Source organism: Mustela erminea, chromosome 9, assembly GCF_009829155.1.
Source record: "Mustela erminea isolate mMusErm1 chromosome 9, mMusErm1.Pri, whole genome shotgun sequence".
Classification (NCBI taxonomy): domain Eukaryota; kingdom Metazoa; phylum Chordata; class Mammalia; order Carnivora; family Mustelidae; genus Mustela; species Mustela erminea.
In genome coordinates, this window is record NC_045622.1 from 4685301 (window position 1) to 4935463 (window position 250163).

Genomic DNA, 250163 nt, shown 5'->3' on the forward strand with positions numbered 1-250163 from the left:
ACTCTGGAAAAGGTCCCCATCCATTCACTGGAGCTGTGACCCCCTTGGCAAATAACAGATCCTTCAGCTCGTTCATGGAAGCAGTCATCTGCCTCCAGAAAGACTCTTCCCCGTGCATCTGCACTTGCTGGTTTCTATGCTTTAAAAATCTGGAACAACCTCTAATTGAATTGCCTTTTGAAATCACCAAGGATTCTCATTCAGAGGCAGACAATGCAGGGTCAGGATGTGTGTCCTCCTGCATCAGATTGTTCCAACAGAATTAAATAGGAGACATTGCTTGCATTCTCCTGGTGTATCAGTTAGCCAAAAAAAAAAAAAAAAGATTACTTCATCTGCCTGCCTGAAAATTAATGCAGTGAGCCCCAGGCTATAATGTCGCCTTTGGACACCTATGAATTATTCTGAATTGCATAAAAGGGATACTGTTCCCTGGACTGGTCTACAGGAAACACTCCAGAAAAAAACTCTCTTTAGGCCTCCAGGGATGTGAAATTGCCAAATGCCTGCCCTCCATGATTAGGAAGGAGGCTCTCTCTTCCCTCCTGTGGAAGTCGGCACTCCCCATGGCTCAGGGAGATGAGGAGACTGGGTAAATGTTGGAAAAGTTATGAAGACAGAGCTGGACAAACAGCTCTGGTTCTCTGCTCTAGGGACACCACTGCCCTAGAAGGCCAACCATATGTTGCTTGATCAGCCTAGTGGGATTGTTAGTAATATTTATCTTTTCCAATAGTTTTTAGAATTTTTAAGTAAGCAATTATTACTTTTCTGGACAAAAAAAAGTCACTTTTAAAAATACTGAGGCTAAGAGGACATGGACCTCTGCAGGCTGCACTAGGGACAGCGTCTATCTTATCTCCGCCTTCCTTTGACAGCAATAATAAGCTTCATTAAGATTCTGTGAAACAGCTATTATTGTTTTACAGATGATGAAACTCAGAGGAGACAAAGACCTTGCCTGAGGTCCAATGTCAGCAGTCAAGTACAGAGTCAAACCCATGCGCTCCTGATGAGTCTGGCTTCGTAAGGGGAAGCTACCCAACCTGACGCAGTGCTGCTGGGTGTGAGGATCAGAACTGAGTCAGCACGTCTGAGGGCCCACTCTGGGCTGTTCTCTAGATGCTTCCAGCTCGAAATCACTCAAACTAGCTCAAACCATGCCATCGTGGTCGTCAGCGCCTCCTGCTCGTGAAGAGCCATCATGGCAGCTGGGGCCTGTCCACCCTCCACGTGGGATATTCCCTGCCCATAACCAAAGAATTCCCATTTCCACACTCTCTCTTATCCAGCTTTCTAGCACTCCCTGCTTCTAGCCATGCTCATCTTGCTGCCCCTTTGGGGAATAATTTCTCTCCCAAACAAGCAGGGCCCTGCTTTCCCCCCGGCAGCCCCCAGGTGAGGTCCGGTGGCTAAGCCGAGAGGTGGGTGCAGACCCCAAGGATGGTCCGCAGTTCCTGGCTGTGGCTCAGCTCTGGTCACAGGGAATGGGGCGAAGCTGCCATCTTCAGTGGAAGGTGGGAGACCACTTCTGCTGGCCTGGAAGTTTCCCAGAACCTGGGGGTTTCTGGTTCTCAGAAGACCCCAATTCCAGTCCCAGGGGCTCCTTCTGACAAGAGCCTTGACTTTGGTGCGAACAATTTGCTAGGGCACATTCAGCCTTCTGTGAAGTTCTGCCCATTTTACGATTAGGTCTCAGGCCTGGACTTAAGCTGTCTTGGCCTCAGTTGCAGGGAAATAGCGAAAAGCTATCCCAGAGGTCTCTGGCTTTCATATGGGGCCTTAAACTGGCAATTGATTGAGCTGGGTTTATTGTTTTTTTCTCTTCAATGTATCATGGCTCTTAGCAACAACCAACCAGTTCCACAAATAACAAGTAAAATGGAACTTGTATATAAATAAATAAAATAGAAACTTGTATATAAAATGTAATATATGATAAACGAAGAATTTCAAATAATGTGGAGAATGCAGAATTATGCAATTAACAGTGTTGGAACATCTAGGATGCAATGCAATAAAATGCAGTAAAAAACCTACCACACACATCACTAAATAAATTCTAGATGGAATTAAATTTTTAAAAAAGCGAACTTCAACTGAACTAAGAACAAACTAAAGGTGAATATTTAAATAATTTTGATTATTGAAAGCTTTCTAAGCATTTCAGAAAAGGAAAAAACAACATAAGGAAAATGTTATAATTTTGTCAATTATAGCTTAAGAAAGACGAAAAAAGAAAGGTTGATAGTTTTACCTAATTTTTAAATTTTTCAATAGCTCTTTTTTAATCTCCCAAAGGAAAATTAAAAAACAAAGTATAGCTCTATTCTCAGATGTCTCAGGCCGGACCTGTGGAAGGATCTGGGCCAAGAAGCAGGTGCCTTTTACTAGATCTGTATTCTGCGGACACCCAGCATAATACAGGTTGAGCCTAATTCACCAGAAAAAAAAAAAAAAATGTACCTGAGGTCAACAGGAATCCAGAAGCACATGAGCCTTTCTCGGATGAATTATCAGGTCAACAGTCACCTAACACCATGTCACGATGCCTGTACCATTCATGTCACTTTACCTCATCACACAGGCACTTAGCCATCTCATGTCCTCACAAAAAGAACGGAGATCGAAGAGAAGAAGAGCAGCAACTCTAGGAACAGAAAAGCGACCACTCTCTGGAAGGGAGCACGTGGGGAGACGTGATTCTGAGGCGACAGATGGGAAGAGAGACCATGGGGGGAGGGGCCAGCTCCCGGCAAGCGGCGGAGCATCGGAGCAGGAAATGGGAACTTCTACAAGTCCGCTCATCAGAGGGACAGCGCTCTAGAGGCTAAGCAGGGGTGGAGCTCTCACGGGGACAGTGTGATCTCAGGACCCGCGGGGTCACAGAAAGACTGGGGGTGTCTGAGTGTGGCAGAGCTTCCCGGGATCAGAGTGGGGAAGCCGCTGCAGAGACGGGACCAGGGGGGGCTCTCGGCTCCGGGTTCCCTTAAACCACATCCGAGGCACATTCAGGCCACTGCTCTTCAAGCAGGGACCTCACAAGTGGCAGATCCGGTGACTCACCTTAAGGAGCGCGTGGCAGGTATCTGCTGGGTTTGGAGACTCCAAACGGGGCCGTGCGCCAGAGACAGAAATGCTCGGTCACAGGCCGGGTGAGCTCAGAGCGGGCTGGAGACCAGGGAGAGGGGAGGGACTGATGGCTTTTCTCTGAGGGCGCACTGAGGAGTGGGGCCTGAGCTCTCTGCTCCTCTGACAGGACACTGGGTGCCGCCATCTTCATTCCCATCCTCCAAAGTGGTACCGAAAGCGATCAGGGAACAAAAGCTCCCGAGACCAAAACGGCGCAGCTGAGGTCTGGCAAGGGCGGAGCAATTCCGACCGAGGCAAAGACACTTGAGAATCACAGCACCAGACTCCCTCCCACAGAAGATCAGCAAGGACATCCAGCCAAGACCACGTTTACCAATAGAGTTGCTGAACTCCAGAGATAGGGGACAGCAACATATAGAATTCATGGCTTTTTCCCCCTTGACTCTCCAGTCTTGCAAAGTAAAATTTTTTCAATTTTCATTTTTTAAAAAATTTTTCCTCTTTTTTTTTCAACCTGTTTTAACTATTTTATCTTATAAATACCTTTTTAAAAATCTTTAAAAATGGGATGCCTGGGTGGATCAGTGGGTTAAAATAAAAATCTTTAAAAATTTTCATTGTTATACTTATATTCTATCCCTTCATTGTATTTAACCTTATTTTTTTGTATACATATCAGTTTTTCTTTCTTTAAAATTGTGGTACAAAGTTTCTTCTAACAGGCTAAAATATACCCTAAATCTAGCATATGGCTTTGTTCTAGTCTCCAGCCTGATCACATTCTCTCCTTTTTTTTTCTTTTTTCCACCAACTTCTTATCAATTTCTTTTTTAAAAATCTTTTTTTTTTAATTTTCATCTTTACAGTTATATTTCATCCCTTCATCGTGTTTACTCTTATTTTTGTATATATATGTTTTTCTTTCTTTAAAATTTTTGGAGGCAGTTTCTTCTAACAGACCAAACTATACCCAAACTCAAGTGTGTGCTCTGTTCTAGTCACCAGCCTGATCATACTTTTTTTCCCTTTCTTCTCTCCCGGTTTCAGGTCTCTTCTGATTTTGTTAGTGTATATTTTTCTGGGGTTGTTGCTACTCTTTTAGAATTTTTTTCTGTCATTCATCTATTCTTCTCTGGATAAAATGACAAGGTGGAAAAACTCACCTCAAAAAAAAAAAAAAAAAAAGAGGCACTACTGACTGCTAGGGACCTAATCAATACTGACATTAGTAAGACGTCAGAACTAGAGTTTAGAATGATGATTAAAGGTGCTAGCTGGCTCAAAAAAAAAGCATGGAAGATACTAGAGAATCCCTTTCTGGAGAAATAAAATCTCTTCCTGGAGAAATAAAAGAACTAAAATCTAACCAAGTTGAAAATTTAAAAAGCCATTAATGTAGTGCAATAAAAAATGGAGGCTCTTACAGCTAGGATAAATGAGGCAGAAGAGAGAATTAGTGATACAGAAGACCAGATGATGGAGAATAAAGAAGCTGAGAAAAAGAGAGATAAACATCTACTGGAACACGAGGTGAGAATTCAAGAGATAAGTGAAACCATAAGACAAAACAATATTAGAATAATTGGGGTCCCAGAAGAAGAAGAAAGAGAGAGAGGGGCAGAAGGTATATTGGAGCAAATTATAGCAAAGAATTTCCCTAATTTGGCAAAGGGAACAAACATCAAAATCCAGGAGGCACAGAGAACCTCCTCAAAAATCAATAAAAATAGGTCAACACCTGTCATCTAATAGTAAAACTTACAAGTCTCAGTGACAAAGAGAAAATCCTGAAAGCAGCTTGGGACAAGAGGTCTATAGCATAAAATGGTAGAAATATTAGATTGGCAGCAGATCTATCCACAGAGACCTGGCAGGTCAGAAGGGGCTGGTATGATATATCCAGAGTACTAAATGAGAAAAATATGCATATATCCAGCTAGGCTGTCAATGAAAATAGAAGGAGAGATAAAAAAGATTACAAGACAGACAAAAACTAAAAGAATTTGCAGACACCAAACCAGCCCTACAGGAAATATTGAAAGGGATCCTCTAAGCAAAGAGAGAGCCAGAAGGAACAGAACAGAACAGAAAGAGACAATATACAGTAACAGTCACCTTACAGGCAATAAAATGGCACTAACCTCATATCTTTCAATAGTTACCTTAAATGTAAGTAGGCTAAATGCCCCAATCAAAAGACAACATGTATCAGAATGGATTAAAAAAACAAAACAAAACAAAAAAAACAAGACAAACAAGGCTCATCTATATGCTATGTGAAAGAAACTCATTTAGACCTCCAGACTTAAAGTGAGGGGATGGGAAACAATTTATCATGCTAATGGGCATCAAAAGAAAGCTGTAATGGCAATCCTTACATCAGAAAAATTAGATTTTAAGCCAAAGACTATAATAAGATGAGGAAAGACACTAAATCATAGTTAAAGGGTCTGTCCAACAAGATCTAATAATTTTAAATATCTATGCCCATAACATGGGAGCAGCCATTATATAAAACATTTTATATATATATATATATATATATATATATATACACACACACACACATTATAGGTATAATGTGTATATATATATAAAATATATATATTATAAAATATAAAATATTTATATATATATAAAATGTTTTATAAAACATTATATATAAAACATTATATATATATATATATGGGAGCAGCCATTATATAAAACATTATATATATATATTATAAAATATAAAATATATATATATAAAAAACGTTTTATATAATGTCTGCTCCCATGTTATGGGCATAGATATTTAAAATTATTAGATCTTGTTGGACAGACCCTTTAACTATGATTTAGTGTCTTTCCTCATCTTATTATAGTCTTTGGCTTAAAATCTAATTTGTAATATATATAAAATATATATATATTTTTTATATACATATAATATAACATTATATAAAACCATGTTACTGGTTTTATATAAACCAGTTAAAAACAAAATCAAAGAAACACATTGACAATAATACAGTCATAGTAGGGAACTTAAACACCCCCCTCACTGAAATGGACAGATCATCTAAGCAAAAGATCAACAAATAAAGGCTTTAAATGATACACTGGACCAGATGGACATCACAGATACATTCAGAACATTTCATCCCAAAGCAACAGAACACACATTCTTCTCTAGTGCACATGGAACATTCTCCAGAATAGATCACATCATGGGTCATAAATCAGGTTTCAACCAGTACCAAAAGGTTGGGATCATTCCCTGCATATTTTGATACCACAATGCCTTGAAAGTAGAGCTCAATCATAAGAGGAAAGTTGGAAAGAACTCAAATACCTGGAGGCTAAAGAGCATCCTACTAAAGAATGAATGGGTCAACCAGGAAATTAAAGAAGAATTGAAAAAATTCATGGAAATAAATGAAAATGAAAACACAACTGATCAAAATCTGTGGGACACAGCAAAGGTGGTTCTAAGAGGAATATATAGCAATATAAGCCTTTCTCAAGAAACAAGGAAGGAAAAAAAAAAAAAGAAAGAAAGAAAGAAACAAGAAAGGTCTCAAAAACACAACCAAACCTTCCACACCTAAAGGAGCTGGAGAAAGAACAGCAAAGAAACCCTAAACCCAGCAGGAGAAGAGATATAATAAATATCAGAGCAGAAATCAATGAAATAGAAACCAAAAGAACAGTAGAACGGATCGACAAAACTAAAAGCTGGTTCTTTGAAAGAATGAATAAGATTGATAAACCCCTGGCCAGGCTTATCAAAATGAAAAGACAATAGAGCCAAACAAAGAAAAACATTAATGAAAGAGGAGAGATCACTACCAACACCAAAGAAATACAATTATAAGGACATATTATGAGCAACTATACACCAGCAAATTTGACAATCGGGAAGAAATAGATGCATTCCTGGAGACATATAAACTACCAAAACTGAACCAGGAAGAAATAGAAAACCTGAACAGACCCATAACCAGTAAGGAGATTGAAGCAGTCATCAAAAATCTCCCAACAAAAGAGAGCCCTGGGTCAGATGGCTTCCCAGAGGAATTCTACCATACATTTTAAAAAGAATTAATACTACTCTCCCTTCCAAAAAATAGAAATGGAAGGAAAACTTCCAATCTCATTTTATGAGAGCAGCATTACCTTGATCCCAAAACCAGACAAAGACCCTATCAAAAAGGAGAATTACAGACCAATATCCCTAATGAACACAGAACACCAAAATGCTAGCCAATAGAATCCAACAGTATATTAAAAGGATTATTTGCCACAACTAAGTGGGATTTATTCCTGGGCTGCAAGGTTGGTTCAACATCCACAAATCAATCAATGTATAATAATACATTAATAAAGGAAAAAACAAGAACCATATGATACTCTCAACAGATGCTGAAAAGCATTTGACAAAGAACAGCATCCATTCTTGATCATAACTCTTCAAGGGATAGAAGATACATACCTCAATATCATCAAAGCCATCTATGAAAAACCCACAGTGAATATCATTCTCAATGGGGAAATACTGAGAGCTTTTCCTCTAAAGTCAGGAACACGGCAGGGCTGTCCACTATCCCCACTGTTATTCAACATAGTACTAGAAGTCCTAACCTCAGCAATCGGACAACAAAAAGAAATAAAAGGCATCTGAATTGGCAAAGAAGTCGTCAAATTCTCACTCTTTGTAGACGATATGATACTTTATGTGGAAAACCCAAAAGACTCCACTCCAAAACTGCTAGAACTCATGCAGGAATTCAGTAAAGTGTCAGGATATAAAATCAATGCACAGAAATCAGTTGCATTTCTATGCACCAACAGCAGGACAAAAGAAAGAGAAATTAAGAAGTCAATTCCATATCCAACTGCACCCAAAACCATAAGATACGTAGGAATAAACCTAACCAAAGAGGCAAAGAACCTGTACTCAGAAAACTATAAAGTACTCATGAAAGACATTGAAGAAGACACAAAGAAATGGAAAAATGTTCCATGCTCATGGATTGGAAGAACAAATATTGTGAAAATGTCTATGCTACCTAGAGCAATCTACACGTTTAGTGCAATCCCTACCAGCTTTTTTCCACAGAAATGGAACAAATAATCTTAAAATCTATATGGAACCAGAAAAGACCCCAAATAGCTAGAGGAATGTTGAGAAAGAAAAGCAAAGTTGGTGGCATCACAACTCCAGACTTAAGCTCTATTACAAATCTGTAATGATCAAAATGGTATGATACTGCCACAAAACAGACACATAGGTCAATGGAATAGAATAGAGAGCCCAGAAAGGGACCTTTAACTCTATGGTCAACTAATCTTCAACAAACCAGGAAAGAATGTCCAATAGAAAAAAGACAGTCTCTTCAACAAATGGTGTTGTGGAAATTGGATAGCCACATGCTAAAGAATGATACCGGACCATTTCCTTACACCACACACAAAAATAGACTCCAAATGGATGAAAGACCTCAATGTGAGACAGGAATCCATCAAAATCCTTGAGGACAACACAGCAGCAACCTCTTCGACCTCAGCCGCACCAACTTCTTCCTAGAAACATCGCCAAAGGCAAGGGAAACAAAAGTGAAAATGAACTATTGGGAGTTTATCAAGATCAAAAGTTTCTGCACAGCAAAGGAAACAGTCAAAAAAACCAAAAGAGAACCAAGAGAATGGGAGAAGCTATTTCCAAATGACTTATCAGATAAAGGGCTAGTATCCAAAATCTAGAAAGAACTTATCAAACTCAACACCCAAAGAAAAATAATCCAATCAAGAAATGGGCAGAAGACATGATCAGATACTTCTCCAAAGAAGACATCTAAATGGCCAATAGACACATGAAAAAAATGCTCAACATCTCTCAGCCACAGGGAAATACAAATCAAAACCACAGTGAGATACCACCTCACACCAGTCAGGATGGCTAAAATTCGTCAGGAAACAACAGGTGTTGGCGAGGATGCAGAGAAAGGGGAACCCTCCTACACTGTTGGTGGGAATGCAAGCTGGTGCAACCACTCTGGAAAACAGCATGGATGTTCCTCAAAAAGCTGAAAATAGAGCTACCCTATGACTCAGCAATTGCACTACTGGGTATTTACTCTAAAGATACAAATGTAGTGATCCAAAGGGGCACCTGCACCCTGATGTGTACAGCAGCAATGTCCACAATAGTGGAACTATGGAAAGAGCCCAGATGTCCACAAACAGATGAATGGATGAAGAAGATGTGGTATATATATATACAATGTGATATTATGCAGCTATCAAATAACCCGAAATCTTGCCATTTTCAACAAGGCAGATGGAACTAGAGGGTATTATGCTAAGTGAAACAAATCAATTATCATATGATCTCACTGATATGAGGAATTTGAGAAACAAGATAGATCATAGGAGAAGCGAGGGAAAAATGAAAGAAGATGAAACCAGAGAGGGAGACAAACCAAAAGAGACTCTAAATTTCTTTTGGTTTGGGATAGGGTGGATGAGTGACGGACATTGGGGAGGGCATATGCTATGGAGAGTATTGTGAATTGTGTAAGACTGATGAATCCCAGACCTTAAACAAATAATACAATATATATAAATAAATTATACAATATATATTAATAAATAAATAAATAATAGAATATAAATTGCAACATTTATAATAGTTATGATATGCAGGTATAATATATGTGTGTTTGTGTGTAAAATACATATATCTTTATCAGAGTATAAATCTCTAGAAACCAATTCAAAAAAATGAACACATCAATATAAATATAGTAAATGGGGAAATCACAAAAGAAACATTTAAGTGGCTACAAAAACATGACAATCTGTACAATCTCATGGTTTAAAATAAATTCAAATTTTAAAAATGTTACTATCCTGATCCAACTGGAAAAAGGTTTTAAATAATGATTTCCATTACTTACATGGAAGTTTAAAACAACCTAACTGCTTAATTATAGAAGGTTTCCAAGGTACACAGTTATGCATTGCTAAAAATGGAATACTCTCGCATACATTATAATTTTTTATGATTCCAAGTAATGGGAAATGTGTTCATGCTGTATCATGTGAACAGCAGGTTTCAAAACCATATGGATCGGATCTGCCTATGTTTTAAAAAGAAATCATATGACTGTGCAGAGCGGGGACCTAACGGATATGCAGACGGCATTTCTGATGGGTGGTAGAGTCACCAGATGACTTTAATTTCTTTTCTTTTTGGTTATCTCTATCAAATAAATGTCCTACAATGAGTAGGTAGTACTTTTGAGATAAGATTTACAGTTACCATTTATTAGCTTCCAGGGGTATATCTGTCCAGACTCCCCTAATAAAATGTTCTTTGGGGTATCCAGCCCATTGGTGATCAAGTCTGGGGGAGGCGCAGGGGAAAGGGCAGACTGGATAAGTGAGTGCATAACAGTTTGCAGGCACCTCCAGGTGTGGGGTGGCCTTGACTTCCATCCCTCCCCGTCCTTCACTGCGCTGTAGGCCAGGCCTCCCCTTAGACAGTGGCCTCTGTGCTCGCCGGAGCTGACACTGGAATGACCCCAGCCCCTTGCCTCTTCTGTAGAATATCAGTCCTATGTGTATTACAAGTGTTCCAACGTCAGGCTGTGCCCTCTGGGGCAAAGTGCGTCCCTCTTGGTGACAGGTTTATTGCATTTGAGGGTGAAGGTTCTATAAACTTCTATTAGGACCAGAGAGAATTCCACCAAAAAGCTTAATAACAGTTAGGCAAGGGTATGAGTCATTCCAACTCAATATTACAGGAAGTTTCACTTGGGATTTCTTTCTTTTCTGATGGCCAAGTACAACAAAGGCCCGTAAAATGAATGGCAGTAATCTGCACAGCTTTATTTCTGTTCATGAATAGAACTGGTCAGATGGTTCCCCGCGGGGCGTCAGTGTGATACATGTCATCACACTGCCTTTATGGGGTTGATGATGTTCACAGCTGCCTCCAGCGTGATGACGTGACTACAGTCAGGACACTTTCCAGTCAAGCATCACATGCGGCCAGTGAAAGGAGACTGCTTTTTGCAGAGGCAAAGGAAAGCCTCTTTCTGGGCCACAGCCTTGCCATCCTGGAGGCACAGAGGTCCCCAGAGGAAGAAAGCCACAGAGAATACAGTCCACCACGGCAGAGCCCTAGCCTACTTCCTGAGCAACTGGTCACCAGGAATTCACATGGACCATTCCTAATGATGATAACGATGTTGTTGATGATGATGGTGATGATGGGTGTGTGTGTGTGTGAGTGTGTGTGCGCACGCGTGGTGGGCTTTCTGCCAACAGACAAGCTTGAGAAATGGGTGGTCTGGCTCCATCTAGTCTGGCTTCTTGGTTTATAACCTAATGACCAAGAATGGAATAATTGGATCATGAGAGAATTTGGTATAAGATTATTATAGTGTTAAGAATGGAATTCTTGGGGTGCCTGGGTGGCTCAGTGGGTTGAGCCTCTGCCTTTGGCCCAGGTCATGATCTCAGGGTCCTGGGATCGAGCCTCCCATCAGGCTCTCTGCTCAGCGGGGAGCCCGCTTTCGCCTCTCTCTCTGCCTGCCTCTCTGCCTGCTTGTGATCTCTCTCTCTCTCAAATAAATAAATAAAATTTTAAAAAAAGAATGGAATTCTTTATTATTATTATTATTATTTCCCCCATACTTATCTCACCATTAGCCACACATTCACTTAGATGCTGAAGAGCAGGAGCGAGGAAAACACTGTGAGGAGCCAGTCGGAATAAGAACTTGGTTTATCAACGTGTTCGCGAGCCAACAGCTCCAGGACCTTCAAGAGGCAATGGTCAAACTTCACAATAGCCTTATATTTCTATTTACATATACTATCTCATAGGTTCCAAGCTTTAAAAACAAAAATAAGAAACCTTGAGAGCTTAAATGACTTGCCTGGTCAGCAAAGGGGCACGTCCGGAGGTCACGTGGGGTTTTCTAGTTCACATTCGTAAGCAGGGAGGCGCCATGATGCACATGGTCTTAGAAAGGCATCTACAGAAGAGAGCACCATGGAAGGCTTCAGACTCAAGGTTTATCACTTGTAAAGAGTGCTGGCTGTATGTAAGGCACTATGCTAAGTGCTCTAAGGATTGCAGACACAGAGAGGATATGTCCCCTCTCAAGGAGGGAATTAAGACAGGAGAGAGACAGGTATAAATAACCCTAACACAAAGTAGATGGTAGCATCACAGCAAAAGGGCCAACAGAGCCTAAAAGTCATATCTGAGGCAGCTCTGAGCAGTGAGTAAGATCTGGACAGACGCAGCAAGAGGGGAAGTGTCCAGTGGAACAAAACGGGGCAGAGAGGCGGGAGTGGGAACATTCAGGACATGATGGGAACAGTGTCCAGTCTGATGGGAGGCCAGAGTGTTCTTAGCCTCTTTGACCTAGAGCACGGACCCACCTAGCTTCCCTACAGGGGACCCCGGAGGGAGGAGGGAAGAGCCCTGGCCTTGCTTCTAACCCTGGCCAGGCCACCTCCTAGACCAAGTCCAGCTGACACCGGGCCAGCAGCCTTACCGTTCTGTGCTGTTCTCACTGATATATGGGAACAACACTGACCTCGGGAGGTGTTCAGAGTATCAGGCAATCCATACACACACTTTGCATGTCCACCAGCCAGCAGCATCCTGTGCACTACAGGGAAGGCTGTGAACCACCTAAGGGTGGGTCTTGCTGTCACAGAGCACGGCTGAGCAGGAGAAACAGGTATGGAACGAATGGGAGGTGCTCGCCGTTCATTTATCAGCTTAGAAGGACCTTTTCTGAAAGCTCCTTCCTGCCCCTCTCCAACCTAAATTAGGTCCCCTCCCTGCTTGTTTTCCCTCCATCCTCTTTTCCTTCAAACACTGCCCTTGTTTTCAATTGTAACTTTATGTCACTGATAGCTAGAGGCAAGAGTGGGTAAACAAAGTTCCAATCAGACCGTGACCCAGGGGCCTGGGTGATGCCCTTGAGGTGGGAAAGATTTCAGACCTTGGGAGGAACTGAAGTCAGTGTGGATAGAGCGCAAAGGGAGGGACAAGGGCCAAGACACGACCCGGGAAACCGGCATGGGTCAGATCACACAAGGACAAGAGGAAGAACTTTCAACTTGTTGTCATTGCCCCGGACTCCACTGATGGTGTTAGGCCAGTAAGAGCCTGCAACGAACGGGAGCGGAGCGAAGAGAGAAGTTACCGCAATTCCCAGGGAGCGAAGGCGGGACTGGCCCAGCCCCAGTCACAGGGACTGGTCCAGGACCCAAGTTGTCAAATCCACGTGAGCACCAGGGACTCATTTCAGCCACTGGAGGAAAGGGAAATCCCCTCCAGCAGAAGCACGTGCCCCCCAGGAACTCCGGGGAGCCACGCTGCCATCAGCGCGAGGATAAAGGCAGCCCCAGAGGAGGCCCAGGGAAGGCATGACCGGGGAGACGGAGGAAGAGAGTCCTGCGCTCTTTGGAAACTTCCATGGAACCCGTTCTGCCCATGAACGCCCTGGGTACCAAGGCTGGTAAATCCCACTCTTGGTTACAAATGAACAAATACGAAGAACATCAGAGCCCAAGGGACAACCTTGAATGCAGAGCTCTTCAACAAGAATGGACCTGGACAGGTGGGACCAGGAGAAGTGATGAGACCTCAGGCAGAGGACTTGTTGGCCTCTACATACGGAAGACGGTCTAGGATGAAGGATGCGGTTCCCCCGGCCCCTCCTGAATCTTCAGGCTAATGCTTTGCCCCTAACATAATTCAGCTCTTCTTCACCTGTGGCTTTTTCCACCTTCCAACTGGCTTTCTTGTCTTCCACTCTGTATATTTCCTATGCTAGATGCCTTGCCCGGCCTCTTCCTCGATGAGCAGAGCTCAGCACACCAGACCCCCTCACAGGTCTGTGGGGTGACAGCCCGTGGGTGAGATGTCCTCAGAGATGGGGACCCTTGGCTGCCCCACCTGTCTTCCCAAGAGACATGGGACCAACCTATCTATACACCCCAGGGCTGCTGGGAGGGGAAAGACAAGTGACTTGGAATCCCAATCTAAAAGGTTTGGTTTTACTACTGTAAGCAAAAGTTTTTCACTTTTAATGGATGAGAATGCTACTGGTCTCTGGCGTCCTTGAAAAGACGTTCTTGGAACTAAGAAATAATCATTTACTTCCCTGGGAAACAAAATGAACCATGCAAATGGAAATTGTGAGTTACTCATTTGGAGACTAATTGGGGGAAAAAACAAAGTCTGCAGTCGAACATGCATCTGCTTCCAGGCCGAGGGGCTGGGATGGAGCCCAGCGCGTCTTCCTTCCTTCTCCTCACGTTCCTCCCAGGCTTTTTAAGTGGATGAAATGTAACTGTAAACCTAGGAGCGTTTCCTTATTGCTGCTAGGGCCCAGCAGAGCTAAGGCATCTAGCTTAGGAAAATTCAAGCCGTCCTGGCAATCAGGCCGTCTGCTATGCTTATCTGTGAGTCTGGCCTCCAGGTCACCATCTCGTTCTGGTCTGGATTTTTCTGCGGAGGACATGTGTGCTTGTAGGAAGGAATGTTCTGTCATTCAAGCAACATCAGAAACCTTAGCTCCGTACATCCTTCTATTTACAACACTGCGTCCATGTTCCTGAGGCGTTTCTCTTTCCTTCCGCCACACCTGATGCCTGCTTTCCTCAGCAGCAGGGTCTGTCATCCAGCTAGACCCTTCTGGAGGGCTGCTGCTTCCCCCAACCCTGCCCTGCTCCCCCCTCCCCCGCCTCCTGAACCACAAACCTTAGGGGCTGACAGGAGGGAGGTGGGATGCCCAGAGCTGGGCCTCCTCCCAGAGGGACAATTGAGAGATGAGGATCTGGTCCCCGGGGCGGCCAGTTCTGCTCACTGTGCTCTCCTGAGGTCAGTCACACGCCGGCACAAGACCTCACCATGAAAGCCAGTTCCGTTTGGATGGAAAGTGGACCTCCCTGGTGACTGGCGCACTCACGCCCACTGCTCAGGGCACAGCTCTTCCTCCGCCCCTGACCCTCACCTCACCTCCAGCTGTCACGTTACTGGGATACCAACTTGTCGCCAGAAGGGTGTGACTCCAAACAAAGAAACCTGCCCGAGTTCTGGACACTGCCCCGAGCCCGCCGGGTAGGGTGGCTTGAATGTGTGTGGAAAACGCACGTCCACCACACACAGTGTCCCTGTGTTTCTGACAGTGACAGATTAGCAATCACAGATTCTTCCCAAACACTTGCTTTTTCCATGTTCGTTAGCAGCTGCCGAAGACTTCTGTCGCTACAACATACCCTCCAGATAGGCATGTCACTCTTTCCAAGATAACTGCCTATCTTTCGTGAGTCACATCCTAAATTAATGGCTTCTTTTGGGGGGCCTGGGGGAGCCCCTGAGGTCCCTGGCTGGGAGCTAAGAGCTCCCTAGTCTTATCAGAAACACTCATCCAAACCATCTCCTTCCGAAAAGATTCCTACAGATGAGCAATCTCATTCACTTGTGACACTTATTAATTTTAGATTCCAATTGTCATTTCCATTGCTTTGTCCTCCAATAGTTGCAATGGACAGGATAGTGAATCTGCAGCTGAGTTCAAGTGTTTCAAGTCCATGTATTAGATGCTGGAGGTGGGGGTGGGATGCAAAACCAACAAAGACAAAGTCCTTGTCCCCATCAAAGTCTACTCCAGAGGCACAGAACTACTCCAAATCCGAAGACAGCAATTCTAATGACACTTGGCATGTTAAGGGAGTGACACAGAGATGGGCCACCCTGCGAGTACAGGGAAGAGGGCAGAGAACCCCGTGGACTTGGCCTTATAGTGAGTTGATTGGTTTCCCCCAAAATGATGTGTCCATGGGGCATCTGGGTGGCTCAGTGGGTTAAGCCTCTGCCTTTGGCTCCCGTCATGATCTCAGGGTCCTGGGATCGAGCCCCACATCGGGCTCTCTGCTTAGCAGGGAGCCTGCTTCCCCCACCTCTCTCTGCCTGCCTCTCTGCTCTGGTTATCTCTGTCAAATAAATAAGTTAAATTTAAAAAAAAAAAAAAAAAGGATGTGTCCATGGCCTAACTTCTGGAACCTATGAATGTGACCTTATTTGGAAAAAGGGCCTTTGCAGATAGAATTAAGAATCATGAGAGGAGATCGTCCTGGATGATCTGCGTGAGCCCTAAATCCAATGATCAGCATCCTTCTGAGACAGACAAGTAAGAAAAGGAGAGGATGGTGAGAGACAGAGGCAGAGACTGAGTGACGGAACCGCAGGCTGAGGAAGGCCTGGAGCCACCAGAAGATGGAAAAGAAAAAGGAAGGATTCTCCCCCTCGAATCTGTGGAGGGAAGAGGACAGCCCTGCCAATACCACTCAGCTTCCAGATGATGAAAGAAAGGCTACTGTTTTAAGCTTCCAAGCTGGGTATTTGTTAGAGAAATCAACAAAACTGATACAGTCCATCTGGCTGGGACACTCTATGGTGTCCCCCCCAAGCCAGATCTGAGCCATCACAGAATTTCCCCAGAGAAGCATTTTCTGATGCCCCAACCCCCAAATTAGGTCCCCTTATTACTCTCCTCCAGCCCTAGCTGCCTCCAGACCCCCCATAATTTCCTTCCTAGTGTTCATTAGAACGTATTCTTACCTATCGCCCGTCCCTGCGCAACTGATTGAGACGAACCTGACACCAGCTCACGGTAAGGGTTTCTGTCGTGGTTTTGTTTTACTCTGCTCCTTTCCTCTCTCTTCTTTCCTGCTCCAGATACGGCAGCTCGGACACAAGTTAGCAAATCCAGGGCGCAGGCGGCGCGGGGAGGAGGGATGCGGAACAGAACTAAAGCACCCCCGTGATCTCTCTCCTGCCGGCGTCCCAGTCTGGCCAGAGACACAAAGTTCCGTGTTAGACGGTCTGCTCTTTTTATACCTGAGAAATGGAATTACTCGTGAATACCTGAAAATGACTTGACAGGGCTAGCGGATTTACCTAAGACTTCATCCAGGAGGAGAGAGGAAAGCTGCAGTAGGTCTTAGGGAAGGAGGAAGCTGCTTTCTCCCCGTGCCTTTCTCAGTTCGGCCCAAACAAAAGCTGGTACGGTATGAGGTCATTTTTATGTTACTTTCTTCACGACAGGAAAGAGCAGGGATCTACATGGTCTGGCGGAGGAGAGAGGCGAGGGAGAAGGGAAGGCTTCAGAGCACTCTTTGCCCATGAGCCCTGCCCCCAGCTCCATCTGCCTGACAGAAGCTCTCAAAAACTCACCGTTTTGGAAACTGTCCTGTCAACCCAGTGGCAGCCACGTTCCCCATGCCTTTGCTGAGCGTGCTGGGAGCGCCATGCGTGGCTCTAACTGACGTCTCTAGAATGTGTGAGAAGAACAGGCGTGTGTTGCATCATTACAACCTCCAGAGTTTCCTGAAATAAAAAGAGCTCTAAATGGGGGTGCCTGGGTGGCTCAGGTCACGATCTCACGATCGTGAGATTGAGCCCTGCATCGGGCTCTGTGCTGGGAATGGAGCCTGCTTGGGATTCTCTCTCTCCCTCTGCCCATCCCCCTCTAAACAAAGTTACACTAAAAAAAAATTCACATTAAAAACAAAAAGACATTCACATTAGATATCAATGGCTAATGAGCACCTTTTTAATACAGTCCCCTGAAAAGCAGAGCTTGTCACCCACTAACAACTGTTGCTAAGATCAGCTCGGGAAAAGAGTGGCTCCCTCCAAAAATCAGGGCGGCTTCCCAGGAGATGGGACATCAGATGGTGTAGCCAGTTTACTGGTGAGGGGTCTCAATGCCTGGGATTAAAAAGAGAAACCGTTTTTCCTTACAGTTGCCTCCCAGTGATACTGGGTCAGACCCGTCTTTCCTCCTGACTAGGTTCTGCAACACTTTAGTCACTTTGCCTTCCAAAACTGTCTCAGGGGAGACATTTCAAAAATGTCTAGGAATCGGCCCTATTAATGTTTGAACTTCAATTTCCCACTGGATTCAAAGCTCTTCCTGGACGAGGTCCCCTCCCCAGTCCTACTTCCAATTCACCTTGTGGAGGATGGATCACGCCTGCCTCTCACCTCCTTCCCTACACGCCCGCTTCAGTCAGGGTAGCGAAGAGGAAGAGAGAGGAACTGTCATGTCATCTTCCTTGGCGGAGAAAGTTCTCAGCTCTCTCAACAGGCATCAGGGCCACTTTTCTAGGACCCAGAATGTGGGCTGTGGGCGGGTGGTCTGTCCCACCTGCCCTGCTCAGTGAGGGAGGGGCCCCTCCCCCGCGGCGGCTCCAGGCCTCATCTGGGGATGCGGACACACCTGGGGCACCGTAAGTCCACGTGGGACTCAGCCTGCACGTGTCCAGGCAGAGCAGCAGCTTTGGCCGCATCTTTGTCCGGCAGTCCCCTCGCCAGGGGGATGCCCTCTCCTCCTTTCTCTTTCCCCCATGCTGTGGTAACACAGAGACAAACTAGCCGGCCCCCCCGACAGGAGAGTAGGCAAAGCCCCAACTAGGGGATATCATCCATCTCCCTTTCTTCCCGTCACCTCCCTCATCTTCACAAGCATTTCTACCAGGACCTTACTCCCTTCACCACAGGGACAGACGCCACCACCCAGTGTCTCTACACAGAAGGTCTTGGGGGTAAAAATACCGGTTCCTTGTCACACTTCCCAAAGGCAGCCTTCCCCCTCACATATCTCTCCTCAGATCAAGAATGAGGACTCAGAGAGGGGAAAAGGCAGTTGAAGGAACAGAGAGGCAATGTTAGTCCAGGTGTCTGAATTTTTTCAGTAAGCTGTATGGGTAAATCACGGCTGCCCCCTTTGGCAGTTTTCTGGATTTAGATTATCACTACCTGGAGACTGATTTGTTCCTGACTTTGAAATCCTGAGACAGCAGACATGACATGACATACTGAGGTAATAAGTTTCCATGAAATAAATATATTTATCTTCAACAAGTCCAGAAAGACTACAAAATGTTAAGAATATTAGGCTCTAACACCTTTCTTTTTCTTGGCCAGGCAATCTAGTGACAGAGGGGGAAATGGTTGGTGAGGCTATAGCGTGTTGAAAAGAAAGCCCCATAAACATGGAAGTTACATACATACACACATTTTCATATGCACATTTGAATTTACATGCTGAATACATCATATATGTGTACTGGGAACAGTGCAAAATACACATATATATAATTATACATATTAGTTATGGACATATTATAACATATATCCACTTATAAGGAGACACAACCATCTCTTCTGGATTACAGAAATCCAAGTGATTCAACAGGGTTCTCATGGTGTGTAATATCCGTTTTTCCCTAGAAACCTCTTTTCTCTAACAGCATGCTCTTGTTTTATGTTGGTGGTGTTCTCACTTTCTGTTACTTAGTTTCCTTTTTCCTCTCATTATACTTAGTCTGAACTTATCAAATACCAAAATGTCTCTGGAATCAAAAACAAAACCATGTCCTCCTTCAAGAAACTCCCATTTCAGTGGGGAAAGCAGACCCACAAACAGACCACTAAAACATACCAGGGCAAGAATGGAGACTCGCACAAGGCACACAGTTGGTGCTCAATAAGCACTGGTTAAAAGAATAATGAGAAGGAAACTGGCATTCACCCTGAGGAGACACAGTGGGGTAAGAGGTAATCACAAGGAAGGAACAGTCCAAGAAATAACACTTATGCCAAGTCATAAAGGATTATAATCAAACTGCCTCTTCCTTATAACAAAATATCATGAACATTAATCCATGTCAATAGACACAGCTCTAAATCATCATTTTTAACAGCAGTTTAGCACTCCATAAGAGAAATATACCATAATTTAACCACAATTTATACATCAATATATACAGATCCCAGGTCTGCATGATTTAAAACGGTTAGTATTAAAAATTCTTTTCTGGGGCATCTGGGTGGCTCAGTCAGTTAAGCATCTGCCTTCAGCTCAGGTCACAATCCCAAGGTCCTGGAATCGAGCCCCATACTGGGCTCCCTGCTCACTGGGGTGTCTGCTTCTCCCTCTGCCCCTCCCCCTGCTTGGTTCACCCTCTCTCTCTCAAATAAATAAATAAATAGTCTTAAAAAAATAAATTTGAAAGATGAAAAATAAATAAAAATTCTTTTCTACCTTTGCTCCATGTATTGAATTTACTTATGAACTAATTATACAGACTGGGGAATAAGTAGAATGAATACTTCCATCTTTTAATACTTTTTGACTAGGTAGAGCCCCCCTCAAAATAAATTTGTATAAAGAGTCACAAAAGTCATGAGGATGACACTCAAGTGCATTCATGTCTTCCCAGGTTAAAAATCCGGCAGGGGGGTGGTGGGAGGGGGTGGGGGGGTAGGAGGGAGTGATGGCAGAGTGAGCAAGATATTCACTCTTTATTCAACGGATGGGTATTTTTTGAGCACTTAGTATATGTCAGGTACAGTGCTAGGCTCCGTGCCCTACTGGCCAAACTAAGGTTTGAATATCATCGTTTGGATTTGTTCATTAAAATAGCAGTACCCTTCACTTTTACAGATGGCAAAAGCTGCCACTGATTCAAAGCTACAGCTTTCCTGCATTTCCTTAGCAATGAATGGAAATCAGGATTCAAGCCACGCCACCCAGTGAGATCTGTGAGTATACTTGGTCAATCAGTATTCCTTGTCTGGATGTGCAGCTTACGGAGTTTTCAGCAGAGCTGTAACCCAGTTAGGAACTTAGGAAGGACACTGAGGGGCTTTCACTCTGAGAGCAGCCAATGGGCTCTTCTCCAGAGGGGGCTCCTGTCCCACATCCACTTGAACTTTAGGTCTGTTTGCTCCGCCAAAGCCTCAGTTGGGCCAGCAGGCTGGGCTGTGACCCTGTCAAGCCCAGGGCATACTTCACACAGAACAGAGGATGCAGAAAGGGCTCCTGGCTCAAGAAAAAACCTATGCTCTCATTAAAAAAAATCACCAACTCTCAATGGGCTCCACTTAGGGCTTTTTGGGGTTTTTTAAAGATTTTATTTATTTAGTTAGTTGAGAATGTGTGTGTATGAGTGGGGGTAGGGGCGGAGAGAGAGAGTCATAAGCAGATACCACACTCAGTGTGGAGCTGGACTCGGGGCTCAATCTCACAACCCAAGATCAGGACCTGATGGGAAATCATGAGTCTGAGGCTTAACTGACTGAGCCCCCCAGGTGCCCCGCCCCCCCTTAGGGCCTTTTAATCTCAGGTGCACTTCCCCCTAACTTGCAGGGATGCAAAGGGATGGGAGAAGACAGGCTAGGCGTGAACTTCAGAGTACAGAAGAGAGGAGAAGACATTGCCATCGCTAAGGTCTTATTTTTATAAAGCCATTTAATAATGGAGTCAAACAAAGTCCACAAATATCTACTTTATATAAACCTATTCCTCCCATGGTGATCGATGTCACTAGATAGTAGGTCCAACTAACAGGCAAAAAAAAAAAAAAAAAGAAGGAAAATGTCGAAGGGAAACTGCCATCTTTTTGTTGGTTCTTCCCAGATGTATCAAACTCAGAATAGCTCTGCAGTCAACAAACCCCGCGGGCAGCTTTCTCTGGAGTCATTAGTATTCCAGAGAGGACATTAATTCAACTTAAAATCTGCAGTTAATTTGCTAAGGTATTTAGAATGGGATGAAATCAATCGGCAGTCATTCACTGGGCATGGTTATATGCTGAATAGTACGTATCAGCTCATAACACTTATTAATCTATGGGATGTAACAATTATTACACATACTGATTTTACTTTAATTCTTATGAAATAAGTATGAGACAGGATTCCCACTCTTTTTTTTTTTTTTTTGAAGATTTTATTTATTTATTTGACAGAGAGGGAGAGATCACAAGCAGGCAGAAAGGCAGGCAGAGAAAGGGGAAACAGGGTTCTTGCTGAGCAGAGAGCCCAATGCGGGGCTCAATCTCAGGACCTTGAGATCATGACCTGAGCTGAAGGCAGCGGCCCAACCCACTGAGCCGCCCAGGCACCTGAGGATTCCCACTATTAAGAAGCTTCCCATCTATTTCATGAAATACCATTCTTTAACTTGCTGCTTCTTAGAGGAGGACGCAAATCTACTTAGGAACAGATATTTGGGTTTGAATTACTAGGACAAAAAGTCCATTCATAGGCCAGGCTCATTGACAAGGCAAGTGAGTACACTCTACTGACTTAATCCGTTCTAAGATCAATACCACCCTCCAGGTGAGCTTGGACTCCAAGCATTGCAAAGCGCTGCTTCTGATTCTGTTTCTAGGACTCTATGTCCTTGGTGAGGAGGGCCAAGGGTTGCTGACTCAAGTTCAGAGTGTTTGAGTTCAGAATAGAACCTGGTTTCCTCAATCTTGCATGGGAGGGAGGCTTATTTTTACACGAAGACAAGGAATATTACATAATCCGTGCCACTGCAGATGGCTGTTCATATTCCAACAGCCTGTGGATCACTGCAAGGACAGTTGCCTTAATCTCCACAAAGAAAACCCTCAATTATATGCATAGCTTCGATCAAGGAAGAAAGAATCTATCTGATGCATGTTGACCAAATGACAAAGGATTTCAGGCAGTTAAGTAATTGACCTGCAATATGGGTGCACTTGGGAATGCAATTTATTTTTTATCATCCTTGGTCGGGTAACGAATTAAAATCACAGTAGGCGCACCAGGCTGTCAGGGCCATAGCTAAGGAGGAAAACAGGAGTTGGCTGTCGGAACATTCACAGCCAGCCGAGGAAACAGGCCAAATGAGGCTTAAAATGAAGTTTTCCTGCGCACATTTCACAAGTTCGGGCAAACAGGGAAAATAATTCTTCCCTTTCCCTACCCCTTCTCCAACATAACACTTAGCTTTTGGAGGAGATACGCCATGGTCTCGTTTACACTGACTGATGATGGTCATGTTCACCACACGGGATGATCTTATAATCACTCGGGTGGGCGAGAAGAAGGAAGTCTGAATTCAGAATCCAAAGACCGGGGATTTCATTTTGTTTCTGTTCCTGACCCGTGGCCGACCCTGGGCAAATCACTACCTCGAAGAGCTTTCACTGACGATGCGTCATATCAAGATAATCCATGACTTGCCTATCTCATCTAGTTATTATAAATCTTTTTTTTTCTTTCCCTTCAAAGTCAAGCTTCTAGAAAAATGGAATAGTCACGGTCTCAATTTCTTCACCCCTCATTCACCCCCAACCCAAAACTGACCCTCCACAGCGAGGCTCAACGATCACTGCTGTCAAACCTACAAGGCTCGGCACCCTTCACTTACTCCCGAGTACGTTCGGCAGTACTGAACGCCACTGGTCTAAATTTCCACAGCAATCTGCTTTTAAAACAATATCTCCTAATGTCCCCTTGAATTAGTGCTCTCCATGGCTTTGTCCTTGGGCTTTGCTTTTTTATTTTTTCCAGTTTCATTGAGATGTAATTGGTATATAACATTGTGTAGCTTTAAGTATACAATGTAATGATTTGATATAGGTAGTACGAATTATAAAATGATTACCCCTAGTTAATACCTATCACCTCTCGTAGATACAAGCTTTTCCCCCCTAGTGATGAGAGCTTAGCAGCTCTCAAATATACAATACAGTCTTAACCACAGTCATTGTGCTCTACATTACAAGTCCAGATTTATTCCACTTCAGTCTGGGTAAGCTGATCCAGGCCACAGTTTCAGCTACCATCCATGAGTGTGTAACGCTCCACGTGTTGTGTAAATCCAGGTGATTTACCTAATTTAAATTTAGCTCATATATTTGCATCTCATGCATATTCATATATCGTGCAAATTAATCTCATGTTCTATCATGTAAATTGAACTCATGTGAATCTAGGTGAGCCATCTACAGGATTACTACTCTCCTGGAGTCTATTCTGTTTTTGGAACTCTCTTCCTGAATGTTCTAGAGCTCTCAGAATTCAGAAAATCTAAAATCAAAGTCATTTGGTTTATCTCCCCTGTCCCCTTTTCTCTCTCTTCCTGTGTTCCTTCCACCACTCTGAAATCTGGTACCCATCTCTAATCTGTTTTCAAAATTCTATTTCTGAAGTTCTTCTCAAATATATCTTTTACCTACTGCTGCCCCTTCCTTGGGTCAGGTCCTTTTCATCTCTTGAACAGACTACATTGCAAAGGCCTATAAATTAACCCCCTTCTCTTATGTCAGGTCCTTCTGAGGTATCCTCCACACAGGTGCCAGAGCGGTTTTTCTAAACAAATCTGATCCTCTCTCTACCCTGCCTTAAAATCTGAATTGTGAGTCTGGAATAACTTATGAATACAGAATGGAGGTCCCATTACATCCTGGCTCCTTACCTCACCAGTATCATTTCTCCTTCTCACCTTGGGTTACCGCCATTTTGAAATCCTGGCCACTTCCATTTGCTGTAGGACAACTTGGTGAATTTGCATTAGGTTGTCTCTTTCTGGAATGTTCTCACTTGTTTTCTGCTTATTTAAATCTCATTCATGTTTAAAGCTCAGTTCCCACATCTTCTTCCCTGTTGTATAGTCCCTGTCTTCCTTTTCCCATCAACCTCAAGTAGTTTAATTTCCTTCACAGTACCTTGTGCATACCTCTGTTCTTACATATGCCACCCCAAATTGCAGTTGACTAGTTATCTGAGCTTATCTGAGGACAGGAATCACATCTTGACTATCTCCCTAATTAATATAACCCTATATTAATTTTTTTTGAAACTAAGAATAGGCAATAACCCTGAATCTGGCCCCCCGCCCACTTGCTTCATTCAAATTCTCTAGCAATTACCTTGTTTCCCTGGTCTTGCTGGTTTTCCCACTATTGTCTCCCACACTGAGTCTCCGACTCAGCTTAGCCTTCTTAGATCAACAGTCCAATTAACTGTCTGCCCAGGTTCGACAGAGGTTGGCCCAAGGCGTTGGCCTGTGAACTCCTCTATCCAGCGCCCTGCTCCAAGACAGGCCAGCATCACCTGTCCCAGTTTCCTTGGCGGGCAGTCCAAACCCAGACCCCTGAGCACCCACCTGCAGGTGTGGGAGACAAGAAAGAGGGAGAGGGTGGGCTAATCGGAATGCCATTTTCTCCTTTTCTAAGAGCAATGTTGTAGACAATGACTGTGTGTTAAGATCGCAGGTAGTCTGCTGACGAGCATCAGTACACGGCTGAAGGGACAGAAAACCACTGTGTGGGTGGGAGTTGCTGTAGGGAAGAGGAGCAAGTAATGGCTTAGGAAAAAAGGAACGAAATCTTTCTCGTTCTGCGTGCTGGCGGTGTCTGTTGCGACGCAGTCAGAGATGGGGATGTCTGAAGTCTGAGCAGACCACTGTCTATTCTTCAGTGCTGCTAGATGGTTGCTGAAAGGCACATGGAGGCAAGTGTCTAATTAAAATGCCAGGCTATTTATTGCCTATTCTTAGTTTCAAAAGACAATGAATGCTGTTGGAGCAGTGTGTAGACATTTTGCTTAACATGAAAGGCAAAAAACTTCAAAATTCAGATAGCTAACTGGGAAATGTGAGCAGAAGAGTTATAAGAAGACACTTGCCGCATGCCTCCAGTCAACTCAAGGTGCAAGGGTCTTTTTTTTTTTTTTTTTTTTAGTTTTTTGTTTTGTTTTAAAGATTTTGTTTATTTTTCTGGGAGGAAGAGAGGGTGCACACCTGTGAGTCAGAGCACAACCTGGGAAAGCGGGGGAAGGAACAGAGGGAGAAGGAGAAGTTGACTCCCCGCTGAGCAGGGAGCCTGATGTGGGACTTATCCCAGGACCCTGGGATCACAACCTAAGCCAAAGGCAGACATTTAACAGACCGAGCCACCCAGGCGCCCCTCAAGGTTCAAGAGTCTTACACCAAGAACTCTGCTGAAGTGAAATGTGTAAATTAAAAATCCTAGCATTTGTCATTGTGAGGAAAACAAACATGAGAGATGTTCTAGACTTTGTCCGTTAACAACAGAGAACCGAACTTATATTAGGTTTGTCCCAAAAACCCGCAGAGAATTTATTACAGGAACTCATTATAGCATTTACACCCAAAGTATAGTCTTTCTTCTGAGTGACAGCTTCGGAGGCTGCTAGAAAATGGTGAAACACTAACCAGCACCCTGCCTATTAGGAAAAGGGTAGATGGGATCATTTTCACTTCCAAATCAGAACATCCCAAGATAATACAAACTCCCTTCAGATTCTAGGTGGAAACATGTTACCACAACTCACTTTTCTGTCCTCTAGGATTAAGAATTATGCTGTTCTTCTCCGGGGTGGGAGGAACAGCCCACAACTCCAATAATACACAGCAACATACAATAATATTCAAGAACATACAGAGAGAACACACGGTCTCCCAGTGCAGAGTGGCACGAACTTGAATGTGACCCTATGAAGGGGTCCCAGGATCAAGCCCCACATCGGGCTCCCTGCTCAGCGGGGAGTCTGCTTCTCCCCCTCCTTCCTGTTCATGCTCTCTCTCACTATCGCTGTCTCTTTCAAATAAATAAATAAATTATTAAAAAAAGAAATACTGCGTGAAAATGCTTGGCATGGGCCATAACACGCAGGAAGCACTCACTAAGTGTTAATGTTGATGATGACGGTCGTGCCTCTTAACTGAGCAGGGTCAGTGGGTTTCAGACCTCCCTTTCTGAGCCAAAACACCACTGTGAGCTCTTGAACTCCCACCTTAGTATTTATGCACATAGAGTGCAGATGTTTAAACCAGTGGTGCTGGCATAGTCCTTTGTCATACAGTCATGTTAAGAACCGTTACAGCAATGAGGGTTGGAAAGGAGAGGAGAATGGAAGTCTTTCCAGAGATACAGACTTTGAAAGCCTGAAGTTAGATCGGTTTAAGCCATACTTTCATAGCGTTTTTACTTCTGACTATTTCTTTTGCAAAACATGTACGATTTCCTCTGCTGCTTTGGTATGGATCTGGAGGGAACTCATTTAAAAATGCTGCAAAATTAAAAGATTTGGTTGCCTTTTCTAACAAAGAAAGGTGGAAGAAAGTTCACAGCGTGAGACAAAGTGGACAAGCGACACAGCTCACTCTGCTGACATCTCACGACAAGACTGAAAGCTTTTCCTCTTAACCTCAGCCACTCGGGGAAATAGATCTGTCAGGTTCGACCACTCTCTCCCCCAAAAAGCAGAATCATTAAATGAAAATGCAAACTTGTACCCAGAGTCCTATAGCAAGTGGACAATTCTTTTAAAAACTTCACATTTTATGACTCTTTACAACTACAAAATGCCACTTTTCAGAACGGAACCTCCCGCTTACTGCAACAATACTGCTGAGCACTGCGCACTGTGAGGCATCTGCTCCTTGTTCCCTGCTTTATCCTTGGCCCTGACACCCCATTTTGCTTCTGCTGTGACCACAGCATAACAGAAAGACCTTCATTGAAGTACTCCCTGTTTCCAGATGTGAACCGGACACGCCCCACACTCTTTCACCAGAAATGCCAGAATGCCGGAAATGCCAGAAATACCAGAAATGACAGAAGAGTACACATGTGGGTGTTCACATGTCTTACGTCTGCACACACGCGTGTGTTCTGTCCATGCATAACAAGGACACACACGGCCACAGGGAGAGATGTGAAGTTGAGTTGTACCTCATAGAAACTGAAGAATACCTCACTAGACTAAACACAGAAACTAGATTTAGGAAAAATTCACGTCCAGAATACATTCTGGACGCCCAGGGATTCATGTCCTGGACGCCCTGGACGTCCAGGATACACGTCCAGGGATTCCTGTGAGATTCCACCTGTGAGTTGGCCAAAATTTGAGGGAGCCCAAAGTCCAAGCCAGAGACGTGGGTGCTGGGAGGGAAGGGCCAACGTGTGCCACCAGGGAGCGCCATGAAGCTCCAGTCCGCCATCTCTCTCTTTTCTCTACGTGGACACTTCTTGACCGAATACAGTCCTCTGTCTTCAGTTTCCGACTCCTCCCCACATCCTGGCATTCATAACTCAGTGGACGACACCTGCCTCTAAGGTCCCGTTCCAGGCCCAGCTTGTCCAAGTTTACGTTGTCGTATCTCCAACACACCACAATCCCCATTCATCCACACCGATCCCTCACACTCACACTCACACTCATGCCATCCCCCAATCTTGTTTGTTTTTTTTTTTTTTTTTAAGATTTTATTTATTTATTTGAATAGAGAGAGAGAGATCACAAGTAGGCAGAGAGGCAGGCAGAGAGAGAGGAAGAAGCAGGCTCCTCACTGAGCAGAGAGCCGGACACGGGGCTCGATCCCAGGATCTTGAGATCATGACCTGAGCTGAAGGCAGAGGCTTTAACCCACTGAGCCACCCAGGTGCCCCCCAATCTTGTTTTTTCAGAAGAAATGTAATATTTGCTATTTTTGAGCTCTCCTTTAGTGTATGGTCAATGTCGTCACTGCTATTATGTCCACAAATATGCAATACAACAGGAGCACCATTAGAATACCATTCCCTCAGCACTTTATTGTGTGAGATGCGTTATACATATATGTGTGTCTATAAATGCCTGTGTATGTGTGTATTAACCACCACGTGTGAGATGGGCATTGTTATCTCCAGCTCACAGAGGAAGAAACTAAGGCTCAGAGAGACTTGTCGCAGATACTTACAGCTAACCAAAGCTTGTGTGTGTAGGTACTACACAGAACTGGGGGCTGTACTCATTTTTTAGAAATTTCAGGATTTCATTTTGAAATTCTATTTTTAGGATTTCACAGTGCAATTTCTGTTGATATATATTAAATAGGAGGAAGCATTAATGCAAATTAGAATGGACACCACATAACATTTTAAACATGACTCTTCACAAAAAAACATTCCTCGTTTTCCACACTCTTCCATGCAGAGGTCATCACCTACTGCCAACATGTAGAGTTGACCAGACCCTGCAGAGGTGAGGGAGCGAGAACATCCTATTGCTTAACTCCACATAGAGTCTTCTTATGTGGGTTCTGCCTTCCTGGCCTTTATTTATTATGAATCTTGGATTCATTCTCTGGTTTCTTCTCATGATGATCCCAGCAGGTGTTAATTTTCACTGACAATCAACTGAACCCACACCAAAGTTTACCCTGGGAATATTCTGATGGAGCTAGTAGGAGAGTCTCCACTACTAATTTTATCTCATAATTATCTTAATGTTTAGAAAGTCTTTGAGGATGCCTGGCTGGCCCAGTTGGTTAAGCATCTGCCTTCAACTCAGGTCATGATCCCAGGGTCCTGAGATCAAGCCCCACTTTGGGCTCCCTGCTCAGTGGGGAGTCTGTTCCTACCTCTGCCTGCTGCTGTTGTCCCTGCTTGTACTCTCTCTCTCTCTCTCTCTCTGGCAAATGAATAAATAAAATCTTTAAAAAAAAAAAAAGAAAGATAAAGAAAAGAAAATCTTTGAACATACATTTCTCTATCCATATCCCAAATGAAGGAGTATCTGTAACCCTACTGCAGCGAAGGTCCAGTATGGCCCCAACTTTGGACCACACTGAGTTTAACAAACACCACTCAATGGTCATCGTCTCTGAAGCTGACTCGCACATAAGGCCAGCTCTTGATAACCATAAGAAATCTCACAGTGGAGACACCCTTCTCATGCTGATCCTGTTCATCCTTGAACTTTTTCTAACCATAACGCTAAGTCCATCTCTTCAGGCTTTGGCATATCAATCTCTATTTCTGGCAAATAACCTACCTCTGTTTCTAAAACCAGCCTATATGGCCATCACTGTGTCCCTATGGGCCTAGTTTTGGCATAAGGATCTGGTCAGCTAAGGCTGGCGTTATTCACATCTGGCTCTGGCTTTCTCTGAGGACCTGCAGAGGTCTACTTGCTTCAGAAACTGGATAGCTGTGGACATTGGGATAAAACATAGTTTTCATTGCAGTTTCTTAAAGGATTCCTTTAGACTTTCTAAATTCAGTGAACTCACAGAGCACTATTTAAGTTTAGTTCTGGAGCTGGCACATCCATTCCCAAGTAAACGATCATTGACAACTCAGATTTCAGCATGTCCATGAGAATGTGTCTAGAGCTATCTAAATTTCTGTCACAACTCCCCACCTTTCTACCATTATCATAAAGTCTGTTAGCCATGGTAATAATGTGCTCTTGAGCTGGGTATAAAAATGTGCTCTCAACTCAGGTAACAAAGCAATGATGTCACTCTAAGGTTCAGCTGAGTACTGACTCTCAGTGCATGATGTTAGACAAAAGTTCCAAGAGCAGCCCTATGGAAATGATGACCTTTGTGGTTCATGCTCTGGGCAGTAAGACAAAGCACAGTTCTTTAGAATGGTAACTATGTTCTCAGTTCAACACTCTCGAAAAGGGGATTGCATTTTCTGCTTTCATCTGTTGAAGGATGTGAAGAGGTTCTGATGCATAACCCTCATGAACACATCTTTTTTTTTTTTTTTTAAGATTTTACTTATTTATTTGACAGACAGAGATCACAAGTAGGCAGAGAGGCAGACAGAGAGAGGGGGGAAGCCGGCCCCTGCTGAGCAGAGAGCCCGATGCCGGGCTCCATCCCAGGACCCTGAGATAATGACTTGAGCCAAAGGCAGAGGCTTTAATTCACTGAGCCACCCAGGTGCCCCCTCCCCTTTTTAAAGATTTTATTTATCTATTTGAGAGAGACAGAGTGAGAGAGAGCATGAGAGGGGAGAAGGTCAGAAGGAGAAGCATCCTAAGAAACTTCTGATGTTTCCCACACTTCTCCATCCTATTTCAGGTTCACTGGACCCGTTCTTCACTGCCTGCCCCCTCACTGTGTGTCATCGAAATACAGGAGATAATTTGGCAGTTAAAGGGCAAGTAGAAATCTGGAAAGGAAAATAATTTCCTGTGTGGGCTGGGGGAGAACAGAAAGTCTGTGAACACCACATTAATAATTTTATTTCATTATTTATCTATTTATTGGTGCCAGATTATCATTTTAAGTTGATTTATTTCCTCCCTTTTCTCATTCCCCTACTCTGTAATTTTTACTTCAAACAGCTCAGATTTTAATCAAGTAAATAATAGTTTATATTATACAGCATTCTGTATTTTCTAGTAGAAAAATATTGAATTAATGTCATAAGTTTCAAAAACAAAATTCAAAAAGTTACTTAGACATAACCTCTAACTTTCACAATTTCATTGCCTTATAATATTTTGCATTAAGCCTTTCACTAATTATTATTTAAAGTAATCTCTACACCCAACATGGGGTTTGAACCCCAGATTCCAAGATCAAGAGTCACACATTCTACCAACTGAGCCAGTCAGGCACCCCCCATTGTCTATTTTTTGTGTGTGCATTTCTTGCTCAACCTGAAAAAATTTTTGAGGTAATATTTGTTATTAAAGTATGGGAATGAATTACTTAAAAGCCTCTTGTGTATGAAAATGGTTTTTGAAGCCTCTGAAATTACTGAATCATCAATGATTTCTCCTAAAAAATCTAGCTGTTAGGACACCTGTTTGGCTCAGTGGGTTAAGCCTCTGCCTTCAGTTCAGGTCATGATCTCGGGGTCTCAGCAGGGAGCCTGCTTCCCCCCTCTCACTCTGCCTGCCTCTCTGCCTACCTGTGATCTCTCTATCTGTCAAATAAAGAAAATCTTTCCCAAAAAACCACCAATTTATCACTTTTTCAGTCATGTGCTGGGATAGTCCAGTTTACCACCTCGACTACTCCAGACCCCACTGATATCTGCCACCCATGAAGCCATGGAAGGTGCTACAGTTCTGAATACTCCCATAAGAATGCTAATAAACATTTCAAGGAAATATCTTCTGATGTTCTCAAATCTGCCAACTCTGAAGCTATCAGAGCAGCTCTTTGCTCTACACATGGAAAGGACACCAATCATAAGTACATGGGTTATTGAGCACTCACTGTGCCCCGGCTTAAATGATTTATGCAGAGTATGTCATTCTCTTCCTACAACAATCCCATTAGCACACATTACCTTTATTTTACTAACAGGTTAAGTAACTTGCCCAAGATCACAAAACAAGTGGTGGAATCAGAAGTCAAATTTAAACTTGACTCTCCCACATCTAGCCTGCTTGTCCCACTGCACTGTTACCTGGGGACCCAAGAAGAATGGAATGTTCAACTGGGAGTTTCAGCAAAGGTTCCATCAAAAAACAGATATAAAATTCCAAAGCGGGTATGTCACAAGGTACCAACTAGTAGAAAGAGATTTGTGAAAATATTTAGAGAGAGCAACAGAGTATTGTGAGAACTACCCATTCCCCAAAGGGGAGAGGCAAAGTGCAACTCTAAATCTTCACCTCTAGCCTGAGAGGACTTACAGTGGGATCATTCAGGAAACTTGACAGGTATTTTCTGAAGTTGACACCTACCTGAAAAAACTTAATGGGGCCTCATTCACTTCAATGTGACCAGCTGGGCACTCCAATGGTGGGAACAACATAAAAGCAGTTGTTTGGGATTACCCTGTCCTCCCACTTTTATGAGTCAACGAATTCATAAATGTTTTCCACGGACCAAATGTGGGCCCCAGTGGGAGAGAGCGCCAGCCTGAAGCCTACCAGAAAACTAGGGCTCACAGGCAAGGGACAATGAAGGAACAGAGTTCATTACACAACTTAACAGTTAGTACAGTCCAGCAAGGGACCCTTCAAAATGCCATCAATGCAGTCTTAGGAGAGTCAACTTTCTACATCCGCAAGACTCAAAAAGCCTAAAGTCACCTTGAGACCTATTCACTGAAACTACCTACCCTCTGTTCCTCTTTCCCAGGGCAAATTCCAACTCTATCAGGAGGAATCAGTAGGAAAAGCAGCTAGTGAAGGAGGGGTGGAAGGTCAAGGAGAAGTTGACCATTCCCCTCTCAGAGAGGGTAGGGGCCCACCCATTGTCGGCCCTAACTGTGAACAGGAAGTCTGTGCCTTACAATGAAGAGTTTTCTACTATATTGGGTTGAGCATTTCAAACTATGGAATCAGGGCAATTAAGAGTTACTTGCTGCTAAATATTAGTTACCTAATACTAATCAGGAGAGCTATAAGCCAGTCCAAGTTTCACCCAGGCTTATAGGAGAAAGTTCCTCCATTGCATAAATTTTAAGGAACTAAGGGAAACAAAATGCATTCGGCTGTGTGGTCAACATATGGAAACACAAATACATGCTCACGTTGACAGCTTCCTAAGGAACTGTACAAAACAAACAAACAAACAAAAAAACCCAGCTTCTTTAGCTTTTACCTAGAAATTTATTCCTCCATGGAGCTTAAACAAAATCTACAGGAACCAAGTGAGACAACAGATACCCTTATAGGACTTTCCATACTGCACCTCTATCTCAGGCACCCAAGAATTCTCCTCCTTATCTTCAGGCAAATAAATGTAATACAGATTGATGCTTCCTGGGCCTTCATCCCACTCAGCAAATAGACACAGTCATATTTTAGTCACAGTGATGTCTCAGGATAATCTCCCTGCCACAGTAGCAAACAGTGAATGCACGTGTTCACATCAGGGGCAGTACCACCCCCTATGGGAAATTCTGGAAATCTAGGGGGACAAAGGTTCTCTTTTATGTTACAGAAGGTCATTCTATCGATTTCTGAAATTTTATATTAGGTGGGTTATATTATCTACGGATTTCATCTGGATAGTAAAGATGGTATTAAAAAATACTGATTATGAAAATAAGAATTGCATCTGATACGATTGGTAACAACTGGACTCGCTCTATCTCATTTATCCCATCTAACTTTCTCTCTGATTGTACACCTGTTTTACATATAGACATACAAATTTTTATTTTGAAAATTTTCACACATTTAAAAGAGTTACAAGAATACTACATTAAATACCTGTTTGCTATTCCCTTAGATTCACCAGTTGTAACATTTTGCCTCATTTAGTTTATCTCTCTGTATACATTATTTTCCCCCTCAACCGCTTGAGAGCTGCTGACAGACTCTGACGCTTCATCCTAAATACTTCAGCAGCATCTCCAAAGAACACAGCATTCACCTACATAATGCAATGCAATGATTACACTCAGGAAATGTAACATTAGTGAAGAACTAGCATTTAAGATACAATCCCTATTCAAACTTTGCCAATTGCTCCAATCAAATTGTGCCAATTGTTCCTTTGGAGTTTTCTTATTTCCTTTTTCTTCTCCAGGTTTCAACCAGGAAGCACACATTTTTGGGTGTCTCAAAATTTGGACTGTTTCCTTACAAGGAGATTCAAGTCAAACTTTTTTTTTTTTTTGGCTGACTATGACAGGGATGATGTTGTAAGCTTTTCCATGTACTCACTGGAGGAAAGGAAGCCATTTTATCCCATCATGGTGGAAATGCTTAGTTTGATCATTTGGTTAAGGAAATATCAACCAGATTTTTCCAGTGAAATAGGTGAGTTTTAAAAATTGTGGCTCCTGGAGAAACTCTTCTGGAGAGGGAAACCAAATGCTCAGCACAAAAAAGCAAGCAATCCCCACTCCTCACTACTTTTACCTTCTTGTTACGAAGATTCCAGAAGTTCAGCCCTTAAGATGTTGCCAGTAAATGACTTTAACAATATTCCATACAACTCTGTTCAATTACCATGCATTTAAAAAGTAAAATGTTTGTTCAAAAACCATATCTATATGGTAGATAAAGTTTAGAGAAGCACTTCCAATTATTTCATGTTTTTTTGGCTCCGACTAAATGAACTCTATTTACCAGAAACCATTTTTGAACACTTTGTATTGTTTTGTTTTTTCAGAGAGACAGAGAGAGCGTACAGGTAAGAGAGGGTGGGGGAAGGGAAGCGGGAGAGAGGGAACATTAAGCAGGCTCCCTGCTCAGCGTGGAGCCCAACACTGGGCTCGATCTCACAACACTGGGATCATGACCTGAGCCAAAATCAAGAGCCAGACACTGAAACGGATAAGCCACCCAACTGCCCCAAATAGTTTGCATTTCTGTGTGTGTAGCTCCTTTTGGGCCCAGGCACACTTCAAATCCAACTGCCGGGTAAGTCAGTAGCCGGATGAGCCAAGAGTCATCATTGCCATGTAAAATCTATTCAGAGGATATGCCTTACTAGAGACAGGCATTCAAAGAATAATTCATAAGATTAAATTATAGTAAACCCTTTGGAAAAAATAGCTTTTGTCTTTTAATAGAATGCCATATGCTACTGTGGGCCTCAAATTCCTCGATCACTGATTTGCTGATTTGGCCCATTTGATTCTCATTTAGAGTATTTAAAGATGAATCTTAGCAGACCATAATAGCTTGAAATACTTAAGTAAGGTCTAAAAATGAGCAGTTTACTTCCTACTTACTAGAAAAGCGGGATCCTTTGAGTATTATGAATACCTTGTGTCGTTGTACAGAAATTCTAAAAAATTATGCCAGCTAATAATACATCTCAACAATGCCTTGTTCCTCATTCCCTTGAGTTATATTTAAAAAGAGAGAGAGATGATTAATTTGTTAAATTCAAGTAAGCATGGGAAATTTTATTAGAACTTGAGAAACTGCTATTCTGCAGTGAAAGCCCAGTTGTATGTTGAGGAGGGTACATACAGAGAATAGTGTGAACTCCCACCTTGACCCAAATAAGACTCTGGGAAGGGAGTTGGGGGAAATTGGAAGGGGAGGTGAACCAAGAGACTATGGACTCTGAAAAACAATCTGAGGGTTTTGAAGGGGCGGGGGGGTGGGAGGTCAGGGTACCAGGTGGTGGGTATTAGAGAAGGCACGGATTGCATGGAGCACTGGGTGTGGTGCAAAAATAATGAATACTGTTATGCTGAAAATAAAAAATGAATTAAAAAAAAAAAGACTCTGTGTTTAGCCAAACTCCAGTCACCAAGGCGATTTGATATTCTACCAGATTATCACTGCACAGTATCAGGTCTGCCGCAGAAAAGCCAACAGGGACATGTGGAAAGGGAGGACCAGTATTCACAACCCGGTCTTTGTTACCAGGTACTTGCCCGCACACAGGACACACGTAAACTGGTCTAAAATCCACGACTTTCTGATACTCTTGCTTCACCTCCACTTTCATGAAACTCGAATCACCTTAAAGTTTCCATCTTCTTGCACCATGCCTGTCTCCTAGTAAGTACAACAATGTGCACAAGGCCACACAATTATTAACACATGTTCACACTACTCCAGAGTCCATGCTCTTAATAATGCTTCCAGATAGAACTTCCCATAGTAGTGGAAAAACCTAAATAAATTGAAATGGGCTGCATTTTCCCTGCTGTCATTGCTTTCATTTAAAAACCAAAAATACATATAACTATATGCAATTATTGACTTGTGTAATGCATCCAGGGGCCAGTCTAACACTGAGGTAAACCACGGGGTAGTAAGTATAATGAAATATGATTATTGTGTAAGTGATGATCAACTCCCTAACATTCAGTACATAGAAAATAACTAATAGGAAGGCTAGCATGTCTTACTGTTTATCATTAAAATGTTTCTTAATGGAGACTGCCAATTTGAAAGGGAAGACTTTTGAAGAGCATTAACGATGCAATAAATTCTGTGACTGTGTATTTCACAGAGACCTATCCTAGATAATCATTCTGGAGCCCAGAGATACCAATAAATCATCAAGAAATAAAGGCCCTTTTTACTAGTAGAGACTGTGATAGTTGAAAATTACTGCAGAGAGATTCCAAATTTTCATCAGTTTTTATAAAGATTTTTTTTTAATTTTATTCATTTATTTGACAGAGAGATCACAAGTAGGCAGAGAGGCAGGCAGAGAGAGAGGGGGAAGCAGGCTCCCCGCTGAGCAGAGAGCCCGATGTGGGGCTCGATCCCAAGACCCTGAGACCATGACCCGAGCCGAAGGCAGAGGCTTAACCCACTGAGCCACCCAGGCGCCCCAGTTTTTATAAAGATTTTTAAGGGACCAAGAGTTTCTGTTTAACTCAGGGAAGGAGTGACCTTTTCTGTCCAAAGGTCGACTCTACCATGGTGATGAAGGCACTAGGTCATGGATCTTCTCTCAACTACTGTAAATTCACCCATTTTAATGATGCAAAAATACAAATGGTAAAAGGAAGGAAGAGTATTAGTGATTCCACTTCATTAAACTACTACTCCTTATGAATACTATGGGACGACAGAAGCCAGCTCTGATTCATTTCTGTCTGGCAGAGAAAATGCTGCATGTATCAAAGGCACACAGATTAGTGTCTGTGAAAGAGTCTGAGAACTCCTCCTTTGTGGCACGTCAGTAGCATTGTTCATTCCTTCATCTTGACACTGATATGCCTGTGAAATGTTTGACCAAAGCTGCAACTGATTCCAGCCCCTATGCTGCTGGTAACAAGGATGACTGGGAGCCCTTCTAAATGACCTCCCTACATTTTATATCAGATTAATTTCCTCAAACAATACTTCAAGTAGGTTACCATCTTTCTTAAAATATGTACTAATGCCACGGTACTGATAGGAGGAAACTGTAATTACTCAGACTTACGAGATTTCCAAAATGTGTCCCAAATCTTTCAGGGGCTTCTCATCTCCTGAGAGTTCCCCAAATGACTTTTGCAGACACAGCTGGTTCACTTGCTAACCTCCAAACATGTCTTGTATATTTTCCATTTGCACTTTGCTCATCCTATTCTATCCAACAAGAAAATTACATCCTAGAGACTCTCACTAAATATTTTCCATGGACTCAGTAAAATCCACACTCTTCTAAAATTGTCCTGTCCTGAACTACCTTTCATTCCATTGAGATCCTTTTGACATGACATGCAAGTTCTTTAGTTGTTCTAAAGTATAATTTAAAATTTTAACATGACTGAGCTTTTCATAATTTAACACTTTAAAACTTTAATCTCCTTGAAGACAAAAAGCCCATTTAACTCTTTTTCACAGTTCCACTCCACCCAAGTATGTTGTTTAAAGTACTCAGTAAATATTTTATGATTTGACTCTACTCTTACTTAATCAACCGTGAGAAAAGGAAGGAGACCAGATTGCCAAGCACGAACCTTTCTTAGCCCCACATTTCACAGAAAATTGGTCAAATTTGGTGGTGATAGTCTTTTTAAATACAGATGGACAATCTTTCTTGTTGGTGTATCTGGATTTAAATGTGCCACTTTACCATAGTTTTTTTTTAAATGATTATCATAATTTTATTTAATGAAAAATTCAAAAATTGGTGTTCTTTTAAAATTTCTTTTCAGCGTAACAGAATTCATTGTTTATGCACTACACCCAGTGCTCCATGCAATCAATCCATGCCCTCCCCAAAACCCACCACCTGGTTCCCCCAACCTCCCACCCCCCACCCCTTCAAAACCCTCAGGTTGTTTTTCAGAGTCCATAGTCTCTCATGGTTCATCTCCCCTTCCAATTTTAATTGAGTCATGTGTTCTATGTTTGCTTTCTCTTTTTTTGGTTTTCCTTTGTGCTTCCATATCCCTGTCCATGAGCCATGTAGTGCTACACCCTTCTTAACCTGTTCTTCCAGTGCTTCCCTTAGCAGCCGCGCCACTGAAGTCCACTGTTAACAGGTGCTATTGTCCTTCTCAATGCAAAGACCCTGAACACTTAAACTCTACTTACCTCCTATACCAGGTTGTTATTTTCCAGAAACGAATTCGCAGTCTTTCCATTCTGCATGCTCTTCTAGTAGCTTGCCACTCCACCCGCAAAAGCTGAAGTCTACTTCTCCCCACTTGCACTCAGGCAGATCTGGGATGGCCTCAACAAATAAAATGCTGCAGGTGTCCTGGGGTTTGGCCTCTCGAATCCCCAATTAACCCCAAAGGCAAACAAACGTTGGACTTCTCCAGATGCTCCCCTCTCCTGGACTATACGACCTGGTGAGCCCTTTCATACCTATAAGCAGGTGGATTCACATTTTTCCAGAGATTTTAGTTTTCCTATATGAAAGCTGGCTCGAATTTTCTAGTCTGCCACTACCATCCACAGAAAGCATTGGTCAGGGGCACCTGAGTGGCTCAGTCGGTTAAGCCTCCAACCTTTGCCTTCAGCTCAGGTCATGATCTCAGGGTCATGAGATGGAGCCCCACATCAGGCTCCCTGCTCAGCACAGAGTCTGCCTGATATTTTCTCTGTCTCTCTTAAATAAATACATAAGCAAATAAAAAATAAAATCTTTTAAAAAAAGGCAAGCAAGCTTTGGTCAAATGATTGACATTGAAGCCTATCTTTATAGAGGGTGCATGTATACCACACAGAGATGATTTTGTTGGGTATTAGCTTTCACCCTTGCCCCTATCAATATTATCTGTGTTTGTATTTGCACTCACAACAAATAGCATTTTAGGCTTTTTTGCATGTTTCTTGGTTATTTCTACATTAAATTTATGCATCTTACAGTGTTTGCTGACAGATTACTGACTTATTTGAATATACTCTACAGTATTACTAGCAAGGCCACTGTTTTTTGTTTTGTTTGCAGATTAGAAGAAACACCAAGTTTCTCAACCTGTACCTATGATGGATATTAATTATCTGGAACTAATATCAGGCCAAAATTCTTCAAATAATATTCTGGAAATCATGGGGTTGCAGTCAACATCATTACAACTCCCTGCATGTGATGAGGCTAAGAAGCCTATTGAAACCAAATGTCTCTCAGAGTCCACAGTCTCTCATGCTTATGTCTGGTGGTGGGTAGTGTGGAGGGCACGTATTGCATGGAGCACTGGGTGTGGTATGTAAACAATGAATCCTGGAACACTGGAAAAATAAAATAAAACAAAAAAAAATACAGACACAGAAACAAACAAACAAACAAAAAAACAGAAGTCAATGTGAATAAAGCAAAAAGTGAATGAAGCCCCTCAAGGTCCATTCATGCTGTAGCAAATGCTAAGAATTCATTCTTTTTTATGATAATTAGTATTGCATTGCATATATCTCTATATACACCACATTTTTTTTTACCCATCCATCCATCCACTAATGGACACTTAGGTTGTTTCCGTATTTTAGCTATGGTAAATAATGCTGCAACGAATGCAGGGTACATAGGGCTTTTTGACTCTGTATTTTCATTTTCTTGGGTAGATACCCAGAAGTGCAATTGCTGGGTTGCATGGTAGCTCTATTTTCAGTTTTTTAAGGAACCTCTATACTGTTTTTCATAGTGGCTGCACCAATTTATACTCCCACCAACAATGCGTAAGGGTTCCCTTTTCTCCACATCTTCATCAACACTCTTTATATATATATATATATATAAAATAGCCAGTCTGACAGGTGTAAGGAGATAGCTCATTGTCATCTGCTTGCACTTCCCTGATGATTAGTGATGTTGAGTATCTTTTCATATGTCTGTTGGCCATCTGTATGTCTTCTTTAGAAAAATGTCTATTCAGCTCCTCTTCCCATTTTAATCAGATTACTTGGTTTTTGTTTGTACTGAGTTGTAGGAGTTCTTTATATTTTTTGTATAATAATCCCCTATCAGAGATATAATTTGAAAATACTGCCTCCCATTCAACAGGTTGCCTTTTCATTTTATTGATGGTTTCTCAATGTGCAGAAACTTTTTGGTTTGATGTTGTACCATTTGTTTACTTTCACTTTTGTTTCCCTTGCTTTTAGGGTCAGATCAAAAAAAAATTGCTAAAACTAATGTCAAGGAGCTTACCACCTATGTTTTCTTCTAGGAATTTTATGGTTTCAGGTCTTAAATTCAAGTCTTTAACCCATTTTGAGTTGGTTTCAGTGTATGTTCTAAGATAGTGGTCCAGTTTAATTTTGGGGCTTATAAATATCTAGTTTTCTCAGAACCACTTATTAAAGAGACAGTCTCTTCCCCCCTTATATATTCTTGCCTCCCATCTCATAAATTAATTCACCATATATGCACAGGTTTATTTCTAGGCTCTCTATTCTACACCATGCATCTATGTCTGTTTATATACCAATACAAAATTATTTTGATTACTATAGCTTTGTAGGATAGCTTTGGATTCAGGGAGCATGATACCTCTAGCTTTTTCTTTATCGAGAATGGTTTTGGCTATTTGAGGTCTTTTGTGGTTCCATACAAATTTTAAAATTATTTGTTCTAGTTCTGTAAAAAAATGCCACTGGAATTTTGACAGGAATTACGCTGAATCTGTAGATTGCCTTGGATTGTTTGGACATTTTAACAGTATTCCTTCTTCCAGTCCATGAACATGAAAGATCTTTCTATTTGTGTCTTTCTTCAGTTTCTTTCATCAGGGTTTTATAGTTTTCCATGTGCAGATTTTTTACCTTCTTAGTTAAAGTTATCCTTAGGTATTTTACTGTTTTCAATGCAATTGTAAATGGGGTTGTTTTCTTGATTTCTTTCTGATTTGTTACTACTGTACAGAAACCACAGATTTCTGTACATTAATGTTGAATCCTGCTACTTTACTGAATTAATGTATTACTTCTAACAATTTTTGGTGGAGTCTCTAGGGATTTTTATATATGGTATCATGTCATCTGCAAATAGGGACAGTTTCCTTCTCTTTTAAATTTGTATGCCTTTTTCTTGCCTAACTGCATGCCTAGGACTTCCAATACTATGTTGATCAAAAGTGGAAATAGTGGGCATCCTTGTCTTGTTTCTGATCTTAGGAAAAGCTTCCAGCTGTGTGTTTATCATATATGGTATTAATTACTTTGAAGTAGGTTTCCCATTCACCCACTTTATGGAGAGGTTTTTTTTTTTATCATAAATAGATGTTGAATTTTGACAAATGCTTCTTTGGCATCTACTGAGATAATTACATGATTTTTATCTTTCAGTATGTTGATACAGTGTTTCACATTGATTGGATATTGAACCATCCTAGATTCCTGCAATAAATCCTATGTGATCATGAAGTAATATTTTTAGCATATTTTAACACATTGTTAATTCAGCTGCTAATATTTTGTTAAGGATTTTTGATTCTATCTTCATCAGAGATACTGACTTGTAATTAATTCTCTTCTTTCTCTCTCTACCCCCTTCTGTTTTGCTTTGCTTTATTTCCCACAGTCTTTATCTGGTTTTGCTAACAGGGTCATACAAGCCTGATAAAATGAGTTTGGATGCAATCCCTCCTCTTCAGTTTTTGGGAATAGTTTGGGAAGAATGGCATTAAACCTTCCTTGAATGTTTGGTGGAATTCACCAGAGAAGCCATCTAGTCCTGGATGTTTGTTGGGAGTTGTTAAAATAATGATTCAATCTCCTTACTAGTAATTCATCTACTCAGATTTTCTATTTCATCATATTTCAGTCTTGAAAGACTTTACATTTCTAGGAATTTATCTATTTCTTCTAGGCTGTCCAATTTTGTTGCCATATAATTGTTTATAACAGTGTCTTAGGATCCTTTGTATTTCTGTGGTTATCAGTTACTAACTTCTCTTTATTTTTTACTTTATTTGAGTCCTCTTTTTTTTTCTTGGCGAGTCTAGCTGAAGGTTTGATCATTTTATTTACCTTTTTGAAGAACCAGTTCTTTTTTTTTTATTTAATTTTTTCAGTGTTCCAAAATTCATTGTTTATGCACCACACCCAGTGCTCCATGCAATATGTGCCCTCCATAATACCCAACAGGCTCACCCCACCCCTCACCTCCTCCTCAAAAACCCTCAGTTTGTTTCTCAGTCCACAGTCTCTCATGGTTTGTCTCCCCCTCCAATTTCTCTCAACTCACTTCTCCGCTCCATCTCCCAAAGTCTTCTGTGTTATTCCTTATGCTCCACGAGTAAGTGAAACCATATGATAATTGACTCTCTCTGCTTGACTTATTTCACTCAGCATCATCTCCTCCAGACCCATCCATGTTGATACAAAAGTTGGGTATTCATCCTCCAGTCCCATCCTTTCTGATGGAGGCAAAACACTCCATAGTATATGTGGACCATATCTTCTTTATCCGTTCGTCTCTTAAAGGGCATCTTGGTTATTTTCATAGTTTAGCAATTGTGGCCATAGCTGCTATGAACATTGGGGTACAGGTGGCCCTTCTTTTCACTACATCTGTATCTTTGGGGTAAATACCCAGTAGTTCAATTGCAGGGACATAGGGTAACTCTATTTTTAATTTCTTGAAGAATATCCACAGTTTTCCAAAGGGGCTGCACCAACTTGCATTCCTACCAACAGTGTAAAAGGATTCCCCTTTCCAACACTTGTTGTATACTGTCTTGTTCATTCTGGCCATTCTAACTGGTTTAAGGTGGTATCTCAATGTGCTTTTGATTTGAATATCCCTGATGGTTAATGATGATGAACATTTTTTCATATGCCTTTAGCCATTTGTGTGTCTTCTTTGAAGAAGTGCTGTTCATGTCTTCTGCCCATTTTTTGACATGATTATCTGTTTTGTGTGTGTTGAGTTTGAGGAGTTCTTTATAGATCTCGGATATCAGCCCTTTGTCTGTAGTGTCATTTGTGAATATATTCTCCCATTCCTTGGGTTGCCTCTTTGTTTTGTTGACTGTTTCCTTTGCTGTGCAGAAGCTTTTTATCCTGATGAAATCCCAAAGGTCATTTTTGCTTTTGTTTCCTTTGCCTTTGGAGACATGCCTTGAAAGAAGTTGCTGTGGCCAATGTCAAAGAGGTTACTGCCTATGTTTTTCCTCTAGGATTTTGATAGATTCCTGCCTCACACTGAGGTTTTTTATCTATTTTAAGTTTATCTTTGTGTGTGATGTGAGAGAATGCCTGAGTTTCATTCTTCTACACATAGCTATCCAATTGGCCCAGCACCATTTATTGAAGAGACTGTCTTTTTCCCACTGTATATATATATTTTTTTAATTTTTTATTTTTTATAAACATATATTTTTATCCCCAGGGGTACAGGTCTGTGAATCACCAGGTTTACACACTTCACAGCACTCACCAAAGCACATACCCTCCCCAATGTCCAAAACCCCATCCCCTTCTCCCAAACCCCCTCCCCCCAGCAACCCTCAGTTTGTTTTGTGAGATTAAGAGTCACTTATGGTTTGTCTCCCTTCCAAACCCATCTTGTTTCATTTATTCTTCTCCTACCCACTTAAGCCCTCATGTTGCATCACCACTTCCTCACATCAGGGAGATCATATGATAGTTGTCTTTCTCTGCTTGACTTATTTCGCTAAGCATGATACGCTCTAGTTCCATCCATGTTGTCGCAAATGGCAAGATTTCATTTCTTTTGATGGCTGCATAGTATTCCATTGTGTATATATACCACATCTTCTTGATCCATTCATCTGTTGATGGACATCTAGGTTCTTTCCATAGTTTGGCTATTGTGGACATTGCTGCTATAAACATTCGGGTGCATGTGCCCCTTTGGATCACTACGTTTGTATCTTTAGGGTAAATACCCAATAGTGCAATTGCTGAGTCATAGGGCAGTTCTATTTTCAACATTTTGAGGAACCTCCATGCTGTTTTCCAGAGTGGCTGCACCAGCTTGCATTCCCACCAACAGTGTAGGAGGGTTCCCCTTTCTCCGCATCCTCGCCAGCATCTGTCATTTCCTGACTTGTTGATTTTAGCCATTCTAACTGGTGTGAGGTGATATCTCATTGTGGTTTTGATTTGTATTTCCCTGATGCCGAGTGATATGGAGCACTTTTTCATGTGTCTGTTGGCCATCTGGATGTCTTCTTTGCAGAAATGTCTGTTCATATCCTCTGCCCATTTCTTGATTGGATTATTTGTTCTTTGGGTGTTGAGTTTGCTAAGTTCTTTATAGATTCTGGACACTAGTCCTTTATCTGATATGTCGTTTGCAAATATCTTCTCCCATTCTGTCAGTTGTCTTTTGATTTTGTTAACTGTTTCCTTTGCTGTGCAAAAGCTTTTGATCTTGATGAAATCCCAATAGTTCATTTTGGCCCTTGCTTCCCTTGCCCTTGGCGTTGTTTCTAGGAAGATGTTGCTGCGGCTGAGGTCAAAGAGGTTGCTGCCTGTGTTCTCCTCAAGGATTTTGATGGATTCCTTTCGCACATTGAGGTCCTTCATCCATTTTGAGTCTATTTTTGTGTGTGGTGTAAGGAAATGGTCCAATTTCATTTTTCTGCATGTGGCTGTCCAATTTTCCCAGCACCATTTATTGAAGAGGCTGTCTTTTTTCCATTGGACATTCTTTCCTGCTTTGTCGAAGATTAGTTGACTGTAGAGTTGAGGGTCTATTTCTGGGCTCTCTATTCTGTTCCATTGATCTATGTGTCTGTTTTTGTGCCAGTACCATGCTGTCTTGATGATGACAGCTTTGTAATAGAGCTTGAAGTCCGGAATTGTGATGCCACCAACGTTGGCTTTCTTTTTCAATATCCCTTTGGCTATTCGAGGTCTTTTCTGGTTCAATATAAATTTTAGAATTATTTGTTCCATTTCTTTGAAAAAGATGGATGGTACTTTGATAGGAATTACATTAAATGTGTAGATTGTTTTAGGTAGCATAGACATTTTCACGATATTTATTCTTCCAATCCAGGAGCATGGAACATTTTTCCATTTCTTTGTGCCTTCCTCAATTTCTTTCATGAGTACTTTATAGTTTTCTGAGTATAGATTCTGTGCCTCTTTGGTTAGGTTTGTTCCTAGGTATCTTATGGTTTTGGGTGCAGTTGTAAATGGGATTGACTCCTTAATTTCTCTTTCTTCTGTCTTGCTGTTGGTGTAGAGAAATGCAACTGATTTCTGTGCATTGGTTTTACATCCTGACACTTTACTGAATTCCTGTATAAGTTCTAGCAGTTTTGGAGTGGAGTCTTTTGGGTTTTCCACATAAAGTATCATATCATCTGCAAAGAGTGATAATTTGACTTCTTCTTTGCCGATTTGGATGTCTTTAATTTCCTTTTGTTGTCTGATTGCTGAGGCTAGGACCTCTAGTACAATGTTGAATAGCAGTGGTGATAATGGACATCCCTGCCGTGTTCCTGACCTTAGCGGAAAAGCTTTCAGTTTTTCTCCATTGAGATGATGTTTGTGGTGGGTTTTTCATAGATGGCTTTGATGATATTGAGGTATGTGCCCTCTATCCCTACAATTTGAAGAGTTTTGATCAGGAAGGGATGCTGTACTTTGTCAAATGCTTTTTCAGCATCTATTGAGAGTATCATATGGGTCTTGTTCTTTCTTTTATTGATGTGTTGTATCACATTGACTGATTTGCGGATGTTCAACCAACCTTGCAGCCCTGGAATAAATCCCACTTGGTCGTGGTGAATAATCCTTTTAATGTACTGTTGAATCCTATTGGCTAGTATTTTGTTGAGTATTTTCGCATCTGTGTTCATCAAGGATATTGGTCTATAGCTCTCTTTTTTGATGGGATCCTTGTCTGGTTTTGGGATCAAGGTGATGCTGGCCTCATAAAATGAGTTTGGAAGTTTTCCTTCCATTTCTATGTTTTGGAACAGTTTCAGGAGAATAGGAATTAGTTCTTCTTTAAATGTTTGGTAGAATTCCCCCGGGAAGCTGTCTGGCCCTGGGCTTTTGTTTGTTTGGAGATTTTTAATGACTGTTTCAATCTCCTTACTGGTTATGGGTCTGTTCAGGCTTTCTATTTCTTCCTGGTTCCGTTGTGGTAGTTTATATGTTTCTAGGAATGCATCCATTTCTTCCAGATTGTCAGATTTATTGGCGTAGAGTTGCTCATAGTATGTTCTTATAATAGTTTGTATTTCTTTGGTGTTAGTTGTGATCTCTCCTCTTTCATTCATGATTTTATTTATTTGGGTCCTTTCTCTTTTCTTTTTGATAAGTCGGGCCAGGGGTTTATCAATTTTATTAATTCTTTCAAAGAACCAGCTCCTAGTTTCGTTGATTTGTTCTATTGTTTTTTTGGTTTCTATTTCATTGATTTCTGCTCTGATCTTTATGATTTCTCTTCTCCTGCTGGGCTTAGGGTTTCTTTCTTGTTCTTTCTCCAGCTCCTTTAGGTGTAGGGTTAGGTTGTGTACCTGAGACCTTTCTTGTTTCTTGAGAAAGGCTTGTACCGCTATATATTTTCCTCTCAGGACTGCCTTTGTTGTGTCCCACAGATTTTGAACTGTTGTATTTTCATTATCATTTGTTTCCATGAATTTTTTCAATTCTTCTTTAATTTCCCGGTTGACCCATTCATTCTTTAGAAGGATGCTGTTTAGTCTCCATGTATTTAGGTTCTTTCCAAACTTCCTTTTGTGGTTGAGTTCTAGCTTTAGAGCATTATGGTCTGGAAATATGCAGGGAATGATCCCAATCTTTTGATACCGGTTGAGTCCTGATTTAGGACCGAGGATGTGATCTATTCTGGAGAATGTTCCATGTGCACTAGAGAAGAATGTGTATTCTGTTGCTTTGGGATGAAATGTTCTGAATATATCTGTGATGTCCATCTGGTCCAGTGTGTTGTTTAAGGCCTTTATTTCCTTGCTGATCTTTTGCTTGGATGATCTGTCCATTTCAGTGAGGGGAGGTGTTAAAGTCCCCTACTATTATTGTATTATTGTTGATGTGTTTCTTTGATTTTGTTATTAATTGGTTTATATAGTTGGCTGCTCCCACGTTGGGGGCATAGATATTTAAAACTGTTAAATCTTCTTGTTGGACAGACCCTTTGAGTATGATATAGTGTCCTTCCTCATCTCTTATTATAGTCTCTGGCTTAAAATCTAATTGTTCTGAAATAAGGATTGCCACTCCTGCTTTCTTCTGATGTCCACTAGCATGGTCAATTCTTTTCCACCCCCTCACTTTAAATCTGGAGGTGTCTTCGGGCTTAAAATGAGTTTCTTGGAGGCAACATATAGATGGGTTTTGTTTTTTTATCCATTCTGATACCCTGTGTCTTTTGACAGGGGCATTTAGCCCATTAACATTCAGGGTAACTATTGAGAGATATGAATTTAGTGCCATTGTATTGCCTGTAAGGTGACTGTTACTGTATATGGTCTCTGTTCCTTTCTGATCTACCACTTGTAGGCTCTCTCTTTGCTTAGAGGACCCCTTTCAATATTTCCTGTAGAGCTGGTTTGGTGTTTGCAAATTCTTTCAGTTTTTGTTTGTCCTGGAAGCTTTTAATCTCTCCTTCTATTTTCAATGATAGCCTAGCTGGATATAGTATTCTTGGCTGCATGTTTTTCTCGTTTAGTGCTCTGAAAATATGCCAGCTCTTTCTGGCCTGCCAGGTCTCTGTGGATAAGTCAGCTGCCAATCTAATATTTTTACCATTGTATGTTACAGACTTCTTTTCCCGGGCTGCTTTCAGGATTTTCTCTTTGTCACTGAGACTTGTAAATTTTACTATTAGGTGACGGGGTGTGGGCCTATTCTTATTGATTTTGAGGGGCGTTTTCTGAACCTCCTGAATTTTGATGCTCGTTCCCTTTGCCATGTTGGGGAAATTCTCCCCAATAATTCTCTCCAGTATACCTTCTGCTCCCCTCTCTCTTTCTTCTTCTTCTGGAATCCCAATTATTCTAATGTTGTTTCGTCTTATGGTGTCACTTATCTCTCGAATTCTCCCCTCGTGGTCCAGTAGCTGTTTGTCCCTCTTTTGCTCAGCTTCTTTATTCTCTGTCATTTGGAATTCTATATCACTAATTCTTTCTTCTGCCTCATTTATCCTAGCAGTGAAAGCCTCCATTTTTGATTGCACCTCATTAATAGCTTTTTTGATTTCAACTTGGTTAGATTTTAGTTCTTTTATTTCTCCAGAAAGGGCTTTTATATCTCTCGAGAGGGTTTCTCTAATATCTTCCATGCCTTTTTTGAGCCCGGCTAGAACCTTGAGAATTGTCATTCTGAATTCTAGATCTGACATATTACCAATGTCTGTATTGATTAGGTCCCTAGCCTTCAGTACTGCCTCTTGTTCTTTTTTTTGTGTTGAATTTTTCCGTCTTGTCATTTTGTCCAGATAAGAGTATATGAAGGAGCAAGTAAAATACTAAAAGGGTGGCAACAACCCCAGGAAAATATGCTTTAACCAAATTAGAAGAGATCCCAAATCGTGAGGGGGGAGAAAGGGGATAAAAAGAGGTTCAAAAAGTAAGAAAGAAAAAAAAAAGAAAAAAGAAAAGAATTTAAAAAAAAGAAAACAAATAAGAAAAATATAAAAAAGAAAAAATATATATATTAGATAAACTAGTTAAAAAACGTTAAAAAAGAAAAAGGTAAAAGTTAAAAATAAAATTAACCAGAAGGCGAGAAAAAAAACAAAAAATGAAAAAGAAAAAAATTAAATCAACTGCAAGACTAAAAAAAATCACAGAGAAAAAGCCATGAGTTCCGTGCTTTGCTTTCTCCTCCTCTGGAATTCTGCTGCTCTCCTTGGTATTGAAACCGCACTCCTTGGTAGGTGAACTTGGTATCGGCTGGATTTCTTGTTGATCTTCTGGGGTAGGGGCCTGTTATAGTGATTCTCAAGTGTCTTTGCCCCCGGCGGAATTGCACCGCCCTTATCAGGGGCCGGGGTGAGTAATCCGCTCGGGTTTGCTTTCAGGAGCTTTTGTTCCGTGAGCACTTTCCGTAGAGTTCCGGAGGACTGGGAATACAAACGGCGGCCTCCTGGTCTCCGGCCCGGAGGAGCCGAGAGCCCAGGGCCCCAACTCCTCAGTGCGCCCTCAGAGAACAGCGCCCAGTTACTCCCGTCTGCCTGACCTCCGGCCGCGCTCCGAGCTCACTGAGCCTGCGACTGGTTCAAGGTAACACCGAGCTGTAAGCTTACTGTCGGCTCGGCCTCTGTAGCCGGCTTTCCCTTTCCAATACCTGGAAGCTCTGCGACACTCAGACACCCCCAATTCTTCTGTGACCCTGCGGGACCTGAGGCCACGCTGACCCCGCGTGGGCTTCACCCCGGTTTAGCCTCTGGAGCGATATCCCTCAGCGGAACAGACTTAAAAGTCCTGATTTTGTGCGCCGTTGCTCCGCCGCTTGCCGGGAGCCGGCCCCTCCCTTCGGGGTCTATCTTCCCGTCGCTTTGGATTCACATCTCCGCCGGTCCTACCTTTCAGAAAGTGGTTGTTTTTCTGTTTCCAGAATTGCTGTTCTTCTTCTCTTCGATCTGCCGATGGATTTTCAGGTGTTTGCAATCTTTAGATAAGCTATCTAGCTGATCTCCGGCTAGCTGAAGTAGTCTCAGCCTGCTACTTCTCCGCCATCTTGACTCCTCCCTCCCCACTGTATATTTTTTCCTGTTTTGCCCCAGATTATTTGATCATAGAGTTGCGGGTCCACATCTGGGCTCTCTACTCTGTTCCACTTGTCTATGTGTCTGTTTTTGTGCTAGTACCATGCTGTCTTGGTGATCACAGCTTTGTTGTAAAGCTTGAAATCAGGCAACGTGATGCCCCAACTTTGTTTTTTTCTTCTACATTTCCTTAGCAATTCAGGGTCTCTTCTGGTTCCATACAAATTTTAGGATTGTTTGTGTGGAATTTTGATCGGAATGGCATTGAAAGTGTAGATTGCTCTAGGCACTATAGACATTTTAACAATTTTATTCTTCTGATCCATGAGCATGGGGTTCTCTTCCATCTTTTTGTGTCTTCTTCAATTTCTTTCATGAGTGTTCTGTAGTTCCTCAAGTACAGATCATTTACCTCTTTGGTTAGGTTTATTCCCAGGTATCTTATAGTTCTTGGTGCTATAGTAAATGGAATCCATTCTCTAATTTCTCTTTCTATTTTTTTATTGTTTGTGTATAAGAAAGCAACTGATTTCTGTACATTGATTTTGTATCCTGCCACATTACTGAATTGCTGTATGAGTTCTAGTAGTTTGGAGGTGGAGTCTTTTGGGTTTTCCATATAAAGTATCATGTCATCTGCAAAGAGAGAGAGTTTGACTTCTTCTTTGCCAATTTGTATACCTTTTATTTCTTTTTGTTGTCTGATTGCTGTTGCTAGGACTTCTGGTAATATGTTGAACACCTGTGTCAAGAGTAGGCATCCTTGCCGTGTTCCTGATCTCAAAGGGAAGGCTGTCAGCTTTTCCCCACTGAGGATGATATTCGCTGTGGGTTCTTCATAGATTTTATTAAGTTGAGAGATGTTCCCTCTGTCCCTATACTTTGAATCATTTTAATCAGGAACAGATGTGTATCTTGTCAAATGCTTTTTCTGCATCAATTGAGAGGACCATGTGGTTCTTCTCTCTTCTCTTATTGAATTGTCCTATCACATCGATTGATTTGTGAATGTTGAACCACCCTTGCATCCCATGGATAAATCCCACCTGGTCATGGTGGATAATCTTTTTAATGTACTGTTGGATCCTATTAGCTAGGATCTTGTTGAGAATCAGGGATATTAGTCTGAAACTTTCCTTTTTGATGGCGTCTTTGCCTGGTTTGGGGACAGGGTAATGCTGGTTTCATAAAAAGACTCTGAAAGTTTTCTTTCTGTTTCTTTTCAAACAGCTTCACGAGAATAGGTATTGTTTCTTCTTTGAATGTTTGGTGGAAATCTCCAGGGAATCCATCAGGTCCTGCGTTCTTGTTTTTTGGGAGGTTTGTTTTCTTTTGTTTTGTTTTTACTGCTTCAATCTTGTTACTAGATATTGGTCTATTCAGGTTGTCAATTTCTTCCTGATTCAGTTTTGGAAGTTTATAGGTTTCCAGGAATGCATCCATTCTGTCTAGGTTGCTAAACTGGCATGTAACTGTCGATAATAATTTCTGATTATCGTTTCTATTTCCCTGGTGTTAGTCATGCATGATCTCTCCCTTTTCATTCATAATTTTATTAATTTGGGTCCTCTCTCTTCTTTTGGATTAGTTTGGCCAATGGTTTATTGATCTTATTGTTTGTTTTTTTTTAAATAGCTTCTAGTTTCGTTGATGTATTCTACTGTATCTCTAGTTTCTAACTCATTGATCTCTGCTCTAATCTTGATCACTCCCCTTCCTGTGTGTGGGGTTGGCTTAATTTGTTGTTGATTCTCCAGTTCTTTAAGGTGTAAGGACAGCTGGTGTTCCAGATTTTTCAATTTTTTTCAGGGAGCCTTGGATGGCTATGTATTTCCCCCTTAGGACCGCCTTTGCCGTATCCCACAGGTTTTGGACCAAAGTGTCTTTATTCTCATTGGTTTCCATGAATTGTTTAAGCTCTTCTTTGATTTCCTGGTTAATCCAAACATTCTTTTTTTGCTGTTGTTTTAAGATTTTATTTTTTTTATTTGACAGAGCTAGAGAGAGAGCACAAATAGGTAGAACAGCAGGCAGAGGGAGAGGGGGAAGCAGGCTCCATGCTGAGCAGGGAACCTGACACAGGGCTTGACCCCAGGACCCTGTGATCATGACCCGAGCCGAAGGCAGAGGCCTAACCCACTGAGTCACCCAGGCACCCCTAATGCAAACATTCTTAAGCAGGGTAGTCTTTAGCTTCCAAGTGTTTGAATTCCTTGCAAACTTCTTGTGATTGAGTTCCCGTTTCAAAGCATCATGATCTGAGAATATGCAGGGAATAATTTCAATCTTTTGATATCAGTTGAGCCCTGATGTGGTCTATTCTGGAGAAAGTTCCATGTGCACTTGAGAAAAATGACTATTCTGTTGTTTTAGGGTGGAATGTTCTGTATGTTTCAGATGAAGTCCATCTGGTCCAATACGTCATTCAACACTCTTGTTTCTTTATTGATTTTCTGCTTGGATGATCTGTTACTGAGATAAAAATCCCCTATTAATGTATTCATATCAATATGATTCTTTATCTTGATTGACCGCTGTCTTATGTAGTTGGCTGCTCCTGTACTGGGGGCATAAATATTTACAGTTGTTAGATCTTCTTGGTGGACAGACCCTTTAAGAATAAGGTAGTGTCCTTCTTTATCTCTGACTACAGTCTTTAGTTTAAAACCCAATTTATCTGATATGAGAATCCCTACCCCAGCTTTCTTTTGAGGCCCATTGGCATGAAAGATGCTTCCTCATCCCTTCACTTTCAGTCTGGATGTATCCTTAGCTTCCAGATGAAGAGCCAGCTCTTAATATCACTGATCTTTCCTATTGTCTTTTAGTCTCTATTTCATATATATCCACTCTGATCTTTATTATTTCCTTCCTTCCACTACCTTTTGGATTTGTTGTCTTTTTTCTAGTTCCTCAGGCCTAAAGTTAAACTGAGATTTCTCTTCTTCCTTGAGATAGGCCTTTATTGCTATAAACTTCCCTTTGAGGACGACTTTTGCTATTCTCCCACTGATTTTTCATATTACTTTTTTATTTGTCTCTATGTATCTTTTAAGTTCTCCTTTGATTTTGTCTAGGACTTAGTAGTTTTCAGTAAATAGTTTAATCTCTTCCTATTTGTCGTTTTCCCCATTTTCTTCTTGTAACTGATTTCAGTTTCATAGCACTGTAGTCAGAAAAGATGCTTGATATAATTTGTCTTCTTGAATTTATTGAGACTTGTTTTGTGGTCTAACATGGGATCAGTCCTGGAAAATGCTCTATTAGCATTTGAGAAGAATGTGTATTCAGCTGTTTGGGGATATAGTGTTCTGTATGTATCTATTAAGTCCATCTGGTCTATTCTGCTAAGGCCAATGTTTTCTTATTAATTTTCTGTCTGGATGATCTATCCATTAATGTAAATGGGGGTGTCAAAATTCCCCACTACTATTGTATTGCTGTCAATTTCCCCCTTCAAGCTTTTAACATTTGTTTCATATATTTTGGTGCTTCTCTGTTGGGTGTATATATATTTAGAAATGTTATATCTTCTTGCTGGATTGACCTCTTTATTATTATATAGTTCCTCCTTGTCTATTGTTCTAGTCTTTGTTTTAAAGTCTGTTTTGTCTGACATGATTAGAGCTATCCAGCTTTCTCTCCATTTCCAATTGCATGGAGTATCTTTTCCCATCCCCTCACTTTCTTTTTTTAATTTTATTTTTTTTAGTGTTCCAAGATTCATTCTTTATGCACCACACCCAGTGCTCCACGCAATACGTGCCCTCCTTAATACCCACCACCATGCTCACCCCATCCTCCCACCGCCCTCCCTTCCCAACCCAATTTGTTTCTCAGAGTCCACCTTCACTTTCTTTTTTTTTTTTTAAAGATTTTATTTATTTGACAGAGAGAGATCACAAGTAGGCAGGCAGAGAGAGGAGAAGCAGGTTCCCTGCTGAGCAGAGAGCCCGATGGGGGACTCGATCTCAGGACCCTGAGATCATGACCTGAGCTAAAGGCAGAGGCTTAACCCAGTGAGCCACCCAGGCGTCCCACACCTTCACTTACAATATGTATATGTGTCCTTGGTTTATTCAGGTTGAGTGAGTCTCCTGTAGGCAGTTTACAAATCATTTTTTCTTTTACTTTTTTAATTCACTCAGCCACTCTATATTTATTGGAGAATTTAGTCTATTTACATTTAAAGTAGTTATTACTAGGTATATACTTATTACCATCTTGTTCATTCCCCCCCCCCAGGCTGTTTTTGTACTCTCTGTTCCTGTCTTCTCTTTCTTCCTGTCTTCCCTTGTCGTCTGATCACTTTCTTTAGCATTATGCTTAGATTCTTTACTCGTTTTCTTTTGTGTATTTACTGTAAGTTTTTGTTTTGTGGTTATCATAAGATTCACACATATTATCCTACTTTATAATAGTCTAAGTTGACAGTAACCTAAATTTGAACACATCCCCAAAACTACATTCTTACTTCTACTATTTTACCTTTTTTGATGTCACTTTTTATATTGTAGTTTTAGTTAATTTTACTACTTTTGTCATTTTGCCTTCTTGGTAGCTTTATAAGTCATTAATTCACTACCTTTACTATATATTTACTTTTGACAGTGAGATTTTTACTTTTTTTCTTTTAAAGATTTTATGTACTTATTTGAGAGAGAGAGAAAGACTCTGAGCATGAGCAGTGGGGAGGGGCCAGGGAGAGGGACATTGCAGGCTCAGTCCCAGGACTCCAGGAACATAAACCGAGCTGAAGGCGGATGCTTAAATAACTGAGCTACCCAGGAGCCCCAAGATTTTTACTTTTGCATGCTTTGTTAACTAGTGCCAATTCTTTTCAAAGCTTAAAAAAAAATCCCTTTTATATTTCTTATAAAACTGGTTTAGTAGTGCTGAACTCCTTCAGCTTTTGCTTGTCTAGGAAACTGTTAATCTCTCCTTCAAATCTGAATGATAACCATGGTAGGTCCAGAATCCTTAGTTGGAAGTTTTTTCCTTTCAGAACTTTGAAGATGTCATGCCACTCCCTTCTGTCCTGCCATTTCTGAGAAATCTGCTGAAACCCTTATGGGCTTCCCTTGTGTGTAACAATCTACTTTACTCTTGCTGCTTTTAAGATTTTCTCTTTAAATTTGACCTTTTTAATTATAATGGTCTTGGTGTAGCTGTCTTTGGGTTCTTACTTAGAATTCTTGGCTTCCTGGACCTGAATGTTTGTTTCCTTCCCTAGTTTAGAGAAATTTGCAGTCATTAATTCTTCAAGTAAGTTTTCTGCCTCATTCTCTCTCTTGTCTCCTTCTGCAATCCCTACATGAAAACGTAAGTCTGCTTGATGTTGTTCCAGAGGTCCCTCAAGTTATCTTTATTAATTATTTTTCTGGGGAACCCTGTCAGGACCCGTCACTCTTGAGAGCTTTTTCTTTATCTCCAGTCAATATACTTCTATCACTTTACTGAAATAAAATAAAATAATTTTTCTTTCAGTTGCTGTGAGTGAGTTCCACTCCTGTCCCTCTACTTCACTGATCCATCCTTCTGTTTCACCCAGTCTGCTCTGGAACGCGTCTAGTGTTCTTTCCCACTCGGTTATTGTATACTTCCGCTCTGTGCCTTCTGTTCGGTACTTTATTATGTTTTTAATATCTCCACTGAAGCTCTCGCTATGTTCATTCTTTTTCTCCCAAGGTTGGTGAGCATCTTTATGACCAATACTTTGAATTCTTTATTAGGTGCGTTATTTATCTCTGTATCACTGTGATCTTCTTCTGATGTTTTGTCTTGTTCTTACATTTGAAACCTATTTGTATCCCCATTTTGCTTGACTCTCTTGTGTTTCTGTGCATTCAGTAAGACAGCAACCTCTCTCAGCCTGAATGCTCATCTTGTGAAGGTGATAATCCTTCTCATTCGAACTTCTCCTAGTTCTTGGTTGTCTCTCAAGCCTTTGTAGTGGTCTAAACTGCTTGGTTTATTCTTGATATGCCCCCATTGTTGAGGGTGTGCCAAGATCTGTCATCAGTGATCCAAGGGGAAGAATCTCATTTATCTCATTTACCATCTAATTTACCATCTAGTTATATATATATATATATATATATATATATATATATATATATATATATATATCCTAGTCTCTCTGGCCTCTAAACCAGAGATCTGAAGGTGTCCCCTGAGTGACAACTGCAAAAATTGGGGCTCCAGATGAGTGTATAACCTTCTTTCTGGGAAGTCTTGTTAACGTGTAGTGAGGCCAAAGGGGTACACAAGGACTATGTCTCCCTACTTATCGTTCCTGGGAGCACCTCCTTAGGCTCCAGATGTGTGGAGAACCTGGAGCCTGTCCCTCAGGCTGGAGCTCCACGCTAAGTAAATGGGCATTTTTCTTAGGAAGACTGAGGCTGTGTCAGTCTGCTGTCTGTGCAGTGCCCTGGAGTTGGGAGCTGGCCAAGAACTGGGAGGCAGCTGGACAGTGGAATTGGCAGGGCACACTCGCTGGTCTCAGGAAAGTAGTGTGGAAATGTCTTGACTGCGTATGCCTGTGTGTTTCAGAAACACAGTGGGAGAGTGCCTTGTCAGTGTGCGTGCACAGCTAAGAACGCTGTGGCCATTCCTGTTCAGCAGCTGCAGCCAGAGGTTAGCAGACTGTCCTAACTGTCCACACCCCCAGCCTTTCACCAGGACGTGAGAGCACTCCATGACCACTTGTGCTTGCCCACTCCAGCCATAAAATCGGAGAACACTGCAATCACCTGTACTCTCCGGCCTGAGCAAGGACTTCTCACCCCAATCCATCCCAGCAAAGTGGCGGGAGGATGCTGTGTCCAAGCTCGCCAATCTGCACTAGCAAGCTATGTAGACAGTGCAACTAAGGCATCCACATGCATCTCTGTTTCTGGAGAGAATCTCAACTGCCCCTCCAGCCAATGCCCTCAGACCAGCAAATGGATTGCTCTCACATATAGTCTAGGAAATTTCCAACTGCTGTTTGTTCGCCAGGTCTGGGGGCAAACTGGACTGCATGTAAACACTCCAAGAGGGGAATCTCAGCTTCTTCTAGAACTTTAGGAGCCCTAGACATCAGCCCTGTTGGTTTTCCAAGCCAGACTTTCAAGGGGCTCCTCTTTCCAGTGCAAGTCCCAGAGGTCAGGGTGCCGATGTGGAACACCAACCATCTTGTGAACATGGTGTGAACACCAACTTCAGGAGAAGCACGTGTCTGTGGAGATCCCTTTTTATATCAAGAAGTTGGGCGGGGGTAGGGGGGTTGTAAGACTCTGCCTCTGTCTGTTTCAATGAGGTCCTTTTATCCCTTGTTGTGGAGAAGCAGTTCACCTAATTTTAAGATCTTTTCCAGAGAGAAATAATCTATATGGTGCTTTGAGTTTTGTAAGTCCATGGGAGGAAGAGAGTTCCGGATTTTCCTACACTATCACCTTTGACCCCTTTCACCTTAAGAGGCATTAGGATCATTGAATCTTTAAAGGGGTAATAAAATCCTTCATGAGATTATCTGGGCCTTGTTCTTTTTTTCTGTTCATTTTCTTCTTCAAAGTTTTTTACTGTATTTATGTTGAAGTTCAGCCTATGTGCTATCCGTCGTATTCTCTTCAGACTTTAAAATCTTTTTTTTTTTAAACTTTCCTCTTTATATCGTATCCTTCTATTAAGTTGTAATCTGTTAGTTTGTTTTTTTCCTGAGGTTGTCTTCACTTTCCAAATCCTGAACCCTTTGTAGGTGTTAGCTCTCATTGAAATCTTCCTTTCTACAGTAGGGAGGTCCCTCAAAAAGTTGAAAATGGAGCTACCCTACAACCCAGCAATTGGGTTGTAGGGTATTTACCCCAATCTAGGGATTTACCCCAAAGAAACAAATGCAGTGAGATCTCAAGGGTCACCTGCACCCCAATGTTCATAGCAGCAATGTCCACAATAGCCAAACTATGGAAAGAGACCAAATGTCCACCAACAAATGAATTGATAAAGAAAATGTGGGATGTATACACACACACACACACACACACACACACACACACACACACACACACAGGAAGACCACTCAGCCATCAAAAAAATGGAAATCTTGCCATTTGCAACAATGTGGGTGGAACTAGAGGGTATTATGCTAAGTGAAATAAGTTAATCAGAGAAAGATAATTACTATATGATCTCACTGATATGTAGGATTTAAGAAACAAAACAGGATCACAGGGAAAAAGAGAAAAAAATGAAACAAGACAAAATCAGAGAAGGTGACAAACCATAAAAGGCTCTTAATCATAGGAAACAAACTGAGGGTTCCTGGAGGGAAAAGTGGTAGGGGGATGGGGTAACTGGGTGATGGACATTAAGGATGGCATGTGATGTGATAAGCACTGGGTGTTATATGAAACTGATGAATCACTGAGTTCTACTTCTGAAACTAATAATATACTACATGTTGTTTTTAAATTAAAAAAAAAAACAAAGAAAGGGGGAAAAAAGGAAAAATCCTCCATTCTTCATTCACTTCATTTCTGCTATTTCTTTCTGTCCTAATATATGCTGCTGTTTCTTCCCCAGTCTACCATTTTCTTAAAATTTTAAGCTCATTTTGAACTACTGAGTTAGTTTTCATTGGTTTGGGGACAGGTCTGTCTGTGAACTCTCATTGGCTGTAGGAATATTGTTTGACTCCTACTCTCTCTCATCTTCTAAAAACTTTGCATGGGATTTAACTGAGATAATGTTCTGTCACTTACTGTTTGGGATGAAGAAATTCTGCCTTTACTTTCAAAAGGAGGGAAAAACCAAAGGATCTTATTGTATTTTATTTTTTTTTTAACTTCAGAGCCATCAGATGCCATTACATGCACCCACAACTGGAATTCTGTTCCCAGTTTCTGCTGCTCTTTTCAGACGAAACGGTCATGCTCTGTAGGAAGCACTCTTTGGCAATTTGGGGGTTCTTTTATGCCTGGGGATGTTACTAGCCTGCTTGTTTCCCCTCCACTTCCTTTAGTCCAGATGCTAATATCATGCAGGTACTACTAATGACAGCAGCTTGTCCCTACAAGCTGATTATAATTGGGGGCTAGGGGAATACTCTGTTTTGAAGATGGTTTCTGTGGGTCTTTGGTTTTGCATTCTAATTGTTTTGCTGCTATTTATAGCATTCAGCAAGGTTGAAGAACTCTATCATTGTCCCCACCATCAACCCCAAGCTATTTGTGAACTGTCATTCATCTAACAAGAGTCCTAAGAAAAATGTGAGGGTAAAAAAACAGATAAAATTAATTAGTTGAGTTCAGAGAAGTATACCACTTATATCTGGCTTATTGACTGTGTTATAATATCCAGGAAGGAATCTAAAACTTCTTTTGGAAGAGCAAATGCTTTTATCTAAATAGGAAAGTACTCTAGGAATTATCTGTTTAACCAAATTGAACCACTGGGATGTCATCTTGGTAATGACTAATTTCATAGTCCTCCTTTTGTATTATCTTTATAATTTCAGGAAAATTCCAGGACAGATTTCATGAGACCACAATAAAAACACAAACAGGGATTCTGATATGTTCTGTCTTAAAAGTGAAACAAAAATAAGCAAAGGATCATTAGGAATTCAAAAGAGTTTCATACACAAACACAAAAACTTCAGATTCTAGTGTTTGAAAAAAGAGTAAGGTTCCTTTTTTACTCTCAACTGAAACATGTTCCAGCAACATCCTACATAATCCAGAGCAGAGTCCTACTGATTTAAGTGCTATCCAGCCACGCTGAGGTGATGTTACTCTAATTTTTCATTTCTCCCTTTTACATTATTGTTGAAAGGTTTTTAAAAGGACACCTAATAGTTCCATTTGAGAAAAGTTCTCCCTTTTTTACACCCACTTAAATGACTTTTCACATACTATGTAGTGTTGCCTTTTTAAACCTAACACTACATTAACACATAAAAAATTGTTTTCACAGCTGTCATTATAATAACAGTATTTCTTTTACTGAGTTCCTTTAAAGAGCACTAAGTAGCTGTCACAACAGGCAACCCAGTGGCCAAATCGGAATTAATTATTAAAGCAACACCAAACAAACGAATGAGCCTGTGTCATGTATGATCTCTATGTATCCTATAAGTAATAACATTAATTCATGTTCAAAGCAGAGAATATAAATAAATTCAGAACCAGAGTTCTACCTTCACATTATAAGTGGTATCCAAAGGACCAAGGATTACAAGGACCCTGGGGATTAAAGATACAAGGGTAGGGTGCCTGGGGGTTCAGCAGGTTGAATGTCTCTGCCTTTAGCTGAGGTCATGAACTCAGGGTCCTGGGATCAAGTCCCGAGTCAGACTCTCTACTCAGCAGGGAGTCTGCTTGAGGATTCTCTCTCTTCCTCTGCCCCCTCCACCATCACATGCGTGCTCTAATAAATATTTAAAAATAAATTCAAAAAATTTGTAACTCTATCCTTTTAGACAGTGTTTATTCATTGCTTATAAAGTCCAAAATAGGTGTTACTAATGGGTTGGCAACAGTACCATAAGAGATGCTTCAGAGGCCTATAGTTGCCCCCATTTAATGCTGAAAGGCACAATTCACAATAAATAAACTATACTTCTGAGTATCTATGTACAAATAAGACCATAACCATCATTATGAAACATGGACCCCGAGTATGAGCAAGAGGAAAAGAGGAAAAGAAACACCCTGGCCACTCTGTATACACACTATGGCAAAATGTAAGTGAAAGAATTAAACTATGAATGAATTGGAACAAGGCAAGCAAACTACAAAGAACATACTTAGAAGAAAGTTCACACAAAAGAAAGGACTTTCTCTAAATTGCTTCTTGAGAAACTTGACAAAAATCTGAATGTCTAAAACTCAAAAACAAGATGATTATAAAAAAGAAACAGCTAAGGAGATCACTCACAGCTATAACAACATCAGCAAGCAGGGGGACAAAAAGAACAAACAAAATCACTACAGAATCAATCAATTAATAAGAAACAGCAGGAAACAGATGAGGCAAGCCTGAAGAAAAATCAGACGGACTTTATGCCCATTTACTCAGATGATGCCAAACATCAATTTGGATCAACTCAAAGGAATGCAGAGTACTAAAAACAGCAAATACTGGAATAAATATAAAACCAACTTCTTCTCATTAAAAATACTTTAAAATAGAATTAGGTGTTTAAAGCCAACATAGTAACAAGGTATCCTGTGGATGATAACGGACGCAGGAGTAAAACGTAAGACAACAAAGAATAAGATGAGAGACGTTGAAGAATTAAGTTTTAAGGTTCTTACAATGTGATGTGGCATATTTTTGGTGGACAGACTCTTAGGGTGGCCTCTGTTATGTTCTGATGGTGGTCTTCCTTGAGTGACCCCAGCCCTTGGGTGTGGGCAGGACCCGTGACCCTATGGCAATGGGTGTATATAATTTTGTGTGACGACGTCATTGTGCTGTGTAAGATGTCAGGGGCCAATGTGCCATCATCTCCTTCCTTCCTGCTGTTGTGAAGAAAGCAAGGGGCCATGGTGGGGAACCCCCCCATGGTAAGGGAAAGCTGATGCCCTTTAGTAGCATGGGGTAGCTGGCAAAATGGACACTCTAAGTCCTTGATGCAAGGAAATGAATAATGCAAACGATCACATGGATGGGGAAATGGATCCTTTCCCAGTTCAGGCTCCACACGAGTCAAGCTGTATATCAACTCCTAACCCCAGAAGCTGTGAGATGTGTGGTTTTAAGAGGGTAGGTTTGTGGTACCTGCTACACAGCAATAAAAAGCGAGTATTACTGCTATGATGTTTCAGCTCATCTCTATCATCTTGCTGTTCATTTTCCATTTGTCCCACCTGTACTTTGTTTCCTTCACCTGCCTCCATTTAGGTCAAATACTATTTTATATTCCATTTTATCTTCTTTTTTGGCTTACTGCTACAAATCTCTATCTGCTCAATCTTTTATCTTAGGGTCTGCTTTACAGTTCATAACTACATCTTTATCACGGCCCACGTTCAAGTCCTCCTGTACCACTTCAAGTCTGTACGGCAAGCTTACAAAAGTCTACTTCCATTTCCCCCATCCCACCTCTCTGCTATTATTCTCATTTACTTCGTCTTCACATGTTATAAGCTGCACACTGTTTTTCTTTACACAATAAAGGATCTTTAATTTGAGCTTTGTTCTGCATGCAGGAAACAGCTTGATTCCTCTGCCTCTTGTGTTCAAGATTGGTCTGTCAAGGCTGGGTCAGGACTTCGGCTTGAGATAATTATTCTATGCTCCACACTACCACTATGGGTGCTCGCCCATCCTGGTCAGTCTTGAAACCATCTGTTCCTGCTCGTGGGAAATGTGACTTTGAATCCTCTTGGGTGTGCCCATTTGCCTGGCCTCGGGGAGCCTTCATGCGTGCACGTGATCTCCTCTCATCACCTGCCCTGCTGTCTTGGTCCCCCCAGACTCACAGCTCTACTTCCTCAATGCTCTGCCTGGTTTGTTCCATAAGCTCTGCCTGGAGTCCCACACCTTGTACCGTAAGATGAGATCTCTCTCGGAGCAACAGCACAGGGCCATCACGGGACTCATCTCACTTGTTTCCCGTCACTTTGGGATCATTATACTTTCGTACCTGATAACCAGGTCTTAAAAACCATTATTTCGGGTATATTGTCTGCTTTCTGGTCATTTCAGGCAGGAAGATAATGTGGTTACTTTGTCTTCACTGGAACCATCAGTCTTCAGCTCTTCATGAAAAAGAAAGGCTTGCTCAGCACTGAACCAAGAGTACAGAGGGCAGAGCAAAAAGCCCCATGGAATCCACCCCCCTACCCCTGCCACGCAAGAAGCAGGACCACGGCCCTTATCAAGCAACTGGCAACATACTGCGTGACCTAATTTTAGAACCAGTGAACAGTGACTGCAGTGTGCCTCAAATTCTCCATCATGTGCCTACTAGTTATTGTCTGCTTCTTACTACAGTATTTGGGGTGTGTGTGTGTGTGTGTGTGTGTGTGTGTGTGTGTGTGTGTAAGGGGTGCAGAACACTTGTCTCTTAAATTCATGACTCTTCAGAATGAAGCCCTGAGGAGTCTCATCTCTGTCTGAGCCTTGGGTAGATGGGATCCTGAATCTTGAGCCTAAGCCTAGTGCCCTACTGGGATGAGACTTCCTTGGGAGGAGGATCTGAATATATTTTTAATGTGGGAAGCCAGAGGGTAGAATATGGTGGATTAAAGGTGGCCACACTACTCCCACCAAGAGTAAGAGTTAGGACCCTTCTTGTGGAAGGCAGATGGGCTATGTGACAGCTGTGACAAACCAAATACAGCCAAATGAAGCTGTGCTGATTTCCAGTCCCAGGGCCTAAGACAGTGGCACCTTCTACCTCTTGTGTCTTGGAATCATCCTTTGGGACAGAAATCAGAAGCCTTATAGGAAGCCCAACTACACTAAATTGCCGGATGAGAAGAGGGTGTCAGCAGCCTGTCCCAAGTTCTTCCAGTGATTCTAGTCCAGGCACCAGGCTTGGGAGCGAATGACCACTTCGACTACTCGAGCTCCAGCACACACTGTACGAAGAGCAGAGGCCCTACACATATGGTCCCCAGTCATCTCCAGATGTCTGAGCCACTCCAGCTGAGGTCTCACAAATACCATGAAGCAGAGGCGAACCATCCCGCTAAGCCCTAATCCAATTCCTCACCTCTAAAACCACAAGATACAATAAAGTAGTTGTTATAAGTAACTGGAACAGGAGGAAAATCAGGAGTTGAATTTGCAAATCCTTCTTACAGATAACATACAGTAGAGGTCAACTTGATATTTAGATATAGAATTCTGGAGCTCAATGAAGAGGTCCAAACTGAAGACGTAAATTTGGGAGATATTTTACTTGTCCTGTTCCACCATAGCACTTACCACTTCTGACAGTTTCTGGATAATTTATTTAGCATATCTAATGTTTACTGTCTATCTTCCCTGATACGATGTAAACTCCTCAAAGAAGGAATTTTTGTTTTATTCATCAATGTATTCCTTGTACGCAGAACAGTAACTGGCATACAGAAAACAAATATTTGTTGGATAAATGAACTAATCTAAAAATGATGTCTAAGACCATTTTAATGATGGCATTACCTTGAGAGAGAGACAGTGTATAGAGAAAAGAATTGAGGATGGGCATTTCCACACTTAGCGGCTGAGAAAATGAAGAAGAACCAGTGAAGAAGGCTGGTAGGAGGCCACCAGTCAGGAAGCAGGAGAAATAAGAGACACTGCTCTAGAAACAAGGAGGTGCCTCAAGTGCATCAGCGTTGCCGACAGACCCAGGGGAACACAGAGCAGTCATCACGTGATCTGCCCGTGGGGAAGGTTCAGGGAGGATGTCTTAGTAGAATGGGGAGGAGGAAGTCTAACTGAGAACAGGAGGAGAATGGAAGGAGAAGACACAGATATCATTGAAATGAGTTCTGCTGTTGAGTGGAGAAGAAATATGGCTAGGGGGGATATGATGCCAGAGTTTGTGGTTGTAAAATATTTTTTTATTTTAAAAGGAATAATCTTCCAGAGAGGGAAAAGCCTAATAACACAGGGAGAGTAGGGGCAACTGAGTAGGTGTGGAGAGCCATCCAGCAGATGCAAGGAGTCACGTAGACGAAAATGCCTGAAGAATGAGGAAGTGAGAATGATTGGCTAGGTAGGGTATGGGTGCGCTCGTGGCTGACACATGAACAGCACCAGGAGCCAAGAGAGAAACGCATGATTACTGCTTGAGAACAATAGAGCCCTGCGCGGTTACGTAAGGGTCCACGAGGAGACCGCGTGCACAGGACAGTGATTGGATAGTCGGGCTGGACCGCCTACATGTATATATTGCCAGAACTTGCTTGTAGAAAAAGGAGAACAAAGAAACCCTAATAAGGAAGTTTGCTCCTCATCACGTTTGCGGGTCGTTCTTGCTGGCGAGAGCGACAACTGGTGCCGACAACCCGGGAAACTGTCCGCATCGCAAAACGGAGATTGAGATAGAGCAACGATAAGGTAAGGAGTGCACCTATTTCTGTCTAGTGAGTGACAGGGAAAGTTCCTAGGATTAGGACGATACAAGTAAAAGTTCCCTCGGCAGGGACGATACAAGTAAAAGTTCCCTCGGCAGGGACGATACAAGTAAAAGTTTCCTCGGGATGGGGAACGATCTTAGTAGACGTAGAATGGAAGATCCCCTAAAAGACGTTCTCAAGATGAACGGTACCCCCTTAAAGACAGGGCTCCTAAATGTGCCACAATGGGAACACCTGGGAGAGGACTTAAAACGCTGCCCCTCTACATCCCCGGGGACTCTCGCCGTGTGGTCCCTGGTGAAAGTATGTTTGCATTCCCCCCGAGAGCCCCTGCAGCGAGCAGTACTACAGGGAGGGGAAGTTTTTTTGCAAGTGAAAGAAGAATCCCGTAAGGGCTCCTCCCGAGACCCTGACTCCGAAAGCTCAGAAGGGATGTCAGAAAGCGAGTTGCAGGAGCTAGGAAAGATAGAGGCAAACAACAAGAAGGAGGAATCTCCCGGTCTCCAGACAGACTTGGAAGCCATGAGGCAACGATTTGAGGATAAAGAGGCGGAATTGCAAAAGGTATTAGGAGAGTTAAGGATGCAGAGAGAAGTAATGGCGCAGCTGAGAGCAGGGGCGGAAGCCGCAGTTGTGGCGCAATCGAAATTAAAAACGAAAGTTACGCCGCTTCCGCATTCTAGCTCCACAGCGCCACCCCATGAGTGGCCCCCGCCTTATAAGCCCAGCTGCACCAAGACGTGCTATTGTTCGGGCTGCGCCGCGGAGAATTGGAGAGAGGTCCTTGGCCCGGGAAAAGGTTTTTTTCCAGTGTTAGAAGATCAGAATCATCAGAGGTACCACCAGCCACTAGATTTTAAGTTGGTGAAGCAGCTGAAGGAGGCAGTTAGCGGCTATGGGCCCCAGGCAGCCTTTACGGTCTCCCTTGTGGAGTCGCTGGGAGCACTCTACCTCGCTCCCGAGGATTGGGCCAACTTGACCAGGGCTGTATTAAGTGGAGGACAATATCTAGAATGGAAAATCCAAAATCAGGACAATTGTCTGGACACAGCACGGAGAAATGCAGCCGCGGGTAACCCGCAATAGAATTTGGAAATGCTGACAGGCACAGGGCCATACCTCGGGGCCCAAGTGCAGAGTACATACCCCCCTGCGGTGTATCAACAGATAGCCACGGCGACCCTCAGGGCTTGGAAGACTCTGAGAGGGGCAGGAGACTTGCAAGGCCAATTATCCAAACCCGACCCGGTGCTTAGATGGCACCGAGGTTCCCTTTGTGTTTTCCCACAGGATGCGCCTGCTCCACTCTGGGTGCCGGAGTGGAACCTGTGGAGGGTGCTGGTGATGGTGATGATAGCGACGATGATTGTCCTGCAGCCTGTTCCCATGAAGGCGGAGCCAGTTCAACTGTGGTCGAGACAAGAGACTGCCCAGCTTCAAGCCCTTCTTCAAATGGCTCAGCATAGAGTGCAATCTTTTCACCCTAACTCATGTTTGCTACTGACGCTTATTTTAATGCAACACGTGTTGGCAATCCAGGGCTCTTTATATTGGGCAAACTGTTGCTCAGCTTGCTAAAAGCTTTATGAGCCCTCTTCCTGTCTCACTTCCCTTCCCTGACGCACGCATGGTATGTTGTAGGAACAATTATAGGAGTACTAGTGATGATTGTTCTTTTTATGTGCCTCCTGCCTTGTGCACTTAAAATTATATTCGCAGAAATTTATAAGGTGAAAGCTATTGTACGTAACCACCAGTTAATCACCCGCGGTAGGCTCAGAATGTCACCTTGAACGCCACTCATGTATCTCTTGGCTCCGTCAGCGATTGGGTTAGTATGTTATAACAATCAGTCTCATTCCTCAAGAACTGGGCAGGCATAGGAGCCCTGTTTATGTTGATGATTCGGGCTCAAGTACTCCTTCTAAAATGCATCTGTAGAATTGCGCGACAACAGCGGCTATAGCAACGGGCTTTGGTCTAAGCCATGATGGCTCTGGAGGCCAGTACCTCCCCCCAGATATGGCTTAGTATGCTGGATCGGTAGCCAAAGACGGGTAAGACTGATCCCTCACCATAGCAACCTAAGACAGGGGCTCCTCGATCTGGGGGGAGTACCCGATGACGGGTAAGCATGTGTGCTGAGGATTGGCAACCTAAGACAGGCACGATCCCTGCCATATAAACAAATAAAAAAGGGGGAGCTGTGGAGAGCCATCCAGCAGATGCAAGGAGTCACGTAGACGAAAATGCCTGAAGAATGAGGAAGTGAGAATGATTGGCTAGGTAGGGTATGGGTGCGCTCGTGGCTGACACATGAACAGCACCAGGAGCCAAGAGAGAAACGCATGATTACTGCTTGAGAACAATAGAGCCCTGCGCGGTTACGTAAGGGTCCACGAGGAGACCGCGTGCACAGGACAGTGATTGGATAGTCGGGCTGGACCGCCTACATGTATATATTGCCAGAACTTGCTTGTAGAAAAAGGAGAACAAAGAAACCCTAATAAGGAAGTTTGCTCCTCATCACGTTTGCGGGTCGTTCTTGCTGGCGAGAGCGACAAGTAGGTGTGAAGGGATGAAATCCAGAACATAAAAGAGTGGACCAGACTGAGGTAAGAACAACAAAATAATTTATGTTGCCTGAGGAAAAGTAGAGTACACAGGCACAGATGCAGGTATGTGGAGAGATGTGGTTGGAAATCTCTTTGATGTGGTTCTGTTTTCTCAGTAAAATAGAAAGCAACGTCCCCCACTCAGCCAGGAGATGTGAAATAGTCCCTCAGCACTGCACTCCGCTACATTTAGCATATAACCTGCATTAGGACTTCTCATGCTTTGGGGGAAATACCTGGTTGTGCAATGCTGGGTCATAGGGTAGCTCTGTTTTCAACTTTTTTAAAAAGTTCATTTATTTATTTGACAGAGACAGTGAGAGAGGGAACACAAGCAGTGGAGTGGGAGAAGCAGCAGCAGGCTCCCTGCTGAGCAGGGAGCCTGATGTGGGGCTCGATCCCAGGACCCTGAGACCATGACCTGAGCTAAAGGCAAACGCTTAATGACTGAGCCACCCAGGCGCCCCTATTTTCAACTTCCTGAAGAACCTCCATACTGTTCTCCGGAGTGACTGCACCAGCTTGCATTCCCACCAACAGTGTAAGAGGCTCCCCTTTGTCCATATCCTCACCAGCATCTATTGTTTCCAGACTTGTTAATTTTAGACATTTTGACTGGTGTGAGGTGGTATCTCTCTGTGGTTTTGATTTGTATTTCCCTGATGCCGAGTGATGTGGGCATTTTTTCATGTGTCTGTTGGCTATTTGGATGTCTTCTTTGGAGAAGCGTCTGTTCTTGTCTTCTGCCCATTTCTTGATTGGATTTTTTGTTCTTTGGGTGTTGAGTTTGGTAAGTTCTTTATAGATTTTGGATACTCGCCCTTTATCTGATATATCATTTGCAAATATTTCCTCCCATTCTGTCCGTTGTCTTTTGGTTTTGTCAACAGTTTCCTTTGCTGTGCAGAAGCTCTTTATCTTGATGAAGTCCCAGAAGTTCATTTTCCCTTTTGTTTCCCTTGCCTTTGGAGACTTTTTTTTTTTTTAAAGATTTTATTTATTTATTTGACAGAGATCAGAAGTAGGCAGAGAGGCAGGCAGAGAGAGGAGGAAGCAGGCTCCCTGCTGAGCAGAGAGCCCGATGTGGGGGTCAATCCCAGGACCCTGAGATCATGACCTGAGCCAAAGGCAGAGGCTTAACCCACTGAGCCACCCAGGCACCCCTGGAGACATGTTTTGAAAGAAGTTGCTGCAGCTGAAATCGAAAAGGTTGCTGTCTGTGTTTTCCTCATGGATTTTGATGGATTCCTGTCTCACATTGAGGTCTTTCATTCATTTGGAGTCCATTTTTGTGTGAGGTATAAGCAAATGGTCCAGTTTCATTTTTCTGCATGTGGCTGTCCAATTTTCCCAACTCCACTTTTTGAAGACTGCCTTTCTTCCATTGGATGTTCTTTCTTGCTTTGTCGAAGATTAGTTGGCCATACAAATGTAGTGATCCGAAGAGGCACATGAACCCCAATGTTTATAGCAGCAATGTCCACAGTAGCCAAACTACGGAAAGACCCCAGATGTCCATAGGCAGATGAATGGATAAAGAAGATGTGATACATATACAATGGAATACTATGCAGCCATCAAAAGAAATAAGATCTTGCCATTCTCAACGATGTGGATGGAACTAGAGGGTATTATATACTGAGCGAAATAAGTCAGACAAAGACAATTTTCTTATGATCTCACTGATATGTGGAATTTAAAAACTGAGGGTTTTAGAAGAGAGCGGGTGGAGAGATGGGTGAGCCCGGTGATGGGTATTAAGGAGAGTGCAGATTACATGAAGCACTGGGTGTTTTACACAAACAATGAACCATGGAACACTGTATGAAAAACTGTATGGTGACTAACATAATAAAAAAAATTAAAGAATCATGAAGTTTGTTTCTTTTAAATAAAAAAAAAAAAAGAAACAATAGGATCATAGGGGAAGAGAGGAAAAAATGAAACAAGACAAACCAGAGAGGAAAACAAACTATAAGAGACTCTTAATCTCAGAAAATAAACTGACGATTGCTGGGAGATGGGGGGTAGGAGAGGGTAGTTGGGTTATGGACATTGGGGAGGGTATGTGATATGGTGAGTGCTGTGAACTGTTTAAGACTGGTGAACCACAGACCTATACACTTGGGGCAAATAATACACTATATGTTAATTAACTGAATTTAAATTAAAAAGCGGGGGAGAACTTCTCTTGTACTGACATTATGTACGTTTCTCCTTCTCCACTAGACTATACCATAAAGGAGGGGAAGTACTTTTCATTCCTGCGCTACCAGCACAAAACAAAGTGCCCTGCAAACAACTGTTAACTCACAGATTAAATAAATAATCATTATACATTCCTCTAAGGCCCTGCAGTAAAGCTCAAGAATCTGGAAACAGCAGTCTTTACTTACTTTACAACACTATTAAGTATCTATCTGATAATTATAATTAAATTCAATTTGCAAATATTGAGAAATGGAAACCATTAAACTTCAACTTACATGTGAAATTTTAAAACTACAGTTGGGACATAAACATTTTTTAACACACCCAGGAAAGAGCCTGATGCCAAGGTGGAAAAGACCCGCAGAGAGTTAGCATTTACTCCGCAGTATGCACCACACTGATTCTAGGTCATCAACATTTCATGACCAGATGTCAACGGTCAGCTCCAAAACCCAGGATCTTTGAAAACCAGTCACAACAGAAATATCTTCCATGTTAAAAAAAAATAGGCACACTCTTACAGCATGGTCATATTTTATAAGTACATGGCTTCCTATTGACGCCAAGTATGAGAACAAAGGAAAAATGAAGCAGCTCAGATCAAGTGCAAGGCAACAGATGGGGCTCTGGACATTTAGAATACTCTCATTACTTATGATTTTGTAATAATACAATCCCAAAGTGACGGCTTGGCTTAAATTTTTAACTTTCAAAGCCCAAACAATTGTGTTATTTGGAACAATTACCTTTTAAAATTCCCCAAATTCAAAGACACTATTTAAAAATCCAGAAATAAAAACAAATCATGAACACATTATGCTTCACTGAATTCTTTATTATTCCTGGGACATTCTTTTTCCTTTAATAAAATAGAAAAGCCGTGACGACTGGTAGAAAAGTAAGAGCCTCTCTATAAGATGCTGTGAAAAGAAATTGCAATTACTGCTGAATACGCCAATTTGGTTTAAAACATTCAAGAGAATTCAGACAATAGTCTTCACAACCTTGAAGTAGACCCACTTCCCTCTGAACCAATGATCTGCTACAACTCCCAGATAATTGTTCAGAAAAGTCTTTCCACGTCTTCAACTGCACAGTTCAGAACACAAGACGTAGCAGGTACAGAAAAGGAAAGTGGGCGGGGCCCCCCTGCCCAGTCACTACAGTGCAGTCTGCGGGACAAGGCAGGCAGGAAACACGACCCAGTGATGCGTGGGTGTCTGAGACCCAGCGCGTGACTTTTTCTCCTCTGGCCATAAGGTCAGTAGTGTAGTTAGAGACAATGGAAATAAAACTGAAAGGAATCTGAAGAAGAAATTTAAAAAATGAAAGGTATGACTCAACATTTTTTACTTTTGGTGAAGTCGAATGGTTTCCACCACTGAGCAAACTGCAGGGCTTTCTTCCTCTGATCCTCAAAGCTTTCCCGGATCCCTTTCCTCCAGAGTCTTGGTTCTATATCCAGCATCCCACCAATGATTTCCTTGTAAAGAAGGAGAAAAATACAGACGCAGGTCTGAAAACAGAAGGAAACTATTTCTGTTTATTCTGCTACTAAACAGTAGTTCTCTGTGAGGATGTTCAAATTTTACAAAAATATTAGTTTCAGGTAAAAAAAAAAATCTTATTTTCCAGTATGGAGGTTCCTCAAAAAGCTAAAAATAGAAATACCCTACAAACCAGCAACAGCATTACTAGGTATTTACCCAAAAGATACAAAATTACAGATTCAAAGGGGCACATGTGCCCTGATGTTCACAGCAGCCCAAGCGTCCACCGACTAAGGAATGGGTAAAAAAGATGCGGTCTACACACACACACACACACACACACAAACACACACACAGTGGAATATTACTCAGCCATAAAAAGAATGAAATCTTGCCACTCGCAACAACATGGATAGAACCAGAGAGTATAATGCTTAGGGAAATAAGTCAGTCAGAGAGAGACAAATACCGTACCATTTCACTCAGATGTGGAATTAAAGACACAAATGAACACGGTGGGGAAAACAGAGAAGTAAACCAAGAAACAGACTCTTAACTAGAAAGAACCAGCTGATGGGGAGGTGGCAGGGAGGTGGGGGACACAGGTGATGGGGACGAAGGAGCACACCTGTGGTGCTGAGCAGCGGGTGTCGGGTGTCATATGCAGGTGCTGAGTCACTGAATTTTACAGCTGAAACTAATTTTGCACTGTATGTTAATTAGCTGGAATTTAAATAAAAACTTGGGAGGAAAAAAATCCTCGTTTTCAATTAGTTCTAACGACGCAAACCGTCTAATTCTAGGAGTGCTAGCTGTGTCTCCTGTCACATAATGTGTCCATTTTGTTGCCTGTTAGTACATCCGCCAGAGAGGAGCGCAGGGCAGAAAGAGAGGGTGGAATCTGCTTATTTTGGTCCTTCTGAGCTCTTCTGGGAAAGGTGTGGGAAGAAGGTAACCAACACGCAGCAACTATGAACTGTGCTATTGGACCGCAGACCAAGCTCAGGCTCATGTTCTCTCTGCCACCCTGTATATTTATAAGCAAGCTTCTTCCACTATTTTTTAAAAGATTTTATTTATTTATTTGAGAGGGAGAATGACCATGAGAGGGGAGAAGGTCAGAGGGAGGAGCAGACTCCCCATGGAGCTGGGAGCCCGATGTGGGGCTCGATCCCCTAACTCCGGGATCATGACCTGAGCTGAAGTCAGTTGCTTAACCAACTGAGCCACCCAGGTGCCCTCTTCCACTATTAGCTGGAGATTTTTTATCAGGAAACAAAATCATACTTTAATACTAATCTAAATAAACTAAGAATGAAAAATTATAAATCACCTTCATTTAAAAGTCACATTCCAAGGCCCTGTAAGAAATGGATTTTCATTAGTCTGCTTATTATCCTGCATGATTTCCTCATGATTCTCCTCCTGTGCTGTTAGCTACAGAAATAAACGTGACTTAGGCTTGCGAGTATCCATGCACACAAGGGAGTGGGGGAGACATGTAACGCGTAGAGGGCGACACAGGAAAATGCTGGACTCAGTTAAATTCTGCACGTTCGGTCTCCTACAGGGCTGTGTGGTGAGATCTTGGACAACATCTTTACACTGTTTACCAGGAGGACCTACCGTGTTCAAGCGAGTACCAAGTACCGCAGGGGATACCATGAGAACTGGCATACAGCTAGGTGCCTTCCGAGAACTCAGCCCAGAACGTGGAGCTGAGGAAGAAAAGCCAAACTACGCACAGAACCATCTTAGAAAGCAGATGAGGTAAACACCAAAGCAGACTATATGGAGACTCAAAAACAGAGGAGTCTATTTTTGGGTAATTCAGAAAAAGCTTCATTGAAAAGGAAACCTTCTTCACTGGCAAACAAACAAAGGGACCAGTGGAGACAATAATTTCTGGAAAACATGAGCAGAAAGGCCTGAGCTACACTTGATTAAAAAGGCACTTCTGGAACTATGATTTGCTCAGACTGTATTACTCCTCCAGCGGTCACATGATCTTCATTCCAGTCCCTGATACAAACTTACACACTTCCCAGATACTCAGCAGGCCCTAAACGTACGGGCTGCACCCCGCAGGGCACGGTGCCATGACAACAAGTACTGGCAGTCTAGAGCGACCTTCGCACACCGGCATGGGCACCTGGGAACGGAGCGAGACGACGTGTATATTCTTCTCAGACCACAAGGTGCTTCACTGTGCACGAGGGGTCGACTGCAACCACGAACGAGAGGAGCTTGCACCCCTGGCTCTGTCTGAAGCTCAGCCTCTTCATCCGTGAGGTGACCAGAGCGACAACAGCTCCAGAACGGAGCGCTCCAAACAGGACGCGGCTCACCAGCAGCTCGCTGAGGGCGTGGACGGTCGTCCCCCTTCCCCGCACAAGGCTGGCTGGCTCCACAGGAAAGCAGCCACCAGCTCTCGGACCGTGTCCGTAAATGCTGGATTGCCCAGTGGCAATCATGACTGTTAGGAATATTCTGGGATACTTTTCTTAATAGTTTCTAGCTTCTTCCTCTAAAAACTGGATGGAACAGTACTCCCCATCTTCACTCTATATTGTGCCCAAAGTTTCGAGTTCCCTTTGAAAGAAAAGTGTTACCAAATTGCTAACCTCTGGAATTTTATTCAAGCTGTGAGCATACCTTTCCGAAGTAATGAGGGAATTTGTGCTGATCTTCAATGACATGGGCAAACCCTCCTTGGAGGCCAAAATCCACAGCGAAGTAAGGTAAGCCTCTGGGCACCTAAACAAACAGATAAATCACATATGAGCACAGTCCGGCTCAGGAAGTTCCTGAGTCCCTGCTCCTGCTCTGAGACGTGACAGTAATTAAGCACCCCTCTAAGACAAATGTATATAATAAATTTCCAACTCTAGAAATACTTAGGCAATGACCTAACTCTCAAAGTGAAACATTTCATTTGGTAACCTCTCAGCCAGACAGCTCTTCATAACATCCAGCAATTATAATCAAAACCAACTATTTTCCTGTCTTTGGGGAAAACAGGAAAGAAAAGGTACCAATTTTTTCCTTAGACTACAAAGAGAATAAGAACATGGTTTCTTTTATTTCCCTCACAAAGCAGAACAGGGAGAGGCATACCCATATACATAGAGTTTTGTTTATAATCTGAGACTTTACTACTACTGATTTACCAAAGATAAACTAAACCCAATCACATTTTTTTGATTAACTGAAAAAATGGGTTTAACAATAGTTCATCAACCTCATCTCAAAGTTTATCCAGGATTAAGTATTATCTTTTCTTCTCTCCTTTCTATACACACACACACACACACACACACACTCTACCTTGATTGGAAAAAGTCCATAATTTCTGGCTTTATCAATTAAGTAGATCGGTCTCCTTGCAAGTTTTCCCTCTAAGCCCTAATTCTGTCACTACACATTATGCAAGTGGGTCGTGATCCTAATATACAGCTGGCACTTACGCATTTTTGACACTGAATCACACATCTATTTAACTGTATGTATTTTATATTGTGTCCTTGAGACGGCATGACTTGGAAGGAGATAATACAGTATGGTGGAAAGACAGTGGTCATCATGAAATAATATAAAGCAGTTAAAATTAGGGCTTAGAAAGAGTTGTTCATGTTACAGGAAAAGCATAAGAAAAAAATCAGTTTACAAAATAGTTTATAACATAAAATGCAGAGAAGTGGGTAGCTATTTTGTGCCTTTGTGGGGTTTTTTTTGTATTTTTACATTTTTAATATACGATAAACATGTATGACCCTAGAGAAGAAAAAACAAAGTCAAAAGACAAAGTCAAGGAGTTGACCACAGCTCTGCTTCTTAGACCTCTGTAACCCCTGGCAAGTAATTTAACACTTCTGACTCTCATGACAACTGGAAGGATGAACTAGGAGAAGGCACGTAAAGGGCCTAACCCAATGCATGGCAAAGAGAAGGTTCTTCAAACACTACAGCCTCTTCTGTCTTCCAAACAACAGTGCTTTGTCCAAACATGGTGGTCAAAGGAAAAAGGACAGAAGGCTCCGGGAGAATATTTCTGTCATCTGAAGAAGGCCACCACGTGTGAGTCATGAGTGGGAATGGCTATAATGATACAGAACTACATCAACTAACCGACAGTACTTCCAAGGAAAGGGAGAACTTGAGGAAGCGATCTGTGATGACGCTGCCCATGCCTTCCGCTCGCATCACACTGTATTTGGCAGAATAATGGCCCTAAAATATGTCAGTGTTCTAATCCCCTATTTTCCATGAATAGATCACCTCATATGGCAGAGAGACTTCCTAGGTGCAGTCAACTTATGATACTGAAAGGAGGAGATATCCTGAAATGGGCCCACATGGGCCCAATGCAATCACAAGGATACTTGTAAGGAAGAGTCAGAAGAGTCACTGTCAGAGAAAGCCTGGAAAATCCCACACTGCTGGATTTGAAGATCAAGGTAGGAACCATATGTCATGCAATGTAGGAGGCTTCTAAGACCTAGAGAAGGGAAGAAAACGGATTCTTCCCTGTGGCTTCCAGAAGGAATGCTGGCCTGCTAATGCCTTGATTTCAGGCCAATGAAACCCATTTCCTATTTGGGACCTCCAGAATTATAAGATAATAAATATGCATTCATTTAAAACACTAAGTCTGTGGTAATTTATGACATCACCAGTAGGAAATGAACTTACACACCAAGAGTCTCAACAGCCTGTGATGTGACTGCCGGGCTTTTCCTACTGGTACACAAGGAACAGGAGCTGCCAGGGGCCTCTCTGTTCTCTCCCCGCAGGCCACAGAAGGGAAAACCTGCCGCCCTGCCATAACGGCGGGGAAAGATACTGACAGAATTATGGCAAAACATTGATGGTAAAAAACAAACAAAACAACAAAACCACCAGTAATATTTGAATTTTCCCCTTTTATACTCCAGATCTCACTCCTGACTTCCTGTAACTGTCCTTGAGTTTGAAGGTCTCTGGGTAAACCCAAAGTTTCCTTGACATGGACCTTCCTCAGTTTTAAAAATCCCTAAGCGTGCTTTTCAATTAGTTATTACCAAATTAAACTTAAAATCATACTACTTAAAAGTTCAGGAAGAATTCACAGGAAATCTCAATAAAATAGCCCTGTGAAAAATGAATACCTTTCTTAACTAGTTAGTTAGGAAAACGCAGCTGTTCTGCAACAAACACACAGATTTCCCTTGTTTGTTCCGATGAACTTCACACAAACTTCATGCAGGCAAAGAAATTAAGATCCAGAAAGGAAAAAAAATGGGCATTAAAAAGAAAGGCTAACCTCACCACATAAAAATATAAATCAAAAAAGAATCAGAATGAATTACCAGTATGTAAATCTCTGCTAGAAGCTAAGGATCTACCTGCGGGGGGGGGGGGGGGGGGGGGGGGGGCGGTGTGTGAATCACACCACCCCATGAAGCAGATAAACACTTATGAAACTACCAAGGACACAGAGCTTGAAAAATAAGTATAATGAGGTTCTTCCAGAATAAAAATAACATTAAAGTAAGTCAAGATTTCCACTTTGTGCTCAGAAACACTTTCATCATTTTCAAAAGACAGTGGAAAGCTTGTTAACTTAAAAAGTGACCTCCTTTGGAATTACTCCTAATACACAAGTTCTCTTCACAGTTCCATCCACATAATTGCCAAATCCTAAAGCTAAGAGGTTATCTGGCTCATTGCCTCTCTGCTGTGACTCGCAGATACTAGGTGGTGACTTAGAAAAAGCAGCTGTTGGTATTTTCGCAAAGCTTTAAAGTAGAATGCACAACTACCATTCCTACAAAGACTGGTTTCTCATCTTCCATATTGGTTAAGTTAATATTAAAGCCCTTGAGGTATTTAACCCAAGTCCTGTGCATGTTCTAATATCTAGAATAGGTAGTAGACGGTTTACCCGTAAGAAAACTGCATATACAGAGTAATGAATGGAGAATAAATGGAGAATAATACATTTCTTCTATAATTTCTACTTGGAAATATTTTCAAACACCATTAATATCAGGTTATAAAAGAATATTTAATGGCAATGGAGATGATGTGAGAAGTGAAAAACTCAGGCACAACAAATATGCCTACGTCAGATACCTTTTTCGACAGAGTCACAGAAAACAAACAAAGAGGATGTTTGGGAGGAATCGTTTTTGTTTTGTTCTTAAATGTATTGTCTGGTCCATTTCAACAGCAAGTAGAGAGAAGAAGGCTGGAGACAATGTTTTACCTTTGAATTAAAACTATCTTCAGTAATACAATGAAATTTCAATCTTCTAATTAAGATACAATAAATGTAATAAGAAATCCTCAGTTAATTTATATCAGGAGTTTGGCTTTCCAAGAGGAGAAACAGAAGGAAAATAGGCTAGTGTCATCTACTAGAACATGGGTCAGCATATTTAAAAAAAAACTTATTAAAGTTTTAATTTAGGGGCACTTGGGTGGCTCAGAGGGGTAAGCCTCTGCCTTCAGCTCAGGTCATGATCTCAGGGTCCTGGGATCAAGCCCCGCATCAGGCTCTCTGCTCAGTGGGGAGGCTGCTTCCTCCTCTCTCTCTGCCTGCCTCTCTGCCTACTTGCGATCTCTCTCTCGTCAAATATATAAATAAAATCTTTTAAAAAAAGTTTTAATTTAAATAAAATATTCTGGACTTTGCAGATTATATGGTCTCTGTTGCAACACTCAGCTCTGCCCTCGTGGCATGAAAGCTTCCAAAACAACACAGAACCAAGTGGTGCAGCTGTGCTCAACACAACGTCATTCACACACTCAGCCCCGGGACAACAGTACAGGCTGGAGTGCCCCTCCTCCCACCCGGACCCGAAGCCCCGCAGGGTCCGCAGTCCTCTCTGTTCTGTTCCACTGCTTATAGGAGTGCCTGGTAAGTAGCTGTCACTCAACTAGCAACTGTACAATAAATAACTTCATGAATAGAAGAACAACAAGGAATCCACAGTTCTGTTCTACTGCATTTATATTTCTAGAAAAGAGAGAGGTCATTGCAGGAGTATTCAACTCAAGCATAGAATGTCTGAGAGATAATCTAGCAAATCAAGACTAACTGGGAAACGTGGTTAGGAAACTTCACCAAGAATAATGAAGCCATAATCTAACTCAACCACTGTTTTACAGGAACCTACCAGGGAGTCTCTGTACAAAGGAAAAAAGAAAATGAAGAGAAGCCTGTAGGAGAATATTTCCCTCATTGTAATTCGAGTGACAAGAAGGCCCCTCTCACACATGTCCCACAGGGGCTGCAAAGCCCAGGACGGAAGCTCCTCCGGCTGAGTGTGATGCTGTCATTGCCAGTTACAGGCACTACACTGGCACAGGCCAGGAGGTCAGGAACACATAACACAGAAACATCTGAATAAATAGGCATTTGCTAGACCAAGTAGGATGAAAATAATCTCTTATTCTTAGAACTCCTTTACCTTTGGTCACTCGGCCAAATGGCCTCTTTCTCAAATATCATGTGAAAATTAATGAAGATCCTAAGATCCTAAGTACCAGGATCATTTCTTATACAAGGCGGGGGGCGGGGGGGACACTTACAGACTTTCTGATGTCTTTTGAAGAGAGATCGATCAATTTCTTATTCATAGACCATTCTTCGTCAGACTCCATTATGGCTTTCTAAGAAAAAGACATTTAACAATGAAAAAGTAGTTTATAAGCAAATACAAAGAGATAGTTTAAAAGTAAAGTAATATAGTGAATTAATCAAAGAATATTATAATGATAGTTCATTATTTTGAATGGTTAAGGCTTTCATTTGTTATTTAAAATTGGACCTTCTTGGGGTGCCTGGTGGCTCAGTGGGTTAAAGTCTCTGCCTTCAGCTCAGGTCATGATCTCAGGGGCCTGGGATTGAGCCCCGCATCGGGCTCTCTGCTCAGCGGGGAGCCTACTTCACCCTCTCTCTCTCTCTGCCTGCCTCTCTACCTACTTGTGATCTCGGTCTGTCAAATAAATAAATAAAATCTTAAAAAAATAAAATAAAATAAAATTGGACCATCTTGATTTTTTGAAAGTCCTTTCTTTAGCCAAGATAATTATTTTACTCATTCTTAATTCTTGTACTAACTTCAAGCCCAACTTTACATGACAAACACAATCCTTAATAAGACTAAGCAGTTTAGTATTGAACGTAAGTTTGCAAATATTAAAGTTCACAACTTCCTTAGCTCATTCATAAAAATCTATTCAAATAAACTTGTTTAGTTTGACTGCCCTTTTCCAAATATCAAGAGTGATTTATACGCTCTGTGGCAACCAAGCATTTGAACTATCTCTGGCCCTATAACAAAGCAGTAAAAATGCAGGGAAAGAAAAAAATACACAGAAATGGCATTATAAGACTTTCTAGGCTAAGCAACAGAACTATTATTTATGGCAAAGAAATATTTAGTAGAAAAGCCGGGATAATGAGTACAAAATACTCTCATTTTTGTACAGTTATCATTATTAATGAAGCAAATCTTAAACCTACAATTAACATTCAAATAAGCCCAATTTCAAAATATCAGCTATACTGCTGTTCCATATTTAACAGTCATGGGCTGGTGCTTGTGTTGACACTAGACAGTAGCATATTCAATATAAAACTGAAGCCAGAACAAGTAAATCCATCTTTACTGATCAGGCAGGGGGTTCCGTGTAGAAGTGACCCCGCCTCCTACATCTCTGTCACCCAACAGGAGCTGACAGTGGCTGTTTCACATTCTGCCCTATTACCTCAATGCCGACAGTCACAATCACCTAAGACTCTCCTGAGGAATTATTAAAAAAAAAAAAAATTAATAAAAGTATAATAACCTCTTTCCCACTTGATTCTGTTTAACATAGAACTAGCCTGGGTTTGGGGATTAACCAGCTTATTCTATTTTAACAGTATAATCCTTAAAATCCAAGAGTCATTCATTTTTAAAAATCTCTAGAGAGGGGTACCTGGGTGGCTCAGTCAGTTAAGTGTCCAACTCTTGATCTCAGCTCAGGTCTTGAACTTGAGGTCATGAGTTCAAGCCCCCCACTGGGCTCCACACTAAGTGTGGAGCCGACTTAAAAAAATATCTTGGGGCACCTGGGTGGCTCAGTCACTTAGGCAGCTGACTTGATTTCGGCTCAGGTTATGATCTCGGCGTCCTGGGATCAGGACCTGTGTCAGGCTCTGTGCTCAGCAGGGAGTCTGCTTGATGATTCTTTCTCCCTCTCCTCCTCTCATGCATGCATGCATCCTTTCTCTCTCAAGTAAATCAATAAATCTTGGGAAAAAAATCTCTATAGAGAAAGGAGACTTTCATTGTCTCATTAACCTTAATAGGTTTTATAATCTTTCTTATTGGGATGTACAGTCCATATTAATGAACTTGACCATCCTGTATTGTCTAAATGTTGCATTGGAACGTCTTTCTATAGCACTTCGCAAACATGACCTCCTTTGTTCACTGCACGTGTTACTAATTCACACATGGCTCTACACATAAGCATTTATGCTTGTCTGTAAGACACACTGCATTCATCTCAGTAGCAAACCATGCTATTCAGTAAAAGCTGCCTGAATATTACAATGACATTTGACTGATTAAAAACTCTAGTAACTGCATGTCCAAAAAATGTACGTCAAGGTTGGACACTGGTTTCTTCTGAAAAATAGCACAACCAGGTATTAAATACTAAAAGAGCAGTAACTTATTTCAGCAACTGTAACCTGTACTATTTGTATGTAACTATTTTTAGGTCTTGTGAATTTCAGTAGGTTTTCTAGAATTAGGACGATAATTTTGACTTGAGAGTACTTCAGTGGAAAACCCTGATTTTTCATTTGAGAAATGAGAAATTAAAATAGAAACTATAAATGACCACTTGACAGTTTATTCATACTTATAAATAAGCATGCTTTTTAAAGGTCAAAGTTCTAAATGTCTCTCCACAGAATTCTGTAATACAGCAGAATTTTTTTTGTGTGCTTTACTTCATTTCCTTAGATGGAATCTGATATAAGTACAAAGGAAAAAAAATACAAGAAAAAAGGTAACCACATTCGTAAAACAGCAAGGTAGCAGAAAAGTACGCACGCAAAGTCCATCCCCAAATACCTTAAAATAGATGGGAGCCATCTCGCCCACTTCCTTCGGAAGAGGAATGCACTCATAAACCATATGACCATGCTTCTTCATGCCCATGTATGTTTCCAAAAAGATGCAGTCCAGTCCTTTATCTTCAAACATCTTTACCAATGATTTTCTGAACATCTGAAGGAAGGAACATGGCTACGTAAATAAAGCACTTGAAAAAAATACAAACTATGAAAACAGTAAAAGGTAAACTCAATCCCTTTGAAATAAAAAATAAGTAGCAAAGAACAGTTAAATTCTGTACTGTTACCTTATAGTTACTTTACTTTCTAAATCTACTACATAATTTCACATATTTAAGCAACATTTCTTTAAAAATTGGAACTACTCTGCATAGTTTTATGTATATATTGGAAATGGTTCCAATAAACTAAAATAAGTAAAGGAAGAGAGAAAAACAAATTCAAGTAGTAAAATATGCGGAACTGACAGTAAAATCAGAGGAAAAATATCCACAAGCCAAAAAAGGTCCTCCTAGAAGGTAGGCGTGGAATTTCCTGCCAGTCGTCTGCCTGGGCTCACAGCATCTCTCTCTGCTGGTTCCCATGTATGTCTGCCGACCCTTCACCGGTAACCTTGCGCACTCAAGTGGTCCCCTATTTTCACAGAGAATCGTGTCCTAGCAAATGTATGAAAGTCAAACATGCTAAAGTTGAAAAGTAAGAGTGTTTTCTTTTCCCAAAGAACTCAACATTGTTATAATATCCCTCCTTCTTGCTATCTTCTACTTGCTTATTTCTTTAGTTATTTCACACTCGTAGGCCTGGGGGTCAGTTGTTTGTGGAGCTCAGACGTGCAGTCTGGGATGTCCACATGGATTCACGGGACAGCCTGTGTAGAGCAGAATGAAGCCAGGGGCTTCAGCGGGGGAAGACAGGGGGCCAGGCTGAAGACTAGGAGCCAGAAGCCAACTCCCCACCACCACCAAGGTGTCAAAGAATCCTAAATTGAAACGTGGCCTTGTGGAGTGTCATATGTTTGTAAAGTGCTACTATATTTGCCTAAGGAGGAGGAAGAAGCATTTTTTACTTAGATTTGTGAGTGGATTTATAACTTTCAAATATTTAAAATTTTTAAATTATGATTGTAGATCACATTGAAGAAAATACAGAGAGATCCCATATGCCTTTAACCCAGTTTCCCCCAATGGTTACACATTACAAAACCGCAGTCCAGTATCACAACCAGGATATCAACGTGGATACAGTCAAGAGACAGAGCAACCCCAGCCCCGTGAGGATCCCTCCCACCGCCTGCTCACGGCCACATTCTCTCCCATCACAGCAGCTGCCGCCAGTGGGCTCTCTGCTTCTGTAACCCTAGCATTTCCAGTGTTCTATAAATGCAATCACAACATCTTTTGAGGTTGCTTTTCTTCACTCAGCATGACTCCCCAGAGATTCAACCAGGCTGTCATTCAGACACTGTCCAGGACAGCCACGTGGAGATGGGTGCGCAGACTCCCCACCCGGCCTCCGCTGACACTCAGGACGGTGAGAGGCGACGGTTTATGGCTGCGTAGGGGACCGGAGTTCTGGGATTCTGCCAGGTCTGCCATAATTACTTATTACTGATCATTCATTGCTTTTCTGTTTTATATTCATTTTAAGTAGGAAAAAAATCAAGTAACTGTAACCTGATGTCAACTAGAAAGACATCTAATAAGCAACGAACACAGGATTTGCTTTTTGTTTCTGACCACAGTTCCATCGAAGTCTAACACAGTCTCTTTACTGCAGACACTCCATTTGTTGGTAAACCCCAAAGCCTTGGCTAATAGCCTACGGGGTTGTAGACTTTCCACCTATAATCTCATTATAAGGTGACCATGAGATAAATCATTATAAATGACTAAAGATGATTGTTTCTTCTTTTAAAAATTCTCTGACGTTGGTACTAGATAAAATTAAATTAATGGAGACATTGCACACACAAATGAGGTTAAATTATGAAAAAAATAAAAAATATATAAACTATTGACCTGGATATCTACATGGTAAAATTAATCATTCAAATTTTGCAATTGCCAAAGCTCTAAATTTGATTTCTGCAGATAAAAAAAAAACCCTTCCCCCAAAAGCTGTTTTTATTAAACTATTTCACTTTCCTCTTCCTAAGAGAAAAAAAGATTAATAATTTCCCAGCCTCCGTGGGACTTGGGTGGGGACATATTTAATTCTGGGCAATGGAATGCATTGAAATGGTAGTGCCACTTGCGTGACAAATGGCTTATGTGTCACTTGAAACAGTTAAGGGGTAGTGTGCCTTTGTATTCATTTTCTTTCATCCAAGGAGCTCAAAGAGAAGGACTCCACCACAGAATAGCCTTTTCATGGAAGGAATATGGATATATGACTGAATGTCTACAGGCAATCTGCCTTGGAGAACTGCCCAACCCACACGGGAATAAGACATAAGAAATTAACTTTGGGGGCGCCTGAGTGGCTCAGTCAGTTGGGCGTCTGCCTTCAGTTCAGATGATGATCTCAGGGTCCCAGGATCGAGCGCTGCATTGGGCTCCCTGCTTAGCAGGAAGTCTGCTGGAGGGGGGGAAGCTCTCCCCGCTCTGCCCCGCCCCTCTATATTCGTGTATTCTCTCACTCTCTTTCTCGAATAAAAAATTCTTAAAAAGAAAGAAAGAAAGAAAGAAAGAAAGAAATGCACCCTTGCTTTCTCCAACACTGTGAATTAGGTTTTGTTTGCAACAGCAGTGAAGAACATTAACCACATTCTTCCCTCCACTCAACTGTATGTCCCAACGGTTACCTTCATAGGCCTTGTATCACATGCACAAAAAAATTAAAACACAAAACCTAATGGGAATATACAACTGGTTCTATAACATAGGTTTTTAGATTGTCTCTATTTTGTTAATATGTTTCTGAATTCTTATTATGAATATATTCAATTAATTGTTATTTATTTCATTACTAAAGTTTTGTGGTAAGATAATCTTCCGCGTTAGAAAAAGGAAAATCGGGGCACCTAGGTGGCTCAGGTCATGAACTCAGGGCCCTGGGATCAAGCGTAGCGTTGGCTCCTTGCTCAGTGGGGAGTCTTGCTTCTCCCTCTCCCTCTGCTCCCCACGCCGCTCATGCTCTCTCACTCTCTCTCTAATAAATAAATAAAATCTTTCAAAAAAAAAGACAAAGGAAAATCACCACTAGATTAGAACTACATATTTCAAAACTAAGCTTTTTTGAAGATGGTAGAAAATGGATAAAAAGCAGTAGCAGCAACAATGTTTGCTCACAGCCCTCTCCTGCTTTAACTGTTTGGATGCTCGTTCTGGATACTCTCTGGATAACAGTGAAGAAGACGGACTCCAGAGGTCATCAATTAAAAATGAAAACTCAAAAGACCTAAGTTAGCAGTGAAACAAGAATTGCTCAGTATTATATATAAACATCATGCAAACACTTTTGGGGAGGACACACACACACACTGAAGTACTTCTCTCTGCATATAAAACCTTTAATTTAAAAATATGAGTTTAATGACATAATCTGAGGTTATCCACTCCTCTCAAGCAGGATTTTCCCAAAGCTCAATATAACACATACACTACACATGTTGAAAAAATATTCATTCCTTAAGTTATATGACAACCAAACATTGAAGAAACTTTTAGTTCATTATTATAAGATACCGAAACTATTTTATGCTTCAGAGAGATATAGCTACCCCTTGATATAGGGATGACATAAACTTCCCATATTTCTTGTAGGAAAAAAACTCTATCCATTGGGTAATCACTATTTTCCACATTTCTAAACTGTGACTACTCACCCAAGTGCCATTCTTCATTTAGTTAAACACATCTGGACTAAAATATCTTACAATATATTTTAAGTAAACTATACTACAGAGTGTTGCAATTCTTATTTTGCCGCATTACAAGAATTCAGGTAAATATAAATACAAAATTTTGAAATGAAAATTATTTTACTTAAAAATATCAAAGCTGGGGAGGAGTCAAGATGGCGGAGAAGTAGCAGGCTGAGACTGCTTCAGCTAGCCGGAGATCAGCTAGATAGCTTATCTAAAGATTGCAAACACCTGAAAATCCATCGGCAGATCGAAGAGAAGAGGAACAGCAATTCTGGAAACAGAAAAACAACCACTTTCTGAAAGGTAGGACCGGCGGAGAAGTGAACCGAAAGCGACGGGAAGATAGACCCCGGGGGGAGGGGCCGGCTCCCGGCAAGCGGCGGAGCAACTGCACACAAAATCAGGACTTTTAAAAGTCTGTTCCGCTGAGGGACATCGCTCCAGAGGCTAAACCGGGGCGAAGCCCACGCGGGTTCAGCGTGGCCTCAGGTCCCGCAGGGTCACAGAAGGATCAGGGGTGTCTGAGTGTCGCAGACCTTGCGGGTATTGGAACGGGAAAGCCGGCTACAGAGACAGAGCCGACAGTAAGCTCACAGCTCGGTGTTACCTTGAACTGGTCGCAGGCTCGGAGAGCTCGGAGCGCGGCCGGAGGTCAGGCAGACGGGAGTAACTGGGCGCTGTTTTCTGAGGGCGCACTGAGGAGTGCAGCCCTGGGCTCTCGGCTCCTCCGGGCCGGAGACCAGGAGGCCGCCATTTGTATTCCCGTCCTCCGGAACTCTACGGAAAGCGCTCAGGGAACAAAAGCTCCTGAAAGCAAACCCGAGCAGATTATTCACCCCGGCCCCGGGTAAGGGCGGTGTAATTCCGCCTGGGGCAAAGACACTTGAGAATCACTACAACAGGCCCCTCCCCCAGAAGATCAACAAGAAATCCAGCCGAGACCAAGTTCACCTACCAAGGAGTGCGGTTTCAATACCAAGGAGAGCAGCAGAATTCCAGAGGAGGAGAAAGCCAAGCACGGAACTCATGGCTTTTTCCCTGTGATTTTTTTTTAGTCTTGCAGTTAATTTAATTTTTTTCTTTTTCATTTTTTGTTTTTTTTTTTTTTTCCTCGCCTTCGGGTAAAATTTTTTTTTTTTTTAACTGTTACCTTTTTCTTTTTTAACGATTTTTTACTAGTTTATCTAATATATATATTTTTTCTTTTTTACATTTTTCTTAGGTGTTTTCCTTTTTTTTTTTTATTCTTTTCTTTTCTTTTTTCTTTCTTTTTTTTTTTTTTCTTTTTTTTTTTTTTCTCTCTTCCTTTTTGAACCTCTTTTTATCCCCTTTCTCACCCCTCACGATTTTGGATCTCTTCTAATTTGGTTAAAGCATTTTTTCCTGGGGTTGTTGCCACCCTTTTAGTATTTTACTTGCCCCTTCATATACTCTTATCTGGACAAAATGACAAGACGGAAAAATTCAACACAAAAAAAAGAACAAGAGGCAGTACCGAAGGCTAGGGACCTAATCAATACAGACATTGGTAATATGTCAGATCTAGAGTTCAGAATGACAATTCTCAAGGTTCTAGCCGGGCTCGAAAAAGGCATGGAAGATATTAGAGAAACCCTCTCGAGAGATATAAAAGCCCTTTCTGGAGAAATAAAAGAACTAAAATCTAACCAAGTTGAAATAAAAAAAGCTATTAATGAAGTGCAATCAAAAATGGAGGCTCTCACTGCTAGGATAAATGAGGCAGAAGAAAGAATTAGTGATATAGAAGACCAAATGACAGAGAATAAAGAAGCTGAGCAAAAGAGGGACAAACAGCTACTGGACCACGAGGGGAGAATTCGAGAGATAAGTGACACCATAAGACAAAACAACATTAGAATAATTGGGATTCCAGAAGAAGAAGAAAGAGAGAGGGGAGCAGAAGGTATACTGGAGAGAATTATTGGGGAGAATTTCCCCAATATGGCAAAGGGAACGAGCATCAAAATTCAGGAGGTTCAGAGAACGCCCCTCAAAATCAATAGGAATAGGCCCACACCCCGTCACCTAATAGTAAAATTTACAAGTCTCAGTGACAAAGAGAAAATCCTGAAAGCAGCCCGGGAAAAGAAGTCTGTAACATACAATGGTAAAAATATTAGATTGGCAGCTGACTTATCCACAGAGACCTGGCAGGCCAGAAAGAGCTGGCATGATATTTTCAGAGCACTAAACGAGAAAAACATGCAGCCAAGAATACTATATCCAGCTAGGCTATCATTGAAAATAGAAGGAGAGATTAAAAGCTTCCAGGACAAACAAAAACTGAAAGAATTTGCAAATACCAAACCAGCTCTACAGGAAATCTTGAAAGGGGTCCTCTAAGCAAAGAGAGAGCCTACAAGTGGTAGATCAGAAAGGAACAGAGACCATATACAGTAACAGTCAACTTACAGGCAATACAATGGCACTAAATTCATATCTCTCAATAGTTACCCTGAATGTTAATGGGCTAAATGCCCCTGTCAAAAGACACAAGGTATCAGAATGGATAAAAAAACAAAACCCATCTATATGTTGCCTCCAAGAAACTCATTTTAAGCCCGAAGACACCTCCAGATTTAAAGTGAGGGGGTGGAAAAGAATTTACCATGCTAATGGACATCAGAAGAAAGCAGGAGTGGCAATCCTTATATCAGATCAATTAGATTTTAAGCCAAAGACTATAATAAGAGATGAGGAAGGACACTATATCATACTCAAAGGGTCTGTCCAACAAGAAGATTTAACAATTTTAAATATCTATGCCCCCAACGTGGGAGCAGCCAACTATATAAACCAATTAATAACAAAATCAAAGAAACACATCAACAATAATACAATAATAGTAGGGGACTTTAACACTCCCCTCACTGAAATGGACAGATCATCCAAGCAAAAGATCAGCAAGGAAATAAAGGCCTTAAACGACACACGGGACCAGATGGACATCACAGATATATTCAGAATATTTCATCCCAAAGCAACAGAATACACATTCTTCTCTAGTGCACATGGAACATTCTCCAGAATAGATCACATCCTCGGTCCTAAATCAGGACTCAACCGGTATCAAAAGATTGGGATCATTCCCTGCATATTTTCAGACCACAATGCTCTAAAGCTAGAACTCAACCACAAAAGGAAGTTTGGAAAGAACCCAAATACATGGAGACTAAACAGCATCCTTCTAAAGAATGAATGGGTCAACTGGGAAATTAAAGAAGAATTGAAAAAAATCATGGAAACAAATGATAATGAAAATACAACGGTTCAAAATCTGTGGGACACAACAAAGGCAGTCCTGAGAGGAAAATATATAGCGGTACAAGCCTTTCTCAAGAAACAAGAAAGGTCTCAGGTACACAACCTAACCCTGCACCTAAAGGAGCTGGAGAAAGAACAAGAAAGAAACCCTAAGCCCAGCAGGAGAAGAGAAATCATAAAGATCAGAGCAGAAATCAATGAAATAGAAACCAAAAAAACAATAGAACAAATCAACGAAACTAGGAGCTGGTTCTTTGAACGAATTAATAAAATTGATAAACCCCTGGCCCGACTTATCAAAAAGAAAAGAGAAAGGACCCAAATAAATGAAATCATGAATGAAAGAGGAGAGATCACAACTAACACCAAAGAAATACAAACTATTATAAGAACATACTATGAGCAACTCTACGCCAATAAATTTGACAATCTGGAAGAAATGGATGCATTCCTAGAAACATATAAACTACCACAACTGAACCAGGAAGAAATAGAAAGCCTGAACAGACCCATAACCAGTAAGGAGATTGAAACAGTCATTAAAAATCTCCAAACAAACAAAAGCCCAGGGCCAGACGGCTTCCCGGGGGAATTCTACCAAACATTTAAAGAAGAACTAATTCCTATTCTCCTGAAACTGTTCCAAAAAATAGAAATGGAAGGAAAACTTCCAAACTCATTTTATGAGGCCAGCATCACCTTGATCCTAAAACCAGACAAGGATCCCACCAAAAAAGAGAGCTATAGACCAATATCCTTGATGAACACAGATGCGAAAATACTCAACAAAATACTAGCCAATAGGATTCAACAGTACATTAAAAAGATTATTCACCACGACCAAGTGGGATTTATTCCAGGGCTGCAAGGTTGGTTCAACATCCGCAAATCAGTCAATGTGATACAACACATCAATAAAAGAAAGAACAAGAACCATATGATACTCTCAATAGATGCTGAAAAAGCATTTGACAAAGTACAGCATCCCTTCCTGATCAAAACTCTTCAAAGTGTAGGGATAGAGGGCACATACCTCAATATCATCAAAGCCATCTATGAAAAACCCACCGCAAATATCATTCTCAATGGAGAAAAACTGAAAGCTTTTCCGCTAAGGTCAGGAACACGGCAGGGATGTCCATTATCACCACTGCTATTCAACATAGTACTAGAGGTCCTAGGCTCAGCAATCAGACAACAAAAGGAAATTAAAGGCATCCAAATCGGCAAAGAAGAAGTCAAATTATCACTCTTCGCAGATGATATGATACTATATGTGGAAAACCCAAAAGACTCCACTCCAAAACTGCTAGAACTTATACAGGAATTCAGTAAAGTGTCAGGATATAAAATCAATGCACAGAAATCAGTTGCATTTCTCTACACCAACAGCAAGACAGAAGAAAGAGAAATTAAGGAGTCCATCCCATTTACAATTGCATCCAAAACCATAAGATACCTAGGAATAAACCTAACCAAAGAGACACAGAATCTATACTCAGAAAACTATAAAGTACTCATGAAAGAAATTGAGGAAGACACAAAGAAATGGAAAAATGTTCCATGCTCCTGGATTGGAAGAATAAATATTGTGAAAATGTCTATGCTACCTAAAGCAATCTACACATTTAATGCAATTCCTATCAAAGTACCATCCATCTTTTTCAAAGAAATGGAACAAATAATGCTAAAATTTATATGGAACCAGAAAAGACCTCGAATAGCCAAAGGGATATTGAAAAAGAAAGCCAACGTTGGTGGCATCACAATTCCGGACTTCAAGCTCTATTACAAAGCTGTCGTCATCAAGACAGCATGGTACTGGCACAAAAACAGACACATAGATCAATGGAACAGAATAGAGAGCCCAGAAATAGACCCTCAACTCTATGGTCAACTAATCTTCGACAAAGCAGGAAAGAATGTCCAATGGAAAAAAGACAGCCTCTTCAATAAATGGTGCTGGGAAAATTGGACAGCCACATGCAGAAAAATGAAATTGGACCATTTCCTTACACCACACACAAAAATAGACTCAAAATGGATGAAGGACCTCAATGTGCGAAAGGAATCCATCAAAATCCTTGAGGAGAACACAGGCAGCAACCTCTTTGACCTCAACCGCAGCAACATCTTCCTAGGAACAACGCAAAAGGCAAGGGAAGCAAGGGCAAAAATGAACTATTGGGATTTCATCAAGATCAAAAGCTTTTTCACAGCAAAGGAAACAGTTAACAAAATCAAAAGACAACTGACAGAATGGGAGAAGATATTTGCAAATGACATATCAGATAAAGGACTAGTGTCCAGAATCTATAAAGAACTTAGCAAACTCAACACCCAAAGAACAAATAATCCAATCAAGAAATGGGCAGAGGACATGAACAGACATTTCTGCAAAGAAGACATCCAGATGGCCAACAGACACATGAAAAAGTGCTCCATATCACTCGGCATCAGGGAAATACAAATCAAAACCACAATGAGATATCACCTCACACCAGTCAGAATGGCTAAAATAAACAAGTCAGGAAATGACAGATGCTGGCGAGGATGCGGAGAAAGGGGAACCCTCCTACACTGTTGGTGGGAATGCAAGCTGGTGCAGCCACTCTGGAAAACAGCATGGAGGTTCCTCAAAATGTTGAGAATAGAACTGCCCTATGACCCAGCAATTGCACTATTGGGTATTTACCCTAAGGATACAAACGTAGTGATCCAAAGGGGCACATGCACCCGAATGTTTATAGCAGCAATGTCCACAATAGCCAAACTATGGAAAGAACCTAGATGTCCATCAACAGATGAATGGATCAAGAAGATGTGGTATATATACACAATGGAATACTATGCAGCCATCAAAAGAAATGAAATCTTGCCATTTGCGACAACATGGATGGAACTAGAGCGTATCATGCTTAGCGAAATAAGTCAAGCAGAGAAAGACAACTATCATATGATCTCCTTGATATGAGGAAGTGGTGATGCAACATGGGGGCTTAAGTGGGTAGGAGAAGAATAAATGAAACAAGATGGGATTGGGAGGGAGACAAACCATAAGTGACTTTTAATCTCACAAAACAAACTGAGGGTTGCTGGGGGGAGGGGGTTTGGGAGAAGGGGGTGAGATTATGGACATTGGGGAGGGTATGTGCTTTGGTGAGTGCTGTGAAGTGTGTAAACCTGGTGATTCACAGACCTGTACCCCTGGGGATAGAGTATTATGCCTCCATCAGAAAGGATGAATACCCAACTTTTGTAGCAACATGGACGGGACTGGAAGAGATTATGCTGAGTAAAATAAGTCAAGCAGAGAGAGTCAATTATCATATGGTTTCACTTATTTGTGGAGCATAACAAATAGCATGGAGGACATGGGGACTTAGAGTGGAGAAGGGAGTTGGGGGAAATTGGAAGGGGAGGTGAACCATGAGAGACTATGGACTCTGAAAAACAATCTGAGGGTTTTGAAGGGACGGGGGGTGGGAGGTTGGGGTACCAGGTGGTGGGTATTATAGAGGGCACGGATTGCATGGAGCACGGGGTGTGGTGCAAAAATAATGAATACTGTTATGCTGGAAATAAAAAAATAATAATAAAATAATTTTAAAAAATTGAAAAAAAAAAAATCAAAGCTATTTAGAATTGATCATGTAATATTAATACTATAATTTATTCAAGTTTTCTAAATAGAACATGTCTAAAGATAAAGTTATCCCAAGATAAATATTATGAGGCAGCATACAACATATATATTTAACTCTATAACCTTCACAGAGCAACCACTCAAAATGACATTGAAGTAATTTTTAAAACAGTCCAAACTTACCAGAACAGAAAGAATTAGAGAAGAATCATCAAAACTCAGATGACCCCAAAATATCTGACCTAAACACTGGAAAGCTGGTTCACCCTGGGTGGCGTGTGGTGCGTGGCTGGTTAGCAGGGAGAGGACAGAGAAGGAGGCCACGCTGCACTGCAGAAGCCTCGGAAGGCTCAGGAATTGGCAGCACCACGTAGCTGCAGAAGTAGACTGAAAGTGTAGCAAAAAGCAAATGGCATGGATGAAAGTCTTTGGAAAAAAGCGATTAATACGCCACTATGTTTCTGGACACTGGCAGAACACTACAAGGTTATTCTTTGGAGAAGGTATACGATAAGGTTGCTGGGCTGGGAAAAACCAACACAGCTGGGAGTTTACAGTCTGAAAACAGGGGCATTACAGGAGATGTTACTTAGGGTTCAAATTCTACCACCCCAGCCTTCTTCCCCAACTCAGCTGCCAGAACTCTAGCAGGCTGTTTGGGCTGCCCTTGCTAAGAGCCAGAAAGAGTGATCTCTGGGAAGTCTGATCGCCCCATGAAGACACCTAACGGTCTAGTACTGGAGGTTTCCCAGTGAAATGGCCCCATCACACCTTTACACAGTGAGGCCCACTGTACATAGTGATCTCGCCACCACACCGCTCTTCTGAGGGACTTAAAAAATGGGCCTACGGTGTCTGACTGTAACATAGGCTCAAACATACCTGTCAGATGGGTGAGAATAACTTTAAAGGGGACCTAGGTTTCACTATACATATTTAATGAAACTAAAAAATTGGCTCTTATTCAGTCAGAAACTGTGATTATTCCCACATGCTGTGCTGAAACTTATCTTTGCATTTTTTTTATTAAATAAGATCTAAAGTTAAATTTAAATGCTACTAGAGGATGGGGCTAAAAATCACCTAAAAGGAGTTGTTCCTTCATTTGTAAACCTTATTTTTTCCTAAGTCAAGTAATTTTTGTTATATATTCTCTAGAAGGCTGGAATAACCATAGGATATTTAACAGACTTAATTAATCTTAAAATTTTTTAAAGATATTTAATTTTTAAGTAATCTCTCACTCAGTGTGGGGCTTGAACTCAAAACCCCAAGATTGAGAGTCACAAACTCCATTGACAGAAGCCAGTCAGTTGCCCCAATTTGAATTTTTATAGATATTCTTATACATATTTGAAAATAAGAACAAAGAAACTACATTTCTCTAAATAAGCTCGAATCAGATACTTTATTTGCTCACTATCTTATACTAATAACTGGTAAGAATTTCTTCTTTTATCACAAGAAAAGAACCATAACACTGTTATTTGTATTAAAGAACTTGGCTTTTACTCCCTCATTCAATTTTCCATAAAGCATATGGCTCACAAAATCCACTAAATTATAATGTCACCTGTATAAGAATACACCATACCTTTGGGCAGAATTAATGATTTTATGCATGCATTTCTCATAACACCTGGATTATCTTGTATTTCTGTACTCAATAACTACTGAACTGAATAAAATTATTCTTTACCCACCTCAATGTTTTCCATCAAGTAGCTTAATTTCTTACAGAAATATAAAACACACAGACCAGATTCCTGTATTATTTAAAATCTTTTTGGCACTGTATTTTGCTCTAAGTTAAATCAGTTTAGCATGTATAAATTTTTAAAAGACATTCCAGAAAAGTCTCAAAATAATCCTGAAAACCAAATTTGCATACTTTCTACTTTAAATTATTTACTGCATTGGCATCCATCACTAGAAAAAAAATTTTTTTCACATCAGATATATTTGTCCACATTCTCGCCCACACTTGGCCACAGACGCATTAAAACAGTCTGCCCTTCACCTTTCACAGCATAAACTTAAAAGGAGTAGGAGACTGAATTTCATAATAGGCAGTCAAAATATCTCCTCTTTCAACACTGTCAGCATGACACAAAGACAAAGTATGCAGTCTCTTCTGAAGTCTTACAATTTTCACAGTTTCTAACTAAGGGTCCCTCTAACCCCTGTTCAACTGTTAACTATTAGAAAAACAAGAGTTTTCTTTCTTTTCTTTTTTGGTCATTATGAGGTCTTGAAATAACTCAGGAGCAATTTCACCCATGTTGTGCCTTTCAGTTTCTTACAGAATCAGACACACACACACACACACACACACACACACACACAATCCTTGAATTCAAAAGCTGGGCCAGGTTATAAAGGGAAAAGTGTAGCAATAAAGGCTGATAGCAAAAATCACAGAAGCAGAGGCCAATTCCATTATAGGAAAATATGGCCAATGCTGGATATGAATCTCTGACTTCCAAAATTTATTTTTATTATTTGAAAACATCTTTCCTTATGGCTATAATCTATCAGCTCACTGTGCTAAGAATCATCATCTCATGTTCCACGAAAGCATGGATTAGAAATCTTACCTTGATATTTTTAAGTAAAAATACTAATTCGTCACAGTTTACTTAGTATGCAGAAACTTTCAGTTGTATCCCTGAAACTAATATGTTATACATCAATGATATCTCAAAAAAAAAAAAAAAAACTTTTAGAAAAGCTTTCAAAACACAGAGTACATAAGGGAAATAAAATTAAAAGGTAGTGAGTGGTGAAAGCACCATGGCCCACAGGTATACATAACTAGGGAAATGTGTACTAGTGTGTAAAAGTTCAGAAAGGAAAATCACTGGACAAAGGTCTAGAAAACCCACTGGAATTTACAATAGCAGTCTGTAAAGATTGCTCAGGAGCATTCCTAGGATAAGCGTGATCAGGCTGACCTGAATTTCCTCCCAGATGTCTTCATCCAGTAAGGTAGCTGCTCTGTGATGCTGCAGAGGGACGATGAGGCAGTGGCCCTCGGTGAGAGACCGGAAGCTGGGCAAACACAAATACACCTATGGGGAAAACATGGCGAAGTGAAACGTTACCGTACAGACTTTCTGTTGTGACAAATGAGCCCTGGGAAACACGGCTAACGTTTCATAAGGCCTACTTGTTTACAAGCAATGTATTTTCTTTCAATATTTTTAAAAATAGAGGACATTTTCCTAAAACTTTTAAAGGCCAGGAAGATAGATTTTAACAAATGGAAATTTACAGCACAAGTCTCAATTTTAACTGTTATACGGATATCAGAGTTTACCCAAGGGCAAAATGAATGACACTTTATCCTTGATGTGAGAAAGCTTTTTGCTTTCTTGAAACAACACAGTTTTGGGCAAGAATGAAAAAATACGTGGGGTGGTGATGACAGAGAAGTCTAACTGGCTCCTATTAACCAGGCAATCCTTCTCTCACTGCTGAGCAAAGAGAATGAATTCAACTAAGACAGAAAGGAAATGTGCTCCGAAGGGCTTCACTGCTCTGTTAAGTTCTATCTACTTAAATACATGTATTACCTACAAACTGGTGCTGTTTTTTCACTACACACAAACTGTCTTTAACAAAACAGAAAGGGCAGTTAGTATGTATGCAGTGAGCAGTGCTCATGAGGAACATAAATAATATTCTGCAAAAGGGGTTGGTCTTACTTTCTATCATTTTTTGCTTGGTTTTGGCGAGAAATATTTTATATGGCAGACAATATTATTTAACAAAATAATGCAAAGCTGAGGACAAAGTAGGAGTAGATACAGAAATTTATCTAAATTGATAGTAAAACCATAACCACATTCAAAATTAAAGCCAACATCAGTACTGATTCATTAACTGTAACAAATTTACAACTAGTAAACTGCTTACTGCTGTCCGGTGTTAACAAGAGAGGAAACTGAACATGGTGTATATGGAACTCTACTTTCTTCTTAATTTTTCTGTGAATCTAAAACTGTTTTAAAAAACAAATCCTACTTAAAAAAAATCAGTGTTAAGGTGGATAGATGACTTTTATTTTTAAAAAAGGAGAGAAGGGAGGACAGCTGACGATCAAAAGTTATTTCTAACTCGGTGACTCTAGTGAGAACAAATACCGCTTCACTAACATATTTGTACTGAGACATTAATTTTAAATATTAGACATTCAGGGTGAGGGAGAATCACTGAATTGCTCTGAAATACTATTTATTGTTTCAACTTAATGGCAAAGTAATTCCTTAGAAACTCAAAATCATATATGATTAACTTGGGTAATAACTAAAGAAATAACTTGCTATTGTTTATTCGGATAAATTAAATGAACTGTTAGTCACATATTGTAGGACATAGAAGAAATTCCTTCTAATCGGTATTTCAAATATTTCTAGATTAAAATATTCTAAGACAGGGGTGCCTGGGTGGCTCAGTAGGTTAAAGCCTCTGCTTTCGGCTCAGGTCATGATCTCAGGGTCCTGGGATCGAATCCCACATCAGGCTCTCTGCTCAGCAGGGAGGTTGCTTCCCTTCCTCTCTCTCTGCCTGCCTCTCTGCCTACTTGTGATCTCTGTCTGTCAAATAAATAAATAAAATCTTTAAAAAATAATAAAATAAAATAAAATATTTGAAGACAAAAGGCTAAATGTTGATGGTAATTTCTAGAGCAAAGATAGCACAAATAAAGCACAGGTAGAGAAAGGAGAGGCTCCAGTGGTTTTTTAAATGAAACCAAAGGGCAAAGATGAGCCCACAAGGAGACAAACAGATCAGCCAACTCTTGGGACATTCAGGCAGAGAAGAATTTAATACCATTAGAAAAAAACAGCTTGGAAAGGTGGATTACCTGACCACAGAAGAGGACCACCAAGGAGCACGGGAAAAAGCAGGTCATAAGAAACAGAAAATGTCTGTTCACTGGCCAGTTTCATGGGTGGACTGAGAAATGCCTACTTTCCCTACACAGGAAGCCCAGGACAGGTCCGTACACTTAGCACCTGCGGGGGACCCGCATGCAGCCTGTCCCCAGCACTGGGGACTAACGAACCCCCTGGAAAAACTCCAAACTTCTCCCCAAGCACAGAAGAAAACACTGAAGGGTTACTTTATGTTTGATCTGTTTCTATGCCTATAAAAGGTGGGGATCAGACTGAAGAGGAATGAAATATTCATAATGTTGTAATTACAAAAGTTTTACTGTTTATGTAAAGGTCTGGAAAATAATTCAAACAAATACAAGTAACTGGTTACGGTAGGGTTTTTTTAATTGAATAAATTTTAAATGGGATTTTTACTTTTACCTTTCTGATAAAGTCTGAAAGGAAAGAAAGAATTAGAAGAAGGGTAAGGAAATAAAGAAATGAAAATACAAACTGATAAGTTGACAGTCTTATACAAATATTAAACACTAGCGTTGGAATGGAAAAGCCAACACCAGTTCTTTGGATTCATAAGGTGTATCTCATGTACGTGAGAAACAAATTAATACATAAACACGCGTACGGACAGGGCCCAAGCTCTCAGTTCCTGAACCAGCTCTCATTCACTCAGCTTCCTCTCCCTCTCCATTCCAGCTACACTGGCCTCCCTGCTCCGTGAATGCCAAGCACATTCTGTCCTCAGGGCTCTTCACTCACTGATCCCCCTTCCTAAAACAAGGGTCATTCCCAGCTTCATGGTGCTTGCTCCTTCTGTCTTTCAGAGCTTTACTAAAACACCTCCTCAAATAGGCCTTCTAGACCACTGTCTCAAAAAATCCTATCATTATAAAAAAAATAAAAAAATAAAAAAAATAAAAAAATCCTATCATTTTATCCATTTACCCACTTTATTTGCTCTAGGACAACACGTCCTTTAATGAGGACAAGGATTACTTTATTTTCTGCCCTATTTTACTACAACACGAGCTCCACAAGTACATGGGAGTAGACACTCACCCAGCAACTAATGACCATATCACATACACAGTAATGACTTACTTATAAGAATTAAGTCACCAAATATTTATTGAAATACGTGACTACAAACATATTCTTGACATACAACGGGATATATGTCTGGTGAACAATGGGATACATGCTTAGTGTACATGACTAAGACTTACCTTTGTCCTCATGGAACTTACAGACTATTAGGAGAGGGACTCGATAAGCAAGTAAAATACAGTGAACATTTTACAATTATGAGATATTCTATAAAGAAACAAATAGGTTCTATAAGCAAGTAAGGGAAGGAGCAGAAACCACTTTAGAATGAGTATTTCTGAAGTGATTTTAATACTAAGAATCAAGTGCTGACCGTGACAATAAGGTCACACAGCTGGTAAATGCCGAGCTGGAAGCTGAGTCCAGGCCGGCGGGCTCCCGAGTGCAGAGCCTCAGGCATGACCCAACACTGCCTCTCTCAAGGGCAGAATCACACAGAATGTGAGCTTCCTGTCACCTAAATATTCATACTTGCTCTAAGGAAGATTCTAAGAATCATGGGAAGTTAGAGAAGAAAAGTATACGAAACACAGAAGAAGAGAAGCAGAGAGACTGGAATCCTGTGAGAGTCTCAAGAAAGGCCAATCTGCGCAAGGCACTCCATTGCTTCCTCGGGGCAATAAATGTTCTACTTCTTACCTTAACACCTATGGCCACAATAAGGTGCTTGGGAAACTCAGAGCTGTCAAAACAATACAGACATTTTTCCATTTGTGCAGCAAGATGCTGGTGCTCGGCAATTGCTTTCCTCCTCTGGTTCTCTTCCTCTTCACCAGAATGTTCTCTCTCAGCTGCTTTGGAGACAAACATGTCATCTAGAGTGTAATAGTCTCCATCTGTTTTTCCCATAAACTGAAAAACCAAAATAACAGTAGTGAGGAAAAGGCAGTGGTTAACATTTTATTGTACTGCTGCTGAAGTCCTATCTGTGAGTTCTAGGGTAAAACTTTTAAATTAAAAAGAAGAAGAAGAAAAACATGATTAAAAATTTTAGCTTGATTTTCAAGGTCAAACAATAGTCATCAACAACATCATCATCACAGGTCAAGTTTACCAAGTATCTACCATGTACAATTTGACGCAATGTGATTGCTTTTTTACTCCCGTGAGAATGAGACCATTATTGTTTCCATTTACTAGATGAGGAAACTGAACTACGGAGAGGTTAAGAACGACTTTCATTTTAAAAATCAGCATATGCTCTGTAAAGAACATAAACATTTTCAACTCTATCTCCAGGTGGCTTCTCCACACCTCCACAAACATCAGCTATAGGCAGGGTGATGCTCTTAAAACACAAATTTTATTGACTTATTTTGTTTATATCCTCAGAGAGCTCTCCCTTGTGAATAGGAGCAAGTTCAGACTCGGGTTTGGCTACTGAATTATAGACAGACAAGCATGATGGTTAAAAGCTGGGTCTCTCTAGTCAGAATGAACATAGCAAAGTTCTGGCTCATCTCTGTCTTAGCCCTGGGCAAGTTATTTAATCTTTGTGCTCCCTGCACGCTTTGCTTCCTCATTTCACACCGGTTATAACAATATTATCTACCTAGTAGGTTATCTTGCTGAATCCTCACAACACATGCCTGACACACAGGAAGAACTCCATTATTATTACTAGTATTGGTAACTCTATTAGTAACTAGAGCCACCATTACAATTACAATCTGCTTCATAGTCTGGCACTCATGACCTTTCTGGTCACATATGATCACATCCCTAACTTTATGCTCTGATCATCATCCTATTTTCAGTCCCCTAAAACACTAACACCTTCAGGCTTCATACACACTGCTCTCTGACCAATTCTGCCCCAACTGTGCCATTCTACTCCCACTGCTTTTTCAATCTGAGGCTTCAATTTAGTTGTTGCCCCAAAAAAGAACCTTCCTGGATCTCCCAAGACCACTGGTACGGCACTACCATTAGTTTCACTATGACCACACTATATCATAACTGCTCATGAACTGTGTTTCCTTCTACTAGACTAAGTTCTAAGTACTTAGTACTTAGACCAAAAGAGAACTCTCTTCTCTTTTTTATCATCAAATATGAAGCAAAAGCAAGATGCTTAGATTTTACCAAACATTTAAAAAGATTTGGAAAGCACTAGAATCGCTGTATTTATGTCAGAGAAAGCAGAATTGAATGTAAAGAATATTATGGATATAAAAGGTCATTTCACAATGATAAAAGGGTCATACCATCAAGTGGACGTAACAATACTGAAATTTATTCACCTAATTACTGAGTTTAAAAATATATGAAGCAAAAACTTGATAGAACTGCAGAAGAAATACACAAATCCACAAATGCAGTCAGAGATTTAAATACCCCTCTCTCAATAATTAATAGAACCAGGCAGGAGAAAATCAATAGGCATATTGAAGACCTGAGCAAACTATGAACCAATTTAACCTGACACTGACATTAAGTCCAATATCAGCAGAATACACATTCTTCTCAAGTGCAGAGAGAATATTTACCAAGAGATGAATCTGTGGTCGTAACACAAGTCCTAAGAAATTTAAAAGGAGTCGGATGACATAAAGTATGTACAATGAATACAATGGAATTAAATTAGAAACCCCAGCAGAAATACATTTGGAAAACTGCCAAGTATTTGGAAATTAAATAGCTCAGTTCCAAACAACCCATGTATCCACCAAATAAATAAGTAAGAAAATCAGAAACTATTTTGAAGTACAATAAAATACAGGTGAATTTGTGGGATGTTGCTGAAGTGGTCCTTAGAGGGACAGTTACAGCACCAAACACCTATATCAGAAAACAGGAAAGGCCTCAAATCACTAATATCAACATCCACCTTAAGAAAGTTAAAAAAAAAAAAAAAAGAAGAAGAAGAAGAAGAAGAATAGAAAATAAAATAGAATGTAAACAGAATACTTCTAAAATGTCATTACTGATAGAACCAAGTAAAAATTAGAAACTAGGTTACTAATTATTAGCAGTAAGGGGTCTTTCCAAGCACTTTAGCTTCCTTGTCTTTACTAGAACTTATTTTTTATCTTCTTCTATTTCTCTGTACTGATCCTTGCATGCATCTCTCTATTCTTTCAGGTTGTTTATTTATGTGAACTGCCCTGGTTTACAATTATTTTAACTTCAGGCTTTTCTTTCAATTACAACATAATACATTTTGAAAATTCTCAGAACTAGTTACTAATTATTTTCATAGAGTACCAAATATGTGCTAGGTACTAAAAGAAACCTTAAGTACTCCCCCTCATCCAAACATCCCTACAACATAGGAACTGTCATCCTCACATGTAAGATTTAAAAAATGAGTCTTAAGAGACACTAAAAACTTCATCAAGATCACGCAGCTATTAAGTGATAGAAGCAGGAATCCAACAAGTTATCTGGCTGTAAAAATGAAGAGTGTATGACATACTAGAAGCCTCTCACTTAAGAAATCCATCTTTAAAAGACAGAAAGGGTGTATTTTAAATATGGTGTAGAAGCAGCACAGAGAATGAGAAGAAACCTTAACTTTCACCTAGAATAAAGATCCCCAACTGAGTGAAGGTACTCAGCAGAGACAACACAGGCACCTGGTAGGTCCTTCTCTTGGCTGAAGTGTATTAGCAGGAGCAGAATACATACTTCTACATGCACCCATGCCACATGACGTACTGTTATAAAACAATGTTATTAAAAACCAGCTCACGAGTGATCAGGGTATATATTCAATTCAAATCAAACCCTTTGTATAGGGAAGACAGTGCTTCTTAAATCTATGCTCCATGGATGTTGCCAAACTTCTCTGATGCATATTTTTGAATAGAGAGTACAGTCTCGTCTCTTAAATCTGCAAAATTCTTCAACACAATACAAAATTGATTCTTTTCTACAACTACAATCCCCTCCTCCTATGACCTCTAATTATCTGAATTTTTCCCATTATCTTCTATTTGGGCTTTGATCCAAAATGCTTTTAATTTATTAATCATGTACACATCTTCTGTAAGCCTCACACCACCACCTTCTTGTATCTGACAACAAAAAAATTTTTTAATGGGCAGAATGCTAACAGAAAGTGAAGAACTAAGTATACAAAGTGGAAAAGTAAAACATTTGCTGGCAGAAAGGAGATGAAGAAAGAAAAGAGAAGTATGAAACTAAGACTCTTCTTCATTTAGATGGAGTCCTAGAGAAAGCTGATGGGATGGTACAAGCTCGAGTTCACACATTGCATTTCAAAACTCCAAGAATTTATTTTTTGAACAAATCAGAAAAATGTGGTAATGACATTAAAAAACATCAAAGAAAAAAAGGAAGATATCAAAAGTGATCTCCAGATTCAACAAAAAGCCTTTCAAAATCCCAGTAATGTTTTCTGTAGAAATAGAAAAATCCATCTTAAAATTCCTATGGGATAGACCTCAAGGGTCTACAAACCGACAAAATAATCCTGAAAATGAACAAAGGCAGAGGTCGCACGCTTCCTGATTTTAAAACTTACTGCAAAGCCACAGTAACCAAAACAGTGTAACAGACCAATGGAACAGAAGACAGAGGGGCGCCTGGGTGGCTCAGTCGGTTAAGTGTCTGCATTTGGCTCAGGTCATGATCCCAGGGTCCTGGGATCGGTCCCACATTGGGCCAGGGAGCCCGCTTCTCCCTCTCCCTCTGCTGGCCCACTTCCCCTGCTTGTGCTCTATCTTAAACAAATAAAATCTTAATTTTTTTTTTAAAGGAATAGACGAGAGAGCTTAGAAATAAGCCCTCCCATATATTCTCAACAAGACCACTGACAGGAGAAATGACGTCCCTTAAACAAATGGTGCTGGAAAAACTGGATATTCACATACCCCTCCAAAAAAATGAAAGAAAAAAAAAAAAAAGAAAGTTGGACCCTTAATTTATAGCCTATATAAAAATTAACTCAAAACAGGTCACAGACCTATTTTAAGAACAGTTTTAAGAACTAAAACTCTAAAGCTCTTGGAAGAAATCATAGAGGAAAAGGTTCCTGACATTAAATTTGGTAATGACTTCTTGATTCAGACAACAAAAGCACAGGTAACAAAGAAAGAATAGATAAGCTGGAATTCATCAAACTTATAAAAACTTTGGTGCACCAAGGGACACTGTCAACAGAGTGAAAAGGCAGCCAAGAGAACAGGAGGAAATCCTTGCAAATCACATATTCAAAATATCTAAAGAACTCCTATAACTCAATAATAGCACAAAAAACCGGAAAAACAAAAACCAAGCAACTTTATCCAAAACGAGGCAAAGGTTCTGAGCAGACATTTCCCCAGGGAAGGTACACAAATGGCCAGTCAGCACAGGGAAATGCAAATCAAAACTACAACGATGTTACTGCTTGGGGCTCACAAGATGACTGGAGTTCAAGAGTCAGATACTAACAAGTGTTGACAAGGATGCGGAGAAATCAGAAACTTCATACACTGTTGGTGGGAATGTGAGATGGGACAGTTTCTTTGGAAAACAGTCTGGTGGTTCCTCAGATGAATGTAAACTAATAAATAAACAATTACACATATGGATTACCATGTGACCAGATAATTCCACCTCCAGGTATATACCAAAGAGAAATGAAAACATATGTCTAACAAAAACTTGACATAAATCTCGAGAGCAGCATTATTCATAACAGGCAAAAGAGGGACACAATCCGAATGCCCATCGACTGATGAATGCATCGACAACGTGTAAAATCTGTCCAAGAGAGAGGCAGGAGGCAACGAATCAGAAACGAAAATGCTGACACCTGCTAAAACAGGAACCAGAAAAACATCACGCTACGTGGAAGACACAGTCACAGAAAATCAGGATCCTACACATGAAATACCGAGATCCGGGAAATCTGCAGAGATAGAAAACAGATCTGGGCCTGTTCGGGGTGGGGACGGAAGGGGGCTGCAAGGTTAGCAGGTGATAACTAAAGGTTAGAGGGTTCCTTTGTGAGGTGACAGAAATGCTCTAAGATCGACTGTGGCGATGGTTGCCCACGTCTGTAAATCTGCTAAAAACCACTGGACTGTACGCTGTTAATGGGTGAATTGTATACCACATGAATCCTATCTCAAGAAAGCTGTTAAATAAAAAATTAATGTTACCCAAAGAAGGTCTGGCCCTTGCCTTCTGCCCCTAGATCTTGGAATGTCCTGCCTGGTAAGAGTGGCTTTGTTGACCTGGGGCCCAGGGTCATGCCAGAGAATCTCCGCTAACGATGTGACTTGTGCACGCCTGGGCCATGCAGCATCGGCTCCGCCACAGGAATGACTGGAAACTGAGGCCATCCTCACAGGCCATAACCCATGTCTACAGGACTAAACCCCAACAAAAACCCTGCTGCTGAGGCTCAGGGGAGCGTCGCTCATTGGCAATGCCCTGAGCGTCTTCACAAATCACTGCAGGAAGATGTCAGTGGGGCCGCCACTCACTGGGAAAGGACAAGTGGAAGCTTCACACCTGGTACTTCCTAGACTCAGCACCGTGTGCCTCTTCCCTTGGCTGACTTTGCATCTGTATTCCTTCACTGTAATAAGCCTTAACTGTGGATATGGTGGCTTTTGGTGAATTCTGTTACCCAGGCCACCGAAGGGTTGCCCTGGGGACCCTGGAACGTGTACTACTGTCAAAAGTGCGGGTAGTCTTGGGGAGTCCCACACTGGGGAGACATCATAACAGATGCAACATACAAACCCTGGTCAGATTTTAGATTAAAAAAAAAAAAAACCTAGATAATTTTAAGTATAGATTATATATTAACATTTTTAAAGTAAACAGATGGTTCTGCACAGTACACAGACCCCAGCCAAAAGTGCACAGTTGCGGGACCTGGGCCCCACCCTGGGATGGCCCAGAAGGACGGTGCTGGAAGGAAATCCCCTCAGTAAGAAGAATGCTGAGCAGTGCATCTGGCTGTTCTTTTCACCAGGTCTACTGGCTACAGCAGCTACAGGTGTAAACTGCTTCATGAACGATGGCTAATGGTTTGCCTGGAAGGTTGGGGACCTGGACAGAACACAATCAGAGAACAGCAGCCAGGAGGTCTGGGGAAGAAGTATGTGGACAAGTCTCTCCAAACTGATACAGAGCACAAAGACATGTGTGGCGCTGGCAAAAACATGTCTACCACCAGCCCTTCCACCTCTGTCCAAATGAGGTTATGAACAGGGTGGTCCGGAGGGGACAGAAAGTATGTGGGGGCTCAGCAACACGATCACCTGGCTGTAGCCACTGCTGAAGACCCAACTGCCCACAACAAAGAGCACACTGAGCCCCTGACCGGCCCCACTCCTTATGAGGAGCAGCCGGCTCTGCAGCCAGGCTGGGCACAGAGGCTGCTTCCGTCACGGAAGGGGAAGCACCATGTTCTCACAGAAGTGGACGCCTGCTCTGGACATGGATGGATCACCTTTCTTGCATGCAATACTTCCAGAACTACCATCTCTGGACATAGATCATCAAGGTATCACACGCATTTCTCTGCCCGAGGAAGTAATTTCATAGCAAATACAACGTGGCCCTGGGTCCACGCCCACTGAATGCACAGGTCCAAGCCCACTGCACTCATGAGGCAACAATGAGCACCAGGCAATGGTCTCGCCCCATTTAATTCATCATGTTCCCCGTCATCCCACGGCAGCTAGCTGACCAGAACAGTACACTGCCTTTTTGAAGACTTCATGAGAAATGCAGTCTGGCACCTGCTGGGGCTTGAGCCATGTCTTCCAGAATGAACCGTGTGCTCTAAATCAACAACAAAACTGTAATGCTATCTCTCCCCATTGCCAGGATTCCCAGGTCTAGGAATCTAGGGGAAAACAGGAGTGACCCATCTCATTATTACTGTGATTGATACACTAGCAAAACTTAGGCTTCCCATCCCGTGACTTTAGGCCCTACTGGTGTACAGGTATTAGTTCAAAAGGGAGGAATCCTTCTGCCAAAGGACACAACAATGACTCACCGCCCTTGAAACAGAGACCGCCACCTGGCTGCTCTGGCTCCCCAGTCCACTGCACCAAAGGCAAAGAAGGGCTCCCTGCACTGGCTGTAGTGACCAATTCTGCCTAAGGGCAGGCTGGGTGGGTACTGCAGCACGGAAGCAGGGGCCGTGCACCTGGACCTTTTGGGCCACCTCTCAGGGGTCTCACAGCCTAGCATTACAGTCAAATTAAGGCAGGACCACGAATAAATAACAGTTTGGGTCCACCCTGCCAGGCGAGGAACCATGAGCAGCAAGGGTGCTGCTGTGGGAATAAGGACTATGGAGCAGGTGGCACAGAAAAGCAGCGATGAACGCTAGCTAAAACCACATAACCAGTTTCCTAAGAATTAAAATACCTCTTCAGTACTTTGATACAGATAGTATGTGAAAATACATTAAAGTAGCAACCAGAATTTCTTCTTCTCTTTCCCTCTCTCATCTCTTTACCATCCACCATAAACGTTACAAGTAGGTATATTCTCTGTGGGAAAGGGTTAGCAGGTTTTGGTTGGAACTGGGACAGTTGTACCATGCCAGACAGAAGCATGACTCCTTTGTTATTTTCTTTATTTGGAGATTAAATACAGTTTGACACATGCTAAGGTAAAAAGACACGGGTTGTGGTTACTGTCAACGTGACTACTCTGACAGACATTTGCCAGACTTCCCTTTTCTGCATGTTTCTGTTTAGGGTGGGCGAAGGGAGAGATGGTTACAGGAGACGCGGCAAACAGACCTGAAGTAGCTGCCATTTTAGAACCTACCATGTCCACTACCCTGCTCGGTCACCTTCCACACCGCAGAGCAGTGGGCTCTGCAACTGCTCCCCCACGCCCTCCACCCTCTTTAAGCTTCTCGGAGCTCGGGGTCAGATGTGCGTGTTTATTAGCTCCACACTACAGGGCCACAGGCAACAAGAACGGACACGTGTGACCCATCCATCCTCGGGAGCCCAGCTCAAGCTCGGTTCCACCTGTTCTTGCTCCCCCTCTCTTGACATTCCTTTTCCCTTCCCAAGTGCCTGCCTCAGACTTAAAGACGCAAACACACAGCCTTAAAAAGACGGCTTCCCTAGCTCCCACAATTGCGTAAGTGCAAATCCCTGTAAGAAGCCTGTGTCTGTGTCTTCCATTAGTTCTGTTTCTCTGACTGAAAAGTGACTGATACATATTTAACCTTCTATAAATAGCAATAACAAGCTGCTTTTGTTCAAAGGCTCTGCTTGTACATTTTCTCAAGAATGTTCCAAGAATAATATTACTTTTTGAATATCACTAACCACTGTGCAAAAACAGTATATGAAATTCATATATAATATGATGGTTGAAAGTTAATGTCATAATAAAATAAAACTGCTCCTTTTCTGCTCTAGTCGACTACCTCTAGGGACCAAATCCAATAGTATTATTTTGGTATAGTCCAATCTGAATGTAATCAACCATCTTCCTTCCTTGGTTCTATCCCCTGGCTTCCATGTTATAGAAAAGTCATTAAATTTTGCAACTGGTTCCACTATGAACTCATAGGTTGAAGTGGCTCAACAACACAATTTTTAAAACCAATTTTTAAAACGTGACTATTTCAGAAGATCACCATCAAGCCTTGAACACACCATCAATTTTCCTCTCACTCTCAGCAGATGAACTCAGAAATCAGACAAGGACTTGCTCATCTTCCTATCACCAAACCTACAAACCCTGGAAGCAAATGCCTGGCTCGTAATTCTTCCCTCCTGCTGCACTGGGAGGGCACATGTGCTTCCATGTAAACCAGCCCTGCTGTCTATACACTGGACCCCAACCCCATTTCTTATACTCCAGATACAGTGGGCTCCAAAGTATGCTTAAATATGGCACTTGTGACTTCTTCCTCTTCGCTCTCGTCATTTATCTTTTTCTTTCCCTTGCCAACCACTCTTCCAAATCGGAATAGAAGTGTTTGAGCATGCCAAAGCTTCTTCTATTTTAAACATTCCTTTGGAACACCTATCACCTTCCATCAGTGTCAAAGCTAAACCTCCTGAATGAACTGTCAAGGGAAAAAAAGAAAGAAATCAGGATTTTATTAGAGAGTGATTGATGGTTGATAATAATGTGAGCGATGTCATATTATGACTGATGTTTAGAATACAACGATTAATATAAACTGGTAGAATAAGTTTTTCTGAACAGCTTAATTTCCACTCAGTTAAGGGCTTTCCATTTAAGTATAAAAACATTTCTTATTGCAGTTATTTTGAAAGGAAATTTCCCAAAGAGTATTTTAAACTTTCCTGCCTTTAAAACACAATATATAGAACTTAATTTAATCTCTTCTTGATAATACAGGATAATTATTGGGACAGTTAGTATAATGTATCATAATTCACAAATGACCCTCTAGAGGGCTGCTTGCTTCCAGGCTAGCTACATCAACCACGACGTCCATGCTTTTTTAGTTATTTCTCTCCATTTTTCCACCTCATTCTTTGGTCTCTAGATTAAGCTAGCTGTCAGTTCTCATTGCTATAAGCATTTCTTCTTACGGTAGTCTGTTTCCTCACTTCTAATTCTCTACTTTTATTATAATTCTGGTCTAAAATTGGATAACCAAGTACATTAGAATTATATATAATATAAAAGTGGGACTTCAGAGACACCTTCTCCAGATAATCAATAAATGTTGTTAAATCTAGAGTAAAAATAAAAAAGCTAGCCTACAATCTAGAAACATCTGATTAGCAGCATCAAGAGAAGAGACACAAAATGCCTTTCAAAACCATGACAAAATACAGAAAAAAAGATTCATATGCTTGTCTCATATTCTCTGGTAAATGACATCCAGACTAGAAAAAAGTTTCTGAATCCTGTTTCTTCTACTACCAATTACCATTCATACATTGCATTATTAGGAATCTAAAATAGTCACAATAATTTGTTACAAGAAGGAAATAAGGGTAACAATTCTCTGCATTTTCAACATTAAGGTCATTTAAAACCAAAATACTAACAAGAAATTATTTTTCAAAGTGAAACTAAAGCCAATTGGTAAAGACAAAAAATAACAAATGACACGTTAAGTAAAACAACACAGGGATGCCCAGGTGGCTCAGGCGGTTAAGCATCCGACTTCAGCTCAGGTCATGATCTCAGGGTCCTGGGAATGGGGATCAGAAGGGAGTCGGCTTGGGATTTTTCCCTCTGCCCCTCCCCTCCCCCCTGCTCCTGCTCTCTCTTTCACAAATAAATAAATAAAATATTTTCTTAAAAAAAGACAACTGAATGTGATTTTGGCCTTCACCTCATACATTCACTCATCCTATGTGTAGTGCCACATTACCTACCTCTGTCACAATTAAAACACTTATAGTTCATAAAGAACCAATATTATTATCACCTAGTTCACCTTAAAGAACACTAACCTTCAAGTCTTAACTTCATGAAATGACTAAAAGTATACTCGTGTTTTGGTTATTCATGTAAAGGTCATGTACATACACAACAAAGTCAACACTCTTTTGATGCACTGCCTACTGATAACAGAATCAAGTTTCTGTTTCAGTTGAGAGAAAAATCTCAAATGAATACAGCAACTCAGCCGACAAACTCTATTTCCAAAAACTGCTCTCCTGTTGAAACATGTACCACGGCAACACTAGAAGTCAGCAGCTAAACAGATAGGCAGAATGGATCAGAATTTATCTAACAAAGCCTCTTAAAATAGAAAAAAAGAACAAGACTAGAAAAACCAGTGGAATTCCATTAAAACCACATTAAAATCTTGTGAAGTAAAACAACAAATCATTCACTCCCAGATTATTTAAGCCCTTATCTTGATTTCTTATTTGTTGTTTTTGTTCCTTAATTCTGAAAATTAAAAGCTAACTTATTAGAGATTAAAGCTTTTGTGGGACAAAAATGAGTCAGTCTTTCATAAGTGATTGTGTTCTTGGAGGAAGAAAATAAACATACATGCAAATTATCACGCCCTAAGGAAAGAGAAAAAAATCACTCATGCTGTTAAGAAAACCTCATCTTAAACACTGAAAGTTAAAGGAGCTATTTCTAATGCCATAAGAAGCATTAGAGATTTGACCTATCAATAACCAAAATCCGGACAGTTTTTAATTCCACATTCTCTTACTACCTAATAAAAATAAACTTTAATGTTAGCTTTTTTCATTAAAATATTTCCATGTCTAAAATATCAGGGGATATTTTAATTAATCCTGCCATCCTTCTTTTGCTATATAGATAATTTAAACTACTAAGAAACACAGAAAATTTGCTTTGTTTTATTTTAGTCTGTAAATCACCTTTAAGAAAACTATTTAACAAGGTTTGTTCCTTTTTTTTTTTTTTTTAGCAATATCCACAGTCATAATTTTAAGTTTACTTTTCCAGTGTTTCCACCTAAAAATTCTATTAGGTTATGCATATTATGCCAGGAGGTATAAACATCCTGATCCCTCCCTCAAAGTCTTTGTCAGAAGAGAACAATGGTAGGAAATACAGACAGAACTCAAAATTCTCCTCCAATATGGCATAGGCTTATGTGTAATTCTAGGTATTTGATATTCAAATTAAGGCATGGAATACAGACACATTTATTCTTTTAGAAGATGCCATTAAAACTTTGCTAATTTTATTCAGCCAATTTAATAGTTAATACAGGCTCATCATACTATCTTTTAAGCATTTGAGCTTCCCAAAATATCATCTCTATTTTTGAAATTTAAAAACATATATATTTAATTCTTGATCCTATGCACTACAAATTAGCCACTCGTTTCAGGAAATCAGCCCCAGCATTCGACTATCATTGTGACCACAGCTCTTCTCTGATAAAACCTAAACCACAATTTCTCTGTGGCTTGGTTTTGGGCCCACTATGAAATTTTCTCAAATGTGGTCTCTACCAGAACAGAGTAGAAAAGTTTGATGATAAAAAAGGACAGCAATGATAAGAGACGAAAGACTGTGCTTGTTTTTAAAATAATACTGTTGCAAAATCAAAACAACAGGAATTAATGAGAACAGAAAATAAATGAATTTTCTATGCAATTTAGGATAGTTGCGAAAAAGAGATTTTTGCACTTAATTTCAAGTCTTAAGTATGCAATTCTAGACAGTAAATATTTAGCAGATCCTATCATTGTGTACCAAAAATTGTAACAGTTAAGGCACGAAAGCCAGCAAAAGCAAACACGATCCCAATAACATGGAATAATACGGGAAAGACAGACAATAACTAAAGGAATGTTCACTAGAAGATCAAGTTCAAGTTGTGACGGCAATCTGAGCACCCGAGAGGGGCTGACACAATCACAGCAGTGAAATAGCCTTCCCTGAAAGAGCAGTGAGATAAGTGCGCACGGGAAGAGTCAAGTGGAAGGGGGAAAGAAAGCGACGCGGGGCAACGGCAGTGCGGGCCAAGGGCGGCGGCCGGGGGAAGCTCTGTCCACTGGAGGCCCCGGATGGATGTGAGCATGGGCCGGACCCGCGGAAGCGCAGTGAGAGCACGAGACCCGAGATGCGGCAGGAGAGGCAAAGACTGGACCATTCCAGGTGTGGTGAGACCCCGTGAAGGAATCTAACAGCGACCAAAACCCATCTGAAATGTTCCCACATCAAAGCCAAAAGATCAGACACACACTTTGAGAAAAAAAACCATGATGGCTTCTGTGAGGTGGAATTAAGAAAGAAAAGGCAGAAGACTAGAAGGAACGCCAGGCAGCGATCCAGTTAGGAGGCTTTCTCCACAGACTGAGAAGGAAGCGACTGCAGAGAAGGAGACTCACCAGACGGGTGACATGGAAAGGGAGGGAAGGAGAGGGACCGCTGAGGACTCCTCGCTCTCTGACCTGCACGCGACCGCAGCGCTCGGTACTGACGACAGGGAAAGATGAACCGGGTTCAGGAAAGGGACAGGTGATCGTAAGCAGGCTACGGAGTATCTCTGCAGCACCACGGTCTGTCTGCCGTAGGGAGTTAACAACGACGAAGCCGTCAGACTATCGCAAGCATCACTGAACACCAAGGGTCGAACACAGAGCAGGTCCTCACAAAATAGCGGTTATTGTTATTCCCTCCCAGGCTCTCCCAGAGCAGGGTTCTCAGCTGGGGGTGACTTTCTCACGGGGGGACATTTGGCAATGTCTACAGAGACACTTTTGGTTGTCATAACATGGGGTGCGTGTGGATCTACAGATATCTTACTGGGTAGAGGTCAAGGACGCTGCTCGGCATCCTACAATAGACCAACAGTCTTCCCACAACAGAGCTGGCCAACCCAATATGTCAACAGTGCCAGCACGGCGGAGAAACCCAGGTCCAGAGGGATCATGATGACTTCACTGCAGCAAGAGAAGTCCTTCTGGATTCCGTAACAGTAACCACTGTCCACATGAATTGGGAGTTAAATGGGATTATTACTTAGATTCTGTTTAATCAAGCAAATAGTTTCCAAATTCAAACCTAGAAACTAAAGATGTCAGTGAATTAATGAACTAAATATTAAGTGTATAAAAATGGTAAATGTTTTCTAACCATGAAAACTAATTTGCTTTGCCATTTTGATGTTTTAGAAAAAAAACCCTAAACTATAGAGAATAGCATCTTATAAAAAAATCAGATACTCAAAAATTCCATGAAAACTGAAAACTAAAAGCTTTTTTTAGCATTATGCAAAAACAATGGTTCGCAACAAATCTACTTAATTAGTGTTGCATTAGGACAGAGATTATCAACAAGAAAAATAGACTGCAGTCTAATTCTTGCAAGGCATTTCAAATTTGATGACAAATCTGTAATCAAAATTTTGATCAAAACCATGAAACTACCCTTCAAACTCCAAGCCCTTAGAGTCACTGGAAAAAGATAAATTGATGAAATATAAATTTCATATAATTTTAGACGATTTTTCTTTAGAAAGAAAAATGGATAAAGTACTGACCCAGTTTACCTAAAGACCAACAATTCAAACTTAGTAGGTCAAAATCTGGGAGCACTGCCTGCAGGTCTCATAAAATCTCACCACGGTCAAGAACGAGGACCTGACCTCAAGGAGCTACCACCTCACGCCCACTGGGATGGCTGCTGCTGAAAAACAAATGAACAATGAAAAGACAGAAAATAAGAATTGGTGAGAATGTAGAGAAACTGGGGCCCTTGTGCACGGCTGCTGGGAACGTAAATGGAGCAGCCACCACGGACACCAGTTTGGTGGTTCCCCGGAAAGGCCGACACAGACCTAACATATGGCCCAGCAACTCCGCATCCAGACATATCCACGGGGGAAGGGAACACAGGGACTCAAGAGATACTCGTACCCCCGTTCACAGCAGCGTTACTCCTAAGAGCCAAAAAGTGCAAACAACCCAGATATGCACCAACAGATGAATAGATTTCTTTGGTTATTTCTTCATGTTTTAAAGATTTTATTTATTATTTATTTGAGAGAATGGGAGAGCAGAGGTGGGGGGGGGCGCTAAGAGAAACAGAGGGAGAAGCCGACTCCCCCCTACATGGGAATCAATTCCAGGACCCCAGGTCCATGAGCTGAGCTGAAGGCTGACGCTTAACCAACCGAGCTGCCCAGGTGCGAGGAAAAGATGTTTTTTTAAGTGGTCTATACATATAACGGAATTCTATTCCAGCCTTAACAAGGAATGGAATTCTGATACAAGCTACAACATGGACAAACTTCTAAAACGTCATGCTAAGCGAAGTAAGCCAGACACGAAAGGAAGAAGAGTGTGTGATTCTGGTTATATGAGGTACCTAGAACAGGCACACTGATAGAGGAAAACAACAGAACGGAGGTTACTGAGGGCTGACGGAGATACAGGGGTGGTTAAGGGAGCTAGTTTCATGAGTGCAGGACTTCTGCTTGGGATGGAGAAGTTCTGGAAATGTATGGTGGTGGTGTGTGTGCAACAGTGTGAATGTGTTTTATGTCACTGAACTCTATACTTGAAAATGGTTACAGTGTTGAATTTTATGTTAGGTATATTTTACTATTTAAAAAAAAAGAAATGGGGGGCGCCTGGGTGGCTCAATCTTTAAGTGTCTGTCTTCGGCTCAGGTCATGATCCCAGGGTCCTGGGATTGAGCTCCACATCGGGCTCCCTGCTCAGTGGGGAGCCTGCTTCTGTCCTTGCTTGTGTTTCCTTTCTCTCTATGTTTCTCTCTGTAAAGTAAGACTTAAAAAAAAAAAATTAATGGGACTTGAACTAAAGGAAGCTAAATCAATTACTTTTCTGGTGTTCCCACTCCTAAGTGATGCTCAGAAAACAGCACAGACTCCAGCACGGACTGGGTGCAAGCCTACATTTTTTGGAAAACCACAAAGACCACATACACTGAAATTTATTTGGTTATATACCAAAACAATATATCACTTCTATCATTTCATGATGCCCAAATCCCAAATTTTCTGTAGAAGAGGTCGTAGGACAATACACATCAATTCACACTCATGGATTAGCCTTGTGTGAAGCCACTTTCAGCCCAATCAGTGAAAGTCGAAGAGGATGGGAGCTGCCACCACAAGCGCCAGGAACAGCAGGTCCTCCAATGAGGCAGCAATTCGGACGTTCCTCACCTTCTAAACCTGCTTTAACAAAGCTCTGTCACCCAGCTCTCAAGATTCGGTATTATTATTACAGTTTACTGGACATTTTTTAAAAAGGGTTTTCAGTTCTACTGTATATTATGGAAATATGTACTTTGTATTTTAAAGACCACTCCCATCTAAAAATGTATCAAGCCTGCAGGTTGCAAATTCAGAAAAAAATAAAATTATCAATGGAAACACAGCATCTTTTATTAAACAATAAAATCATTTTATTTTCTTACAATATAAAGTGAAACCCTAACTACTGAGTCTTTCTCTCTATTCTCAGTCTTCTCTTGTACTTTCTATTTCCCACCTCTCCAGTCCATTTTTAATACGCTATCTGAACAAAAAGTATAAAATTACTGCCCACGGCGCTAACAAAATTAATGAGGAAAGATGTACAGAGATTTCTTGAAGATGTGCCTAAGTTTATGTTGCCAAGGAAACACTGACGTCTTAGATTTTAAATGGAAAAGTTTATATTTAAAGAATGTTGGGAGTCAATAGGATGTATTTTAAGAAAGAGCAAAGCACACACCACTTATTCACAAATGCCAATAAGCGACACACGGAAATTGTACAAGACAATTAAATTTAGGCAACAACCAACAACTATCCATTAACCAGAGTCATTTGGAAGGCCATACTGTTTCATGAAAAAAAGCCGGACTGAAGCTGGACACTGAGACTTCTGGTGCTGGTGTCTGCAATCATTCGCTTGTAAAATCAGACAAGTCGCTAAGGCCTGCAACAGGGCAAATTAATTCTCATAGTGTCCTAGGTTCCTCTTCAGGAAAAGATGAGCAAGATAAGGACAGTCCCTCTCCAGAATCACATATCCTTTAGTTCTGTGATTTTGAAGGAAGAAACTTCCAAAAAGGAAGTTAACCGCATACTTACGATCTTCTAATACACAATAATATACACATTACCATCCATACTCTAAGAACTGCACATACAGTATAACAGAAACACATTGCCTTTGTCAGGATTTGTAATTGTTCTTTTTTTTTTTTCATTAATTATGTAGTAAGTACTCAAGAAAAAAAACCCCTAAAAACCATAAACGTCCTATCCAAACACAAGAATATAATCAAGTTTATATCTGGCTCCAGATACCATTCTTAATCTGGTTATAAGAAAAAATACTCCTAAAGATCTAACGGTAAAATACCAAAGAAAGTGAGCGTAATCTGAATTTCAGAAGTACAATAAAAGGATGGATGGACAGTAACTGACCAGAAGAAGTATAAAAACTTCTGTCCAACCTGAAATACTTTGTCTTCCCAATTTAGGTTATGACACCTTGGTATTTCTTTGAAAGACCTTCTACTTGTCCTTCACAGTAATTTACACATCTGTAATTACTGAATTCATTTCTCATAATTATTGAATGCTTCATTTTCCTCACCGGCCTATGAGCTCCCTACAGGCAAGGACCATGTCTTCCTAATGTGCAGTGTCTCCACAGTACAACACCTCACACAGTGAATGCCATCGATTAGTATCTGTAGGTGAATAAACAAATAAACGGGATCTTAACTTACACCAACCATTCCTGAAGGGCTCCTTCTCCCAGGGTCTTTAAAGATCCATTTTCAGGGTAACTACTAAGTATGGAAAGTACCCAAATTCAAAGAGAGTTGCCACGAAAACATGTATCATTGAGAGATCCTAGACCAGTGACTGACAAGCCATGGCCCACAAGCCAAACCAGGCCAGCCACTTGTTCTTGTAAATAAAGTTTTGTTGGAATAGAGCCATATCATTCATTTCTCTATGGCCTACAGTTGCTGGGACAGCAGGGCTGGGAGTTGCAACAGAAAGCTGAAAATATTTACTATCTGGTCCTATACAGAAAAAATTGGCCAATCTCTATCCTGGACTAATGGCTTTCAACTAACAAAAGAAACACAGATGAGCTTTTTGTCTCTTGATGAAAGAAGAGTAGTTCTATTGTTTAATTTTTTGAAGCTCCTCCTCTATTTTTAAATTTTTGAGGCTATTTTTAATTACTGATTTCCACAGTGGCTGTACCAGTTTACATTCCCACCCATAGTGCACCTAGGCTCCTTTTTCTCCAAACCCTCACCAATATTCATTTCTTCCTCCCTTTCCTTTATTTTTTATTTAGATTCCAGTTAGTTAACATACAGGGTAATATTGGTTTCAGGTGCAAGATTTAGTGACTCATCACTTACATGCAACACCCAGCGCTCATCACAACCCGTATCTCTTCTCTTTTCACTGACAGCCATTCCAACAGGTGGAAGATGGTATCTCATTGCGGTTTTGATTGGTATTTCCCTGAGGATGAGTGATGGTGAGCATCTTTTCGTGTGCCTCTCAGATAAAATTTAAGTGTCGTCTTTAGAAAAATTTTATCTGTTCAAGTCCTCTGTCCATTTTAAATTGGATTGTTTGGGTTTTGCCTAGTGAGTTGTATGAGCTCTTTATATTTTGGATATCAACCCCTCATCAGAGAGACTGTTTGTAAATACTATCTCCCATTCCGTAGGCTGCCTTTTCATTTTGTTCTTCCATTTGCTCTGCAGAAGGTTTTTAGCTTTTTAGTTTGATGTAGTTCCACTTGCTGGTTTTTTGTTGTTCTTCATGCTGTTGGTTTGTCACATCTGAAAAAAATCATTGCCAAGACCTATGTCAAGGAGCTTGTTCCCCCCTCTTTTTTTTGTATGGTTTGAGTCTTAACATTTAAGTCCTTAATCCATTTCAAGTTAATTTTTGTGGAAAGTGCAAAAGAGATGTCCAATTTCATTCTTTTGAATGTAGACATACAGTTTTCTTAGCACCATTCGTTGAAGAGACTATGCTTTCCCCACTGAGTATTCTTGGCTCCCTTGTCAAATGCAAGCTGACCACATCACATTGAGAGTTTATTTCTAGGCTCTCAGTTCTGTTCCATTGGTCTGTGACTCTTTTTACATCAGTGCCACACTATGTAAATTACTATTGCTTTCTAATATAGTTTGAAATCAGGGAATGCCTCTAATTTTCTATTTTCTCAAAATTGCTATGGCTCCTTGGGGTCTTCTATGATTTCATACAATCTTAGAATTGTTTTTACAAGTTCTGTGGAAAATGGCAATGGACTTTTGATAGAGAGTACATGAAATCTATAGATGGTTTTGAGCCGTACAGAACTTTTAACATTAACCATTCCAATCCATGTACATGGGATGTCTTTCTATTTATTTCTGTCTTCAATTTCTTCCATCAATGTCATAGTTTTCACCGCACAGACCTTTTACCTCCTTGGTTAAATTTATTCCCAAGTATACTGCTCTTCATGCTACTGTAAACAAAACTGTTTTATTTCTTTTTCAGATAGTTCATTGTTAGTTTATGCAAATGCAACTGATTTTTGTATACTGATGTTGCATCCTGAAATTTTACTGAATTGTTTATTAGTTTTAACAGTTTTTTGGGAGAGTCCTTTGGATTTTTTAAATACATGATCACATCATCAGTGGAGAAAACTCTAATTCTTCCTCTCTTCTTTGGATGCCTTCTATTTCTTTTCCTCACCTAACTGTTCTGGCTTGGATTGCCACTACCATGTCAAACAGGGGTACTGAGAGTGAGCACCCTTGTCTTACTCCTGATCTTAGAAGCAAAACTTCCCACTTTTCACTGTTAAGTATGATGCTGGCTGTAGGTTTCTTATAACATGATCTTTATTATGTGGAAGTAAGTTCCTTCTGTACTCAATTTCTTGAGAGTTTTTATCATGAAAGAATGTTGAAATCTGTAAAATGCTTTTAGTGATAGTTCATTATTTGTGTATAAAAATGCAACTGATTTTATATGTTGATTTTATATTCTAAAACTTTATTGAATTTGTTGATTAGTTCTAACACATTTATGGTAGAATCTTTAGGGTTTTCTCTATATAATATCATGTCATCAGCAATTACAGACAGTTTTACTTCTTACTTTTCTTTCTGGTCCTGGGCTTTCGTTTTTTTGGGAGCTTTTTGATTGCTGAATCAATCTCCTTACTTGTTACTGATCTGCTCAGACTTTTTTGTTTCTTCATGATTCAGACATGGTAAGTTGCTTATTTCTAAGAATTTATCCATATTATCCAGGATGCCCAATTTGCTGGCATATAACTATTTATACCAGTATTTATCATCTTGTACATTTCTGTGGTATCAGCTGAAATGTCTCCTCTTTCATTTATAATTTTATTTATTTGAGTCTTCTTTCTTTTTTCTTGGTAAATCTAGCTATCAGTTTATCAATTTTGTTTATCTTTTCAAAAAACCTCTTTGTTTTCTTGATCTTTTGTGTTTCTATTCTTTATTTCATTTATTTCTGCTCTGATCTTTGCTATTTCCTTCCTCTCTTCTTTTAGTTCCTTGAGGTATAAAAGTCAAGTTATTTATAATCTGATACTTATTTTTTCTAACTACAGATGTTTAGCACTATAAACTCCTTCTTAGCACTTTCTGCTGCATCCCATAAGTTACGGTATGTTCTGTTTAGACTATCACTTGCTTCAATGTACTTTTTTATTTTCCCTTTGATATCTCTTTGACCCACATGTTGTTCAGGAGTGCAACGGTTCATTTTTACATGTTTGTGAATTTCCCAATTTTCTTCTTGTTACTGATTTCCAGTTTCACACCACTGTGGTCTCAAAAGGTATTTGGCATGATTTCCGTATTTTTCAATTTGGTAAGACGAAAATTTATGACTGAACAACATATGCTCCATCCTGGAAAGTGTTCCATGTGTGCTTGAGAAGAACATGTATTCTGTTGCTGTTGGATGAAATGTTCTATATATGTTGAGGTCTATTTAGTCTAAAATGTACTTCAAGTCCAGTAAGTTTCCTTATTGCTTTTTTTCTGTCTGGATGATCTGTTCACTGATTAAAGTGAGGTACTGAATGGAGTCCTCTAGTATTAGTGAACTGCTGTCTATCACTCTCTTCAGACATGCTTGACATATTCAAGGGTTCTGATGTTGGGTACATGTGTATTTTTTTTTTAAGATTTTATTTATTTATTTGACAGAGAGAGATCACAAGTAGGCAGAGAGGCAGACAGAGAGAGGAGGAAGCAGGTTCCCCGCTGAGCAGAGAGCCCAATGCGGGACTCGATCCCAGGACCCTGAGATCACGACCTGAGCCGAAGGTAGCGGCTTAACCCACTGAGCCACCCAGGGCCCAAGGTACATGTGTATTTTTAATTATTATTTCCTCTTGATGAGTTGACTCCTTTATCATTATATAATGATCTTATCTGGCTCTAGTTACAGTTTTTTACTTCAAGTCTATTTTGTCTGATGTAAGTATAGTTACCCCTGCTTCTTACAGTTCCCATTTGCATGGAATATTTTTTCCCATACCTTCACTTTGAACCTATCTGTGTTGGGACGCATGTAGTTGGGTATGGTTCCTTATCCATTTGGCCACTCGATGCCTTCTTAAGGGAGCATTTAACCCATTACATTTAGAGTAACTGTTGACAGGTGTGAGCTTAGAACGATCATCTTGTGAATGGGTTTTGGCTCTTTGGCAGTTCCTTTTTCCTTGTTTCTGCTCTTGCTGTCTTCCTTTGTGAATGGATGATTTTCCACGGTGGCATACTTTGGTTCCCTTCATCTTTTCCAGTATAGGCTTCGGTTCATGGTTACTCTAAGGCTTACTGGAAACATCTTACAGGTTTAAGTCCATTTTAAGTTGGTAACAACTTCTACCTCAAAGAAAAACTCTACTCTTCTATTCCCTCAACCCCTGAATGTTTTCGACGTCACACTTTACTTTTTATATTGTATATCTATTGACAAATTATTGTAGCTGTCGCTATTTTTAAGGCTTTTGTCCTTCAACTTTTACGCTAGAGTTAAGTGGTTAACATACCACTAAATAACAGTAGTAAAGTATTCTGAATCTGACTATATTCTTACCTTTCCTAATGTGTTGGGCATTTTCCTATGTTTTCATGTCACTAATTAGCAGCCTTTCCAATAAGCAGGTCTAGTGAGGACAAATTCCCTCAGGTTTGATTTGTTTAGGGAACTTTTTATCTCACTATTATTTCTGAAAGACAACTTTACTGGGGAAAATACTCTTGATTGGCATACTTTTAACATATCCCACTCTCTCCTGATCTGAAAGATCTCTGCTGAGAAATCCACTGTAATACTTAAAGGGGCTCCCTTGCAGGAGAGAATTTTTTTTTTCTGTTTGCTTTTAAAAATTTTTTTTTTCCCTTCAATTTACATTTTATTATATTGTGTCTTGAAAAAGATCATTGCAGACTGAAATCTTGGGATGACCTATTAGCTTCACAAACTTAGATGTCCAAATCTCTCCCCAGGTTTGGGAAGTTCTCAGTCATTATCTCTTTAAATATTAGCTTTTTATCCCTTACTTTCTCTGTCTTCTCCTTTGGGACTCCAATGAGACACAGATTATTTTTGTTAATGGTGTCCCATAAGACCCAAAGGCTCTCTTCATTACTTTCCACTCTTTTTCTTTTTGCTTCCCTGACTGGATGATTTCAAATGATTTCTCTTTGAGCTCATGGATTGTTTCTTCTCTTTGGTCTAGTCTGCCAGTGAAGCTCTTTATTGAACTTTATAGTTCACTCATTGTAGTCTTTGGCTACCAATTGCTGTTTGGTTTATTTTTATGTTCTGTTTCTTTGTGGACCTTCCTGTTTTGTTCCTGTATTGTTTTCCTGATTTCATTCAATTGCCTATCAGTGTTCTCAGAGTTCTCTGAGCATGTTTAAGGCAATTACTTCCAATTCTTCATCAGGTAATGCCTGTATCCTCTCTTCTTTGGGGCCAGTTACTGGATAGCTATGGCATCTCTTTGTTTGAGTCATGCTGCCCTCATTATTTATGATCCCTGTAACCTTGGGTAGATGCCTGTGCCCTTGAAGAAGTGGTCCCCTCTTCTGACTTTATGGACTTCAGTAAGAGAAAATGTCCACCTGCACATGGGGGCATGCTGGAGCATGCAGTAACCTCAGGTCTAAAGGTGCAGGGTGCCAAGTGTGAGGGCACATGGTGGCAACAGGTCTAAGGGAATGCAGTGGCTCACTGGCCTGAGTCACTGGGGTCCACAGTGTCAACAACTGTATGCTCCTTGGCAGGTTCTGGGGGTCCACAAAGGCTGCAAGGGCTATTGGAGTCCTTGGCAGCAGATCAAGGCCAGGGCTGAGAAAGTAAGTTGCCAGAATGACTTGTGGGGGCCAGCTACAGGTGGCAAGGGTGGGGTACACTACAGGAACACAGTTTTTGGCAGAAACTGTCATGGCTATTGGGTCCTGCCATGGGTGCCTGGCAGTGGATGCCAGTGGTAGGAGTCAAGGAGGATGTGTGCAAAGTGGGACCAGCTGCAGGGGAGCAGAGTGATATAGGGCAAGGACAGAAGGTAGTGCCCGATCCAGGCCCAGAAGCAGCTGCATGGACCCAGGCCACGGTCACACTCTCCTATAGCGACAGAGTCTCCCCTGAGGCACAGGCATGGCAGTGGAGGCTCGTGACGTGATAGATGTCTGGTTGGCCATGTGCAAATACACACGTGACAGGGTTAACCACCAATGTGCATGTGGTGGTAGGGGCCAGTCACCAGGGTCTAAGCTCTATCTTGTATTCACACAGCTGCAGAAGCCTGGGCAAGCTGTTGGTGTAGTTCCCAGGCTTCAAGGGAGGTGACTGGGGACAGGACAGGGAGCAGGATGGGACCAAGACAGCTGAATGTGCCTATCTGTGCAGTTAAAGCTGGTCAAACCTGCAAGCTTTCTGCAGTGGCTATGTGACCATTCACTGCTCTCTTCAGTGGTAAACACTGTTCTGTGTGCCAAGAAGACCACTGGGAACCATGATCACTCCACAATGTGGCTGTTACCAGTGGCCCCTACATTTCTTCCTGGTTCCGAGCTGTCTCTACATGTCAGCTTTGCTGGTCTCTGGGTGCAAAGAAACTGAAGTGGGCCCCCCTTCATGTGGAGCCCCAAAATGTGAGGGAAGCTGTCCAGGCACCCTGCTCTCCTCTTCCCTGCAAGAGGAACTCATGCTAGCTGTGGAGTTCCCTCAAAGAGCTGAGCGATGCCAGCTTGGGGACAGGAGAATCCAGACAAAAATGAAGCTTTCCTCTTCCCCTTTGTATGCAGTCATTCTCAGGGGTTTTTCTGGTTTCACTATGTTGTTAAAGTTTCTTAAGTAGACTCTAGAGCTCTCTTTCGTCATGGCTGGCTACCTGATTGTTGGTTTCTGTGAGGAAATGAAGGCTGAAATCTATTACTCTGCCATTTTGGTGACATCCCACTGGTAAATTTCTATTATCTATTATGATGGTCTACCTTAGTAAATCTGAATTTTAAAAAACTCAAAGATGTTAAATGTTTAGGGATCACAATCACTGGCAAATCAGTTAATACTGAAAACAACACTATATAATACAAAAATTACAAAAAGATCCTATAATACACAAACAGGGCAAAAGAAAAACATAAACAAGCTCTACCACTGGCACCCTTAAAGCAATAAATCATGGCAGTGAAATAAGAAAAATACAAAACGTCATGATTCAGTGAAACTAAATCTCTATCCAAACACGGTAGAAGAAAAATACACTGACATGTGTAGTTTTAAATTTATAACCGTAAACTTCAAATGGACCTTCAGTGCTGCCTGAAAGTCCTACTTTATTTCACACACTGGTTCCCTCAAAAAGCTTTCCACATTTTCTTCTCAAACCTCTAACAGCCCTTCTTCACCATCACTCTGGCTGAGAACCCTAGTCTTCTCAATAAATGAGGAGAAGGAGTTAGAGGAGAACTAGTCCATGTGCCACCACCACACTTGCAAACCTCCCCGCCTCCCGCCATGATGGCGGGCAGCACCCAGCTCCTCTGTAAGGCCAGATCCTCGTGGACTGTCCTCACACTCACTCTTGAACCATGATAATCACGCTTTCCTCCTTACCAGACCAAGGAAACCACACCTAAGAGCGTCGCCAGAAATCTCCACAATGCCGAATCCGATGGTCACTTGTCCACCCTTAAAGATCTTCCTCAGCCTCTCAAAAGCAACTGAGACAGTCACTGACAAGCTCCTTCCTGTCTTCTCTCGTTTCTGAAACTCCACACCCTCGGTCTTCCCTCTGCCTCACTGACTGCTCCTTCTCAATCTAATCTGTTGAACCCTTTTTGTCCCCTTCCAGACAGTGCTCAAGAGCTCACTCTTCAGACCCACATCATTAATAATTTCTTAAGCCCCAGAGCTTTAAACACGTTTTTTAAAGATTTTTTATTTATTCATTTGAGAGAGAGAGAGAGAGAATACAAGCAGGGGGAGGGGCAGAGGCAGATGGAGGAGCAGGCTCCCCACTGAGCATGGAGCCTGATGTGGGGCTCAATCCCAGGACCCTGGGATCATGACCTGAGCCGAAGGCAGATGCTCAACCGACTGAGCCACCCAGGTGCCCCTAAATACATTTAAACTGAACAGCACCCAAATCTATATGAGAGCACCAACATCTACCAGAGCCCCATGGCAGTCACTCCTTACCACCATGTGAGTGGCTAATGGGCATTTCATATTGCACACGCCTGTCACAGTATACTTGATCGCACACGCCTGTCACAGTATACTTGATCTCCTCCCTCCAGTGAAACGTGTCCCCCACAAGGTTTTCTATTTCAATCAATAGCATCATCACTGCCCCAAATCCTACACTGCTCAGCAGTTTATCGCCCTAATCCAAGGCTCAATGTGAATGAGAGCAATGCCCTCCTAAAGTGCTCCCTTACTTCCACTCCTGCCTCTACATTATCTTCTCAAAAGAGCTGCCAGAAAAATACTTTCTAAAATAAACCAGCAGGTTCCAATCTGGCATTCAAAGGGCTGAGAAGCTGCCACTCTGTACAAAGCAGAACAAAATGAAAAAATCAACAACTCTTCTTAAATCTCTCAAGAAACGACCACCCCAGAATCAGGGAGACAGCCCGGTGAGTACAGAGAATCACAGTCGATCTGTGTGGGAAACAGCGCCTGGGCAGGAAAACCTAACCTGTGACTGACCTCCTGCCGGAGGCTCAGTGTGGACAATGCAGACAAGTCCGAAAGTTAAACACTCCGCGGCACCTGGTCCTAGGGAAAGTCCCCGCAATTCTGTGAGTCTGACCTCTAGGCGCTCAACCAGGTCCTCACAGTGAAGACCAGAGACAGAAGACCAGACGCACAGCATTGCGACAGGCAGGACAGCGCTCTGCTCTTTCTAACAAGGTCGGCCCTCAGGAGGGACGGTCCAGCCGGAGCATCACCTGCGGGGGTTTCATCACAGCCTGGCCCACCGAAGCAAGGGACATGGCACTGCAGCCCACCCCAGCCAGCCCCTCCCACGAAGCCAGGCAGGAAACCAGAAGCGCTGGTGAAGCCCACAGGCCCGGAGTGTCGGCTCATCAGTAACAGAGGAACGACGTGAGCAGGGAGATGGGATCTGAGGCACGAAGAACCTGCAGAGACCAAACCCAGCAGAAATGAAGCGTGCTCCTGACGGCCTTATGAGCAGACCAGACACGGCTGAGGAAGGAAGCTCGGAGCCTGAGCATGACAAGAGAAACTTCCACAGCCAGAAAGCAGAGAGAACAAAGACCGAGAAAAACAGAACAGGGTATACGAGAACTGGGGCACAACTACAGAACATAAACCAGATCATGACACTGTCCCAGTCTGAACCTTCCAGATCGCTTACAGCACCCACCGCTTATACAAAGCCACAAGCTCCCACACCGTGGCCTGTGAGACCTCACAAGACGTGAGTCCTGCTACGTCTTCCACCTCTTCTTCTACTCCCCTGTCCCTTCCCGCTGTCCCAGTCTCACGCGTCCCCCTGTTGTCTTCTCATGCTCCTCGAGCTCACCTCCGTTTCAGATCCTCTGCGTTTGCGGTTTCTTCCGCGTGAATGTTCTCCCCGATACTCGCATGGACCGCTCCCTGACTCTGTTCACAGGCTGCAGAACCGCACCTCCAGAGAGGCCTCCCGTCAACACTCCGCTGAAACACCAGCCTACCTCCTTCCATTTTGCTTTACTTTCTACAGCAAGATTTTCTATTTTGTATGATATTTATGTTATATAGTATTTTATATCGTGCATTTGTTCACTTTCTATCTCATCCACTAGAAATATGAGCTCCTTGAGGGGAAGAACTTTGACTTAACTGGCTCCCTGCTCACAGCACCAAGAATTATATCCATCTAGCAAAAATTAGGTGTCCAGTGAACACGTGAAGTAGTACCTGATTACTACAATTTACAACAAGGTTTTTTTAATCTTGTATATCAACCTGAACTGACTACATTCAGATCACTAAAACGAAATAACTCCGAGTTGCACATAAAATGGTGTGTCCTGTTTCTAAAAAGAACCTTCATAAAAATACATCCTTCTGAGGGTGCCTGGTTGGCTCAGTTGTTAAGCGTCTGCCTTCAGCTCAGGTCATGATCCCAGGGTCCTGGGATCCAGCCCTGCATCAGGCTTCCTGCTTCCCCCCTTTCTCTCTGGCTGCCGCTCTGCCTACCTGTGCTCTCTCTCCATCTCTCTGTCAAATAAATAAATAAAATATTAAAAAAAAAAAATCCTTCTTTCTGCATTGAATTTCCAGACCCTAAGAGACATCTAGTCTTTCTCTCAAAATAAAGAGAAGTAAAATGATCCTATGGGTTAAATTTAAGATCCCATACAATTCTTGGTGATGGGAAGAATGATCATGTCTATTTAAATTCAAGTTTGTTTTACTTCTCCTAACATACACATACAAACAGACAGCTTGTTTATCTTTATTCTAGTTTTCATTAAGTTAAAATTTTCACCAGGCAATATATTCACACAGTTTGAAAAAAAGGTCTAAAAATGCATACAGTAAAAAAAAAATCTTGCCCCTATATGTTAGATAGTGAGTTCAAACTCCCATCACCAAAAAGTAACCACTGGTATCCCAAAGCAGGCATAGGCAAATTACTCCAAATATTTCAGCTTTGTGGGCCATATGGTTTCCATCACAACTACTCAACTCAGCCACTGTAGGGTGAAAACACCTTAGACAATAGGTAAACAAATGTGGACAGCTGCATTCTAGAAAAGCTTGGTCTGCAAATCCAGACGGTGAGCTGCAACCCCAGCACAGTCAACCCTTACACAGCTGAGTTCAGATAGGTCCTTTCATAAAAAAGCCAGTGGTACTGTTTGGAAGGGACTGCAACCAAGAACGCTATTCGAAATAGAAACTACTCCTGCTAACCATGATGAGGTACTAACACACATTTTCATATAAATATGAAATATAAATACAAAGTTTTCAAATAAATAGATATGACATCATTCTAAGATGTTTCCTCTGTGATCTATGTTACTTCAAATATGCTCCTTGTGATGTAACTATGAAGAACTGAAAGAACATTAACACAAAACTCTGGCCCGAAGCTTTCCCTTAAATGATAGCTCAAATACACAATTTTGTCATGGTATACATAAAAAGCCAAACCAGAGTCTCTATTTAAAAACAAGATAAATTCCAAATATGTATTTCCCAGTCAATTTCAAAATATATGTTCCTGGTATGTCTTATAAAGGACTTGGTTTAATAAAATAAATCAAAAGCAGAAAGAATCAGCTCTCTGAAAAATAGATCATTGCTAGATGGGTGTAACCAGCTTCTCAAAATTGGAAGGTATTCTATGAATGGTCTTACCTTAGATGCCATCTTCATAAAAAGCTTGTTTTGATTTTCTGCTGTTCCCATCTTTTCATTCTTGACCAAATCATTTAGGCTGAGATTATCATCATCATGAAAGTATCTAACCCTTTCTTTTTCTTCATGAGTTGAAGCCTATGAGAAAATGAACATTATTTCATGAAAACATGGGACTCTGAAGTATTTTTAATTATCTGTAAATCTGATATTAAATGTAAAACCCCCACTACATACCACAATCTTTCCTTCCAGTTTATCCCTATTCTATGTGCTTCCTGTCAGAAGGATTTCCATTAGAGTACCACTCCCTGTTTCTGTCCCATTGCTCTTCTCTTCTCCAGGATGGGAGTATGACACTATCTGATTTCTGGGGTGAGGGAAAAGCCAGAAATGTTTTAACCCTTTTTCTCTCCTGTTTGCTCTTCTTGTAGTAACAATTCCTAGCCCCATGGAGGGAAATCTGTCGTCATCCGGAGATCGAGTAAGCATACTGAAAACAAAGTATTAGCAAATCCATTTCATACAGCTCTACCAGAAACAAAGCTAATATTCTGATTCTCATCTAAATCAGTCCTGGGTTTTCCCAGCAGCTGGTTCCACTGACATGTGGAAAAGAAAGTGCTGTTTATTTCTTCTCAAGTCCAATCTCCCTTACGTTCCCTTATTCTCACATTCCCTCATCGAAATAAAACCTGTTCTTCAACCTCTCTGAGATCTTTGGAACCACATTTTCAGTATTTCTTCCCAACATTACTCTTCCTGAAATCACTAGCCTAAATCTCATATTCCATGACTTCAGTAGCTCCCTGGCTCCAGACCTTGGCTTTCTGGCCCTCTCTCAACCTTTCATATACTCAAAAGATAAAGCACAACCCCGAACGAATGTGGCTTCTGCCCTCTTTACCCCTGCACCTACACTGCTCAGTTGGAGGCAGCTCCGAAGGCCCCCTTGTCATCTGGCATCACATCTGTGACTCCCTAGCCAGTTCTGTCCTTTAGTGGAATCCAACCTTTTACTATTGTCTTGCTACATCTCCATTCCAAACGCCAAATTCCCCCCATTTCATCAGAAGAAGGATCCATCCACTCTATTTGCTGAACGAATTACTATTCCCAGCAGCGTAGGCAATCAACAGGCAAATAATAAACATCTGACAAAAAATTATGAATGAACAAATCTTCTGTGGGCCCAATTGCCCCTTGTATGATATTCCAAATACAAAACAAAAATTCCAACTTGAGAAAACTGAATATATTGGTTTTACCATCTCAAGAGCCTCAAGGTAGTGCTAAAAACTAACTGATAGAGCTGGGAAATGGAAAAGAAAATAAGGTTTATAAAGGATCACAGCAACTACATAATTAAGACATTACTGTGTACTGATACCCCATCACTACAGCTCAAATTAGCTAGCACAAGATCTTCCCTAAGACCTACGTTAAATATGTAAAAAGAAGCTAGAAACAATGGCAAAAAGATGTACACAAAATTAAAACTCCCAGGGCACCTGGGTGGCTCTGTCAGTTAAGCGTATGACTTGATTTCGGCTCAGGTTATGATCTTAGGGTTGTGAGATGGAGCCCCACATCAGGCTCCGGTCTGAACATACCTCCTGCTTCAGATTCTCTCTCTCTCTCTCTCCCTATACCCCTCCCCTCCAAAAAAATTAAAATTGCCTTAAACATTCAATGTTCATTCACAGTTATTGGAAAACCATAACTGAATCAGACTGCATTTTGTAAAATGCAAAGGGATATACCCAGGAATAAAAGTAATAATATAATTTTCTACCTTCTAATGTTTGTGTTATAAACCTACATTTCAGAAAATATTCTGAAGTAGTCTGACACAAAGAAAGCCAATGGGGAGAGAGGAATTCTGAATTAATACACAAAGACCTATGTTAAGCATACCATCTGTCTCTTCCTTCTTCCTGCTTTAGAGTCCAGAGGTTTTCCTGGTGTGTGCACAGGCCACACTCGCCCAGACTGATCTGTTTTGACCAGGATCACTTCTTGGTCTTCCTTCTATGGAAAGATTTAGAGATAACTTTTGAAATTATTGTGGAAAGTACTGAATATTTAAATTTAGTAATCAAAAAAAAGCATAAAAAGGACTCTAGCTTTCACAGGTAATTATAGATTATCTTCAGTCTCCTGGAAACTCATTACCATGTAATGTAAAATGATCATGATCTCTTCAGAGAAAAGGTGGGAAGGGGATCCAAAGTTCATTTTGTTATTTTTTTTTTAAAGCAATCACAGAAGCAAACTTAAAGTAACATTTCCATCTAGACACTATTAAAAGATGACTAAGTACCAATATTTATACAGGCATTGTATGGGAGTGCCCATAATTTATGCAGCATATGTCATGTTTAACCCATGTTTCTTCAATTTAAAGATGCTACTAAACCCTGATTATAAGAAATAAAGCAATGAGGGGTGCTTGGGTAGCTCAGTGGGTTAAGTGCCTGACTCTTGATGTTAGCTCAGGTCATGATCTCAGGGTCATGAGATCAAGTCCAGACTCAGGCTCCATGCTGGGTTTGGAGCCTGATAAAGATTCTCTCTCTTCCTCTGCCCTTCCCCTACTCTCACCTCACCGCTGCTCAAGCACACACATGCTCTTTAAAAAAAGAAGAAGAAGAAGAAGAAAACAAAAAGAAATAAAGCAACAAAATGGAAACAACAAACTTGCTAACTTAGCTGCTATAATGATACTCCACACAACTTCTATTCATTCCATTAATAGCCCTAAAATGCTTTCCACTTCTATGATTTTGCAGAAATTATATCCCACTTGCTTTCAATCCATGATATTTTTCCTACAAACTGTCGGCCAAATACATGCCTGCTACAATATTGAGTAAGATTATACTTTATCCTATGAGGAAAATGAATGTTATTGGAAAGGTTCTAACAAAGAATCACAAAAAATATTATATATCTACTTTATTAAAAAGCAGTTTGAAACAAATCCAAGCAAATTATTCACACTTCAGCTTTCTTCTCATATCAGAATCAATTATTAAAAATCAATTTCAACTCCATTTAATAGAGATTTAGTTCCCCTGTTGAGATGGAATAAAAAAATAGATATCAATTATTGATCTTACAGTCACACACAATACTACTATCACTACTTTCCTTTTTCAATTAGTTAACAGTTAATATGTCATATTTTAAAGGGTATCTCTCATCATTCTCTTACTGGGTAACAGAGATGGGCAACACTTTATTTTTTATCTAAGTTTATCAGATTGCTAAAGCTGATCTCCCTAAGGACTTTCAAATTACTAAATCTAATACATACTTACCAATCATCATCTTCCTTTACTGGAAGTTTTTGATTCCATTTATTATATTTTCAGCCTGAAACTCTTCTTATTCCAGTTTTCTAAATCCTCTACTCATTCCTGGTTCTGCTTTACCTCTCTCTGACCCATTCATCCATTAAATATTCTAAGAAGTACCTAACTTGTGTAGTTACTAAAAGAAGTATAGTCCCTGCCAACAAGAAGTGTACAGCCCATGTACTGAGTGAATTATTCTCTATATGCATTAGTCAGCATAAAGAGAGTCAACTTCACTCTCTCCTCCATCTCAAGCTATACTCCAAGTACTGATGACTCCAGGGTTCCTTGGTTTCTAGCCTGCATAACTGTCTCTCGTACTGACAAAAGATTCATTATGCTAAACACAAATGTAATTATGTCATTCTTCACTGAAAAACTTGCAGGGACCCCATATTACTCAGGAGAGATCAGTACCTTTCAAAGTATAGCCCACAGACCAGTGCCAGTCTGAGAATTACCCGCCTTGATATATTTGTTATCAGTCCATAATGAATTAGGTACAAAAACCAAGTGTTTACAAACTTTTACAGCAATCTTCAACAGTAATTATGTTGGTTCAATCTAACTTAAAATTTTGACCTATATTTTAGAATACTTTTATTTCATTTTTCTATAATTTTCACTGTGTTTTACAAAACTATTAGTTCATGATGGGCTGGAAAATCAAAAAGCAAAAATCAAACAAACAAAAAAAAAAACACTCTTTTCACTACATCTGTATCTTTGGGGTAAATACCCAATAGTGCAATTACAGGGTCATAGGGAAGCTCTATTTTTAATTTCTTGAGGAATCTCCACACTGTTCTCCAAAGTGGCTACACCAACTTGCATTTCCACCAACAGTATAAGAGGTCTCCCCTTTCTCCACAACCTCTCCAACACACATTGTTCCCTGTCTTGCTAATTTTGGCCATTCTAACTGGTGTAAGGTGCTACCTCAATGTGGTTTTAATTTGAATCTCCCTAATGGCTAGTGATGATGAACATTTTTTCATGTGTCTGATAGCCATTTGTATGTCTTCATTGGAAAAGTGTCTGTTCATATCTTCTGCCCATTTTTTGATATGACTATCTGTTTTGTGTGTGCTGAGTTTGAGAAGTTTTTTTTTTTTTTTATTTGACAGAGACAGATCACAAGTAGGCAGAGAGAGGAAGGAAAGCAGGCTCCCTGCTGAGCAGAGAGCCCGATGTGGGGCTCGATCCCAGGACCCTGGGATCATGACCTGAGCTGAAGGCAGAGGCTTTAAACCACTCAGCCACCCAGGCACCCCGAGTTCTTTATAGATCTTGGATATCAGCCTTTTGTCTGTACCGTCATTTGCAAGTATTTTCTCTCATTCAAAAAAAAAAAAGACCCACTCTGACATTAAAAAAAAAAAAAAAAAAACCACTCTGATCGGGGTGCCTGGGTGGCTCAGTGGGTTAAGGCCTCTGCCTTCGGCTCAGGTCTTGATCCCGGGGTCCTGGGATCAAGCCCTGAATCAGGCTCTCTGCTCAGCAGGGAGCCTGCTTCCTCCTCTCTCTCTCTGTGAGCTCCATCTGTCAAATAAATAAAATCTTTAAGAAAACAAACAAACAAACAAAACCACTCTGATCCTCTAGCACAGTCTGAGAAACACTGTACTAGACAGTGAGATAAAGGCCAAGCACCTTAACATACTATGTAAGGCCTTCAAATTCAAATACTATAGCCTTCTTCAAATTCACTTTTTCTCTAGCTGTTCACGGTTTTCGTAAACTTACTGTCCTTTTTTACTTCCTAAATAATTTTAGGCATGTTTGTATTGCTAGACCATAATCTTTTCAGTATTTGTCTATCTACAATTCTCTGTCTTTGCCACTTTTCCAGGCGGAAGACCAAGCTAGGTGCTAGCCAGTATCTACTGTACCCGGCAGCGCGGTGAAAACCAATGGGCCTGATAGACGGGAATAATGAACTGGTGCCTCGGACAGACTAACTCCTCTCCCACCACCAACCCACCAAACTCCCAGCTACGCTCCTCTTCTCCGTGCTTTTCTACATCCTGTTCCTGGGGCATGCCGAGGAACACCCCCTTTTCCCACTTTGGGTCCCTGAGACAGAAATAGGAGCAATTTCCACATATGCTACTCCATTAGCCCAGAACGTGGGGCTTATTTAAGGACCTACAACAGGATCCGCACACGAAAGCCCGCAGGCCAAATCTAGCCTGCTGCCTCTGCTTGTCTGGCCCACAAGCTAAAGAGGGTTTTACACTATTAAATAGCTGAGGGAAAAATCAAAAGAATGCCATATTTCATGAGGAATAAAATTAAATGAAATTCTCATTTCCATGTCCACAACACTGGACCAGAACAGAGCCATGCTCACTTGTCTCTCTGTGGTCTGTGGCTGCTTTTACCCGATGACAGCTTCGAGGCCATGTCTCTGAGTTGCTGTGACACACACTGGAAAGCCCACGAAGCCTATGTTTACTACTGGGTCTGTAGAGACAAAGTCTGTCACCCTTGATCTATGGTATTCTTCAGGTGATAAAACTAATTCAAAATCATTTAATGCTCTATTACCTGAGCACAAGCAGGATAAAAACTTGCAACTGCTGGATAGCATCACCAACAGATCCCGGTGGTAACAGGGAGGGAAGAGAATGGGGACCCAGGGCCCTTTCATTTTGTTGACATAGGCCTGACGTCCATTGCTGGCCACAACAGCCACCATGAAAACCCAAGTATAACCTGGCACGGTAAAAAACCAGACAATACAGAAAAATACATGAAACAACCAAGCCAGAAGAAGGAGCCCAGAATTTAAAGTGGGTGCCTTCAGGACAGAGATGACGGTTTGAGAAGGGCTCAAGACATTGCCTTCCTTTCCCGCTGGCCTTCCAGCATTATTTGGGTATAACACACCGATTAAAAAGAAAAGGAAAGGAAAAAGCCTACATCACTTTGCTTCAAAGCTGGTGTTTAAACATTCTAAACATCTGCCTGAAAGCCATTTGTGGCACCTTTCACATAAAGGAAAAGTCTTCCACTACATCAGATTTTCCCACCAGTTGGCATTCTGTGAGTCTGTCATCACTGAAGGCCACGGAACATGTTTCTATCTTAAAATGTCAACAAATAAGCAGTTATGATAGTTCACAGTATTTTAATGATTTTTAAACAACCCCTACTGTATCTCTAATTATGTCCATGGAGAGCAGGCTATTTGCTACACACAAGTTCCCAGCCGAGGTAGTGAGGGGACTCGACACGGGGCTGCTTTCCATCCACTGACACGTATGTCCTGGCTCAAGGGTATCTGTTCACTTTTAGCTTATACTTCAGTAATTTCATTACCTACTCTTCAACATGTTTTCTCTCTCTTCTGCACCAGGTTTCTGGAGCCCGGCATGCTGGGGTGAGTTCTGGGGCCAGAGTGCCCAGGTGCCTACGCTGCCCCATCACAGAACCATTTCCATATTCATAAAAATAAACAAAATAGCCGAGGTATTTTCAGGATCAAATTAATACATATATGTTATTTAAAACAATGCCTAGGAATAAAGTGAGTGATCAATAAATATGAGCTTAAACTTTTCAATTCTCTTTCATGTCTCTAACCCTTTCTTGATCTGATTGAGTCTTACCTAGGATTTACCCTCCCATCTCTAAAATTCCTGGGATACTATTATTCTTCATATTCATCTACCATTGTTTCACCTTTTCTTTAGAATATTATTCCGTTTTCAGAACCAAAGCTACTAAACATGCTTACAGTCCCTCTGAGACTGCCGGCATTTTCAATTCACTGGCAATGAGTGTTTACATCCCAATTATTTTTTCCTATGTTTTCTGGCACATGAGCGTGCAAGCTTGACCGGGAGGGTCTGTCTCCTCCCTCCTGCCTCTCCACCTCCTCTCAGCCTTCAGTGAATGGTAGCTTTGAGAGTGTCTCCACTCAGTCCATGAGGATTCCTGGTCTCGCCCTGTGAGCCTGGGGCTGTTTCACGTAGTCCAAGTCACGACTGCAAGACCATGTCTGCCTTCTTCCATCTAAAACACCTCCCAGCCTCATAATTGCCTAGGAGCTACAGCCCTAAGTACTCAAGGCCTTTTCCAGACTCTTTTCTCAGGGAGCCCGCAAACTGGGATGAGGCAGGGGGAGGCTACATGAGGGAATTTCATTCCCATCGCCTCAGAGGAACTCAGTTCCCCGCTGCTCTGCCTCTCTTTGGACTTAGATCCCTACAATCCCGGATCCTCACTGGTTCATAATTCCGTTCAGTTCAGGGAAGTGTATCTTTACTTTTGAGCCTGTTACATCTCTTCCACTTCTCTTTTTTATTTGGTCTGTGATTGCTGTTTTCATACAGAGTAAAGGCCTCAAAGCACTAACCTCGGGTCGGAGCACTCGGAAATGCTGCCCCATGATTTTCCAAACAAGTTAGGTTGTGGGGACCCCTGGGAAACTCCACATCAACATTGTGTTTCAGAACAGAAGAGATGGCCCAACACAAACGGAAAATGTACGCCAGGACCACAGCCTTTCAGCTCCTCAAGCCCCCTCCCCCACTGTCAATACTGGGATTCTTCTAGACCATGCTCTAGGATCAGAATAAAAGCACATTATTTAATTAGTATTATAATGACCTGCCTAACCTCTTTGCCATAAAGCTGCTGGTAGGATGGATTCTAAATGTGTACAAGCTTGAGAAAATTAAAGATTACTGTAAAGGATCATTATTTTAAAAACTCTAGGTAAAAACTAATGCTAGACTACAGTTTACATCACAATTTCAAAAATGGATTATTTGGAGACACATTTAACTACGAACGATTTTAATTTTGTTAACAGATATTTTCTAGAACCAGTATAATATCTGGCACTGGCATAATATGAAAGGCAATTCAATTCTTCAGTGTCCTTTCCGCCTTTCACATAGCTTCTCTGTAGTCCTACATATGAAGTTACCCATGAAAAAACACATGACTTGACGTTTTATTTTTAACCAGGCTTCTTTCAGCATTTGCCAAGGTGGGGAGGGATGAGAGGAAGAAAGGGGATTAAGAAATGTTTTAAATGTTAACAGACATTCTGGAATCTCTCCACACTAAAATAATAGAGTTCTTTAAGATATAAAATAAAAGGGGCACCTGGGTGGCTCAGTGGGTTAAGCCTCTGCCTTAGGCTCAGGTCATGATCCCAGGGTCCTGGAATTGAGCCCCGCATCGGGCTCTCTGCTCAGCGGGGACCCTGCTTCCTCCTCCCTCTCTCTGCCTGTCTCTCTGCCTACTGTGATCTTTCTCTGTCTGTCAAATAAATAAATAAAATCTTAAAAAAAAAAAAAGATATAAAATAAAACGTTTGTTATTTTGAGACTTATGAAATACATACATTTAAGGACAACATAGGTTAGTTAATATACCAGCAGCTGCAATGAAATCTAAAAATTGTCTTATATTTTTCCTATTTAAAAGCAAACAGAGACAACTTTTCCAAATAGAAATTAATGTTCGTATAATTTTATAAAGTTCTGAAATAGATCTCATTTAATTTCAAGAACCTTACAACACAGGCATCATTAAGCCCCATTTTACTAGGAAGGATACTAAGGATCACATATAGTAAACGATGAAGCTCCAGCCTCAACTCTCTCAATCTTTGGCTTTAAAATCCCCATGAGAGACTGTGGACTCTGAGAAACAAACTGAGGGTTTTGGAGGGGTGGGGGTGGGGGGATGGGTGAACCCGCTGGTGGGTAGTAAGGCAGGCACGGACTGCATGGAGCACTGGGTGTGGTGCAGAAACAATGAATCTTGGAACACTGAAGGGAAAAAAAGACAAAAAAAAATCCCACATGCTATTTCTATTACTCCATTTCTCTAATAAAATGAGTTAATAAAAATGGTATTTGGTAAACACTGACTTTCTAAAAGAAAAGGTAAGCTGGCAATGCTCCTGTAACTGGTGATATGTTTTTCAATTACAAAAAATTTCTTTCACCAAAATGAAAGTCTGCACACTCCTGAGAAGGGCTGAGTACTTGATTAAGGATTCAACAACCAAGCCCAACTGTAACTGTTGATTTAATATATTTATGATATTTCGGGATGAAACTGTGGGCAATCAGAAAAGATAGCTCCATAATTGGCATAAAATTAAATCAAAGACACTGCAGACTTTTCATTTTTGAAAAATATTGTTTCATTTCATTCCATTTGATCAATGAACTCCTACCACTCAGAACCACTTCTGTCATTATAAAATCCAACAGCATGAATGTGTCTAATACGATGAACAAGATACAGTTCCAGGTGTTAAGGAATTCATAAATTAAATGGCAGGGAGAGGGGGAGAAAGAGGAAACAGGGAGTTCATACAAAAATCTATAGTGGACTATTAAGTAAGATAAATTATAAACCCAGTGGGACCAGGTCACACAGGATGGAGAAAGAGATGTGTTCTTGGGTACAAGTGAACTGGATCTTTGGAAAGAAAGGTAAAATGGTAAAGAAGCAAAGGAAACAACCCCAACAAAGCACGAATACCCAGCACTGATGAAAGATTCCTAAGTAAAGGCATGTTCATGTTCCAGACAAATTTTAAATTTATATAACATTTTAAACTTCTCAAAAATATTTCAAAGGCTCTTGCCTCTAGACAACCACCTTGGCTAAAGGAGCAAATAAGAACAGACATGACCTGAGGTTTTTACTGCCCAAATGCAGGATTCTTCTGACTCTCCCACACTGCACGTAGATGAAACCTGGTGGCCATTTAAAGGACACTGGTGAGCAAAGGGAGGAGAGCACATAGGATGTGACTGTGACACTCTAAGCAAGAGACAACGGGGCGCTAACCTAGAGCAGTGACAGGACGAGGTATGTGCAAGAGGGAAGGCCAGTAAGACAATACTACTCGGTGGAACTGGAGTGCGCTGCTGGGAGAAGGAAGTAAGGACTTCTCCAGGGTTTTTAACTCAGAAAAACAGCGGGATGAGCATGCAAGTAAGAGAAGGAAACTTACAACATGAACAGACATTGCTCCAGTGAAGACATCCAGATGGCCAACAGACACAGGAAAAGTGCTCCACATCACTCGGCATCAGGGAAATACAAATCAAAACCACAGTAAGATATCACCTCAGATCAGTCAGTCAGGAAAGGACAAAATCAACCAGTCAGGAAAGGACAGAGACTGGTGAGGATGCGGAGAAAGGGGAACCCTCCTCCATTGTTGGTGGGAATGCAAGCTGGTGCAACCACTCTGGAAAACAGCATGAAGGTTCCTCAAAAAGTTGAAAATAGAGCTACCCTATGACCCAGCAATTACACTACTGGGTATTTACCCTAAAGATACAAATATAGTGATCCAAAGGGGCACGTGCACCCCAATGTTTACAGCAGCAATGTCCACAATAGCCAAACTATGGCATGAGCAGAAGAATGGATAAAGAAGACATGGTATATATGTATACCATGGAATATTACTCAGCCATCAAAAAATGAAATCTTGCCATTTCCAACAACCTGGATGGAACTAGAAGGTATTATGCTAAGTGAAATAAATCAGTCAGAGAAAGACAAATACCATATGATTTCACTCATATGCGGAATTTAAGAAACAAAACAGATGAACACAGGGAAAGGGAAGGAAAAATAAAATAAGAGAAAAACAGAGAAGGAGACAAACCATAAGAGACTCTTAACCATAAGGAACAAACTAAGGATTGCTGGAGGCGGGGGTGGTGGGGAGGATGGGGTCCTGGGTAATGGGCATGAAGGAGGGCACGTGACATGAGGAGCACTGGGGGTCACATGCAACTGATGAATCACTGATCTCTACCTCTGAAACTAATAATACTGCATATGTTAATTAAACTGAATTTAAATTTTAAAGCTTTTTTAAAAAGAGAAGAAGAAATTACGTATGTAAAGGGGATGGTTTTATACACTCTGAAGTTAAAGGATACCCTTAAAAGTCAGGCAGACAACTGAAAAAACCAGCTCAGCCTAGAGTGCAGAGCTGAAGTTACCAATCATCCAACAAGAGATGTTAAGTGGAACCATTAAACTAAGAAATACAGCCATGATGAGAACAGAGGTTTGATCCTTGCCTACCTATCCGAGCCCTTCCTCCTCCCGCACTCACACCTCACTCTGCAGCCATTCAGAACAAGGCGCCGTCCGCAGATCACACTGTCTCCCCCTCACCTTGGCACCATCACCCCTGCTCCTTCGACCCTGGTTTGCCGGAGGAGGACAGTCAAGTTGCTAAGGAAAAAGAAAGTTGTTTATTTGTTTGTTTTACAGACATAGTAACTTAAGTGTACTTGCAAGTAATGAGAAAGCAGCCAACAGAGAAATTGAAGATTCCATACAAGAGACGGGGAAAACTGGTTCTAGAGACTAGAAAAAGAATGAGATCAGAGTACTGGTTAAGAACATGCCCTTTGGGGCATCCAGGTGGCTCAATGGGTTAAAGCCTCTGCCTTCAGCTCAGGTCATGACCCCAGGGTCCTGGGATGGAGCCCCGCATCGGGCTCTCTGCTCAGCGGGGAGCCTGCTTACCCCTGCCTCTGTCTACTTGTGATCTCTGTCTGTCAAATAAATAGACAAAATCTTAAAAAAAAAAAAAAAAAAACCTTGTCCTTCGAGGAAATGAAAACACTATTCCCACTGCCAGATGACAGCTGCAGAAAAACTAATTTTCTGGAGACAGGGACAACAGACAGACACTGAAAACATTCAACCTTAAAATCTCTATTTTCCCAATCATCAAGTAGGAAGCAAAGTGAATGCTGAGACTAGAAGAGGGAATCTGGGGAGAATGGCAAAAGTTTTAAATAACTGTTAAGAGAAATGTGATTTTTTTTTTTTTTTTTTGGCAGGCAAATTTGCAGGGAGAAATGGGTCATTGTGAATTTCTTCAGTTTCCCTTCCTAAAAATAAATTTTAGAAATTGTATTATTGGGACACAAAATATGCTGATAGGATTACAATTTCATTTAATAATAAATAACTGTGCAGCATGGAAAAATGCTGGGTTTTGTCTTGTTTTTTGTATTTTTTTAACTTTATTTTCTTTTTCCAGTGTTCCAAGATTCATTATTTATGCATCACACCCACTGACAGAATGAGTAGAGAAAAGCAGAATAAAAAATGGCTATAATTATGTAAAATTATGCATGTGCTTTCATAGTTACAATGGACAGAGACTTGAAACATCAAAAATATTTTTTAAATGCTGATTTTTTGGTCTCTTTTGCATTGCTTTGTCATTGTGCAAAAATATTTAACATGTTATTAGGAAGGCAGGAAGGAAGGATAGATGGGAGGGAGGGAGGGAGAGAGGGGGGAGGGAAGGAAGGAAGGAAATCTGGAGGGAAATATTTTAAAATATATTATCAGTGTATAATCCCTGAGTGGTAGGACTTAGGGTGATTTACTTTCTCCATTATGTTTTTTTGCATTTTCCATATTTCTACAAAGGTTACATATTATCATTAAAAGTCACCTAAGAATAAAAAGAAACACATACTTTATTTTCAAAGCCCATATCCTATTGTAAAGGGAATTTTCTATTTAATTGTGTGAGCATTTCCAGGAACCTTAAATTTTTGTGTTTGAGCTTGCATGACTGTCACATGTGAAATCAGTTTCAACACCCAGGTAAGATTTTCTTTTTATATTTCAAAAATCAGTTCATCAATCTACGTCAACGGAATTATTTTAAATAATTTTTATTTACTTAACATAATTGTAAATTGCACACACATACCTGACCTCATTTCTTGCCGCCAAACTAAAACTTAACTGAGACCCTCATTATCCTGCATTCAATTTATTCAAAAAATGAAGATTAATGACTTGATAGAATTTTAATGAGAACTAAATAAATTTCCATAAATAAATCATTAAAACACATCCTGGCATATAGCGTGCCCTCGAAAAATATCACCTATTACTATTAATATCGGCAGCAGTTGTAAAACTATACACATCAATTAATACCACGGTCCTGAAAAATAAAATTATATCTTGAAATTTAATGAAATAACCTTAGAAACAGAACCTAAGTAAAAAATATTAAAGGAATTAGAAGCAAAGTGGTTTCCTTAAGATAATAATTCTTTATTAAACATATCCTTGGGGTGCCTGGGTGGCTCAATGGGTTAAAGCCTCTGCCTTTGGCTCAGATTAACAATCCCAATCCCGGAGTTCTGGGATCGAGCCCCGCATCGGGCTTTCTGCTCAGCAGGGAGCCTGCTTCCTCCCCTCTCTTTGCCTGCCTCTCTGCCTACATGTGATCTCTGTCAAATAAATAAATAAAATCTTTTTTTTTTTTTTAAAGATTTTATTTATTTATTTGACAGACAGAGATCATAAGTAGGCAGAAAGGCAGGCAGAGAGAGAGAGAAGAGGAAGCAGGCTCTCCGCGGAGCGGACAGCCCGATGCGGGGCTCGATCCCAGGACCCTGGGATCATGACCTGAGCCGAAGGCAGAGGCTTTAACCCACTGAGCCACCCAGGCGCCCCAAATAAATAAAATCTTAAAAAATATATATCCTATAATGCTCCAGTGGCACAGATTTCTAAACCAAAGTATATTTTATCACTTAATATTTAGGTTTAATTCGGAGAATTACACATGGATGATATACTGGGTATTTCTGGGTAGACAGGAATGTAACAAATACCATAAACTTCTATGATTCAGTATGATATAATTTCAAGTGTTTTGTTTTGTTTCCTTTTTTGAGTGTGTTTAGTTCCACTCAACTAATTTTACTTTCTCTTCCTCATAAATCTTTATTAGCAACTGTCTACTACAATTATTCTACTCAGACCATGTTCGGTATGTGTGTACTTACTTTGCACTACAGAACTGAAAATTGCATTTTGTTTTCAGCAACTATAAAGCTGGGGAGATCACAGCTGGGCCAAGTACGTCTGATCTCACTGGCCTACAAGCTCTTTAACCTTTCCGTGAAACCCCTCAATAAAATGATCACTCCCAAATGAGAAAACAGCACTTAAAACAAAAAAAATAAAAACAAAAAAACCTTTACTTTTAGCTTTCCTAAAAACACATTAAATGTGACTTCTTGTAACTAACATGTTATGCATACTACAATACAGGCAAGGTAATTTTTAAATACATATAAGGATAAAATTACTTTGGGGTTGATTTGTTTCACTTAAAATTGTACCCTTAAATTGAAAATATCCAGTATCAATCCGTGACCTCATTCTTCCAAGCCCTCCCCCCAGAATTCCAGAAAACAATGTATTAGAATGAATCCCTTCAGGAGAACATGGACGTCTTGGGACTCACCTTTGCCCATATGCAGTAGCATTTCATTTTTCCCTTAAATGTAATTATATAACAGAGAAAGAAATGGAACACTGATGATAGTGGACTGATGAGCATCTGAGGAACAGAGGGGAACTGATGGAAGAAAGAGGTTGCTCCTGGGTCCTTCTTCTTTCTCCAAGGAAACAACTAACTAGTGATAGCTTCAGTAACCACTGGAGGGTCCTGATTCACAACTTGAAAGAGTCCACAAGAGTATTCTTCACACCAAAATTCAACACGATACATATACAATCACAACTATCCAAGATAATTACAAGTTGTCCTAAATTATTATATTTGAGAGAATACTCTTCACAAAACAATAATAAAAAAAAAAAATCCTACCCCAGATGTCATTAACGATTAAATATGGCCAACAAGTCATTCAAGCAGGTGTTTCCTATTCGGTGACTAGAGTGGCGGGTCATCACTCACACCCAGGATAATACTAAGCAGCCATGCTGGATATGACTGCTGTGGCTCTGAAATAAGTCTTATGGAGAGTTGTCATAAAGAGAAAAGCTTTTCCTTTGGCAAATTTACAAACATGGTAATAAGATCCAAAAGCAATGGCTACAGCCTCAAAACAGTCTCTGGATGCCCAGACTGCACGGGGCCCTCTTCGTAGCCCCCAACTTCTCATACCTCTCCTCTGGAGTGCCATCAGGGTGGTAATTACATATTCGTATAACTGACCTTATTCGTAAGTTTTCTTTACACAGAGAATGCTTTCCAAAGGAAAGTGTGATGTCTGAGTTAAGATCTAAAGGATGAACAGGTGGTAACTGAGGGAATAGAGGCAAAGAAGAATATTCTGTACAAAGGAAATGCTTTGTGCAAAGGCAGTGGGCCTGGTGGGAAAGCCACTCGGAGGTCCAGATGACAGTGACAAAGAGCTGACGGGCATACAGAGTTGATGGGACAAATAAGAAAAGCAAACAACAGAGTTAGAAATATTTATTCAGGTAACACCGACACTATTTCATCAAGAATTTGATGCAAGATACAATCAGAGTGAACAGATGTAAGATTCCATGTTACTATAAAATGTGTTTGTATTTATGTATCACCTATAAAATTGTTTGGCTTTAATTTAGCTGAAAATGTTGACTGCTTAGAAATAGTTTATTTGGGCACCTGGGTGGCTCAATGGGTTAAGCAGCTACCTTCGGCTCAGGTCATGATCTCAGGGTCCTGGGATCGAGTCCCGCATCGGGCTCTCTGCTCAGCAGGGAGCCTGCTTCCCTCTCTTTCTCTCTGCCTGCCTCTCTGTCTACCTGTGATCTCAGTCTGTCAAATAAACAAATAAAATCTTTAAAAAAAAAAAAAAAAGAAATAGTTTATTTAAAGAAAGAAACCTTCTAGTAGCACAGGTAATATTTCTAATTGCAGACCACAGAAATGAGATACTTTGGGGATGGTAAGGAAAGAAGTAGAACGGTATACAAATAGGGAGAGCCCGGGACCTGTTTTGCTTGCTAGGGAAGAAACTAGCTAAATGACCAAAGGGAGAGAACATCTCTGTGCTCCTCTTCTTGGCAGGAAGGGCTACACCACCCAGGAAGCACACCTACGGTAACCTAACACGCCAAGCAGTGGCATAAAGCAAGGCTAAAATGTATATTTAGATTTAAAAAATACTCGACTTAGAAAACTGAGAACCTAAGTGACTTCTGCAAAGAAGGAACCGAAAAATGTTTGTTGAATAAAGGCCCAACTCACTGCTTAAAAATGAAAGGCAAACAATCAATACAACAATTATTTCAAAGTTGTAATTTTCTTTCTCTTTTTCTATGCTTATGAGGATCAGTTGCAGAGATAGGGATGCCAAAACACAGTAAAACAGTGTAGGCGCACACATACTCTGGGAATCACAGCAACTGTATTACAGGGTCCTCACAATGCATTCAAGAATCAGAGTGAAAAGACAGTGTTAAGGTCAAGCATGGTGAAACTACTATTGGCAATAGTGGACCTGACTTTATTACAAAATGCTACAAATGAGTCTGTTTCTTTAATTATTCATTAGTTAATGTTTTTCCAAGGCCTTCTAAGGCCTTCCATTAATTCCTCAGTTTCTTATAGGAGAATGTCTATGAAATCCTCCCCCCAGAGGTGCCCAAGGAGTATAAAAACATATTTCTCTTTTTTGCCAGCCATGCAAGCAAAACGTGACAGCCACTGCATCATCACACAATAACTAGTTCACTATCCCTAGTTCATCATGCCACTATTTGTGGTGGGACAAACAGTAAGCTGAATTCGGAGTTGAATTCCCTCAGATTATTGTGGCCTGTTAACAGGTAGAAGTTACAGAAAAGCAGTTTAGGATCTATTACATTAAAGAATTAGGAGTCAGGGATGCCTGGGTGGCTCAGTTGGTTAAGCATCTGCCTTCGGCTCAGGTCATGATCCCAGAGTCCTGGGATGGAGCCCCACGTCGGGGATCCCCTGCTCAGTGGGGAATCTGCTTCTCCCCATGACCCTCCCCCTTCTCCTGCATGTGCTCTCTCTCTCTCAAATAAATGAATAAAACCTTAAAAAAAAAAAAAAAAAAGAATTAGGATTCAATCTGTCCTGACAGAGAGAATGGGTAGTTTTCCAGAATCATCACCCAGGGTCCAATCACAAGTTGGAAACAGGGTCCAATCACAAGTTGGAAACACCATGTAGTGGGATTGTTTCAATAAGGAAGTACACTCGTGGGAAGGCCAGACCAGAGGATGCCAGAGTTCACGGATCATTTTTAAGATTTAGAGTAGAGGGGCGCCTGGATGGCTCAGTAGGTTAAAGCCTCTGCCTTCAGCTTGGGTTATGATCCCAGGGTCCTGGTGACCGAGCCCCACATCGGGCTCTCTGTTCAGCAGGGAGCCTGTTTCTCTTCCTCTCTCTCTCTCTCTCTGCTTGCCTCTCTACCTACTTGTGATCTCTGTCAAATAAATAAATTTTTAAAAAAACATTTTAAAAAGATTTACAGCAGAAAACTCTAAGTGCTAAAATATATTGAAGGCATTCATACAATAAACACTTCAAGTATTTCCTGGTTGTCTACAATGGGTCATGCACTACTCAAGGCACAAGATATGAACTGAGAGAAACACTTCTCCTAAACACTAAGTCGTTCACTCTCTAAAAGGAAAGAGAAATAAGCAAACTAATAATTACAAGTGCTGATGGATTTTTTTCACTAAAGCCAAAACAACATTCATAGATTGCTGAATTGAGAGATTTGCCTTGTTCAGAGACCTAACATTTCTAGCACAAACTCCAAATGAATGCGCTCCTCTCTGTTCAACATGTCTAGGAACGGGATTTTCTCTCAAGGAGGAAAGTTTTTATAAGAAGCATCTCAAGATTTTCCTGTAGTAAGTCAGGAAATTTCTGGAAGGTAGCAAACAACTTTGTATTCTACTCTCATTTCTGAACATAAGTACTCTGAGAGGCAGTTAAGTCAAGATCCTGGCCTTGAGAGAATAAATGACTTTCCTGGCAGCAGAAATTCTCTCAGAATTGTATGTAACGGCTTGTTTTGCATGTGTGTCTGGTAAAAGTTGAACAAAATGTGCAAGTGTACCACCTCTGCAGAGAGGACAGAAATTTTTCTTTGTCAAAAAGGTCAAAGAATCCTAAGAATAAAAATCTTTCTAGATGAACCTTCAAGGCTATTCAGTTCCTAAAGAGTTTACAAACGGAAAGTCCACTTTGTACTACTGGAATACAACTTTCAGTCCTACCCCATTGGGTTATGAGGTCCACTGCTCAAAAGCTAGGATGAGCTAAAAATCATAGACATCAGTAATGTTATAAAGTTACGTGCTCAAGGGATGAGATGTGGTCTGTCAGTTACTGTACGATAGCCTTAAACCTCTAGGAGAAAAAGTTATTTAGAAGATCTGCTTCATTCTCTCATTCGAATTGCTTTCAATTTCAAGAATCCTCTGAAGTCCAGCTACAGCCTTGGAACCCCTTCATACAAAGTGACAAGCGTCGGGAAAGAAACAGGTATAGATTACAGGATGATGACGAGAATACAAATATTACCAGGTGAAAAGATAAAACCCAGAGAGAATATTTTAAAGGTCTTCGAAGTTTCAAAACAAGAATAGGTTACAACTTTCTGAGAGGAGGAGAGAAAAGGCTTCAGAAGGAAGCGAAACAAACTGAAGAGTGGGCCAGCCTCGAGAGGGGGTATGTGGCACAGATCATTAACCGCACATGTAAGCGTCAGAGACACGCACGTTACGTCTGAGAGTCTTGGAGGTGAGGCCGGACGACAGGGCTGGTCTGTGGAAGGCCACACCACAGGAAGAGCTAGTATTTAACAGAATTAGCACAAAGAAACCACACAGAAGTGCTAGATGAGAGAAGTACTATGACCACAAGGAGGCAGGGAAACCTAAGTGTGGCAGAAGTGTGGAAGACAGTACCGTGCCCTCAGGCTCAGCTACCCTCCATGAGTCCCACAATTCTACGCGTAGTGTCTCACTCTTAACATTCTAATCTGTGTAAGAAATTTTAAGTTAAACACTTTTTAAAAACATGAGCTAGCACATCATCAAAACAGCCCATTTCACATACATACTCTCTACTGTGGTCTAAACCATCAGTAATGTCAGCTTGCAGAAAACCCTATGCAACTTGACTTCACACATTCTCATCTCCTCACACGCAGACATTAAACTGTATAAATTAATCTCTGAGAGCAACCCTTTAAAAATCACTTATAAACCTCATTATAATTCTCTCAACACTGTAATACACCCAATTCAGCCCTTCACCTTTTCCTATCTTCCTCCTGTGCCAATTTCATGCAGAACCATGGATTTAAATACTGTTTCTAATGTCAAGAGCTCCCCAATTTCTATCTCCAGCCAGGCTTCCCCCGATTCCCAACATCAACCTGTCTCCCTGACATCTCCACTTGTTTCACATCTAAAAGACATCCAAACTCAATATATCTAAAATAGAATTGCTCCTCTTCACCCCAAAACAGACTCCCCCTCTTTCTATACCTCCAAGAACCACCACTCTAGTCTCCCAGCTACTCGGGCTAAAAACTTTGAAGTCACTTTGCCTCTGTATCTCATACACCCCTCCCATCTAAACCACTATAAAAGTCCTGTCCACTCTTCCTTTCAAAACACATACAGGAAACATTTATGCATATAAGGAAGTAACTACTTCTAACCACCTCTGGGGCTACTATCTTGAACAAAGCCATTACCGTTCTTTGTGAGATTATTGCCGGAGCCTTTCTAGATTCCGGCTTCTGCTCTTATGCTCCCTCGGTCTACGCTCAACAAAGAAGGCAGGACAGTCCTGCCAAAATAGATCTTCTGCTGGAAAGCCTTCAAAGCCCTCTCACTGAGAATAAAACCCACTTCCTTACCCTGACTTTCAGGCTTCACATGATCTGGCCTTCCATGGCCTCTCCAACCTGGATCTTCTATTTCCCCATCTTTCATCTGTTCCACTCCGGAAGCGCTGGGCTCCTTGCTGTTCCTCCTACACATCACGCATGTTCCCATCATCCGGAACCCTCTGTTCCTCATGCCCCGGGGCGCTCTTCACCCAGATACACAGATTCGCTGTCATACTTCCAATCTTTGCATCAATGTCACTTTTTCAACCACAATTAAGACTGTGTCCTCAAAGCCACCAGCACACTGGGCACTCTAGACCCCCACTGGCCTTCCACTGGGTGACTACCTTTCTAAAAAGCTAGAGAATTTATTATGTGTATCCTCTGTTGCTTCTCCCCTCCCAAACGAGACATCGTGTGGGCAGGTGCTTTGATCGGTTCTGTTCACTTAAAGATGGATGAATGAATCCTTGAACAAAATAATTTGTTTTATATGAAACAGATACCAAATTCAAGTCTCTCATTCTCTAGAGGAAGTATTTAAGGACCAGTGTGTTTTCTGTGAAGTCAAAGCATCAGTAAACGGCAGTGTCCAAAACAAAACCAGGTGTCTCTGGCTTAGGCTTTTTTCCACCAGGACACAGCGGTGGAACATGAGACAATACCTATGAAAATCCATTTCAAAACAGGCAAACACACAGATGAACACACTGACACAGATACAGAAACATTTCACATGAAAGTATGACCACTACTAGGTAGCAGCGGTATACACGGTGATGACGCGCCTACAAACAAACCTGCGTTACTTACCTCCACCGCAGATCCTTTTGATGATCTCTCTGTTACAGTTTCTTTGAATTTATTTGCCTTTTCAAGCTGAGCTTTAAGTCGTTCTGCTAATTCCTTTAAAAGGAAAAACAAGAAAAACTGGTGTCACATAGAGCTTAATCCTCAGTGTAAAATACTTCAAATTTATACAACAGAAGGGAAAAGAGCACAGTGAACACCCATGTGGCCATAACCAAAGTTCAGTTACCAACTCACAGCCTCGTACATTGCTTTTTAACAAATTTAATGAATTTATCTCAGTTCCACACTTCCCAAATATCTGTGCCCTTTGTTTGCGCTTTGAAGGTAAATAATTACAAGGACATATATTCTAGGGGAGAGATGGGCATAGAGAAAACACATAACCTGAAGAATGAAAGTTTTATAATTCTTTTAATATTATAAACATCCAACACTCAAAATTTCAGTTACTGTAACAAGAAATCCTTAACAAGATTTAAAATATTACCTTCTTTACTGTTGGGTAATTTGAATAAGAACCCCAAATATATTTCATTTTTACTCTAGGAAGTCTATAGACATTTATATAAAACAACTGACACATGAAGAAATAAATTAAACAAACGTAAGTATGTGACAAGCAAAGAACAGTATTCTCCACTGCAGTGGTTCCATGACCAAAGGAACACTTCTTTTCACATAAATTAACTTCCTAACTTGGTGAGTTCTCTTTCATTATTTCAAATTAATTCTTTTGTGCTTTCAAAACTCAAACTTTATTTTCTGCTATTATTACTGTTGTTGGTTTGTCTCTCTTACCAATCTCTGGGTTGAGCTGAAATTCAGTGTTACCAAAGACCAGATTCAAAGAGAAAGAGCAGCATATGCAAGATACACAAACTCATAAAAATAGAAGTATCTTGTTTGGCCACCTTTTATTTATTGGACGGTGTCATACTGACAGCACAATACTTAAAGCTCACCAGTGTTTGGGTCTGAGAGGAGTACATTCAGATGAGGCAATTAATTCTGCCAAGACACACAAAGCTGCCGACTTCGCTTTTCTGCCATGCGCGTCGTAACACGTACTAGCGTGTCAGAAATGTGACACTCTCACACCAAAATAATCGATAAACAGAGACAGGTGTAGCTCTCACCAAATCATCCCAATCCTCTACTGAATTCTGAGGTAAATCAGTCTTCCATCATAATAACACTATTACAGAAATTAAATGAGCTAACCGATACAAAGCAGCTAACATATCCCATTACAATTTGGAAAAATGAATTAACCATCTTTTTAGAAGCTCATTTGTTAGGTTCTTAAGTAAAGGAATCTAAAAGGGCAATACACACGCTTAATAATGTGACTAAAACAGGGAAAGAAGACAGTGACGCTTTTGTCTCCCTCAGATTTGCTACACTCAAATTGCAGAGTAGAAAGGAAATTTTAAAAACATTTTGTTCCCCAGGATCTTAATTTTCAAAAATCTGACAGGAAAAGTAAGCACTTTATTTAGAATGGGCAGAACTGTTTTTAGAAACGTTCAAGAATTTCTTTAAAGAATCAATAAGCAACAGTTATTTTTCCTACTGTGCTACATTCGCATTGCAAAGAAACTTCCAAAATTATTTGTAAGAAGTTAAAGAGCTAATTGCTATTCTCCTAAGAACAATACAGACGACTTACCATATTTCCCATCATCTCAGCCTTGATAATCCTGGCTCCCAATTTATTCTTCTCATCAACACTCAAGATGTATACAGAATCATCCTCAGAAGCACCTCTGTTTGAACAAGACAGATTAAGAGCATATGAAATATAGGGACACTACAAGTAAGAGCATCAAGACTCAAATATTATTTAAATTGACCTCAACAAAATAATAAGGACTGATAGATCACAATTCTAAAAACTTAAAAACAAAATAAAACAAACAACCAAAAAACAAAGCTTCAGTGAGTCACCAAAAATCAACAGCTTAAGGTTCTCTGTTATAATGCCACAATGGCCAATGGCAGTTATAATAAATGACCAAAGTCCCAGCAACAATGAGATAAATAGTATGTCAACTATTCTTTACTAATATTTACATACTCATTTTAAAAAGGAAACAAACAAAATTAAAACATTAGAATCAGGCCATAATTCTACATGGCTGGGGTAATTCTCATTTGGTGTGATAAATTACCAATAACCTAAGAAACTGCAACTAGGAAATGACATATTTAACTGCATTCAAAGAATAAAAACAATGACCATATGTTCTTTTTGCAAAATAAACCCTGAATAACTCAAGCAACATAAACTAAGATCATATGCCAAACCAATACCCTGAAGACAAGAGAAATTTCCAGCCAAGTTTAGAGTCCTGGCATATAGGAAGTTGTCCCAGCTTACCTCTTTATGAAATATTACTGCAGGGCAGAAAAGGGAAAAGTAGGCCAAGCCTGAGGGACTCCTTAGCAAAAGAGACATGGCTAAGACTCTAGAACTCCAAGGAACCCAAAGAGAGAAGAAAGTGGCACAGTGAGAGAATTGCAGAAGAGTCTGGAGAGTTCCCCTTCAGTATTCAGCAAGAAACTACTTGGAGTCAGAGAAAGCATCCATCCCAAAGGTAAGAGGAATAGTATTCAGCATTCCTGGGAACAGTGCCTGGTCTCACTACCCAGACTAAGAAAATTCATGATTCAGAAAGCACTGAGTTGAGTTTTAAGACTAAATGATGATTTAAGCCCACTGAACCAACGTTAAATCCAAGAGTCTAAAGGAGTCAACAGTTTCTAACTAACTTAACCACATCACCTCAGCACAAAGCTCAAGAATATTTACAAGAATTTAAAAATTCAGCACTCAACAAGGTAAAATTCATGACATCTAGTATCCAATCAAAGATGACCAGACATGCAGACATAGAAAAGTAAGACCCACAATTAGGAGGGAAAGCTCTCAATCAAAATCGACCAGAACTGATTCAGATATAAGAAATAACAGATAAGAACAGTAAATGTTATCATTTTAACTGTATTCCATACGTTTGAAAAGTTACAAACAACTAAGATATATCAGTTGAAAACTATAATGTCTGAGATAAAAATATACTAGATAGGGTTCATGGAAGATTAAACTGCAAAGAAAGAAATTTGTGAACTTGAAACCTTAGAAACCATGCAAAATGAAACAAAAGAGAGAAAAAGAATTTCTAAAAATAAAAAGAGCTTCAGAGCTATAAGACAACCTAAATACCCTTCTGGAAGTTCATGTCACTGGAGACCCTGAAAGGAAGAAATGGGAGACAGAAGACACAAAGGTCAAATGTTCCTAATTTACTAAAAACTAAAAATCTTAACCAAGAATCTCAGGGACTCCCAAGGGTACATGCGCGCACGCGCACACACACACACGCACACACACCCACACACACAAAAACCTACATCAGGGTACATCATAATCAAATTGCTCAAAACTAGTGATAAAGAGAACACTTTTAAAGCAGCCATAGTGGGGAGAAAAGAGAGACACACTGAGGCACACAGGAACAAAGGTATGTATGACAGCAGATTTCTCATCAGAAACAATCCAAGCAGGAAGAGAGCAGCAACAGCTCTAAGGCACTTTAAATTGTCAACTGAGAATTCTACATGAAGTGAAGATATCTTTCAAAAACCAAGTGAAATGAAGGCTCTTTCACACAAAAAGCTGAAAGAATGTCAAAGAAAAGCCTCAGGAAGAAGAAAAATTATACTAGACTGAAATATGGATCAACCCAAAGGAAGGAAGAGCAATAGAAGTGATGACTATGAGAGTAAATATATAATACTTTCTCTTATTACACAGATCTCTTTAAAATAACTATTTAAACAAAATAAAAACAATATATGAGAGGTTCATAACAAGTATAAGTGAAATATATGACAACGCTAACAGAAAGAATGGGGGGGATAAATGTAATAAACTACTGTAAAGTTCTTATACCATACAGCTGTGGCGCTGGACAAGTTTAAGATGTATACTATCAAATCTAAAAAAAACCGGGGCACCTGGGTGGCTCAGTGGGTTAAGTCTGCCTTAGGCTCAGGTCATGATCTTGGGGTCCTGGGATCGAGCCCCGCATCGGGCTCTGTCCTTGGTGGGGAGCCTGCTTCCTCCTCTCTCTCTCTGCCTGCCTCTCTGCCTACTTGTGATCTCTCGCTCTCTCTCTGTCAAATAAACAAATACAAAATCAATCAATCAATCAATCAATCAATAAAAATTAAAAAAATAAAATTAAAAAAAAATCTAAAAAAACCACTAAAATAATACCAAAAAAATTATAAGAAATGAAATAGAATCATAAAAATATGCAATCTAAAATAAGTCAGTAAAAGAGGAAAAGAAAGCAAAGAACAGATAGGACGAGTGGAAAACAAATACCCAGTGCTCCATGCAATTCCTCCTTGATACCGAGGGCACGGAGCACTGGGTGTTATACACAAACAATGAATCAGGGAACACTACATCAAAACCTAATGATGTGCTGTATGGTGACTAACGTAACACACACACACAAAATTAACAACAACAACAAAAAAAATATTAAGATTACAGATTTAAACCTTACTATATCACATTATATATAAATGATCTAACCATCTGAATTAAAAGGTAAGACTGTCAGATAAAAGAGCAGAACTCAACAATAAGAAACATACTAGAAAGACATAAATATGTCATAAAAAGATGGGAAAAGATACACTGTGTTAACAGTAGTAAAAAGGTGAAGTCACTTCTTTAAAATCAAACAAATTATATTACAGAGCAATAAATATTACCAGGGACAAAGAAAGCTTTTTCATTTCAGATGAAAAGGAGGTCAATCCATCAAGAGTAAAGAAGAATCCCTAAATGTTTATGCACATAAGGGAGCTTCAAAATACATAAAGCAAAAACTGATAAAATTACGAACAGAAACAGACTAATTTACAATTACGGTTATAGATCTGAAGACCCTACTCTCAATATCCGATGGAATAAATATATTCTTCAAGGATATGGGAGGCATGAATAACACTAACAACTAACATGACCTAATGAACAATCAGAGAATACTCTACTCAACAACAGAATACACATTCTTTCCTAGCACACAGCAACATTTACCGAGACAGACCATATTCTGAGCCATACACGAGTCTCAATAAACTTAAAGGGATTTAAGTCATACAAACTATGTTCTCTAACCCCCATGATATCATTAACAAAGAACTCTGGATAATCCTCAGCTATTTGGAAAGTAAAAAGCCTATGTGCAAATAATCCATGGTTAAAAACAAAATCAAAGAGAAATTTAAAAGTATTTCAAACTGAATAAAAAATAATATATCAGGATTTATAGGATGCTACTCACGTATGATTTAGGGAGAAATTTATTAACTCTAAATGCTTATATTAGAAAAGAAAAAAATATCTCAATTCCATGATCTCAGCTTACCACTTAAGAAAGTAGAAAAAGAAGAGCAAATTAAACCCAAATTAAACAGAATATAAGCAATAATAAAAATCAGAGTGGAAATAAATAAAAAACAGAAAAATAAAGAAATTCAATGAAACCAAAGCTGATTAGGACAATTAGTGGAACCGGTAACCCTCTAGCTGAACTAATTAGGGAGAACATATTACCAATAAAGAAATGAGAGAAGCAAAATCACTACATATTCTAAAGACTTAACAAAAAGATATTTGGATGGCAAATAAGCACATGAAAAAATGCTTAACATCATTTGTCATTAGGGAAATACAAATTAAAACCATGAGATACTGCTACATATTCACCTGAATAGCAGAAAATTTAAGAGACTGACCATTCCAAGTTCTTGTAAGGATGCAGAGCAACTAAAAGTCTCATACACTGTTAGTGGGGATGTCAAATGATACAACTCAAAAAAACCATTTCACAGTTTCTTAAAATTTAAAGTTATCATTACTATATGATCTATCCACTCCTCTCCTAGGTATTCACCCAAGAGAAAAGGAAGCATACTTATAACAAAGACTTGTACATGAATGTTCAAAGCAGCTTTATGCATGATAGCTAAAAACTGGAAACATTCTAAATGTCCAGCAACAGGTGAATGGAAAAACTGTGTTATACCAAAAAAGAATAAATTATTGTTACACGCAACAACATGGATGAAGCTCAAATACTTATGCAGAGTGAAAGCCAGACCAAATAAAGAGTGCATAACATATGATCCCACTTACACAAAATTCTAGAAAATGCAAACTAGTTCATAATTAAAGAGAGCAGATAAGTGGAAGTCTAGGCGCTTTGGTAAGGGTGTGAGAAGAGGTGGGAAAGAAGAATTATAAACTCTGAGGGGTGATGGTTTCACAAGACTATACAAACTCCAAAATTTACCAAATTATACATTTTTTATATATGCAGTTTAATTACATGTCAATTACACCTCAACAGTTGTTTTCCAAAACTCTTAAAGAGAAATGATAAAAGAAAATTTTTAAGCTGAAAAACCTGTCATAATCTCACATATAAATTATATATAAATGATCTAACCATCTGAATTAAAAGGTAAGACTGTCAGATACAAGAGCAAAAAGGATATAAAGGATGTGGCTATGATACTACTAATTTTCCTGAATTGCTGGATATCATCAAACTCTACTGAAATTAACTTGAGTTTTCAACATACATTCTGAGCAAATAATAGCAAAATATATAAACAGACCTTCAAATCAAAACTTGACCTATCGGGGAGCCTGGGTGGCTCAGTGGATTAAAGCCTCTGCCTTCGGCTCAGGTCATGGTCCCAGGGTCCTGGGATCGAGCCCCACATCGGGCTCTCTGCTTTACAGGAAGCCTGCTTCCCCCTCTCTCTCTGCCTGCCTCTCTGCCTACTTGTGGTCTCTCTCTGTCAAATAAATAAATAAAATCTCTAAAAAAAAAAAAAAAAGAAAAAAAACTTGACCTATCAACCAACTGCCTTTTTTTTTTTAAGATTTTATTTATTTATTTGACAGAGAGAGACCACAAGTAGGCAGAGAGAGAGGGAGAAGCAGGCTTCCCGCAGAGCAGAGAGCCCGATGTGGGGCTCGATCCCAGGACCCTGAGATCATGACTTGAGCCGTAAGCAGAGGCTTAACCCACTGAACCACCCAGGCATGCCCAACCAATTACTTTTAAGTAGCAAATTCTTTGGGGCAAAGAAATATAAATCTGACTGTAGAGAGCATTTGAGGTTTTAAAAAAAAAATGTGAAATATTTCTCTTTTAAAAGGACATTAATATCTGCAGAAATTCTGTACAACCATTTCTTCTCATATCAGAGAAGAACAGAACACTACCCTGGTGCTCAGATTAAGAAACCCAAAATATTGCAGGTGAAGCACCATTAGAAAGAAACATGTTTTTTTCCCCTCAAGTTCTTTCAGTCTTTTTATATTATTATTTTTTTATACATTGATGTTTATTGAGCACTTTCCCATGACAGACACTGTGAAGTAACTTTACTCTCTTACTTGTATTTTTGAAATGTGATACATTTTTTTCTTCCAAATTTTTATTTAAATTCTAGTTAGTTAACATATAGTGTAATATTGGTTCCAGGAATAGAATTCAGTGATTCATCACTTACATATAACACCCGGTGCTCATCATCATAATAAGTGCCCCATCACCCCTCCAGCTCATCGCACCCCACCCACCCACCTACCTCAGTCCACCCTCTATTCTCTATCCTCAAGAGTCTCTGATGGTTTGTCTCCCTCTCCCTCTCTCTCTTTTTCTTCCTTCCCACACATTCATCGGTTTTGTTTCCTAAATTCCACATACGATTGAAATCATAAGGTACTTGTCTTTCTCTGACTCAGTCTATGTTCTAAAAACCAATTCAGAAGAATAATAGGGACACTGCATTCATAAAGCAGGAGAACATTAGCATCCTTTATATGCCTCTATATGTTGAGGCACTGCTTGTATAGTTAGTTGTACTTTTTCGTATGGAAAATGTTTTTCAGTAACTTTCTGAATTAAATTCTAAGGTACGCATCATTTTTATTGCATTGTAAATGTAATTTTTAAAATTTCAGGCAACCCAATCATATTTCAATAAAAAGCTTTACTTCCTTTTCTCAACTTGTGTTCTTTCCTATTCAATTTATTCCCCCAAATTCTCTGCTTTGAAAACTTACTATTTCTGTCCTTTATGTAGGAATTATAAATATTATATTTTTATATGTATGTATAATGCATAACAAACTTAAATAACCACACTTCCTGCCCTTTCTAAAAAGCTATCAGTACAATTATTCCCCCCTGAAGCCAGTTTATCCCAGGGTCCACCTCTTAAACCTCCCAGCTTCCTAAGCATAAAACTTCCTGGCTAGTATTCCCTCCCCCTTTTCTACCCTTCCTGCTGCCAAGTGTTTATTTGACCACATTTTTCTTTCCAACAAAGCTATTTCTAGTTCATCCATTTTTCATCTCCACTCCAGCCAACTGAGAAAATAAAGAAGGTAGGTAAGGTAAACTGAATAAGGAGTTGGTTTCCTTACTATTTCTCCAAACCTTTATTTGTTAACCCAATAGATGTTTACTGTAATCTAGACACATAACTCGTACACACATTTTGAAATGTGATACACTGAGTTGAAACATTCAGAAAACAAGCTATCTTGCAAGCAACCACAGATTTCTGGAATTGGAAGAATAAAGGCCGGGGGTGCCTGGGTGGCATGGTCAGATAAACATGTGACTTTTGGTTTCAGCTCAGGTTCTGATCTCAGGGTGATGAGGTGGAGCCCCACAACAGGCCCCATGCTCAGCATGGAGTCTACTTGAGATTCTCTTTCCCTCTCTCTCTCCCGCTCCTGTGCTCTCTCTCTCTCATAAATAAATAGATCTTAAAGAAAAAGAAGAAAGCCAAAAACCATCTATCAGTCCATTTCCTTAGGGATGTTAATAAACTACCATATCATGTGTCAATATGTCAATAGATACCTATCTACTAATAAGAATAAAAATGAAAGTATAAATACTTAAAAACAGAATACTAATAAAATTCTAAGAGTTCCTAATGCAAACTTTTCATAATGCATTAGAAGGTCTTTCTTTAAAATGCCAATCATAACCTTGCAAGAATGAGAAATCCCTCTTACCATCATGAGAAAAAGAGTGCTGGAAGTAGACTGACAAGAGTTTGAATGCAGACTCTGTCATTTACTAGCTTTATGAGATCAGGCAAGTATCTTAACCTCTCTGAGGTTATAAAACCAAAAAACTGATTAATACCTACCATTACAACTCTTAACTATAGGAAAGAAACAGGGTTTCTGGAGGGGAGGTGAGTGGGAGGAATAGGGTAATTGGGTGATGGGCATTAAGGAGGACACATGATGTGATAAGCACTGGGTGTTACATGCAACTGATGAATTATTGAACACTGCATCTGAAACTAAGTCCATAATACATGTTGGCTAATTGAATTAAAAAAATAACTACCTTCACATTATTAGGATTAAATGTGATAGTGAATAAAATTATAGTAATTGCAGTAAGAGAATAAAATTCCAAACATAACACATAACCTGGTGCTCAATAATGTTTAGTTCCTCTTGCCTCTAAGAGCCAATCACTAGGTCAGAGAAGAACCCACCAGTTAGTACTCAATTCACTATGCACAAAATCCAACGGTGAAATCTTTTCAAGAAAGAAAGAAGGGTGCTCTGCTGGCTCAGGTGGAGGAGTATGCAACTTTGGATCTCAGGGTTATGAGTTCAAGCCCCAAAATGGGTGTAAAGATTACTTACATAAATAAATAAACTTTAAAGAGAGAGAGAGAAGGAAGCAAGATGGTGGAGGAGTAGGAGACTGAAATATCATCGGGTCCCAGGAGTTCAGCCAGATAGTTAACAAACCATTCTGAATACCTACAAGTCACCAGGAGATCAAAGAGAAGAAGAGCAGCAACTCTAGGAACAGAAAATCGACCACTTTCTGGAAGGTAGGACATGCGGAGAAGTGAATCCGAAGCAACAAGAAGATAGACTGTGGGAGGAGGGGCCGGCTCCCAGCAAGCAGTGGAGTAGTGGAACACAAAATCAGAACTTATAGAAGTCTGCTCCACTGAGGCACATCACTCCAGAGGCTAAGCAGGACTGGAGGCCTCGTGGGGACAGTGTGGTCTCAGGACTCACAGGGTCACAGAAAGACCAGGGGTATCTGAGTGTGGCAGAGCTGCCAGATATCAGAGCTGGGAAGCTGCTGTAGACAGAGCTGAGGAGGGAGCTCTCAGCTCAGGGTTACCTTAAACTGTGATCCAAGGCACAATCAGACCACTACTCTTCGAGCAGGAACCACACAAGTGGCAGATCCAGAGAGACACCTCCTCCCTTTCTTCTATGGGGGAGAGGCACGAGAGTGCTCAGCAGGAATCTGCAGGGTTTGGACACTCCAAATGAAGCTATATGCCAGAGACAGAAATGCTCAGTCACAGGCCGAGTGAGCTTAGAGTGCGGCTGGACAGAAGGGAGACCGACGGATTGACTGCTTTTCTCTGAGGTGCACTGAGGAGTGGGGCCTGAGCTCTTGGCTCCTCCAGGCCGGGGACTGGGCAGCCGCCATCTTCATTCCCATCCTCCAGAGCTCTAAGGAAAGTGTTCAGGGAACAAAAGCTATCAAGTGCAAACATCAGCAGATTGCTTAGCCTGGCCCCTGGCAAGGGCAGTGCAGTTCCGCCTCAGGCAAAGACATGTGAAAATCACCGCAACCGGCCCCTCCCTCAGGAGATCAGCAAGAACATCCAGCCAAGACCAAGCTCACCTATAAATGAGAACAGCAGAACTCCAGAGGGGGGAAAGCAACAAATAGAATTCACAGCTTTTTTTCCCAAGATCCTTGAGTCTTGAAAATTAAATTTTTTCAATTTTATTTTTTTCTTATTCTATTTTTTAACTTTTCCTCTTTCCTCTTTTAAAATTTTTTAAACTATTTTATCTTACCAATAGCTTTTTTTAAAAAAATCTTTTTAAATTTTCATTGTTAGAGTCATATTTTATCCCTTCATTGTATTTAACCTTATTTTTTGTATACATATAGGTTTTTTTCTTTAAAACTTCAGGATATGATTTCTTCTAACAGCTCATAATATATTCTAGTCTAGTGCATGGCTTTGTTCTAGTCTCCAGCCTGAATACATTTTCTTTTTTTTCTTTCCTTTTTCCAACCAACTTCTCTTATCAATTCCTATCTTAGAATCTTTCCTAATTTTCATCTTTATAGTCATATTCCATCCCTTCATTGTGTTTACCCTTATTTGTGTATATATATATATGTTTTTGTTCTTTTTAAATTTTGCGAGGTAGTTTCTTCTAAGACACCAGAATACATGCAAAATCAAGTGGGTGGCTCTGTTCTATTCACCACTCTAAGATATATATATGTTTTGTTTTTTTTTAACCTTACTTTTTCCCCATTTCCTTCCCACCCACCCACCCCTGCCCAGTTTCGGGTCTCTTCTGATTTGGTTAGCATATATTTTTCTGGGGTCTTTGCCACACTTTTAGTGTTTTATTCTCTCATTCATATATTCTTTTTTTTTTAAGATTTTTATTCATTTATTTGACAGACAGAGATCACAAGTAAGCAGAGAGGCAGACAGAGAGGGAGGAGGAAACAGGGTCCCCGCTGAGCAGAGAGCCCGATGTGGGGCTTGATCCCAAGACCCTGAGATCATGACCTGAGCCAAAGGCAGCGGCTTAACCCACTGAGCCACCCAGGCGCCCCTCATTCATATATTCTTATCTGGATAAAATGACAAGGTGGAAAAACTCACCCCCAAAAAAAGAACAGAGGCAGTACTGACAGCTAGGGACCTAATCATTATGGACACTGGTATTATGTCAGAACTAGAGTTCAGAATGACAATTATCAAAATGCTAGCTGGGCTCAAAAAAGACATGGAAGATATCAGAGAATCCTTTTCTGGAGAAATAAAAGAACTAAAATCTAACCAAGCTGAAATTTTAAAAAGCTAGTAATGAGGTGCAATCAAAAATGGAGGCTCTTACTGCTAGGATAAATGAGGTAGAAGAGAGAATTAGTGATACAGAAAACCAAATGATGGAGAATAAAGAAGCTGCAAAAGACAGACAAACAACTCTGGACCATTAGAGGAGAATTCTGAGAGATAAGTGATACCATAAAATAAAAAAATATTAGAAAAATTGGGATTCCAGAAGAAGATGAGAGAGAGAGGGGGGCAGAAAGTACACCGGAGCAAATTATAGTAGAACATTTCCCTAATATGGCAAAGGAAACAAGCATCAAAACCCAGAAAGCACAGAGAACCCCCTCAAAATCAGTAAAAATAAGTCCACATCCTGTCATCTAATAGTAAAACTTACAAGTCCTAGTGACAAAGAGAAAATCCTGAAAGCAGCTCAGGACAAGAGGTCTGTAACATACAATTGTAGAAATATTAGATTGGCAGCAGACTTATCCACAGCGACCTGGCAGGCCAGAAAAAGACTGGCATGATATATTCAGAGCACTAACAACAAAAATATGCAGCCAAGAATACTATATCCAACTAGGCTGCCATTGAAAATAGATAGAGAGATAAAAAGATTCTAGGACAAACAAAAATTAAAAGAATTTGCAAACATCAAACCAGCCCCTCAGGAAATACTAAAAGGGGTCCTCTAAGCAAAGAGAGAGCCTAAAAGTAGTAGACCAGAAAGGAACAGAGACAATATACAGTAAAAGTCACCTTACAAGCAACACAATGGCACTAAATTCATATCTTTCAATAGTTACCCTCAATGTAAATTGACTAATTGCCCCATCAAAGACACAGAGTATCAGAATGGACTAAAAAACAAGACCCATCAATATGCTGTCTATAAGAAACTCATTTTAAACCCAAAGACACCTCCAGATTTAAAGTGAGGGGGTGGAAAACAATTTACCATGCTAACGAATATCAAAAGAAAGCTGGGGTGGCAATCATTATATCAGAAAAATTAGATTTTAAGCCAAGACTATAAGAGATAAGGAAGGACATTATATCATACTTAAAGGGTCCAACAAGAAGATCTAACAATTTCAAATATCTATGCCCCCAATATGGGAGCAGTCAATTATATAAAACAATTAAAAACAAAATTAAAAAAAAAAAAATCAACATATATTATCAACAATAATATAATAGTAGGGGACTTTAACACTTTAACACCTCCCCCTCACTGAAATGGACAGATCATCTATGAAAAGATCAATAAGGAAATAAAGGCGTTAAATGACACACTGGCCGAGATGAAAATCACAGATATATTCAGAACATTCCACCCCAAGGCAACAGAATACACATTCTTCTCTAGTGCACATGAAACGTTCTACAGAATAAATTACATCCTGGGTCAGAAATCAGGTCTCAACTGGTACCAAAAGACTGGGATCATTCCCTGCATATTTTCAGACCACAATGCTCTGAAGCTAGAATTAAATCAAAAGAAAAAAGTTGGAAAGAACTCAAATACATGGAGGCTAAAGAGCACTCTACTGAAGAATGAATGCGTCAACCAGGAAATTAAAGAAGAATTGAAAAAATTCATGGAAACAAATGAAAATGAAAACAACTGTTCAAAAATCCATGGGACACAGCAAAGGCAGTCCTGAAAGGAAAGTATATAGCGATACAAGCCTTTCTCAAGAAACAAGAAAGGTCTCAGGTACACAACCTAACCCTACACCTAAAGGAGCTGAAGAAAGAACAGCAAAGAACCCTAAACCAAGCAGGAGAAGAGAAATAATAAAGATCAGAGCAGAAATCAATGAAATAGAAACCAAAAAAACAATAGAACAAATCAATGAAACTAGGAGCTGGTTCTTTGAAAGAATTAATAAAATTGATAAACCCCTGGCCCGACTTATCAAAAAGAAAAGAGAAAGGACCCAAATAAATAAAATCATGAATGAAAGAGGAGAGATCACAACTAACACCAAAGAAATACAAACTATTATAAGACATACTATGAGCAACTCTACGCCAATAAATTTGACAATCTGGAAGAAATGGATGCATTCCTAGAAACATATAAACTACCACAACTGAACCAGGAAGAAATAGAAAGCCTGAACAGACTCATAACCAGTAAGGAGATTGAAACAGTCATTAAAAATCTCCAAACAAACAAAAGCCCAGGGCCAGACGGCTTCCCGGGGGAATTCTACCAAACATTTAAAGAAGAACTAATTCCTATTCTCCTGAAACTGTTCCAAAAAATAGAAATGGAAGGAAAACTTCCAAACTCATTTTATGAGGCCAGCATCACCTTGATCCCAAAACCAGACAAGGATCCCATCAAAAAAGAGAGCTATAGATCAATATCCTTGATGAACACAGATGCGAAAATACTCAACAAAATACTAGCCAATAGGATTCAACAGTACATTAAAAGGATTATTCACCACGACCAAGTGGGATTTATTCCAGGGCTGCAAGGTTGGTTCAACATCCGCAAATCAGTCAATGTGATACAACACATCAATAAAAGAAAGAACAAGAACCATATGATACTCTCAATAGATGCTGAAAAAGCATTTGACAAAGTACAGCATCCCTTCCTGATCAAAACTCTTCAAAGTGTAGGGATAGAGGGCACATACCTCAATATCATCAAAGCCATCTATGAAAAACCCACCGCAAATATCATTCTCAATGGAGAAAAACTGAAAGCTTTTCCGCTAAGGTCAGGAACACGGCAGGGATGTCCATTAACACCACTGCTATTCAACATAGTGCTAGAGGTCCTAGCCTCAGCAATCAGACAACAAAAGGAAATTAAAGGCATCCAAATCGGCAAAGAAGAAGTCAAATTATCACTCTTCGCAGATGATATGATACTCTATGTGGAAAACCCAAGACTCCACTCCAAAACTGCTAGAACTTATACAGGAATTCAGTAAAGTGTCAGGATATAAAATCAATGCACAGAAATCAGTTGCATTTCTCTACACCAACAGCAAGACAGAAGAAAGAGAAATTAAGGAGTCAATCCCATTTACAATTGTACACAAAACCATAAGATACCTAGGAATAAACCTAACCAAAGAGACACAGAATCTATACTCAGAAAACTATAAAGTACTCATGAAAGAAATTGAGGAAGACACAAAGAAATGGAAAAATGTTCCATGCTCCTGGATTGGAAGAATAAATATTGTGAAAATGTCTATGCTACCTAAACCAATCTACACATTTAATGCAATTCCTATCAAAGTACCATCCATCTTTTTCAAAGAAATGGAACAAATAATGCTAAAATTTATATGGAACCAGAAAAGACCTCGAATAGCCAAAGGGATATTGAAAAAGAAAGCCAACGTTGGTGGCATCACAATTCCGGACTTCAAGCTCTATTACAAAGCTGTCGTCATCAAGACAGCATGGTACTGGCACAAAAACAGACACATAGATCAATGGAACAGAATAGAGAGCCCAGAAATAGACCCTCAACTCTATGGTCAACTAATCTTCGACAAAGCAGGAAAGAATGTCCAATGGAAAAAAGACAGCCTCTTCAATAAATGGTGCTGGGAAAATTGGACAGCCACATGCAGAAAAATGAAATTGGACCATTTCCTTACACCACACACAAAAATAGACTCAAAATGGATGAAGGACCTCAATGTGCGAAAGGAATCCATCAAAATCCTTGAGGAGAACACAGGCAGCAACCTCTTCGACCTCAGCCGCAGCAACATCTTCCTAGGAACAACGCCAAAGGCAAGGGAAGCAAGGGCCAAAATGAACTATTGGGATTTCATCAAGATCAAAAGCTTTTGCACAGCAAAGGAAACAGTTAACAAAATCAAAAGACAACTGACAGAATGGGAGAAGATATTTGCAAACGACATATCAGATAAAGGACTAGTGTCCAGAATCTATAAAGAACTTAGCAAACTCAACACCCAAAGAACAAATAATCCAATCAAGAAATGGGCAGAGGACATGAACAGACATTTCTGCAAGGAAGACATCCAAATGGCCAACAGACACATGAAAAAGTGCTCCATATCACTCGGCATCAGGGAAATACAAATCAAAACCACAATGAGATATCACCTCACACCAGTCAGAATGGCTAAAATCAACAAGTCAGGAAATGACAGATGCTGGCGAGGATGCGGAGAAAGGGGAACCCTCCTACACTGTTGGTGGGAATGCAAGCTGGTGCAGCCACTCTGGAAAACAGCATGGAGGTTCCTCAAAATGTTGAAAATAGAACTGCCCTATGACCCAGCAATTGCACTATTGGGTATTTACCCTAAAGATACAAACGTAGTGATCCAAAGGGGCACGTGCACCCGAATGTTTATAGCAGCAATGTCCACAATAGCCAAACTATGGAAAGAACCTAGATGTCCATCAACAGATGAATGGATCAAGAAGATGTGGTATATATACACAATGGAATACTATGCAGCCATCAAAAGAAATGAAATCTTGCCATTTGCGACAACATAGATGGAACTAGAGCGTATCATGCTTAGCGAAATAAGTCAAGCAGAGAAAGACAACTATCATATGATCTCCCTGATATGAGGAAGTGGTGATGCAACATGGGGGCTTAAGTGGGTAGGAGAAGAATAAATGAAACAAGATGGGATTGGGAGGGAGACAAACCATAAGTGACTCTTAATCTCACAAAACAAACTGAGGGTTGCTGGGGGGAGGGGGGTTGGGAGAAGGGGGTGGGATTATGGACATTGGGGAGGGTATGTGCTTTGGTGAGTGCTGTGAAGTGTGTAAACCTGGTGATTCACAGACCTGTACCCCTGGGGATAAAAATATATGTTTATAAAAAATAAAAAATTAAAAAAAAAAAAAAAGAAATGGGCAGAGGACATGAACAGACATTTCTGCCAAGAAGACATCCAGATGGGCAACAGACAAATGTAAAAGGGCTCCACATCACCCGGCATCAGGGAATTCAGGGAAATGGCCAAAAGACACATGAAAAAGTGCCTCACGTCACTGGGCATCAGGGAAATAGAAATCAAAACCACAATGAGATACCACCTCACGCCAGTCAGAATGGCTAAAATTAACAAGTCAGGAAAAGACAGATTTTGGCAAGGATGCAGAGAAAGGGGACTCCTCCCACACTGCTGGTGGGAATGCAACCTGGTGCAGCTGCTCTGGAAAACAACATGGAGGTTCCTCAAAAAGTTGAAAACAGAGCTACCTATGACCCAGCAATCACACTACTGGGTATTTACCCTAAAGATGCAAATGTAGTAATCGGAAAGGATGCATGCACCCGAATGTTGATAGCAGGAATGTCCACAATAGCCAAACTATGGAAAGAACCTAGATGTCATCAACAGATGAATGGGTAAAGATGTGGTGTGTGTATATATATATAGATAGACAGATGTGTGTGTGTGGGTGTATGGGTGTGTGGGTGTGTGTGTGGGTGGTGGAATACTATGCAGCCATCAAAAGAAATGAAATCTTGCCATTTGCAACAATGTGTATGGAACTAGAGGGTATTATGCTGAGCAAAATAAGTCAATCAGAGAAAGACAATTATCATATGATCTCTCTGATATGAGGAAATTTAGAGGCAGGGCAGGGGATTGTGGGGGTTAGGGAAGGAAAAAGTGAAACAAGATGGGATCAGGAGGGAGACAAACCACAAGAGACTCAATCTCAAAAAACAAACTGAGGGTTAGGGCTGCTGGGGGGTGGGCGGCAGGGATAGGGTAGTTGGGTTATGGGCATTGGGGAGGGTGTGTGCCATGGTGAATGCTGTGAAATGTGTAAGCCTGATGATTCACAGACCCGTACCCCTGGGGCAAATAATACATTATATGTTAATAAAAATTTTTTAAAATTTTAAAAACTTAAAAAAAAGAAAGAATGTCTAGGGATTGCGCATAGTAAAGCAACCAAATCCTTTCAAGGGACCACAGAATTAAAAGCTTCATCACTGAGCCATGGAAGCCAACTCATGCTCCTCCTCTCTTCTACCTTCATTCACTCCTTTGGTTCATGACTTCTTGTCATGCCAGACTAAAAAGAACACCAATATTATGGGAATGATATGTTGAGAAACACTGACCTAAGTTGTTAGAAATTTCTGTAATTTTCTCCTGTCACTCACAATCTATAGCCACACCTTCCTCCTCTTTAACACTTCCACCTCAGGCTGATCCTTCTGTTTGTAGGAGGACACTGGATCCTACATTCATCCACTGTAACCTTGGGATCTTGCTTAATTATGCCATCTATCATCTCTCTTCTAGCATCAATACTCTTTTCCATGAACATATAAACATATTCAAGTGTCTGTACCTTAAAAGAAAAAAAAGGAGAGAGAAAGAAGGTCTTTCACTTAACACGTCTCTCTCCTACTTTCCATCTCTACCATCATATGACCATAACTTAGTCTATGAAATCTGGCTAATAAATCCTCTTTTTCAATGATAATATTCTTAATTAAATTGCCAAGACCTCTACTATTTCTATCCAAAGGCACAACTTTGTCATTTTACCTGACTCTTCCCTTTTTTTGAGAACTTTACTCTTCCGATCACTCTCAGTATGCAAGCTTCAAGATTCAATCAAGAGGATAATGACATATGCCAAACTCCAACCAAAGCTCACAAGTTTTAAGAAGATAACTAGAATCCCAGGGCACCTAGGTGGCTCAGTTGGTTAAGCCACTGCCTTCGGCTCAGATCATGATCCCAGATCGAGTCCCACATCAGGCTCCTTGTCCAGCAGGGAGCCTGCTTCTCTCTCTGCCTCTGCCTGTGACTCTGCCTGCTTGTGATCTCTCTCTGACAATAAATAATAAGAAATCTTTAAAAAAAAAAAAATCTTTGAAAAAAAGAAGATAACTGGAATCCCAAGAGACCTTTAAAAGCAGCAACTTTCACCATCATGAAATTTGTACTCCTACATCTTTTGGGGGGGGGTGCATTTTCTAACAGGAATTAAATTGTTTATTAGTAGATAAAAAGTAGATAAGGATGAATTAGATGATATACAAGAATTCCAAACATCTCTTGACACTAATATCTCCAACACACTTCACAGAACAGTAATAGGTATCAAATAAAGACATTCATGAGTCATGGGGCACACAAAGAACTAAGTGAACACAAAGAACGTATTATTTCATCTTGTTAATACCACAGCAGAGACACTAACTAGCAGCAAACAGCCTGTAATAGACTCCTTCTTACTTTCTCTAAGCATTTACAACGATGTACAAATACTCTGAAAGAAACATTGCCATGACATCTGCAATTATCCTATAAAAAGAAAAAAGTACAAGTATTTCTCATTTTCCAGGATTACCGGTAAATTTCAGAAGTCCTCTTCATAATTAATTTCTAAAAAGCAAACCCATTTTCCCATTAAAATATCTTCTCTTTACAGCACACACCCAACTCCAGCTGAAAACTATTGAGGAAGAGGTAATTAAAAAAAGCCTCACTCCAATAACATTTCAGAAACCTGAGAATATTGCAATTATTCTTTGCCTGCTGGCAGTGTTCACAGATCTCCTCCTTTTAGTTATTCATTTCTTACCACATGTTTTCAAATTTTCTCCCCAACCAAGGATCCCATGCCTTATATTCAAAACCTTCAGAACCTGCCATCCTTCTCCTGTCCTTCTGGGCTACCACAGCAAACTCTGCCAAGAATAATATCCAAAGGCTAAAATAGTATATAAGACAGGTTAATTCCTGATATCAACTTTTTAAAATCTAAATTAAGAACAGCACACTATTTTTTGTTCATATTGCAAACCAGAATAGTTTGCAATCTTGAAAATACATAGCTGATATATTTTCCAACAAACAAAATTATACACAAAGACATTTTATTTCTTTTTTTTTTTTAATTTTTTATTTTTTATAAACATATATTTTTATCCCCAGGGGTACAGGTCTGTGAATCACCAGGTTTACACACTTCACAGCACTCACCAAAGCACATACCCTCCCCAATGTCCATAATCCCACCCCCTTCTCTCAAACCCCCTCCCCCCAGCAACCCTCAGTTTGTTTTGTGAGATTAAGAGTCACTTATGGTTTGTCTCCCTCCCAATCCCATCTTGTTTCATTTATTCTTCTCCTACCCACTTAAGCCCCCATGTTGCATCACTACTTCCTCATATCAGGGAGATCATATGCAAACGTAGTGATCCAAAGGGGCACGTGCACCCGAATGTTTAAAGACATTTTATTTCTAAGAATGAAAACGTTTAAAGATCTTGAGCACAAGGACCATTTCTAGAGGAAGTTTTCTGCCTGCTAAAGATAACTGCAGGGCATAAACAGGACAAAGGAAAGGAATGAGGTATCTAATGACAGTAAGAATGAAAGAAAGAAGGATGAAAAAGTGAAACAAGAAGAAAATGCAACTTTAACAGTGATGAAAACACTGTACTTCATGAAAACTATAAAGAGCTCTCATAGAGAACTGAAAAAGTAACCACAAGAAATGACTAGTTAGCAAAAATCAAATAAAAATAAGGTTACAGAAATATGCCAAACTTCACCCACATTTAAGAAATGGAAATCAGGAACAACTCTGTTTCTGAAGTATGTACCCAACAAAGATTAAAAAGTTCAGTAACTTTTGAACTTTTGAGTCTGGGTGGCTCAGTGGGTTAAAGCCGCTGCCTTCGGCTCAGGTCATGATCCCAGGATCCTGGGATCGAGCCCCACATCGGGCTCTCTGCTCAGCAGGGAGCCTGCTTCTTCCTCTTTCTCTGCCTGCCTCTCTGCCTACTTGTGATCTCTGCCTGTCAAATAAATAAATAACATCTTAAAAAAAAAAAAAGTTCAATAATGCTGTTGGCAAGGAAAAGTCATTCTTATATTTGACTGATAAGAGAGTAAACTGATTAATATAACAAAATATATAAATAAAAATTCTACTGCTTGGAAATTATTTTGCAGCTAGATTTAATTAGTGTGCACAGACACACATTATATGACTATTCACTGCAGCATTACTGTAAGCAGGACAGATTAGAAACTACCTAAGTCCATCAACAGGAGACCAAGGAGAAACACTAATTTCGATCTACATTTTTAACAGAATATTAAAGAGCCTTTAAAAAGTACATACACCGGGGGCACCTGGGTGGTTCAGTGGGTTAAAGCCTCTGCCTTCGGCTCAGGTCATGATCCCAGGATCCTGGGATTGAGCCCCACATTGGGCTCTCTGCTCACCGGGGAGCCTATTTCACCCTCTCTTTCTCTCTGCCTCACTCTCTGCCTACTTGTGATCTCTGTCAAATAAATAAATAAATAATCTTTTTAAAAAAAATTAAAAAAAAAAAAAAGTACACACACACGGGCACCTGGGTGGCTCAGTGGGTTAAACCTTCTGCCTTCATCTCAGGTCATGATCCCAGGGTCCTGGGATAGAGCCCCACATCAGGCTCTCTGCTCAGCGGGGAGCCTGTTTCCCTTCCTCTCTCTCTGCCTGCCTCTCTGCCTACTTGTGATCTCTGTCTGCCAAATAAATAAGTAAAAATCTTTAAAAAAAAAAATAAAAAATAAAAATAAAAAGTACATACATAAAAGCTGATGTAAAAAGATCTTTAAGATATACTGATGGAGGACGGGGAAGAAGACTCAGAGTAATATATACATTGTGAAGCTCCATAACTTAAATATCTAATTACATTTTTTATATATAATTATATGCATTATCTCTCGTAAAACGTCACAATCCCAGAAAATGGCTAAGTGTTACATACAATTGCCAGACTAAAAACATGGCACTCAGTCAAATTTGAATTTCAGGTAAACAAAAAAAAATTTTTAGTGTAATTCTGTGCAAACACTGCAAGGGATATGCTTCCCTTTATTTGCTAAATCTGATAAATAAGTACGGTAACACTCCACAAGGTACAATCTCAAGTGCTTCAGTTTCCTCATCTGGAAAATGGAGCATTTACACTACTTTTTTCTAGTTCTAAAAGCAGTTTTATGATTTTTCCCACTACTTCTAAAATTCACTAGTTCAAAGCTCCCTAGAATTCTAGCATTTTATAAAGAATTCAGCATATACCTACAATAATGTTCCCACAAACTAACAGCGTCTCACAATCCTTCACTGACTCTTTCTAGTCCCTGAAAATAGGCGTTCTTACATCCTTCCTTGGTCTCTTACTTCACAACACTCACAGAGGCTGAGGAATTTTTCTGTCTTTCACATATATGTAGACAATTTCTAGACTGTTCTTTCCTCTTCCAGGGAATCATGGAATTCATGGAAAGCTTCCCACCATGAGAAACATCAAAATAACAAACCTAACAAAAATACTGCCTTCTGGGATGTCTGGGTATCTCAGACACTTAAGCATTCAACTCTAGATTTCAGCTCAGGTCATGATATCAGGGTCGTAATATGGAGCCCTACATCAGGCTCTGCACTCAACGGGGAGTTTGTTTGGGATTGTCTCTCTCCCACTGTCCCTCTCTCTGCTTGCGTTCTATCTCTAAAAATAAATAAGTCTTAAAAAAAAAAAAAAAAAAATATATATATATATATATATATATATATATATATAGTAATGGATCCCACTCAACCTCCTGCTCTACTGACCCAGCCTGTAGGTAAGATGAACAGGTTCAAGATAACACCAATCAATATCACCTATTTTCCTAATTACCTAATTACATATATATATATGTAAATATATATATATATCTCTTCTAGTGAGTGCCTATATTATAGTAGCTCTACAGGAAACTTACAACTTAAATACAACCTACAAATATGGAACTAGATGAAATACTGACTGTAAGACTATTTCTCATACAGCTACAGTCACAGAAGTCAAGATGTGCAGAGTGCCCAAATGTTGGGACAACCCTGACGATAAAAGAAATTAAGAGCCTCATCCTACCAACAGGTGGCAACAAGAAATAGTCTACCTTTCAGAATACCTGGAGTAAAGCCTGGGCAATTACATATGTAAACAGTCTTAGACATTCTCTAATCCCTGTCATGTTTATCCAGTCAATACAACTAGATCTCTCCTTTGGTTTCCTGGGAACAAAGCCCTGACTTGAACCAGAGCCCATGTGAGAGGAGCTCCCATCACTCAGTGTAGGTTTTGCCAACTTCCTGCCACTGAAAGCTATACACGGTGCTTTATAATCCACGGCATCAGATGGAATTGTTAACAGAAACAATTTACCAGACTCATGACCCCAAACTATAATGCTGATACCTATTACTGCCACTACTGAATTCTATTATTTCCTAAAACCTCTTCCTTTAGCGTCCCATTCATTTGGTGTTATTTTTAAACATATTTTGATGATCATTCTAGTATAAGTTGATCATTATTCTTTGAACTCTTATTTTCCATTTATGGCTATCTCCAATAAGACCAGCTCCATAGCTAAATCAATTTTTCCTATGTTTGATCCCACTCAACCTCCTGCTCTACTGACCCAGCCCGTAGGTAAGATGAACAGGTTCAAGGTAACACCAATCAATATCACCTATTTTCCTAATTACCACAAATAAAACCACTACCATATCCATATCTTCCTTTTAAAATGCTAACATCTTCAAAACCTGTCAACTGTTAAAAGGGGATTATTTCTTTCTCTGAAAAAGAATCACCATAATTCATGCTTCCCCCTTCCCCGCAGGATCCTTCATATAGCCTATTCACTTTATACATGCACTACGGCAGCATATTTTCCTTCAACCTCCCAGACCTCCACTCGGCATGCAATATTTACAATTAAGATTACACCTAACAATGGAGCGATTTCCTCTGAAAGCAATATGGTAGCAGTAACACAGTCTACCAAAATACTTCCTGTAGCATATCCATTTAAAGGGATTATGAACTCCATTTTTTAGATTGCAAAAAGGCAACAAATTTTGAGCTAACATAGCTACCAAACACTTCTTCCATTTGTTAAATAAAACTGAAATGCAATGCAACCCATAAAACAAAGCTACTGATTTGTTAAATGTGCATATTTTATCTCAACCACAAAACTTAAGAAACAGAACATAACTCATATAAACTTAATAGCTGATACTCTGTAAATACAGCTCATTTCTTCAAATCCTTTGCAATTTACTATTCATTCATCAGTTTAAAAAACAAATGACATTCCCTACTTGTAATCTCTGTCAAATAAATAAATAAAATCTTTAAAAAAAAAAAAAAAACAAATGACAAAATACCTGGCAAATGGAGACCTCGTGTCCCGCAGATGCTCTTTCTTCACAGAGTCATCTCTCAGGCTTTCATCTGGTGATTTTTCTTTCATGTCTTCTGAAATGTGCCCACAGTCCACATCGCCCCTAGTTTCTAATGGTCTTGCATATGAACATTTCCTGTCTCCTGCTCTTCCATCTGACCGGCTCCATGATGAAGAACTTTCTTCACTGTTGTCCGTGGGTTTTTGAAAACCACGACGCACAGAATCCTGAGCAACCAGTGCTGCAGAGGAACTAGAAGGTTCAAAATTTCTGTTCTTGCTATGAAATGAGAGTTCTTCATCATCAGAGGGTCTTAAAAATTTAGGTTTCAAATTTTGCAGAGAAGAAAACTCTTGATTTTGCCTTGGTTTGGATTGTCTTCTACAGGTTTCAAACCTATTATCTTTTTCACCACCACTAGACTTACCTTTATTGGTGTCGTCTGCAATATCTGTTGAACTATATCTATCCCTTAAATTTTTATTATATTTTACCAAGTCTGATTTTCTAGTTTCTTGACTACTTTGTGCTTTATCTGAGTATGTTGGTTTCCTCCACCGTTCTCGTTTACAATCTTCTTTTGTGGATGCAGTTTTTTCAGCTTCTTCTAATTTCGACTGAAATATTTCCATTGACTACAAAGGAGAGAAATTAAACAAGATATATAAAATTTAAAAAGGCTCAATGACTTGTACCCCCATATGCCAATGTACCATGATATACTGTCATGTGGCACAATAAAGAAAAACCCAACAAAGGAGAGAAGAAAAGACCCATACAATCATCATAACTGATAAGGGCTTAACTGTGCCTACTCCCGATTCGTATGTTGAAGTCTTAACCCCTAGTACTCAGAACATGACTGAGTACTAACCCCTCGTACTCAGAGCATTTAGAGTCAGGCACTTGAAAGACGTGATTAAGTTAAAAGTTCAGGTGGGCCCTAATTCAGCCTGATGGATATCCTTAAAAGAAGAAGAAATTTGGAAATACAAAGACATAGAATGGATAAGCACACAAGGAGAAAATCCAAATGAGAGACACATCTAGAAGGCAGCCATTTACAGGCCATAAAGAGAGGCCCCAGAAGAAACCAAACATTGTAATGCTCTGATCTTGGACTTCAACTCTCCTGGACTGTGAGAAAATAGATTTCCGTGGTTTAAGCCACCTAGCCTATGAACTTCGTTATGGCAGTCCTAGCAAACTAAATATACTACCCTAAAACAAATGCTTTAAAATATGTGATTAATCAACAAAAAATTGCCAAATAATGAAAAATATCTGGTAAGTCAAAAGAAAATCCACTATCCCAAAGGCCCAGCACTAAAACAAAATATAATACAGAAAACGGTGAAGACATCATTTCTAAAAAATTAATTCCTACTGTCATTCAAAAGGCTGCTACAACTTATGCTAAAACATAACAGACTCTCATGAAAAACAAGAGTTCAAGAACCAGAAAAACCTATAAATGAAAACTGTGTGTCCAAAACATGCAGATATATTGAATCCAATACTAGTTGATTCAACACTAGCCTGGGAATTCACTCTACTTAGGAAAAGATGGTAAGTAGATATAATAAGAAAAAAAAGACACAAGGACAATTAATTCTATACATTCTAATATGCACATTTGAATATTACCAAAAAGAAAGAGCAAAGAAAGAAGCAAGCATTAATAAAATAATGATAGTAATAATAATAATATAAGAAAATTTGTCTAGCTAATTTTCCAGGTATCATCTGGTAGCCTTAGGAGAGGGGAGAAAATGAAGCATATTAAGACTCATACATAAAAAATCCTAATTCCTAGGGTGCCCAGGTGGCTCATAAGCTCTTGGTTTCAGCTCAGGTCACAATCTCATGGGTTGTGACATCAAGCCCCAAGCAAGTCTCTGTGCTCATGGTAGAGTCTGCTTGAAAACTCTCTCCTTCAGCCCGCACCCCCCCCCAATTCATGTGCATGCACTCTCTCACTCTCTCTCTAAAATAAATAAATCTTTACAAAAAAAAACCTAATTCTTGAGTCTCAAAATCCATACATGCACACAAAAAAATTATTCACAAATATTAAATCAGAGAAGGCGGTAGTAAGCATGAGATGTAAACAGATGGAAGTAGGCAAATAACACATTACCTACGAAGTAAAGGTAAAACTGTTGGGGCACCTGGATGGCTCAGTCACTTGAGCATCTGACTTTTGATTTCAGCTCAGGGCATAATGTGAGATTGAGATCATGAGATTGAGCTCCATGTCAGAGTCCACATTCAGTGCCTACACTTCTCTCTCCCTCTGCCCCACCCCTCCACTTTTGCCCTCTTCCTCTCCCCCACCCAAAAAAGTAAAACTGTTATCAATTCTTTATCTCTATTACTAAACACTATAAGCTATAAGATAATGGAGTAATGATTAAATTATGAAAGAAAAAGACAAGGCAATAATTCTATACAGAATTCAATTCACAGTCAAACTATCCTTCACCTGGCAAGGACAAAAGAAAGTCATGTTCAAAAATATAAGGAATCAGAAAGCATACCATTTACTAAGTAGGTGCAGAGGAAATCACTCAAGATCATTAAGCCAAACCATAAGGGAAGTAGGGCACAGATGGTTGAAAAAAGGAAGGAACACTAAAAACCAAATGGCAAATGTAATAGTTAAGTCTAAATAATTGTTCTTGTAGCTGAGAATTGTCAAGAGTAAGATGCATTTCTTTAAAATGTATTATAAACTGGAATTAAAATTTCAAATTATTTAATTCAAGGAAGCAAGTAAAAATGTAAATACAGTGGTCCAAAACCTTCAGGATACAGCAAAAGCAGTCTTAAGAGGGAAGTATAGAATAGCAATACAGGCCTACCTGAAAATGCAAGAAAAATCTCAAGTAAACAACCTAAAGGAGCTAGAAAAAATACAAAAAAAAAAAAAAAAAAAGCAAAGGGAAGAAAATAATAAAGATTAGAGTATAAATAAATGATGTAGAAACAAACAAATAAAACAAAACAAAAAAACCCAGAAAGATCAATGAAACCAGGGGCTGGTTCTTTGAAAAAATTAATAAAATTGATAAATCTCTAGCCAAACTTAACAAAAAGAAAAGAGAAAGGATCCAAATAAATAAAATCACAAATAAGATAGGAGAAATAACAACTAACATCACAGAAATACAAACAGTCACAGAAATATATCACAGAAATACAAACAATACAAAATACAAACAATTATGAAAAGCTATATGCCAAAAAACTGGACAACCTGGTAGAAATGGATAAATTCCTAGAAACATAAACTACTAAAACTGAAACAGGAAGAGATAAAAAACTTGAACAGATGGGATAACCAGCAAAGAAACTGAATCAGTAATCAAAAAGATGGCTTCATGAACAAATTCTATCAAACATTTAAGGAAAACTTAATACCTATTCTTAAACTATTCCAAAAAAATAGAAATAGAAGAAGAAAAACTTCCAAATTCAGTCTATTAGGCCACATTCCAAATACCCAAACCAGATAAAGACATAACTAAAAAAGAGAATATACAGGCCAATATCCCTGATGAACACAGATGCAAAATTCTCAAAAACAAACAAAACAAAACAAAAACCCAACAAACTGAATCCAACCATACATTTTAAAAAATCATTTCATCAATCAAGTAGAATTTATTCCTGGGTTGCAAGGGTGGTTCAATATTCACAAATCAATCAACAGGATACGATCATTCCATTAAAGGCAGAAAACGCATAACCAAGTACAACATCCATTCATAAGAAAAACCCTCAACAAAGCAGGATTGGAAGGGACAAACCTCAACATAATAAAGAAAGGCAAAAAACGCATAACCAAGTACAACATCCATTCATAAGAAAAACCCTCAACAAAGCAGGATTGGAAGGGACAAACCTCAACATAATAAAGGCCATACATGTAAAACCCACAACTAATATCATCTTACATAGGGAAAATCTGAGAGCTTTTCCTCTATAGCCAGCAGCAAGAAAAAGATGTCCACTCTCACCACTTTTATTCAACATAATACTGGAACTCTTAGCCACAGCAGTCAGACAAGAAAAAGAAATAAAAAGTATCCAAAAATCAGCAAGGAAGAAATAAAAATTTCCCTATTTGCAGAGGACATGATACCATTATCTAGAAAACCAGAAAGACCAAAAGAACAACAAAACTGCTAAAACTGATAAACGAGTTCAGTAAAGTTGCAGGAAACAAAATCATTGCGCAGAAATCTGCTGCATTTCTATACACCATTAATGAAGCAGCTGAAAGAGAAATTAAGGAATCAATCCCTTTCACAATAGCACAAAAAGGAATAAGATACCTATGAATAAACCTAACCAAAGAGATGAAAAGACCTGTACTCTATAAACTACAAAACACTAATGAAAGAAATTGAAGACAACACAAAGGAATGGAAAGACATTCCATGTTCATGGATTGGAAGAACACGTACTATTAAAATGTCTATACTACCCAACACAATTTATACATTAAATGCAATCCCTATCAAAACACCAACAGCATTTTTCACAGAGCTAGAACAAACAATCCTAAAATTTGTATGGAACCACAAAAGATCACAAACAGCCAAAGAAAACTGGAGGCATCATAATTCTGGACTTCAAATTATATTACAAAGCCGCAAGACAGTATGGTGCTGACACAAAGAGAGGCACAATAGATCAATGAAACAGAACAGAAAACCCAGAAATGAACCCACAATTATATGGTCAATTAATTTTCAACAAATTGGGAATGAATATCCAATGGGAAAAGAATTCTTTTCAATAAACAGTGTTGAGAAAATTGGAGAGCCACATGCAGAAGAATGAAACTGGACCATCTTCTTACACCATACACAAAAATAAATTCAAAATGGATTAAAGACCTAACACCATAAAAATCCTAGAAGAGACCATAGGCAGTAACTTTTTTGACACTGGCTGTAGTAACTTCTTTCTAGATATCTCTTCTGAGGAAAGGGAAACAAAAGCAAAAACAAACTATTGGGACTACAATCAAAATAAAAAGCTTTTGCACAACGAAGGAAACATTCAACAAAACTAAAAGGCAACCTACGGAATGGAAGAAGTTATCTGCAAATGACATATGTGATAAAGAGTTAGTATCTAAAATATATAAAGAACTTATTAAACTCAACACCCAAAAAATGGATAGTCCAATAGGACTATAGGCAGAAGACATGAATAGACATTTTTCCAAAAAAGATATATAGATGGCCAAAAGACACATGAAAGATGCTCAATACCACTCACCACCAGGGAAATAAATATGTGTGTGTGTATCTATATACATATACACACATACATGTGTTGTGTGTATATAGATACACACACATATACACGTGTGTGTGTGGGTGGGTGGGTGGTGGAATATTACTCGGCCATCAAAAAGAATGAAATCCTGCCATTTACAATGACATGAATGGAGCTAGAGAGTATTATGAAGTGAAACAGATCAGTCAAAGAAAGACAAATACCATATGATTTCACTCATATGTGGAATTTAAGAAACAAAACAAATGAGCAAAGGAAGGAAAACAGAGATGGAGAGGCAAAGTAAGAAACAGACTCTTAACTACAGAGAATACATCGATGGTGACCAGAGAGGATGTGTGTATGGGGAATGGGGGACACGGGTAATGGGGATGAAGGAGCACACTTCTTGGGATGAGCACCAAGTAATGTATGCAAGTGCTGAATCACTCTATTGTAACTTGAAACATATTACACTGTATGTTAACTAACTGGAAATTAAAGAAAAAATTTAAAAAAAAAATTTTTTTAATTTTTCAAATTATTTCAACACACTGGAAGTTATTATCTTAGCCTAGGCAGAGATAATCCCCACATCGGGCTCTTTGCTCAGCAGGGAGCCTGCTTCCCCTCTCTCTCTGCCTGCCTCTCTGCCTACTTGTGATCTCTGTCTGTCAAATAAATAAATAAAATCTTAAAAAAAAATAAGTAAAAGAAAAAAATCAAATCAACCTCAAAGGATCAAAAAAGTTATTACATTTCTAATGTAAAAATAAAAGCAAAAAACAAGAGAGAACCCCTGACTAAACTCTGAATGGAAGAATACTTGCTAAAGATGATAATCTTCATCTGAAATGCACTGACAGCATTTTAAGTGGAAAAACAAGAAAACTAGCTTCCAGTGCTTTTATCAAGGTTCTAAGATTCTATTTCAAGAGGACAAATAAGATCTAATATTATAATACCGAGGGCAAAAAAGCAAAAGTAATCATTTGTATATAACTATCTTCCCAGGATGACCTAATGAAAAAATTAAATTTAATGACATGAGTTTAGAAAATTGGCATGTTAGCACCAACAGAAAGCCCAAGAACATAAAGGAAAAAAGATTCAATACACAAATGGAAGAAAATTTTTTTAAACCTTAAGGACCACGCATAACAACTACACAGAGAAATTTACTGAAAAGCATAAATTAAACTTGAATAGAGAAATATCCAGTATTTTAGGATGAGATAACTCAACATTATAAAGATATTAATCATACCTGATTTACCAATATATTTAGTTAAATTTAAATCAAAATTCCAAAAAAGATCTGTAACTTATGATGAATTCTGGGAAAATGTTTGTTTCTGCTGAGCCTGGACTAATCAAAATGATTCTAGATTTAACAACAAAGAAATATAAGAATGAAAAGCTAATTTTTTAGTGACTAAAAAAAAAGACTTACCCTGCCACATAGTAGGTGTTCACTACTTACCTACTATCTGCAAGAGTTACTGAAAACTACAATAATTGTAAGAGTACTACACTAATTCCACAAACAACAGAAAAATCAATGGAACAGATTTGAGAGTAGAAGAACAGACTTATTTTATAACAATAATAAATTTATAATAAATGTGTCATTTCAAATCAGTGGGAAAAGATTAATTTAGTCAATATACTATAACAGTCTTTAGGCAAGTTAGAAGCCTATTCACAACATACACAAATATAAATTCCAGGAAGATTAAAGATATGCATAAAAATAAAACTGAGCCAGTACTCAAAGTAAATACAGACATACATTATTATGATTTTGGGGTGAAGGAGGTTTTACAATGAACTACAGGAAGAATATTTAGTTATGAAAGGAAAACCTGATGGACTTTGTTAGGTAACAATATTCAAAACTTACCCATAGCAAATACACAAAGGAAAAATGAAAAATGTGGAAGGGAAAACAAAGGAAAAATGAAAAAAAGATAAAACTATGAAACTAAGAGAAAACTGTGAAGACTAATTAAAAGATCTTAAAGAAACCAATGTCCCAAAAGAAAAATGGGAAATACTGCCAACAATCAGTTCACTTAAAAATATAAATGGCCATGGGGCGCCTGGGCGGCTCAGTGGGTTAAGGCCGCTGCCTTCGGCTCAGGTCATGATCCCAGGGTCTTGGTATCGAGCCCCGCATCAGGCTCTCTACTCAACAGGGAGCCTGCTTCCCCCTCTCTCTCTCTGCCTGCCTCTCTGCCTACTTGTGATCTCTGTCTGTCAGATAAATAAATAAAATCTTAAAATAAATAAATAAATATATATATATATATATATATATATATATATTTAAAAAATGGCCAAAAATATATGAAAAAATACCAATTCACTAGAAAACAAATGTATAAAAAGCAATGAAAAAAATCTGTTTATCAAACACGGTAGCAGACTGTAAGGAAAGATAATCCTACTGTTGAAAACCATGTGACAGAAAAGTCATTGTAATGAAAATATAACTTGTTAATCTTTCTGTAGAGAAATTCAGCAATATATATTTCACTTCAAGTGTCTATATCCTTCAACAATTTTGTTTTTAGTAATTCATCTTAACAAAAACATCTGGGCATCTCTGGGGGAGCTCGTTCTAAAGTGTCATGTAAAATATCATGGTTCCATTGTTTTAAAAGTGTGCATGTATGTGTGGGTGTGTGTATATATATTTAAATATATGTTGTAAAACATATATTTTTATATATTAAATATATATGTTACAAAATATTTATTTAAAAATATATTTTTAATAAACCTGTTATATTGGAAAACTCCGGATATTGGAAAACTCTGGAATATAACATCTCTGGAATAAACCAAAACTCTAAAATATATCAAAATTCCAACATTGGTTATCTCAAGAGGTATGCCACGGAGGATTTCCTGCATTATTTAAATTTTCTCACAATGAGAAAATGTTATTTTTACATTAAACACACACACTTAAATTGTACATACTTAAGTTTTATATTTATCATGTCAATAAAAATATGCTACAAAAGTTTATATGATTAAAAAAAGGTAGAAGATGGCTTCAGCAGATGAAAGAAATTTAACATCCATTTAATTCAAAAGAGCACAAATCACTGACAGAGTTAAAGACACTTACGTCTCATTGAAGTGTAAATATAATACCTATCTCATTGATACCAGTACTCACCCCGTATCTTTCAGCCACAACATCTTCAAAATTTCTATTCTGCTTCTCAGCTTGTTCCTTCATTCTTTGGTAAGACTTCCTGAGCCAGCTTAGTCCACCATCTTCTACTACTGAAACTAAATCCCAATATTAAATGTCAGTCATACTTTTCATGTGGTTATAACAGAATCAATATTTATTGCTTCTATAATAATTTCTAAAATATAAATTAGATATTTTTCCCAGAACATATAAGAATCATAAGGGCATTTAAAACTCAACATATTAAAAAAGTAAAATAAAATAAAATTCAACATGTTATTTATTGTTTTTGTTTTTTTAAAAAGATTTATTTGAGAGAGAGAGAGAGGACAAACAGGAGGGACAGAGAAAGAGGGAGGAGAGAATCTCAAGCAGCCTCCATGCTAAGCGCAGAGCCCAACGCAGGGCTCCATCTCACGATCCTGAGATCACGACCTAAGCCAAAACCAAGAACTGGATGCTTAATTGACTGCACTGCCCAGGTGCAGTGCCCTCAACTTATTATGTATAAACCTATTATGCAAGGTACAGATTTTAAGGACTGAGGAAGGCAAAACTGAAGCTATCCTCAAAAAAACTGCAATCTAGGAGCTGGAGTGTAAGAATATGTAAGTAGTAACAATAAGGATAATATGTAACAAAAAAAAATTTTTTAAGTGTAAGTAATGATAGAAAAAATGAGAGCAATGAATTATTTCTAAATGGGAGGTCAGGGAACAATTTACAGATCAGGCTTAAAACAATGACTGGGACTTCTATAAACAAAGATAAGAATAGGCAGAGCATTCCCAGAAATAAAGAATAAAAGTACACACATAGCAGGGAAAAAGCTACCTCAGATACAGCACGAAGAACAAATAAGGAAGTTACAGATGGTAATACTGAAATGTGTATCAAAACAATCTGAGGGTTTTGAAGGAGCGGGGGGGGGGGGGGGGGGGGGGGGAGGTCGGGGGAACCAGGTGGTGGGTACTAGAGAGGGCATGGATTGCATGGAGCACTGGGTGTGGTGCAAAACCAATGAATACTGTTATGCTGAAAAGAAATAAAAAAAAAAACAAATTATTCTATGCAGTCATGATCCCCAACTATGAAAATCTGAATGCCTTCAACAAACTTTATTAAGCGCTTGTATTTCCATCTACACACATCACATTTTCAATATGCATAAAGAAATCTAATCAATTACTTAAGTCAAAACTTTGTTCCTGATTTTCCCTGTACAAAAATAGGATTGCTTTTTGGGCGCCTGGGTGGCTCAGTGGTTAAAGCCTCTGCCTTCGGCTCAGGTCATGATCTCAGAGTCCAGGGATCGAGTACCGCATGGGGCTCTCTGCTCAGCAGGGAGCCTGCCTCCTCCTCCTGTCTCTCTCTGCCTGCCTCTCTGCCTACTTGTGATCTCTATCAAATAAATTAAAAAAAAAAATCTTAAAAAAAAAAAATAGGATTGCTTTGGATCACTCCAGTTCTAAAATCAACAAAAACACACACAGACCACAAAAGACATGTGTAAGAATCTTCATAGTGGAAAAGTCTGCAGTAACACCAACTTAGAAAAGCTTAGGTGTTCACCATCAGTAAAACGGATATATAGCATGAATTATGATATATTCCTAAAACAGGCTATTATACAGCAATGAAAACCAATGACTGCACCTATACATAACAACGTGGATGCATCTGAAAATGTGACCAGAAGCAGCAGGAACCAAAAAGGGAGCAGAGAGTACTTACTATCTGATTCCAGGAAAAACTGACTCTGGTGCTAGAAACCAGAATAGTGGTCAGCCTTCTGACAAGAGCACAGTTGACTAGAAGGGTCACAGGGAGCTTTTTGGAATGCTAATAATACTGTGTTTCTTAAAAAGTATGCTGATGATACAGATATTCACTTTGGGAAAATGATCAGTCTGTACAGTGAATGATTTCTACACTTTTTTGCATGTGTTAAATTTTAATAAAAAGTTTAAAGAAAAAAAAGATTTTCATTCCTCTAATTCCAGTCTCACTCAAATCTCAAAAATTTGTCTATGCTAAGCATTCAGAATCTTCTAAGATAATGGGTCTTTCTTTAGGTCTAAAATACTTTGTACTTCAAAACCTAGATCTCTAGGGGCGCCTGGGTGGCTCAGTAAAGCCTCTGCCTTCAGCTCAGGTCATGGTCTCAGGGTCCTGGGATCTAGCTCAGCAATGGGCTTTCTGCTCAGCAGGGAGCCCTGGTTCCTCCTCTCTCTCTGCCCACTTGTGATCTCTGTCTGTCAAATAAATAAGTGAAATCTTTAAAAAAAAAAAAAAAAAAAACCTAGATCTCTAGTTAACTCAATGATTCACTTTTCTTTCAAGTTTATTTTGCTCTTGCTATCTTTTTATTTTATCTAGTCTTTGAGTTCAAATTTAACAAGGCAATTAGTGAAGGAAGCTAGTTTAAATCCTCAATTTATACAAAGAGAAGCCCACTGTCACTAATACCTATGTTAATGTCCCAGCTACATAAGTTCGGAGTTATCTAGAAACTGTTAAGATACTGATGGGCAGAGTGAAGATTTCCTGCACAATCACCAATATATTAACACAGTTCAGAGAAAAATCACCAATATATTAACATAGTTCAGAGAAAAAAAAAAATCTCAGAGAAATAGGAAGACTTTTACTCTTATGTTAACATTTATCAAGGAAATCAAACAATAAAAATATTCAGTGAATTCAATTATGAGTAAAATCCACAGTCTTTGGAACATATTTTTAGTTGATTATATGTTCTATTTCAATAGTCTTATTAATCTTATCATTAGAAATACAATAATAAAATATTTTTAACAGGAAAATCATCAGATATTTTAAAAGCTAATAAAATACAATTTACAGCACCATTCACCATGAAATTCACTCTAACAAATATTTAGCAAATACTTACTATGAATATGAAAACATGCTGAATATAAAAGGAAGTAAAAACATGAATAAAACATAGTCCAGTGCACATGGTGCCGCCATGCCAGGCTCCGGGACCAGCTGCATTCGCGGTTTGGGAAGCTCCCTTTCTAGCACTTACAACCACCTTTGATTCTGTACATCCCGTGGGATTCCCACTGGTCTCCACTGGTATTCTACCCGGGCTGCCCTGACTGCCTCCAGAGGTCACTTCTGCCTTTCCGTGGCAAAATGGTGTGCTAACTCTTAAAAACCAAAGCCACAGTAAACACATGTGGGATGGATAGTCATCGTCTCTCAGGAAAGGTTGCAGAGCCAAAGGAAAAGATCAGGTTGATGCTTACTTGCTGAAATTCACAAAGGAAGATTCTGAAGGGTAGAAAACAGATCGAAAAGCAAAGCTTCTGTAGCAGGGTCCAGCCCTACTGCCAGCTGCAACAGCAGCGGCCATGTCCTCGGTCCTCAAGTGAGATCACCTTCAGGAATGGATGGGAGATGGCATTTACTCATTTACTCTACCTCTGAGCTGATTTTCTAAACGACCTGGGAAGCTATTTCCAGACAACGTGAAACTAAGGAGCCTTCTGTCCAGGTTTTAGAGCTATTTGCCTCAAAACCCTGTTGTAGTTTGTCAATTTCATAAGCACTTATTTCTGAAAACATCTTTTACTGTAAATTTAGGTTAAGAGGCAATATCCCGTGAATGCTCTGATATTAAGACGCACGGCTGTTATGAAAATACAAGAGCATTTAATGTTGCCTACTATTATTCCCACATGGAGCAAGTGTTAGGCGAAGACTGAGAAACAATCCTTTTCTTACATAAAATACAGGTGCATACATGTTCTGTAGACAATATTCAGAAACTGAATGGGATCGCATACAATTTATCTTTCTTTTTTCATTTCTAAATTGGGCTTAACCAGGTAATAATGAAAGGATGATAAAACATCAAACATTCATCAAAATGCTGGTTTTTCATATTTTGCTTTACCCCATACTTTCGTTCAGTAGCTTATCATATTATTTACTTAATAAAGGTATTGTACTAGCTGCTGGGGATAAAAGGTAAGCAGCAACAGCCACTCTCTACCTGCCCAGAGCATATCATCTCATTAGAGATGGGTGTTTCAATAACCATGGAAATAAATGTGCAATCACTACTGGAAGCCAAGGGACAGAGCTACCAGCACATGCAGCAGCTCACAACCCTGGTCTGGGGGTCAGAAAAGGCCCCTCCGAGGAAGCTCATTCTGAAAGACAAGTAGGAGTTAGCTAGGTAATGGAGGGGAACCTGTGCAAAGGCCCTGTGAGCCCTGTAAACAAAGGCCTGCAAGAAGAGCACCAGCCGCCAGAGATCAGAGCGGCCAGGGCTGCCTGGCCTCCTGAAGGCTATTTGTTTTTATCCCAAGAACCATGGGATGCCGTTGAAGAATTTTAGAGGAGGAGGCCTCTGACAGCACTGGTCTTACTTTCTGAGAACCTCATTATGGTTGTCTTGTGGAGGATGGGTTAGAGGGGCAGCAAGCAGACTGCAGAGGGGCTGGAAAGGGCAGAATCAAGAGATGACATGGCCCAGGGTGGTACGCAGAAAAGGGGACTTGGTTCAGATGCGGCTACAGACGTTTTTTGTTCTTTTCATTCTTTCCATTTAATGCTGCATAAAAGATATTTCCCATTAAAACTATTTTAAGCAAGAAAATTCTGATTTGCTTTACGCTTTTGAGTTTCAAAATCTGCTTCCATAAGCAAGGGTGAGACCTCTGGCAGCAAAGAGTAACAGAAAAACTCTTATTCTCTATCTCTAAAGAATGAGGCTTAATAAGCTAATACTATATTGAACCATCCTGGGGGCTTTAGTCGGGGTATGTCCTTATGCAGCTATTTTCCTTAACCTCTGGATGTGCCAATTTGGCAGAAAATTAAATGCTTGAACTTGACATCAAATTAAGCTGGCTGGCTTTAAATAGATTTTTTCAAATACAAATTACATGCTCACTCTGGAAAAAAATCTGACATAGATGTATGACAACATAAAGGGTGAAAGTACACTTTGCTTTGCATCTTTGAGAGGCACAGAAGAGTGTGCTGGGAAGGAAGCAGGCTCTGGGGCCAAACTCTTTGGATTCAAATGCTGGTTTGGATACTTGCTAACCATGAACTTGAAGAATTTACTTCAACTCTTCTTGTAAAATAGAAATTAAAAAAAAAAAATAGAGCTAGAACTCAACTCCAGAGAACACACTAATGAAGGCCAGAAGGAGGGTGCGGGGGGGATGGGGATGGAGGAGGGACCTGCCGCGGCGAGCACCCGGCGCTGTGTGGAAGTGTTGAATCACTAACTTGTACACCTTTAACTGAGACTACACTATGTTAACTAACTGGAATGTAAATAAAAATGTTTAAAAAATCAAGTTAACAACTCAGAGAGGTCAAGCAACTTTCCCAAAATCACAAAGCTACTAAGTGGAAATGCCAAAAATACTAAGCCCAAGTAGCCTAAATCCAAATTCTGAGTCCTTAACACTACCACTATGTCACCTCTCCAGAGCTCCTTCATACTCAAGTGGTACCACTGTCAGGGGCCTAACCAGCTCAGCCCTACCACAGGTCCACACAGAATGACTACACTATCCACATATGCAGTCCAGCCTGCAGATCATTTAAAACTTAATGTCAACTCTGGGATCTAAACCTCTGACAGACGGGCCCTGTCATTCTTCCTCCTTCTAAATAAGAGTAATAATGGGAAAGGGAGGTGGTGAAGGGGAAAAGAAAAAAGGCTCTCTAAAAGCTTTTTATTAGATCATTTTTCTTGTCAGATCTGAGATGATGCTGTTTCCCCCAGTTGAAAGATACTACCTATAGTACAACACTGAGTCTTCCACATTCAAGAAGCCAAGAACCTACTGGCTGCAAACACCCAAAGGTTCAGTTGGTCAATTCTAAGTGTTCCCCACAGGTTAATTTACTAACTGTCCTCTGACAACAATGGTAGCAAAACCCTGGATCAAAAAATCAGCTCAACATAGTAATGGTTCAGTGAGCTACCCTACTGCCCTAAACTTATGCTTTCAAATTACCAAAAAAAAGTATCTCAAAGAGATTCTTGTGTGACTACAGTTACTATGTTACAACCCAGCAGAGACATTTCTATCTATGCTGAAAGGCAATAAAGAAAATGCTGCAATTACTAAGAGCACCCAAAACTGCTAAAGAAAAATTATAAACAAACTTACAGGGTGGCTTTAGAAACATCTCCACATCTTTTTGTGTAAAACACAAAAAGAATATCTATGAATGGCCAAAATAAAAATAAAGAATACAACAAAAAGCATGAGAATCTTCTGATAAACCACTGAAAGGAAAAGACAGCCCCATACTGGACACTGCTACTATCTCTGCACCACGTTAGCTATAGTTAAATAAACTCTTCACGGACTCGTCATTGAAACATGTAACTGGCATATAAATATTTTTTAAATTATGGTATCAAGTGTGATTATGTGACACTTAAGTATTTTATCTCCATCTGCTGGAATAACACCATCCTAAAGTAAATAACAAATTCTATGAATGCTGGCAAAGTAGGAGTTTCTGAAGATATGAAATCACATGTTAAATATTTATGCATTATTTTCATTAAATCTCAGACTTATGATTTTTCACATTTTGTTATAGAATTTGTAACAAACCAAAGCATTATTATATTCTCACAGAATCATACTTTGTATTAATCCATCCAAAACAGAAACTCAAATATGGAAGCATTATCAAGCACAAAATATATACAGTTAATCAATTTGTTCCCAAACATATATAGTTAAAATAATCCTCCCAGGTACTAAATTTAAATAAGGCCTCAAAAGACTGCACATATTTTATCTGCGTCATCATTATGTTATCTGAACCTTTAGTAATAATCCACAGACACTCATAACGTGAAACTGTATGGATTCCACATCAGATAATCAATAGACTTACAGTTGTTTGGCAAATACAGAAACAAACACAGAGAATTCTGGACATAATCAAAACTACAGCACCAAGAAGAAATCATTAATATTTGAATAACCAAATCTTGCCAGTCTACTAACTTTGGTCATTTCCTGAGGAATACCAAGTTATAAGACATGCTTATCTGGCTGCAACCAAAATCCGGAGATACCTTTGGTAATTGATGACATCTTACAGTCTTCTGGGGGAAGACCTGTCCCGCCATCTTTCCAGTATGGATTCAATTCTCTCTCCAGCAGTTTGGACTAGAACGAAACATTTTCAGAGATCACAGTTTAAAAGTAAGCTCACCATAAAATCCGTTAATAAATAATACATCTGAGACTCAGTTAACAATTGTAACCTTGGACAAATATTTTAAACACTCCTAAGAGACGCTCTTCCGCAACTTGAAAAAAATAACATCTAAATTAACATTGACGCCTACTATGAGCCAGAAATGCTCTCGATGCAGAAGACCTAATGAACAGTCAATATGCCTAACTCAGCTCTTGCTAGTTTATGAAATAGTGAGGAACAGGGACAACAAACAAGTAACTGACAAGGGCTCAGAGGAGGAAGTGTGGAGTGCTAAAGCCACACACAATTTAACCCCCTCTCACACTGACGGATCAGGGACCTCCTAGAGGAAGTAACACGTGCAGCCTTGGACCTAAAGAGGAGCTGGAGTCAGCCAAATTCTCTTTTGTGAGGGAAGAAGGCACAGAAATGCTCCAGAGAGAATGAATAACAGCATGTTTGGAAAAACCCAGGAGGAAACAGAAAGCTTTCAAGGAATTTAAGATTATCCAGACTGTCCTAAAACCTAGATGTATGAGTGAGTAGTCATAAGAGATGAGGTTGTAGAATCATCAGGGATGAGGGCCAAGTGCTGCTGGGGTTTCATGCTGGGGCAATGGTAAATCATGAAAGTGACTGGCTCTGAACTACACGAAGAATAAGTGGACTCAGAGTGGAGGAAAGAAAGAAGACAAGCAAGATCAGAGGCAGAAATCTGCTCAGACTGAAAGAGCTGATGGCAGCCTTATCACGAGTCGAGTGCCTCCTGTGTCCCAGGCACTGGGCCAGGCACTGCAGCTCGAAGGTGTAAGCCAGGCGGTCTTCCCATCAGAGGAAAGGCGGTCTGCAGCCAGGAGAAAGACAATGGAGCAAGTCCAAAACAGCTGAGTGCTATGGCAAAGCACGCTAGAGAGCCACAGACTGGGGCACCTGCCTTGACCTTAGAAGTCAGAAAATGCTTTTTAAAACTAATACAGCAAATAGATAGAGAAGACTGAAGAGAGTTAAACATTATTTTCTCGTACTATGTATCAACCCTACCACTGGAAACAAAAATGGTGGATAGAAATTTTTTTAAAAAGCTTTTAAAAAATATTCGTGAGCTGACAAAAGAGTACAGAATCTTCAAGGTACAAAATTTAAGTTCAAGGTGAATGTAGAAGATAAGCAAAACCATAAGGATTTGATTTTTAGTTTATACCAAAAACGATTCCATTACCTCCCTTCTTAGACTACCACAAAACCTCCAAGGGTCTATAATCAAGGAATTTCTTCCAGTGGTCTTGTGCAGATACTCAAAGAGATATACTTGACAAGAGTCTAGACAAACTGTGAGATACTATGTGAAAATATACAAAAGTAAAAAAACTGGATGTATAAACAACTACACCAATCAGTAAGAAAAAGACAACCCTAAAAACAAATCAATAAAGCACATAAGCAATTCATACTTTAAGAAATATGGACCAAGCAAGACGGTGGAGAAGTAGCAGGCTGAGACTGCTTCAGCTAGCCGGAGATCAGCTAGATAGCTTATCTAAAGATTGCAAACACCTGAAAATCCATCGGCAGATCGAAGAGAAGAAGAACAGCAATTCTGGATACAGAAAAACAATCACTTTCTGAAAGGTAGGACCGGCGGAGAAGTGAATCCAAAGCGACGGGAAGATAGACCCCGGGGGGAGGGGCCGGCTCCCGGCAAGCAGCGGAGCAACGGCGCACAAAATCAGGACTTTTAAAAGTCTGTTCCGCTGAGGGACATCGCTCCAGAGGCTAAACCGGGGCGAAGCCCACGCGGGTTCAGCGTGGCCTCAGGTCCCGCAGGGTCACAGAAGGATCGGGGGTGTCTGAGTGTCGCAGAGCTTGCGGGTATTGGAACGGGAAAGCCGGCTACAGAGACAGAGCCGACAGTAAGCTCACAGCTCGGTGTTACCTTGAACTGGTCGCAGGCTCGGTGAGCTCGGAGCCCGGCCGGAGGTCAGGCAGACGGGAGTAACTGGGCGCTGTTCTCTGAGGGCGCACTGAGGAGTGCGGCCCTGGGCTCTCGGCTCCTCCGGGCCGGAGACCAGGAGGCCGCCATTTGTATTCCCGTCCTCCGGAACTCTACGGAAAGCGCTCAGGGAACAAAAGCTGCTGAAAGCAAACCCGAGCGGATTACTCACCCCGGCCCCGGGTAAGGGCGGTGTAATTCCGCCTGGGGCAGAGACACTTGAGAATCACTACAACAGGCCCCTCCCCCAGAAGATCAACAAGAAATCCAGCCGAGACCAAGTTCACCTACCAAGGAGTGCGGTTTCAATACCAAGGAGAGCAGCAGAATTCCAGAAAAGGAGAAAGCCAAGCACGGAACTCATGGCTTTTTCCCTGTGATTTTTTTTTTTAGTCTTGCAGTTAATTTAATTTTTTTTTCTTTTTCATTTTTTGTTTTTTTTTTCCTCGCCTTCGGGTAAAATTTTTTTTTTTTTAACTGTTACCTTTTTCTTTTTTAACGATTTTTTACTAGTTTATCTAATATATATATTTTTTCTTTTTTACATTTTTCTTAGGTGTTTTCTTTTTTTTTAAATTCTTTTCTTTTCTTTTTTTTTTTTCTTTTCTTTTTTTTTTTTTTTTCTTTCTTCCTTTTTGAACCTCTTTTTATCCCCTTTCTCCCCGCTCACAATTTTGGATCTCTTCTAATTTGGTTAAAGCATTTTTTCCTGGGGTTGTTGCCACCCTTTTAGTATTTTACTTGCCCCTTCATATACTCTTATCTAGACAAAATGACAAGACGGAAAAATTCAACACAAAAAAAAGAACAAGAGGCAGTACCGAAGGCTAGGGACCTAATCAATACAGACATTGGTAATATGTCAGATCTAGAGTTCAGAATGACAATTCTCAAGGTTCTAGCCGGGCTCAAAAAAGGCATGGAAGATATTAGAGAAACCCTCTCGAGAGATATAAAAGCCCTTTCTGGAGAAATAAAAGAACTAAAATCTAACCAAGTTGAAATCAAAAAAGCTATTAATGAGGTGCAATCAAAAATGGAGGCTCTCACTGCTAGGATAAATGAGGCAGAAGAAAGAATTAGTGATATAGAAGAACAAATGACAGAGAATAAAGAAGCTGAGCAAAAGAGGGACAAACAGCTACTGGACCACGAGGGGAGAATTCGAGAGATAAGTGACACCATTAGACGAAACAACATTAGAATAATTGGGATTCCAGAAGAAGAAGAAAGAGAGAGGGGAGCAGAAGGTATACTGGAGAGAATTATTGGGGAGAATTTCCCCAATATGGCAAAGGGAACGAGCATCAAAATTCAGGAGGTTCAGAGAACGCCCCTCAAAATCAATAAGAATAGACCCACACCCCGTCACCTAATAGTAAAATTTACAAGTCTCAGTGACAGAGAAAATCCTGAAAGCAGCCTGGGAAAAGCAGTCTGTAACATACAATGGTAAAAATATTAGATTGGCAGCTGACTTATCCACAGAGACCTGGCAGGCCAGAAAGAGCTGGCATGATATTTTCAGAGCACTAAACGAGAAAAACATGCAGCCAAGAATACTATATCCAGCTAGGCTATCATTGAAAATAGAAGGAGAGATTAAAAGCTTCCAGGACAAACAAAAACTGAAAGAATTTGCAAATACCAAACCAGCTCTACAGGAAATATTGAAAGGGGTCCTCTAAGCAAAGAGAGAGCCTACAAGTGGTAGATCAGAAAGGAACAGAGACCATATACAGTAACAGTCACCTTACAGGCAATACAATGGCACTAAATTCATATCTTTCAATAGTTACCCTGAATGTTAATGGGCTAAATGCCCCTGTCAAAAGACACAGGGTATCAGAATGGATAAAAAAACAAAACCCATCTATATGTTGCCTCCAAGAAACTCATTTTAAGCCCGAAGACACCTCCAGATTTAAAGTGAGGGGGTGGAAAAGAATTTACCATGCTAATGGACATCAGAAGAAAGCAGGAGTGGCAATCCTTATATCAGATCAATTAGATTTTAAGCCAAAGACTATAATAAGAGATGAGGAAGGACACTATATCATACTCAAAGGGTCTGTCCAACAAGAAGATCTAACAATTTTAAATATCTATGCCCCCAACGTGGGAGCAGCCAACTATATAAACCAATTAATAACAAAATCAAAGAAACACATCAACAATAATACAATAATAGTAGGGGACTTTAACACTCCCCTCACTGAAATGGACAGATCATCCAAGCAAAAGATCAGCAAGGAAATAAAGGCCTTAAACGACACACTGGACCAGATGGACATCACAGATATATTCAGAATATTTGAACCCAAAGCAACAGAATACACATTCTTCTCTAGTGCACATGGAACGTTCTACAGAATAGATCACATCCTCGGTCCTAAATCAGGACTCAACCGGTATCAAAAGATTGGGATCATTCCCTGCATATTTTCAGACCACAATGCTCTAAAGCTAGAACTCAACCACAAAAGGAAGTTTGGAAAGAACCTAAATACATGGAGACTAAACACCATCCTTCTAAAGAATGAATGGGTCAACCGGGAAATTAAAGAAGAATTGAAAAAAATCATGGAAACAAATGATAATGAAAATACAACGGTTCAAAATCTGTGGGACACAACAAAGGCAGTCCTGAGAGGAAAATATATAGCGGTACAAGCCTTTCTCAAGAAACAAGAAAGGTCTCAGGTACACAACCTAACCCTACACCTAAAGGAGCTGCAGAAAGAACAAGAAAGAAACCCTAAGCCCAGCAGGAGAAGAGAAATCATAAAGATCAGAGCAGAAATCAATGAAATAGAAACCAAAAAAACAATAGAACAAATCAACGAAACTAGGAGCTGGTTCTTTGAAAAAATTAATAAAATTGATAAACCCCTGGCCCGACTTATCAAAAAGAAAAGAGAAAGGACCCAAATAAATAAAATCATGAATGAAAGAGGAGAGATCACAACTAACACCAAAGAAATACAAACTATTATAAGAACATACTATGAGCAACTCTACGCCAATAAATTTGACAATCTGGAAGAAATGGATGCATTCCTAGAAACATATAAACTACCACAACAGAACCAGGAAGAAATAGAAAGCCTGAACAGACCCATAACCAGTAAGGAGATTGAAACAGTCATTAAAAATCTCCAAACAGGGGCGACTGGGTGGCTCAGTGGGTTAAAGCCTCTGCCTTCGGCTCAGGTCATGATCCCAGGGTCCTGGGATCGAGCCCCGCATCGGGCTCTCTGCTCTGCAGGGAGCCTGCTTCCTCCTCTCTCTCTCTCTCTCTCTGCCTGCCTCTCTGCCTACTTGTGATCTCTGTCTGTCAAATAAATAAATAAATAAAATCTTTAAAAAAAAAAAAAAAAATCTCCAAACAAACAAAAGCCCAGGGCCAGACGGCTTCCCGGGGGAATTCTACCAAACATTTAAAGAAGAACTAATTCCTATTCTCCTGAAACTGTTCCAAAAAATAGAAATGGAAGGAAAACTTCCAAACTCATTTTATGAGGCCAGCATCACCTTGATCCCAAAACCAGACAAGGATCCCACCAAAAAGGAGAGCTATAGACCGATATCCTTGATGAACACAGATGCTAAAATACTCAACAAAATACTAGCCAATAGGATTCAACAGTACATTAAAAAGATTATTCACCACGACCAAGTGGGATTTATTCCAGGCCTGCAAGGTTGGTTCAACATCCGCAAATCAGTCAATGTGATACAACACATCAATAAAAGAAAGAACAAGAACCATATGATACTCTCAATAGATGCTGAAAAAGCATTTGACAAAGTACAGCATCCCTTCCTGATCAAAACTCTTCAAAGTGTAGGGATAGAGGGCACATACCTCAATATCATCAAAGCCATCTATGAAAAACCCACCGCAGATATCATTCTCAATGGAGAAAAACTGAAAGCTTTTCCGCTAAGGTCAGGAATACGGCAGGGATGTCCATTATCACCACTGCTATTCAACATTGTACTAGAGGTCCTAGCCTCAGCAATCAGACAACAAAAGGAAATTAAAGGCATCCAAATCGGCAAAGAAGAAGTCAAGTTATCACTCTTCGCAGATGATATGATACTCTATGTGGAAAACCCAAAAGACTCCACTCCAAAACTGCTAGAACTTATACAGGAATTCAGTAAAGTGTCAGGATATAAAATCAATGCACAGAAATCAGTTGCATTTCTCTACACCAACAGCAAGACAGAAGAAAGAGAAATTAAGGAGTCCATCCCATTTACAATTGCACCCAAAACCATAAGATACCTAGGAATAAACCTAACCAAAGAGACACAGAATCTATACTCAGAAAACTATAAAGTACTCATGAAAGAAATTGAGGAAGACACAAAGAAATGGAAAAATGTTCCATGCTCCTGGATTGGAAGAATAAATATTGTGAAAATGTCTATGCTACCTAAAGCAATCTACACATTTAATGCAATTCCTATCAAAGTACCATCCATCTTTTTCAAAGAAATGGAACAAATAATGCTAAAATTTATATGGAACCAGAAAAGACCTCGAATAGCCAAAGGGATATTGAAAAAGAAAGCCAACGTTGGTGGCATCACAATTCCGGACTTCAAGCTCTATCACAAAGCTGTCGTCATCAAGACAGCATGGTACTGGCACAAAAACAGACACATAGATCAATGGAACAGAATAGAGAGCCCAGAAATAGACCCTCAACTCTATGGTCAACTAATCTTCGACAAAGCAGGAAAGAATGTCCAGTGGAAAAAAGACAGCCTCTTCAATAAATGGTGCTGGGAAAATTGGACAGCCACATGCAGAAAAATGAAATTGGACCATTTCCTTATACCACACACAAAAATAGACTCAAAATGGATGAAGGACCTCAATGTGCGAAAGGAATCCATCAAAATCCTTGAGGAGAACACAGGCAGCAACCTCTTCGACCTCTGCCGCAGCAACATCTTCCTAGGAACAACGCCAAAGGCAAGGGAAGCAAGGGCCAAAATGAACTATTGGGATTTCATCAAGATCAAAAGCTTTTGCACAGCAAAGGAAACAGTTAACAAAATCAAAAGACAACTGACAGAATGGGAGAAGATATTTGCAAACGACATATCAGATAAAGGACTAGTGTCCAGAATCTATAAAGAACTTAGCAAACTCAACACCCAAAGAACAAATAATCCAATCAAGAAATGGGCAGAGGACATGAACAGACATTTCTGCAAAGAAGACATCCAGATGGCCAACAGACACATGAAAAAGTGCTCCATATCACTCGGCATCAGGGAAATACAAATCAAAACCACAATGAGATATCACCTCACACCAGTCAGAATGGCTGAAATCATCAAGTCAGGAAATGACAGATGCTGGCGAGGATGCGGAGAAAGGGGAACCCTCCTACACTGTTGGTGGGAATGCAAGCTGGTGCAGCCACTCTGGAAAACAGCATGGAGGTTCCTCAAAATGTTGAAAATAGAACTGCCCTATGACCCAGCAATTGCACTATTGGGTATTTACCCTAAGGATACAAACGTAGTGATCCAAAGGGGCACATGCACCCGAATGTTTATAGCAGCAATGTCCACAATAGCCAAACTATGGAAAGAACCTAGATGTCCATCAACAGATGAATGGATCAAGAAGATGTGGTATATATACACAATGGAATACTATGCAGCCATCAAAAGAAATGAAATCTTGCCATTTGCGACAACATGGATGGAACTAGAGCGTATCATGCTTAGCGAAATAAGTCAAGCAGAGAAAGACAACTATCATATGATCTCCCTGATATGAGGAAGTGGTGATGCAACATGGGGGCTTAAGTGGGTAGGAGAAGAATCAATGAAACAAGATGGGATTGGGAGGGAGACAAACCATAAGTGACTCTTAATCTCACAAAACAAACTGAGGGTTGCTGGGGGGAGGGGGTTTGGGAGAAGGGGGTGGGATTATGGACATTGGGGAGGGTATGTGCTTTGGTAAGTGCTGTGAAGTGTGTAAACCTGGTGATTCACAGACCTGTACCCCTGGGGATAAAAATATATGTTTATAAAAAATAAAAAATTAATTAAAAAAAAAAAAAAAGAAATATGGACCAAAAAAAAAGAGAAAAGATCTCTCACAGTAATCAGACAAATGCATATAAAAACAATGAAATGCCATTTCTCACTCATTAATTAGCACGACAAAAATTTAAAAGTTTGGTCATACAGATACTAAGTATGGTAAAGAAACATACACTGTTGGTTGGGGCACCCGGGTAGCTCAGTAGGTTAAGCATCTGCCTTTGGCTCAGGTCATGATCTCAGGGTCCTGGGATGGGGCCCCACGTCAGGCTCCACACTCAGCAGGGAGCCTGCTCTCTTTCCTTCTCCTTCTGCCCTTCCTCACCACCCCCCAATAAATAAATAAATAAATCTTAAATAAATAAATAAATCTTAAATAAATAAATCTTAAAAAGAAAGAAAGAAACATACACTGTTGAGGCAGTATAAGCTGTTAAAATCTCTTTGCAAGTATTTCTAAAAGAAGATAGGTGCGTATCTTACAACTTAGCAATTCCACTTCTAGATGTGCACTAGGGAGAAGTCCAAACACACGTGAATGAGGAAATGCGCACAAGGACCTTCACTTAGCACTGTTTATAAATAGTGAAAAACAGCAAACAATGCCAATGTCCACAGACTGGCACAAGAAATGGACATGGCATAGTTAGGTGATGAAAGACTACACAGTGATTAAAAGGAATGAACCAGAAATAAACTATATCAATATAAATCAATCTCTAAAACACACTCAGGCCTTCTAGTCAAAATGGTTTATGAAGGTTCTATTCATCACAATCTCCTTGCTCAGGACAAACAGAAAAGATACACAAAATATAAAACATACTAGGGCGCCCGGGTGGCTCAGTGGGTTAAAGCCTCTGCCTTTGGCTCAGGTCATGATCCCAGGGTTCTGGGATCGAGCCTGCAATGGGCTCTCTGCTCAGCAGGGAGCCTGCTTCCCTTCCTTTCTCTCTACCTGCCTCTCTGCCTACTTGTGATCTCTCTCTATGCCAAATAAATTAAAAAAAAAAAAATTTTTTTTTAAATATATATATAAAACATACTTCAGTTCAGAACAAGATAAACATCTTTGTGGACAGAACAGAACAGAAATGCAAAATGGAAAAAAAAAAAAAAAAAGAAATGCAAAATGGTAAAGTGACCTGAACCACAGGCCTTACTGGGCTCTATGTGCGAGCAGAAAGTAACAGCCCTTAGTTCAACTGGTGTAAGATGATCAACACTACCAGCGCCCCAGAGAAACAGGAATGGGGCCAGATCACCACATGAACACAAAGACTGTGGTGGGGACACGTCCTGAGTGCAAAAGAAGGTTGAGAGACCAATATGCATCTCTATAAACGGTCTACAGACTAAGTCTACAGATACGTGCTATCACCCATAGATTACAGAACAGTCCGGGCAGAAGAGGCCCAGACAACAAAAACACAGCCTTGAGCATGTGTTTACAAACCTTTCTGTGACCTTCAACTAAAGAGAAATTGAATGTGTGTGCTTGCATGTGTGTGTGTGTGCGTGCATGCATGTATGTTTGTGTGTGTCTAAAGCAAAGGTTTTAGGAAACAAAATGAGGGGTGCCTGGGTGGCTCAGTCAGTTAAGCGGTAGCCTTCAGCTCAGGTCATGATCCCAGGATCTTGGAATCCAGTACTGCATCGGGCTCCTTCCTCAGCAGGCAGCCTGCTTCTCCCTCTCCCTCTGTCTGATGCTACCCCTGCTTATCTGTCTGTCTCTCTCTCTACCCCCACATCTGTCAAATAAATAAATAAAATCTTTTTAAAAATGTACAAAGAAACAAAATGTATCTTTGTTACATGTAATATATGCTGATAACTTATATATTTTTTTTAAGATTTTATTTACTTATTTGAGAGAGAAAGAGACAGCAAGAGAAGGAATACAAGCAGGGGGAGTGGGAGAGGGAGGAACAGGCTTCCTGCTGAGCAGGGAGCCCAACACGGAGCTCGATCCCACGATCCTGGGATCATGGCCTGAGCCAAAAGCGGACACTTAACGACTAAGCCACCCAGGCGCCCCTGATTTTATATTTTTAAGTGTTAACTGCAATAAATCAATTACATGACCTACATTTTGAAACACACCAACCTAGAGCACAAAAGAAATGATATCCTGAAAAACCAGAAGAGACATAAAATCAGCACACTTCACACTGAAGCTTCAGTTAAAAACCATCATCAGGGACCCCTGGCTCAGTTGGTTAAGCGGCTGCCTTCGGCTCAGGTCATGATCCCAGTGTCCTGGGATCGAGTCCCACATCGGGCTCCTTGCTCGGCAGGAAGCCTGCTTGTCCCTCTGCCTCTGCCTACCACTTTGTCTGCCTGTGCTCACGCGCTCTAACAAATAAATAAATAAAATCTTTAAAAATTAATTAATTAATTAATTAAGAATTAAAAAAATAAAAACCATCATCAGACTTTTTCCCATTATCTTCATTTTATCCCCATCTCCATAACAAGAATCAACATATGATTCTAAGGAAAGGGCCATTATTTCAGTTAAAGAGGAAAAATTTCATAGTGCATATCAAGTTAGGCCTTGAAGGATAAATAAGATGCAGACTTACAAAGAGAAAGGGAATTCCCTTAGAAAGCACCCGATGAACAAAGATGCAGAGACAGGAATTTGCAAAAACATGAGGGAATGTAATTACACTAGTTTGGTTGGAGTATGAATTACCCAAGAAAAAGAATCCAAACCAATGTGTTTGGACTCTATTCATAGCAGCATTGGGGTGGGAGGGATGGGGGGGATTAAAGGAGAAGAGTAAATATGGCATCTTTCTTTTCCATGCAAGCTCTGAACAAGTTAAGAAATACAACTAAACCTTAAGGAAATACAAGACAAAAACTAGCTCTGTTGCTAAAGAAGACTAATTTGGAAGAGACTTTTTCTTTCAGTAAAAACCAAATGGGCCTATTAACTGAACAGCACAACAAGGCAGACTTCCCCAAGTACAGTCAGCGCCGTGCCAACCCCTCCTCCCCTCACTCCCCACATGGGCTCTGGAGCCAGCCTGGTCCATAAGCAGGGAGCGCAGGTATGCCCAGTGCATTCCTTCCAAATTTTCCGAAAGAAAGTTCACTCCATGTCCTCAAGGACAGAATGAGAAAAGAGTGTGACCCAAAATACCCTAGTGGGGCTTCTTCTACCAGAAAGGAAACATCAGAAATGGTTAAGGCAATCCCCTTCCCTTGAATCACAAGGACTTCTAAAGAGAGTAACACCATGATCAGAGCTGTACTTTGAAAACATTAATCTGCCATTTGTCATAGGATGCTAGGTGAGACATGAAGAGCTTCCTGAAATTGCCCGCACAAGAGTAAATCAGGGCCTGAACCTTACTAATATCTTACACGATTCTTCATTCCATGGGCCGTCCTCAGCTCATCACACAGAGGAACTCCACTCCAGTACAGATGAGACGACTGAGGCCCCCAGAGAAGACACACCACTAACAAGGGCACTCCAGCAGGAACGAAGAGGATGATACAAAGGCAAAAGACAAAAACTCCATAGGCAAGTAGATCAATGGATGCCGGCTCCAATGAATCACAGAAGTTCATATAAGAGTTTGTAAGAAAAGATTATGTTAATTAGAAAACCTGGAATTCAAAGCTGGAAAGGTGGTGAGATAAGAACAAATAATTACTGTTTCTTAGGAAAATGAAGATGGTTTTTATGTAATCGTTTTTCTAAGAATAACTGGTCACTACTTCAATCTATTGAAGGTACTCAAGGTTTTACTCTGTTCTGTGGTTTGACATGGAGAACAGGCCTGACCAGGATACAAACAAAGCATAAGACCACAACCCAGGGTTACCCTAACACGCCAAAATATCAATGCCTACCAATGGCAGGGCAGGATTTCAGAAGCAAGCTTGTCCCAGCCTGGGAATCCCAACTTCCAGACCTCACACAGCTCCCCCGCACACTGGTCATCCCCACTAGTGCTCCGTTTACTCTCCCTCTCTTCTCTGAAGATAAGACTCCAACTGTGTCAGGTCTCAGAGACAAAGATATGTTCCAGAACTTAGTCAAGAATTTAGTCATAATCCCTGCCCTCCAATGCTCCATGTGAACAGCTGCTTAATTAATAAGTCAATCCCATGTATCAAATCTCCATTTTCAGAATTAATATTAAATGGGGGGTGGCAGACAGAAAACAACCCTGCTCACAAGACGCTTACTATGATCACTCTTAACCTTTTTCATTTATTGGTCCCTCTATGGTGTGTTCAAGGTAAACTCTTAAAGATGATCTTCTTGTTCACTAATTTTCTCTTTAGCTGTATTCAATCTGTTGTTTGCTCATTTACTGAGTTTCTCATTCTAATTCCAATTGTGAATTTTTATTTCTGTAAGTTCTTGTTGGCTCTTACCCAGATCTGCCTTCATAATAATCTTTTATTGCTTACTCGTATTTCCATACCTCCAGTTACTGTATAAAGCTATTAAATACCCCAACGGATAAAGGCTCTTTGGGTCTGATTCTACTGTTCATTATTTCAGATGACTGCCACGCATGGACGGACTATCCTTATATTTTCATGTATTTTGTGATTCTAGATCATAAGAGTTCTTCTGGGAAACCCGTGATGCCGAAATCGACAATGGGACCCTCCAGACAGCATTGGCGTTCACGCCCACCAAGCACTTCAAAGTACTTGAAAAACTAAGTACTTCAACACAAGAATATTTCAAATGAAGTCTCACCTTGAAGAATTTCAGACCACACAGGCAGCACAGTTCAAGCCAAAACCCTTGTGAATCCAAGCTGTGAACCAAACTCAATATTCATCCAATTATATGTGCCCTGGATCTGTCAATCTAGTTCGGTATTAAAATGGCTTCCTACAGGAGATGCATCTTTAAGAATTTCTGCCCCATTTCATAGTTGTCCCCACTAATGCTATTAAGTACCGCAAAAGATAATATAATATTTCACAAGTAAAACCGCATTTATATAAATATCTCATTGCTGATTAAAGGCAAATTAGAAGTTAAAGCATTCTCAATACCTTACCTGTTCCAGGGCTTGGGTTTTCTCTCTCTCTATTTTCCTCATAGCCTCCTTGTCAGCTCTGAGTGACGATGAGCACACAGTTTTAACAGACATAAAATCAACCGTCATCCACTCATCTCTCTTTAAAAAAAAAAAAAAAAGTTACTTCAATCTACATTGATTAGAAGTGAAAAATAAACACTTGGCAACAAGAGCAGGCACAGTGGAGGCATGTGCACCTGGCTCAAATCCTACATCTGCCTATCCTGATGCAAGTTTTCTAGTCCCTCTGCGCCTTAGTCTCTCTCCTGTAAAACAGAATAAATTCCTCCCTTTTAGGACTGTTTTAAGGAGTAAAGCAGAGAAAAGATTTAAGGCACACAGTCGCTGCCTGACACAGAACAGGCACTCGAACACCAGCTCCTTCCACCTTTCTGCGCTGCGGCCAACAGCGTATAAGGTGCATTCTCACAGCGGCAAATGAAAGACAGCCTCACATCTGTGAACTCTTCAACTCTAAATACTGCTAACGGGAATTATGACATGATCTGGTGAAGAGAAATAAAAACTGAGCGAACTCTACTCACTCAGATACACGTAACGGTACAGAGCTTCAGGACATGAGAGGAACATGATGCTTTTCTAGCAACAACCAGGGGGAAGAAACCCTCTGGGGGACCAGAACAGGGGTCAGTACTCCCTTTCTCACGAAGAAGTACGGAAGTCTGAAGACTAAGCAAACAGCGTCACTGCCAGAATTATTCATCAAAGTATATACTGTTTTCAAAGTCTAATTTTTCTCTTGAAGCATCTGTCATTTTAACATTCATCTATTCTTAGCTGTTCACACTTCTTTCTTTAAAACCAGGGGACCTACCTGGATAGATGGGTTGTCTTCTCTTTCTGAATTCTCCCCTTTCACTTTCCAGGCCTTTTCTCCACCAGAAGTCTGGGATGGGACAGCCTCAACCCACTCATCTTCAGAGCTCTAAGAATATTTAGCATACAAGTGAAATTCTCAAACTTGCAGACTTGCATATAAAAATTCTATGTTGTTAAATGGTGAACTCAGATTTCTAGAAAAAAAAAATTTAGAGTCAACTTCCCCTTTAAAAAGCCACATTGAAAATATGAACAAAGAACATGTAAACCCACTCTTTTGGGATAAGCCCATGAAACACCACGACCGTTGTCATGCTGAGGGAAAGGGAAAACAAAAGATTAGAACTGAAAACAGAGAACCCACTTCAACACGGAGCTTCGGTTCCTACCAACGTCAAGCAATACTGACATCTTTGTTTAACTAGAACAAGGGAAACAACACTCAAGTAAATGACTTTGTCTTCTAAGCTTCAAATTTTTAAATTTCCCTGGGTCTAAAAATGCAGAGATCTCAGTTAAAAGCCAGGCTGGTAAAGCACTTTGTTACTGTGTTTAAATACCAGATTATTAAATCAGCTACAAAGTATTTAGCCAACATCCCCTATGTGCTCAGCATTATGCCAAATTCTGGGTTCTGTTTTCCACAAATACATCAATCAACTCCTTCTATGTTAAGTACTGTAATAAGTACTTTCGCATATGTTCTCAAGATGACTCCTTAAAACTACCCTACATAAAATACTATTTGGTTTTAGAGATAAGAAAAGCTTCCCCAAATTAGGTAAACTTGCCCAAGTTACATGGTATCCAAGTAGGAGAACCAGAATAGAAATCTAGATCTGTCTGGCTCTATCATCTACTCTTTGGAGCTGTACAGGAAGTGTAGGAAAGATCCTAGAAATCACCCAGTACACAACACTTGCTAATGCAAAGCAGAGAAACTTGGAGGCCACGGGAAGAAAAAGGATTTCCTGAATGAGAACAATATTCCTTCATGTCACAAAGTTCTCGATAATTACCTAACTGGAGAACAACAATATGTCTGGTGAAAGGTATAATCCACGTGGAGTAAACACATTTGTGCTCTGGCGTCTCAAGTGACAACTGTTTTCCAATGCAGAGCAGACTTCATTCATTCATTCATTCAGGCCCTGATTTGGATTCGTAGAAACATTAGAACTAGCTATTTACATATACAGTTACAATTTTTAAGATAATCACTATAAATATGTTTCTGGCCTACTCATATTTACATTGTCGAATCAATTTAGAAAGGGCTGCGTGTGTTGTGATGAGCACAGGGTGACCTATGGAAGTTTTGAGTCACTGAACTGCGCCCCTCAAACTAACAATAAGTGCTAACTAACTGGACTTGAAGTAAAAACTGTTTTTTAAAAAAAGCAATTGAGAGAACTGGTTCCTACCACTTGGTATTATCCACTATAAAGGGAGTCTATAATCTGAAAGATTTAGCACATTCCTTGGGGGAGAGCCAATCTGCTAAAATCATGCTGAAAACAAAAAATGTTTACATTAGTGTTCCACAGGATTCTGTTGAAGGTCTTCTTTTTTTTTTTTTTTTTTTAAGATTTTATTTTTAAGTAATCTCTACATCCAACGGGGGGCTTGAACTTCAAACCACGAGATCAAGAGTCTTACACTCTCCTGAGTGTCCAGGCGCCCCCCGAAGGCCTTCTTTTGAAACTACAGGTTTTCTCTACCCTCTGAAATGCTAACCCATCCCTTCAAAGTCACTGATCAGGGCCATAAGCTGCTTCCCCACCACAGCTGCAAACCATCTCCACCCCTGCATAAACCCAATCACCATGCCCTTTACAACTTCAGTTGAGCTAGACTCTTAATCACAACTAGTATTCCTCTTCCTGGTCCCTGGTCAACCCTCTCTTCCACTCCCTTAGCTTCCTCCCCCCATTTGAAGCATTTATCAGTTTTACATTTACTTGCGTGACTGATTAATCTCACAGCAAGTTCTACGAGGAAAGCAACCACATCTGCTCTCGCCTAGAGACCTTGCTTAATACCCTGGCAGAGATGTGATGCTCCTCATCTTCTTAAAGATCTCTCTCACGTTTTCTACCAAATTCCATTCCACATACAGTCAGCAAATGGCTCTCTCCTTCTTGATCAATAAAAACGAAGTCACTTTAGCTTCCTACCCAACTTCCAACAGAACTATTTATGCCTGTGCCTATCCTTACCTCCTGTTAACTCTTCCTCTTTAAAGCTGTTCCTCCTCCACAGATCTTGGCCCCAATGACTCCTGGTCCTCTAGGATGGTTGCACTATCAATCATCTCTTTGTCTCATAGCTTCAACCAAAGCTCTCTATTGCCCTAGAAATATGTTCAAGTATTCCCCATCCTGTGTGTGTGTGTGTGTGTGTGTGTGTGTGTGAATGAGGGAAGAAGGGGAACACTGATTGCCCTTATGTCTCCCTCTAGCAGCCATTTATCTTCCAACTTCTACTCTAAGCCAAATTCTTAAAACAGCAGTCTACACTCTCTGTCTGCACATCCTCACCCAATTCTCAAACTCTGCCATGTGGCTTATGTCCCCATTAACCTACTAAAACATCTTTAAAGCTTACCACTGGTTTCCACTTTGCCCAGTGCAGCAGAATGTTTCCACCTCTAGCTCCCTAGACCTCTGCTGAATACAACTCTGGGAAACTCACCTTCTCAACCTCCACGGCCTTTCCCAGTTCTCCTCCCATTCTTGGTTTCTTCTTCACGTCCCTCATGCACTTTTCCTCATTTGCTCAGCCCTTAAATACCAATGTTATTTGGGGTTCCATTCTTTGCCCACTACATTTTCTAATCTCTAAACATTCCCCTTTGGCCCTTAAATCCACTCTCATGACTCAAACTACCACCAACTGTACTGATATCTTTCACCTTTGTCTACCCAAAGTCAGTGATTTAACCAACTACCTACTATATTTGGAGGCCATGCCAAACTCAGTAAGAACAAAAAGTTAATCCATCATCTCTTCCATGAAACCTGTTCCTCCTCCTCTACTACGGAATTCAATTACATGGTACCACCAACCATCTACTTACCCAAGTCAACAATCTCAGGATCAACTTAGCCCTCCCATCTAAACCTACTATTTCTATTTCCAAAGTATTTCTCAAATATACCATACAGCGAACACCATGGGAGGCCTACCATGCCTACCATGGGAATCCCACTTCCATCTCTGGCCAAGGCTGATTTGTTCAAAAGTAGGTATCTGACCCCAATTCGTATCAATCGGAGTTACTGTCCAAGAACTTGAAGTCAAGACTCAATGGGGCTGCTAAAACTAAAGAGAACTGAAAATGCACTGGCAGAAGCTATTTTTGTTATGAGGAATAGAATTCAGCAAAAAACTGATCTGTTACCAAGAAAAAAACTGAACTCAGAGAAAAACAAACATGGAATATGGCAAGATGATTGATAAAAGCATTTGAAACTCTAATTCCAGCCATTCCTAAAACCCAGCGACATTCCCATACCTACATGTCCTAGGAGACTTTTGTACTCTAATAATGAATAGCCCCTTTTTCTGAATAAGCCAATTTAAGTTTGATCTCTGTTCCCTGCAACCCAGGGCCCCAACTAATACATGCCCCTTCCTTTAAAGTATTCGAGATCACATCTTATCTCTCACCTAGACAATTGGAATAACCAAATTAGTTTCCTGGACTCCAGTCTTTCCTGCTCCCCTTCCTTTTTCCAACCCCCACCCTAAATATACCTAGGAGTCATGTAAAGAGAACACATCTGACCTCTTCTATGGCTCCCTGTCACAAAGCTCCTCTTTTTACTTGTCAACAGAACACTATTTTATTTGTTCTGTTTATTATTATTATTATTATTCTGTTTATTGTTATTACTATTATTATTATTATTATGTTTATTTAACATAATAAATGCCTCCCTTGCTGGTAAGTGAAGACTTATGATCCACTGTCCAATGACATGAAAATAAAGGTATTCTGTGGGACTTCCTGGAAGTCAAATTATGAAAGAGAGAGCATCCTCCTCTTGTTATCTAGACTAAGAGGTAAGGCTGTAATGATGATGGAGTAGCAAAACAGTAGAACTAGCCTTAGTCCCAGAAGACCACACTAGTCCCAGACTGCCTACCTGGTTTCTTTCATAGGAGAGAAAAGTTAACTATCTTGTTTAACCAATGACTATATTGTTTGGCCTCAGCATCATGAGATTACATACTGAAATTATGTATCTATTTATCTAACTAGAAAATGAGTTCCCCAAAGGCTTGAAAACAAAAACCTCTTTTTTTATATTCCCTATATCTATACCAGTGTCTGATAAAGAGTTGGATTCAGTAAAGGTGCACTAAAATTAATTAAATCCTCTTTTTCTACTCTTCCAATAGCCCTAGTCAGAAACTTTAATTAGCAGCCAGAATCCAAGCATTAAATACCAGGCACTGAATGAAAGAAGCATCGTGATACACTTAGTACTCTTATTGTTCAGTCACAGAACAGTGAAACCCAAACAGTTCTGTAGAATTTGCCTGCCTTCATTCTCTTCCTACTAATTTTGTTTTTCATTTTCACCAGTATACAATTTCCTCACAATTTCACACAATTGCTGTTCCCCCTCCCAAATATGCTATGACCTCATTTCTTTTGCTGATTTTAGTTTCAATCCTCCACCTCATCTTAAAGGACTCATACGCCATCAAGCTTAATGTGCCTCCTGACCTAACACAGCTTCCAGAACTCTTCCTCTCTTGTGTGGTCCTAATAACCACACCCCTAATCATATAAGAAAAAAATCTGGAAGACAGGACCAAGACAGCAAAGTGTTAGCAGTAAATATCAAAGAAACTTGAGGACTTCTGCTTCTGGCCAAGACAAAATAAATGGCATCAGACTAAAAATACATAGAAATAGAATAATAGAAAATATTTGGAACTGTTCTCAGAACATTGACTCTCAGTAATACAGGGCTGTGATCCCTGAAAAGGAAAACAAATGGGATGAACGCTACAGCATTTTGCCTTGAAATACCTCCCAGACCAAGGCACAAGGAAGGGAAACAGGTATAACTTGGTGTGTTCCAAGGAGGTAAGTTCAGAGTTTGCTTATATTGCCCTCTTGAACTGAAACTCTCGGTAATTTTGTTTTAAAGATTTTATTTATTTATTTGTCAAGAAGAAACAGAGAAAAAGCACAAACAGTTGGAACAGCAGGCAGAGAGGTAAGCAGGCTCCCTGCTGAGCAGGAAGCCCAAGGCAGATCTCAATCCCAGGACTCCAGGATTATGACCTGAGCCAAAGGCAAACACTTAACTGACTGAGTGACCCAGGCACTCCTACATCTTTTTTTTTTCCTCACCTTGATTTTCAACCATTCTATGTCCTTATTTTAAAGATAATTTTTTAAGCCAAAATTACATAAAGTAAGTTTTATGACAATAATAGGATTAAATTCACACCCAAAAACAGATTAAGAAAAACAAATTAAGAAAAATGTCTTCCTGGGGTGCCTGGGTGCCTCAGTCATTAAGATTCTGCCTTGAGCTCAAGTCATGGTCCCACAGTCCTGGGACTGGGCCCCATATAGGGCTCCCTGTTCAGCGGGAGGCCTGCTTCCCCCTCTCCCACTCCCCCTGCTTATGTTTTCTCTCTCACTGTGTTTCTGTCAAATAAGTAAAATCTTAATTAAAAAAAAATAAAGTTTTCCTGCATTGCCTTCTTGAACTGAAACTCTTGGCAATTTTTTTTAAGATTTTTTATTTATTTGACAGACAGAGATCACAAGTAGGCAGAGAGGCAGGCAGGAGCTGGGGGAGGGGGGAAGCAGGCTCCCCACTGAACAGAAGGCCCGATGCGGGGCTTGATCCCAGGACCCTGGGATCACGACCTGAGCCCAAAGGCAGAGGCTTAACCCACTGAGCCACCCAGGCGCCCCTTGGTAATTTTTTTTTAAACCAAAATTTAAATAGAGTATGTTTTATGACAATAACAGAATTAAATCCATACCCAAAAATGAATTAAGAAAAACTAGTAAAATCCAAAAATATCTAGAAATTTTAAAATATATATAACGTACAAGTTAAAAAATTTTAAAAATCAATTAAAAAATATTTGAAAAACATGACAATGAAAACCTAACACATCAAAATTAGAGATACAACAGTGCCAAAAGAAACATTAATAGATTAAATATTCGTTAGAAAAATTGAAGATTTAGAATCAATATCTACCTTAGGATGTTAGAAAGAAAAGAGCAAATTAAACACAAAGTAAGTGTTAGGAAAGGAATAATAAAAAGGCAGTGGAAATCAATGAAAGAGAAAGTATTCAAACAGAAAATCAATAAATCCAAAAGGCACTTCATTGAAAAAATTAATAAAAATTGATAAACCTCAAACTATACTGACCTAGAAAACAAAGAGAAAACAGGAATTACAAAATCAGGAATAAAAGAGGGGACACAACCAGATTCTACAGACAAAAGGACAATAAGGAAATATCATAAACAACTTTACGACAAAAAATTCACCAATTTAGATGAAATAAGAAAATCCCTTGCAAACTTAACTTGCCAACACTAATTCAAGAATAAACAGAAAATACTTAATATAGATACTAAATAAATTAAATTTGGGATTTAAAAACCACCCCACAAGGGCACCTGGGTGGCTCAGTCATTAAGCGTCTGCCTTCGGCTCAGGTCATGATCCCAGGGTCCTGCAATGGAGCCCTGCGGTGGGCTCCCTGCTCTCCGGGAACCCTGCTTCTCCCTCTCCCACTCCCCCTGCTTGTGTTCTCTCTCTGGCTGTTTCTCTCTGTCAAATAAATAAAATCCTTAAAAAAATTTTTAGAAATAAATAAATTTTTTAAAAGCACCCCATAAAGAAAACTCCAGGCACAAAGAGGTTCATTGGTATATTTTAGCAAAGATTTAAGGAAAAAAAATCTTCACCAATTTTGCATAAACCCTTCTAGAAAACAGAAGAGGAATTAATTTTAACTCATATACAAGGCCAACAGTATCCTTATACCAAAACCCAATAGTTCTCAACAAATTGTTGGCAAATACAACAGGGGGGATATATATATAGATATAGAAATATAGATATACAGATAACAGGATATATATGATACCACACACACCATATTCACCACATACCATAAATAAACAACAATGTCCAAACGAAGTTTACCCAGGACAGCAAGGTGGTATACCACTCAAAAACCAAAATGTAAAAAATTATTAAATAAGTTAGGGGCACCTGGGTGGCTCAGTGGGTTAATAAGCCTCTGTCTTCAGGCCGGGTCATGATCTCAAGATCCTGGGATCGAGCCCCACATCAGGCTCTCTGCTCAGCAGGGAGCCTGCTTCCCCCACTTTTCTCTGCCTGCCTCTCTGCCCACTTGTGATCTCTGTCAAATAAATAAATAAAAATAGATCTTTTAAAAAATTATTAAATAAGTTAAATTTTTTAAAAACCCAACCCATGTAATTCTCTGTGTTGACTGAGTAAAGGAGAACAATCAATGCTCCTATTAATAAACACAGAAAAAGCACTTAACACAATTCAGTGTTCATTCAAGACACCAACTCTCAGAAAAACAAAAACTGAAGATAATTTCCTCACTCTGAAAAGGGCATACAAGAAAAACCCACAGGGAACATCAAGCTTAAAAGTGACAGATAAATGCTTTCCACCTAAGATAAGAAATGGAGCAAGGGTATCCACTCTTACCACTTGATTCAATATAATACTGAAATCCTAACTAGTGAAATAAAACAATAATAACAAATGAAATAAAAGGAACAGAGATTGGGGGGAAAGTATCATTTATACATGCCATAAAAAAGTACTAAGAAATCAACAAAAAGGGGGCGCCTGGATGGCTCAGTCAGTTAAGCATCTGACTCTTGATTTTGGCTCAGATCATGATAATCTCAGGGTTGTGGGATCAAGCCCAGTGTGAAGCCTGCTTAAGAGTCTCTCTCCATCCCCCATCTCATCCCCCTCCCTCAAGAAATCAACAACAACAACAAAAAGCTACTAATACTAGTACCTAAATTTAGCAAGGTGAAAGATACAAATAAAACAGAGGTTTCTCCACTATCCAAAAGGAGAGCATTCCTATGAAACCTTGTGTAAACCAAAATGGCATAAAATAAAGAAGCCATTACTGTTTCATAAAACTGAAATCATGTTCAGATTTCTTTTGGTTAGCAAAAACAGGTAACAACTTGAACTTTCATAAGCAAAGTGGCATAAAACAAACTTGCGGAGAGGAAAAACCTATACACAAAAACCAACCGTAAATGTATACACTCGTCGCAGATACACGGAAACTGCCATTTATTTTTCAAAGATTTCACTTACAGTAGTAACTCAAGAAAATAAAATAGAAAAAAATATAACAGGGGCGCCTGGGTGGCTCAATGGGTTAAAGCCTCTGCCTTCACTCAGGTCATGATCCCAGGGTCCTAGGATCGAGCCCCCATCGGGCTCTCTGCTCAGGAGCCTGCTTCCCCCTTTCTCTGTCTCTGCCTGCCTCTCTGCCCACTTGTGATCTGTCTGTCAAATAAATAAATTAAAAAAAAAATATATATATATATATATATATATATATATATATATAACAAAAGATATGGACAACATCTCCACTGAAAACTCCAAAACAATATGGGAGAAGCTGAAGAAGACTTCAATAGATGGAGAAGTATACGACATGCATGATGGGTGGGAAGCCTGGCTATTTTAAGGTATTATATTAATTCTCCCAAAATTGATCTGTTGATGCAGAACAATTCCAGTAGACATTTTTACTTAAAGTAATGGGCTAATTCTAAAATTTATTTTTAAAATACAAAGAACTTAAGAGTAACCAAAATAATTTTCAAAAAACAAACTTACACTACCTATTCCAAGACTTAACCTTAAACTAAGTAATTAAGAAAGTGTGTTTAGGGCGCCTGGGTGGCTCAGTGGGTTAAGCCTCTGTCTTCAGCTCAGGTCATGATCTCAGGGTTCTGGGATCGAGTCCCACATTGGACTCTCTGCTCGCCAGGGAGCCTGCTTCCTCCTCTCTCTCTCTCTGCTTGCCTCTCTGCCTATTTGTGATCTCTCTCTGTCAAATAAATAAAATCTTTAAAAAAAAAAAAAAAAAAGAAAGTGTGTTTACTGGCCAAGGAGAGATGTGTAGCTCAACGGGATAGAATATAGAGTCTAGATATTAACTCAAAAATAACTGCTCAAGGGCACCTGGGTGGCTCAGTGGGTTAAAGCCTCTGCCTTCGGCTCAGGTCATGATCTCAGGCTCCTGGGATCGAACCCCGCATCCGGCTCTCTATTCAGCAGGGAGCCTGCTTCCTCCCTTCTCTCTCTCTGTCTGCCTCTCTGCCTACTTGTGATCTCTGTCTGTCAAATAAATAAATAAAATCTTTTTAAAAAAATAAATAAATAACTGCTCAAGGGCACCTGGGTGGCTCAGTAGGTTAGGCCTCTGCCTTCGGCTCAGGTCATGATCCCAGGGTCGTGGGATCGAGCCCCGCGTCCAGCTCTCTGCTTGGCAGGGAGCCTGCTTCCCTTCCTCTCTCTGCCTGCCTCTCTGCCTACTTGTGATCTCTGTCTGTCAAATAAATAAATAAAATCTTAAAAAAAACAAATAAACAAAAAATAAATAATAACTGCTCAGTTAATTCTCAACAAAGGAGCCCAAGTAATTCAACAGAGAAAGGTCTATCATTTCACCAAACAATACTGGAACAACTAGAAATCCATATGGAAATAAATTAACTTAGACAATTAATACACATACCATAAACAAAAATTAAGTCAAAATGGCTCACTGATAAGCAAAAAATCTAAACATCACATGAGATCACTACTATACACGCAGTAGGATGGCTGAAAAGCACACAGACTGACAAGATCAAGGAGCAGCAAGGACAGGGAATAACTAGAACTCTCACACACAGCTGGCAGGATTATAAAACAGTCCAACCGCTTCAGAAAATAATGGCATTTTCCCAACAGAAATAAAAACGTGTCCACAAAAAAACTTGTACACATTCATAGTACTGTTATTCGTAACAGCCCCAAACTAAAACAACCCACACAACTTTCTCTTTTTTTTAAGATTTTTTTAATTCATTTATTTGAGAGAGAGACAGTGAGAGAGAGCATGAGTAAGGAGAAGGTCAGAGAGAGAAGCAGACTCCCCGTGGAGCTGGGAGCCTGATGCGGGACTCGATCCGGGGACTCCAGGATCATGACCTGAGCCAAAGGCAGTCATCCAACCAACTGAGCCACCCAGGCGTCCCCCCAAACGACTTCAAAATGTAAACAGGTAAGTGGGGCGTCTGGGTGGCTCAGTGGGTTAAGTGTCTGCTTTTGGCTCAGGTCATGATCCCAGGGTCCTAGGTTCAAGCCCCGCATTAGGCTCTCTGCTCAGCGGGAGCCTGCTTCTCCCTCCCATCTGCCTGCTTGTTCTCTCTCTCTCTCTGTATGTGTGTCAAATAAATAAATGAAATCTTTAAAAAGAAAAAAAAGACATACATACAGATAACCCTTGAACAACAAGGTGGTTAAGGGCGCTGACTGCCCATACAGTCAAAAATCCACGTATAACTTTGGATGTCCCAAAAAACTTTACTCGTAGCCTACAAGTTGACCAGACAACTCACTAATAACATTAACAAGATAAACATGTATTTTGTATGTTGTATGTATTATACACTGTATTCTTACAATAAAGTAAGCTAGAGAAAAGAAAATGTTAAGAAAATCATTAGGAAGAGAAAATACATTTACAGTACTATACTGTATTTATCTAAAATCCATCTGATTGGGGGGCCTGGGTGACTCAGTGGGTTAAGCCTCTGCCTTCGGCTCAGGTCATGATCTCAGGGTCCTGGGATCGAGCTCCACATCGGGCTCTCTGCTCAGCAGGGAACCTGCTTCCCCTTCTCTCTCCGCCTGCTTCTCTGCCTACCTGTGATCTCTCTCTCTCTATCAAATAAATAAATAGTAAAATAAAATCCATGTGCTTATAAGCGGATCCATTAAGTTCAAACCCATGCCATTCCAAGGTCAACTGTATTTCCAGGAAAGAACAAAAAAACATAACAGGTCACTGTCTCTAAGAAGGGAAAGCAAGGACCCTTAATCAAATTACATAGTTTACTCAGCCTAGCATATTTGTCCCCACGGGACCGAGATTCTTAACCCGTGATCTCTGCCTAAACTCTAGGGAGTTTTCTAAATTCCACTGAAATGAACAACTTTGAATACAAATTTCTTTTTGGAAAAAGGGTAGTTTTTTCAGGATCTCAATGGGATCAGGAACTCAATACACAATTGTGGAAACAGTGCCTCCGCCTCTTTTATATTTTAAGATTTTCTAAGTGACTTTCTCCTGAATTACACTTAATTTTTTTCCTATATAACTTAAATATCCCTACCATTACAAAAATATGCTGGCTACTTGACAAAACTATCCAGCTGTATTCTTGCTATGAATTCATAAACTGCATTCTCATATAAGAGAGGCTTTATTGAGCCATTTATCATCTTGGTGTACTGCCAAAAACTCAGTTCCTAGAAGTACAAGAGGACCAGACTTCGGAATCTGGTGATTCAACAACACATATAACCCTCTGAAGAACATACCTAGGAGACCAACTATCCCTCAACATCTCTAGCTCACCACTCTCTAACCACAGTGTACCTCTTTTTTTTTTTTCCCCAAGATTTATGTAAGAGAAAGGGAGAGCACGCAAGCAAGAAGAGGGGAAGAGGGATAGAATCTTGAGCAAACTCTATGCCCAGCATGGAGCCTGTGGGCTCTATCTCATGATCCTGAGATCATGATCTGAGCCGAAATCAAGAGTCAGAGGCTTAACCAACTGATCCATCCAGGCGCCCAAACCATGTACGTCTTTCTTCCGGAAAATCAGTGTGAAAGGTTTACCCTTCCTCCATGAGTCCTTTTATCCCTGAACTGGCTAGAGACACAGCCGAGACACATGCTCTTCCTGTTGACCCCAGAGATAAATATATAAACATGTTCTATTTTAAAGACTAAATGTTAATTTCTATTAAAAAATAAGAGTAATAAACTCTCAAATGTCCTTTTCTTTTTTTTTTTGAAGATTTTATACATTTACTTGTCAGAGAGAGAGAGAGAAAGAGCACAAGCAGGCAGAGCAGACAGAGGGAGAAGTAGGTTCCCTGCTGAGCAAGGAGCCTGATGTGGGACTCGATCCCAGGACCCTGGGATCATGACCTGAGCCGAAGGCAGACGCCCAACCGACAGAGCCAGCCAGGCATCCTTGACTCATAAATATCTTAAAACCCTCTTATTTTTACAGTACTATTTTTCCTTGCATTCTTCCAATTTTCCAACTACTTCTACTTGATGGCCTTTACTTCCAACTGGTTCCTCAGTATTGAGTGTTCCTCTTTCTTTGTAACTTCCCTGGACAATCCACTGGCACAGAGCTTCACTGAGCAATGACTGCTACATCGTTATTCCCATCCTCCTACTTTTCTCTGTAACCAATAATCCATATTTCCAGTATTTCCTGGACACCTCCCAGAAGCTGTTTCCCGGGCATTTTCATAACCTAACTAGTAATACTTTTTTAAATTCTCATATATTTTTACATTTCCATACATTATTCCTTTAAATATAATTTTCCCACGTAGCTGCTGTGGTTTAACACATACTTACTGATGAACTATCTGTTGACTCATTGCTTTTTTCATACTTCTGTTTCTTACTCTTTTTTTTCTTCTCTTTCTTTACTTTTTTTGAGTGTTTGTCTTTTTTCTTCTTTTTCTTAACAGAGTGTTCCTATAAATAATCATTTTAAAGAAGTAAGAAAGGAATTGGTTTTATCTTACATTAAAACAAATATTTTGAGGAAAATAAATCTGCATTCCAAAAATACATTTTCATGAAATGAGCCAATACACATGACAAAATAAAATCTTCTAAGAAACTTTAACACAATTCTGTAATATATGCACTGCTAATAAATCGTATAGCTGAGGTATCTTTTCAGAAAAATATGAGGGAAGTTTTAGTCTTTATTTGCAGATTCATCTGACAGACAGATATAATCAAACAAATACATTTCTACCTAAACGTATGCACACACACACATACATAAACATATATCCTCTGTGGCCACAACAGAATTTATAAAAGATTATTAGGCCATATAAAATATAACAAGACAACATAAATTAAAATTATGGAAATGGAAAATAAGAATTCAAACAGAAAACCATGACATTAAACTTTAAAATGCATAGTTTTTTAGAACCATAAGCTTGATACAAGTGGGCCAGAAATTTGCTAATCTACCAGTCAACTCAAGTAACAAAATCTGTCCAATATTATAATGTCCAAAATATTAAAAATATATTATTTCTGAAAATATATATATATATTATTTCTGTCAGAGAGATAAAATCAGTCAGTAATGCCACTATGTGATAGTCATTCTGTAACTTTTGAAAATACTAATAAAATTGCTATTCCAATATTAAATTGAATAAATACAAAAAAAGACAGATCTGTTACATCAAGTGAGCCTCTTAGTATTCACCTGGGAGAACTGTTCAATTCGCTCATTCACATCAGGTAGCATCCATGTATCCTCACCCCGAAGTCGTTTAAGTTCTTTACGCCTTTCTTCCTTTTCAAAATTGGCTTTAGCCTGAAACAATGAAAAATAAAAAATTAACAACTTACCAATTGCTTATCATGAGAAATAAAAAAAATAAAACAAAACCACTTTCCACTTTCATATAAGGTCTCATCAGTCACTGTCTGTCCCTTGCCAGGAATTTTCTTCCATAAACAAAATAAAACTCTCCTTCCATATTACCAATCACATCACCAATCTCTAGTGAATCAAGGATAGAATTCTGGGACCTATAGCAGATCCCCCTCCCCCGCAAGCTCCCTACCTTAAATAGGACATGAATCTCCTTCCTTCACCATCGGACTGCTACTGCCTGAAACTTCTGGAACTGTCAAGAGATTGACCATGCCTTCAATCTGCAATGCCCATATCCTTCTATCCAGCCCCCAAAATGCTTCAGGAAGAATTATCTTTCTAAAGCCAAATGATCATATTGCTAATTTATATTCACCTTTCAACAAAAGTAAAATAAGAAGAGTTTTTCCCAGGAGGTTGCTTCTGCCTTTTCATTCCCTCTCCAAATTCCAAAGCTGGTTTTGGTCCTTACCAAACTCTATGCATATCTCCACTATAAAATTTACTTTCACTTACAAATCTGACTCACTCCAAAAACTACCTAAAATAACAAAAAGGCAAGAATGAAGAATATTTATTATGAATATAGGTTAAATATGCTGAAATCACAGGACAATACCAATCTTTCATCTGTCCAATACTAACTGCCCTCTCTTCACCTTAAAATCTGGGTATAGTCATTATACACACACCCCCCCCAACCAGCTCCTTTTCTTCTGCATTTATTTAACTCTTCCATCTTAAAACCAATAAAAACAAAAACCTTCACGTGTACCCTATGTTGATCTCAAGCTACAAATTTTCCCCTTGATTGCCACACTTCCTACATCTTGTCAGATAATACAGTTCACTTCCGCCATTCTTTATAAGTTGCCTCTATACATCTCAATCTTGGTGAGAAATGCGACGTTTCTTAACCTTTTTCGAGGGGCTACATTTTCTGAGTCTCTTCCGTCAACCCTTGTACGGATCAGTAAGGATTTACAATAACCCTGGATTCGATATCAATAAAGACAAGAGACGGAAACGGTCGAACAATCTATTCCAATGTGCCTCACGTGTGTTTCTGAAAACGGAAACGTTTATTTCAGATGCAGAAGGAGGGAGGACTGAGGCTGTCAAATGCGCTGGCAGAGTCGCGTTAGTGGCGGAGGCTCTCAAAAGTGCGCAGCCCAGATGATCCAATAATGGAAATACCAAAAAGGGGAAACTTAAAAAGTTAGGAAACTCGATAAAGAAACAGGACATCCTATAAAGAGAATGTGCAGCTGGAGACTGCCACCGCATCTGGGGAGGCAGGAAATAACCACGAGTTTTCGGGCATCCCAAAGGGAGACCCTGCCCTCACTCAGATAAGGTGAGACACTGAGGTGGCGAGAAGAGAGGGGGTGGGTGAAGGAGAGCCAGAGGCCTGGCCCCAGGAACCGTCCACTCCCACGATTCTAAATGACTCCAAAGCCCCAGAACGGAGATACCTGGCGCAACACTTCGGCCCTAGCAATCTTGGTCTGTTCTTTACGTTCTTCGATACTCCTTGCACTTTCAAATCTACCACTAGCAGCCGCCATCCTTGTTGTCGTAAAACTAGGAAGCCGGCACAAAAGTCTCAGTTTACGACTGTCGTAATTTAATAAACAAAACGGGACTTCCGCCTGGAGGGGGTAGGAGGGGCGCTGCTCCATCTACAGAGCATGCGCGAGTGTGAGAGCCACTTAAAGTTGGCGGCGATGACGCAAACTTCAGGGTTCTGGTGAGACCTTGCAGACTAAGTTGAGGTGCTGTGCTCCTTTCGTAAACCGGACTGCCCCGCCGCAGGAGTAGCGTCACTGTACATTTATGCGCGCTTTGCACGATACCAACGGCATTCTCTTCTGTTTCCTTTCAAAATCTACAACTTCGGCGAAGTTAGGTCCCTACGTCTCGAAATTTTCCACCAAACTGCCCTTCTGAGCCAAGAAATTCCTGTGCCGGAGGGATCTCCTGAAGGTGGGAATGAGAGACCAATTGCTCTGAAGTTCCGGTGCTTTGCTACAATTCGGGAAAACTTTCTCAAAAGACAAAGCAGCCTAAACCTATAGTAAAAGTACGCACCGTGAACTTGGGAAAATCAACCCAGGACAGCCAACATGGAGACCTGTTCTAGTAAAACTACCGGATTTTAAAGGGAGAAAAGTACCTGGAGCATACAGGCAGAAAGATCGATTCAGTTGTTGCTGTTGTTCTTGTTTAATTTTTGTTGTTTAAATTTGCTTTTTCGTAAATTTAATAAGTGTGGCATCAGTAATCCTACATGGAGATTCATCTCTAAAAGATCGGTTACTGAGGACAAAAATAAATTTTATCCAGTATGGCTTAAAATATGCAGTGGGGTTTTTTTTGTTTTGTTTCTTAAAGGTTTTATTTATTTATTTGATAGATCACAAGTAGACAGGGAGGCAGACAGACAGAGATGGGGGAAGCAGGGTCCCTGCTGAGCAGAGAGCCCGATGCGATGCAGGGCTGGATCCCAGGACCCTGAGATCATCACCTGAGCCGAAGGCAGAGGCTTTAACCCACTGAGCCACCCAGGTTCCCCAATATGCAGTGTTTTTAAGTCGTTTTCACCTATTAATTGTTCATATATTCCATTAAATAAAAGTTTCATTTATAAACTAAATGAGTTTATGTTGTATGTGTGTGTTATGTAAAAATTGAATGAATGAAGATGGATTCAGTTTTAAGAGAAAGGACATCAAATTGGCATCGGACTTGTTAGGTCATCTTTCTCTTCCAATTCCTCTGCTTTTCATACCCTTCCTGTACAATTTAGCCCAAAGTCATCTGTTGGGTGCAAGCAAGCTGTGCATGTGTGCAGGGGCAGTGGGGACGAGTGCTCTGAGCACAAAGGGTTGAGAAGGGGGCTCCCGCGGCAGAGGAGCAGCTGGAACCGTGGCATCAGGACCCAAGAACAGTGGACTGTGCATCTGTGGGGGAGGGAGCCTGAGTGGGAGAACCTAGCACAGGGTGAGGAGAACATCCATGCCAGGAGGGAACTGTAAGGGCAGCAGATGATGGTTACATCCTGGATGATTGCACAGAGAAGTTAATATACTAGGCTGATAAACTTTTTGAAGAATGGAGTTTCAAACATGGAAATGAAGCAAACTCGAATGAACCCGGTGGTGTTGAATGGGAATTGGAGGTAAGAACTCATGTCTTCAATATACACAAGTAGATACGGAAATACAGATATTTCTGTTTATCTGTATCTGCATCTTTGTATCTATATAATCCATCTCCCTAGCTCTGTCCATTAAGAGGACCTGGGAATAGCAACGCTCTGGTGTTAATGACTGTATCTAGTGCCCAGATGCTGGCTTTGACAATTTTGAGCTTTACCTGAGCCCTGTGCTCCTGAAAACAGTTGTTTTAGGGGCAGGGATAGGAATACACCCATCCTTTTGTGTTCCAGGAAATGGCTTACTGTAAAGAGCCATCCTTCCCAAGTGATCCAGATAAGACTTGTTCCTCCTCCTTATTTACTCTAACAAGTCCTTCTAAATACGCATCTCCAACCCCTCAAAGGCCAATAAAATGTTCCCTTACTTTATTCTGCATATATTTCACATGTTCAGTTGGGTGCCTCAACATAAGAAGACATAAGCTAGGGAAGAGCAATGACTCGTGGGTCCCACCTGAATTCCCGCTAAAATACACAGCCACACAGGGACAAAGTACATAGATACACACATTGATAGAGACAACAGAGGACTGAGATCTTCGTTTTACCCTCATCTAGGAAATAAATGAGTTTATGTATTAAAATTGATTAGGGTTCTTAATTATTTGCTTAAAGTATTGATTTATTATGTATCTATCATTCTAATATTACTTATTTTAAAGGTTTAGTTTACTTTTATCTTATTTAGAAGGTAAGTATTTGTTTTGTCTTCTATTACATTGTTGCCTTTCAACAGTTGCAATAACAAAACAGGGGCATGTCTAATTGGAAAGAAACATGGGGGCCCCTGGGTGGCTCAGTAGTTAACCATTTGTCTTCAGCTCAGGTCACGATCAAAGGGTCCTGGGATCAAGCCCCGCATTTGGCTCCCTGCTTGGGGGGAAACCTGCTTCTCCCTCTCTCACGCCCCCTGCTTGTGTTCCCTTTCTTGCTTGGTCTCTCTGCCAAATAAGCAAATAAAATCTTTAAAAGAGGAAGGAAGGGAGGGAGGGAGGGAGGACAGGCTGTGAAGTGTTACACTTGAAGGAGTGGTGTGGTTTGTGGGTTTCCATGGACACGGAAGATCTCTAATCGCCTGCCAATATTTGATGTTTTTATTTTGCCTCAGTTATCCTGTTTTAACTTCCTAACCTTCCTCTGATTCATCAGAGAAGACTGATGAAAATTACAGATTTGTGACTTTACAGCAACGAGATCCCAAGAGTACTGCACTGATGCTCATTTATTCATCAAACATGCATCAAACATAGACTGTATGACAGGCACTGTAAACAGCTGAACTTAAAAAGATGAAAGCTGCTAGTCCTTTCTTCAAAAGCTTATAGTCCAGCAGGGAAGGCAAACAAGTAAACCAGAGTAAACAAGTAAGCCACAAGTAAATAAGGTCAGTGAGTAAATGACCTGGACCTCTCTTGAATAAACCAGGCACATGCCTGTCTCGGGTCATTTGCAAACACTTGTCCCTCAGCCTAGATTACTGTTTCTAAATTATGTAAATATTCATATAGCTTCAACAAGACACACTCAGAGAGGTCTTACTTAAATCACTGCTCCCTTACTCCTCTATCAATAATCATTTTTATGAGGCTTTGGCTAACCTTTAGTTTCGTTTTAAAACTATAGGCACAAATGAAGCATACCAGATAATACGTGCCTTGTGATGTGATATAATAGGAAATACACTGCTGACAAGGCATTTTTGCCCCCCCAAAAAGCCCATGAATTCAATCCAACCTCTAGATATAACTAGTTTATTGAAAACACAGGAGCTAGAGAAACAAATGAAGTGACATTATACGGAAGTGATCCAACAAATCCAATATTTTACTACATCCTTGAGATCTCTTCCTGATTCCTTTTTACAGCTGCGCAGCGTCCTATCACAAGAATTTATTTATTTATCTATGGCCTGTTTTCCCCCACCCAAAATAAGTGCTCTTAGAGCAGGGATTTTACTAAGACGGTGCCAGCCATCAGTACACATTTGTGGAGCTGACTGATTTGACTGGCTGGATCCAGGAGGCTGTGCCCCTCGCAGCTGGTGCATCTCAGGTCAGGGTAGCCAGCCAAGGCAGAGCCAATGCAAGGGCTCTCTGCACCTCGTCACCCCGTTCCATCGGTATCCAAGGAGTCTGCCACCAAACATCCTCTTGTGGTCCCGGGGTGGTTTACGCAGTGACCTCAAAACTGGCAGTCAGAAGGGCTTTGAAAGATCATTTTATAGTGGAGAAAAAAAACAGGGCCAGGGCCTACCACTCTGGAAGGTTATGCAGCCCCATAAGGTCTGGCCGGGCCAGATCCTCCCATTCCTCGCTGAACACAGCCAATGCTCAATGGAAGATGACATGTTGAAATCTGGTGTCTGCATGTGTGACAGACATGTGCAGGGCTCGAGATCTGCATGACTCCCACCCTTCTCTCCCTCCACACCTCCCAGCCCCCCTGCTGTAGTCACTGGAGCCTCGTTTCTGGGCCCCTTCCCGCAGATGGCCTTTGCACTTGCTTGTCCATGTCTCAGATCAAACGTCCCTTCCTTGAGGACGCCTTCCCTGACCACACAATCTCCTTTCCCATCCGGACACTACTCCCCAATTACTCTGCCACAGCCCCCTCTATTGTACATTCCTGCACTCACATCCTCCTCGCACAACTGTCCTGACTGGTTTGGTTTGGGGGTTATTTTGTCTTTGTTTTTGCCAACCTGTTTGTCTCCTACTGTATCCCCAGCATCTAGCAAAGAGTCTGTCACACGGCAGCTCAACAGATTCAGTGAATAGAGGAATTTATTTAAAGAAATGTATTAATCCACTTGTGGTGTTAAAACACTCTTCACAAACTTCATTTGTTTGGAATTCATACTAATACTTGAAGGACATCAAAAGTTATCAGTTCATACAGACTCTCTCAAAAACATTTTTCTACAAACTGGCTGACCTGCTCCATAAAGAGAACTTGTTGGAAAATGCTTAACCTGTCTCTATGGGGGTGGTATCTGTATAGGGGTTACATTCTATCACCCATGGGTAGGGCAGGCACAGTCAAAACTATCCTCGGAAAATCCTTCAAATCGCCCATCAAACACAGACAGCTCGTCTAGAGAAGACAGCAGTAATATACATGCATTCGTGCGTAACGGGTACAACGACCTACCATTTCACCAGAGCCCTGTAGGTCTTGAAGACTGAAACTTACCCTGTAAGAAGGATGACCATATGTCCCAGTTTTCATGGTGAAGCTACCAAATAGCTTTTTCCTTTTGGAAGTGTCCCAGTTTGGATGATATATGATACGGCCTCTCGTCCGTGAAGATCTTAATTCTTTTTCAACACAAGCCTGCCTATCTTCAGATGAAGGTAGGGTTGAAGAGTCTTTTCGAACAATGTGTCGAAGTCTGTAACACAGACTTAAATCTCCCTGTCTTCCAGCCACAACTGTAATAATTTAGTGGCGTTAGCTGCCTGTTGCATGCTCAGGTTCTAACGCCAGTCTCCTGGGTTAAACATGAACCCTGGCCCTTAACTAGCTGTGTCAGGGGACGTTGTCTGCATTGCGCCTTGGTTCTTCACCTGATGGGAATGATGTCGATACATACGTCAGAGAACTTCAGTGAGAATTAAACGAGTTAAAACATTAAGACATAGAATACGTTCAGCCTGAGAAGAGTGCTCAGTGCATGTCAGCGATAATTGTTTAGACTTCATCATATCTTTGTCAGGTGCCACGCTAAAGCATTCTTTTCCTCTCATCTTCATGGCATGGATGCTGACTAGACGTACCGCGTTCGTATTTACAAGTCCTACAGGAAACTAGGAAAACTGCTTCCCAGTGAGTCCACCATGCCAGGATTTCTCCAGAACTGGCAGATCACTGTCCCTCTTGCTGAGCCCTGGACAGATCAGCCAGCTTCTACCAGACCATGTGGACCCCAGTCAGCTTCACCTCACCTGGCCCACATTGAACAATTCTTAATTAAGAATTGATTTTGAAGGTAAGAGATGTCACCAAGATGAATTCTTTCACTAGTGTCTGATGTTTTAGTAGAACTGCTGTGAAAATACTCACTCTCCCCCCGTCTGAGTGTCCTGACTGCCGTGAACACTCGCAGTCTCCCTCCTGAAAGTTCGGTTCCACCCAGTATTTCTGTTTCTGGTTTTCCTCTCTTGAGGTAAAACTGGGGCTGGATTCTAGGAAGGGAACCTGGTTCTGCACCTCAGCTCGGCTGAAGGGGGCTCCCTCTCCCGCCAGCCTCTTTCCTGGGGCTAGACCCTCCTCTTGTTACCTCATACTATTTTGAAAGGATCTCCCAACCTGAAAGATTCTGATCCCTACCAGATGACTAAGATACGCCGCCGGCTCCCCCTTGGCCCAAACCTCTTAGATATTGACCTTTGCCTACTCAGAGCAGAACTGGTTAATTCCCCTGATCTTGGTGATTTAAGACTGCTCTTTCTCCAAGGAAGTGACTCTATCTTCTGTCCCTGTTATACTTTCTCCCAGCACCTGCTACTGTTCCCATGTACTCTGCACTCAACAGCATGGCGTGACTAGGGGTCAAGTTACTGATCCCACCCATCTCAGTGGGCTCCAGACTTCCACTGTTTTGCCACATGAGGCTTTCATGAGTTTAAGACCTGGGTTGGCTGAACCTACAGTCAGCAGATTTTTAATCCTGCAAGCAACAAAGACATGGAATACTAAATATTAATTTCTATTTCCCATGCATCAAGTTCATTGTGTTTTAAGTACCAATCAACTTTTAATTATCCATAGTAATGGGAGGGAGTAATGACATACTCCCACAGCACTGCTCTAAATAACATATGCTTGAAGAAAATTAGTCGCCCCAGCAGCAGATGTACTTTGCTGGTTATCCTGTGTTTGTCACTTTATTGAAATGAGTCTGCTTTCCCTGAGCACTGAGCCTTATAATCATAGGAGAAGACATCACAAAAGCTTTTTCAGTGTCAGAGGCCAGTCAGTCTTGGCTTAGATATTTAGATTAGATGTTTACTGTAGGAAAATCCCATCCATCTGTGAAGAGCCAGTCATGACCTCTTTAGAGGTCACGTAACAAGAGCACATGGTGGAATTAGGGGTGGAAGTGGGGTGTAACTTGGAGTGAGGCACTGACTATGTGGACAGTTATGCTAATGAAATATGGAAGAATGACACAGGCAGAAAAGAAAAGAGAGAACACACTCAGTGACATTCTGTTGCAAGGTTGACATGTTTAGGCACTGCGGCTATTTACCTCATACTGAAAATAATTTTATTATAAAAGAGTTAATCAAGACTTTGGGAGAGGGCAAAGATCACATTTGCTGAGTGTGTGGTCCACACCAAGAACTGGGCTAAGCAACTTATGAGCGTTAGCTCCGTGTCCTTGCAACGACCCCAGGAGGAAGGCATTTCCCAGGCGAGCCATTCAGAGAGGGGATGTTCCCCAAGAAGCCAGGATAATCTGATTTCAACGTCAACACGACTCCCTGCTATTTATCTTCTACGGCCTTCCACAGTAGAAAAGGCAGCAGTGTTAAATGTAACGTTAACGGAACATCAAAGAAGAAAAAACATTTCTCGCAGTACTGAGCCCTTTTCATCTGAGATAAAAGATGATTTGAGTGTTAAATGGCAACTAGGGGTAGAGAGTGGAGAACACATCTCTACTTCCACCTCCATTTTAGCCCAGTCTTGACTGCGGACCACAGCAGGTCACAGGTCATGGTTTATATAAGCGCCCTGCTTCGGCGGGAGTGAACTACAGCTGAGGAAAAAACACGTGATAGAAAGGTAACAGTCTTTGGCAGCCTAGAAAAGGAAAACGCTGAGAACAAGCATCAGCCATTGTACAAGAGGAAAAAGCAGAGAAGACTCCGACGTTTCAATCATCACAGCGATGTGATCTGCCGATGTCTTGTCAATTCTTACCACGGCTGTGATATTATCCAGGCTATGGGTCCCAGGCTGTCACGTGGCACACATCCGGGGCACAACACTTCCAGGGCATCCTATAGATTCCCCACGCATCTTTTGAGGACTAGCTCTGCCACCTAAGAACCTGAATTTTGACAAGGGAGTGTCTGGAAATTCAAGTGAGAACATACAACCAACTCAAGTAAGAACATATAGCGTGTTGAAGTCTAGTTTCCAGAAAGAAAAGTCTTCCATGAGACAGGAAGTAGAGGAGACTTGGTCGGTCTTTTAGGACCTCGGGTATGGAGACTCAGTCACCTGCTCCCGACCAACTCTGGCCTCCCAGGCAAAATTCAGTGTCCCGACCTGCAAGCCTGAGTCCAAAACCTAGATGGTGAGGATCACCAGCGCAGCCTCCACCTCAAGTAGCAGGCCCTGTCTGGGGGGCAACAAGTCGCCTCATTGCTCAGCATTGCAACCACTTTTGTAACTCCCCACTTGCACTAGTTTATATGAACTGAGTGCCCCGAGTGAACACACGCTAGATATCTCACTACGTAATCATGGCCATTCCCCAGTAGGTCTGTTATCTGAAGAGACAACTCTCCAAGGGACAGGAACCCTGCAGCCCGACACAGTCCTAGGCGGGCTAGGAGCCTCAGGTACCGTCACTTCTCCACAGCTTCTGCCTCTCTCCTCAAGCTCTAGCTTACTTCCCATCACGACTGATCTTCTTGAAGGAAATTCCAAAGGTCTGCATTGCTTTCCTTTTGCCTAATTTCTTACGGAACTATTTCCCACAGTTCCCCAAACCTGCACAATCCATTGTGTCAATGTATATCCAGAAAATACATGGGGTGAATTTAGTAAGAATAACCATACCCATTATGAGGTATTCTGCGATTCTGCTCTGAAAACCCCATCTGACTTGTCAGGATTTAGCACCTTGAAGGGAACTTCAAGGTGCCTCTGCCCACCTGAGGTAGTTAGAGCACAGACCAAGAGCTCGTGTCGAGGCTGACAGCCAAGCACTTTCGTATACAAGTGTCACTGCAGAAGGCAGTGTTCACCAATGTGGGGGGGAGGCAAGGTGGGGCAGAGGTGTTAAGAGGTACAAAATGGCACAGTATAGGGTAATGATGTCTTTTAATGATGTTTTTTCATCTGGAGCACGTGGGTGACTCAATCGTTGCGCGTCTGTCTCCAGCTCAGGGTATGGTCCCAGGATCCTGGGATCGAGCCCCGCATCGGATCCCTCTCTACGGGGAACCTGCTTCTCCCTCTCCCTCTGCCTGCTTCTCCCTCTGCTTGTGCTCTCTCTCACTGTCAAATAAATGAATAAGATTTTTTTTAAATAAAAATAAAATAAAATACTTCCATCTGTGGATGGAACTAGAGTATTATGCCGAGTGAAGTCAGTCAGTCAGAGCAAGACAAATACCATATGATTTCACTCAAATGTGAGATCTAAGAAACAAAACAGATGAACACAAGGGGGGAAAAAAGATAGAGGCAAACCAAGAACCAGACTCTGAACTCCAGAGCACACACTGACAGTGACCAGAGGGGAGGTGGGTGGGAGATTGGGGAACAGGTGATGGGGATGAAGGCGGCCACCTGTCGTGATGAGCACTGGGTGATGTATGCAAGTGCTGAATCACCACATTGTAGACCTGAAACCAACATTACACTGTATGTTAACTAACTAGAACTTAAATAAAACCTTTAAAAAAATTTATTGCCCTACAGGAAACTAACCAATTTTTTTACTTGACTTAGCAAGGCTATTTCAGCTTTTCTTCTATAACGGACTATGTATTTTGGTTGTTCACACACTCCTGAAGCCAGTGATCTTGTCTTGCTGCTGGTTTTTTCATGACTGGGTTGAGCAAAACTTTGATCTGTGCTAAAAGTCATCTAGTTTGAGTATTTTGTACTGTGTTGTGTATTACACCATATTCTCTCTAACTGCTGGTAACCCCAATCTGTAAATATAATCACATTTAGAAGACCTGTGTTACATGAGCCAAACTGTTGCTTAAGAAGCAACATTCATGGGGCACCTGGGTGGCTCAGTGGGTTAAGCCTCTGCTTTCGGCTCTGGTCGTGATCTTGGGGTCCTGGGATCGAGCCCCACATCAGGCTCTCTGGGGAGCCTGCTTTCCTCTCTCTCTCTGCCTACCTGTGATCTCTGTCAAATGAATAAATAAAATCTTTAAAAAAAAAAAAAAAAGAAGCAACATTCATGGGTCATAAACACACTTAGGCCTTTGGCAAGGCCTGTTGGTCTCCTGAAGTTTACTGAATGGCAGAAAAAAATTACGATTAGTCACTGCCTGGTTCCTATCACCATGAGTGACATTGTCATTGTTCTCCAATGCTGAGTCCAGTGGAAGCAGCCAGAGGACTTTTCAATAATTCGCTGGCACAATGTCTTAACCATTTCTTTCTTCTAGAACTGCAGTGTCCAACATGGTAGCCACTCACTCCATGTAGTTTTTTTCTTTTTTAAGACTTTATTTATTTATTTGACAGACAGAGATCACAAGTAGGCAGAGAGGCAGGCAGAGAGAGAGGAGGAAGCAGGATCCCTGCTGAGCAGAGAGCTGGATGCGGGACTCGATCCCAGGACCCTGGGATCATAACCTGAGCTGAAGGCAGAGGCTTTAACCCACTGAGCCACTTAGTCGCCCAATCTTCACATAGTTCTTAAAATGAACTGAAATGAAATAAAACTTAAACATTCAGTTTCTCAGTTGGGCCAGTCACATTTCAAGTACTCAGTAGCCACATGTGGCTAGTGGTGGCTATTCTATTCTATGGTATAGATACAGAACATTTATATCATCACAAAAATCTCTGTTGGACCATGCTGGGAAAGGCAATTTCAAGCTTAGGTGAAAATATACAATAGCGCAGGACACCATAATCCCAGGAGCACTTCTTTGGAAATCTGGCTTTAGGGATGAAAATATTTATGTTTTTAACTTTGTATTTAAATTCAATTTACTTAACATAAAGTGTTAATATTAGTTTCAGGGTTAAAATCTGGTGATTCACCAGTTGCATATGACACCCAGTGCTCATTCCATTGGGTGCCCTCCGTAACGCCCGTCACCCAGTTAGTTACCCCAACCCCACCCCCTTCCCCCAAGAAACCCTCAGTTTGTTTCCTAGAGTTAAGAGTCTCTTAAGGTTTTCCTCTCTCTCTGTTTTTGTCTTATTTTATTTTTCCTTCCCTTCCCCTATGTTCACCTGTTTTCCCAACAAAAGGAGGGCAATGAAATTGTAATCCTTGGGGCTTTGTCTCTTCTACCCACCCGAAGAAGGCAGAAGAGGGAGAGGTGGAAAGAAGGAACACGGGGTGGCACCTCACACAAGTGACACTGGATCTACCTTTCCCAAGTGCCAGGGTCTCCTTCGATCTCCGGACTTCCCTCAGGGACACCAACAAGAGCAGTTCTCTTTTGTCCTTGCTCTCCCGCATCAAAGTAGTGGATACATTTTCTTTTATAGGATTTTCACGACCTTTCCTTCCTGTTCCTGCTCCCCAACCACTGCGTTGTCTCATCATCTCATTGCCAAAGTCAATTAGGCAAAATAAAAATTTTCCATACTGTTTTAAGATTCAGGAAAACTTTTCAAATCAGTGTTTCCCTCCACTGTGATAAGTTGTTCAGTGAATACCACAAGGACAAATGAAACTCTTATAAGCTCTGACTGCTCTGCTTCTTATTAAAGAAAAACTTAGTAAGTTTTTACAATTTATTAAGATTTATTTATTGGGGGAGAGGGGAGAGCGCATGCACAAGTGGGGGTGGGGCAGAGAGAGAGAATCTCAAGCAGACTCCCTGTTCACCCAGGAGCCTGATGCGGGGCTCAATCTCACACCCAGAGATCATGACCTGAACCAAAACCAAGAGTCGGAGGCTTAACCAGCTGAGCCATCCAGGCACCTGTTTTTACAGTTTTTAATAAATACACTTTAAAATCACCTTTAATTTTCACATTTACAATTGTTTTCTGAAGTATAAGTATCTGAACAATGTTTAAGAAACATGTGAAACATTTAAAAGGCACAAGAGATAAAAGGTCTTTGATCTGTTGGAGGGAAGGAGGAAAAACAAAACTAGCAAACCGTCAGGTGTCTGAATGCTAGAAGAATTTTCTTTTCTTCCTGAGGGAGGAGGTTACATATCAATTATTATAGCGAAAAGGTACCAAAGCTACCTTGACGTTGGTGTCCACACGTTTCCTCTGACCTTCAATCTGGCTGTCAGGCACTACTGTGCTGTGAAGCTGCACATCTTCCTTAAAGAAGAAACTCGTTTTTCTGATCTTGCCTTTCGTTTTTTTATTTTGCCTTTCCCTCCCATCCTTCATGGATGCCTCCACTGGCCACCTCCCTAGTCTCCATGCACCCCGTTCTGCCCTCCCTCCTCCCAGCCTAGCCCGATCTCGACACATCCACCAGAATAAGCTTCCTGAACTGTTGCCTTAACTTCCTCACTTGCAGCTCAGAAAACTACTAGGACCCTGTTCCTATTATATAGGTTCCCCTTCCCTTAACCAGCGAGTGAAGCCCTTTGTATTTCATATCCCAGCCTCTCTCCAGCCTCCATGCCCACTCCCCTCGCCCCCATGCAGACAACGCGGTCTAGATAACACTTCTCAATACGGACTCCCGTTAGAACCCTGAGGTGCCTGGGCCCTAGTTCCTAGAGGTCCTTCTTTAACTAGCCTGGGCGGGGGTGGCTCAGAACTCTGTGCTTCTAAAAGGCTGCCCAAGGGCTCTTGATGTGCAGAGAAGCCAAATGTGGAGTGCACATGTCTGCTTTCACCTCTCTGTAATTAGCCCATTTACACCCATGGAAATCCTTCCCCGATCTTCGAAGTGCAGCTAAACCACCACCCCTCCCGTGAATGTCCTGCCCGGTTCCGCTAGCTCAGACTTCCTCTGCATTCTTACACCAGTCCTTCCACTCGCACAATCTCCTATGTGATAACTAATCAATTATAACTGATTTCAGGTTTGGCAGTTCACAAAGTTCTCCCACAAATCTCTCCTCTAACCTTTTTTATTTACTGTATAACGGAAGCTGTATCTTCCCCAAGGTATGGAGGAAGAAACTCTGGCTCAGAGAGTGTGAGTTTTTCCCCCAAGCTCACAGAGTAGGTAAATGACAAAGCCACATCCTGAGACTAATGATTGGGCTGGGAATATTCAAAACAGGAGCAGAATCAAACCCTCATTACCATCACAACACACAAATGTTACTCTAGGAGCCCATCAAAGCACACACACCTGAGTCCCAGCCTCGGCAACCTGGGCTCATCTACCAGCACAGGACCGGGAAACTGTACTTGCAACGGGCACCACCAGATCGTTCTCACACAGGTGTTCAGGGGTCACATTCTGAGAAAAATTGCTCTAGGTGAACACACACCATATGGAGATTGTAGAGAAAATCTCCAAAGGGCCGTATTACCCATGTAAAATGATAATTCAACAATAATTAAGAATTAATTGAGAGAAAAGCAGTTTTTGGCCAGTAGAGATCACAGCCTTTTTGCCCAAGAGCATTTTCTCTGTAATTGTGAAAGTTTTTTCTTAAAACCACATCTGTCAGTCGAGGGAAGATGGCGGAGGAGCAGCAGACTGAAATGACATCAGATCCCAGGAGTTTGGCTAGATAGGTATCACCCCATTCCGAACACCTACAAACTCACCAGGAGAGCGAAGAGGAGAAGAGCAGCAATTCTAGGAACAGAAAATCGACCACTTTTTGGAAGGTGGGACGTGCGGAGACGTGAACCCGAAGCAACGGGAAGATAGACCGTGGGGGGAGGGGCCGGGTCCGGCAAGCGGCGGAGCAGCGGAGCACAAAATCAGAACTTTAAGAGTCTGCTCCACGGAGCGACATCGCTGCAGAGGCTAAGTCGGGGGTGGAGCCCTGGAGGGGACAGTGTGGTCTCAGGACCCGCGGGGCCACAGAAAGACCAGGGTGTCTGAGTGTGGAGGAGCTGGCAGGGATCAGAGTGGGGAAGCTGGTGGCAGAGACGAAGCCGAGCTCTCAGCTCGGGCTTACCTTAAACCACGATCCGAGGCACATTCAGGCCATTGCTCTGCAAGCAGGGACCCCACAAGTGGCAGATCTGGGGTGACTCACCTTAAGGAGCGCATGGCAGGAATCTGCTGGGTTTGGAGACTCCAGACGGGCCGTGCGCCAGAGATAGAAATGCTCCGTCACAGGCCGGGTGAGCTCAGAGCGCGGTGGGAGACCAGGGAGAGGGGAGGAACAGACTGTTTTTCTCTGAGGAGCGGGGCAGATCTCTCAGCTCCTCCCGCCAGAGATTGGGCAGCCGCCATCTTCATTCCCGTCCTCCAGAGCGGTACGGAAAGCGATCAGGGAACAAAAGCTCCCGAGAGCGAAAGGACTAGATTACTTAGAGCGGCCCCCGGTGAGGGCGGTGCAATTCTGCCTGCAGCGAAGACATTTAGGAATCACGTCAGCAGGCCGCTCCCCCAGATCAGCAAGAACATCCAGCCAAGACCAAGCTCACTGAAGGAGAACAGCAGAATTCTAGAGCGAGGGCAAAGCAACACAGAATTCGTGGCTTTTCCCCCATGATCCTTTAGTCTTGCAAAGTTAAACTTTTTTTAATTTTATTTTTTTCTTATTCTATTTTTTTAACTTTTCCTCTTTCCTCTTTTAGCGTTTTTTAACTAGTTTATCTTAACAATACCTTTCTTAAAAAATACCTTTTTAAACCTTCATTATTATGCCATATTTTATCCCTTCATTGTATTTAACCTTATTTTTTTTATATACATATAGATTTTCTTTTTTTTTTTTTCTAAAAATTGTTGGGATACAATTACTTCTAATAGATCAAAATATACCCCAATCTAGCACATGGGTTTCTTCTAGTCTCCAGCCTGAGCACATTCCCTCCTCTTTTTTTTTTCCAACCAACTTATCAATTCCTTTCTTAGAATTTTTTAAAATTTTCATCTTTACAGTAATATTCCATCCCTCCATCATGTTTACCCTTATTTTGTGTATATATAAGTTCTTCTTTCTTTAAAATGTTGGGAGGTAATTTCTAATAAGAGACTAAAATACATCCAAATATTATATATATATATATATATATATATATATATATATATATATATATATAAAACTTTTTTTTTTCTTTTTTTCCCTTTCTTCTCCCCCCAGTTTTGGGTCTCTTCTGATTTGGTTAGCATACATTTTTCTGGGATCTTTGCCACCCTTTTAGTATTTTATTCTCTCGTTCAATAATAAAATAAGTATTTTATTCTTATCTGAATAAAATGACAAGGCAGGAAAACTCACCACAAAAAAAAAGAAGAGGCATTACCAATGGCTAGGGACCTAATCAATACAGACATTGGTAATATGTCAGAACTAGAGCTCAGAATGATGATTCTCAAGGTGCTAGCTCAAAAAAGGCATGGAAGATATTAGAGAAACCCTTTCTGGAGCAATCCCACTAGTGGGTATTTACCCTAAAGATACAAATGTAGTGATCCAAAGGGGCACGTGCTCCTGAATGTTCACAGCAGCAATGACCACAATAGTCAAACTATGGAAAGAGCCCAGATGTTCATCAACAGATGAATGGATAAAGATGTGGTTCATATATATAATGGAATACTATGCAGCCATCAAAAGAAATGAAATCTTGCCATTGGCAATGACATGGATGGAACTAGAGGGTATTATGCTGAGCAAAATAAGTCAATCAGAAAGACAATTATCATATGACCTCCCTGATGTGAGGAATTTGGGGTATTTGGGGGGTATGGAGGGAAAAAATGAAACAAGATGGGATTGGGAGGGAGACAAACCATAATAGACTCTTTTTTTTTTTTTAAAGATTTTATTTATTTGTCAGAGAGAGAGAGAGCGCAAGCACAGGCAGAGAGAGTGGCAGGCAGAGTCAGAGGGAGAAGCAGGCTCCCTGCTGAGCAAGGAGCCCGATGTGGGACTCGATCCCAGGACGCTGGGATCATGACCCGAGCCGAAGGCAGCTGCTTAACCAACTGAGCCACCCAGGCGTCCCTCCATAACAGACTCTTAATCTCACAAAACAAACTGAGGGTTGCTGGGGGGAAAGAGGGGTGTGGAGAGGGTGGTTGGGTTATGGACATTGGGGAGGGTATGTGCTATGGTGAATGCTGTGAAATGTGTAAGCTTGACGGTTCACAGACCTGTCCCCCTGGGGCAAATAATACATTATATGTTAATAAAAATAATTAATAAAAAAACACATCTGTCAGTCCTCCAGACCAGCAGAGAGTGGGTAAACCAGATGTCTGCCTGGTGATCAGTGCAAACCTCCTCCCTCTGAATTATGACAGGTGTGCTAGCTTTACAGTTCCCCTCTGGGAAGCACAGAGGTCACTTGTAATCTCTCATTCCAGAAGGGCTTTGCAGAAACTCATTTGGCTCAGAGCTTTCAAACCGAGTTTCCCTCATGAGAGACTCTTCACTGACATTCTGTTCAGCTGACTTGGGTAATGTTCTATGGCTTCCGGGAAACAAAAACAAAAACAAAAACAATGCTCTGCCTAGATTAGAAACAGAACCACCTGCTTCTGTGGGGAAAGTTTTCAGTATTTTAAATGATACCATTTCACAAAAATCTTGACATGCTGAAGAAAACGTCTTTTAATGGTTAGGCAAGAATAAAGACTGACATTTGGTCAGTCTTATGGAGGTCAAATATGTCAACAATACCCTGACTTCTGTGTGAGAACTCTGTGGAGTCCAAGATTACTTGGGTCTATTCACTTCTCAAGCAGGACTTGTATAAAGGTTATTCTCTAACTGGAGGCAAGAAATTCTCCATTCCTTGAGGGGATCTTCCCTCACCTGTGTAGAATTGTGTAGAGAAAGGACACAGCACTGTATCCGCTGAGTCCTTGTTTTTCTAGTTTAAACTGAATTTTAAAATAAAGCTCTCTATTCTCTTGAGCACCCCTTAGCTTTAGAGCTCAAAACAATTCTGTCTCTTGCCCTTCCCAACCCTCCGGTTTCTTAGGAAGCTCAGGAGGGTCCGGCCAGTTATAACAATAATACCAAGGACAAACTTAGAGTTCTGGCAAATTACCCAGTGCTGTGCCTTTCTCTCTGAAAAGAATTTCCCCCACTCTCAAAACAATATCAAGGCCTTTTAGTGCCTTCAAAAAAGAAGTAAAAAACCAGTTAATTGTGGGGGTGGGGGGAGGTTTCAAGCCAAAGGGGAGGCAGTGGTTAGTTGGGTGTAGGGAAAAGCACTCCACAGCTTTTTCACCCCTACTTTGTGCCCCAGGAAGCTGACTTTCCTGGACTGCATCCCTGGGCTCCTTTGCTTTCTGTCTTCCTCTTGGGTTCAGCCAGTGAGAGACACAGGCGGAAGACTGGAGAGAGACAAGGAAGAAGTAGAGGTATTGATTCCCTGATTCCCTAGCTGTTTGGCTGTGGATGCACTAGTCTGTGTTTCTCTATCATAGGCCACTGCTGCTGTCGGGCAGCCGCCTCCCACAGCCACCCTCTCCCAGCTCCAAAAACTATCCCTAACCCTGGTCTTATGACTTCAGGCCTAGGAAGACTTATGGCTCCCAGATGTTGGCAGCCCCAGGTGCTTCTTCTCTGATGGTTTACCCTAATCTGCCCCACACTTTTGTCACCCATCCCTTCAGTAAACTCTCCCCTAGTACTTAGATGGTGTCACTGTGCTGTCTGCTGGGGCCTGACCTAACACAGACAGCTGCCCTTACACAGGCCACGTTAACAATACCGAACTTCCTAGTCATCTTGGTGCAAAGAAATCAGGGCTGCCTTTCATCAAATTTGTAAAGTAAAGAAAAAGAGTTCTTAAATAAGATGACAAATAAGGCAGATATGACTGATAAAGATCTAACTTTATAAGCCTAAAATAAACACCTTCTTTTCAGATGCTCAGACATTGACAAAAACTAACTATACATTAGGAGGCAAACCAAGCTTCCATAAATTAATGAGACGTAGAAACAGCCTAGATGTCATTCTCCAATCATAAATGCAGTAAGGAGAGAATAATAAGGGAACTTTAAAAAATTTGTTACAAAATCCAAAAAAGAAAAGTTTCCACTGTGCCGGGAAAACTTAAAGGTCTTTGATGTAATTAACTCTTTGACAAATGGAAGTTGTCAGATTTCTTAAAATTAACCATGATGGAAACATGACATTATCAGAACCTAACGAAGAGTTTAAAGAACAATGGAAGACTTCCATCAATACACAAGGAAAACGGAAATAAATGAATAAGCATGTGTCTCCCTAAGAAAAGCAGAAGGAAGGATATCAGCGAATCAGAAAATAGAAAATCAGTATTAAGGAATAAATCCAATAGGTCATTCTTTAAAGAGAAAGTTGGACACCCTACTCAAGTGCTAACTGGGCAAAGCACAGAAACACAAAGTAAGAAATGATAAGAAAAGTAACCCTAGGGACGCCTGGATGGCTCAGTCAGTTAAGACTGAGCAGAGAATTTGTTTAAGAGCTATCTCTACCCAACAAAACAAATAAAACAAAACAGAAAGTCCCAGAGTGTTTCATAAATAGTTGGACCAGCTCCTCAAGGAGGTCACTCCAAGCTATGCCGCCATGTCAAAGCTTGAGGAGGGAGGTGGAGGGAAGCGGGTGGGTGGAGAAGAAAACTCCTGTATTAGTTCGATGAAAAGAGCGTAACATTGACACCAAAACCCAAAAGACTGTAAAGAAAACTACCAACAATTCTCATTCATGAATAACAATGCCAAAATCCTGATTAAAATATTAGGCTGTTAAAAGTAAACATACATGAGCAAGTGAGGTTCACCTGAAAAATTTTCAATGATTCAACATCAAAACATCCACAAATATTATTTATCACATTATAGATTTAAGGAAAAATAATTATATTTGTGTCCTTGGGGGTTAAAATAGTATTTTAAAAAGTTAATGACACCCTTTTTTAAACAAAAGTCAATAAAATAGGGCTAGACTTGATACCTCAATAAAATTTCAGCCATTTCAGCCTCAAAACAAGTAGCATGCTTAAAGGAAATCACAAGAATCATTTCCACTCAGATTAAGAACAAGACAAAGATAATCACTATGTTATTATTTAACATTGTACTGGAGATACTAACACAAATAGATAAGAAAAAGAAATTAGAGTCATGAAAAATTATAAATGAAGGGTTAAAACTAACATATTTGTGTATGATGTGCTGGGTATGTGGGAATAACAAAAGAACTCATTGGACATTAATACCCAAAAATGTGTTCAATCTCACTCATGAGAGAAATGCAAACGAAATGCCAAGAGCTATGATGTCCCTCTATCAGGGGACAAAATCCAACATTTTCATAACCAATTCAGATGGGGAGTTCTTCTCGTATATTGCTGGTGGAATGATAAATCAGTATGAATGTGATGGGTCATTGAAAATAGCAAACAGATTTACAAATGCACCTTCTCTTTGAGCCTAAAATCCCACACTTTGGAGTTGTTCCTACAGATATGTTATGGAAGAATATGTGAATGTATACGGATACATGCACACTTTTATAATAGCTAAGAATAGACATATTAGTTACCTCTGGCTATCCCCAAACGTAGAGGCTTTAAACAATACACATTTCCGATCTCAGTTTCAGGGTGTCAGGAATCTGGGCTCAGCTTCGCTGGGTCCTCTGCCTCACTGTCTCCCACAAAGATGCCGTCAAGATGCCAACCCAGGATCGGCAGGCTCGTCTGAACTACACATGGGGAAGAATCTGCTTCCAAGCTTGTTTCGTGGCTGTTAGCAGCACTGGTTCCTCAAAGGTGCTGGGTTAAGTTCCTCACTGCCCGATGGCCAACATTTGCCTCGAGTTCCTTGCCAAGGCCTCTCCTGTATGGCGCTCCATCATCAAAGCCTGCCAGCCCTGAAGGAAACAGAGTCTGCTAGCAGGACAGAAGTGCAAGTCACTTCCTCTGGCCTAATAGTGGAAGCGACATCCCATCACACTTACCGTCCTGTTTGTCAGAAGCAAGTCACAAGGTCTAACTCACATGCAAAAGTTAGGTGTCAGAGAAGGGCATGAGTACCATAAGGAAGCATTGTCGACGCTGTTTGCCACCTCCAGAAACAGGAAGACATTGGAGCATAGAGAGGACAGGGTGTTGGGAAGGGTTCGGAAATTTTTAAATAAAAAAAAGTTATCAGTGAAAAGGTACTCAGTGGTGAAGCAACGACACCTTCTAGTATTTAAAATCTTCTGAACCATTTGAATATATTACTTAAGATATTAAATTAAACATGCATTTACTTTCTTGGCAGTCTCATCATTCTGCAGGAGCCCTCCTGCTTTTATTCATTAGCAGCAAATCCAAGCTATGCCTTTAGAGCACTTACAGAATTTGTAACTTACATGACTTGCATATTAACTTGTTTATTGCTTGTCCTTCTCACGAAACTTTAAGCCTTGGGAAGGCCAGCGCAGGTCTGCTTCATTGACCCGTGTGTGGCCCAGGACCAGCCACCGTGCCTGGCACACAGTCAGTGCTCAATCATTACTCCCCGCAAAACAAACCCACAAACACATCATGCACTAAGAGTGACAATGCACATAAGACAAGAATAGAATAGATTTGGTTGCTAGCAAGGAAATGGAATAAAGTTAAGAAAGAAGTAAAAAAAAAAAAAAAGTAACAATGTATCCTCTTTTAAAACCCAATGGCATGGCATATAGTTCTTATCCTACTACTATATCTCTATCACACTGGATGTTTTCTCCACACCTGTGAGCTTCTTGAGGAATTAAACTGGATACAAGTCTAACAGATATCAAATTTACCAATAGTTCCTTCTCAAAATTTAGCTCAAATATCTTTACTTCTTTCAACAAAGAAGTACCGGTTCCCTGCTACATTCTTATCGTTAGTGAGCTTACATTCATGTTTGCAAATGACTAGGATGAGCTACAAAGGAATAAACAAGAGCATCCCAGATAAAAGGCTCTGGAAATCAGAAGAGAAAAGATATTATTTTGAGCGGGAGTGGCTACATCTGGGGGCAGGGGTTGGAAAAAGTTTTATGGAGGAGAGAGCATTCAAAGTAGGCCTTAAGGACGCCTGGGTGGCTCAGCTGGTTGAGCAACTGCCTTTGGCTCAGGTCGTGATCCTGGAGTCCTTGGATGAAGTCCTACATAGGGCTCCCTGCTCAGAGAGGCGTCTGCTTCTCCCTCTCCCACTGACCCTCCTTCCTCTCGTCCTCTCTCTCTCTCTCTCTCTCTCTCAAATAAATGATCTTTAAAAAAAAAAAAAAAAAGTAGGCCTTAAATAATAGGTAAGATGTGAGCATGCAGAAATAGCAGAAAAGAACATCTTGGGAGCGGAAAGAGAAAGAACCGATAAACGACGCAGGGAGAGCGTGAGGCGGGCATGGAAAGGAGCATGATATTCGGTATGAAGGGGCCTCGGGCATGAGTGAGTGGGGGGCAGAGAGAATCGACAGGGCAGACCAGCAGAGGGCCTTTATAGAGTTACATCTGATATCTGCCAGAGTCTGGGTTTCATTCCTGGGAATTAAAAGTCACTGATGGTTTGGTTAAGGAGAAACGTCTTCAGATTTTATAAAACTCGTTTTGGCAGCAGTATAGAAAACCAAAGACAGGTGAGGCGTAGGGCAGGGGAGAAATCAGTGCGTGAAATACGCAGGAGCAGGCATGGGTAGGACTTGGTGACCTAAAATGCAAGAAGTGACTGAGCAGCAGGACCCAATCTCAAGCCATGAGCAGATGCGGTATGGAGCTCAGGGCAGGGAGTGGTGGCGCCAGACCGATGTCCAAATGCCGAGTTACGAGGCCGAGCCTTCTGTAAGTCCTTGAGGAGCTGCTGCTTGCTGCTGAGTCCATCGCAAGCTCAGCGTTAATGAACCAAGCTTGGCATTCAAGGGCAGCCTGGGAATCCAAAACACAGCTTGTGCCTCGTTATTAAAAGGACTAAAGTCACTGCATATGTTTGGCTACTCAAGCAATCCAGGATTCGGCTAGAGTGACCAGAGAAAAAGTGAAGGGAGTTGGAAATGTATTTCGGGAGCGCTCCCACCCCCTGAGGCTGAGAGGAAGGTTCAGGGTATGAACTTTCAGCAGTGGACCAGCGTCCTTCCCCAAGGGGTGCCAGCCTCCTCTTACACTTCAAGGGGTTCTGGGTCTGCAAACTGGCTCATGTCTGGGAATGCAGTGAGGGGCTGAGACTCTTTCTGTTGGTGATTCAAGTTAGGCTAACTGCTTACAATATTCTAGTAAGAATTTAGTGGATTCTCATCTGTCTTCCAGGGACACCACACTCACCCAGCCAGAGCCATAGGCCAGGTGATAGCCACGCCCACCTGGTGTCCTTGGTGGTGGCCACGCCCACCTGGCCAGGGTGGTTAGATGCAGCCACTGAGCCCCTGTCCCCCAGGGGTCCAATTATTCCCCACTGCTTTGGGGACCCTGGTTTGTGGGCAACTCTCGCTATAATTTCAGAGAAGAGTGAGCACAGAGCTGTTTAAGGGTCCTAGAATCTCCTCACAAATCTGAGATCTCCTTGGAGATCCCTTGTTGCCCCCACTTCTCCTGAAGACGTCACTGCTCTGCATGGCACTGAAGTCTCTCCGGCTGCTACTTGGAGCAAGACAGTCCCTATTGCTCTGCCTGTCACCAAGACATTGCTTTAATCCCACGGCTGTAATGGTCCTGGTCAGAAGATGCCACCACCTCGTTTCTGCCTCACGGTGCCAATGCTGTGAACCTGTATGACGTGGCTTCATTTGGACCCTCTTGTGGAGAGGACCTAGAGCAACCGTAAAACCCTTGTTGTTTGTAGCGCAGCCTCTAGGGCCATTCTGGTGAGGGCGGGCCAGATCCCCTGTGGCTGGTGCAGTACGAGTGCTACCCAGAGATACACAAGACGGCTCCGGTGGCTTAAGCCACTCAAGGAATCCCATTCCTCCCGCTGCGGCGTTAGGTGTAGAGAATTGCACCAAACCCAGGCCCCAGCTGGTCAGCCCTTCATTCTCCTGGTCATGGGGATGGTATAGCAGATCAGAGAGAATCACCAGGCTCGTGACTATACGGTCCGGTAACCGGTGACTATCTATAGGGCAATAGTTTTGTTTTTCCCTTGAACTAACTCACGTTTCCACTGGTCTCTGCCTGAAAGTGTGGGGCCTCCACTACTATGTGTTCAACGGCTCTGTTTAACAAGCAGATGGGCTAGTCTGGCTTGTTTTGTGTAGTGACCAAGAGACAAGGGAGTTTTCTGTAGGAAAAAACCCCTCTGTCCTGGTTACTACCTATCATGCCTTTCCTACTCCTGCCCCCCGCATAATCATAAACTAAGGAATATACCATGAGTGCACTTCATTTTCACTGATAGTCTTTTCCCCACATAGGACCCAAATGGGTATTCCAAAGGCTGGACCAAGGGCCCATTCAAGGAAGAATCAAAGAAACATAAAATCCCCAACGCACACGCGCGCGCGCGCGCACACACACACACACACACACCCTGGGAGTACTTTGACATCCCAGTTGACCAGAATTTCTAGTGCTTAGACTCTGGGCTGTCTTTAAATCTCATGAGCACAAGCAAGGGAAGGCCACTGCCTAGAGTCTAAAGCTTGTATATTTTAACTTTAGGGTGGGGGCGGGGGAATATGGACCCTTCTCCGAGAAAGCTGTCCACAGGCACTGCCCACAGTTCTGGATACCAGGTGGGTCACTCACGAACACTCTGAAGCTTATTCACTGGCCACAGGTGAAGGATTCCTTCCCTAACTCTACAAACACTCTAGCTTTTTATGCTGGACCTTTAAAACAGCTTCTAAAGGCTTTCATTTCCTCAACAGCCCTATTTTCCTTGCTGGCAACTACAAAGGCCAGGACAGACATTCTTTAACATTGCATTAGAGGCGTAATCGCCATTTCTCATTAATCAATAACAAACTCCAAATGCTTTTGCAAGGGGGAAGGCAATGAGACTGCGCTCAGATGAGTATCTCCTGCTGCTTTTTCTTTCACACTTGCTTGCCAGGGCTTTTTCGGGACCTGTAAATAGAGGTCCAACCGAAGGCAAGGCGAGAATAAAGCCCTTCGCTCCCTCTTTTCATCACTATTTATTCCCCCCTTGCTTCTGCAAAGGGCATTTGGAGGTTATGCTCAGACACGCCTGGCTCTTCTTGAGGAAGCATTTTCTCTCGAGTGATTTGCTAAAAATAAAGGGCCATCAATCACCCGCCTTTCTACGGCTTACACTAATTTGGAGTCCCTGGATGTGTGTGTTTATCTCAGGCGAATGGCCCCTAAAGGAATTTGTGATCACAGTCTTGCGCTGCTTTCTATTTCTGTCTCATGACTGAACTCTAGCTGCTCGGAGCGTACATGGTCTGAGCCGAAAGCACCTGCTGGTTTATTTGCAGATGGATTACCAGGAAGATGTGCCCAGGGCGGCACCACAATGGACCGCTGCCTGCGAGCGAGGAGGGGAAGAGAAGGACACAGCAAAATCGCATCTGGAGGACAGATGCAGAGAACTGTGAGAACTCTCCTGAGTGTGGGGGCATTGCCAGCGTCTCCTGCTCCCCCGCCCCCCACCGCAAACCTGTCCCTAGTGCTGAGGGTTCTACCTTTGGATTGCACATCCCAGAGCCCATTATGCTGGCGGCCACCACCTGCGCTGCTACACGCTGTGACAAGCCAGTCGTCATCTCCCATCCGCATTCTGGCCACCGCCCTCTGCTGGGCTCCCTGCTCCCACTGTCCTCATCCTGTCTCATCTCCACGAGGCAGCCAGACGAGCTGACATGGAACTGAGATCACATCGCCTGTCCGCTCAAAACCAACAAGAGGAAACACCGAAGTCTTTCCGGCACGTCGTGCGTGGCCTGCCTCGCTGCCCGGATGACCCTCTGACCTCACCTCCAGCAGCTCTCCCACAACCACTCCAGCCACACGGGGCCCCCGGCCGTTCCTGCGTCTTAGGCCTTTGCACGGGTCTCTTCCTCTGTCTGGAATGTTCTTCCCCAGATCAGTACATGGTTAGCTCCTCTCCCTTCTCACAGACAACCACCCTGGCCACCCTTTAAGGAAAAAAAAAAAACTGGAACCCGGGGCACCACCCTGGCTCAGTCCATGGAACATGCAGTTCTTGATCTTGGGGTCATGAGTTCGAGCCCTACACTGGGTGTACAGATTACTTAAAAATAACTAAAATCTTAAAAACGAAACAAAACAAAACCCAGAATCCATGTGACCCTCCCTGCTTAACCTCTTTTTCTGCTCTACTCCCTCTTTTCTCTATGGAGGGAAAAAAGCATCCCTTTAGAACACGATCTACGGTTTCCTCACTTAGGTTTACTGCTCATTGTCTTACCCCCACCTCCCATGCAGGACGTCTCCCTCCAGTTGCACCTCAGGTTCCGCAGGCTCAGGATCTCCTACAGTTCACGGATGCATCCACTACTTAACAAGCGCCCAGCACGGAGTAAGCGATCAATAAATCTGCACTGGATTAATTAGTTAATTAACGCCTAAGTCAGACTGACCCCCCCCCCGACACACACAAAGATTAGAAAAGGTAAAGCCCAGTTCTTTTTTTTTTTTTTTTAAGATTTTATTTATTTATTTGACGGAGAGAGATCACAAGTAGGCAGAGAGGCAGGCAGAGAGAGAGGGGGAAGCAGGCTCCCCGCCGAGCAGAGAGCCCGATGCAGGACTCAATCCCAGGACCCTGAGATCATGACCCGAGCCGAAGGCAGCGGCTTAACCACTGAGCCACCCAGGTGCCCCGGTAAAGCCCAGTTCTGCTCTCAGGGATGCAGTCTGGCAGAAGACGGGGAAGGAACAAGCTGGCACTGACGGAATGTCTATGATGTAGTATCGTACACGTGATCTCACACCAGCCAGCCAACCACCCTGCAAGGACGGTGTTATCATCCTCTCTCTACAGATCCATACTTCCCCTGAGACCTACAGCTGTAAGCAGTAGCATTCAGTTTCAAATCCATGTCTGCCTTAAAAACACTATTCTTTCCAGAACCACTAACCCAATCTGCCTCGGGTCAGAAGGGTACCAGAGAAAAGAGTTCAGAAAGGCGGACCCTAAAAAGGAAAGCAGGCACAGAGTTGCCACCATACTCTGCTCTTCACACTATTTTCAAAGATCTGGCTATAATTCTCAGAGCTTAGAAAACAGGATTTGGATCAGAGCAGAGATCCGGTATGATCTCTTACACGTTTGTCCTATGTTATCCGGTGCTGATTTGAACAGAGTATCTTGCCTACTACAAGTAAGGTTTTGAAGCCACATGTGGGGAGTTAATATTTCTAACCAAATAATCCCTACCCTCAGCCCCCAGATAGTTTCATTCAAAACGGAACAAACGAACAGCAGAAGGAAGAATTATGAGTCACACTATATCTTAGTCCCCCCCACCACCCTCTGATAAAATGTTAGATTCTTTCTCTCATTATCTAAAGAATGATTCTTCAAAATGATGGGGTCCTAACTGGAAACGTTAACTGTAAGTCATGTTGTACACTCTCTCTTTCTATATGGGAATCTTTTATGGGAAGATCAAGACTTCTACTAAAGAAGGTTCTTTTAGGAGAAGGCCACCAAGACTATACCTCCAATACTCCTCTTCGTCTTCAGAGGAAGACAAAATACACAGCTGAAACTAGGAATCAAGAAGAAGCAAACATTGGAAGTGTAGAGAGAAGTCATACATTCTCAGCCCACTGTGCATGGAAAACATTCAGGGGGCTGACTTAAAGAACAATAGACTCACTTAGTAAACCCCTGACGGACAGCCACGGTTGCTAATCCAAAGCAGAAAAGCAATGAAGGGAATTATGCAAAGAAAAAATCTCTTACTTTTTTTTTTTTTTAATTTCAAGGAATAAAGAAACAAAGCAGCAAAAAGATATAAATAATACAGTTTAAGAATTTTCATCCCTATGGTCAGTGAACATGGCTTACTTGCTTTACCTGGAATCTCAAATTCTCAAATGCAATCTTCAAACATATTTAGGAAGTGGCTAAGATCGTATTTCTTTCATATATATACAGTGTCTTGTTTTCTTCAATGGATTATGGAAAAATTACATCATGAAATTGGGTTGTCATTTGAAGTAATCCTACTGCAAATAGTTTTGGGTGGGGAATTCCTTATTAATGGAATAATTTTTCCACTATTAGTCTTAAAAAGTGGGCTCATGAGAATCTTAGTTATGTTTATTAATTGAATTTTCCAATTATCAGATTCGTGGAATTCTCTCCCTGGTCAACTTGGTCTGGCTAGAAGTTTATCAATTTTATGGGCAACAAGAACATGCTTTGGTTTCATTAATTTTCTTTATTGTTTTTGTTTTCTGTGTCATGGATTCCTGGGCCTCTTTATTGCCTCCTTTCATCTGTATCTCTTCTTTTTCTAGTCTCATAAGAAGAAAGTTGAGGTTCTTCTTTTGAGACCTTTCTTCTTTTCTAACATAGGCATTTAGTGCTATACATTTCCCCCTAAAGCCTACTTCAGCAATAAGTTGGGAGTCCCCAGGTCAATACAGGTCGATCCCCAGGTTCAGTGATTCTCGAGGAGGACTCACAGGACTGAGTCTATCATTGCACTCAGGGCTAAGATTTATTGTAGCAAAATATATCACAGTTAGCAGTGAGAAAGGCACATGGGGTGAAGTCCAGAGCACAGGCTTCCAAGAGTCTTCTCCCAGTAAAGTCACACAGGACATGCCTGATTCCCCCAGCATGAAATGCTGCCATCCACAGAAGCTTGAGACTCGGTGCCCACATTTTTTACTGAGAGCTTGTCACGTAGGCACTCTCTCCCTGGGCTGTACCCAAATTCTAGACTTCCAGAAGGAAAGCAGGTGCTCAGCACAAACCATTATGTTTGTATAAACACTTTAGTCACAGGGAGCTGATCTTATCAGTTAAGGCAGTGGAGAACTCCCCCCCACCAAATCTAAATTCAGAGATACCAGCAGCCAACCGCTAACTTTCTAAGTAGGTCTTTCTAAGGATAGCAATGTCAGGTCTGCTGTGTTGTTTGTTTCTCTGCACAAATTTTGATATATCATGCTTGTATTTTCATTCAGCTCAAAATACTTTCTATTTCCCCTTTTAAATTGTTGCTGAAATCTATGGCTTATTTCCACTGTGGCCAGAGAGCATATTTTATATGACTTTAATCCTTTTAAATTATCAAGTCTTGTTTTATGACCTAGAAGATGGTCTTCCTCAGTAAATACTCTGGTATATTCTGCTGTTGTTGGCTGGACTGTTCTATAAATGTCAGTAAGGGTAAGCCGGTTGCATTGTTCATGTCTGCTCTACCCTTACTAATTTTCTAAGTTCCTGTTCTGTCGATCACTGAAACTTCCACCTAAAATTATAGATTTGTCTATGTTTCCTGTACTTACTTAACAGCAGTCTTTGCTTTGTGTATTCTGAAGCTGTGATTAAGTGCATAAAAGAACAAGGTTGGAAACGTGATACCCAAATTTCTCACGAAGCTATCATAGCCAAAACAGTGAGGTTCTGGCATAAAAACAGAGACAAAGATAGAACAAAACAAAACAAAAAAAACAAACAACTAACCAGAAATATGTCCACTTCTATAGGGCCAACTGGTTTTTCCACAATGGTGTCAAGCAATGCATTTGGGGAAAAAAATAATCTTTTCAAAATGTTGGAACAACTGGATAGCAACATGCAAAAAAGTCAGTCAACCTTCACGACATGTATACAAAAATTAATTTGAAATAGATCATAGGCCTAAATGTAAGGGCTGAGGCTGTGAAACTTCTAAATGACAACATAAGAGAAAATCTTAGTGATCTGAATTGGGCAAAAATTTCTTAAATAGAACACAAAAAGCACAATCTATAAAATTAATAAATTATGGATAAACTGGGTTTCATCAAAATATGCTGGCTCTTCAAAAGACAACCCTAAGAAAATAAAAAGTAAGCCACAGACTGGGAGAAAATACTTGCAAAGTATATGTATGATAAAGCACTTTTATCTAGAATATATGTAACTTACATAACTCATTAAAGAGAAGACAAGTCAATTTTTAAAAAGGGACAGAAGATTTGAACCAACACTTCACATATGAATATATTCAAATAGCAAATAATATAAAAATGCTCCATATCACTTGTGTTTAGGGAAATGCAAATTTAAAATACAGAAAATACTATTATAAATACAGAGTAGAATGGCTAACACTAAAACGACTGATAATACAAGTGTTGGCAAGGATGTGGAGTAACTGAACCCTCTAACACGGCTCATGGGATTTCAAACTGGAACAGCCACTCTGGAGAACAGTTTGCTGGTGTCAAGTTAAACATACACTTACTATATGACCCAGGATTCGTTCGTCTCTGAGGTATTTACCCAAGAGAAATGAAAACATACAGACACAAAAATGCACTCCTAAGTGTTCAGAGCAGGCTTAAAGCCAAACAAAACAAACACAAGTTCTGAACTGGAAATAGCCCAAATGCCTATCATCTGATGAATGGACAACCGGACTATGATAAATCTTTACAGCAGACTATTACTCAGCAATGCAAGGAACACACTACTGATATGATATACTCAAGAACAAAGATGAATCTCAAAAGTACTGTCTTGAGTGGGAAAAAAAAAACACACATAAAAGTCTACAAGTGTATGATTACAGAAATTCTAGAAAAGGCAAAAGTAGAGCAATAGAAAGCACATCAGTCTTGACCATAAGAGGAAGGAACTGAATGCAAAGGGGCAAGAAGGAACTTTACAGGGTGATGGAAATGTTCTCTATCTTGATTGTGGGAATGATAACATGAGTATCTGCTGCAAGGAGTCAAAACTCATCAAAGTATACACTAAAAATGGGTGAATATTATATGTAACTTATACCTCATAGAAGCTGACACAAAAATCTATTTAAAACATTTAACTCAGGGGCGCCTGGGTGGCTCAGTGGGTTAAGCCTCTGCCTTCGGCCCAGGTCATGATCCCAGGGTCCTGGGATCGAGTCCTGCATCGGGCTCTCTGCTCAGCAGGGAGCCTGCTTCTCCCTCTCTCTCTGCCTGCCTCTCCGCCTGCTTGTGATCTCTGTATGTCAAATAAATAAATAAAATCTTTAAAAAAAAAATTAACTCAGATAAATAAATAAACCTGAGAAAGGAGAGCATGAACGGGGGGAGGAGCAGTGGGAGAGGAACCAGCAGACTCTGCAGTGAGCGCAGAGCCCAACTCGCGGCTCGATGCCATGACCTGAGCCAAAATCAAGACTGACACTCAACCGACTGAGCCACCCAGGCACCCCCCAAACTGTTTTGAAGTTTGAAGTCTGTATTACACATAAAGAAATACAGATCGTTAAGGGTCTTGTCACACACTCAGTACGTGAGTGAGTCAACACCAAGCAAGTGCCATGTCAATGCCCTCCCCCGAGAAAGAACACCGTGAACACCCCAGAAGGCCCATTCACTCCTCTTTTCAAAAATTCACTGTTCTCTAAGTCTTTTAAAAGTAGAATATTGCTGTTTTTTTTAAACTTTCACCTGAAGAAAAGTGTGCAGTAGAGTTAACCTTATTCAAAAAGAGGTCTGGCCTTTGCCTTGGGCTCCTGGGAGCGGATCTCTAAGCCCTCACAATGTCCTGCCTGATCAGTATCTGTTTCCCTGGGGGCCCTGGGCCAAGCACTTATCAGCCTGACCTCCAGAGAAGCTCACGATTAAAGGTCAGCAGCAGGAGTGGTCAACCATGTCCGTGTAGTTGGGCCCTCAATCAAACATCTGAACACCCAGCCTCCAGAGCTCCTCCCTGCTTGGCACCCCGCGCCCCCCCCCCCCCCGCCCCGTGTGCCATCAGTTATCACCGGGGGAAGTCACTCTGTTGAAATCTCACTGGGAGAGGGCGGCTGGAAATTCCACGTGCACAACCCTCCTGTATTTGGCACCAAGCACCCCTTCCCTGGGCTGATTTTAATCCGTATCCTTTTGCTATAACAAATATGATCATGAGTGTAACAGTCTCTGTGAGTTCTGTGAGCCCTTCTAGCAAATTCTCAAACCCGAGGGGGCTCGTGGGAGCCCCCGAACTGGCAGTTGGCATCAGAAGTGAAGGCGGTCTTAAAAGACACACCTGAACTCTGCAGAAGTCATACCGTTATTACTTCTTTGACTCAGCTTAACGCACCTTGTAAGACAGTCTATTCATTGTCGTCACTCATGCAGTAACAATGAATTGAACGTCATTTACTCACTACTGCTGATGGACATAGGGACTTTTTCCAGTTTTGCCTTATTATTGATAGACCTAGAAGGACAAACAGATTCATAATCATAGAGGGAACTTTTGATACATATGTTTTACCTGTTAAGAACAAAGCAGATAAAAAAAATCAGTAAAAACATAGGTTTTGATTATATCTTTAATAAATTAGATTTGATATCACTCAATACCTAAAACTCTTGTGGGCTTTCTCTGGGAGTAACGGTAATAAACATTCTTCCCAAATGCTTACTATGTTCTCATACCACTGTAAGAGCTCTATAAGTATTATTTCAGCTAATTTCATAATAAATCTTCCAACTTTACAGCTGAGACACTGAAGCATGGAGAAGTTAGAGAATTTGTCCAGAGTCTCACAGCTTTAAAAAAAAAAAAAAAAAAAAGGCAGATTGAGAATTCAACTTCAGATCTGATTCAAAAGCCAAGTTCTGAATTCCTTTTCTTTTTTTTTTTTTTTTTAAAGATTTTATTTATTTGTTAGAGAGAGAGATACAGAGCGCAAGCACAGGCAGACAGAGTGGCAGGCTAGAGGCAGAGGGAGAAGCAGGCTCCCTGCCGAGCAAGGAGCCCGATGTGGGACTCGATCCCAGAACGCTGGGATCATGACCTGAGCCGAAGGCAGCTGCTTAGCCAACTGAGCCACCCAGGCGTCCCCTGAATTCCTTTTCTATTTTCTACCTCTGCTTGAGGTAATATTGATATTTGCGTCTTCCCTGGAAATCAATGCCATCCAGAGTTTAAAAGTTATTAGCATGATCTGAACCTCAAATTGTGATATTAAGTCCTAGAATATCTATCAGGTTAAAACTGCTTTTTAGCCCTCTGTTTTTTTTTCTTTCCATATCATGAGCCTTATAAATTCATCTGGAGAGAACAATTATAATCTTGCAGAGAAATTCCATGACAAAAATAATCATGGCCTCACCTAAGACCTATTGGTCACCCCCAGTTTCTGGAAGCCTGATGTTTGAAAACAAATCTCACTAACACTAACAAGAGATACAATCATCTAGGCATCATCATTCATGGAAAGCAATTTTTCTTGAAGTTGTCTTTTAAGCATTACTACTACAAAGCAATGCATGCTGGCAGTAAAATGGTTAAAGAAAAAAAAAAACTTTCCTTTCTGTGTGATCGTTTGACCTATGGTCAACTTCCTACCTTTA

The 250163-nt window shown here is 40.6% G+C and overlaps 1 protein-coding gene and 1 long non-coding RNA gene across 8 annotated transcripts; both read right to left on the reverse strand.

The window, feature by feature from the left end:
- Window positions 1-17357: 17357 nt before the first annotated feature.
- Window positions 17358-218100, reverse strand: CWF19L2 (CWF19 like cell cycle control factor 2). Of its 6 annotated transcripts, XM_032360567.1 has the most exons (19): window positions 217964-218100; window positions 216315-216425; window positions 215432-215554; window positions 202686-202796; window positions 201830-201949; window positions 188586-188679; window positions 181466-181581; window positions 172963-173615; window positions 150401-150497; window positions 148732-148824; window positions 129789-129902; window positions 127872-128009; window positions 99182-99394; window positions 95489-95605; window positions 81734-81889; window positions 79191-79271; window positions 74271-74372; window positions 73653-73767; window positions 71539-71608 (listed from the first exon to the last, which is right to left on the reverse strand). In XM_032360567.1, the coding sequence occupies exons 1-18, from the start codon at window positions 218054-218056 to the stop codon at window positions 73678-73680; spliced, it is 2622 nt and encodes an 873-aa protein (XP_032216458.1). In that variant the 5' UTR covers window positions 218057-218100; the 3' UTR covers window positions 71539-71608; window positions 73653-73677. The 6 variants fall into 6 exon arrangements, with proteins under 6 accessions (XP_032216459.1, XP_032216460.1, XP_032216457.1 ...); XM_032360568.1 differs by lacking the exons at window positions 71539-71608; window positions 73653-73767 and adding an exon at window positions 17358-17450; XM_032360569.1 differs by lacking the exons at window positions 71539-71608; window positions 73653-73767 and adding an exon at window positions 17423-17506.
- A 4932-nt stretch (window positions 218101-223032) lies between these two features.
- LOC116600380 lies at window positions 223033-231827 on the reverse strand. 2 transcript variants are annotated; one of them, XR_004289605.1, is made up of 2 exons: window positions 231792-231827; window positions 223033-223274 (listed from the first exon to the last, which is right to left on the reverse strand). It is a non-coding gene; the product is annotated as an uncharacterized LOC116600380 (long non-coding RNA). The 2 variants fall into 2 exon arrangements; XR_004289604.1 differs by lacking the exon at window positions 231792-231827 and adding an exon at window positions 225637-226866.
- Between the last annotated feature and the right edge of the window lie 18336 nt (window positions 231828-250163).

Coding starts and splice junctions, on each gene's coding strand:
- CWF19L2 (XM_032360565.1), bottom strand. CDS start 218,056: ATGGCGGCTGCTAGTGGTAGATTTGAAAGTGCAAGGAGTATCGAAGAA. Junction 188,680..201,829: donor AAACCCAAGCCCTGGAACAG/GTAAGGTATTGA, acceptor GTTTCGTTCTAG/TCCAAACTGCTGGAGAGAGA. Junction 173,616..181,465: donor TTGTGGCTGAAAGATACGGG/GTGAGTACTGGT, acceptor TCTCCTTTGTAG/TCAATGGAAATATTTCAGTC.